The sequence below is a fragment of the Ixodes scapularis genome, unplaced genomic scaffold, assembly GCF_016920785.2.
Source record: "Ixodes scapularis isolate PalLabHiFi unplaced genomic scaffold, ASM1692078v2 PGA_scaffold13__105_contigs__length_92229423, whole genome shotgun sequence".
Classification (NCBI taxonomy): domain Eukaryota; kingdom Metazoa; phylum Arthropoda; class Arachnida; order Ixodida; family Ixodidae; genus Ixodes; species Ixodes scapularis.
In genome coordinates, this window is record NW_024609839.1 from 24,798,391 (window position 1) to 25,043,860 (window position 245,470).

The 245,470-nt window shown below is 45.4% G+C and overlaps 1 protein-coding gene across 1 annotated transcript; it reads left to right on the forward strand.

Annotated features, from left to right (window-relative positions):
* Nucleotides 1-110,988: 110,988 nt before the first annotated feature.
* LOC120844440 (neprilysin-1-like) lies at nucleotides 110,989-225,144 on the forward strand. The gene is made up of 20 exons (XM_040216230.1): nucleotides 110,989-111,094; nucleotides 113,164-113,205; nucleotides 120,772-120,933; nucleotides 121,665-121,748; nucleotides 123,287-123,480; nucleotides 137,925-138,101; nucleotides 163,689-163,760; nucleotides 166,291-166,430; nucleotides 171,352-171,589; nucleotides 178,867-178,962; nucleotides 179,037-179,114; nucleotides 196,518-196,633; nucleotides 198,787-198,845; nucleotides 200,927-200,978; nucleotides 208,763-208,830; nucleotides 209,294-209,424; nucleotides 210,959-211,024; nucleotides 213,350-213,451; nucleotides 219,454-219,530; nucleotides 225,045-225,144. Exons 1-20 carry the CDS (start codon nucleotides 110,989-110,991, stop codon nucleotides 225,142-225,144), a joined length of 2,160 nt encoding a protein of 719 aa, XP_040072164.1.
* The last annotated feature ends 20,326 nt before the right edge of the window (nucleotides 225,145-245,470 follow it).

Genomic DNA, 245,470 nt, shown 5'->3' on the forward strand with positions numbered 1-245,470 from the left:
GTCCGTGATGCAAGAGAAAGCTATCTTGCTTTCTGCTTTGAACACTTTCACGACAGCACCGCTATTGCTTCGTTAGAAGCGACGCCGCGAACAGCAGCCCCAAATCTCCATGCGTTGCGGCAAGAACAGAAAACCGCTGACAAAGTGCAATCGGTATACGGCGCCAGCACAAGGGACTATAGCACCATATTATGGAACCCGCTTTAAAACGCAAAATTATACGTTTGCTGTACAAGCTTTGTGATTTCTTAAGACTTTTAGTCCAATTCTTTATTTTTGCACCACGCAAACGTTAGAAGAACGGCTGGAAAACAAAAGGAAGTCAAACCGGTCGTCATTCCGGCTCAATTCGGGTTCAGTAGCTTTGCATGTTGTTCCGGTGCGGTTCTTGTTCAGTGATGTTTTTGAAATAACGGTTCGCTTGCCGGTTCTACCGTGCGCAGCCCCTTTGAAAACAGTTCTTAAAAAAGAAACTCCACAACTACCAGTAGTTAATAAGGATGGGTGAGTTCAACATAGCGTCGTCTGCATTAAAATATTACGTAACCCGACGCCGTGCTGCGAAACAAGGATAGCAAAACAAATATATGCTCAATTTTGTTTTCTGATCTTTATAAGCATTTAACGATACCCACGTTTTATAAATTTAACAAAACGGCTATGCAAGCGCTTGGAAAGAGTACGAAATTACAGCACTCATACGTGAGGTTAGTCAGCCAGCACGCAGTGACGGTAGAACGCACCGTAGTTTGAAACTAGCCAAAAAAAGCAAATTAGTCGTTAGTTGTTTAGACAGCAGGAGTTTAGTCTGCCAGAGTGTGGCTACATTGCTGCTAACTGTCGATGAGAAATTTATCCAGTGCGGTATTACTGCTGCTAGCCTGTGCTCTTTAACGGGCACCCTGCACAAGTGATACACGACAGCAAGGCGGCACGATGCTCATCCAAAGCGAAACGGCGGAACGAGTTGAAGAGAAAAAAGACAGCGAAACCCTCAGAAGGATTTTCGGAGGCGATTGAAACAAAAAGGACAGAACAAATTAAAGACGTTTAAAAATCTCTGTAACGCAAAATTAAAGCGAAGTTCTTGAGGTATTTCAAAGTTGCAATATACCGTGCTACACAATCTGAGAAAGGAATATATATGTATATATACAAGCGGTGAGCGAAAATGCCACAATATATATATATATATATAATGTATATATATTGTGGCATTTTCGCTCACCGCTTGTCCGGAGAAAGGAAATGCAGTTCTCACATCTGGAAGCTCCACTCTGTCTAAGCCCTGCCGATGCCAGGAAACAGGACAGCAGGAGCAAGGCGGGAAAACGGCACAGCATTAGAGTCAACACTTTGACGAAGTACGTGATTCTGTTGAATTGTGTGCCTTGTCGGCACAAAATTCATCAACTTCGTCTGACGTGCCACAGAGATCAATGGGTACAGCAGACGGACCCGTACGCATGTAGATGGACACTTCGCTTGCGAGTGCACCACGTTTTCATACGTGCGTCCCCGGCATTTATGAATGGTTATAGCACTTGCCTGCGCAAAGGGGAGCTGCCATCTCAGGGTTTCCAACTCCTCCTCTTCCTCTCCTTTCCTTCGTCCTCCTCCTTTTCCTCTCCCGTCTTCCTCCCCTCCCCTCTGCTCCTCCTCCCCTCATTTCCTTCTTCTCCTCCTCCTTCTATTCTCCTTCCCTCTTCCTCATTCCCTCATTCTCCTCCCTCTTCCGTTATCCTCATTTCATTCTCCTCCTTTCCTCCTCGCCTACGTTTCCTCCTCCTCTCCCCCACGCCTCCACCCATCCTCCTCATCACCTCCTCTTTATCCTTTCCTCCCCTCCTCCTCCCCCTCGTAAATTTTCTCCGCTATATTTAGCGGGACAATTTTCCCATAATGCGACGCACGGTTACGCCCGTTTGCATTATTGCCATAATACAACGCGCGCTGTTACGCCGACGCCAATTACGACGCCGACGACGACGCCGCTAACCCCGATAATGGGCGCCTAGGAGCTGCGGCCTAAAACAGAACGGACGACTATTGGCGACTCCAGCGAAATCGACGCCGCGTAGCGACAACGCCGAGAAGCTCAGGAGAGGAGGTCGTTTCTATCCTGTTGTCTGCTATCGCTGCTTGGTTCTCGTAGGCAGCATAGAAGCAAACGTCGTTTTCAGCAATTATTTGTGTGCTTCCGCCGTGTCATTCCTACGTATTGAGCAGAAGAAGATTTCCCATCGAAAAATCGCGCTGCTTTCATTCGTAACGCCAATCTTAAGCTGCAGTGCAAGAAATGTATGGTGGTCCGCATGCTGAACGACGGAAACGACCTTTTTTCGTCCGCCATTTTGCCTTACCAGGCCACTCCCTATAGCAATGTTTTTACACGAGGTTCAGATCCATTGGTTCAATAAAACACAAGAAAAACAGTGAAAAGCCACGGTGCCTTATTTTCTATTATTTAGCTCAACCAATCAAACGGTACGCGCGTCCTGATAGCTGTTTTGTACTTTGAGAGGTTTTCTGGTATTCCGCATAACTAAAATAGGTTATAAAAGCTACAGTAGAGTGAACCTAATTTGTTGACAGAAAATGTGTGTCCTAAAAACACGATCTACTGTCTGAGACTTAGTTTTGTGAACCTGGCTTGTGCACAATGATAGAATCCTATTCTTCAAGCGTAAGTACCTAGCGTGCCAGTCGTGCTACCGAATTTTCCAGCCGATGAAGCCAGGACAAGGCGACATTATCTGACTGGATTACATATATATATATATATATATATATATATATATATATTGAATTTCCGGAGTGCGAATGTTATGGCTGAGTACTGAAACTCCAAAACGCTATAATTCCGTTGAGCAGCTGCCAACGTATGTCTAGCAAATCCTGCGGGCCATTAGACACCATCAAAATCTTGCATCAGCACATCACATAAACAGTAGCCGCTTAGATTGGTTTGCAGTACAAACGGACGGCTGAGGTCTGGGATCTTCAAAGATGCTGTTTCGAAAATAGCTGTGGACAGTTGGAGGGAAGCATTTTGCTGTCACTCCGTCCAACGCCACTTGATGCCTTTGTGCTGCAATCTTTTACAGGCCGCATTATTTCTGCACAGTGTGGTGCGAATTGGCCGTAAAAATCCTCCAGCACATGATGCAAAGTTTTTTAATCATGTCGGAGAAAAAAATTCGGTTATTGCCTTCAGCTTCTCCTCGTTAGGGCGAGCTGCTCCATCGTCGATTACAAAGCCGATCGAGTTAACCTTAGACGTTGCAAATAGACCGATATCCATAACTTTAATTGACATGAGGCAGACGGCAATGCACGAGAGGTCTCGGGCCGTCTCGTGCTTTACATGCACAGAGCTCCAGCGAGATTGTCGCGCGTGCTGTAGGACTAAAGTTCCCTCCATGCATCGCGGCAGTGGTGGCGTAATCAAGCTGGCTGGTAAGATCGGTCTATTTCATTTTTCCTGGATCAACAGTCAAACCAGGGGGGCTATGGTCGACAAATGTTTCGTTTCGCCTAAAAAGAAACGGAAGAGACGGAAGTGACGATATCGCGTCTGACTGGTTACAGGCTCAAATCACAAAAGTTCCCTCTTTCGTTGAGCCTCTAGCCAATCTGACGCGATATCGCCACTTCCGTCTCTTTTTAGGAGAAACGAAACATTTGTCGAACATAGCCTTCCAGCATCCGGAATACGCTCTAGAATTGTCCGAAGGTACTCAAGACGCTCTCCAAACGAGCGCGAGTGGGCGGTACTAATGTAGCTAATTGGGCGAGTTAGTAAAAATTATACATAATAAAAACAGCTTTAACGACAAAGACGGAGTGAAGAAACATACAGGCCAGAGACATACATGACAGGACGAAGGTGTTGTGCATGTTTCTTCACTTCGTTGTCGTCGTTTGAGTTATTTTCATTAGGTATATGAGAGACTACTACGTCACCCGTAGAAGCCATGACGTATTTGTGCCGTGCGTCTCCAAGTACTACTTCCATAAGCCGCTGGAACGCGGCGGGAAAGTTACTTAAGCCAAAAGGCATATGCCTTTAATCTTGTAGAAGCCTTTCGTAGCATGTGAATGCTGTTTTCTGGATGTCAGCGGGTTCGACTTCTATCTGGAGGAAGCCGCGAATAAAGTCAAGAGTCATGAAAAAGCTCGCCTTTCCCAAATTGTACATTATCGAGTAATTTGAAGGGTACATGTACGTACATGTCACGAACTGTTACTGCATTCAGGCGGCGATAGCCAACGTAAAGTTGACCCGTTTCATCCTTTTCAGGAGCAACGATGATTAGGAAGGCCCAGGGGCTCTGCGACTCACGTACTGCCCGTGTCGGTCATCTCTTGGGGAGCATTGTCCAGCAGGGTTCTGTTGTGCACGCTGATCGGGTCGAGGGTTTCAGAGCATAGGCAGTGTATTCAAGGTTCCAATTGAAGTTTTAGCAAGACCTCCTTATCTAACGGGCTATAGTTCATATCTGCCGACGTTCGTCGTCTGGAGGCAAAAGCTATTCGCTTTTCTTCGCCACCTTCTAATCGGTGCGCCAGCACAGCCCCAACGTCATATTGGGACGCGTCGCAACACATGACCAATGACAGTTTCGGGTCATGCAGTTGATACTAGCATTTTTTACTCTTCGTAAAAGCTGTCTTTTTTCGCCCCCCCCCCCCCCCCCCCCCCATTTCATGGTTCGCTCTTCTTTTTTAACAACCTGCGCAGCTGTTGTAGCTCAGCGGACAATTTGGGCAAGAAACTTGATAACGATTTATCAATCCTAGATAACTTCAAAATTATCGCACGTTCGCAGGCTGTGGCGCGTCCAGAATATCTTCAACTTTCCTAGGTGCAGTCCACATGCTTTTCAATCAAAAATATGTCAAAATACAAAACTTGAAAGTATAAAACAGAGAGGACGAGGACGGGAACAGGACATCTTTCATTTAGCAACAACATAGAATGGCACAACGATAAAACCGATAAAACCGCCCCCCAAGGGTCTCAACGTTCTCAAAGAGGGAAAGGAGATACCAGTTATAAAGGAAAGGGAATACACTAAAAGAAAAGTTTGAAAAGCGCATCAGTAATCTAGTTATTTTTCGATTACTTAGAATTAACCTTGGTCATTGTCAGTGATAATGCGGAATTATTCTTGTTTGCAGTCCAAAAAGGGAATTGTACTATAAATATAAAAGTTTAAAAAGCTGTAGCGTCACGACGACGTGTCAATATTCTAGTCATCTTTGGTGTTGACTGCAAACAAGAATAATTCCGCATTATCACTGACAATGACCAAGGTTAATTCTAAGTAATCGAAAATAACTAGATTACTGATGCGCTTTTCAAACTTTTCTTTTAGTGTATTCCCTTTCCTTTATAACTGGTATCTGCTTTCCCTCTTTGAGAACGTTGAGACCCTTGGGGGGCGGTTTTATCGTTGTGCCATTCTATGTTGTTGCTAAATGAAAGATGTCTTGTTCCTGTCCTCGTCCTCTCTGTTTTATACTTTCAAGTTCTGTATCTAGTAACCAACACGCTCGTTTTCAACTGTAATATGTCAAAAGTTCTTGACTTTTGTTTTTAAAGGAGCATTTTGTCGGTCTGAGTTTTAACACAGCCTCTTATTTCCTTCTTTATTTTTGGCACAAGTTCGCCACATTAAACGTTCATTTATTTCTGCTTATTTCTTTTTTGTAACTTCTTCAACACAGCCGCCAGCTTGTGATAGTGCTCTTCTTTTGTTACTCCGGTGACTAGGATGCCAAAAAAGACCTCCACGCCTTTGCAACTTGGGGGGGGGGGGGGGGGGGGGGGGGGTTCCGTTTCACGTTGAAAAATGGCAAGTGTGAGAAACGCTCAAAATAGCAGCCTATTATATTGTAACAGGCCCCGTTGAGTACTGATGGTAACAAACTTCTTTGCCTCCGGTCCTAACTCCAATTGCTGGCATGCGTCACGGCGATCGAGCTTGGAGAATTTTTTGCCTCCAGCCAACTTCGCCTCCATCTCTTTCGGCATCGGCACCAAATACACTTATGTAGTGACAACCTTGTTCACTGCCAGTCTAAAGTTACCACAGATTCTTATCCTGCTATCTTTTTTTAACACTGGCAAGATAGGTGCCACCGACCCAGACTACGGTGCCTTCATGTGCGCTTTGCTTTGGGTGGAGACATCTGGCCATTTTGTTCCCACTTTTACATTTATTTTTTGTTCAGAAGCGCGTGAAAAGAGCGTGTTCCTGCACGCGTCTGTGGCGCTGACTGGGCTATGGCGACATTTTGTTTTCGTCGATTTCTTTGTATTTTTCCCGTGAGCGCGTGCTGTCGGCATCGGGTACTACAAAGGATGGTATCACTCTAAACAGAAGGTCATTGAGGCACCCTAACCCAGACGTTCCAACAGGACTCAGAACTCCGTCGCGCTGTAGACGTTGCAATTCCTGCGTGACCAAGTCCTGTAGAGCGAAGTACTTTAGGGAGTATTCACTGGCGGCCATATCCGTGTGCGCTGCTGTTGAGCGCGCGGTGACGGTGAGCTTCCGCAGTCGTTTTGGAGCGTGCACTTAGCACCATCAAGGTTGCCGGTCTTAGCAGCTATTAATGTGCGCTCGTTCTGAGCATGCGCTCTAAACATCGCCCTCACAGATTTTTATCCTGCTATCTTTTTTAACACTGGCACGATAGGGGCCGCTCACTAAGACATTCCAACCGAACTCAAAACTTCGTCGCGTTGTAAACGTTGCAATTCCTGCGTTACCAAGTTCTGCAGAGCGATGTATACTGTGCTTGGTCTACAAAACATTGGTGTAGCTCCCTCCGGTACGTTCTTGTTTGCTTTCATTCCTTGTAGCATTTGCAACCCTTCAAAAAAAGAGCCGCAGGAAGCGGCCGAACAAATCGTCAGCGCTGCTCACCTGGTGGACCTTGACAACCTGCTCCAACGGAATTTTGGATTCTTTTGCCCAGCTCCAGCCAAGAGGATCTCGAGTCCCGCCTTGCACCACGAGCAACAGTAACTCCGCAGTTTTCTTTGAAAACATCACTGTCACCATTGCATAGCCGACCACAGAAGACTGTTGTCCGAAATACCTTCGCAGCTTTGATGTCCGACGATTGTATTACGACGTAAAGGAGTCGCCTCTTGAGCTCGGCTTCGTTCATGACTTGAAAAACCGCCCCCGTGTCCAACTCTACCTTAATCGCCGCCCCCTGAACCGTTATTTTGGCAAAGATGGGTGGTTTCTTTGACCACTACGAGCATAAAACTTCTACATACTCTACAAAAAAAAAGCGGTTCGTATTATATGTAATACTGAGTATAATAGTCATACTAGTTCATTATTTATTAAATTGAATATTGTACAGATTCCTAATCAGTATTATTATAAACTTTTTATTGCATTGAAAAGATCTTTTTGCCAAAAATAAAATATATTCGTATCTATTTCCAACCTTAGGATGAGGGAGGTTACTTATGAAACTAGGTCTGCAGACGCATGGTTAGTGCCGCACTCCAGAACGAACTACGGAAAACAGACATTGAAATATATAGTACCTCGTTTTTTAAATCGCCTGAGTGAGTTGAATGTAAAAGTTTTGAATGAAACCATAAAAAAATGTACGTTCCATGTTTGTGAGAGAGTGCCCCTGGAATTTGTAAACTTGGCTAAATCGATTACTTTTCCCCCTTCCCCCTCCTCCATCTAATGTTGTTTATTTTTGTGCTATAAGTGTGATGGTGAAAAAAACATTTGTGTGTACATGCTGTCCTCTTTCCCTGCTGTGGGGAGGCAGAGGCTCGTCAAGCAACAACTGAGTTGCTTTTTTCTGTCTCCCCTCTCCAAACGGAGAGAAATAAAGAGTTTGAGTTTGAGTTTGAGAGTGTCTCGTGGTATATGGCGGTTCACCCCCGCCTCGTAGTCCTTCTTGTCTACTGGTCAAAGGTTGCCCACTGACTCGCCACTGTCCGTAGGGTCAATGACATGCAGAGGTTGGTAAGAGTTCTTGGCTGGTGCCGCCACTCGTTCTGCCGTTGCCATTAGCTTGGGCTGTTCTTTGGCACATTCGGGAAATGTGGCCCCGCTGTCGACATTTAAAACAGCGCATCATCATGAACTTTCATGCTGTATCCACCGCAGCGGAAATAGCTGAGTCGAGTTGGTCCTCACGTTGTCACCTGGTTTATGGTTGTCTCTCCCGCTCGACTTGTTATCTGCTCTGCGCCTCGGGCGGCTGCTTCCATTCAAGTAACACTTTTCCCGCCTTTTCAGGTGTCAGTTATGTTCTTTTCAGGGCGTCTGCGCATAGTGTCATGCCATGGTTCATGATGGCATGACACTGCTTCGAACCAAAATAGCACCGGTTTTCCAACTGACGCAGCCCGGCTTCAAATTCTTTCACAGTTTCGCCGCTCTTCTGTGTGCGAAATGTTAACGCTAAACGATGATCGATGGCCGTGGCGAATAGTGCTCTGTGAGCCGCTGAGGGCTGCTGCTGAGAAGTGTTTCCAACGGTCTCGTTCGCGTTCAAAGCCAACGAAAGGGAGAGTGTATTGGCTGTCCACAACCGCTCACGAACATAGCTATGCGTTTCCCACCTTCCACGCTGTTTCTGATGAAATATTTCTCCAAACTTTTGACGTACTCGTTCCACTCCTGTCCATCTCCGCCCGCGAAAAGCTCCAGCTTCGGCATGATGCGGCCGTATCATCATTCCCGCAGATTCGGGGAATTGCAGAAAACTATCACTCTCAGAAAAACAGGTGTTTTATTACACCCCTTGTCCCATATAATACACCCCGAAACTTTTCGTTTCGGATTTCGGAATATTCGCCCACCCCTATAGGGGTGGGCGAATATTCGAAATTTACTATTCATATTCGATTCGTAAACTAAGTCTTTGGTATTTTTCGAATATTCGTAGTAACACGAATATTCGAAATTAATCGGAAGCGAAAGTTTTGCTTGCGGCTTCGGTTTCGGCATGTAAGGTCCGTTGACAGCGATATAGCTGCATGGTGGCTTCAACCTAAACTGGTGGCGTCGGTGTCAGTAGCGGTAATCTGCGAATTTGTAACCCTTTTTGGACTCCTGACTTTTTAAACTGCTCACTTTCGCGTTCGCACACCCATGCTATGGCGGATGGAGGTGTTTGTGGGGAACCGTCTGCAAAGCGGAGAAACGAACAGGAAACGGCACCAAAAGGAAGAGAGAGGAGAGCTGTTTGGAAATATTTTGCGAGGGTGACGGCATCGATGGCGCAATCTACAGCATGCGAGTCAACGCTTAAAGGAATACTACAACGAAATTTCGGCGCTCATTTTTTGGTCTATAGGTGTTCAAATGAGCAGCATCACATCAAACATACCAATCCCTACTGAAAAAAAAAAAAAAAACATTTGAAATTCAAACTGGTCGACCCGTTTGAATCAAACCTGTCGATCCGCTTGAATCAAACGTGATTATGGGATACGGGTACCCGTTTGAAACGCTACCCGTTCGAAACGGTACCCATTTGATACGGATGCCCGTTCGACCTGGCACGTGACCACATGTTTGAACGTGCCATTCGAATTCGCTAGCCCTAAATGGGTATCGTCTGGGAGGATGGTTATTTTAAACTTATTTAAGACGTCCCGAAACTCATAAACGTATTTATAACATGGAGAAAATACGTAGAACAAATGCACTTGCTTAGGTGCTTGCAAATGGACAGGAAAACAGACACAAAAGATTGTTTTCAATTCTCCTCGAAGTTTATTACCTCTTCTGACGACAAGTACAAACGTGCAAGCGATCTGTGAAATGTGCGAGGCACTTTAAGCTTTTATACAACTGAGAAGATAGCAAACCAAAAAAAAACCGAAGTAATTCTAGACTATACAGCTAGATTTTCAGGGAAATGATTCTCCCGGCTGCCGCGTGAATAGGCGCTGCATAATTCTATGGATAACCTGGAAGAGTACGCGTAAAAGAGCGGTCAATCGTTGCCACCACGTGGGTTGCAGTGCACTTACCATAATAATAGCGGACTTGAAAGCTGTAATCCGTAATATTTGTCGACACGGTCAAAACAGGACAACCACACAAACACTAGAACGTGAAGGAAGGCTCCTTGAAGTTTCAACACGATGCCGCGCACAAGCTGTCATTTGCCGAACCCAGCCAAACCGCAAGAATTCCCGACTTCTTTGAAGAGTCGCTTGTGGCCGATATGCGCGTAGGACTTTTCGAACATTTGGTGCACATCCCATACGTTGTCGAGAAACATTGTTATAAGACCGCAGGGAAAGGCGGCCGTCTGGCGTACCCGAATTCGCCGACCAATGTTGCCCGCTGACCATAGTTGCCAGACTACCGCTACTGCGGCGGGTGTATGAGGGAAAGGGAGAAGATTTCAACGAAGAGAGGGGAAGGAGGCGGAGGAGGAAATGCGTGAACAGGGAGAGAGGATGTAAATAGAGGGGGGGGGGGACCTGCGGGAGAGCGTAGCGCGTTTTCTCCGCCGCCAGCGTCGGGTCGCTGGTGTCGTCGCGCTACCCTCGCCGTCAACGACGCTGGTTCGCGTTGCGCTCGCGCCATCCGTTTTGCCTCCTGCTTTGATGCGCTGGCGTCATTTGCGCGTTTGTTGACGTCGCCGTAGAAACGTGCTCGCGCCGCGCACGCGGGAATTCGTTTAGATGACCCGTAATAATTACTTCCTTGGTTGATCTGCAGCGATGCAGCGTTTCACCGCGTTGCGGATGCAAGAAACCAGGACATCCCTGCTGCTTATATCGCGTGCCAAGATTATTCCTTGAATTGGATTCCACGCTTCATATGAAGCACAGATGTGCCGGTAACTCGCTTTCGGTTTTCGACGCAACGCAGTCAAACGCACTCAAACGCAAGTTTCTGAACCGGCCTTTACACGATGTGCTCTCGACTAAAGTCCGATCTCTTTAATCTATTACAGGACCACTTCAGTACCGACTTATTCAAAACACTAATCATAAAAAACAAAGGAGTGCAAAGAATTGAGGAAAGATGCTCTCCCAAACATTTCTTTTTTCGTTACCTTCAACCATGAGGGTAAACCACCACTGCAAAGGAACTGGAAATGTAAATGGTATGTACAACATCTCACAAAATATTTGTATATTTTCCTTCAGTGAGACACGTTGCATTAGTTTTATGATACGAATTCGATGCAAAACTTTGGATTTTGGATGCCTTTTTTACAAAATGCAATTCCATTTGTTTGTTTGGGTTGCTTCCCTAAAGTCCCCGAGGCACCCCCAGCAAAATCTGAATAGTACATCACAAGGTAGTGCCCACAGTACTGAAACATCCCCAGGACAGACTGCTGCAGCAACCGCAGCTGTTCTTTAGTTTGGCTGTCCGATACTGTTTCGTAGTCGACCGAGGCCTATCTACCACTTGCGCCATCTCTGTCCATTCTAAGAGTGTGTGGCCTCCCAAGGGCCCCCAGAAAGGTCCAAGTGGAGCTTTTCCCTCGGGGCAATCTGCCGCAGTGACCACAGCTGTTGGTGAGTTTGGCAGTCCGATACTCTTTCAAGGTCAAGTGGGGCTCACCTACTACTAGTGCCGTCTTTGTTGATTCTTGGCGAGTGTGTCCTCCTGAGGCCCCCCAGCAGATTCCAAGCGGTGCTGTAGCGAACCTAACTTTCCCAGCTTCCCCAGAGCAGCCTGGTTCGGCAACCCCCCCCCCCCCCCCCCCCCCTAGCGGCTGGTGAGTTTAGCACAGTGATACTGTTTCCAGGAAGACCGAGGCACACCTACAATGACTGTTGTCTCTGATCATTCATTCATTCAAGAAGTGTGTGCCGTCCCATGGCTGTCCGAGCAAGGTCTGAGCAGCACCCTACAGGCCATTGCTTCTCCAGCTTGTCCTGGAAAAATTGATGCAGCAACAGCTGATGAGTTTTTTTTTCGACCATACCTCGGCAAACCTCACTCATGAGGGCCCTCACTCACCCTCATCTTCACAGGTGAGGTGAGGGTGAGTGAGTTTCTGAGTCAGGAAAACTCATGAGTGTGAGGGTGAGTGAGGGTCATGAGGGCTGTGAGGGCTGTGAGGACCGTGAGGGCGGTGAGGGTGTGAGGGATGTGAGGGCCATGAGTGCGTGAGGGCCGTGAAGGCGGTGAAAGGCGTGAGGGCGGTGAGTGGCGTGAGGGCCATGAGTGCGTGAGGGGTATGAGGGCCGTGAGGGCGGTGAGTGCGTGAGGGGTGTGAGGGTCATGAGTGCGTGAGGGGCGTACGTGAGGGGTGTGAGGGCCGTGAGGGCAGTGAGTGTGTGAGTGGCGTGAGGGCCATGAGTGCGTGAGGGCGGTGAGTGCGTGAGGCCCCCTTCAGACGAAGCAACTTTCGCAGCAATTTTGGTGCTGCTGGTGAGTTGTTCTCTGTTTTACCTAGATCACCGTGCACTAAATCGACACGAATTGCTGAGATCGGGTCGGGCTCAAAACAAGCGAGCAACTCGGAGCAATTTGAAGACGTTTGAAGTGACTGCATCCAATCAGGGACGCGATATTTTCAAGTGATACCTAGTGCCGGTGATGATGACAACAAAAAACTTTGTTCTGGTTTGAAATTTATCGTTTTTGGAAATAAACTGTTTCAGAATGATGCATTAGTATTCTCAACGAGATATAAATGCATAAAACACGTTTATAGCGCGTAATTGTGTCTCAATAGTGCATGAAAAATAAAGTTTCATGATGATGACGGCAAATTGCAACAATTGGTTGCTGCGTGTGAATGCGGGCGGCCCGTGTTGCTGGTGTTGCAACGTCAAGTTTCAGGGCGAAATCGCCCCATCTGAAGCGGGCATCTGTTACGTGAGGGCCATGAGTGCGCGTGGGGCGTGAGGGGTATGAGTGCGTGAGGGCCATGAATGCGGTGAGTGCGTGAGGACCATGAGGGCGGTGAGTGCGTGAGGGGCGTGAGGGCCATGAGTGAGTGAGGGGCGGTAGGGCGGTGAGTGGCGTGACGGCCATGAGTGCGTGAGGGGTGTGAGGGGTATTAGTGCGGGAGGGCCGTGAGGGTGGTGAGGGGCGTGAGGGTCATGAGTGCGAGAGGGCGGTGAGTGCGTGAGGGGCGTGAGGGCCACGAGTGAGTGAGGGGCGTGAGGGCCGTGAGGGTGAATGAAGGGCTGAAGGTGAGTGTGACTGTGAGGACGAGGGTGAGTGTGACTGTGAGCACGAGGGTGGGTGAGAGCTGAAGGTGAGTGTAGCGGTAAGGGTGAGGGTGAGTGAAGGGCTTAGGTGAGTGTGGCTGTGAGGGTGGGTGAGGGCGACCTACAATGCCGACCTATGTTTTCGACTGCTGTTTATTTCCTGGCAGAGTGCAGACAGTTACACACTGTTACTTACATCCGATTTTATTGTCTCACTGTTAGCCACTTAACAAGACTAAAGCGATATTTTTTTTCTTTTTCAGGCAGACTGTTTACACTTGGTATCAGGCAGTATCATCAGATTGCCAGTTTTTCTGGTGTACTGATGAATAACAAAGAGCTACAAATAACTATATTCAATGATGATGAAACTGATATTGGCACAATGACAGGAGTATCAGTTGCAACGAGAAGAGAACATTTCACAATTTGGACTTAAGCGCTTTCTCGTTGCAGATCAACTTAAGTGTCTCGAAAAGTCCACTATGAAGGGGACTGTATGGAGTAAAGGGATCCTCAAGAAAGTTTTTACGATTCATCTTTCTTGTGTTTCCCATGGTATGTGGTACTGGGGAATCGGGGTAGCTTTTGCCTGTAGAATGCACACTTCATTGGCATCAACAGGACTTCAAGTTTGTGTCATACATAACGCTCAAGCTGATTAATTCTTTAGCATACAAGGTGAGCCAAACTTGCAGCATATTGTCACGGGTGGTGACCAAAAAAAAACAATAAATAAACAGGAAGAAATAAACGTTTAATGTGGCGAACTTGTGCCAAAAATAAAAGAGTACAAAAGATAATAATAGAGCGTCGCGGGCGTCGAAGTCGGCGTGGCAGCAGAGTCGAACGCTGGGGCGAGACTGTCTGCGGCTCGCCACGCGGAGCCCCTTATGTACATGCGTGGTCTTCTGGAATAATCGGCGTAGAAACTTCGACGCGTAGAACATTCGGGCCTGGAACAAGCAACTTGATTCTCGAATTCTCCAGAACACTAAATTACAGGAATAAACAAAAGACACGTCGCTCCCAGGATTCGAACCCTAGCTTTTCGCGTGGGAGGCAGGCGCGATAACCATTAAGCCACGCGCACGCTGCCTACTTGGCCAGCGCGCGCGGCATTACTCCCCCCTTTAAAAGTGCATCGCCCCGATGCAGCACAAAACATAACGAAGCAAACAAAAAGAACGGTGAACTAAAGAGTCATTTGAAATACGTAAGGTCCACTGTCCTATCGAGCGTAGTACGGCTTCATGCGCACGACGTGGACGACTTCTGGTCGTGGAGTGCGGCGTGATGAAGTCCGTGTTCCATCGGGCATCATCTCGTAGTTCAGATCACCGAGTCGACGAAGCACTATGTAAGGTCCAAAGTAGCGCTTCAGGAGTTTCTCGCTGAGACCACGGCGGCGGATCGGTGTCCACACCCACACCCTCTCTCCGGGCTGGAAGTGGACGCCCGGCGACGAAGGTTGTAGCGGCCAGTGTCGATACGTTGTTGGGCTTAAATCCGGAGTCTGGCGAGCTGACGGACTTCTTCTGCCCGTTGGGCAACCACCTGGGCGTTGTCGCTTCCGTCGACAGCCGGTTCGTGGGGTAACATTGCGTCCAGCATTGTCGTCACTTTGCGACCATGAACCAGTTGAAAGGGTGTAACCCTGATGGTTTCTTGCACGGCCGTATTGTAGGCAAAGGTGACATACGGCAACACCTCGTCCCATGTCTTGTGCTCCACGTCGACGTACATAGAAATCATGTCGGCGATGGTCTTGTTGAGTCTTTCCGTCAGCCCGCTGGTCTGAGGGTGGTACGCCGTGGTGCGACGATGGCTGGTGTGGCTGAGACGAAGGGCTTCTTGTGTCAGCTGGGCCATGAACGAGGATCCACGATCTGACATCAGGACTTCGGGAGCGCCGTGCTGGAGGACGATGGATTCAATGAAAAACTTGGCAACTTCCACAGCGGTTCCGGAAGGAAGGGCTTTCGTTTCGGCGTACCGCGTGAGATAATCCGTGGCGACGATGATCCAGCGATTCCCCGACGTCGACGGCGGAAAAGGGCCAAGTAGATCCATTCCGATCTGCTGAAAGGGTGCCGTCGGCGGAGGAATTGACTGCAAGAGTCCGGCCGGCTTCGTTGGAGGTTTCTTTCGTCGCTGGCATTCATGTCATGATCGTGTGTATAAGTGGACGGTCTTGGGGAGCTTGGGCCAGTAATACTTTTCACGAATACGGGCCAGCGTCCGGCTGTAACCAAGGTGTCCGGACGTCGGGTCGTCGTGGCAGGCTTGGAAGACCTCCTCTCGAAGGTCAGTCGGGATTACCAGCAGCCACGTCGAGTTGTTGTTGCCGAAGTTCTCTTTGTAGAGAACTCCTTGTCTAATGGCGAAGGTCGGCAGGGCTCGTGAGAAAACACGTGGTATGGCACTCCCACGCCCTTCTAGGTGCTCTATTAGTGCGCGCAGCTCAGGATCGTCTCGTTGTCGTCGGGCCATGTTGTCGCTGTTCACTGCGCCTAGAAAACACTCGTCGTCATCGTCGTGGCTGCTGTCGGAATGTGTTTCGACGGGAGCTCTGGACAGGCAGTCGGCGTCGCTGTGCTTGAGGCCTGACTTGTAGACTACGGTCATGTTGAACTCTTGTAGTCGGAGACTCCATCGCGCAAGGCGTCCTGACGAGTCCTTGATGTTCGCAAGCCAGCAGAGCGAATGGTGGTCCGTGACTACGCGGAACGGGCTTCCGTATAAGTACGGACGAAACTTCGTGATCGCCCAGACGACCGCAAGGCAGGGCCGTAACCAGGGGGGGGGGGGGGGGGGGGGTTAGGGGGATCTGACCCCCCCCCCGAAATTTTTTTCTGGGTACGGCCCTGGTCGGTGCACTGGCAGCCAGCCGATTTTAATCTCCACTTCTGCGCACGCGCAGTGGCGCCGGTCGGCTACCGGGTACTAAACCGGGACCGGTTCTCCGGTTTGCTGTAACTCTCCATTATATGCCACCGATGCACATGATTCATAGGCAAAAATAAGACAATAGACAAAGACCTGTCTATTGTCTATTGTCAATAGCGGCAATATAACACACTCGTGCATCCTTATCTTAAGTATGCATCTGAAGTCGGATACCTGCAGACCTGTCTCCTCAAGCAGCTCGATGTTTAATTCCATGTGGTTTGTACAATTTATTGCCAACAGGCGTACGGTACCAGTAACAGCATTAGAAGGTGTAAGAGCTTTACAAATGTTTCATGATATGTAAAAGTGACTGCAACTCTCAGTACAGCTGCCCACACATTTGTGAAGTGTTAAGAAAGCATTTTGATTGTGTATGGTGTGTCTCCGTGTCATTTATATTTTTTTTTCATTCGGTTATCTATTTTCTTATGTACTCAGCTTGTGTTCTACTTGTAGTGAATGCTCCTGCCGTGGCCTTTTACTTTTCTGGCAGTTTTGTGAAATAAATAAAATTGTGTCTTTGGTTTTTTTCTTTATAACATCATCTCTGCTTGTGTATTTTCCCGGGGATTTTGATCTCGCATTCGCTTAATTTGCATTGTTCTCTGGGTGTGATTTTAATTATTTTTTTGCCTCATTCCCTTTTACTGAAATAACCAGCGATTGCTTGACTCGAGAACTAGGTGCTGAAACCGAACGCTAGTTTCCAAGTCTGCACCAGGTCGCTGGAGTCTAAAAGCAGCGTACACCGTAATTAAACCTGGATTTTTTTTTTTTTTTTTTTAGTTTGAACGAAGAACAGAAAAGATACAGACACTCTGATAAAATTATGGAGTAACAAAACAAAACGAAAACGGGGTTTTCATTCCTAAAAGCGGTTTCATCAAAGAAAATATCGAAATAGTATTTGTTATACGCTCGGAAAAGTAGCGGCACCGCGTAGCCCCGTAGCGAAAGGCCCGTCGTGTAGAAAATTTTTACAGCACGCACAGAAATACGTTGCGATTCTTATCCTTTCTTTGTATTGCAGACAGCTTAAAAGTGCTAGCATAGTGTCAACCACATCAACACTTCCCCGATTAGAAAGAAAATAGTATCTTGCTTTCTAGGCCGCCAAGCTGTTTTCAGCTCCGGTAGGGCAACCCTCCCGAAAGTTCGCCAAGGACATGTATTAAAAAGTACTCACTCATTTGAAATCGTGGAGAATAAAATTGTAATTTGGCGGTTTTATATGATGATTAAAAACGACTTGCAATTCCTGTGAAGCCGAGCACTCACGAGACACTGACCTAATGCAACTCGGTAGGGACGATTATCCAAAGTACTTTCGGGATGCACGGTTGTACGAACATATTTAGAGCGGCTTCAGGACGGTCGGATGCGAATGCGGGCTCTAAATGAGGTCATTGCCACACTTGTACGACAAGAAAAGTCCGCACGATCGGCAACTCGCCCGCTCCAACTGTGAAGCCGAACACTCACATGACACTGACCTAATGCAACTCGGTAGGGACGATTATCCAAAGTACTTTCGGGATGCACGGTTGTACGAACATATTTAGAGCGACTTCAGGACGGTCGGATGCGAATGCGGGCTCTAAATGAGGTCATTGCCACACTTGTATGACAAGAAAAGTCCGCACGATCGGCAACTCGCCCGCTCCAACTGTGAAGCCGAACACTCACATGACACTGACCTAATGCAAGTCGGTAGGTAAGTGTGGTGTGGGTTTGTTGTTGTGTATTTTTTATATGTGTTTTTTTAAACCCACTCCCCTCTGTAACGCCTTTGGCCCTGAGGGTAAAATAAATAAATAAATAAATAAATGACATCACATTTAGAGCCCGCATTCGTATCGGACCGACCTGAAGCCGTTCTAGATCTGTTCGTCCAACCGCGGATCCAAAGCGCTTTCGGAATCCACCGTTGGAAGAACAGATCTAGAGCGGCTCCTTGACCGTCGGATACGAGTGCAGGCTCTAAATGAGGTCACTGCTACACTTATATGACGAGAAAAGTCCACACGATCGGCAACTCGCCCGCTCCAGCTATGAAGCCGAATACTCACGAGTCATTGACGTAATGCAACTCGGTATTTATCCAAAGCACTTTTGGGATCCGCGGTTGGACGAACAGATCTAGAACGGCTTCAGGACGGTCCGATACGAATGCGGGCTCTAAATGTGATGTCATTTATTTATTTATTTATTTATTTTACCCTCAGGGCCAAAGGCGTTACAGAGGGGAGTGGGTTTAAAGAAACACATAAAAAATACACAACAACAAACCCACACCACACTTGCCACATGCCACACCACACTTGTCTGACGAGAAAAGTCCACACGATTGGCATCTCGACCGCTTCAGCTGACTGAGGCGTCGAGACGCTTGGGAAATTCCAGAGGGCGCCTCCGTCCCAAACCGGAAGTTAGAGGTGGGGTAAGGGGGGTTTTTAGAGGAGAAGGAAAGAGAATGCGCCACTCTTTCCCAAATACAGGGACTTTAGGAGGGGCCAGAGCCGTATATTGGGAGCGTTTGGCCAGTGGGTGTGGCGACGAAGGCGCCGAAGAGGAGAAAAGTAAATGAAAGGGAGGAGAGCGCCGAAGGAGCGAGAGAGAGAATGGAGCAGAGAGGAGACGACCGCCATTTTTTAGCAACGCTGTCGGAGACTGGTCGGAGAAGAGCACTGTTGAGACTACGCATCGTCCGCTACGGGCCGACTTCTTTTTCGCCTGAATAAAAGTTTGGGGCCATACGCCGAAAAATTTTCATCTATTAGCTTTTTAACCCACGGAGGAATAACAGATTGTCATTTTCTTGCCAGAGCCAGCGATATAAAACGCAATAATCGAGATTTAGATGCCGATCCCACGCATTCCGCCGGGGGAATGATTAAAGATGGCGGCCCTCCCCACTCAGGTGGGAGAAGCCGGGAGTTCACGCGCATGCGCTCATGCCTCTCGCTCTACGCCGCGTGCTGATTGGCTCACTCGGGGGGAGAGCGTTACGGCGGCGAGATCATAGACTGACCAAACTCTCCCCATATACGGCTCTGGGAGGGGCATGTAACGGGCGCCTCGCTGCGGCGAGACGCCGAAACACATTTCTCTCTTGCGATGGAGTGTTCCCTCGTGGTAGGAGGAGGAAAAAGAAGTGATCGGAACTGCTACGCGTAATTTTCGACCTCTGTACATTTTCTCTTTTATGCCATTTAATCGGTTCTTTGACTTCGTTGATCCTTAGAAGGCAAGCACTAAGGCAACTGGCACGCTGCCACCGGATAGAAGAGATCCTTGATGGCACATCGTTTTCAGAGAACGATGCTTCCATCACTGCTGTGCACTGTCATGAGCAAGGTAGCCACGATCCATCTCAAGACGGCAGGCACTCTAGCTGCTCAGTCCCCGTAAACATGGACAGCGAGACCTCTGACGATGGATTCCAAAGGGTCATCAGGAAACGCACTCGGCCAACGAGTGCCAACTCCTCTTCGAGTGTGGAAACCATCTGCACACCGAAAAAGCAAGTCAACTGCCTCACTGTCATTTTTGTGCCTGTGGCACAGGAAACCAGGTTAACAACACTCAACAGCTTGAAAGTGTCTAATACCCTTGAGCAGCTATGCCAGGAGTGCATCATTCAGGTACGGTACAATAGCCGACTAAATCTGATTGCCGTGGACGTTCGGAATGGGCAAGCGGCACAAACTCTATTGAACACAACCGAGCTCTGCACTGTCCCAGTTCGAGCGTATTCCCCACTCTCAAGACCCACGGCTTATGGCGTTATAAAAGGAGTAGCCGTCGAAGTCACAGAGGACGAAATCGCTCAACACCTTCGCACTGAAGACATATCCAGCAAGGTTGTTCATGTTCGCAGACTTGGAGGCTCCAGCACTGTAAAGATTGCATTCAGCAGCAGCAAGCTCCCCAGCTACGTGCTACTAGGTCACGTTCGCCATGTCGTGTCACCTTTCAAAGAAAGACCACTACAATGCCACAACTGCAACGGATTTGGCCACAAAAAAGTGGCTTGTCAACGTCCCAAGGCCTGCAGCCGCTGTGGAGAACACCATAACACACTGAACGACGAATGTCAATCAGCGACAGTGAAATGCATCAACTGCCAGGGAAATCACCAAGCAACATCGCATGACTGTCCAAAATGGATTAATGAACGGAATATTCTCACGTACTCGAGGGAAAATGCAGTGGCATTCCCCGTTGCAAAATCTGCCTTGAGCCTTCAAAGTAAACAACGGGTTGATAACATTCAGCCGTTATCAAAAGAGAACATAAAAACCAAATCTGAGTCCAAAACATACAAGGCAGGCGGCACAACATACGCTTCCGTTCTCATCGGAGATCGCCGAATAAAGCAGGCTATTAACACCTCACCGGAGAGCATTGGTCCAAGGGATCAACAAGAGACACTGCCAAGGACTCAAGCTCTCACAAAGACGCCTCCTGAATGTCCACCCGGTAGACCGGCCACTGAAAAAGGGAACGACGAGACCGCGGAATCCCCCATCGCCATATCACCCCCCTGGGTTTCTATTATTGGGACAGTTGTGAACATAACCCTTGCTATACTGTCCAAAATTGAAACATCATGGGCCCGCATAATTACTTCTGTCCTGCAGACAATGCTTCCCATTTTGGGGGCAAACTAAGGATGGCAAGAAACACTAATGTGCAATGTCATGGGCAAACAAGCTCCCCCGGACGAAACCCTTCATCACAAGTAAAGAAGAGTACCCCTCGACAAAGACAAAGTCCACCTTTCCCATCCATTCTTCAGTGGAATGTGAACGGCTTGCGAACGCGTTTATCTGAGCTACGCCAACATCTTACAACTGAACGCTTTGATATCATTGCTCTTCAAGAAACGAATGTCGTTCTCGGGGAGGTGCGGCTCTCGCCATATTGTGTTCTACCACAGTAACTCTGTAAACATTAGTGGCAGATCCCGAGTGGCTATACTTGTTCGTGCTAATATACATCATACCCTTCTCGACCTTTCGGACTTAAGTTCAGACATTGAGGAGTATGCCGGTGTGATCGTTAGAATTGGTAGGTACGACACAACGGTTGTTTCCGCTTATATCGCGCCACGTGCTGTCTGGAATTCGGAAGCACTAGAGAAAATTCAGAAGCGAAGCAAAGGTCAGCTCAATATTTGCGGCGACTTTAACGCACACAACGAGGCATGGGGTGGCAAACTAACAGACTCCAGGGGACGACAGCTAGAAGCCACAGTGACAGAGCTCCAACTCCGAGCCCTCAATGATGGGTCCTCCACGTTCCGCAGGCAAAAATGTAAACCCAGCACCATCGACTTGACATTGGTGTCACGAGGAATTTTCGCCTCGTGGACTGCGCGACCGGACACGGCAGGAAGCGATCACGTGCCAATAAGTGTAAAACACCCAACCGCGAGTCCCAAGAACCTTAAAATATGCAAAGTGACAAACTGGGACCTATTCCGTCAATATGTTGGGTCTTCCATGAATAGTGGCAGCACTGAAGATTTAACGACCTGCATTGTGGAGTGTTTACGACTTGCCACGCGCACCGTCACAGTTCCTGTTACGCGCCCATCCCCGGATCTGGAGTGGCTAAACCTCCGAGCGGCCCGACGACAGGCACAGCGAAGGGCGCTTAGTACAGACGCCCAATGGGACTGGTCACGCTACAATCGAATTGACGCCCGATTCAGGCGCCACACGAAGCAATTGCAGCGATGGCAGTGGAGACAAGATTGTACATCCCTCGGCAGCCCAGGTGGTTACAAGCGCGCTTGGAGACCTGCCCGAGCTCTCACCGGGGCTAAGGTCCCACGGCATCCCATTGCCAGTTGTGCAATTGATACCGGTAGACCCCTTAAAGAGATAGCAGAGGTCTTAGCAGACGAATTTTCTCGACAACAAGCAGCCCCACTACCACTCCCCGAACAACTCAGAGAAATTACAGATACACCAGTCAACCCTTCTCCAGACAGAGAGGTGATGCTGGCGAACTATTCCGACTTCACCCTGACAGAGCTCACGGAAGCGCTGGGCCGATGTAAAAAAAAAAGTGCTCCGGGACCAGATGGTATAACCTACCAAGCATTCAGAAATGTGGACCCTGTCTACCACGCAGACATTCTTGAAAAGTTTACCATCATCTGGAGAACCGGCATCCTTCCGAATGTGTGGAAGGAAGCCACTATAATTCCAATACTTAAACAAGGAAAGCCGGCTGCACAGCCTTCGTCTTACAGACCTGTTTCATTAACGAGCTGTGTGGGTAAAGTCCTCGAAAGAATGGTTCTTGGGCGCCTTACATGGCTGTTAAATCAAACAAACGCATTTCCTTCTGAAATGGCCGGTTTTAGAGCGAAAAGGTGCACCGCAGACGTCATCGGAGACCTCGCCTCAACCCTTGAGGAGGCCAAAGCTACAAAAAAATGGTACACTGTGTCTTCCTAGACATCAGTCGAGCTTTCGACAGCCTACCCCACCTGACTATCATTCAGCGGCTACAACAACTCGGGATAGGTGGCAGGATTCTTTCCTTCATTCGGGCATTCCTTGTTGGAAGATCAATCCGTGTCAAAGTGCCTGCTGCTGTCAGCACACGTCGCCTAGTGGACCGGGGGGTTCCACAGGGCAGCGTGTTAAGTCCGGTACTTTTTAACATTGCGATGGCTGCTCTCCCCGATTGCCTCCCGGCTGACCACTCCGCACTCCGAATCAGAATGGCGATATACGCAGATGATGTTGCCATCTGGTGTATCGGACCCTCAAAGAACGCAATCGGAATTCGCAATCGGCTTCAAGTGGCCCTAGACGCCACGGCATTAATGATAGCTAAATTGGGCCTCACATTGTCGGCGGAAAAGACCGCTTCACTCCTTTTCCGACTGACAGGCCGAGCACCCCAGAACGCCCTGCAGTTGAAGATTACTGGAATACCTGTGAAGAGAGTCAAAACTCACACTTATCTTGGAGTCATCGTCGACGACCGCGTGACTTGGCGGCCAGAAGTTAAAAAAACATTAAACCGTTGCCGTCGACTTCTTTCTGTCATACGGCAGCTAGGAGGATGCTCTTGGGGGGCATCGCAACATGCTCTCCTCCAGCTCTACAAGGGCCTTATAATGTCCCGGCTTATGTACGCGCTCCCTCTCCTGGCCATCGGAAGAGCCCAAGTTCGAGCCATAGAGGCATTTCATCGCATTGCCCTTCGTTGCTGTTTGGGACTCCCCCCTTCGACCGAAAACATCGCGACACTTGTGTCGGCAGAAGAATGGCCGCTTTCACTGAGACTGCAGGAAAAAGCAATGCGCAACATCGCTCGCATGAATAGCTTGGCCCCGGAAACCAGCATCTGGCGTCACCTCCGGAAGCGACAGCATTCTCATCTAGGGCACCTGATGTCAAGATTTGATCAAGAGATAGGAGGCCCTGGAGAGTTTCTTCCACCTGTGCCTCCGCATTCAACACGTCTGCCACTGCAAATATACGAGACAATGCCCATTCCCCAACGAAAGGCAAATGTTCCCACATTTGTTGCTCGTTCGGTTGCCCTAGAAAGCCTTAACGAGGACTACGAAGACTGGACCCATGTTTTTACGACGCCTCTGTTAACCGAACGAGGCAGACAGCCACAGCTGCAATCACCATTCCCGAAATGAACTATGATGTCGCAGGCAGGCTCAATTTCATGACGGCATCGACAACAGCGGAACTCGTAGCCATATGGGGAGCGCTAGAGTCAATTAAGAATATTGAGCCAACAGGAAAAGCGGTGATCCTAACTGATTCAAAATCTGCGTTGCAACAACTTCAACGTGTTCAAAAACGTACACCCCTCGTGGCTAGAGTGGCACTAGAGGCTGCAACGGTAGAGGACCTCGGATGGACCCTCGCCATGCAGTGGGTCCCATCTCATGTCGGGATTCGCGGTAATGAGAGAGCGGACACTCTGGCAGCCAAAGCCCATGACGACCAAGACCCAATCTTTCTGCTCGATCGTTTCAACGAGGCACATCGACTGATCCGTAGCTGCCTACAGAAGTCGCATCCTCATCCAGGAGTGGTGTCGAACAAGCCGCCTCCAAGCATTCCCCGCAACCTGCAGCGAGCCGACGCTTCACTCCTGCGCAGACTTCGAGCTGGATGTCCATATACGGCTAAGCGGCTTCACAGGATGGGCCGTAAGGAGGACCCCAGCTGCCCAGAGTGCGGTGACCCAGAAGATGCCGAACACGCCCTTCTGTGGTGCCCCGCCCATGCGGAGCCAAGAAGAGTTCTTTTTCAGTTTTATGCCTCTGAAGGACTCTCAAGAAACAGCATGGAGGAACTTTTGAACCCTGAAGGATTACGAGGGGTAACAGCAAGAGCCTTCCCAGCACTTCTTCGTTTTCTTCGGGAAAGCGGCCTTGCAGATAGACTTTGATTTCTGCTCGGAGGTGACCATTGTCGACACTCTTTGAGCACCTCACTGGCCAAACGAAAGAGGCCCCACAGAGCAAATTTGCGACAGGTTCGTGGCGCGCTTCGCCACGAACCTGTCGCATCGTTACGAAACTTTGGCATAGGTTTGAGGTTTCTAGACCGACATTTGGGTGGAAACTAAGCGTTCCGCCACGCTTACTTCATTTCCGCAGTAAAATAACACCATTATAACAGGTGTTAGCACGTATTGCCGTGGTGCATGCAGCTGGCTTTCGTTTGGACGGTCGTAGTATGGACTGGTTTAAATTAGACCGGACTGAACTCGTGCCACGAGGCCCACGCGCGGTTCCCGCCACCCTTTTTTCGCTCCGTTCATTCGCTCGCTACGTTCGCTTTCCCTCGTACAAGAGGGAAGGAGCCTTCTACTACGCTTCCAATGACGTGCCGTTGGAGTGGTAGGGGAGGGAATCGAGCGGCCCTGACGGTGGCACAACGTACGCGACAACTAAAATCCGAGGCGAAGCGACAAGGACGTTCGCGCGAAACTGCCGACATCCGAGAGGAAAGGCTGGCTCTGATAAGACAACGGTACGCGGACAGCAGGCGGCGATCGAGGAAAGCTGTGGTGGCTGCATATATGAAAGCGCCTACACCCGGGAGAACAGACTCGCTTTCCGAACACAACAGTATGCGGACCTTTGCGGTGTTGGAGCTCTTATTCTTCGCCAAGTCGGAAACCCTGCGCTAAATGCTAACACATTTCATCGAGAATCAGCGTACTGACAAAAGCGATTTCGATGTCCTATTTTTCCGTTTTTGTGGGTGAGAAAGGGGGGGGGGGGGGGCGGCTCAAGGTGTACTCATCAACGTTCTCAGATCTATCAGTTCAAAGCTCCACGGAAGAGACGCTTTGGAACACGGTTATCTGCTGCGGGCATGCGAGCACCTGCGGGTGGATGGCGTTCCTGGCGTCACCTGCGGCAACGCCTCAATGTGCGTCAAGCAGTAACTTAGACGATCCGTACTTAATAATAATAATAATAATAGTAATCTTTTTTGGACTCCTTGAGTCGCGGGTGGAGGAGCAAACGGAAAACCAATTTTACCTGACGAGGCCCCACCACCCTGTACATAGCTCAGCAGCATACAGCAGTAAACGCCAAGAAAACTATGGAGTAAATATCGTGTCCACAAAACGATATTCTTATACAAAAAAACAGTAATAATAAAATTACACACACATAAATAATAATACATGATAAAGCACTTCATAGAATTGACAGTAATAAATTGCTGGGAACTTGTCGCTTACAAAGCAAAGTATCGGTTAACAAGAATGAAAACAGAAAAAAAAACTGATAATCAGCCCCATAAATAGACAGAAAACGATTAAGGGGGGACACCACCCAGAAAAAACTATTTCTGCAAAAAATGTTGATTGTGAAAAATTATATATTTACATCAACCAACATCCAGGGAGTATTCCCAGAAATGTTCACTAGTTTACACTGCATAGTGATTTTTTTATAAATTATTTTCTGTCCACCGAAGCTAAAGAAGAGGCAGGGTTTGGAGCATTTTGAAGGCATTTTTCTCCGTTCCACTTTTTGGTATAAATTCCATTTTAGTCATTCTATCGTTTGATAATGACAATACAGGCGAGGCTCGTTCTTCACTTTTCCTGACTGAAATTTAATAGGAATGCGGCTATGGAATGTTTTTGTCACTTTACGGATGTATTTTATAAAAAATGTTGACATTTGTCGAAAACACAGAAGACCAAAAAGTTGTCTAATTTTTCAGAAGAGAAAATTGATAGAAACAGGTGACTTTCTACAAAAAAACTTTCCATAGCCGCACCTCCTAGGCATTCTGCTAGATATCTACTGAATAAAAATTTTGAATATTGTGATAGTTTTCGGACGATAGATTAGCTAAACAATGTAGGCGTGTTGCTGATAGAAGCCGCCCTAATTTCCTTTCCACTTAACCGACAGACCTGAAATTTTGTTATGCACCCTCTAGCATAACCACCAGCATACCCTGAAAAGTTAATTGATTTTAAACCAAGGCTTCAAAAGCTGACCCTCCCAGGGGGTGTGTCCCCTTAAATAAACAGTTTCACAACGCTATTCATAAAATGGCAGAAGATAACGTTTCATATTTTTCTATCATGACGTATATTTATTTATATTATATATTTATATATTTATATCCAAATATATTTATCATGACGTCATCCGTGATGATGACGATGACGATGCGGATGCTGGTGACGTCATCAGTGACGTCACTGATGGCGTCATCAGTGACAATGACGATGACGATGCGGACGCCGGTGAGGTGTCACTGATGACGTCATCAGTGATGATGACGATGCGGATGCCGGTGACGTCATCAGTGACGATGACGTCATCGGGGATGTCGTGTGACCTCGGCGGAGGGGTCACGTGATCCTGGTGGGTAGTCACGTGACCTCGGGGGTCTCGCGTGACTTGGGGGGTCACGTGACCCTGGGGGAGGGGTCACGTGACCTCTGGGGGTCATGTGACAATGGGGGTCACGTGACCTTGGGGGTCGCGTGACCTTGGTTTCGCCGACGCCGACGACGACGAATTAGAGCGCAGCTCTTGAGAAGGAGGAGCCAAGGCCACAAAGGGCACGTGACCCCCTTGAGGTGCCGTGACCTTGGTCGGGTCACGTTATCACCAAGGTCAGTGACCCCCTCCCCAGAATCACGTGGGGGTCATGTGACCTCGGGGGGCGGGGGTCACGTGACCTCGGGGGTCTTTTGACCCCCGAGAGCAATGTTTCCGCTAGATTTAGCGGGGGAAATTTTTCGCTAAATCTAGCGGGGAAATTTTCCGCTAGATGTAGCGGGGAAATTGTTTCGCTAAATTTAGCGGGGGAAATTATTCCGCTAGATTTAGCGGGGAAATTGTTTTGCTGGATTTAGTGGGGAAATGTTTCCACTAGATTTAGCGGGAAAATATTTTCGCTAGATTTAGCGGGGAAATTTTTTCGCCAGATTTAGCGGGATAATTTTTTCGCTTGATTTAGCGGGAAATTATTTCCGCTAGATTTAGCGGGAATTTTTTCCCGCTAGATTTACCGGGTAAATGTTTCCGCTAGATTTAGCGGGCAAATTTTTCCGCTAGATTTAGCGGGGAAATTTACCCATAACGCACCGCGCGGTTACGCCGACGGCGACGGCGACGCCGCTCAAACCGGAAACGGGCGCCTAAGAGCTGCGCTCTAAAACCGCACTATAATTACTTTCCATAGAAGGCAATGTGCATCCAACGTTCCACGGGTTACCTCGCTTCTGTCTACAAGGCGGGCTGATATAAAGCCCTTCGATTTATTTGCTTTTGTCTTGCATGTAGCGTCAAATGCGCCGGTGCACGAGGCCCATGTCTCCAGCAGCCCTTGGAAGCAAATGTGCGCCGCAGCACCGAAATGAGCGGCTCTTGGAAGCGAATGGCGGCGAAGCACCCGCTCGTGCCACGTGTCTTGCGCGTTCCCAAAACAATGGTTGGCGGTACTTGTAAGCCTGAATTTTATCAAGGAACTTTAGGCTGATACAAAGCCGTGTATTGGGAGACATCATTATGCCCGTGTCCCACTGGAGCGACAGACAGAGACAAAAGACAGCGACGAGCCTCAAACTACAGCGTTCTCAAACCCATGCAGCATGCTCGTGATGGTACCTTTGGCAGGCGTTTAGTCGTTCGGTGCTCGCGAAGTAAGCACGAGCGATTGCAAGCCTGCCAAGGATACCCTCGCGTGCATGATGCTCGTGCTTGAGCATAGCCTCCGTTACTCTACAAAGCGTCTAAAATCGCAAAAGACTTTGGTTTGAGGCTTGTCTTTGTCTTTTGTTGGTGTATGTCGCTCTAGTGGGACACGGGTATTACGAACCAGCGCACAGGTAGGCAGTGATTCAAAATCCAAACACACAGAAAAATACACTCACACAGCGCTGAACTACCAAAGTATTAACAGGCGTATTGGGAGAGTTTGGCCATACAATGGTTTAAATAGGCGAGCATCTCGGGGCCAACCACAGGCCTCGAAACAACCCCTAGCGGTGGTCGTGAGCTCTAAATATTGTATACGACTAATTTAAGTCGTTTTAGCGTCGCTCGGGTAAGAAGGTATAGCTCTTGCTGACTGAAAACTTTGCGCATGTTAGGGTTTCGTCACGTCCATATTCAACGGTAGAATAAACGAACGTGCGGCCCAAACCAGGGCCGACGTGCCAGAGACAGCGTCTCAGCAGAGACTGAGGGAAGGAAAGCACTGACAAAGGCCAGCGCACGAGTCGTGTGGAACCTCCTCAACCCGAGCCTAGCAAACCGCGTTTCAAGACGCTCGCGCGTCCCACCCTTTGCACTGTTTTAATACTAATAATATATTTATTTTGCTCTGGAGAGTGGCGGCATCGCGGATAGGCAACAGCCCGTACCATGGAGGCCCGCGGTGCCACGTCTAAGGAACGTGATAAAGCGATCAGTATATACATGCAAGACGACGAGATGGTTTGTTGCTATTGCGGAGGATGTCAGTCCAATTTGAAGATGTCCACATTTCGTTGAGGTGGGTCAACAGCAGGCCAAGAGGATCTGCAGCCTGCCGTTCGATCGGTGCCAGGCTGTACACAGGAGCCCCAGGAGCCTCACGGTGCTGTCGATCACTGGGGTCGAAGCATCAGGCTCCAAGGACGGCAGCTTTCTGCTTTGACTGGGTCAAAGCAGAAAGCTGCCGTCTCCGAGGTACCGAGACCCAGGGCTTAGAATAAGGCACCGCCGACGTCCGGTGTGGCATCCTCTAAACTGCGTCGTCGCCGTGCTTTTGCGAAAGTGAACGCTTGTATTTCACGCTTTAAATGTCGTTTCCAGTATTGTGACGTCGCGGTTTGCTGATTGGTCGACGCGTTTTCACATATTTAGTTTACGATCTAACCGCTGGGGAAATATTCGTCGCTGGCGGCGGCCTTTTCTCCACCTATTGGCCAAACTCTCCCAATATACGACTTTTGGCTGATATAAAGCCCCTTTATGTTTCAAAAGTACCGCATGGTGCGTCGATGCACGAGGCACGTGCAACGTGCAGCCCTTGGGAAGATCATGGCGGCACAGCGCAGCGCGCAGCCTTGAGCTAGATGTCAGACGCCATGAATTTCCCAGATTTGGCGCGCGGCACGTACCTCGAGCGTGTCTAGAACAATGAATGGCGCCACTTTCCCCAAGACAGAGGGGCTTTAGGCTGATATAGGGTGCCTACATGTCTGTCTGTCTCGGGGTGAAGACATCCATTGTTGCCCTGAATATGCCAGCGCGTGACGCTCCCGCGCACTCGGTGCGTGACTTGGGCGGTAAAATGGCGTCTATGCATTAGCCAAAGCTACGCGCTCGAGCTGAGTGACACCGGATTGCGCGCGCTTCAAAACGCATAAAGAAACGAGTGGGCGGAAAAATGGCTGAGATGGCACCACTCAAGCAAAAGCGCGCGTGTGTATGAAGGCACTCTAGGCTGATAGCGTAGCAAGCGCCACCAAGTGGACGCGTCACAAAAAGGCGCCAGGAGTTCTAAAATGCTTTACAATTGAAAACGAGCGTGTTGGTTAATAGATACAAAACTTGAAAGTATAAAACAGAGAGGACGAGGACGGGAACAGGACATCTTTCAAAGAAAGGTGTCCTGTTCCCGTCCTCGTCCTCTCTGTTTTCTGACTTTCCCCTATTAACGTTGGTACACGTGGCTTTGTCACGTCGGCTGTCATTGTGGTCGTCTTGCTGCAGAGCGCTTACCTTCTGGGTCATTTCCGAAAGTCTGATGCCACCATGATTTTAGTGGGCATAAGGCAGGCGGCAGTGCACGCTCGGCATGTGGCGTCTCGTGTTATGCACGCGCATGGCTCCAGCGAGGTTGTCGTACGTGCACAAAAACTAAAGTTCCCTCAATGTATTGCGGCATAGTGGTGTCATTGCCAATCTGGCTGGCGAGATTTGTTTATTGAGCATAAAAATAATGGGAAATTGTAAACAGAAAGCCACCGTGGGACTTACAAGTAGAACACCTTACAAATTGTGCTTCGTCGTCATCACATGCCGTTCTTGAAGTGCATCTTCCTCTGTGCACTGTTCAGAAGGTTCAAGCTTTCTGACATTCGCCACTTGGAATTTTGAACAGAATTTTACGTGTGTGCAGTTTTTCCCGCTTGTGCAGCTCATTGGTGTTATAGGGCGGTTTCACGTGACGTACTTCCGGCTCGAATTTCGCCTAACGTCATGGTGATGAACCTTCGCATTGCCTCTTTCCAAACATAAACTCGGAGACAGTGGTTCCGTGCTCGCTCGAGTTCGTTCGTGCCATCATCGATTGCGCCAGCCAAAGTAGTAGGACACATAAAATAGCTTCGGCTGCTAATCGAGGTTTAAACACGCTTAAGAGGCTGACCCATCGGTGGCCAGAATTGCTCCGCTATATCCTGCCGGGCCACTCAGAAAAGAAAAAAATGACTGCAAGTTTGGACATTCTGTTAAACGCCTTTAGATGCAGCAGCGTTATGTAGTTGGTGGTGCTCTTGATTCGGGTGTTGCCTACGACAGGATGACTCTTACTCTTTGAGAGCCTGGGGTGGTGTGGTGCTTTTAGATCAGGTGGTGTCTGGGAAAGTTTTTGGCCCGAAACCACTTACGTCACACCATTGTCTCTTTATGACACTGTGGGCTCCCTTCAGCACCGCCTGGATACAAAGCCTTTAAACTGCATTTTTTGGATCACCAGCAGAGCAGAACCGAGCTTTCCTCTTCTTTCCTCTTCTCCTAATTCCGCGGGCTAATTTGTACACTACCTGTATTTGTCCTCTCCTCGTTTTTCCCTTCCCTGCCCCTCCGCGCGTTTTTCACGTCACCTGCTTCTGCTCCTCCAGTTCCCGTGTGCGGGGCCTGCAGCTCAGTCAGCAGCGCACTCGCCTTCCGCGCCGGTGACAGGGAACGTTCAATCCCTGTTACCAGTTGCCGTTTCTGTCAAGGTCGTTTAGTGGTTACGGACTGACCGACCTACAGATTTTGGGGTTACGGCGCTCTTAAGGTTGGTTTGCCCGATAAAGCTACCCCTACAAATATCGATGTGGACGCTTGAAGACCTGAGGTTTCCGCTATACTACCTCTGTCGCATTCCTATGGCAGTAGGCGGATCACTTTGAACAGCGGATTGCTTCTGTAGTCACTCGTGATTCTGAACCAACTGCGACTGTATATAAGGGCACGCCTAGACATTCTATGGACCGCCTAACATCTCAAACTTTTCTCATTCCTCGGTATGGCACCTCCTATATATCTGTTACATACGGGCGACGCTAATGACGCCATATTATATGTATATTGTGCGAATCGCACAAATGAGTAGACTGAAGTGCTATTGCTGATTTTCTTTGTTTAATATATCGAGGTCGTTTGAGCGTCTTGAAAGCCACATAGTGGGGGGATTCTTTTTTATCAGATTTTTATGCTTTGATGATTTCCTGTGTTATCACGCTCGGGTCGCCACGAAACGAGACTTAAATGCCTATAACGACAAGCTTAGACATATTAGGGAGCTTTTAACCTCCTAAGAAAATTTCATCATTTAATATTTAGGTAAGCCCCAACCCTATGGAAGTATGTCCTATTACCTCTCTATCCTGCAAAATTCGCAGATCAGCAAATGCTGTAACTTTTTTAAATCTGTATATATTACAGTCTTTCGAACTTCGTCGAGCCCGCAGTTCCGACAAACTGTTGACGTTGTGGTGCGCAGAGATTGTTCATCAATGACAGTCATCTAAATGGACCTTGCACATTAAAAACAAATATTGCCCAAAAATAATAATAATGAGAATAATAATAATAATAATTATAATATTTTATTGACCACTCAAGGTACAGGGCTGGCCGGGTCCATCAAAGCCTACAATGGCTTGTGAAACGGGGACCACTTTGTCAATTAAAAAAAATCTGAAAGTACCCGGCTTTTTTATGCGCTACTTCTTATTGAAGCAGCGGTTCTTAGACGGCAGTGTCAAACTCGGAAAAATGACGTATGCCTTTACAGACTAGCTTTGTAGAATTCCATGCGTGTTTTATACTGTAATTTTTAATAAAAAAATTAAAGCCATTTACAACTCCCTGTAATGCCGAATTAGATCGCAGCTCTTGAGGAGGAAGAGGGAAGGGTACTGGGGGAGTGGGTCAAGTGACCTCGGGGGGCGGGGGGTCACGTGGCCTTGTGGAAGTCACGTGACGTGACCCCCCATCGACACGTGACCTGGGGGTCACGTGACGATGCCGATGACGTCATCAGTGACGATCACGATGCGGATGCCGGTGATGTCATCAGTAATGATGACGATGACGATGCGGATACCGGTGACGTCATCTGTGACGTCTGTGCTGACGTCATCAGTGATGATGCCGATGACGATCCGGATGCCGGTGACACCATCGGTGGCGTCACTGATGACGTAATCAGTGGCGATGACCTCAACGGGGGGTCACGTGACCTCGGGGGGGTATCCCCAGGTCAGGTGACCCCGGGGGGTCCCGTGACCTGGGTAACGATTGTGACTCTCGTGAGGGTAACCCTAGTAACCCTTGTGAGGGCAACTCTCGTGACCCTCGTGAGGGTAACTCTCGTGACCCTCGTGAGGGTAACTCTCATAACCCTTGTGACCCACGTGAAGGTAACCCTCGTGACCCTCGTGAAGTTAACCCTTTTGAGGGTAACTAACCCTCGTTACCCTGGTGAGGGTTACGAGGGTTAGTAACCCTCGTAGCTCTCGCGATCCTCGTGAGGGTCCTCACGATCCTCGTGATCCTCGTAACCCTCGTAACCCTCACGAGGGTTACGAGGGTTACTCGCGGTTACGCCAACGGCGACGGCGATGGCGACGCCGCTCAAGCCGGGAACGGGCGCCTAATAGCTGCACTCTAAAATGAAGTTCACATGAACTGCAGTGCACATGAATGTTGACATTGAGGGTCTCGGGGGTCACGTGACCCCCCAGAAAACTTTTCCGCTAGATTTCGCGGGGAAATATTTCCGCTAGATTTAGCGGAGAAATTTTTCCGCTAGATTTAGAGGGATTTTTTTCCGCTAGATTTAGCGGAGAAATTTTTCCGTTAAATTAAGTGGGGAAATTTTTCCGCTAGATTTAGCGGCGAACTTTTTCCACTAGATTTAGTGGGGTAATTTTTCCGCAAGATTTAACGGGGAAATTTTCCCCTAATTAATCGGGGAAATTTTCCGCTAGATTTGGCGGGTAAATTTTTCCGCTATATTTAGCGGGGACATTTTCCCGCTAGATTTAGCGGAGAAATTTTTACGCTAGATTTAGCGCGGAAATTTTTCCGCTAAATTTAGCGGAGAAATTTTTCAGCTAAATTTAGCGGGGAACCTTTTCCGCTAGATTTGGCGGGAAAATTTTCCGCTAGATTTGGCGGGGAAATTTTTCCGCTAGATTTAGCAGGGAACTTTACCCATAATGCGGCGCGCGGCTACGCCGACGACGACACAGCTCACGCCGGAAACGGGCGCCTAAGAGCTGTGCTCTAAAATGAAAGCCATTGAGAATAGACCTTATTCAGATTCGCGCGCCATCTATCGGACGTGGCGCCAACCTTCCTTCCGACGCCATCTTTGAGGCGACTGGCAAAGCGCTGTGGCCGTTTGCGGCGCGTGAAAGCGACGCTCAGCGACCGCACGACTGCTCTGTTCCGCTATCGTATTCAACGAGGAAATAAGATGAAAAACAACCAATGTAAAGATTCGAATCCTATTGTTTTCTTTTCAAGTTAAAGGTATTATAGCCAACGTTTTAATAGCCGTAGCGCTTTCCTGCACTATTCATGCTCCTAACAAGAGACACCCGCGCGTTAGTGTTGTGTGCTTTTAGAAGGCTTTTAAACCGCTTTTAATATATGACACTTTCCACAATGGCATGAAGGGCTCATGATATTTGCATGTAACAACAGCGAGCATCTATTATTGTATGTGATTTTTGGGGAGCTCGATGTTGGCTAGCATCGTAGCTTCGCTCGCGCAGAGGAACGGTGAGGTCCAGTCAACATCACTCAGATACAATGGTTCGTGATTGTTTTTTTTTTTTTCTTATTCTCGCTCAAATAAGTCTTTTACATCCGATTGAAGGCTGATGCAAAGTGGAGAAGAGCTTGGCAACGTCACAACTTCGTTTAACACATGAATGATAAAAACAACGATGCTAAAAAGCAAAGGTGAACGCCCGTTTACTTTACGCTGTATCATTATTATCACGCGACTCTTACATTTCGAGAAACATTTTCGAGATGTAGACGAAAGCATAGAAGCGGGCTCTTCTTGAGTGCTAACCTGGACCTGTTGGCGAGTTAAACAGTCGCGCTTGCTCGCTTCCCAACAAATCGGGCCCGCGCTGCGGGAGAAGCTTTTTCATTTGGAGCCAATACTGCAGTCAGCCACTTTTATGAGCACTGGTCATATTCTATTGCTAGTAAGCATGAATTTAACTCTATGTAACCGCGCTACCAGGAGGAGCACATTAAAATGTCGCTGACATTTATCAATGCACTTTCTCTCAAGCAGCCAAGGAGTATATATGCGCTACTACTGAATTTATTTGTTTGTATTATTATTATGATTATAAAAGAAAAATGTTCCAACTTTTCGTGAAATCGCTTCCTTTTTTTTTTTTTTTTTTTTTCATACGTTGTATTTGCATATTTGCATTGCCGCGACACGCCGGTCATTTCCTTTTACGCTTTTGTGCCTCGCATACGCTTTGGTGAGCATGCTAATGTAGATTTTCAGCGTTTTTTTTTTTTTTTTTTTTTTTATTTGCGATAAAAAAGACTACTATCGTAAATTCGTGATGTAACACACGCTTTCCTTATAATGATGTTTTGAGCTACCATTCAATGATCTCCCCAAGAAACTAAATAAAAATCGATGTAATATATTTGTTTTCATGCCTTTTTTTTGTGTGTGTGTGTAATCGTATCTTCAATATTCCTAAGGTTAAGACAACGGGAACCAATATTTAATGTTAAAGACCGCAATCATAGAATTCTGCAATTCGGGTCTGCACACGCTGGGCCAATGCGCACTGGGTGAACTCCTCGCATTATTTAGACCCACAGCCGCAAATGCCAAATAAAAACAAACTGTCACACAGTAGCTGGCTCTGCTAAATATATCATATAAATCGTCTTTGTGCGAACAGGCCTAATCGGCGGATCAGGCAACTTAACGCACGATCCTAAAACAAGTGCGTGAGTCGGCCTGCTCTGGTGCTGGAATGAAGCTCATTTTTATAAAAAGAGATTCTTAGTGAAACCGCTGAAAACAAACTTGAGCTTAGTATTCGCAAGTTATTCTCGAGCAACTAACACCATCAATATACAAAAAAAAAGAAAAAAGTGAAAGCCGCTTACAACTCCCTGTAACGCCGAATTAGAGCGCAGCTCTTGAGGAGGAGGAGGGAAGGGCACTGGGGGGGGGTTAAACTAACCAGGGGAAGTCACGTGACCCCCAATGCCGATGATGTCATCACTGACGTTACTGATGACGTCATCAGTGACGATGACGATGCGGGTACCGATGACGTCATTAGTGACGTCACTGATGACTTCACCAGTGATGATGACGATGACCATGCGAATGTCGGTGACGTCATCAGTGACGTCGCTGATGACGTCATCAGTGATGATGACGATGACGACGCGGATGCCGGTGACGACATCAGTGGCGTCACTGATGACGTCTCCAGTGATTATGACGATGACGATGGGGATGTTGGTAACGTCATCAGTGATGATGACGATGACGATGCGGATGCCGGTGACGTCATCAGTGATGATGACGATGACGATGTGGATGCCCGTGACGTCATCAGTGATGCTGACGATGACGATGTGGATGCCGGTGACGTCATCAGTGATGATGACGATGATGATGTGGATGCCGGTGACGTCATCAGTGATGATGACGATGACGATGCGGATGCCGGTGACGTCATCAAGGATGATGACGATGACGATGTGGATGCCGGTGATGTCATCAGTGATGCTGACGATGACGATGTGGATGCCGGTGACGTCATCCGTGATGATGACGATGTGGATGCCGGTGACGTCATCAGTGACGATGACGTCATCGGGGGGTCACGCGACATCGGCGGGGGTCACGTGACCTCGGGGGGGGTCACGTGACCTCGAGGAGGGAGTCACGTGATCTCAAGGGAGTCACGTGACTTCGGGGGGTCACGTGACCTCGGGGGGCTCACGTGCACCCCCACGAGGTCACGTGACCCCGGTGGGGAGCTCGCGCGGTGCATTATGGGACATTTTCCATGATGCACCGCGCGGTTACGCCGACGGCGACGGCGACGCCGCTCAAGCCAGAAACGGGCCCCAAAGAGCTGCGCTCTAAAACGCAGGAACATGCATGAACGCAACGCGGGGAGAGGGGTTCGTACTGCGGCGGGCGGCGGGGAGGCGAAGCCTCAACGATGGCACCGAACCTATGATAGCACCCGTGGCCGCCGAGAGGTGGCGCTAATAATGAATAAGGTCTATTCCCTGTAACGCCGGATTACAGCACAGCTCTTGAGGAGGAGGATGGAAATGTACTGAGGGATAGGTGACTCCTTGAGGTCACGTGACCTTGGGGGGAGTCGTCTGACGTCAGGCGGGGTCACGTGACCTGAGGGGGTCACGTGACCTCAGGGGGTCGTGTGACGTCAGGGGGTCACGCGACCTGAGGAGAGTAACGTGACCTGAAGAAGGGTCACGTGACCTCAGGGGGCACGTGACCTCGGGATGGGGTCACGTGAACTCAGGGGGGTCACGTGACCTCTGTGTGGGATCACGTGACCTCGGAAGGTCGTGTGACGTCAGGGAGGTTAAGTTACCCCAGGGGTTCACGTGACCTCAAAGGGTTACGTGACCGGGGGTCACTTGACCTCGGGTGGGGTCACGTGACCTGGGGGTCAAGTGCCCTCGGGAGGTCACGTGACCTCGGGGGGGTACGTGACCTTGGTGGGTCACGTGACTTTGCGGTTACGCCGACGTCGACCCGGATGGCGACGCCGCTGAAGCCGAGAACGGGCCCCTAAGAGCGGCGCTCTAAAATGAAGTTCACGTGAACTGCGGTGCACCTGAATGTTAACATTGAGCACACCTTAATCCATTATGATTTTGCTGTAAAGCGTTACGGAGGATTCTTAGTGGCCACAGGGAATGTCGAATTCGTAGCAACAAATACACTTTGACATTTTCTAGAAAAACGTACCCCGCTTTTTAAATACGCTACTTGTTATTGAAACAGCGGTTCTTAGAGGGCGGTATCAAACTCGGAAAAATGAAGCATGCCTTTACAGTCTTCCTTTGCACAATTCCATGCGCGTTTTATAGTGTAATTTGTATTAAAAAAATGAACCTCACGTGAACTGCGGTGCACAAGAGGGTTGACATTGAGCACACAATAATCCATTATGATTTTGCTGTAAAGTATTACGGGGATTCTTAGTGACCACCGGGAATTTCGAATTCGTAGCAACAATTACACTTTGACATTTTCTAAAAAAAGAACCCTCTTTTTTCTATACGCTACTTGTTATTGAAGCAGCGGTTCTTCGACGGCAGTATCAAACTCGGAAAAATAACATATGCCTTTTGCAGTCTTGCTTTGTAATATTCCATGAACGTTTTATACTGTAATTTTTATTAAAAAATAAAGTTCACGTGAACTTCGGTGCGTATGAATGTGGACATCAAGCACACAAATATCGACTGTTTTTCTTGTAAAGTTCTACGGGGGATTCTTAGCAACCACCGGGAATGTCGAATTCATACCAACAATCGCAATTTAACAATTTCTAAAAAAAAATGACTTTTTTTTTCATACGCTACTTGTTATATAAGCAGCGGTTTTTCGACGGCAGTATCAAACTCGAAAAAATAACATATGCCGTTTGCAGTCTTGCTTTGTAATATTCCATGAAAGTTTTAAACTGTAACTTTTATTAAAAAAAAATAAAGTTCACGTGAACTGCGGTGCGTATGGATGTAAACATCAAGCACACATAAATTAGCTGTTTTTTTTTCCTGGAGAGTTCTACGAGGCATTTTCAGCAACCACCGGGAATGTCGAATTCGTACCAACAATCGCAATTTAACATTTCCTAAAAAAAAGAACCCTGTTTTTTTTATACGCTACTTGTTATTGAAGCAGCGGTTCTTCGACGGCAGTATCGAACCCGGGAAAGTCACGTATACCTTCGCAGTATTGCTTTGTACAATTCCATGTGCTTTTTATACTGTAATTTGTATTTAAAAAAATGAAGTTCTCGTGAACTGCGGTGCAAATGAATGTTGACATTGAGCACACCTTAATTCATTATGATTTTGCTGTAAAGTATTACAGGGGATTCTTAGCAATCACCGGGAATGTCGAATTCTTATCAACAATTCAACTTTGACTTTTTTTAAAAAAGTGCACCCCTTTGTCCATACGCTACTAGCAATTGAAGCAGCTGTTCTTAGGCAGCAGTATCCGACTCGGAAAAATGACGTACGTATTTGCAGTCTTGCTTAGTCCAATTCCATGCGCGTTTTATACTGTAATTTTTATTAAAAAATAAAGTTCACGTGAACTGCTGTGCACATGAATGTTGACATCAAGCACACACAAATCCACTATGTTTTCAGTAAAGTTCTACGGGGGATTTTAGCAACCACCAGAAATGTTGTGTTCGTATCAACAATGGCAATTTAACATTTTCAAAAACAAAGTACCCCGCTTTGTCCATACCCTATTTGTTGATGAAGAAGCGGTTCGTAGATGGTAGTATAAAACTCGAAAAATGACGTATGCCTTTACAGTCTTGCTTTGTACAATTCCATGCACGTTTTTTATACTCTAATTTGTATTTAAAAAAGTTCGCGTGAACTGCGTTGCAAATTAATGGCGACATCCAGCACTCCTTAATCTATTATGATTTTGCTGTAAAGTATTACAGGGGATTCTTAGGACCACAAGGGGATGTCGAATTCGTACCAACAATTGCACTTTCACATTTTCTGAAAAAGTTCCCCGGTTTGTCTATGCGCTACTTGTTATTGAAGCAGCAGTTGTTGGACGGCAGTATCAAACTCACAAAAATTACGTACTTTTAGAGTCTTGCTTTCAGCAATTCGATGCACGTTTTATACTGTAATTTAATTACAAAAATGAAGTTCACGTGAGCTGCAGTGCACATGAATGTTCACATTGAGCATACCTTAATTCATTATAATTTTGCTGTAAAGTGTTTCGAGGGATTCTTAGTGACCACCCAGAATGTCGAATTCGTACAAACATTCGTACCAACAAACACACTCTGACATTTTTTTTTAAATAGTACCCCGCTTTGTCTATAAGCTACGTGTTATCGAAGCAGCGGTTCTTAGACGGCAGTATCGAACTCGCAAAATGAGGTATGCCTTTGCAGTCTTACTTTGAGCAATTCCACGCACTTTTTATGCTGTAATTTTTATTAAAAAAATAAAATTCACGTGAACTGCGGTGCACATGAATGTTGACATCGATCACACCTTAATCTATTATACTTTCGCTATAAAGTATTACGGGGGACTCTTAGTGACCACCGGGAATTTCGAATTGGTGCCAACAATTGCACTTTAACATTTTCAACAAAACAAAAGTACTCCGCTTTTATTATATTCTACTTGGTATTGATGCAGTGGTTCTTAGGATGCAGTATCAAACTCAGAAAAATGACATGCCTCTAAAGTCTCACTTTGTACAATTCCATGCACGGTTTATACTGCAATCGTTATTTAAAAAAAATAAAGTTCGCGTGAACTGCGGTGCACATTCCCGCAGGGCACAACTGTGAGAGCAAATGTTTGATGAGCGTCGTGAAAAAGAACACATTGAGGGACTTAAAAGCGCCGCCGTTGTAGCTGTAGAACGGGTTATGTTCCATAAAGATGGCAGGGAAATCTATCAAGGCACATCATCCTGACTTTCGAGAAACATGCCCTTCCCGAATTAGTAAAAGCAGGCTACCTGAACGGCCATGTTCGTCCCTACATCCCCAACCCGCAACGATGTTTCCGCTGCCAACGATTTGGCCACGGATCACGGAGTTACAGAGGAAGAGAGACCTGTGCTAAGTGCGGAGGTCAGGATCACGTCGCTGAGATCTGCGGCGCGCTGGCCCCCTGCAGTAACTGCAGTGGACTACACCCAGCCTACTCCAGCGCCTCTCCCCTGTGGCGACAAGAAAAAGAAATTCTTTTATTAAAAGCCAAGGAAAATATTTCGTACTTAGAGGCCAAGAAAGGGTTGTCTTTCCTGTCAAAGGGAGGCTATGCCAGGGTAGTGCACAGGGGCTCTGCACCACGCTCGGGGTCGAGGGCCACCTAGGCCTCCCAGGAGATGCTGGCGGTGGCCATCAAGGCCCCAAGCACAGAGCACAGGCAGCAGCCCCGTCAATCACTTCGAGGGAGCACGCAGGCTGCCCCCTCACAGAGTGGAAGGCAGCAGCCGTGCCTACTGTCTCTTCTGGGCCCTCCCCAAGGGTGAAGTTGCGAAGCTCTCGCTCCAACTCACTTGAGAAAGGTTCTTCTATAAAAAGGGGCGTGTCTCTCGAATCGTCCCTGGCTCTAAAGGAGCGGAATCGACGGAGCAGGACGATTTGCCCAACTCCTCCTCCACCCCTTCCTGTGGATCGGGCCGAGAACAGCAACTGCCCTCTCGAATATCCGATCAACCGAAGCCTGCTTGCGGTAAGATCGCAGAAGCAGAAGTTTTGCAAGCCTGCTTGCAAAACTCGTGAGATGGAAGTTGCAGCTGAGGCTGCTGATCCATCCAGAAACCTGTCCGACCTCGAAGACACGGATTGGCAGACCTCAAAACCCAAGCACAAAGCAAAAACACCTGCTAAGCTTCTTAAAGGAACTCGCTACCCATGGCGTTTCATTTTACCCCTTGCATTTTCCCTCATGTATATATTCCATATATTTCAATTTTCGAGCTCTCCAATTTCACATTGTCTGCTTTTTATGTGTGTTGCATTGTGATAAATATTTCGAGGCCAAAATTACTTGGCTTTTTTAATATTCATTCATTTAGTAATTTTTAGCAGCTGTTTAAAGTTTTGTCCACTTTTAACAGCGTTTCTGCTTCACGTATTTTTATTGCAGAAGGATTTTTACAGTGGAATTGCCGAGAATTTTTCCCCAGCCTGGATGATGGTCCCTCCTGATTCAGGAGTACACACCCTCTGCCGTTTGTATCCAGGAGACATCTTTGAGACCGTGAAATAGTAATTTCCTGCAATCATTTTAAATCTTTCGCAAAGATCGCGTAACAACGTCTCGCAGTTCCGAAGGAGTTTACATTAGGGAGTTTTGATAGCCCGTGTTTCTCCCTCCGCTAGCCCTCCGCTACGAAGAAACCGCCACTGCGCCTGCACGCCGATGGCCTTGGCTCTAGAGTTCCGGGTAGCGGAGAGGCCTAGTAGAGCGGGAAACACGGTGTAAACTAAAACTCGCTATTAGAGAGTCTTAGGGAACCGTTTTTGCACATCCGATACGGTACGATGTGTCCTCCGGTCCGAACTGCGCATGCGCTTGTCTTCTGCGATCTTACCGTAATGCGCTGGTCGAATCGTAAGGCACGACCGGCGCGACCAATGGCCGACATGGACAGTCTCGCTTGGTTAGCAAAACGGCTATTTCGCTGGCGGAGAGAGCGTGCCGTGGCTCCAAACATGAATAAAATAACTCGTGGTAGTGCCTGGCAGGAGCGCCATGTGAGACAGCAAGTGCATAAAGCTTGAGTCAGCAAATAAGAAAAACAATACAAAACAAAACGCAATAGGTCTTTCTCAATATAAATAAATTAATTTTTAGCAAAGCCAAGAATCGTCTGCTCTGTAGCTCAGTGGATTGGTGCGCCAATTTCATGAGTTCGTAGGGGAGCGGTAATCGAGAGTTGTAATCGCTTTCGCCCATACCACCTTTTGTTTTTCCATAATAATTTTTTTTTTATACGAACATTGGGATGTGCATTTCGAGCGCTTTTCACCCGTTTTTAACAGCTTCTGTTATGACTGAGGATTACCTGTAGTTGCAACAGAGTGAGCAACTTCCTTCTGCATCAAGGCTCTGAATACTTTATAGTTAAAAAATGTTGCACGAATTAAAAAAATATCTGTACAAATGCTAATCACATATATCTTATAAAACGAGCCCTTTGAATATTGGGTGATAGTTTTAATAAGTGCACAGCAGTAAAGTTACAGGTTTTCCTTTATATTTTCTTCGTGGTCGTACCTTACACGGCGCAACGATCGGTACGCGGGCGTACGACCGTGATCGTCTGCTATCTGTACCGTAAGAGAGCAACATGAGCGCCGCATCTAGCTCCGTCCCTCCGCCTCCTCCCCGCAAGCGGTTTACAGCAGAAGACGATATTTTTCTACTTCGGGAGGTGCTAGGCGCTACTCGCTTTTTTACCCCAGCCCTTTGGAATGGCGTCCTTAAAGGCTTAAACGCGGCGTCGAAAAATAACTTCTCGTTACGAGGAGCGAAGAAACGGATTGGCCTCCTCGTAACTTTGTACAAGAAAAATGACCACATCAACTTGAGAAATTGAGTATATTTTGGTTATTTTTTTATTTTTTTCGCGATTTTATATTTCTAGTTTTATTTGTCCATAGCTTTCTTAATACTCGACCCTGCAGTGGGCCTCGAGGGAAAGACATAGGATCGCTGGCAGACGACTTCGAATGTTGATGATAAGCGCGCGCGAGCGTGTTCTTTTGCCAAATCGAGTTTGCTGTCGTCAACTTTTCAGCATATCAGGACGTGGTTGGTGTAAACATAATATTTGGTTGATGTAAAACACCAAAGCCTGCTCGCTAAGAACGCATGACTTATTAGAAAACAAGTTACCATGTACGTTCGAGGCATTATTTTATTTCCCGAGTATATAAATCTCGTAAACTGAAAGAAAAAAACTCAAAATACGGTGGCACATCATTCGTGGTATCCGCAAGTCATTCGTGGTATCACAACTTTTTTGTTTACGTAAAAGCTACGCTAAGTTGAACGTCCCATGCCTTGCCGCCAACAAGCGCCTTCTCTTAGTGCGCAGAAAGTCGTACAAAATAACTTTTTCTAAATTGCTTTCGCCGAATAGAGCCAACTCCAAGTCATCGTCAAAACGATCGAGCGCCATTGTTGTCGGAAAGCTCGTCTGCTCCTTTAGCAGGTGAACATTTTAGAACTTTGGAGTGCCAGTGGCGACACGCCGTGGTGCGCCACGTTTTGTATTACGGAAGCGCATTCATTCCAGTAAAAAAAGTGAAAGCCGTTTACAACTCCCTGTAACGCCGAATTGGAGCGCAGCTCTTGAGGAGGAGCAGGGAAGGGTAGTGAGGGGAGGGTAGACCCCTCCTCCTCCTCCCCTCATTCTTTAATATTGCCGCGCCCAGGGCTGAGAAAGCAACGCTCGGTCATGGACCTCCAGAAAGTTCTCGTTTATTCATGTACCGCACGTAACTTCTATCATTTATTCCTGCTTTTGCTGCCTAGAAAGTGCGTGTTCAATCTCGCCCGATCACGCGACGCTCGAGCCGCTTTCGCCGAATCTTCGAGATTGCGACGTACTCTAGATAAGAGACCGCCCGCGACCTTGTCGAGTCAGTTTCGCCCCAGCGTTCGACTCTGCTGACACGCCGACTTCGACGCCCGCGACGCTCTGCTTTCTTCTGTTTCCTTCTTTATTTTTTGGCACAAGTTCGCCACATTAAACGTTTATTTATTTCTGTTTATTTCTTGTTCATTGGTCACCACCCGTGACAATATGCTCCGGGGGGGTCACCCGACCTCGGGGGAAGGGGTCACGTGACCTCGGGGGGGGGGGGGGGGGGTTTGCGTGACTTCGAGGGGGGAGGGGGGGGTCACGTGCCTCGGGGAGGGGGCCACGTGACCTAGGGGGTCACGTGGGGGTCACGTGACCTTGAGGTGACCTTGGAAGGGGTCACGTGACCTTGGGGTGACCCGGGGTCGCGTTACCTTGGGGTGACCTTGGGAGTGGTCACGTGACCTTGGGGTGACCTTGGAGGTCACGTGACCTTGAAGTGACCTTGGTTACGCCGACGGCGACGCCGCTCAAGCCGGAAACGGGCGCCTAAGAGCTGCGCTCTAAAACGAGACGAACTATAAGTAGGTATACATTGTCTTAGGTTCTCTATAAATTCTTTATTTACTTGAGTTTCTGCGATTTGTACAAACACACGAAAATTTGTCTTTTCTCGATGAGGCCGATACAGGTTTCCGTCCTGTACCGATCGTCGGCTATCGTCTGCAAATACGGTTCCCCCAAAGCTGTTTCAAGGCACACGATCGGTTCACACGCCCGATCCAAGGTATCGATCGTTTTTGTTTATCGATCATATTTTGTTCCGGTTCCCTAAAACTCCGTATTGTCGTGGATGGCATGGTGCCAGCTGTCGAAATCTTTTTGAACACTTCTCTGGAAGCTGTCGCAGTACGGTTGATGTTAGATCGCCTTATTAGAGTGAGCTATTTCTACGTGCCCCCTTCATCTTCCCTGATGCTGTGCGATCTTGATCACCTTGCACATTAGCTGTCCAGAACCCTTTGTTGTCCTAGGAGATCTTAATGCCCACAGTCCGCTCTGAAAGAGCCAACGGGTTGACAGCCAAGGATCTGTTGTAGAAAGGTTTATTTTCCCAAGAGCTGCCAGTCTCCTAAATACAAATGAGGCCACATATTTCAGCTCGACACACCACTCTCTTTCCTGCATTGACCTATGCATTGTTTCTTCATCATATTTACAAATTTTACCTGGACTGTCCTGATCAACCCACGTGGCAGTGACCACTTCCCTATCCTCATCCCCACAGTGCCTATTGTCCCCTGCTGTCCTCCTCGGTGAAAACATTTTTTAGCAAAGTGGGAACGTTTTCAGGAATGTGTAACATCCTTCGTCCTGCCCGTAGCACTTTCTACTGATGAAAAAAATGAAATCATTACAGCTGCCATTGTTGGCGCAGCTCCTGCTGCTATTACACAAACATTGCGTAAGCTACCCAAGCGTCCAACGCCTTGGTGGGATAGAGTGCTGAAAGTCCAGAAATCGCCAGAATTGCGCTTGGGAAAAGTTTCGGCGGCATCCCACCCTCAGCGAACGTCTAGCATTCAAGCACCTGCGAGCAGAAGCCCACCGTGCCAGGGGACAAGCGAAACGGCGTTCCTTTCACTCGTATGCTTCCTCCATCATTACGTTTGTTCCAGCCAAGATTGTGTGAACAGGGTAAGGCGAATGGATGGTGATTTCTCCCACTTTTCAATCCCCCTCCTCTCAGCCGACGATGGAGAGGCTTTTTTTTTACATTTTTTTTACAAAGTATTCCGCTTTGTCCATATGCTACTTCTTACTGAAGCAGCTGTCCTTAGACGGCAGTATCAAACTCGGAAAAATGACGTATCCCTTTACAGTCTTGTTTTGAGCAATTCCATGCGCGTTTTATACTGTATTTTGTATCACAAAAATAAAGTTCCCGTGGACTCAGGCGCACATAAATGTTGACATCGAGCACACCTTAATCAATTATGATTTTGCTGAAAAGTATTACGTGAAACTCTTTCTGACCACCGGGAATGTAGAATTTGTACCAACAATTACACTTTGACATCTTTTAAAAAAGTACACCGCTTTCTCCATTAGCTAATTTTATTGAAGCAGCTATTCTTAGACGGTAGCATCAAACTCGGAAAAATGACGTATGCCTTCACACACTGGCTTTGAACACATCCACACGCGTTTTATACTGTAATTTTTATTACAAAAATAGAGATCACGTGAATGGGGGCGCACAAGAATATTGACATTATTCGATTATGATTTTGCTGTAAAGTATTAAAGGGAATTCTTAGCGACACCCGGGAATGTCGCAATCGTACCAACAATTACACGTTGACATTTTCTACAAAAGTACCCCGCTTTGTCTATACGTTACTCGTTATTGAAGCAGCTGTCCTTAAGCGACAGTATCAAAAAAAAAACTACGTATGCCTTTACAGCATTGCTTTGAACAATTCCATGCGCGTTTTATACTGTAATATTTATTAAAAACATAATGTTCAAGTGAACTGCGGCGCACATGAATGTTGACATAAAGTACACCTTAATCAATTATAATTTTCATGTAAAGTATTACAGGGAATTCTTAGCAATCACCGGAAATGTCGAATTCTTATCAACAATTCAACTTTGACTTTTTAAAAAAAAAAAGTACACCAGTTTGTCCAAACGCTACTAGCAATTCAAGCAGCTGTTCTTGGACAGCAGTATCCAACTCGGAAAGATGACGCATGCATTTATAGCCTTGCTTTGAACAATGCCATGCGAGTTTTACCTGTAATTTGTATTAAAAAAATAACATTCTCGTGAACTGCGGCGCACATCACTGTTGACGTCGAGCACACCTTAATTAATTATGATGTTGCAGCAAAGCTTGACTGGGAATTCTTAGCAACCACCGGGAATGTCGAATTCTTACCAACAATTCAACTTTGACATTTTCTAAAGGAGTAAACCTCTTTATCACTATGCTACGTGTTATTGAAGCAGCTGTTCTTAGAGGGCAGCACCAAACTCGAAAAAATGACGTATACCTTTATAGTCTTGGCTTGAACAATTCCATACGCGTTTTATAATGTAATTTTCATTGCAGAATTAAAGTTCAAGGACACAGCGGTGCACGCAGATGTTGGCATTGAGCACATTTTAATCCCCAATGTTTTTTCTGAAAGCAAACACACTGTGGATTGATGTTCTCAGCAACAACGGGAGTGTAGATTTCTTATGGGAAATCACATTTTGACATTTTCTAAAAATAGGACCCGGCTGTGTCCTTGTGCTACTTGTTACTGAAGCGGCTGTTCTGATACAGTAATGTCAAACTCGGAAAGACGTACACGTTTAGTTTTGCTCGAGGCACATTCATACACGTTTAATATTGTAATTTTATTACAAAATAACGTTCATGGAAACAGCGGTGCACTCGGGTGATGGCACCGAGCATACCCTGATCCACTACGTCTTTGCTGGAAAGTTTTACGGGAGATGCTTAGCAACCACCGAGAATGACGTATTCGGATGGAAAATAACACTTTGACATTTTCTAAAAATAGGACCCGGCTGTGTCCTTGTGCTACTTGTTACGAAGCAGCTGTTCTTATAGAGCAATGTCAAACTCGGAAAGACGTACACGTTTAGTTTTGCTCGGGACACATTCATACACGTTTAATATTGTAATTTTATTACAAAATAACGTTCATGGAAACAGCGGTGCACTCGGGTGATGGCACCGAGCATACCCTGATCCACCACGTCTTTGCTGGAAAGTTTTACGGGAGATGCTTAGCAACCACCGAGAATGACGTATTCGGATGGAAAATAACACTTTGACATTTTCTAAAAATAGGACCCGGCTGTGTCCTTGTGCTACTTGTTACGAAGCAGCTGTTCTTATAGAGCAATGTCAAACTCGGAAAGACGTACACGTTTAGTTTTGCTCCGGACACGTTCATAGACGTTTAATATTATAATTTTTATTGCCAAAATAAAGTTTCCGGAAACAGCGGTGCACTCGGGTGTTGGCACAAAGTATACCTTGATCCACCATGTCTGTGCTGGAAAGTTTTACCGGAGATGCTTAGCAACCACCGAGAATGACGTATTCGGATGGAAAATCACACTTGGACATTTTCTAAAAATAGGACCCGGCTGTGGCCTTGTGCTACTTGTTATTGAAGCAGCTGTTCTTATACGGTAATGTCAAACTCGGAAAGACGTACACGTTTAGTTTTGCTCGGGACACATTCATACCTGTCTGATATTGTAATTATTATTGCAAAAATAAAGTTTGCAGAGACAGTGGTGCACTCGGCTGTTGGCATCGAGCATACCCTGATCCACGATGTCTTTGCTGTAAAGTATTACGGGAGATCTTTAGAAACTACCGAGAATGGTGAATTCGGATGGAAAATCACATTTTGACATTTTCTAAAGAATAGGACCCGGCTGTGTCCTTGTGCTACTTGTTATTGAAGCAGCTGTTCTTATAGAGCAATGTCAAACTCGGAAAGACGTACACGTTTAGTTTTGCTCGGGACACATTCGTACACGTTTGATATTGTAATTTTTATTGTAAAAATAAATTTTGCAGAAACAGTGGTGCACTCGGGCGTTGGCATCGAGCATACCCTAATCCACTATGTCTTTGCTGTAAAGTATTATGGGAGATCTTTAGAAACTACCGAGAATGATGAATTCAGATAGGAAATCACACTTTGCCATCTTCTAAAAATAGGACCCGGCTGTGTCCTTGTGCTACTTGTTATTAAAGCAGCTCTTCTTATAGACCAATGTCAAACTCGGAAAGACGCACACGTTTAGTTTTGCTCGGGACACATTCATACAGGTTTGATATTGTAGTTTTTATTGCAAAAATAAAATTTGGAGAAACAGTGGTGCACTAGGGTGTTGGCATCGAGCATACCCTGATCCGCTATGTCTTTGCTGTAAGGTATTACGGGAGATCTTTAGAAACTACCGAGAAATTGAACTCAGATAGAAAATCACACTTTGACATCTTCTAAAAATAGGACCCGGCTGTGTCCTTGTGCTACTTGTTATTAAAGCAGCTGTTCTTATAGACCAATGTCAAACTCGGAAAGACGCACACGAGTTTTTCTCGGGACACATTCATACACGGTTGATATTGTAATTTTTATTGCAAAAATTAAGCTTGCAGAAACAGTGGTGCACTTGGGTGTTGGCATCGAGCATACCCTGATCCACTATATTTTTGCTGTAAAGTATTACGGAGATCTTTAGAAACTACCGACAATGATGAATCCAGATGGGAAATCACACTTCGACATTTTCTAAAAATAGGACCCGGCTGTGTCCTTGTGCTACTTGTTATTGAAGCAGCTGTTCTTATACAGTAATGTCAAACTCGAAAAGACGTACACGTTTAGTTGTGCTCGGGACACATTCATACATGTTTGATATTGTAATTGTTATTGCAAAAATAAAGTTTGCAGAAACAGTGGTGCACTCCGGTGTTGGCATCGAGCATACCCTGATCCACTATATTTTTGCTGTAAAGTATTACGGAGATCTTTAGAAACTACCGAGAATGATGAATTCGGATGGGAAATCACACTTGGACATTTTCTAAAAATAGGACCCGGCTGTGTCCTTGTTCTACTTGTTATTGAAGCAGCTGTTCTTATACAGTAATGTCAAACTCGAAAAGACGTACACGTTTAGTTGTGCTCGGGACACATTCATACATGTTTGATATTGTAATTGTTATTGCGAAAATAAAGTTTGCAGAAACAGTGGTGCACTCAGGTGTTGGCATCGAGCATACCCTGATCCACTATATTTTTGCTGTAAAGTATTACGGAGATCTTTAGAAACTACCGAGAATGATGAATCCAGATGGAAAATCACACTTTGACATTTTCTAAAAATAGGACCCGGCTGTGTCCTTGTGCTACTTGTTATTGAAGCAGCTGTTCGTATACAGTAATGTCAAACTCGGAAAGACATACACGTTTAGTTTTGCTGGGGACACATTCATACACGTTTAAAATTGTAATTTTATAACAAAAATAGTGTTTGCGGAAACAGGGGTGCATTCGGGTGTTGGCACCGAGAATACCCTGATCCACCATGTCTTTGCTGGAAAGTTTTACAGGAGATCCTTAGCAACCCCGGAGAATGACGTATTCGGATGGAAAATCACACTTTGACATTTTCTAAAAATAGGACCCGACTGTGTCCTTGTGCTACTTGTTATTGATGCAGCTATCCTTATAGAGCAATGTCAAACATGGAAAGGCGTACACGTTTAGTTTTGCTCGGGACACATTCATACACATTTAATATTGTAATTTTTATTACAAAATAAAGTTCACGGAAACAGCGGTGCACTCGAGTGTTGGCGCCGAGCATACCCTGATCCACCATGTGTTTTGTTGTAACCTATTACGGGAGATCCTTAGCAACCACCGAAAATTACGAATTCGTATGGGAAATCACACTTTGACATTTTCTAAAAATAGGACCCGGCTGTGTCCTTGTGCTACTTGTTATTGAAGCAGCTGTTCTTATACAGTAATGTCAAACTCGGAAAGACGTACGCGTTTAGTTTTGCTTGGGATACATTCATACACGTTTAAGATTGTAATTTTTATTACAAAATAAAGTTCACGGAAACAGCGGTGCACTCGAGTGTTGGCGCCGAGCATACCCTGATCCACCATGTGTTTGTTGTAAACTATTACAGGAGATCCTTAGCAACCACCGAAAATGACGAATTCGTATGGGAAATCACACTTTTGACATTTTCTAAAAATAGGACCCGGCTGTGTCTTCGTGCTACTTGTTATTGAAGCAGCTGTTCTTATACAGTAATGTCAAACTCAGAAAGACGTACACGTTTAGTTTTGCTCGGGACACATTGATACACGTTTAATATTGTAAATTTGATTGCAAAAATAAAGTTTGCAGAAAAAGTGGTGCACTCGGGTGTTGGCATCGAGCACACAGTGATCCACCATGTCTTTGCTGTAAAGTATTACGGGAGATCTTTAGAAACTACCAAGAATGATGAATTCGGATGGGAAATCACACTTAGATATCTTCTAAAAATAGGACCCGGTTGTGTCCTTGTGCTGCTTGTTATTGAATCAGCTGTTCTTTTAGAGCAATGTCGAACTCGGAAAGACGTACAAGTTTAGTTTTGCTCGGGACACATTCATACACATTTAATATTGTAATTTTTATTACAAAATAAAGTTCACGGAAACAGCGGTGCACTCGATTGTTAGCACCGAGCATACCCTGATCCACCATGTGTTTGTTTTAAACTATTACGGGAGGTCCTTAGCAACCACCGAAAATGACGAATTCGTATGGGAAATCCCACTTTGACATTTTCTAAAAATAGGACCCGGCTGTGTCCTTGTGCTACTTGTTATTGAAGCAGCTGTTCTTATACAGCAATGTGAAACTCGGAAAGGCGTACACGGTTAGTCAAGCTCTGAACACATTAATACGCCTTTAATACTGCAATTTTTATTACCAAATAAAGTTCATGGAAAAAGCGGTGCACTCAGGTGATGGAATCGAGCATACCCTGATCTACCATGTCTTTTCTGTAAAGTATTAAGGGAGATCTTTAGAAACTTCCAAGACTGATGAATTGGGATGGGAAATCACATTTGACATTTTCTAAAAATAGGGCCTGGCTATGTCCTTGTGCTACTTCTCATTGAAGCAGCTGTTCTTATCTAATAATCTCGAGCTCGGGAAGACGTACACGTTTAGTCTTCCTCTGCACACATTCATACACTTTTAATATTGTAATTTTTATTACAAAAATAAAGCTATCTAAAGCAGCGGTGCACACGTCTGTTGGCATCAAGCACGCACTAATCCACAATGTTTTTGCTGTAAAATATTTTGAGGATTCTTTGTATGGAAATTCACAATTTGAAATTTTCTAAAAATAGTACCTTTCTGTGTCCTTGTCCTACTTCTTATTGAAGCAGCGGTTCTTATACAGTAATCTCAAGCTCGGGAAGACGTAGACGTTTAATCTTGCTCCCAGCACACATTCATACACTCTTAATATTGTAATTTTTATTAAACAAAATAAAGCTATCGGAAACAGCGGTGCACTCGTGTGTTGGCATCAAGCACACACTAATCCACAATGTTTTTGCTGTAAAATATTTTGGGGATTCTTAGCAACAACCCAGAATGACGAATTCGTGTAGGAAATGACACTTTGACATTTATTAAAAGTAGGACCTGGCTGCGTCCTTGTGCTACTTCTTATTGAAGCAGCTGTTCTTATATAGTAATCTCATGTTTAGTCTTGCTCTGCACACATTCATACACTTTTAATATTGTAATTTTCTTACAAAAATAAAGCAATCGGAAACAGCGGTGCACTCGTGTGTTAGCATCAAGAACACACTAATCCACAATGTTTTTGCTGTAAAATATTTTGGGGATTTTTAGCAACCACCGAGAATGACGAATTCGTATAGGAACTCACACTCTGACATTTTCTAAAAATAGGACTCGGCTGTGTCCTTGTGCTACTTTTTATTAAAGCAGCTGTTCTTATACAGTAATCTCAAGCTCAGGAACACGTACACGTTTAGTCTTGGTCTGAACACATTCATACACTTCTAATATTGTATTTTTTATTAAAATATAATGTTCCCGGAAACAGCGGTGCATTTGGGTGTTGGCATCAAGCATACACAAATCCACCATGTATTGCTGTAAACTAAAAATGGGATTCTTAGCAACCACCGAGAATGACAAAATCGTATAAGAAATCACACTTTGACATTTTTTTAAAAAGGGACCTGACTGTGTCCTTTTGGTACTTGTTACTGAATGAGCTCTTCTTATGCAGTAATATCAAACTCGGGAAGACGTACACGTTTAGTCTTGCTCTGAACACATTCGTACACTTTTAATATTGTAATTTTAATTACAAAAATAAATCTATCGGAAAAAGCGGTGCACTCGGGTGCTGGCATCAAGCACACCCTAATCCACAATGTTTTGCCGTAAAATATTACGGGGATTATTAGCAACCACCGAGAAGACGAATTCGTATGGGAAATCACACTTTGATATTTTCTAAAAATAGGACCGGGCTGTGTCTTTGTGCTGCTTCTTGTTAAAGTAGTGGTTCTTATACAGCAAAGTCAAACTCGGGAAGTCGTACAGCGTTTAGTCTCGCTCTGAACACATTCTAACACTTTTGATATTAGAATTTTTATTAAAATATAATGTTCCCGGAAACAGCGGTGCACTCTGGTGTTGGCATCAAGCATACACTAATCCACCATGTTTTGCTGTAAACTAAAGCGCGAGACACATGGACGGCAGAATCGTCCGATCCGACGTCCGATCCGACAGTCCGAACGCCGCTCCGAATCGCCGCACGCGACAGTTTGAGACACACGCTTCCGACCTTGCATGCGACACGACGATCCGTTCGGCTCCGCCCAGGAGATCCAAGCACTCCAGCGGAGGTCCGCGTTCACAGATCTCTTGTCCCAGATTGAGGGTTTAGCTCACACGAGCGAAGTTAGAAGCTCGTTCTCGCTAGGGCTTGCATTCTTTGCCGGGGCCATCTTCCTCGAATGAGTCAGCGGGATCCCCGCGTCCGGCTTCCCGTCGTCCGTCCCGTTTTCTTGTTCGTCCCGACAGACCAAGTACGTCATCATGACGTTCGGGCTAGCTGTGCTGTCATTGGCTGGACGCATCCGACAATCCGTCCGCCGTGCGAAACTATCTGGCGCGTTGGACGCATGTCGTATCGCCGATCCGACGTCTGAAGCGACCAAATTTTTCGGATCAGACAGTCGTACTGCCGGATCGCATGTGGGATCGGATGGATTTTGCGCGCATGTGTCTCTCGCTTAATACTGGGATTCCTATCAATCACCGAGAAGACAAATTCGTTTGGGAAAACACACTTGGGCATTTTCTAAAAATAGGACCTGGCTGTGTTCTTGTGCTCCTTCTTATTAGAGTAGCGGTTCTTATACAGCAAAGACAAACTCGTCAAGTCGTACGCGTTAGTCTTGCTCTAAACACATTCATACACGTTTAATATTGTAATTTTGATGACAAAAATAAAGCAATCGGAAACAGCTGTGCACTCGGATTTTCGCATCAAGAACACCCTAATCCGCAATGTTTTTGCTATAAAATATTATGGGTATTCTTAGCAACCACTAAGAATGACGAGTACGTACAGGAAATCACACTTTGACATTTTATAAAAATAGGACCTGGCTCTGTCCTTGTGCTCCTTCTTATTGAAGCAGCTGTTCTTATATAGCAAAGTCAAATTCAGGAAGTCGTACGCGTTTAGTCTTGCTCTGAACACATTCGTGCATGTTTAATATTGTAATCTTTATTCCAGATAAAATGTTCACAGAAACAACGGTGCACTCGGGTGTTGGCATCAAGCATGCCCTTATCCCCCCACCATGCATTGCTGTAAATACAACTCGGGATTCTTAGCAACTACCGAGAATCACAAATTCGTATGGGAAATCACACTTTGATATTTTCTAAGAATAGGACCTGGCTGTGTCCTTGTGCTACTTGTTACTAAATGACCTGTTCTTATGCAGTAATATCACACTCGGGAAGACGTAGACGTTTAGTCTTGCTCTGAACACATTCATACACGTTTAATATTGTAATCTTTTTAACAAAAATAAAGCTTTCGGAAACAGCGGTGCACTCGGGTGTTGGCATCAAGCATGCCCTAATCCACCATGTTTTTGCTCTAAAGTATTACGGTCGATTCTTAGCAACCGCCGAGAATGACGAATTCGTATAGGAGATCACACTTCAATATTTTCTAAAAATATGACCCGGCTCTGTCAATGTGCGACTAGTAATTGAAGCAGCTTTTCTTGTATGGTAATATTGAACTCGGTAAGACATATAAATTTACGGTCTTTTTCTGAACACATTCAATCACATTTTGTAATGTAATTTTATTACAAAAATAAAGTTCACGGAAACTGGAGAGCACTCGGGTATCGGCATCGAGCACACCTTAAACCTCCCGGTTTTGCTTTAATGTATTGTCGCGAATCACAAATGATGGGGCGACGAAAACTGACACGGACTAAACGGTTAATCGGGGAACTTCTGCCCAAAACAAAAATACGAAATGCTGGCGTCGCAGGCGTCGATAGCGGCATAACAGCGGCATCGAGCGCTGGGGCGAGACAGACTTCGGCTCGCCAAGTAAAGCCCTTATGTAGACGCGAGGGTTCCTGAAACTTTCGGCGTAGAAGTTTTGGCGCGCAGAACATTCTACCTCGAATAAGCAACAGGCTTCTCAAGTTTACCGCAACGCGACATTACAGAAAAAACGAAACCTGTATACGTTTCCATGTTCGAACACGAAACGTGTTCGATGGCTGGCCGTGTACGTGGCCAGCCATCGAACCTTGGCTTTTCGCCTGGGAAGCAAGCACGATAACCGGTAGGCCACGGGCGCGCTGCCTGCTTGGCGAGCTTCGAGCGCGGTATTACTCCCCCGTTATAAAGGGCATCCACCGATGCAAAACAAAACAAAAGAAATCAAATAAAAATGACGGTAAACTAAAAAGGCATTCTGAATACATAAGTTCCACAATCCCATTGAGCGTAGAATCGCATGAGTCGAACGACGTGAACCATTTCATCTCGCGGCCGGCGTCTCGATGACTCGTGAGTTCCGTAGGGCACCGCTTCGTAGTGGACATCTCTCAGGCGTCGAACGACTTTTATGGTCCAAAGTACAGCTTTAAAAACTTCTCGCTTATGCCACGACGTCGTATCGCTGTATAAACCCACACCCGGTCTCCGGGCTGGCTTGAACGTCCAGACCACGGTGGTTGTAGCGGCCAGCGTCGACACGTTGGTGGTCTTGGATCCGGACTCGGACGACGTGGCGGATTTCTGCTCGTTGCCCAACCACTTGCGCATCGACATTTCCGTCGGCAGCTGGCTCGTGAGGTAGCATGGCGTCAAGCATCGTGGTTACCTTGCGACCATGCAGCAGCTGGAAGGGTGTAGCACCAGTGGTCCTGGACCGTTGTGCTGTAGGCGAATGTGACATGCGCAGGACCTCGTCCCACGTCCTGTGTCCAACACCGACGTACATCGACATCATGTTGGCGATGGTCATGTTTAGCGGTTCTGTCAGCCCATTAGCCTGAGGATGGAACGCTGTGGTTGACCGGTGGTTGCCGTAGCTCAGACGGAGGATCTCATGCGTCAGCTTTGCCATGAACGATGACCCGCAATCCGTAATCAGAACTTCAGGAGCGTCGTAGCGCAAGACGATGGACTCGATGAATTAATTGTTAAGTTCCACAGCAGTTCTTGAAAAAAAGGTTTTCGTTTAAGGAAAGGCTTTCGTTTTGACCTACCGCCCGAGATAATTTGTTGCGACGATTATCCAGCGGTTTCCAGACGTTGATTGCAGAAAAGGGCGAAGTAATTCCAAACCGATCTGTTTGAACGGCGTGTCCGGGGGAGGAATCGGTTGAAGGCGACCTGCCGGCTTTGTCGGCGGTTTCTTGCGTCGCTGGCACTCCTGGCACGATCGTGTGTAGAGGTGGACGGACTTCTGGAGCTTGGGCCAGTAATGCCTATCACGAATTCGGGCCACCCGACTGAAATATCTAATTTGTATGAGAAATTGGTTGTGTTCATTAAGCACGTATAAATCATAGAAGATATAAAAGAACATAGAAGAATTATAAGAACTATGTGAGAACTTACAAAGTAAATAACATCTATATAAGAAGCTTATAAGAAACTTCTCGCAAGTTTCTTATATGATTGCTTTATATCTGATATATTTTATATAATTATATATAGTTCTTTTATGGTTCTTATATGTTCTGATATATCGTGTATAATTCATATGTGTGTATTAGAAACAAATACTTCTCATACAAATGAGAATTTCCAATGGGCAAGCGCCGATAGTACGGACATAGTTCAAGAAATCTTTGCACGGCCTTCTTGTCTGTTGGTGCTGGAAATGCTGCAACGGCGCGAGTCTTCTATGGGTCTGGGTGAACGCCTTCGTTACTAACCACGTGACCTAGGAACTTCAGTTAGTCATAGGCGAACCGAGATTTTGACGGCTTGAGGTTGAGTCCGGCGGTCCGTATGGCTTGGAGATCAGCTCGGAGTCGTCGCAAGTACTTGTCGAAGTCGGCGGAAAACACTGCGATGTCGTTGAGGCAGACGAGAAAACTCTACCCCTACAGCCCTGCCAGTACGGTGTCTATGACACGCTGGAAAGTTTTTGCCGCCATGCATAGTCCGAAGGGCATTCCCTGGGACTCGTACAGTCCATCCGACGTGGTGAAATTTGTCTTCTTTCGGTCCCGTTTGTCGACTTTAATCTGCTAGTAGCCACTTTTCAAGTCCACCGATGAAAAGTATTGAAAGTGGCGCAGCCGGCCTAACGTGTCGTCAATGCGGGGGAGTAGATAGACGTCTTTTTTCGACGAAAAGGCAAACAGCGCACAGTACACGGACCCTAGAGGAAGTGCAAACAGGACAAGCGCTGACTCTCAACTGATATTTAATCACATGAAAACAAAACATAGAAAACAGCAACTCCGCCCATGTCACATGGTACATTCACCACGTGTCCAAAAAAACCATCTCTTTACTACTCAAGCCCAGTGACGTTTGGCTTACGCAGTTCGCGCCTGCTTTTATAATTGCATGCGCCTCTAAAATTTCTCAATTCACTCTGTGCCTTCCATAGCCAATGATACCCGTCTTACTGAAGATAGGGTCACACCCACAACCATGACAATGCAGTGGCAGATGCCCCCCCCCCCCCCCTACAGCTCCTACCACTGAACGCAACGACAAGTCATGCTCCCGCAGCCTCTGATTAACACATCGGCCCGTCTGACCGACGTAGGCTTTCCCACACGTTAGGGTATTGGGTAAACAACTCCCACCTTGCACACAACATATTGATTCTCATGCTTCACCGAGCAAGCGGGGCCTTTGTCCTTCTTATCGGCAGCTGTCGCGCAAAGTTGCGCCAGCTTACACGGAGCGGAAAACACCAATGGCACATTGTACCTCAAGGCAACTACTTTCAAGTTGTGTGAAATTTAATGGAGATACGGTATTACGAGCGGTCTCTTATTTGGCTTTTCCCTCCGGGGACGGGGTTCCCCCTTGAGTTTCTTTTACAAACCGTCCGCAACGCTCAATAAAACCGAAGTTGGGAAACCTGCCACTGTCAGTCTCTCAACCTGCCGGGAAAGACTATCGTTAACCACATGATGACATGACTTCTCGAGTGCAGCTTGTAGGCAAGACGAGGCAATGCTTCTCTTGACCAGCTTAGAGTGCGATGAATCATACGGAAGAAGACCCTTCTTTGAGCGTGGGTGATAAGACCAACAAACGTGTTTAGCATTGAATTCTAATCTCAAATCCAAAAACTGTAGGTAAGCCCCATCCTGAAGTTCGTGAGTGAAAGTGATCTCGTTAGAATGAAATTTCACACAACTTGAAAGAAGTTGCCTTGAGGTACCATGTGCCATTGGTGTTTTCCGCGCGTGCAAGGTGGGAGTTGTTTACCCGATACCACTAACGTGTGGAAAAGCCTACGTCGGTCAGACGGGCCGATGTGTTAATCACGGGCTGCGGGAGCATGACTTGTCGTTGCGTTCAGTGGTAGGAGCTGTAGGGGGGCATCTGCCACTGCATTGTCATGGATGTGGGTGTGAACCTATCTTCAGTAAGACGGGTATCATTGGCTATGGAAGGGACAGGGTAAATCGAGAAATTTTAGAGGCGCATGCAATTATAAAAGCAGGCGCGAACTACGTAAACCAAACGTCACTGGGCTTGAGTAGTAAAGAGATGGTGTTTTTGGGCACGTGGTGAATGTACCATGTGACATGGGCGGAGTTGCTGTTTTCTTTGTTTTGTTTTCATGTGATTAAATTTCAGTTGAGAGTCAGCGCTTGTCCTGTTTGCACTTCCTCTAGTCCCCGTTTACTGTGCGCTGTTTGCCTTTTCGTCAGTATGAACCACCTAACCCACATCGCCACCCTCAGTCTTTCTTCGAATCCGCGTTCAGCTACCAGTAGTCCACGCAGAACCTAAGCGTCCGTCCATCTTTTAGGGGCGAAGCTCCTTAGGGTCTAGCCTTGTCCGTCGTCCGTCCGTCCGTCCCTCCGGCGTCCGTGCTCACATAAAAATAAAAAAAAAATGTTTGCGCCGTCGACAGGATTCTAACCTGTGCGGAGAGACCCAATGGATTTCTAGTCCATCGCCTTAACCACTCGGCCACGACTGCGGGACGAGTGGGCGGCTCTGAGATGTGGTAGTAACTCAAGAGATGGGGTTTCTGTGATGGATGAAACGTTGCATGTAGCCGCTCAACGTCTATGCAGGAGAGGGCGCTGCAGTCAAATGCGTATATAATCGCGTTAAACTTTGCATGCATTGGCTCAACGTTTATAGACGAGAGGGTGCTGCGGTCAAATGCTCAAATGCGTATATAACCATGTTCCATACCACACATTCTCTTTGTGACATTGACCGTTGACTTAAGAGGTGGAGCTGCGTTCCCACGGCTTCTAGCGGATCCAAGCTGATCCGCTAGAAGAACCACTGTCTCTGCATTTCACCGATCATAAAGCAGTATTAATGAAGTCGAAACGCAATCCGGAACTCAGCACTACCTATGAGCAATAAAAAAAATCAGCACCATCAGCACTACCTATCAACAATAAAATCAGTATCATCAGCACCACCAGAGCTTCGCCCCAATCTTCGAATCCGCGTTCAGCTACGAGTAGTCCTCGCAGAACCTAAGCGTCCGTCCATCTTTTAGGGGCGAAGCTCCTTAGGGTCTAGCCTTGTCCGTCGTCCGTACGTGGAGATGCGGTCGTTTTTAACCAGTACGACAGGAGAGGCCCACGGACTGCATGAAGGCTCGATTGTGTCGTTCAGCTTTTCTTACACGTGCTGTTGACTGACTTACCTTTCTTTTGCGGAGACTCTCTACGGCGATCGGTTCACAGGGAGCGCGTCGTCCTCAGTAACGATGCGATGCTTCGCAACGGCGGTTTGGCATATACCTTCGACGATGTCGCGAAGCAGTCGCTGTATTCGGCGAGGAGGTCACTCAGCTGCCGTCGTTTCGGGCCTGGGAGCTTGGCGCCAATATCGACCTGCGCTGGCGGCCTTAATGTCTTGCTGAGGTGGCGATGATTCTTTAGCAATCGCGGCGATCTCGGCGGAGTTCCACAGTTCCTCGATGTGGCCCACAGCGGCACCTTTAGTGAGATATTGTGTTTCTTGTTGAGAGTTTGTCGCAAGGACCACAGTGCGACCACAGCCATATCCTGAAGCTCCGTTACTCCTCTTGCGGCGCATATTCATCATCCCAGGAGCGACGGAATGTTGCCTTCAAGGACAACTTCGTCGCAGGTGGCCTAATACGTTACGACGGGTACAACACTTGATCGCGGCGGCCGGTTCACGTGCTCGGCAGCGACTCGGACGGCGCCTGACGTTGTTTGGGGTTCCTCGGGGGATGGAACAGGTTCCGAAGCGTCAATTTATTTTCTCCAAGGTCAATGACGCCGCCGTATTAACACAAGATGTCCATGCCGAGAATGACGCATCTGGCACAGTCTTGCAGAACAAGATAGTTCAGAGGACACGTCTCGCCGTGAATATCGACTGGGGCTGTGCACCTTCCGACGAGCGTTGTAAGGCGTCCTCCGGCGGTTCGGATTGGGGGACCACCTGAGGACGTCGTAACTTTTCGCAGGCGACGAGAGAGAATCCTACTCAAGACTGAGTCGTCTGTTCCGGCGTCCACGAGTATCGATGCGTTGAGGCCGTCGATAGCTATGTTTAAGTTGTTGGGCACCATTGCCGGAGCGTGCCGGAGCGTTGTTGCGATGCGTGGCGTCGGAAAAGTGAGGGCGTTCCGGCGTTCTTGGTGGCTCTTTACTTCGGTCGTCTTCGGCAACACCACCTCCAGGAGTTGCCGCACCTAGTTTTCCCGGCGGGACATGGGAGACAGGTTGTCACGGCGCGACCGACGGAAAGGCTATGCGAAATGTCGGGGGAATGGAGCACGGGAAGCTTGTGGTGCTGTAGGCGCTAGTGATGGAGGGCAACGGAGGTACTCCTCGTTGTCGCGAGGGCGTTTGCTGTACCTTTGGCGCGGGTCGTTCGTCGCAAACCCTCGTAGGCCCATTGGCGGTATAGGCACCTCCAGTGACGTGGTCAGCCTCACCTCAGTGGTAGCACAGCGGTCGCCTGTCGGCCATCCGCCACATGTGGGTCCCCTTTGCCGCAGCTTGTTGTGGGCGAATGTGCGCCCAATCATCCTTGCGTCGATGGTACTGCGGCGCTGGAGGTTCATGTAGGGTAGGCGCCATGTACGGGCGCGAAGCTGGTTCTGCTCGTCGGACCATTGCGGCGTAGCTTAGAGCGCACTCCTCCTGTGCTGCTACGGTGACTGGAGTCTCGGGATGGAAGGCTCGGTGAACCTCCACTCGGACGACCTCGGCGGATTGCTCTTGCGTTAGTGCGAGCTCGATGTTGTTGGCTTCGGTTGCAAACGAACCGACACTCGTCGAGGGATTGCGTACCATTCCTCCAAAAATTTCACTCTTCACGCCACGCATGAGAGCGCGAAGTTTCTTCTCCTCGGCGGCCACCGGATCGGCTAGGACACTTAGACGCAGGACATCTTCAACAGAGCTGGTAACGCTTTCGTTGGGGCCTTGCACCCTTGTTTGAAGAAGGTCCTCCGCTCGGCTGTCGGCGGTGGTAGTTGACGAACGTCCGCTTCAATTCAGCGGAGCATGGCACCCACGAAGTAAATGAGGCATCGTGGTTTTCAGACCAGTGCCTCGCGGTGTTTTCAAGTGAAAAGTAGAGGTTTTGGAGACGGTGCTCATCCGTCCATTCGTTGTGGCGGGCTGCAGGTTCATAATTATGCAGCCAGTCCTCTACACCTTCATGAGCTTTGCCATAAAAGGGTGTCAGAGTGCGGGGTAAGACGGGTAGTATGTCGACGAGCGGGTTCACACTAAACATAATTACACCCTTGAGGATGTAAATGGCTTGTCCTATAAATAACAAAACGCCATGAGAAATGGGCGTTACTCCTAACACCTCTAAAGGAAGGCGTTATTCAGAACACCCTTAAATTAAGGTGTAATTTTACAGTACGCCTTTTCATTAGGGTGTTATGACGGCTCAGTTGGCTCTCTCAATTGGGTGTACCGCCGCCAGGAAGGAAAGTAAAAAAAAGCGCGAAGAACAACACCCATAATATTGGATGAAATCATCCAAAAGGTGCACGAGGGAATGACTGCAAATTAGTCGAAACATGCCTGGTCCACTTTTTGATTTTCAATCAAGGTTCTACCAACTTTCTACTAAATTCTCTATAGACGATTGCAAGCAGGTCACCTGGCTGCAGCCATGTCTCTGCTTGTGCAGGCAAGTGCATGCAATTACAAGCTTGCCAAAGGGCAAAGCTAGTTCACGCGCGCGTCATCAAGCTTGGCGAAGGCAAGACTTAAATATATAGTTCCCTTTTATCCTCGCTATTTCACCACGACCAAGACGCTTTATAATCATTGACGGTCCGTGCGAGTATACTTGGGCAGACTAGGACCGGTACACCTCTGTAAGGTCATGAATATTCCATCCGGATACTGTTTCGTGACCCTTTTAAATTAAACAACCAAATGCCCCAGTTAAATCTCCAATTTCACTTTTCGTGCAGCCTTTATGCTTTTTAGCACTGATGACGTAAGCAAAACACGGCAGGCTTGCAAAAAAGGAACAACCGGGAGTTGTTTGGGACGAAAGAGGCAGTTCATGTTTGTAAACAGTAAAATGGTCTATTGAGACGGAAGCAGGACTACTATCACAAGCATGCGTGCAGGGTACTTACGAATAAAACTGCGATCTTATGTAATCCATGATAGATCCATAATCCGATAAAGCAACACAGAACAATTCGGAAACACAATGGCGAGGATGAAGGCGGTCGCTCATATTCAACGGAAGTCTCGCGGTCGCCGATAAGCAGCTCTCTGTCGTGATAGATACATAATGCGATTCAGGCAGCACAAAACAACGCAAACACAATGTCTGGGATGAACGCGGTCGATCACAATCAACGGAAGTCTCGCGGCCGCCATGAGCAGCTTCTTTTGAAACGCGTCCAAAAAACACAGCTCAATAATTTCATTTACTCCGAAGAAATAGACGGTCATAACCCAAAAGTTGGCATAGATGTATTCCGGCCGTTCACGGCGAAAACTCACGGACGCGACTGCAACGCACCAAAAGCAGGAGAACACTGATGCTTTTTGAAAACCGGTACTACGCGGCTCCAACAACTCACCATAACTTGACAAACGGCGAAGACAGCGAGCCCAGTGCGCCCATCAGCGCGTCAAAGCGAGTCACGTGACAAATTTTCGTCCAAGCGTTTTTGTCCTACGGACAGCGGTCACGTGTTTCACACCACCCCCCTGATTCGCTAGAAGAGGTGGTCAAGAAATAGAATACCTCGCTAGCAGGGTTGCGCAGTGTCGCGATACAAATGTATCCCGAAAGTATTTCAGAAATACATTTAGTATTTGTATTTTTGTACCGTGATATTTTTTTTTCACCAGAATTTCTATTCATGTATCAAAATACATTTGGAGTGTTTCTTTGTATCGTGATACAATCAAGATGAAATACATTTCGTTTCATTTCTTCAGAAGTTCGAACTCAGATTTTTTTTTTTTACTTCTGAGGGCACCAGGGTTAAGGAGACGCTGGGGCATTGTTACTGTGCTGACCAAGGTTCCCTTCGATTCTAGTCTTTAGTCTTTAGTCTTCATCTCTGGAGAATCGCGGCACCGCGGAAAGGTAGCGGCCCGTACCATGAAGGCCCGCGTGCCGCGTCGAGTAAACATGATTATGTGATGAGTATATACATGCAAGATGTAAAAACTCATAGTTTGGTGAAAAATAGTTTCCCCAAACTATTTTACTATGCGTCCTCTTCTCTCTTCTGAGAAGTGTTTCGTAGTCGGGAACTCAAACCAGGTGGCGTGCCAGGCATGGAGTCAGAGCATCTTCTGCCTCAGGTCCTTAGGTAGGGATCTCTTGGGTCATTATTTGCTGGCATTCAATGTCCGCTACTAACCGTCTCTCTTGCCTTAGCGTACACCGTACACCCAACCGGCAAAGCTGAGTCACGGTCCATTGCAGCACGAGCCTGGTGGTGGTTGGCTTGAAATAGTAGGATGCCTCACGCAGTGAAGTTCAACACATATTCGAATGCGTTGGCGGCTGCACCCGTGATATTGCACTGCCCAAATGTACGTCATCAACCGACGTGAACGTGACCCACTGCTCTGGTGATCCAAAACCAAACAAGGAGGCCAGACGTGGCCTCCTTGTGCCGACCCAGGCTTCGTACACCCGTGACTCGTCTCGAGCGCGCAGTTTCTCGGAGAGCTCGCACCTGTGCCGCCAATATCAGGTCGCGATCCACGAGGTCTCTGTTTGGATGATGCTAGGCGAAACTTGAGGACTAAAATTCCTGCGTCAGCAGCAGAGGATCGGCAGAAGGAACCTTCACAAAAGGGATGCAGCCGCATCGTTGTTTCAACCGTAACATAAGATAAGACATGTGCTCCAGGATGCTTCAGATGGTGCATTATTCTCGAAAATTACAACTGGCACTGTCTGTGCGATCTGCAACGAGGTAACCTACAACGAAAGTACGTATTGTCCATTCATGCAGCGTGGTAAAATTTCGTGTTCAAGGCCACACCTACAGATTAGGAATACCAGTTAATTCCATTGTGACGTCATGTGATTAATGTTGACAGGGGCGTCCTTATTGGACAGGAGCGTGGTGACGTTTTGACGGAATTTAGGGTAGCCTGCAATTTATTTAGAGGTCGAAGTCTTTTCGTATTCTTTGTCAGACAGGCAGGATGTCAGAGAAGGGACCGCGGTCAGTCCTTGATGTAACGTTTTTTTTAGCCTATTGAAGACTCCTTGTAGTCCGACACCACTACCTTCAAATCAAAGTGCCAAGCCTACGGGGAAAGTAATTTCGGGATCAAAAACTTCCATTTCAAACTTCACACTTCATCTCAGTTCGCGTTTTAAAGAAATTTCAAAAATGTATTGCAGTATCAGTATTCCTCTATTTGTATTTCTGCCCTCCCTAATACGTATTCCTGTATTTGTATTTCTGCACTCCCTAAAATGTATTCCAGTATTTGTGTTTCCAAAAACTTTTTGCCTCTATTTAAAATGTATTTCCGATACATATTGTGATACATTTCTACGGATATATTTTAGTATCAGTATTTTAGCTACTATCTGAATGTATCACACTATTTGTATTTTCAAATACATTTTTGAGTATTTCTGCCCAACCCTGCACGCCAGCATAGCCGATTCCGGCAGGATACTCTTGACACTCAACCGAAACCGGCGTCGCAAATGGTATGTCACGATAGCTTAGACGCGACCCATCCCATTTTTCACAGATATTGGCTGTGGCTGGACCAAAATGGTATCGGCACAATCTTCCCGATTTTATCCAAAATCGGCGTAATACTGTGCGCTGCCTGGGCTGTATATCTACACGTCTTCGTTCATTTTTTGCTAATTGAGGTGATTTTTTAAATCGAAGTTGAATTGATAAAACTGATGCACACGCGACACGTAATTTTCGGCTCGTGTCGGACGAACAGTTCGATCGCAGTTGCAAACGTTATTCTCTAGCACTTCCTACTCATACGCGACTTTGTGTGACGATTAATTATACTCGATGTTTATACCGCCTTACAACAGCAACAGTTTCACCAAAGCAATAAACATCAACGTTTATGAAGTCATGAGTGTATTGGACAGCATCTCCATTACGCCACTTTCACGCCATGTGAATGAAGGCCGTAAAATTCGCCCATACACCCTTTTTACGGAATTTCAGACACCATCGCTACAAGTGGGGCGTAAAAAGGGCGCGTAAGGAGTGTACAACGTAAGCACACCCTTTTAAAGCGCAGCTCTAGGCGCCCGTTTCCGGTCTTGAGCGGCGTCGGCGTCGGCGTAACCGCAAGGTCACGTGACCCCCCAAGGTCACGTGACCCTCCAGGGCCACGTGACCCCCTAGGCCACGTGACCCCCACCGAGGTCACGTGACACCCCAAGGTCACGTGACCCCCATGCCTTGTGACCTCCCTCTGAGGTCACCTGACCCCCCAGGTCACGTGGCCCCCAGCTACGTGACCCCCGAGATTACGTGACCCTCCAGGTCACATGGCCCCCAGATCACGTGGCCCCCAGGCCACGTGACCCCCTGGTCACGTGACCTCCCCTTCCCCGAGGTCACGTGACCCCCCCCCCCCTCCGCGCCTTCCCCCCTCATCAAGAGCTGCGCTCTAATTCGGCGTTACAGGGAGTTGTAAACGGCTTTCATTTTTTTTACACCAATTGATACTCAAAAATAGTGTAAAAAGGGTTTAAGAAGGGTCTTTATCCAAACCGACAACCTTCTAACACCCTTTTTACACGATTATGGGTGTTACAATGTTTAGTGTGTTGGCATCGTCGCGGTCTCTTTTGGCTTCTGCGGCAGGCGTCCGAATTTCGGGAGTTGGCCTTTGGTATGGCGGCTTGCTCGGGCGCTGGAGTCTTCTGCGAAGGGTGGCCTCCCAGGGCTCAGCACCTCACTTGGCCGGGGCATCTTCAGGGGGGTACGCTTTACGGGTATATAATGAGATACTCAGCACCTTCACCAGAATGTCCCGATTTACAAATGATGAGGCGACAAAAACTGAAACGAACTAAACGTTTAATGGGTTGAACTTGTGCACAAAATAAAAAAAAAGGAAGGAAAGGCTAGCGCCACAGGCGTCGATACCGGCGTGACAGCAGGATTGAGCGCTGGGGCGAGACTGACTTCGAGTCGCCACGCGGAGCCCCTTATGAAGACGAGTAGGTTTCTGGAAGAATCGGCGTAGAAGGTTCGGCGCGTAGAGCATTCTAACCTCGAATAAGCAACAGGGTTATCGAATTTACCAGAACGCGACATTACAGAAACAGCAAATAAGTGTATCCGTGGCCACGCTTTGAACATCGGCTTTTCGCGTGGGAGGCAAGCACGATAACCGTTAGGCCACGGGCGCGCTGCCTACTTTGCCAGCTGCGCGCGCGGCAACATTAGGGGGGATTCTCGGACACCACCGGGATTGACTAAATCGCTTATTTCTATTTACATTGATTAATGGTAAAGGTTAAGGAAAAAAGCTGTAAAATACAGCTTGGCAAGACCCTCGATCCCATACAGATGCAAAATAGCAGAGGTACAGGAAAAAATGCTACTTCAGGCAAAAGGTCCAAACGGGTGGATAATAGACGAGCACAACACACATATCAAAGAAGATGGAATAATCCTGGATATATTAAACCAACCGCCAGATCACTGCTATTTTACCTATCTAGGTTTACGAAATATTATCTAAGTTGCTCAAACGACATCCTAATCAGATCCCACTCACTAGCATCTAAATAGTTGAGCAATTTAGGCCGCGAATATCTAATCATCTCAGGGCCGTAATTTGTCCTCTGCGCTACCATCTCCAAATGTTCTGCGTGACGAGTGGGGTAAGCCGTTTGCTTCACAGATAGATGGGCCAAATTAATAAGAAAACCCGTGTTTCTATTGCTTTCCAATTGGAATGTCTTGCTAAGTCTATAGTTGTATAAATTGTATATATTAAAACGCAGAGAGCCGTCAACAGATATGCTGTATGAGGGTCACACGAGACGCCACCGATAGACCTCAACACCCTTTTTTCTAATAAAAGTATTTTCTCAAGATTGAATAATGTGACTGAGCCTTAGACGAGATGGCTGTAATATAAATGGGAATAAAACAGTGAATTATACATTAGTAACTCCATATTCTTTGGCAAAAATGAGTGATGCCCTACTGAAAAAAACCATTTGGCGCCTATATGAAAATAAACGGGTCCATACCGGTAACAGTTTAACCATACCGGTCACCAGTTTGTCAAAGGGGTCGCCCGTATGGCTCAAAGGGGTCTCCCGTATGAGCCATAACGGTCACCTATTTGGACAAACAGGTCACTCCTTTGTCAAACGGGTCGATAGTCTGGGCAAATGGGTCGCTCGTCTGGGCAAATGGGCGACTCGTTTGGGCAAAGTTGTCGCACGTTTGCTCAAACCGGTGACCATGTTGCAAACTGTAACGGTTTAATCAAACGGCTCTCCGGAGCCCGTTTGATACTGAACGTACAGATCGGCGGCGTGGGCACGCCTAGCGTTTCAGCCGTGGCAGCCAATGTTTCCGGAAGGCTGGGAGCGCCGGTTCATCGATTTCAGATCGTCCGCGTAATGCAAGTAATTTTATTTATATTTTAAGTGCACTGACGTGCGCTTATGCTGCAACTAAAACTAACACCTTTTCTGTTGTTGTTCTACGTAAACGCTAGACGTTGGTGAGCCGATATTTTTGACAGAACTTTAAAACTTTGTCCATCTTTGTTGCCTTAATTTACTTATTCAGCTCGAATCTCTCTCGCAGAAGACGCGACCGCGTGAAAGAATGTACGCCTAGACTCAGTTTAATTCAAGACGCAGCGAAGGTAGCACGCGTACACGCGGCTGCAAGAACATCGAGCATTGCGAGAGCACGCCCGCCGTTGCAGCAGTCAAACTAGGAGCTCGCGCTGAGTACTTTCTTCGCTCGGGCGCAAGCCGAGCTTCTGGCCGCCCCGCCGCCATTTAGAATGGTTCGAGCGTGCTAAAATGCGCGCGCGCGTGTTTTTTTTTTTTTTTTTTCGAGGTTACAAAAACACATCTCACTGGAATGCCTGGGGAGAGGGAGAGGGGCCGTCCCTGTGGTCATCGCCCCCTCCCTCCTCTCTTGTCACCCGTCACGTGACCCGCTGCCGCGCGCGAGCTACATGCTGATAAGCATCGAGATCCGGAAGGGTGCGCCTAGCAGCCGCTTTTTTCTTTGTCTGCTTGTTGTCAGTTCCAGCTCGAACTTCGCGCGTCCCTGCGGTCTTATTAGGATGTCTCTCGACAACGTATTGTATGTGTACCAAAGCTATCAGTGTTCGAAAAGTCCTACGTCTATATCGGCAACAAGCGAATCTTCAAAGAAGTCAGGAATTCTCGCGGTTTGGTTGGGTTCGGCAACTGACAGCTTGTGCGCCACATCGTGTTGAAACTTCCAAGAAGGCGTTTCCTCTCATTTGTGTTTGTGTGGTTGTCCTGCTTTGACCGTGTCGACAAATATCACAGATTACATCTTTCAAGTCCGCTATTTTTATGGTAAGTGCACTGCAACCTACTTCTTGGCAACGATTGACCGTTCTTCTACTCGTACTCTTCCAGATTATCTATATAATTATGCAGCCACTATTCTCGCGGCAGCCGGGCCAATAATTTACCGAAAGTCTACCTTCATAGTCTAGAATTACCTCGGTTCTTATTTGCTTTGCTATCTTCTCAGTTGTATTCGCGACTCCAGCAAAACGGACGCCGCCAAGCGGGAAAACCGGGAACCAGTCGGTCCAGGTCGCTCCGCGCCCCGCCGCGTCTCTGATGGCTTTCGCGGACACGTGCTGTCGGCGCGGGGGCGAGCAATGTAATTTGACGAAGGTCCGAAAATTTCTTAAGTTTGCCTGAGTGTTCATTAGTGTGGTGAAGCCTCAGTAGATTGTTTCTTTCCATCACGTGTTTGAGAACCCGTTTACTCCACAACACACGGTCGCGTGCTTTCAATTTTTTGGATGAGGAGGAATCACGGAAAAACGTTTTGATTTCTCGTCTGTCTCTAATCACATTCAAAGTGACGACTGCTTGGTAACTGATAAGTGGTTTCTTTATAAGGATGTAGACCAGTGGACTGAGGTCGACAGACGAAGTGTTTCACTGGAGGGAACACCAATGTTGCAGTCAAGTGAATGGGAAGGTTCGATAGCTGCTTTCCTTGAGTTTGGTTGCGCTCGATTAGCTTCAAGTTAATTTGAGCCACTAACGCCGGCCGGTGCGTCGGCTATTCATCTTGGCGGCTTTTCGCCGAAAAAGACCACATTGAAGGAGTTGGGCTAATTTCGCAATTACTTGATTCAGAAAACCTGCTCGCTGCATGTGATTAATGAGGGAAATGATCTGCTTTCAAAAGGTGGGGGACGCGTCTCGCAAAGTTAGAAGCTGTCACGTCATTAGGATCTATCGCGCCTCCAATATTTATATTATAACCCCTGTCGAAGCCAGCAGCAATATACGTCTACATTGCTCAGGTTGACCGGCCACAAAAAATACTCATTTTATCCGTTCAGGATTCGAAGTCAAGTTCAATGCCAGAAAGGTTCTGCGTGAATCTCCAATGAAGACTCTCTTCAGTTTGTCCGCACTCGTCTCCGTTCTACCGGCTAGAACCATTTGGCTAAGTTGAAGTAGTATCTCTCTGTCTGTCAAATATACTTTTATTCAGCAGTTCACCTAATAGTTAGTTAACTACGTTCATATTTCAACCCGAAGAATACACTAATATCGCTTTAGTGGGACATAGTACGTAATATAATACATAACCCGCACATACGTCAAAGTGACTTCTCGATTGCTACTAAAACCTAAATTGAAATACGAGTATCAGCTGCTTAGTGAAACGCCAGCGAGTTGACATGCTCCTTGGCTCAAGAAGCGCTTGCTTAATTTTTGTAATTTTCCTGCAGCCTGTGTTCTTGACCGAGCACACGACTGGAGCTGTTTCTTGAAACGCGGACAGGCACAAGAGCTCAATTTCGCGGACAGACAAGTCGCATGGTCGAGGCATGCGAGTTAGCTAAAAATTACTCTCAGTGAAACAATTTTGTAGCCCTCGCCGCTTTCCTTAGATGATCAAAACCAATTAGAGTCTATTACCGTTTCTCCGGAGCCCATAGTTTCGGTTTTGATCGAAGTCTCCGAAAGGAAAGTTTGACATGAAAAGAACAAAAAACACCGGCAAAACAAAACTATGCTCGGCAAACAAAAAACACCGGCTACACTTAACTGTCTCAGTTCAAATACCCATAAAATTGGGCATTCAACAAAAGAAAATTTGTTAAATTGAATGCGCCACCCATTCAGGCGGCGCGGCCGAGCCGACGCGACCTGGACTCAGCCGCCATGTTTGTTTGGTGGTGGCGCCCCCTATAGGTCGCTGGAGTCGCGAATAAAAGCTTGGAGTGCCTCTCACATTTCACAGATCGCTTGCACGTTTGTACTTGTCTACAGAAGACGTAATAAACTTTGAGGAGAATTGAAAACAATCTTTTCTGTCTGTTTTCCTGTCCATTTGCAAGCACCTACGTGAGCACATTTGTTCTACGTGTTTCCTTCAAGTTATAAATAGGTTTATGAGTTTCGGAGCGTCTTAAATAAGTTTAAGATAACCAACCTACCAGACGATATCGTTTAGTGCTAGTGCATAATTTCCCGATTCGAATGGCACGTTCAAACGTCTGGTCACGTGCAAGGTCGAACGGGCGCCCGTATCAAATGGGTACCGTTTCGAGCGGGTACCGTTTCAAACGGCTACCCGTATCCCATAATCACGTTTGATCGAAACGGGTCGACAAGTTTGCACCCGTTTGATTTACCAGTTTGCCACCCGTTTGAATTTCAAATGGTTTTTTTCAGTAGGGTGACGGTATATGAATCCAGCTCTTCGTGACAGTTTAGGGATTATAAAATTAATGCGATAGTCCCAGGACATATGTTCAAAAACAATTACTCCCAGTGCCCTGAACTGACTCAGAACCTTAATTGGAGTTGAATTTAAAGTGATATCTCGCGTTAGTCTGACCAATTTATTTTTAATGTAAAAAAGTGCAGCTTTTGTTTTGTTTATGTTTATTTGCAATGAGCTCTCCCAACTCCAAAATTCTAATTTGGACTACGTCAGATTTACCGTGTCGACTAGCACATCGCAGTCCTCTCCCGAAATAAGTATTGTTGTATTGTCGGCGTAGTTTACAAATTTGACATTTGGGTTAAAGTTTACAACGTCATTTGCATACAGTTTACAGAGGAGGGAACCTAATGTACTAGCCTGAGGAACACCACGAAGTATTGGTTTTACTGAGAAAGAATTCCCATTTAGATAAACATACTGGGCTCGATGCTCCAGGTAAGACTTAAAAACCGGTAACGAGTGTCCCCGAATGCCATAAATGTAAAGTTTCTTAAGTAAAATTTTGTGATCAAGGCTCTTAAACGCTTTCGTAAAATCCACAAAAACTACCAAAACCATTTTCTTCTTCGAAACTTTGCAAGATAAACTCTTCTGCGCAAGTAAAGCGGCCTCCGTTGAACGATGTTTCCTAAAACCAAATTGCGAATCTGTAATCAGTTTGTACTTATTTATAAAATTTGTCAAGCGGATAAAAATAACTTTTTCCAGCACTTTTGAAAAGACCGTTTGTATTGATACCGGGCTGTAGTTTCCCCATTTCATTCATGTCTCCTTTTCATAGAAAACTGAAACTTTAGCTATTTGCATGCGCTTTGGGGATGCTGAAGTTACTAACGCCAGGTTAAAAATATGACTTAGTATTGGAGCTATCAAATCAACAACATACTGCACTGGTCTTCACAGCTTCCGCTATTTTTTGATTGCAGGATAAGATAAATCGCCTCGGATTCACCAAGTGATTCAAGAAATATTGAGGCGTCGTTCCTCGCATCACAAAAACTAGAATTAAAGTTATTTTCTTTGTGCTCGTTATACTTACAAAATGGTCATTGAAAGCCTGATATAATAGACAACCTGTCAGTATCAAAGCATAACAATGTATTTGTTCGATATAGCTTGTTGGTCGATTGCGACCTAAAATTAATTTTTTCTGTTTCCGCATATATCCACACGTCCGTTTGTGGACTCCAAAACATCAGAATGATAGAGAGTTCTGGCGCGCCGACTCTCTTTTGTCAGAGCATTGCGACACGACTTAAATACCTTCAAATCATCTAGGTTTCTGGTCTTCACAAACTTAATACACAATGTATCTTTCGTGCGAAATTTCCACAGCAAATTCGGCGTAATCCATGCTTTTCGAATACGTCTGAATTTTCTAAGTGATTTGAACAGAAAATGGGTCTTGTACGGGGGTAGAAAAGTAATCCATAAAAGTGTGGTAGGCTCCATCGGCGTCGTTTTCGCCAAATATTTTGGTCCAATCGGTGTTGGTAATATTCTGGCGAAACGCACCCGACCGATCAAAAGTAATGCTTTGAAATAAGATGGGGTGTGTTTTGCTTCTGTTTTGAGATATATTCTTGATACTCAGAAATATTCGAAGATGATCGCTCAGATCACATACAATGACTCTACTTATTATGTCGCTAACTAAATGATTTACTGTAAATAGGTCTTTTGTAGTTCCTGCATGTAAAATTATCTTGGTCGGTCTACTAAAGGTATTTTTACAACCGTTCGTATATATAAGCGACATCATATCTCGTTTTACTTTCGCGTCTGCACTCATATCTATCTTAAAGTCACCACGACAGGTGATATAATATTTATTTTCATTGATCAATACAAAAAAGCATCAATAAACTTCAAAAAACAACTCAACATTACCATCAGGAGAGCGGTAAACTACAGCAAAAATAGTTTTGTTTGTTACGCATGCAAAATATGTCATGATCGTGAGTAATAAAACACTAGTTCTCCAGCATTTCACAGATTAAATCCTCTTTCACTGGAATGGTCACTCCTCCTCCGCGTTCGACAACGCGACTTAAGTAGTAAGAACGGTACAGGGGTAAACGAAATACGTCCGACTCATCTGTATACCAGGTTCCGGTAAGCATACTAGTTTTATCAATAACATATCAAACTGATCAAAAACATGTCTAGTTCGGTAGCTTTATTTTTGGCCGACTGAGCATTTAAGTGAAAACAGTTTGTAGGGCGTGTGTAATATGAACCGAGATGACTTTTTAAGTTTTGCGGAAGTACGAGGTAAGCCATAGGAAAGCAATGAAACTTTCAGTGTAAACTCAGCACATTCGCGAAAATTCTGCCACCTCTCTTCCGTTCATTGCACATTGTTATCTAAAAATTTCATCTGCAGCGTACTATCGTTTCCCCGACCCTCCCCGCCAAAATAAAATAATTAAGGGGGCAGTTTTGACGGATGAGACGGGCGGGCCCACCAGAATGAGGGAAATACAAATCCCCATTATAAGTGGGATTGTCCGGTTTCTCCGCCTTCTGTCGTAGACTTCGCCTGGTGACCTTGGGCTGTTCCACTGCACCTGGGCCGCTCGATTGGCGAGATTTGCACGGAGCGGTTGCCTCCGCTGAAGGGGCGGCCAACTTGGATGCCGGCCTCGAGCCGGTTGCTACAGCGGATGCCGCCGGCCGTCTGTCAACTGTACGACGTCGTCGACCTGTGACACCTCTTCGTTGTCTTCCTTGACCTCGAACTCTCCTGCCATCACTTCCGGATTATCGCCTGAATCCTGTGATGCATCCCCGGCGTCGAGAGGCGGCAGCGACTCCGTGGAGGCAGGCTGTATTGCCTCGCCACCGTCGACCAAAAGCACGTCGTCGGGGGCCGCGTTCACTTAGACCTTGGCGTTTGCCGCGTATGTCGGCACGCCCTCAATCTCGACGTGGCCGAATCCACGACACCCTGCGGCACCAAGGAGCCTGGCACTGCTTCCGCATGTGCCGTAGCTCATTGCAGCGGAGACACAGCGGCGATCGACCAGGCATCGAGATCAACACCGGGTAGCCAGCGATAGAGGCATGACGAGGAAGGTTCTCCTTCTTGACCCCCTCACTGGGAACCAATCATGGCGCTTCTTGTTGTGCTATGCACCTCGTATGCGCCGTTTGGTGCCCGCCATTTCTCCGGCGTAGATTGCTTCAAACTGCCGAGGGAGGCAAGGGCGCCTTCGACCTCGCTGTCCGTCACGAAGGTAGGCAGCCAGTGTACTCGCCGCGTCACCTCCGTCTGGCTAGGGTCAATTATAACTCAAATTCTTCCCTTCACGGTGAGGTCCTTGAATGCAGCTAGGCGCTCCTTCGCCTCGGCGCTGTCGAGTGTGCAAATCAGCACGTGTTTGTACTAGAAGGTCCCCAACCCCACCTCGTGCTTCATACTTATGGACTCCTTCAGCGTCTCGGCGAAGTCCTGGTCCGGTACGGCCTCCCGCGTAGGTCACCGTGCAGAAAAACCGTCGTCTCCAGCCGCCTTTCATCCGGGAGTTAGGACAGCTGCATCCTGTAGTCGCCGTCAAAGGGTTCCGCTGAATCCTGTCCGGTGGGCGCCGGCGACGCCGCCCTCCCTTCTACATTGCTCCTGGCGTGAGGGATCGGGAGCGTACTCCCGCTTTCCTCCCCCCCTCCCCCCGTAAAAAAGCAAATAAAAAAATTAAAGACGTTTAGAACCCCCGTAACGCCGAATTAGAGCGCAGCTGTTAAGGAGGAGGCGGGTAGGGTACTGAGGGGAGAAGGTGGAAAATCACCCACTACTAACATGGGTGTGGATCAGAGTCTGCTTAACGCAAGTCGCAGAAAAGATACATCTTAGGTGAGAGCATCGCGTGTAGATTTGGCGGGAATTCAGCGGGGCAATTTTTCCCCTAACTTTAACGGGGTATTTTTCCACTAGATTTAGATGGGAAATTTTTTCCGCTAAATTAAGCGCGGAAATGTTTTCGATAAATTTAACGGGGAATTTTTTTCGCCAGTCTTAGCGGGGAAATATGTTGCGCTAAATTTAAAGGGGAATTTTTTTCCGCTAAATTAAGCGGGGAAATTTTTTCTGCTAAATATAGCAGGTAATTTTTTTCCGCTAGACTTAGCGGGGAAATTTTTTCCGCTAAATTTAGCGGGGAATTTATTCGCTAGCTTTAGCGGGGAAAATTTTTCCGCTAGTGACGTCACATGTGGCGTCACAGGTGACGTCACTGAGGATGTCATCAGTGACGATGACGATGACGTCACCCGATGGCGTCACGTGACGTCACTGGTAGTCCTTGTGACGTCACGTAACGTCATCTTGATGACGTCATCGTCACTGTTGACATTATCAGTGACGTCATTGATGACGCGTTCCATTCTTTACCGCGCCGTTACAGCGACGGCGACGGCGCTCTAGCCGGAAACGGGTGCCTAAGAGCTGCGCTCTAAAAATTGAAAGGGAAGTCTCGACGGATGAGACGGGCGGGCTCATCAAAATGTGGGAAATGCTAATCCCCATTATAAATGGGGTGGTCAGGTTTCTTGGGCTTCTGTGGTAGACTTTGCCTGGTGACCTTGGGCTGCTACGCTGCGCCTGGGCCGCTCGGTTGGAGAAATTTGCACGGAGCGGCCGCCTCCGCTGAAGGTGCGGCCGCGTTCGATGCCGGTGTCGATGCCGGTTGCTTCAGCGGATGCCGCCGGCCCGTCTGTCAGCTGTAAAACATCGTCGACCTGTGCCACTTCTTCGCTGTCTTCCTTGACCTCGAACTCTCTTGCCGTCACTTCCGGATGCTCGCCTGAATCCTGCGATGCATCCCTAGCGTCGAGCGGGGCAGTGGCCCCGTGGAAGCAGGCTGCATTGAATCGTCACCGTCGTCCAAAAGCACGTCGTCGGTGGCCGCGTTCACTTGAACCCTGGCTTTGGCGGCGTATGTCGGCACGCACTCAATCTTGATGTGGCCAAACCGTACCACACCTACGGCACCAAGGAGCCTGGCACCGCCTCCGCATGTGCCCCAGCTCATTGCAGTGGAGACTCAGCAGCGGTCGGCCGGGCATCGAGAGCAACACCGGGTAGCAAGCGATAGAAGCCTGATGAGGAAGGTTCTCCTTGTATATCCCCTCACTGAGAACGAGAGTGATGCTTCTCGTAGTGCTCTGCAGCTTGTATGCGCCGTTTGGTGCCCGCCATTTATCCCCCCGTAGAATGCTTCAACCTGCAGACAAAGGCAAGAGCGCCGTCGACCTCGCTGTCCGTCACGAAAGTAGGCAGCCAGTGTAATCGCAGTGTCACCCCCGACTGGTTAGGGTAAATTATAACTCACCTTGCCTTCACTGTGAGGTACTTGAATGTAGCGAGGCGCTCCTTCGCCTCGACGCTGTCGAGTGTGCAAATCTGCACGGGATTGTACTGGAAGGTTCCCAGCCCCACCGCGTGCTTTATATCCACGGACTCCTCCAGCGCCTCTGCAAAGTTCTGGGTCCGGTACGGCCTCTCACACAGGTCACCGTGGAGAAACACCGTCATTTCCAGCCGCCGTCCATGCGGGAGTCGGGGCATCTGCATGCTGTAGCCGCCGTCAGAGGGTTCCGCTGAATCCTGTCCGTTGGGCGCCGCCGACGACGCCGCTCCGTTTGACATTGATCCTGGCGCGAGGGATCGGGAGCTCCAGAGAAACACGTCCACTCTCGACAAACGGCGGATGTCGTTTGTCAAACAAATGGGAAATCACACCTTGACACTTTCTAAAAATAGGAGCCGGCTGTGTTCCTGTTCTACTTTTTATTGAAGCAGCTGTTCTTATATGGCAATATCAAACTCGGAAAGAACGTGTACGTTTGCTGTTTGGTTCTGAACACATTCTTACAACTTTTATAATGTAATCTTTATTACAAAGATAAAGTTCACGGAAAAAGCGGTGCACTGCGGTGATGGCGTCGAGCACACCCTAATCCACCATGTTTTTGTTGTAAAGTATTACGTGAAATTCTTAGCAGCCACCAGGAATGACGCATTCGTATAAGAAATCACACTGACACTTTGTAAAATTAGGACCCGGCTGTGTTCATGTCCCAAGTAGCACACAACTTGATAAAATCATCGGCCTTGCCTCAGCCATTGCTATGCCAACGATCATTTTAGTGGGCCACCGGCAAATCTTTGGTGAACAACCAAAACCAATGATTGCATGGTAAAATCATGTCCAATGAAGTCTCGAAGTTATCTCGGCCATTGGCAAGGGGCAATGTTCGGCAAACCCGCGACTACCCTAGGTATTTTTATATGTTGGCCACCAAGGAAGGGCCTTTCCCGGCATCTGCCCAGTTGCCAAGGACTTGTTTCGACCTTGGTCATTGGGCGAAAAACGAGACCCGGCATTGGCCTGGCAACCGAGGCCTTGTTTTCACCTCGCCCATTGGGCAAAATAATGAGGGCCGGCATTTACCGGGCTAACGAGGCCTTGTTTTTCACCTCGGCCATTGGGCGAAAAACGAGGGCCGGCATTTGCTAGGCCACCGACGCCTTGTTTTCATCTCGGCCATTGAGCAAACAACGAGGATCGGCATTTGCTAGGCCACAAAGGTATATCCATGGGTTGTTTTCAGCCTGGCCATGAAGCAAATAATGACGCTGCATTTGCCTTGCCACAAAGGTATATCTGAAGGTCGTTCTCACCTCGGACATGGGACAAATGCTGCGGCATTTGCATAACCCCAAAGGTCTAGCCGAGGGTTGCTTTCACTTCGGCCATGGGGCAAATATCGCTGCTGCGTTTTCATGGCCACAAAGGTACAGCAGGCGACAGCTTTGTTCCTGATACAAAGGCGAAACAACATGCGAGTACAGATGCTTTAGTTTGTAGGTTCATCATGCTGCAGGGAGCAATAGTCAAGCTCTAAGCTTCATTGTAATGTACTCAAGGCACTGGGGTGGATCAGAGGCTATCCAGATTGAGGCATTTGTAATCTGAGCGACATATGACGTGGCCATTCGTATCGAACCTTCATATAAGAGCACCTGCAGCTTCGTATGGCAGGAGCAAAAATCTACGAAACTTACCTAAGTGCAATCGCTTATGATAATCAAACTGCAATTGCTTATGATAATCAAACTCTGGGTTAAAGTGCAGTTGCAAAAGGTTTCCAACAAGCTTCGCTGAGGTCTGGCAGGAATGATTGTGCAATGTTTCATGCCGCCCCGTACCAAAAAAATAGGTGTTATTTACAGTGCATGCTATCTACTAGGCAAACAAACACGAGACAAACAGTTTACCAATTTCATAATTATATAGTGTCTGAAGGAGAAATATTGCTTGGTCTAAAAGTTCAAAGATGTTGGTGGCCAGGCTGTCGGTTAACTGACCGTAAATTCAACGGACACTGTAAGAAAGGGTCGTCTGGTCGATTCACTGTCAGATTACAAGAAAGTGCATATTCTCACTTAGGCTAGTCAATTCATACCAGTACAAAAATAGTTTAGCATACGAGGGCTGTTCAAAAAGTATCCAACCTTTGGCAGGAAACAAATAATTTATTTGCTTTGAGGTCTGAAATCCTAACCCTCTTCAAACTTGGGAGAGCACGCACTTCAATGTCTGAAAGGCTTAGCTGTTTATTCAGCCAGTTGTCTCAGTGCGCTGGGCCTATTGCGCCGTAGTTCGCATGGCTCGTGAATCAGCCGAAATCCTATCTTCTTTAATGACTTGGCTACCTCCAGTTCCATATGACCCAAGCCTCAGCACAGTGCCTGCCCTATTGAAAATTTCATCAAGCTACGTAATTTGGGACACTGACTGCCAGTCAGCAGCGTTGGTGGAACGTGATGGACCATCACACCTCATGTGATGGTCCATCAGATGACGTCTGACTGCCACTGCCAAGGGAATTTCATCAACAAGGGCAGCATTTATATAAGAGTAAAGCTATACGCACTCATAAATATCGCCAAATGCCTCAATAAAACAAAATGTTCGAGAAAAAAAAAAGCAGCATTACCATGCATCGAACCCGCGACCACATGCGTACAAATCGGACACCTTAACCGCTATGCTACGCCACCGTTAGAGAAACCCGATTTGACTATTGGTTTTATACGAAATGCTTTGGCTGCAAATGCAGTTGAGCCGTCAGCATGTTATGCAAAGCACTCGTACATCACTCGCCGTACTTCAGTTCTACTCACCTGCCATGTAGAGTACTTTCGCGTCGTAGAACGATCCTTTTGCTCGCGCATCACCGGCCCAGTAGACCTGGTACACCCTGTCGTCTTCAACTACACCGCTAAAGTCCCTTACATCGTCGGAACTCACAACAGGCTGGGTCTTGTCGAGTAGAAATTCTACTAAAACATAAGACATTGTAGAGCCCGTGCAGGATCAACAGGGTGGAGCGAGCGGGCAAACAAAACGAGTCGAGAGCGATCGTTCATGAAAGCTCGGCGAAGCGTCTATGGGGGAAGCGAATTGCGAAGTGTCGTGTTCGGTGCTTCGGCGGGCTTCTGACCAAGGTTGTCGGTCGGTTGCGTGTCATATCTCTAACGTCAGCGGTTTTATGGGCTCACGTCCCAAAATCGTTTTCTCGTGCATAGATTACTTTTCGTATTCATAGATTTGACGAAATAGTGGTATCCGAACGAACTTTACGTCCTTTGACCATACGTCTGTCTGCACGTCAAAGCTTTCTGACGTACAGTCAGAGACAATCGATGTACAGTCAGAATCACCACCAAGACATCCTGATGGCATTTCGCGGCGGCCGACTGCCACCAGGAAACCATCAGAAAGCCGACAAGCGGGGTCTGACTGGAGTTTGACTGTCGGTCAAAGTAACTTGTTGGCCAATCAGACATGCTTGACGTACAGTCAGGCACAGTCAGCGGTCCACTAGAAAACATTGACTGCCAAACAGGGTTACATTGATGGATTTTTCCTTCGGGTGCCAAAGGTTATGAGAGCGATTAACTGGTAGGATCAAGACAAACACAATTTAATTACGATTAATAGCATGCTTTCATGTCACCTTTCGGAACAAATGTGTTTATCAAACTAGAAAAGCAGAAAACAAAAAAAGTGCCGCTTTTATAAATACTCTCATATTGCTGCATGAAAAAGTATAATCTGCTTGTAACACTGGACTGTGCTTGCCAGAGTCGAGTTACAGGAAAATGAAGTGATGTTTTACCAACCTCATGTGGTTGTTTAAAATCCTCTAAAATTGTAAAAGTACGGCACCTGAACAAACGCATTTGAAGTTTAGAACCACTAATATTTGCATTGACAGCCGCCATTAAATAATGTTTTCTCTGAATTAAAACAATGGACTCGCGGCAATTCAAACTCGGAGATTTCATAATGCCGGTTAATTGAAACAAATTGAAAATTGTGGTTGTTCCGCTATGTGTTTAATGCATGTATAATCTGTTTGATTCATGCAATGTTTTGCTTGATTCATGTTGTTTGTTCATCGCGGCGGGTTAACCCCGTTGAGTGCACTTCTCATCGAGACCTTTGTGATGCGGAAAAGCAATATTTGCGAAGCTCGCATGGTATTGCATCTTGGCAGTGCATAGATGATGATGATGATGATGATAATAATGATGATGATGATGGTGATGATGATGATACTGCGGCTGCTCCCTTTATAACGGGCGGCTCGATTAATCGTGCCCAAGCCTGGGGGTGCTCGGTAAATAGCACACTCAATATGGCTAGCCCACCATGATTATGCAAGCAGTACTGTCCTGACAATCTGCTATCATTATTCTTTCCTTTTTTTTCCTAAGGGGGTTAAATTCCAGTTGAAAGAAAGAATATTTGCATATAGCAAGCATATTTATAAATTCCCTTGATTAGGATAGCTTGACATCGCTTTAAGTTTAGTTTTATGTTAAATCTGTCATTTCCATGCCTACCCCAATGTAGGCGTTAGACTTCCTGAGGCCGCAGTTCGTAGATATAGTTATATTAAAGCTAACTGAGCTTTGAAGTGGGCAAGTGGAAGGTTGGGAACAACCTTCAGGAGTTCAGCTGATTTTTTGTTTTGTTTTGTTTTACGGTACAATGGTAGTAAAAAGCTATGAGAATCAATTCAGTATTCAATTACCGTAGTATCCCGAGGTGTCCACCCCCGAAAAAGAGCCCACCTCTCTTTTTGGCTTGATTTGCTATATTTTTTTAAGAATCGAAAAGTAGCCCTCACCTAGTATTAGTAGCGTTTGGATCAATGATGCCTTCGGCAAAACTGCGGCTAGTAATCCATGGTGGGATATAAGCGACCGTTGATGACTGATAGGTACAGTCACCTATGCTTCGGTGCCCCGCTCCACAATAACAAGCCTAAAAGTGACACCACCAAAAAATAGCAATTTTCAAAACTTCTCTTGATTGCGCACCGAAAGTTAGCCCACTCTTTATTTTCACCCGATTTGCTCTTGGTGTTAGGCGAGCTAGCTCTGGAGATTTTACGGTAGAAAATATTCACCCAAAATCACTATTCGCTTTGAACATCAACAATGTTTTATATGGGTTCCTACTTTTAAATAGTCCTGTGTAAAGGATAGTGTAAAAAATCTGCTTGGTATATGTGGCTATTCCAAGGGCGTTTCGCTACTCTGCCTTACAACGCATTTAGGTGAATTTCTTATAATTCAAACTTCTGATATTAAAAACTAGAGTCTGTGTATCTTCGGAGTTTGAATTAATGAGAGTCGACTGTATTAGGAAATGTTTCCGGTCCTTCTAAAACCAATAACCTAAACATTGACTTCAAGCAACAGCTTTTTTAGCTAGCAAATAAATGACACCCCACACACGGAGCGTAAAGCTTCGTTCAGCGACGGGAATCGCAACCTTACACAAAAGATGAGCATCAGCCCGCTTATGCACAAGAGGCTGCTCTCCCGTGTAGAAAAGTGACACAACTCACAAGCGACCATAACGCAGACAGTGTCTCAGGGTGGACTGAGGGACATGCTTGCTTCAATCTCCAGGATAGCCGAGGGCTGCTGAACAGCCACGTCCGTCTATCTCGGAGTCCCCGAGTAGCAGCAGTCAGAGCGGTCAGCCAGAAGCCAACAACAGTCATTAACTGCCCCGAAAGGCAGACTTTTCTCGAGCCCCTACCGGTGGCATTTTTTATACACGAGTTCCAAGATGGATTACGTTAGTGATGAGGCCATCTCACTTGTAGCGTATGAAAAGGCGCCCTGGGGATTATTTTCAAAATTTGACTTTTTACATTCTGACGAAATCTCCGGGCACAATACAGAAAACACTTTCAACGGTAGAATGCTAATTAATTTGCTGAAAAATCTCAAAACATTAAACACTTGACGCAAGAAGTTTGAGCTTTAGAATATAAATTTAAAGTGACTTCAAACTTCGCCGAAAAATGGCTCAAGATGCTAAGTTTGGCATTTTATTTCGCTTGAAATATATGGTGATATAAGTTAACTTTAACAAATTCTGGCAGTGAAGTATGCGCGCATTAAAGTAAAAACAATTACTGTGTAGAAAGCCGCACTTTTTATTCCTTTAGCCTTCAAAGTTGCGTCATCGCGCAGTTGGGAAAATCGTTGTTTTAACCTTTTCTCGAGTGCGATTTTTCTCACCAATGCAAGGAAGTATCTTGAAAAAGTAAGGGCTCTCCCGTGGTGTGGACAGGTTTCGCTATCTCATATAAAAATTTAATTGAAAGCGAAAAATAGGCATGACACCACCATCACCGTCCTTATCTGAACACACCCTGGAGTCAAATTTTAAGGTCGGTGGAGCCCACCAATATCTACAGCGTTTTTGTCAACGTCATTCAGTCTTTCAATCGTGACTCCTTGAAAAAAGTAAAATTTATGAAACGGTCAGATAAGCCCTGGTTAAAAACTGACGTTTTGGCAGCAATTAGGACTAAGGAAATATTGTGGTTGCGTTTCCGTGTGCTCCTAATAGCTTACAATTCAGCTCTGAATTTAGGTGTACAAGGAATGGTGCAAATGCGATTATTAGGTTCGCGAAACGCTGGTACTTTCACATAACGTTTTTTGAGACGAGGTCAAATCCACGAGAAGTATGGAAGCAGATAAACACATTAAGAGGACGCGCACCACGACAACCGATCAATACATTTCGGGAGAGGCACTTCGGGGTAAACCTACAATTCTCCATTAAAGACTTCAACAAGATATTTGCTTCGACATCAGGTATTGCCAGAGACCGCAAAGAAACGTCATCCAGTTTAGGACGTGATTTCAGAGTTCCTTGTTCGGCATTTTTACCACCTCTTGATCTAGGCACGTTGCTCTCCATTTTATTTGGTATGAAGAGGAATAAAGCACCTGGAATCGATGGCATCCGCGTTGATTACTCATGTCGAAACTTCGATGCCATGAAAGGGCCATCCTCATCTTCATCATTTATGGTTTTTTGTGTTCTGGTCATATTCTTGTTGACCTAAAACCTGCGCTTGTGAAACGACTTTTAAAGGGAGGTTTGCCGAAAAACATGAGAGCTGCCGTCTGATCTCAATATTGCCATGCATTGGGGAGATGTTGGAAAAGCATATATTCACTGTAATGTCAAGTTTTATTAAAAGCTCTGATACACTGTCAAGCAGTCTTGGGTAAGTTACTTTTAAAAAAGTAATTCGCTACAGTTACAGTTACTTTCAGAAAAAAGTAGTTAAGTTACCGTTACAGTTACTGTAACAAAAAAGTAACTCGTTACAGTTACAGTTACTTTTAAAAAGTAACGACGTTACTTTTCAGTTACTTTTCTATAACACAAAAAATTTAGGAAAAAGTTGAAAAAGGCCCTCACCAAATTTTATTGCATAAAATTAAAAAAGTACACTTTTTACTTTATATTATAACTTAGGAGCAGTTGCTTATCGAAATTTGAGTCAGAAAGTTTCCCTCGTTTGATGGCGAATACGTCCCTGCCCTCGCTGAACAGGCGTTCAACTGGCGCGCTGAATGGAATTGCTGTGTTGTGTCGCAGGAACAGGTTTTTGATTGCCGGGTAGGCGTTGCGGCAATAGAGTGTCGTTTCCTCCAAAGTTTCATTTCCCCACCGTTGCGCCTCACTGGTAGACACAACGTTGGGGCGTAGTTGGAAAAAAGAATCGTCGTCATCATCGTCAGTTCACGTTTTTTCAATGTTTCATCTGCGCTTACAGCAGCGCCTTCTCTTTTACATTCGTCACCTAACATTCTGAGTGCGAATTCACGTTGGTCGTTGTCATCTATCCATGACAACCTAAATTTGGGGTGTACTATGGCAGCCAGAAGAAGTTCGTCACAGTTGAGGTCTTCAGCGAACCTAAAAATAGAGAGGGTTACGAACGGTACGAAATACAAGAAGAACACGACGACTTGTTGGTAGAGTACACCTTCTTGCAAAGTTTGCATACTGCGGTCAAGTTGTTAGCGACCACAATCCCCACAGAAAAATATTCCCTGTACGCCGGCCATGGTAGTTCTTCTTTGTTCTCATCAACATCCCTATCCTTGGCAGCGCTAGCAGATTCCTGGCTCGTTGACGGTTGCGCTGGGTTTATGAAGTTCCTGGACATATTTCTGCTTGCACCCGGCAACTTAGAAATAAACCCCGCGCAAACAGCAGAAAATCTTGACTGTTGACCTTACGCCGGAGTAGTGGCGCAAATCAAGATACGAAACATGCGCAGTCGGAGTAATGGCGCTAATCAAAATACGAAACATGGGCGGCGCCCTCCGCGTGAATTGTTGTTTTACGGTTGATTCACTGGATTAAAAAGTATTTGCGCAGAAAAAAGAGAAACCGCAACATAGATAGTGCTTCAAGTTACTTAGAGTAAGTGTTCAGTCATAAAGTACAAGCGCGTGCGTAAGGATAATTATATTTTTTTCATCAAATCTACACGTTGCTATATTCGGGTCATGACTCGCGAGAAAGAACGTATGGATTAAAAATAAGTGGCGATAACACGGAACCCTGAAGGACATCATTAGCGCCACTACTCCGCACTGCGCATGTTTCGTATCTTGATTTGCGCCACTACTCCGGCGTAAGGTCAACAGTCAAGATTCTCTGCTGTTTGCGCGGGGTTTATTTCTAAGTTGCCGGGTGCAAGCAGAAATATGTGCAAGGCCAACATGACACTCGAAATGTCGGAACAGACAATATGGAAAGTGCAAGGAATAGCTTGATTGTACTCGTTCATTTTATATTATTCATAAAAAAAGCTGGAAAGTAACGACGAAAGTAACGCCGTTACTTTCATCGTTACCTCAAGAAACGTAATAGAACTACAGTTACAAGTTACATTTTTAAAAAGTAACTCGTTACAGTTAAAAGTTACCAAAAAAGTAACAAAGTTACAGTAACGCGTTACTACTTAAGACTGCTGTCAAGCAACTGGTATGGTTTTGTGACTGGAAAAGGCACCCCGTTACTCCTGAAAGACTTTGCGCATTTCATTGACTCTGCATTTGAAAACAACCCATTTGCGTGTGCCCTTTATGAGACATTTCGAAAGCATTCGACGCGGTTAGCCATGAAGTTTTTCTGAGCAAAGTATATAATTTCGGTTTCCGCGGTCCATTTCTTGTTTTCCTTCGAAACTTCGTTAACGAGCGCTCACAGTTCGTTTCTCTAGGAAAATTCAGGAGCATGCGCGTAATGATGTTCTTCAGGGTTCCGTGTTATCGCCACTTATTTTTAATCCATACGTAAACAATATTTCCACTAGAGTATCTATTTGCCGTATTTTCTAGTATGCAGACGACACCTTGCTTGTCTTACTATCACGCTGAATTACTATCATGCTATAAACCAATTGAACCAGAATGCAACGCCAGTAATAGACTGGTTTGAGGAGAACTTAATCGCAATTACTGCATCAAAGACGATACTTGTCTGCTTTAGAAACCCACTCAATAAAGTGAACCTTGATCACCAGTCAGTCTGCACAAACCAAACTGTCTTTACTGTCCGTGTATTCAGCTGGACTGTGTTGATCAAGTTAATTATTTGGGAACGCATTTCGACTCTGACATATGTCATTGAAGACACATTTGTCATTCGTTTGTAAGAGGATTCGGAGCGTAAGCTGTTTACCTTTAGAGCGCAGCTCTTAGGCGCCCGGTTCTGGGTTGAGTGGCGTCTACGTCGGCGTGACTGCGCCTTGCATGATGGGGCGTTTTTCATAATGACGTCACATGTGACGTCACGCGTGACGCCCCGAAGGTAAAAATTCCTCTCTTAATTTTGCGGGAACCTTTTTCGCTAAATTTGGCGGGACATTTTTCCGCTAAATTTGGAGAGATCTTTTTCCGCTAAAATTAGCGGGACGTTTCCCATAATGACGTCACACGTAAATTTTCGCGTCACGTGTCACGTGACATCACGCGTGAAATTGACGTGTGATATCATTTGGATGAAATTTTCAAATAACTGTGGCAGGAAAATGTTTCACTAAATTTGGCGAGAATTTTTTCCGCTATAATTATCGGAAGGTTACCCAAGATGACGTCGCACGTGACGTCACACGCGAATTTTCACGTCACGTGTCACGTGATGTCACTCGTCATGTCACACGTGAAATTGGCGTGTCACGTCGCACGTGTCCTCACACATCAATTTAACGGGAAATTTTTCCCGCTACATTTAGCGGGAAGTTTTTGCTGAATGGGAGGGGAGCAGGAGAGGAGGATGGGAGGTACTGAGTGGGAAAAGGGGCATGCCCTCCCCTCCATACCCTCTCCTCCTCAAGAGCTGCGCTCCAATTCGGAATTACAGAGGATTGTAAGCGTCTTTATTTTTTTTAACAACGAACTTTTTCTCTCGCCTCCTTTAAGAAATTCAATCTTGTATGCTTTTGGCTAAGATATAGTCAGGTACGGTATTACAATTTTTTGACAACTGTGCAGAGCTATGGAAAGTTAAAATCGATCGTATTTAAAAGTCCATGTTTAATAGCGTAGGGTATAACACTGATATTTCCTCTGAAATGAATGTTTTCGAGACACTAAAGATATCAAATTTCTCTGCTCTTTTTGTACAAAGTATAGCAGTTCGTCACTTCTGGAGCAATGATTTCAAGCGCCCCTTCGTCAGCCACAAAACTCACCGAGATGCGCCACGTTCCGTAACCCCTTGTTGTGTGACGCGCTACGGCAAGATAGTTCGCTCCTATTGTGTACCCTTCATCTTTAACAATCTTTCAGAGAGCGTCATTGGGGCCAGTACGGAAAAACAAGTGAAGAAATCGCTGACCAATTGATCTCTCTAGGATTACTGCAGCATTTCTGTCTCTTTCTGCTGTTATTCCTAATGTGTCATTCACCATAGCGGATTTTGGCATGTCGTACGTGGTCTTGTGCAGAAATTCTTCTATGACCTGGATAGAACCGTACTTTTATATTGTACGTCTCTTTCTTATCTGACAATGGAGTGCGTAGTGTGTTTGTGCTTCGTTATATTGTTAGGAAAATTAAGACGACGACGGGGAGTGGCGCGCACGACCATCTCGCGCCAGGCCCCACGGGCCGGCTCGGCGTCCATAAACTAGTGGCACGTTAGAGATGCTTCTTCTCTCTTTCTTTTTAACATAAATATTTTGTGTTGACTTGGATATTACTTGGTGCAATTTTAGTACCAGTATTTGAATAGTGATTTTGAAGGGCTGTTATTATTCTCTTTTCTCTAGCCTCATTCTTTCTCCTTCTTACCTTAGTATATACTGTAAGCGGCTTAATTTTTGCGAAGACCTAATTTATTTCGAATTTCGCGAATCGCCTACAATTGGCGCGAAATTGTCCCGCGAACAATTCCGGTAAAACGTAAACACATTGAAATCTATATTGAGATCCCACTGCGTCGCGCAAATTAAGACTCGCGAAGTATTCCAAGACTTCAGCTCTGACCTAAATCGCGAAATACGTAGCTTCCCTCCCTCCCCCCTCCCCCATGATTCTCATGACATTTGTTGGTTAGCACAAGGGAAAAAATAAACATTGACATTGACATTTCTATGGCTTCTGTGTTTTCTTTTGCAATTCTTTGCTTCTCTCATGCCATGTATTGAGGCTGTGTATTTCATTTTGATTTTTCTTCTTTTCTTTTCTGTTGACATGTGCAATATTCTCCTTATTCATTTCATTGTTGTTGTTTTTTTTTTCACTATTTGATGACATTTACGACTTTTCCTTCTGCATTTCTGCATTTCTTTTCGTTGATATGTTTTTCCAGCGTCGTGTTTTCATTTCAGTAGATATCTGCTGAAATTTTTTAATTTGTATCTACTTTTCTTTTATTTTTTGTATTTTTTACTATGATCAGTGACATTTCAGTGGTGATGTGCGGGCTGCGTGGAGGACGGATGCTTGGAGTGGAGAGGAGAAACCTCCTCGCTACTCCGGACTTTCGTTTGTTTCCTCCTCTCCAGATCGCGCTCCGCTCTTGGCTTGTCACTGATTTTACTTTCATTTCCATTGCTCTAATATTTCTGATGACATTTACGTATACCTTTCTGTCCTGATATTGTTTTCCTTTGCTTCGTCGCTTTTTCGACTTTGGCATCTCTGCCGATCTTTTTGTATTTTTTAGTGCTTCATCACACAAGCCTTTTGCTGGCTTTGATGCGCCCATACTTATAACATTTCATTCCGACGGGGAAATAAAAAATATTATTATTATGTGTTTAAACAAAAAGGCCTCTCGCTGTTCTTGAAAACACAATAAACATCATCATTATCATCCATAGTATTATTACTACTTATTATTTATTAGTATCTGCTAGCGTCACATACTGACGCGCCACGTGCCGTGCCGAGCTGCAAGTGTCCCCGTGGCTCCTTCAATCTAGAGCCAACCGCTGGAGGTCGCCACATCCGAAACCGCAGCTCCGCTGGCTGTAAAACCAGCTTTCCAAGTTGTACCTTCTGCAGTCGGCGGCAAATCCTTGCGGTGATCTGACCGATGAACTTTGTGCAGGTGAGGTAGAGACTCCCTTTGTTTTGCTTTTGGTACCTGTTCGACGCAGACTGCCCCTAAAGTTTTGCTGCTTTTGTGCCATAGACTGTGTCCCCCAGGGATCTGTTTTATCGCCTTTGTTATTTATTCTTCATATTAACGATATCGCTGCCAGGCTGTCCATTTGCAAAATGTTTCAATAGGCAGACGACACCCTAATAGTCTCCACTCATCTAGACATTTATCAACCCCTACAGTTTCTGCAACATGCCGTGAAGCAAGTGATGAACTGGTTTTTTGAGAACTTATTTAAAATTAACGCCTCCGAAACAAAACTAGTTTTCTTTAAGAAAACCGTTGAAGCGTGTGAATCTGAACACACCAGTTATGTTACACGGAACCAATTGCGTTAACTGCACGTGTCTTTCGTTAAATTGTGTTGACAGCGTCAAGTATTCGGGAGTACATTTTGATTCCAACCAGTCTTGGGCGACGCACTTCTCCTACATTTGTGGCTGACTCCGCAGCGTAAGTTGTTTGCTGTATAACAAAGTGTTCATGTCATTTGCAGTGAGTAAATTAAGTTCCTGCTCTTGCCGACAGCACTATTCGATATGGTATAGCAGTATTTGGTAATTTTGCGGAAGTGTGGCAACTAAAATTGACCGAGTTCTAAAAAACCTGTTAAGAAGTGTGGGTTACCACCTGGATGTCTCCGTAACCACAGACGTTTTTGAAGCCGTACAAATGCAAAGCTTCCGCACTTGTTTTCTGGAATGCGTCGTTCTACGACACTTCTGGAGTGATTTTAAACAACTCCATTTATCCCTAAGAAACTTGCAAGGATTGAATCGATTTGGGATCCCCCGGTGTTACACAAAATACGGTAAGCCTGAACGTTCCTACTATGTCCCTTTAAAATTTAATAAACGTCCCGAATGTTTCTTTGGGGAAGTTTCTACTAGGAGAAAGATTAAGCTATTGACCAATTTATCATTCGGGGTTTGCGTTAATACCATGGTTGTTTTTCTATTTTCTGTTCTGTTCTATATTTTTTTAAGTGTATCGGTTATCTGTGTTGATGCCATCTACAGTTACCTTGCCGCTCGACTGCCGGGTCCTGTCTGGCAAGCCTCCATTGGCTTGAACAGACCCGTCTCTGTATTGTGCAATTTTTTTTCTGTTGAATAAAATTATTATCATTATTATTATTAGCATATAAGCATTTTCAAAATAAGTTTTATAGATCAAGTTTTGATATTTATAGAACCTGGGCTTTGGTAAACGAAGTTAAGGGAGTTTCAAGCAAGTCTTCGATAGTTGACACAATTACCAAGCATTTCGGAACCGACTTACAATCGATTACTGACACTTTTAATTGCTTCTTTGCTTCCGTGTCGGGTGTATTAAACGACGAGAATATCACTCCTATTAACTTGAACCGCTCTTGCTCGGCCTGAGCATTTTTACCAAACATGACTTCGCAGGATTTGCGTAACCTTGTATATAGTTTCAAGCCCAACAAGGCTCCCGGATCTGATATTATTCGTATCAGCAACTTACGGGGAAATTTCCAAGTTTTGTCTGATATTCTGCTGTACGTACTAAATGGGACTATCAGCTCAGGGGACATTGCAGTTGGTCTAAAAAGTGCCATTGTCAGACCACTTTACAAAGGAGGAAAACATGAAAGAGTAGAAAGTTACAGACCAATATCTATCCCCCCCCCCCCCCTTTTCGTGTTTACCTTTAATACTTCAGAAACACTTTTTAAAAGCAATGACGGCGTTCCTTGAAAAGTTCGATCTTTTTTCGCCGTCCCAGCACGGTTTTATCCCGGGACGTTGTGCAGATTTACTTCTCGGAGATTTTGTGGATATGTTACGCGACACAAATATACCTGCGCTTTCTTTTTAGATGTGTCTAAAACGTTCGATTATATCAGCCACAAAATATTAATCAAAAACTTGTTTCACTACGCGTTTAGAGGTCCTTTCTTTAGTAAACAGTTCTAAGGCGTATATTCTCTTGTTTACGCGCGCGACAACAAAAGCTGTATATCTGGAGCTGTCGAGCAACCTCTCCACGGAAGCCTTTCTTCTCGCATTTCGAAGATTATTTTCTTGGAGAGGAATGCCAAGTACAATATATTCTGACAATGCTACTTCCTTCAAGATTGTGTCGGCTGACCTAAGGGTAATTTGAAATTCTCTGAGTCGTCCGGACTTTTTGTCATAAAGTGGAGATATGGGCCAGTTGGTTTATTGCAAGCAAAAAAGCGCCGAAAAATACAGGGACACAGATGAAGGGAAACAGGACAAGGCGCACTCTCAACTGAAGTTTATTGAAAATTCACACCTTATATAGCCACAAAAACCCTGTTTACCCTATCTACTCAGCCCGCGTTTCAAAAAATTCCAACTTATTTGTAGATAAGGATAGGGACGTGTCACTTATAAAATTCTTGTCCCTGGTCCTAATTTCAAACGCCTCGTGTGATTCCCGCGACACTTTATCTTTGTACCTAGCCCAAAATCTTAGTGTCATTGAAGGCTGGGGTGCACGAGCATCTATTGTAATGAATTGCAAGGTGCCCCGAAGGCGTCGTTCTCGTAGAGGCAGCGTGCTCTCGGGTGCGATCATTAACGCACCTGCCCGTCTGGCCCACGTGTCATCCCACAAGTCATGGGGATTTCATAGACGATGCGCCACAAACACCATGCAACTCAAAGAGTTGCAAGGTGTTTGACGAGACCTCTAATCCCATCACAGGAGTTCTTGCCATGCCCAGTGGCTGCAAATATTTATTTTACCAACAGGTGCTTGGGTTTTTGTGAGCTCATGGAGTTGATACCGTTTTTTTAAATGACTTGCCGCGCCGTCACTGACGTACGTCACATGCTCGTACAGTGGAGCAACGTCCTCAAGCCCCTCGTGAATTTTCGCAGCGGCGTAGCATCTTGGGAAGAACGTGTCATCACTGATGAGGGTCCAGCTACGCGTTCGTCTTCTAGAATTGTCACCACGCATGTGGAGATCGAAACCTGTTTTTTCCCAGTGATGTGACTGAACTTCTCGAGGCATAGAATTGTCCAGTTTTCTGCAAAATAAAAATAGAGCAGCCCATTACCTTTCTCTAGGAATTATTTTGCTTCACTTGGTGTTTTTTCCTGCTTGCGTCGAATATAGTCATGCTGCACCCATTTTCTCAAGAACTCTCGATGGTGTCCCACAAACGTAACAGGACTGACTTCTTTTCTTATCAGCTCTCTTTTCTTCCGTGCTTCGTACAACCCTTCATTCTCATCTGGGACTGCCGGACAGGCGCGGTAAGAGTTTTAGCTGTTGGGCGTGACTGCACTGGCCGAGGAAACACTTCTTGGAGGGAGGGTCGCATATAGTCAGTTTACGAAGGTCTTCAACACTTCTTATTTTTTCAGTAACGTTTTCTAAAGCGCAAACACTTAGCTTGATGTTAGCGCACTACGTGCACACGCAAACGTCGTGCCAAGAAGTGCACTCCATCCACTTCGGCCTTAATGAGTAGAACCTGGTAAGCCCAATGTCCGTGTAATCGGTGTCCACCGCCGGTCGACCGCTTCGAAGCAGGAATAATGGCGAAACATTCTCGTTCAGTGACACTGTAGTTGCGCTCGGCTGGAGTTAGCGTGGGGCTCGTGAAAGGAACTGGCCGAAGCACACCGTTATACTCCTGCAACAGGACAGCACACAAGCCACAGTCGCTTGCATCTGTCTGCAAAACGTACAGCTTGTTCAAGTCTGGTAGCTGTAAACAAGCGTTGTCAGACACGGCTTTTGAAAGGGCTGTGAATGCGCACTGTTTTTGTTCTGCCGAACACCACTTGATCTTTTTAGGAAGTGATTGAGCGGTTGAGATCTCTAGGACCAGTGTGGAATGAAATTCATGTAGAACGCAATTATTCCGAGGTATCTCAGTGGACCCTTTACGTCATGTGAGCTTGGGTATTCAGTTAGCGCACGCAACTGATCTTCGTTGGGGCTGAGCGTGCTTTTTCCCAAGGAAACCAAGAACTTCAATCTTGTGCGCGGCCAAATCGGTGAATCGTGAGGCCAGCATCACTCATTCGCTCAAATACAATGCGAAAGTGCTCGAGATGCTCCTCGTCCCCGAGTACAACACCCATCAAGTGCCGAAAACTTGCTGGCGAGTTAAAGAAACCAAACGGCAGTCGGGTGAACTTTAATGACCCTTTGCGACAGATGAAAGTCATTTTCTGAACATCTGATGGGTGAATCTCGATCTGAAGGAACCTGAGTATAGCAGTCGGAACAGTACAATCAGTGGTGACGAGACCTGCAGTTCGAAGTTGGAGATTTTGCGGTCCGGCGTACTCAACCCCTGAGTGACACCGCTCAAGGCTTTGCAGCCTCCCACAGAAACAAGTGGAAATGTCCGTTTCGCGTGCTTGAGAAGTGGTCACCACTCACCTACAAACTAGCTCACTGGGAGTCTAGTCAAGAAACCGGACCTGTTCATGTCACAGACCCTAAACAATGTTTTCAAGCTGGAGACGAAGATTTCTCGCAGGACAGGAACGACACTGATGGCAGTCCCGTTCCGAAAGCCCCCTCGTGTCCACCACGGTGACGGCACGTAATCTCGCTCGGCAGGAATGGTTTCCCCGACAACGCGGGCCCCCCGGGCTAGTTCTTCTCTGTTCTCAAACATGCGGCTAATGAAGTAGATGTGGTATCTTTGGTGGCACCGTCTTCTGACCCAAGGTACTCTGTCCCACTCCGGTGCATTCGGGTCTGCTCTCTTGAAGAGCTTTTTCAAGACCCGAATGTAAATGTACCAAAATCTTTCCGGGTGCTGCGTCATTGACTCGAGCTCTCAGAGGATCTGCGTCGCACAGCTGGCAGCCAGGAACTCTTCTTATAGCATTGCCTCGAAGTCCGCCAGGCTGGTGAAAAGGGCCTGCGACCCCAACCAGCACCTGGCACTCGCTTGAAAAGCAGGCGGCACGATGCCGTCCACGACGAAGGCTTCCGAGACATTAGAGACACAATGATACGTCTGCCAGTCACCGGTAAAAACTGCCACAGATTTTATGGCGTCATACTTTGTGTCGACTGGCACAGTCAAGTGTGGACGGGGCTCTCGTGATAGGGTCTCCTGCCGGCCAAGCGTAAGGGCCAAATGCTGCATCAGGCATACGCACATCTCCGTGACCTTCGCCAGGTGGTTCTTCGGTGCAGCTTCTGCCAGTTTTGATCCTCCTGCCGTGTCGGCATGGTTTCAAGTACATAAAAAACAACGCCCCCGAGACACCGGCACAAGCGAGTGGTGAGCAAACTCTTGCTGCGGTTACAAAAACATCAGACGAACGCCAGTACAACCAACGCAGATGTGACACGGAAGCACATAACAACGATAGAAAACAATAGGAGCGGCAAAAAAGCTTATCAACGCCTTTCGAATGCCATAGTTAATTCCCTTGACTTAACCGGCCGGATATTGACAGCACGCAGAAGCAGACAGCGTCCGAAATATACATTTTGCTAAATCTCCCAAGCACCAAGGTGCATGCTACGCGTGCAGTTCCACGCGCTCCACGTGCTGGCGACTGCAGTAGTAACTGTTCTAAAGAAAAGCCAAAAACAAATTTTGCCTTGCACGCGCGTTCGTGAAAACCTTTTGATGATTATTTACTTCAAATTTTTTATACGGGAAAAGCCAGCGCACTCACAGCAAAAAATTAGACTTTTAGCATTCTCCTCGATTCTTGGGTAATTTAGTAATAGGTCTATTCCTAATGGAGCCGAATTACAAGGTTTTCAGTTTATGATAGTGTTATATACAGTTATCACATCCTGGCCAACTATGCTGCAAGTATAACGCCCGCCTTTCACTGATCACTTCTTCTTCGTCATTTCTAGGACTGAACTTCGCCGTCCTCTTAAGGACTTGGAAGGAAATTTCAACGAGGCTTGTCTTCACTTCAGACAGCCAAACATTTAGACATTCTAGAGACCAGGGTTTATTCAGTTCTACCTTACCCAATATTTGTATCAAGAGCATCAAAACGTGTTTCTTAAGTTTAAATGTATGCCGCGCTGCGTCGCGAATACCCGGTAGTGCGTGCTCTTCTGTCCCCCCTTTTGGCGAACGTTTCCACAAAAGCCTCTTATATTCGCTACGACCAGTAGGTGACAGCAGTTACCACCCCATAATAAAACACGGAGCTATCGTTCATCCAGCCCTTGTCAAAATAAGCTAGGTACAGTCCTAATCAAAATAAGCTAGGTACAGTCCTAATCACACTTGTCTATAACGCGCGAGCGAGCGACTTTCTCCGGGGAGCGCTGGACTATTGGCATTCGCGGAAACTAAGCTAGTCACGTGGCGCAACATAGAACGGCCCGCTCGAGGGGTGTCCTGCCCACTCTATCAGCTTGATAAGCGATAAAAGTAAAGTGCTTTATGATATATTTTTGTTTTTTGATGACGACATCGTTGATACGCCTTCATGCTTTACTCTGTTCATTGTTCGAGCAATGATGTTTCTAAACAGCGTGCGAGCAGCCTTCCGCGTTCGCCGCCAGCTGATAGAGTGGGCAGGACGACACCCCTCGAGTGGGCCGTTCCATGTTGCGCCACGTGACTAGCTTAGTTTCCGCCAATGGCACCAGTCTAGCGCTCCCCGGAGAAAGCCGCACGCTCACGCGTTATAGACAAGTGTGACTAGCACTGTACTATTAGGCACATAGGAGGGAAGGGCGTTTAACTTTTTTTACCGTGGTTAAAGTTAACCGTCTTCGAGCAAACGGGCCCTGGGACTGGGAGGGTCAGGTCAATGTCAAGCTCCGAAAGCGGCGTCCTCTCAGTCAGCACTGGAGTGATGTTTCCTGAGATGGAGGCTATCACGGCTGAGTCTGAGAGCTTTTTGACATGGCCCGCTATTGTGCCCTTTGTCAAGTGCTGTGACTCTTTTCAGAAGTTTGTCACAAGAGCCATGGTGTCCCGTCCTTGACCACTGTTACGCCCCTGGCAATTCCAATTCTTCTTCCCGGAAGCAGCTGAACGTTTCCTTCAGTAGAGCTTTACCGCACATAACTGTTGCTATTTCGACCGGCACAAGGGCACTCGACAGCCCCAGCAGGTTCACGTGGTCGGCAAAGACTCGTACCGTGGCTCACGTCGCATCGAAATATTTTGACGTATGAATAGCTTTCAACAGCGTCAACCTGCTCGCTTCAAGGCCATTGGCGGCGCTGTGTTCACAGAAAAAAATCCATACCCAGTATGAGATCCTGCGAGCCGTCCTGAAACACGACGAAGTTCACGGGGCAGGTCCCACCCAGGATTACGACGCGAGCGGTGCACCTTCCGAATGGTGTGGTGAGATGACCGCCCGGCGGTTCATATCTGCGGGCCATCCCACGGAGTTATCACTTTCCGAAGTCGTCGAGAGAGCTTCCCACTCAAACCGAAATAGCGTGCTCCGGTGTCGATGAGTGCCGTCACCTCGTGGTCGTCGATGGTAATGTCCAGGTTATTTGACACCGTGACAGAAGCGTAGTTCCGATCCGTCTCGTCACTAGTGTGGGAGCCCTCCGACGTCCGTTGAGAATATTTGCGTCTTTCTTCCTCGGAAATACCATATCTCGGTACTGCAGTACTTAGTTTTTCCGGCGAAGCAGGAGACACAGGCCTTTTCGGCGGCACCTACGAAGGGGCGATGCAGGGCGTCGCGGTGAAGACGAACGAGCTCTTCGGGGCGAAGCAGCTGCAGGAGACGGTGCACGCCAAAGATACTCGTCGATGTCTTGTGGGCGCTCACCGTATCGTGGGCGCGGGTCGTTCGGGAGGAACCTGCGCAGTTTAAAGGGACCATGAAATGACCTTTTTACTTTTTCCAGATAACTTTTACATTAAACCGTCAATGTTCACTGAATGCCGAACAGGCATCCGTTTTCGTCACGGTTTATTAACTTCTACACAAAAAATTATTGAAATATCGACTTTTTCATTCTCTCCAACTGACCGCAAAACAAGCCGTGACGTAGGCCGTTTCCGGAACCGGAAGTTCTCTCGGCAGTAGGAGAATGGGAGTGTTAGCGGCAACGAGTTGGGGTGCGCCGGTAGGTTTTACTGCGCTGATGTCACCGACGTATTTCCTGAATCGGCGCCTCTCATCGCCGCATCGCAGCTGAGCGAAATTCAATGAGATATGTTGCGCTACAGCGACAGCATGGGACTAGTCCCATACGCCGGTATGCCTGTTGGGAAGCGCAGCGAGTCTTCCAGTGAAGACTCCAGAAGTCAACCACCCTGTCATTGTTGGCAGAAGGGCCGGCCCGTGTCAGTCGTTTGCAAAGCGACGTAGATGGCGTTTTTCGCGGCCTCAGAGATGCAGGAGCGAGCCGACGTTAAAAAAGATACGTTTGAACTACGAGTGTCAGCAAGAGCCACGTAAATACCTGTTTACACTCGGAGCGGACGCGCGCGCTTGATGGAAGTGCTGTATTTGCGCTGTTTGTAAGCGCTTCGGGACCGTTCTTTTACGATTGCAACTCGATACTGACGCGACACTCGGCAAAGAAAGGTTGGACCGGGGCTGTACGTATACCTCCCACGAACTGTTATAGCTCGACAGTGACGTGCAGTCTGTCAGAATAAAAATGGCATAATAATAACAAAGTGTACATACCGTGTTACGAAGGTAATCCATACGGCGTTTATTTCAGCTCTATATCACACAAAACAAGAAGATAGAATCGACGAGAGTCCTTTTTCGACGAGTGTTCGTCAACACTGCCTCGGAAAACAAGGGGAAGAGATTGACCTCACCTCTTAATCTAGAATTGAGGTCAGTGATCAAACTATAATACGGGAAGGGTCCACAGGGGTCGCGCGGGCATATTCCATTTAGCACGCCAGCCGGTCGTAGGCAGACGGTCTTGCGACGAAGCAACGCAGCGCCGAGTCGGAATGCCTGCTAGGCCCATATTCTGAGCAGCTCGCTTCGTCGGAGTCGGTGGATCCAGCGTTCTTGTTCGTCGTGGTCTGTTTTAAGTGCTGTTTTCTTGCTGCTTGAAGTCGGCATGCCCGGGAAGAACACGTAGAAAAATAAACGTTCAGTCAGTCAGAGTTTTGAGAGGAAGGAAAACAAAGAAAATAAATGTTCGTCGGTCGCCGTCACCCAAGTAACTGTCGGCCCTACCCTACTGCGCACGCGCAGTAGTTGCTTCGTTTACCACATGATAGATGGCGCTTGGCTCTCAGCATTATCAAACTTGGCAATTTTCGCCACACATCTCTAGTTATGCTACAAAATGTGGATCTGAATATTATTTAACAAAACTTTTAGGAAACATTCGCCGGCTATTTATTGTTTACGATCGCGGTGCTGGTGAGGTAGGCTCTTACCCAATAGGCGACGTGGATTCGGCTGACGTGCTCCATTTCCGCGGATGCATCGTAGTGAACAGGCGAAAAAGGAAGGCGCAAAAGAGTCCAGTTTTCTTTTAAAAGTTCTATAGCAAAGAATTTTTTTTGGCTCCCTATTTTTGTGTTTTTGTGTTTCTTTTCACACCTTTTACGACGTGCGGTGGATGAAACTCGATTTTAAAATCATTTCATGGTCCCTTTAAGCCGCCGGTAGGGGAATCGGGGATAAATGGGGCCGGTTTCCACGCAGTGGTAGCATAGAAGGCGTCGGCCAGCCGTTTTCCCGACGTCATTCTTCCTTGGCGCCGACTGCTCTTGGCAGACGTGCTGCGGTCGTTCCTCCTGGACTCGAGTTTACTGGCGTACAGACATGTCACGTCAATAAAACGTCGGTTACTGGCGGCCCACTGGTGGCAGTCGTTAGGTCATGGCAGCGTAGGTCATCGTCGGCTCCTCCAGGGCGGCCACGTTGGCAGGATCTTCCGGCCGCAAGGCCCGCTGGACCTGGTCGCGTACGATCTCGGCGATAGAAAGTGAGGCAGGGCGCTCAGCCGGGGAGAGCAGCTTTCGGAACTCCTCTCGAACGGCGTCTGGGATGATCTCGCGAATGTCCGATGTACTGGGGCCAAGAAAGCAGCTTGACGACGAGGATGCAGTGACGCCAGGTAGTCGCTGGTAGTGCGCGGCTCGTGCCTTGATGGCACAGTCGACGTTCGTGACCACCGTAATGAATGGTTCGACGGTCGCAGGCGGACTGCTTACAATATACACAGATACGTTTTCTTTGACACTCCGCATAAGGGTCATAAGCTTCTTCGCTTGATAAGCGTCGGGATCCGCTCGGTTGCCGAGTTGAAGCATGACCTTGACGGAGCTGACGATAATCTTGTCGGGTCTTGAATCTTTCCCTGAAGCAGCTCCTCGGCGCGTTCTTATCGTTGCTGGATCGCAAACGCTCGGCGGAGCTGATCTTTACATGCTTCCCAGGTGGGGATCGTCGTCTCGTGGTTTTCTTACCAGGTACACATCGCGACACTGCTGTTAACGCAAACACGACATCGGCGCATTTTCATATTTTACTTGTAAATAGTATTAGCGAGCACGAAATCTTATCGCATGCTTTATAGAAGTAAATGAACTTTTTCCGTAGAAATAATAACTTGGATGAGATCTTTTGGTTTGGAAGAGAAACATTGAAAGCACCGGCGATCGCTTGTTCGCGCTAACAGGGGTCGCGCTCTGTGCGTGCCATTTCCTCGAGGGAAAAATAGACGTTCTGCAGGCACTGCTCGGCGTTCATTAATAGGCCTCATTCAAATTCGCCCGCCATCTGTCGGACATGGCGCTACCCTTCCTTCCGACACCATATTTGAGGCGACTGGCAAAGCGCTGTGGCCGTTTGCGGCGTGTGAAAGCGACGCGCGCGCGTCCACACGATTGCTCTGTCATTCCGCTACGTATTAAAAAAGGAAATAAAATGAGAACCGATCTAAGCACTCGGATCGTATTGTTTTCTTTTCAAGTTAAAGGTATTATAGCCAACGTTTAAATAGCCGTAGCGCTTTCCTCTACTACTCATGCTCCTAAAGATAGCACTCGCGCGTTAGTGTTGTGTGCTTTTACCGGGCTCCTAAACCTTTTTTTTTTTTTATATAACACATTCCACAACGGCACAAATGGCTCAAGATAGTTGCATGTAACATCAGCGACCATCTATTATTTTATGTGATTTTTCGGGAGCTTGATGTTGGCTCGCGTCGTAGCTTCGCTCGCGCCGAGCAACGGCGAGGTCCAGTCACCATCACTCAGATAGTGAAGAAAAGTGAAAAACGCAGGCGAGCTGGGGAATGACATTCATAGTAACCCTGAGATGTAGGAATTATAAAAAAAAACTACGCTGAAGATTTGCACTCGCATATTCACACAAACGTATACGATTCACAAAAGCGTAAAAGGAAATGACCGGCGTGTCGCCGAGGCGCAAATACGCAAAATATAATGTAAAAAAACACTATTCTACAAAAAGCCGGAAAATTTTTCCTTTATAATCATAATAATGATACTAACAAATAAATGCAATACTTGCGCATATATGCTCTTCGGCCCTTTTAGAGAAAATGCATTAATAAATGTCCGCGACATTTCAATGTGCTCCTCCTGGTAGAGCGGTCACGTAAAGTTAAACTCCATGCTTACTCTCAATAGAATATGGCCAGTGCTCATAAATGTGATGGCTTGCAGTATTGGCTACGAATAAAACAGTTTATCTTGCAGCGCGAACCCGATAATTTGGGAAGCGAGCAAGCGCGACTGTTAAACTCGCCAACAGGTCCAGGTGGGCAGTCAAGAGCCGGTTTTTATGCTTTCGTCTATATCTCAAAAATGTTTCTCGAAATGTGAGAGTCGCGTGATAATAATGACACATCGTAAAGTAAGCAAGCATTCCCCTTTGATTTTAGCAGCGTGGTCTTTATTATTATCTGCGAAACGAAGTTTTTGGGTTGCCTAGCTCTTCTGTATTTTGCATCAACCTTCAATCGGGTGAAAACAACCTACTTGAGCGGAAAAAAGACAAGCATAAAACAGTGCATTTCAGTGATATCCACAGTAACCCTGAGACGTAGGAACAATAAGAAAAATGCACAGAACAACGAATTATATATGCGGAAGTGTTGAATTTATTTGTTAGTATTATGATTATGATTATAGAAGGAAACTGTTGCAGCTTTCCGTAGAATAGTGTGTTTGGTGTTTTAATACATTATATTTCGCGTACTTGCATCGCGGCGGCACGCCGGCCATTTCCTTTGCGCTTGTGTGCCTCACTTCTATTGCCTGTTAAACTAAAGCGATATGCAGGAACCAAAGACTCGACCACGATCTTACATTTAAATATACGCTCTTTGAAATGTAAAAGTGACAATTTTATTACTCTTTTAGATCAACTCTGTGTTTCGTTTGAAGCGGTGATGCTTTCCGAAACATGGTACGCAACAGATGACGATGTTTTTATCGTGCCGGGTTACAATCACTTCTTTTTGAATCGAAGCGGAAAACGAGGGGGAGGTGTTTGTATCTATGTTAGACAGGATATTAGATGCGAAATACTCGATGCCTTTACCGAAATTACAGACGACTATGAAATCGTAACTGTGAAGCACGGACGTCAGCTGCTTTCTGTTATGTATCGACCGCCAGCTGGTAGCTTTAATAACTTTTCGTCTTTTCTTGAGAGGTATCTTGATTTCATATCCTTGAATAACTACTCACTTGTTCTGGGCGGTGACTTAAATGTAAATAGTTCGGAAAACTCTTCTCTTTCTTCACGACTGAGTAGTACACTCAGTAGTAGTGGTTTTTGCAATGTGATTGTGTCCCCCACCAGAATTACTCATTCTACGGCAAGTTGTATCGACGTTTTTATTACCAATATAAATACTATAGTTCGCAGTGCAGGTACTATTAGTAGTGATATAAGCGATCATTTACCAATATTTTTTTGTTTTCAAACCCGTGATTTATCACGGAGCGTCGGTAGACTCGTAACTTTCCAAGCGATAACCGACTGCCAACTGCGGTCCTTTCGAAGCACAGTCATGCAAACAGACTGGACTTCTGTCTTTTCAAAGCAATGCGTGAACGAAGCATATGATGATTTCATAAATATTTTTAAGACGCTATACATCGCATCGTTTCCATATAAGACGGTTACTGCTAAAAAACGAATAAGAAAACCATGGGTCACGCCACCTATTCTAACAATGATAAGAAAAAAGAATCGCTTATATCAGGAGTACCTCTGTTCAAAGGATGACGGTGACCATGCAGTTTTTAAGAGGTATCGCAATCAACTGACATCTGCACTTAAAAAATCAAAAACAGAATATCACAAACGTCTTTTTCATGACGCCCACAAGAAGCGTCCTGCGATTGTTTGGCAGTCGATAAATGAAGTGCTTAAACGCAGCAAGCAGAAGAATTCAATAGATGAACTTTCACTTTCTGGTGAGAGCGTGTCAGGAGTACAACTATCTGAGCTCTTTAACAGACATTTTACTAACTTGCCTTCTAGCGCGCACAATGAGCATGCTTCCTCGTTTATCTCGCACCGTGTAACAGACACAATTTTCCTACAACCTACAGACGAATTGGAAGTGATCCGTGTATTTATGGGATTGAATAACAGTAAAAGCCATGACATAGACGATATACAAATAAAGCCCGTTAAATTCGTAATCGATGTGGTGGCCCCACTCTTGGTATATATATTTAACTTAGCATTGTCGAGTGGTCAATTTCCGAATAACATGAAACTCGCAAAAGTTTCAGTTTTGCATAAAGGTGGAGACAAAAATTTAGTTACAAATTATAGACCCATCTCTGTTCTTTCAATATTTTCTAAAGGGCTGGAAAAAATTATATTATATCGTTTAGACAATTTTTTTACGAAGACCTCAGTGCTAACTGACTCCCAGTTCGGATTTCGCAAGGGAAAATCCACGGAAAGCGCTCTGATATCACAGAAAGAAATAATATTACACAATATAGAATGCAAACTGCTGACACTGGGAATATTTATTGACCTTAGCAAAGCGTTTGACTGTCTTAACCATTCGACGCTCCTTGATAAACTTTCATGTTATGGCATACGTGGCACGCCTTTGATACTTATTCATTCATATTTAGAACACCGTAAGCAATGTGTCTCCGTGAGTGATCATGTTTCCTCTTTGCAAATCTTGAAGTTTGGTGTGCCCCAAGGCAGCATACTCGGCCCTCTGCTGTTCAATGTATATATAAATGATCTAGTCAATATTTGCCATCAAGCACGTTTTGTAATGTATGCAGACGACACGAGTATATTTCTGTCTGCATCGAATATGGACGAACTTATACCCATGGGAAACTTAGTTTTGGAAAAGTTTCTTTCGTGGTCAAAAATAAATGGTCTTAAAATAAACACTGTAAAGTCCAAAGCAATTTTGTTTAGACCTGTAAATAAGCACGTTATTAGTAATTATACTCTAGAGATTGGAACTGACCAGATTGAAATAGTTAAACAGCACAAAACGCTAGGTGTCATTTTTTCAGAACATATGCAATGGGATAATCACATCGAATACTTAGTTACGAAACTGTCAAAAGTTGTTGGAATAATATGCCACTGTCGCTCCTTGTTGCCTGTAAATATTAAAATGCAAATTTATCATGCTCTGTTTAGCTCACAAATTAACTATTGTCATTTGGTTTGGGGCACAACAACCAAATCTAATATTAACAAACTCACGATCCTACAAAAGAAAATGCTGCGTTTTATTGCAAACGTGCCTTACGACACTCATACTGAGCCATTATTTCTTAAATTCAACATCATGAGGATTGCCAGTGTATACGAGTACCGTTTGCTATGTTCTTATTTATTTTCGACCGCTGAGTTTGCTTCTTTTTTGTCTAATGTATCCCATCTGACAAAACGTGAATCCTTCATCCTTGTCAGACGCAGAGAGTTCTGGAACGTGCCTCATTTTCGTACAAATTATGCACTCCAATCTATTGCGCATAACCTGCCTTCATTACTTAACAAGTTCCTTATAGACCACAATGATATTCACTGTTTAACAAAAAAAGATGTACGTGTTTGTTTTGTTTAGTCAAAGTGTATTCTGTAGTACTTGTTTTTTTTATAATGCCCTGTAAGTGCAGGGGCACCAGGCCCAGTCAAGCTACCTCATGGAAGCTTTTTGTCTGGTGCCCTCAGCACAATATTGCTGAAAATAAATATTACTTACTTACTTACTTACTTACCTACACTTGTGTCAACGTTACTAAAACACTCAGTTGGGAAACTCGCCGTCGAAACCTGGGCCGCTGGCGTCCACCGAGACCGAGCTAAATACGACAACAGCGCCACTGTTTGTCATTTGTCTGTACTGTGGTCACCTTGAGCTTTTATAAAGCATGTTTTTGTGTAATAACAAACTGAAAAGACTCTTTCTGTATGCACTTTTTTGGGAGTATAGTAAAACATGAAGGGCCCGTGATGTTTTTATAATCTTTAGTTTGCAAGGTTTTGCGGAACAATTAATATTGTTTTCATACAACCATAACTCAGCGGTGCTTTCACGTAGCGTGTCCCGACCTAGGTGCATTTTAACTTCGGTAGTAATTCGCGGCGCGTCCGCTGGGGAGGCGGGGGTGGCACCCCTGTAACCTCTTCCGCTGTCTCTCTTTCGGCGCCAAAATGACCGATTAAAGCCAAAATAGAAGTAACGTGCAGTTCCTCGAGTGGCCGCTGCAGGAGAAATGGCGGCGTTGTGTTCTCCATTAGCTCATTTCTGGAGGACAGATCGGGGCCACTTTTTCAGAGCGGTCTCTATGGCAGTTTCCCAACTGAGTGGTTCTAGTAACGTTGGCTTGTGTGAATATGCTATTGTAGATATTCACGTATTTGTTTATTTTTTACCCGCAATACAGTATACTATCGTAAATTCGTGCTGCATCACATGCACTCCTTATAAACCGAATAAAAAATTATATAATAAATTTAATGCCATGTTTTGTGTGTGTGTCTGCGCGTGCAAGCATATCTCCAACAATCCTAAGGTTGGGACAACGGGGAACCAAGATGAAACGTTCAACACCCCCATCATAGAATTCTGCAATTCGGGTCTGCGCACGCTGGGTCGAGGCGCACTGGGCGAAGAACTGCTCGCATTCTTGAGACCCGCAGCCACGAATGCCAAATAAAAACAAACTGTCATACAGGAGCTGACGGCCTGCTAAATATATCAAACGAATCATCCGTGTGCGAACAGGTATAATCAGCTGGTCATGCAAGTTAACGCACGATTCTAAAATACGTGCGTAAATCGGCCTGCTCTGGTGCTGGAATGAAGCTCATGTTTTTATAAAGAGAGATTCTTAGTGAAACCAGTGAAAGCAAACTTGCGTTTAATATTTTTAACTTATTCCCGAGTGGCTAACCTTATCGATATGCAAAAAAAGAAAAAGAAAAAAAGGTATAAGAACATGCACGAACGCCACGCGGGGAAAGGGGTTCGTAGTGCGGCGGGCGACGGGGACGTTGGAGAAGCCTCAAAGATGGCGTCGAGCCTCTGACAGTACTTGTGCCCGCCGAGACATGGCGCTAATAATGAATAAGGTCTATTGTGACGAAAAATTCCCCCTTACTGCTGCGTTCAGTCGTTGAGATCCTCATAGACGTAACTAAGGAAAGGCGGGAGCGTACGACGTGCGACGGGCAGGTACATGAATTGGGGTGCAGCAGCAGGGCTCTCGGCCGGCTGGCCCTGGGGAAGCATCTCTAGGTTCAGCGACTTCTTCCTTGGTTGTTGCACCACAACCAAGAAAGCCAACATATCGACGGCTGGCCTTGAGTGTGGCGGCTTGCTCGGGATTTGCCTGACTCCGCTGAAGGAAGCTCTCCGGAGCCTTAAATCGATCTGGTCCGGCGGCTCCTCGGGGGCGTACGAGGGAAAGAATCAGAAGGTACCCTGCACCTCCACCATCAATGTTCCGGGTGGAAATAGATCGACAAGCGTAAAGAGAATATAAAGGTTTAATCAGCGAACTTGTGCCAGAAACCAAAAGAAAGAATGATACTACGCAATACTATCTCAGAGATACTTTTGAGTATCTGTATCTCTGTATCAAAATACATTCCAAAAATATATTTGCATCTCAGTAGTGTAATGCACTTGCTATGTATCGGTTGTAACGCGATACTCGGCCAGGCAAAGTTATCTCGTTGCATTCGGGGGGGAGGGGGGGGGGGGGGGGGGGGGGGGGGGTTAGCAGCGTTAGACGTTACCAAAAGATCGATGAGATATAAAAAGCCCTGAAAAAAACCCGATTTTTTTTTTTTTTTTTTTTAGAATGTCAATTTTGCTTTTGCTGCCCGCTTTATTTTACAGTGGACAGCGCTTTATTGTCCTGACGGCAATCGTCAGGTTTCCTTCATAGAGATGGTGCTGTGAGACGTCTAAGGTTCACTCCTTTTGTGAAACGATTGTCCTCTTTTGTCCTGTATGGGGTTCACTGCGGAGCATAATGGTTTCTCATCCGTATCAGGAAAAGCAATTATGAAGAAATAGGAGTTCGCGACGAAGAGAAAGAGGAGGTATCGCCTCATCATTTTCAAAATGGAAAATGATGAGGCGATACTCGCCATCTGTTCTTACCCCTCCTTCAAACTGCAATGGACATCCAGCGAAGTGGCAAACACTTTCGACTTTGAGAACTTGCTAGTACGCGCCGCCGAAAGTCACGGACCAGACCCAAAGGACCCAAGCGACGAGGCGGCTTCATCAACGATGAGTCACGGGTTCTACGACTTTGAAGATGGCAACTCTTAGGTTTCCGCACGGTCTGCACAGACTCGCGTGAAAGGCGAGGTCTTCCGCTATCTTACTGATTCAAGAAAAGATGTCTCCATGCTCCAAAAATTCCCAGCCACGAAGGCGGTATTTATTCATTTTCATACGAACTTGTGGTCCTCTGCAGTGGTGGAGAGACTTTTCTCGTTCGCGAGTCTTGTACTACAACCGAACCGTCGCTGTCTTGACGGCGAACTGCTTGAGAAGCTTCTCCTAGTCAAGCGCCATTATTTTAAGTCTTCCCAGTCGGCGAGAACCTTTCATGAATCAAGAAAGGTGTTTTTCTCGCTTGAAAATTCCGGTTTGTTTGTTTCTTGCGCCACATTTGGGACTCGCGTTTTATGGGTCATTGCGTCGCTTATAGTGCATTCTTAAATATTTTTACGGAACATGACGTCACTCGAGGAATAAAAGTATTTCAGTATCTGTATTTTATTATCTGTATTTTTGGATACATTTTTCCTTTTTTTGCAGATTATCTCCGAGATATCCCCGACCCCATAGAGCAAAAATAAATGTATCTCAGTATTTCTATTCCAGAACACTTTGTTAATATATCTCAGTATTTCTATCCCTGAATACTTTTTTGAGTATCTCTGCCCAGGCCTGGTTCGCAGCACTAAACACCTTTTCAGTCCACCTTTTTTCTAAATAGCTGTTGCCACCTGTACGCGCGACTGAGTGAATAGAAAACAAGGCGTTCGCAAGACTTCCCCAACCAGCTCGACACTCAAAGCATCAGCCAGATCCTCTAGCCCCCTTGAGACACTTTGACCTAACTACGGCTCCACCAAATTACGCTTTTCTCCCCAGTGTAGATTATATTGGTCCCTGAAGTTGATACAAAGAACTCATCTCTCTCTCTCTCCCTTTCTCTCGGCCAGAAGGAAACAAAAAAAAGAGTGTAGAGACAAAAAAAAAGAAAGACGCGCACATATCCTTTACACCAATCCGTGTGCACTTCGACGATTTTTTTGTTTTTTGCGGGGGGGGGGGGGGGGGGGGTGGGGGGGGGGGCGTTGCTTTTTGTTTGATGGAAACATTTTGAAATCGAGAGTTCCCTAATATTGCTTGCATGGAGAGTCCGGTTCTTTGTATCCGTTTGCTTCCCACTTCGTCGTGGGCGAGCAAGCTGACGTCTTACGATTGGCAAACAACCCAACCAATATATATATATATATATATATATATATATATATATATATATATATATATATATATATATATATATATATATATATATATATATATATATATTTGAGTCGAGGTTTTAGGTTACTTGAAGAAAGGCTTTGAGAATCTGAAGAATGGCAGACCTTATGTTTTGTAAATGCAGGCGACAGCGTGAATCCGGTCGTGCTTACCTTACAGGAAAAAAAAAATTTACGATCCTTCTTGTCAATATTTAAAGCTCTTTCATTTTTCCTCCGCGAATGAAAACAAAAATGAAACGGATTACAACCATTTCCTTACGTAGAGAAAGTAATAAATTTTCTTTAAAATTACTTTCTGGAATATGCAAGCAATTATTCCCTTACAAAATTACTGATAAATGTAAGGGATTACATGTAATTTCGTGACTTGGAACGGATTACGTACAAATCTGATTGAGCCCTTTGAATATCTAACACTTGCCTTCTCGCACATTCTTAAGGCTGTTTGATATACAAGGCAGAGTAAAAAAGGAACCGAATTGAAGTTATAAAATCGAAATCTTGCGATAGACTGCTGTGCTTCAAATGTTGTTTAGCCCTCCATTCAAGTTAGCTTGCACACCCTTCCAGCGGCCTGCTTAAACATTTAACATGACTACAGCACTCTAAAAATGTCCGCTCTCTTCAGAGCGTGCACCAGGGAGGGGCAGCGCTTATTAATTAGGATTTCGGTCCACAGAATTAAAAGTCCACGGACATTTATTGCAAGATGTTGAAGCAGTGTGGAGGCGCCCGTATGTGACTTCGACGGCTGTGCGTGTGGTACAAAATGTTTCAAAGCGTAGAGTCAATTCTGACTGATGCACCTCGCTCCGGCCGGGCTCACTCACACTTCGACGACGCTGTACTTAGTATGAGAAGTTAAACAGTTATGCAAGAAACGCGCCTTGTCCCTGTCAGTGAAATGGCTGAAGAATAAAATATGAGTTATGTCTAGTGACTCCACAAGATACATGTTATTTTGCAATGACATAAAATGTCCGCTCGCTGGGTACCCAGTCAACATAAGCTTCATATTAAGGAGCGCCATTTGGACGTGTGCGAGACGCTGCTCCAGCGCTATAAAGCTGAGAGAGAGGATTTTTGTAAAAGCATTGTTACCGGGGACGAACGTTGAATTCACTAAGCCCGGCCAAAGACCAAGCGGGCAAGCAAAGAGGGGAGGCGCACTTCGTTACCAAGATTAAGGAAGTTCCGGGCAGTTCGGGCACCGGACAAGGTTATGCTCACGGTTTTCCTGGAACATAGAGGAACAGTAATCGAACATTACATGCCCAGAAACTCAGTGTCAGCAACACGTCGTATGGTGGCCTGCTCGAGAACTACTTCAAGTCTGTGATCAGTTCAAAGCGCCGTGGCTTGCTGACTTTGGTGTGTTCCTGCATAATGGCAATGCCCGCCTCCACTCGGCACGTGCGACAGCGTAAATATATCTATTCCACGTTTTCAGTGCATTCAGCATCTGCAGTACTCAAGAGACTTACAGCGAGTAATTTGAATTTGTTAGAAACAAGCAAATCAGTTCTCGGCGGAATGAATATCCGTACAGGGGATAGGCTAAAACCGGAGGTGCATCCTTGTCCTCGAAGTCACCAGCAAGATGTTTTGTGTCATATCATCCACGCGTGGGTGATGCGTTGGTGCAAACCTGTTGATCGCTGGAGAGACTGTGATAAAAAGAACTGTAAATTGCTTTTAATTTTGTCTTTAATATTATGCGAATAAAAATATGTTCCGTTTACTCTTTTACTCTGCCTCCTGCAGATACATTATTTTGTGTATAAATATTTGCGTTTCAATAAGATGCATCCTTTTGTATCTCACAATGTACATTTCAGGGCGCACAATGATGAAAAGGGCGAATATGCATCTTCGAACACCGATGAGGCTGACTACGCTTGTTTGGATGCTTTCTGTACTGAATACAGGATGGAGCATTCTTACATCCACTTCAGGTAACAGCTTTACGAGTACCTTTTAATCATAAAATCGCAACTTAAAAATGTTTAAATGTTTAAATTTCAACTCAAGCATAGTATTTACGGCTAAGCCCCTAGTTTCATTGAAGGTTACAGGCTGTTCTGATTGTTTGTAATAATCAAAATACATACACGTTATTTAAAAATTCAGAATGACCCTCTGTTGTGATGACGCTTAGACAGGTATAGCAAATAAGAATTTGAGTTTTTTAAAATTAATTTAGTCGGTATTTATATAATTAAGTATGTGGCACTGCATAAAGTCGTAATAAAATGTTGGTACCTATAGAATTATTCACATTTATTTACAACCGGTGGATAGTACAAAAGATAAAGTTGGAAAATCGCTACAAAAACCACGTCCAAAGATGTTTTGTACGAAAATGCACGAACGGGAAACTAAATAGGCTCAACATTTGTTTTACACTGTATCAGATTTATTAGACAAGTGTGTTGCAACAGAGTTGATTTGATTAATTTACGGCTAAGCGAGCATAACATGTAGAGTCTTTTGTAATTCATGTAAAAAAGTACTTAGATTTCAGCACTAATTATTATAACATAATGTTCCTATACTTGCAAACAAAAAACATAATCAAGGTTTTTTACAAATTCCCTTGCGCTGAATCATGCCACAAATAAGCCGATGGGCTGAATACTGTTTGGTTTCAGTGCTTTAGTGATGATCGTTACCCTAAATATTAGTCAAAAAATAAAAAAGACAAGAGCTTTAAACCTTGCAGCTGAAAGTTGCTTGAAAATCACATTTCACATGACGTTTTAAACAAAAGCTCTTTGCTACGACTTTTTTTGTTCACGTGACAACATTTATTTTGGAACTACTCACGTTGGGGGGATACATCTGAAATCACGGAAGTAATCGCATCTTTGTTTGCAAACACACTTGTAAAAGTTTGACTAGCAGTAGAGATTTCGCTAAAGCACTTATCATATTCAAATCCTGGAAAAGTTAAGGCTCTTATCAGTTGGCTTTAATGCCGATGAACTCAACACGTTGCTTTCAGAAGTTTAACTCCAAGGGAGGACACTAATAAAAATTTGCACTATTTACGACATGTAATTTATTTAATCTGCAATGACAATCATTTTTTACAACTTCATATACTACTCAGTAAACATAAAGTCCCTCTGCTTTCAAAAATGTGCTCAGGAATTGTTAGCTCATTACATCTTTACGCCCTTTAAAGGCTGAAATGCGTGTATTGCATTCTTCAATTAAAATACTTTATACAGGTGCAAGTGCCGTCTTTGTATAAATATTTTAAAACGTCTGTATTCTATAATTTATAGTAGTTCAAATTATTTTCATAAAAAACATACATTGTACGCTGACTTTAATTATCTTCAGCTCAAGACACGGTTTTAAAGATACAGAACACTCAGAAACAAACTGATTGAAACACTGAATAATATTGTTAAAACGAATAAACCTACTAATTGGAAGGCAGCGAAAAGTCGAAGAAGAACATTGAGCGTGACCTCTAAACCTGTCTTATCAGTACAGATGGAAGAAGTTCACGTAGATTTCACGTAGATTAGTCAGCAGAGATGGCTGGCTTGCAGAGCAGTTAAGGCCGGAGAACGTCAGTTGCGCTTGCTTTACGCCAGAACCTTGATTGCCTTTGTGTACAGCTCGCGTATTGTACTGTAAAACCCTTAATGTTCGCGAGCCCTCAATTTTCGCGAATTTCACGAATTGAAGAATTCGCGAAATTTAAGGGCGCGCGAAAATTTCGGTCCTTAAGATTTTCAATGCAGGCGTCTGGAATTCGCGAAATTTAGTGGTCGCGATTATGTCATCTGTGACCGATTCGCGAAAAATAGGGGCCGCGAAAAGAAAGGGTTTTACAGTATATTGGGGGGATGAAATCTAGTTAAAACACGGCTCACAATTTGGAATACCTTGCACCAAAATTTGTATAATAAATATTAAGCAACAACTTCAACGGCATGCTGCACAGCGTTCAAAAAGCATATTCACTTCAATCGCCCTTTTAATTCACATAAAATTGGTTTCATTCTAGATAGTGACAAGGTTTGCAGGAGCCCGGAATGTACGAAAATGGGTAAGCGAAACAACACTTTAATTAGAAAATTTAAAGAAATTCAATTCGGTAAATTAACGTCTTACTGGAACTTGTCGCGGTTATTACAGATCTTGAAAAGAAAATTGTGGTAATACGTTTACTACTACCTACAGCGTGTCGGTGAAAAACTTGCGGGTATTTACGCATTCTTATGACCATATTTAAGACCTTACCACACAATTCTGAAGAAATACTAGCTTTCTGAATTTAACTATAAAAACTGAAATTGATGCCGTCTCTAAACAAGAAGCTTGAACCACGAGCATAATCTTTTCATTGCTGAAATCATGACACTTCAAAACTTATAAGAAAAATTAAGCAGGCACATTTTTATCATTCGAGCACCTGTTTTATGACAATGTGGTAATAGTTAAAGAAATAGTAATAACATTACTTTTCGTACAAGAGCTCCGGCGCCGCGGAAAGAAAAGTAGCTTATATCATGAAGGCCTGCGTTGCCGAATCTAATGATGAGGTTGTGATATAATGTACAAATGACACAGGAGGTGTTGACGGTGTTTAAATGCAGTTGAAGGGCAAGGGGTTTCGATATTTCATGTAGACTCCGAACTGCTCTCTTATTGTGTAAGTTATAAGTCCCATAACAGTCTTTTTTCTGCAATAAGAGTATTCAAATAATATCAAGAAATACTATCAAAGAAGTCACATAAAGGACCTAAATATTTTGTTGACTCATTTTTCGCTTGGTCATCAGTAGCGATGTTAAGGTCCCAATAAACACGCTAACAGAAAACACTCAATGGTTACGAAGTGCTACTATTTGGTGTTTTTTGTTCAATGGATATTTGCGAGAGCTTTAATTGGTAATCCCATCTCTATGTGTTTTATACATTGATAAGTAATATTGCTCCGCTTTTCTGGTAACGAAATTAACAAAAGTTTGTAACATCAAACTTCGTATCAAGATTTTATAATTTGATATCGCAAAGAAATATGTAGTAATTACAGGTAAATAAGCCTTAGCACATTGCACTGCTGAACTGCAGTCCATTGAGTGCAAACACTTTCTCAGTAACTTGAAGTTTCAAACCTTGCATGAAGTGTGTGATGTATAAAAATATATGTGTTGCCGTATTATATTCACATTCTACTGACAGCTATATATGAGTGCTGATTGTTTAATTGTACCTCTTCATTTGTCCAGCATTTCATGTGTAAGACGTTTTGTGTTGTTACGCATTGTATGACTCGGGGCACTATAGTAGCGAACCATCTCTTACAAGATATTATTTCTGTAATATTGTCACGAATGGCAAGTGACGAGGCAGCGAATAACTGAGTAAACTGAACGTTTAATTGAACGTTTAACTTGTGCCCATAAGAAAATAAAAAGGAGACAGAAGATAACAAGAGAGCTTCGCGAGCGTCAAAATCGGCGTAAGAAAAGAGTCGAACGCTGGAGCGAGACTGACTTCGCTCGCCTTGCGGAATCCTTTATGTACCCTCGTGGGTTTCTGGATCGTTCGGCGTAGAACTTTCGGTGCGTAGAACATTCGGAACTCGATCAGACGAGAATGTTCTCGAACTTACGAGAAGGCTAAGTTCAAAGAATAAATAAAAGGACAGACCGCTAACTGGAAGCGAACCTACATCTTCCGCGCGACAGTCAGGCGCGGTATCCACTAGGCATTTTTTTTCGTTTTTTTTTTTTGTATTTAGTTGGCCACGCACGCGCTTGCTCGCCAACGCGCGTGGCAGTATGTGTTATTAAATTTAAGGTAAGTAGTAATATTAGGTAAATATAGTCCTATATTCTCGCCACAATATTGGCAAGAATATCACCCATGCGAACACGCATCACAATACACGTATGATAAGATTGAAGATTTAATTACGAAGAAAATACTCTATCTGCTCCTTTATATTTTCTGATAAAGCACTATAATACCTTACTGCTCACGAGGAACGATAATAATAACATGGTCTTTTTTTACACAATCGATCTCGAATATACTGGGTTTCGAAAAATTATTTTGTTCAATCCTTTGTGACATATTTTATTTTGTACTTGTAATATTGTACATACTTCGGACATACGCTTATTATAAAATCTTTTTTGAAAGTGTCTCAGAGGAGCCGTAGTGCAGTATCGCGTGCCTCTGAATCGAGGAAAGCCTTTAAAGTGACAATCTAAATCGGTTTGGTAACGTATCGTGCTATGATTTACCACAGAGCTGCCTTAAAATGGTGGAAGCATAGCATCCAAATTTCAAAAAGTGAACTTACCGAAGTAAAAACTAAATAGAAATACAAAGTCTGATGTTGCTGCTTTTGCTACCTGCGGCGCCTGTTTGCTGATCGCGCACCCCCTGACTGGCGCAACAACCGGCAGATGGCGGCAGCGCGGTCCCTGCGGAAAAGAACAGCTCAGCAGCCGTGCGCTCGCGCCAAAAATAATCATACAATGACAATTAGAATATCAAAAAAGCGCGCGCCGTCTATGACCAGAGAAAGGTGTCTGCGTTTGGTACAAAAGCAGACAACATTTTCTCATTATGAACGGCTCGCGCTTTCTTAGTGCTCTAATAGTCAATGTATGATTTATTTTTTCTTCCCTATCAGACACAATAAATGGACACACGCAAAAAATCAAACAGATCATTTGTAGAGTAATTCCAGCTAAATGCCGTCTGAATTTGGCGCGACCGGGCAGCTGCTGAGCTACCCCGAGCCGCCGTAGGGGAAGCTCCCTAAGCAGTCGGTGGCGCCGCCAGCGTTTATCGGCTGTTGCGCCAGTCAGAGTGCGCGATTAGCAACGGGCGCACCGTAGGTTGTGTAAACAAGTTATTGTTTTTTACCCTTAGACACGTAAGTTCGTTCGTTAAAATTTTAAAGCGAAGCTCCGACCACCTTCGGGCACTTGCGTGGTGAATCGTAACGCGATACGCTATCAATACGAGTTTATAAGATACTGTAAATGTTTCCCCCGGTTAGGGGGCTTCCGGTCGTTTGAGAGGTAACGAAAAAGCGAGTGGTCAAACAAAAGATCCTCGACCGGGGAAAATTCAACCACAAATGCCGTTTCCGCTTTCCTTCATTTCAAGGATTCGCCCAGAACATATACATGTTATTCGTGAAACTTGAAAATTCGCAATAAAGTGGAGATTTGGGCCAGTAGATAAAATTTGGCCCAAAGCTTCCGCTTGGTTTGAGATTCAAAAACCCACGCCAAGATATGTCAATCATATAAATAGTGCCCTCTATTAACGACCTAAATAATATAGCACCACTGAAAAAAAAACTTTGCGCACCGTCCTTCGTTGATTGTGTCGTTTAGTAAAGTATACGACCGTAAGACTCTAGACACCTTTCGCGCATCAGTGACCCGAGTAGCCACCAGACGGCGTGCGCTTCGAGCCACCATTACTGGCCTCCAAATTTTATCGCACCTACTCTTCCAGGCCTACCGGAGATTTCATTTATGACCACTGGCGCGCAATGAATGAAAACTCAAGCGCGAGCTTGAATTGTAAGCGTCTGATATTTCACGAAGGGAGGAATCGACGACACGTGCTTTATTTGCAAAATTTGAGTCGCTCTGTTGTCGTAGAGACGCTGAAACCTACCAGTGTGTTATAAAAGGCTCAGGACAAACACAGAGGCCGCGAAATCTCACATCATCCGTGTGCGGGTGAAACGTGGAACATTCGTCGACAAAACTCCCACAGCAGAAACCTGTAACGCATTCACTCAGCGTCCAGGATAGCTAAACATGGAGACATTGCCCGAGGCTTGAGCAAAATCATATCTGAACATCAGCTATCTTGCCCCGTCATATTTTGTTTGAGAAAGTTCTCTTTCTCATTGCCCTCACCAGAGAAATAAAAAGTCGTACGAAACATATTACTATTTCAACGAACTAGATTTAAGCCGTATCCTTTCAGTGGTTCACTCATAATGCCATGCTTAAAGCGAAGCAAAGTCTTGCGCATACAGTGTATGGCACACCGTGAATTCACGAGGGCGCCCATCAAACCATTCGGCCAATCTTGGCCGCGACACGATCACATGGTCGTGTTGCCGCGGGGCCGATCGGGATCTCGAATTCGGCTCCCGACGCGCCGCTTTCTCTCCTAGCCACTGGAGGGCGCTGCAGGCGTCCCCGTGGCAGGCGAGGAGAAACCTCCTCGCCCATCGATAGATATACTCGGTGGGGCAGGGGGCGAGAGGCCTCTAAGAACTCCGGACGAGACCGAGACGCAGGCAGGCAAGTGGGTGGCGACCGGATCTAGGATATCGCGGGCCGCGAGGCCTAAGGGCCTTCTTTGTGTTTGGCGTTGGGCTTAACGTGCGGTTGTAAATATATGTGTAATGTAGCTTGTATTTGTATTTTAGATTGAGTGTTTTGTAGCGTTGTGTGTTATTGTACCAATAAACTGGGAGCGGAATCCCGCTCCCGTGAAAGAACCAGGCTGGACTCGGGTTGTTGACGGACCACGTGGGAAACGGGGAATCGGCGGCGGTACGCGATTTCCTACAAGTGCCATAAATTTTCTTTAGTGTATGCTGTTTTGTAGTCAGCTGGTTTCGGAAACTTACGCCGTCTGTAGATATGCCTGACAGCCAAGTTGCTGAATTGGAAGTCATCGGAAATATAAGTTACACGTTTCAGCAACCAAATTCCACGGATAAACGATGGCACCGACGGCACTCTCGCATTCCCACCCATCACGTCGAACAAAAAGGCGCTAGTTTCGGTTTGAGGTCGGTACTTTTCTACCACACCTATGGCGTCAGCATCAGTCTGCACTCGGTGTATTCGGCAAGTTCATCTGGGGCTGGTTCTCCGTGCAGCACTCCGCGGGGGCAATGCATTAGAACTGTCGCGGTGCAAGTCTAGATCGCGGATCGGGAGCCCGTCACTGGCATCACCGGCGGCCATGCTTGACAACAAGCAATACACGCAAGTCTAAGGGAGAAGAAACACGCAAAAGTAGGAAGCTTGTACGCAGTGTCTGAGGGCCAGTATCTTATGACGTGCTGCGATCATTATATCGGGTGCTTAGAGATCAAATAGACATTCGTCAAACGTTCAAACATCGATTAAAAAAAATAGGCCGGAGCACCGCCGACTTTACCGACGTCGCTTGCTTCAGTTGCTAAATGAATGACACATTCAGCAACTGAACGGCACACTCCGAGTTTCAATTTGTCACGGAAGCCCTCACAACAGTTAAAAAAAAAAAAAGCTTTCACCAGAAGCACTATGTACAAGTAGTTAAAGCGATCCGAATGTCCCCAGTAAAGGCCTTCTAACTTATCGTTTGCTGAAGTCTGATGACTCAGAGATCACGAATAACTCCACAATAACTTTCGGTAACCATTGTCTCAATAAAGACCCAACATAGTCGCCCTCGACCCTTAACCACAGAAGATTTACTTAAAAAAGGATCGGTATTCTAACACGTTTAATATTCTTGCCCACAATACTAACTGTTATCTCCGGAAAACACGATAGAAGTGTCATGGTCGAGAACAACCTACTAATGTAATAAAATTGAGTTTTCCCGTTTCTCCTATAGCAAGCAATAGCTCGTGTCAAGCGATGACTGTCGGTGGTGCCGCTCGACCCCAGCAAACAGGCCTACTAAGAGATCAGTGGCACCAACGCTATTAGACATAAATAATTTCTTTGCATTCAATTTTCGCGATGAGAACGTAAACAGCACCACACTGCCAAATCTCAAGCAAAGCTTGAGATTTCGCAGTGTCTGCAGCGTCTGCAGCTTCACTCGGAAATACCAAAGCGCCACGATGCGGGACAGGTTCGATGAGAGTTTCAGTGGTTTCAGTTTCGCTTCCGAGTTCGTCGCCTTGGTGGTGCAGGCGTATTAACCTTTTTCAGACAACATTTTCAGTGGAATTTGAGTGGAAAACGCGACATGAGTCCCGTCCTTGCACCCAACGACGCCGGTAAGCATGCCGTCGGCTCGGGCGAAGCCGTCCTTGGTGCGGCCTTGCTTTCCTCATGGAAGTTAATCCAACGGCTGCCGAGGCACTCGACGATGGCAGCCGCAACAACGCTGACAGCCCGGCTCGCAGTCATCTGGGAGACAGACAGGTGCTCGTCAGTCGCCTTGAAAGCTACGGTTTCCGAAAAATCGGAGCGCGCTGAAAACTTGCTGTTCCACGGTCGTGGCAGACGCGATCGTCAGCCGCCTCGGGACTCTGGGCGCCGAATGAAGCTTTTCGCACAGCCAACGCACAATGACCTTCGATAGCCGGTACTGTCACCAGAAGTCGTCGTCGCGGAGTTGAAAGGCGTCCCCGCGTCCCGGTTGTCTCGATAGCAACGCCGACGGTGGCGTAAGATAAGCTCAGCCGCAGCGTTCAGCACCACCATGTTGACGAAGTTTAATTTTGCCTCGATCCGAAGCGAAGATTTCGGGCTCAAACCACGACTCTCCCAAAGTTCTGAAACGTCACGTTGACGTCAGCGACAACTTCGAGAAACGAGGTTTCTAATCACTTTTTTTTTTTTTTTCACAAACTTTGGAGGGGTTTGGAGCGTGAACAGGTCGCCTAGGAACAACCTGCAAAGCATTAATTTTAGCTTGGCGTAGGGGTGTAGGGACAAACGGGCGCTACGTCATCAGCGAAGCCGTTCAATGAGCGGGCTCCTCGCGTACCTCTCGCGCTGCACGCGACCCTCGATGAACTTCGCTACATTCTGCCGCTCTCAAAGAAATGAGCGTTCTAATGATTGACACTCGCTCGGCGCGACATCAGCGTCGCGAGAGCCCAATTAGCGCGTTTTGCAAACTTCGGGCACACAGTTGTGCTCGACGAATTTAGCGACCTTGATAAATGTAGTTTTCATTGCGTTTTATTAAACAACGCTTCAAAGACTGAAGAAGAAGCCTCAATAGACATTACGCCTATTCTTGCTTTCTGTTCATGTGAAAGATCAATTTGAATTCAAAGAAATTTGTTCAACTCGGTTTCATCAAGGAAAACACTGAACCTAACTCATTTTATATAACGATCTAGTAAATAAGGCATCCATCTATACAAACATAGTTAGATATCATAAATTTCATTTTGATGTAATGTTAATGCAGACTATACGATTGTAAATGCTAGCGGGGAGCTTAGCATGATTCAGTTATATCTTAAGTGCTGGCGCATTATATTTGAAGAAATCAACGTCTTGACTTTTGTTATGTGGTTTTGAAACCCTTGCATTGCCATTCGGAACTTAACCTCTAACTAAAATTCAACAAAAACTATTAAACTAGAGTTTATGCGAAAGGAAGTTATTTGCAGATAAAGTAAGTATTTTGTACTGTGAAAAAGTTTTCTTCTATTTGGGTTCCAGGTATCTAATTATGTAGCTAGGATTAATTAATAACCAGCCTTGTTTAAAAATAGTGTGTTAGTTGGAAGAATAAACATGCTTTTTTCTGTCCAGATAAGAAATATTTGTTTCTAAATTGTAATCTCTCTTTTTATTGATCTCGATAAACGTGAAGTAATCGTCGAATAAAAATGTAAAATAATTATTTCTTTAAAAATTTCTTTCAGCGAAACAAATTACTGAAGCCATTGACAACCGCGCGGATCCTTGCGACGACTTCTTTGCATATGCATGCGGCAAATGGAAGAGAGACACACAAATTCCTACAGGCATTTCTGCTGTTAACCGATTCACAGAAGCAGCGAACAAAAGAGACCAGAATATGAAACGTACGTAACCGAGCATTCTTTTATGTTGATGTGATCAAAATTAGAGATATTGTAATTGCTGTGCTGAACTAATAACACGAAGTGTCGAAATTCGAGAAGTATAAAAGAATAGATAATAGAGAGTGGTTCGTCTTAATCGGGCATAGATATCTAGTGAATTTCTTTAACTAAAATTTGAGATAAAGGTCGACAGGAATAATTTTGGCCACGTTGGTGGATATCAGGGGCGTAGACAAGGAGAGAGCTTATGGGGCTTCTGCCCCCCCCCCCCCCCCCCGAAAACCAGCTGAACCTGCCCTGTATTATACGCACGCATTTTGACCCCCTTCTCCCTCTCTCCGCACCCGAGGTCATGGGCATCCCAGTCACCTCAGCCCCCCCCCCCCCCCCCCCCCCCCCCCCGGCCCGAAAAAAATTCCTGGTTACATCACTGCTCTAAGTGCTTGAATTCTGCTCGAAATGCGCAATTGCTTGCACAAATGAGTAGGTTGCTGAAGAGCCAAATTACAGTTAATTTTTAAAAGTTCTTTTTTTTTTTTCAATTCTGCAAAAATAAGATTTCGCCGAACTGAATACTCAATTGCCCATTCGTTTCCCTCTCAAGTTGAGAACATATAAAATGACACTGTACACATGCTCGTCTTCTGAAGTCGCTGTAAACTCGAATACGTCTGCTGTGCGGTAGTTTACTTACCTTTCAGCCTCTCCACTATATCATTTATATGTTTCAGAATTACTAAATCAACAGACTTCTCCAAGGGGAACACAGTCCATTGACCAAAAGCTGGGCATTTTATTCAGAAAGTGCACGGGGCGTAAGCATTACAATTTTGTCTTCTTTATATTGGCTAAAAGCATAACTTGCCACGGAATCACCACATTTCAAAAGTACAGTGGGCAGCACTAGTTTGCGGGGCACGATAGCGCCAGCCGAAAAAGACTTGCTGCGCCTTCTTGTGGCGGGTTGCAGCCCTCAAGACTCACGCTTTGTGCCTGCGCTTCCTTCCGTGTTCGCACTCATTATCTTTTTTTTTTTTTTTTTCGCTCGCATTTGTTTGATGTTTACTAGATAACACGGATTCAACAAGGTAGAGGGGCTTAGAGCGACAAACCGGGGTTCCCGTCTGCACTCGAAAGTGACCCCCCATAAGGCCGCTCCCATTGTACGCAAATTCGACCACTTGTCACGTGACCAAACCAAATACGTGACGTCACACACAAAAAAAGATGGCAGCGCCCAGGAAGCGGCTGGCCCCAGCTGGGCCAGAGCATTGGCCGGAGCTTGTCAGATGCTTTGTTCGTTGTCGTTTGTCTCCGCGAGTTGATTTCAGACGCGGAAGCCGTCATATGAGGCCGGTCGAAAGCGAGTTCAGAGTTCAGCGTGGTGTTTGACGTAGGTATAACGTGAAAATACGGAGGAACGGTGTGCATTTGGCTGGTGACCGACGGGGATATTGCCACGGAAGAGACAATCTGACCTACGTTGCTCGGACTTCGGATTGATTCGATCGGAAAAAATTTAAGGCGACGTTTCTGTGCTCTGGTTGACCATAGGAATGTTCGAGGTCTGCAGTGAAGCGTGTGCAATATATTTGGATACACAGTTTAGCGACGGAAATTGCATGAGTCGTGCTTGGCAGTGTGCAATCGTAGTGCCGCTTCGTTCAAATGACCGAAGGCTCACTGCGGTTGTGCGGCGCACCGGAGAGCTGCCTTCAAGCTGGTATATAGTTCCTGTGCCGGGCTTTAGGTGATGCTGTGCTGCTTCCTAAACTGTACTGGCGTAGACGTGCACTTTCACGGAACACAGGCGTTGCAGTTGGTTTTAATTCCGCTGGTCAATATAGAGTCGCACGTTTCGTCGACGCAAAATTTTCATCAACACTCGTTAGGCGAACTGCAAGCTGCATATTTCATGTCACGTGTTATCTACGCAGTCCATCCGCTCACGCCGCTTTGCGGCGGCAGTCTGCAGGGGCTTATTACCAGAAAAGTGGTCCCACATCCATTTCAGTTTAAACTATTAAAGCGGAAAAGACAAGACAAATCAGGACCTGTCTAGAAGGTGTAATCAGAGCGCATAAAATATTAAACAGAACGGACATCTATATCATTTGCATCATCCATCGTCACAAAAAGTCGTGTTTGTGGTCTTAATTTTTCAGCAATAATATTAATATAAGGTTTATGCAAAAAACAAAGTATACTTTTCTTCATGTTAACGCTCAAGGGATAAAATGCTGCGCGTAGCTCGCGTTTTTGGCATAGCACACATGTTTGTTTGTTTTCATTTGTATGTTCAGAAAAAGAGCACAAAACACAATTTTGCTCATGTCTTCAATAATTATTTTAGAGTACTCGAAAGAGAGTGAAAACAACGAAATAAAGAAGTTATTGAAGGAAAAGTTTGGTAGTTGGCCAAAGAAGGTTGACTCTAAATCCAAACCTGCTGAATCTACAAAACTTCTGAAGGACGTCGGTTTCCTTGGCCTTCTTGGAATAACTGTGGATATCAATGTGAATGATATTAGTAAATACGCTATAGTTGTAAGTATGTTTTTACTATAATATCGAGTATGTATGAGTTGATTAAAGGGATACTAAAATGAAAAAGAAAAGGTTTTTCGAAACGGCATGATAAGGCACGTTTTCTTCACGAAAAGAAAAGTTGGGCCATATTTACGCCTTTAGACGTAGTTTAGTTGGAGGTCGGGGTCCTCTCTAAGTCCCGCCGACAGATTAGTGGCCGCGCCATTACTACTGGAGCGGCTTGGTTTTTTGATCGAACATAATCGCAAGCCTAATGTATCACTGTCACGCCAACCGCTGCGTCTAATTTGCCGTCAGACACCGCCTGGTAGTCTGATAGTATGGAAGCTTGGGCGAGTTGGTGAACCATACTTGACGGTGACAGCGCAGGAAAAATCAATCTCACACCAGACACTCAGGAAGACAAGCACACGCGCTGAACTTACAACTCTTGTGTATTCGATTACTTCATTTTTCTCTTCAACGTCTGGGTTGACTTTTCAGAACGTGATAAGTAGTAGCACAAAATACAAAGGAAAATTCGAAAGAGAAGGCAAAAAAACAGTAAAAGAGAAAAAAATGAAGAAACGGAAAACATATATAAACGAAACAAAAACAAAAGAAGAAACCTCTTCTTAATTTTCAGTCAGCACACTCCAAGCTTGTTAAGCGAGGCATTGTTAAATTATGTCTCACCAATGCGCTTAATAAGTCTTGTATTCATTCACTTAAGGTTAGCTTTAATGCTCAAATTGCCAGGTTAAAGTCAACCGGATATTCTATAGTCAGTTACAGGTTAAGAAGGTAGCGGCAAATGCCCCTCAAAGGGAATCAGATATCCCTCCGCCACCTCCGCATCCGATAGCGTCCCACCGTTTCCGTGACGTCGCGGCCAACGCGCGAGGAGGGTCTTGCCTTTCTGTACATATTTGCTTTATCTTTCGACTTTGACTTAGCATTGTGGAAGCCACGAGAGGGAGATTAGAGTTCGCCCCCACCGACGGAAACAAATACGACCTTCGGGGATTAGCTTCCCCCCCGATGGATACAAAGGCTGCTTTCAGGGGCTCGGTTCCCTCTCCGATGAATACAAAGGTCGCTTTCTTAAAAAGTGGGATCGGAGACAAGTGGGAATCCATTGAAGCGGAACAAGGAGCGTTTCCAGTGAACTCTTCTTTCGACTGCGGAGAGATTTGAAACGGGCGCATCACACTTGTGGGAGGAGCTTCTCCTACCTTCTTGACTTGTAACCGACTATAGTGCATTACTTACAGCCGTGGCAGAGGATTTATTAAAGAGAATAAGATGGGGTGAACGACCTAAACGCAGTACAGAAAAGAAAAGGACGGCCGTTAAGCGCCGTTCACACTCTTGCGACCGAGTAAGACCGAGAGAGACCAGAACGGTTTTAAATCCTCTTGCGACTTCTTAAGACCAGCTCCGCTGCAGCGGAGCTGGTCCTAAGAGATCGCAAAAAGCTTAAAAACCGGTCTCGTCTCTCTCAGTCGTACTCGGTTGCAAGAGTGTGAACGGGCCTTTATTCCATATATACGTAAAGTTTCGAACGATCTAAAAAAGATAGGTAACCGCATTAACATTAATGTTGCTTTTTCAGCACCAAATAAGCTTCTAAGCCTGTGCAGGAAGGTAAACAGATCGGCACACCGGGAAGTTGGTTGTTCGAAAAAGCACCAAAAGAGCTTTGTAAATTGTACTGAAGGAGTCGTATATTCTGTCCCACTCTCATGTGGTAGAGAGTATATAGGCCAGACTGCAAGGTGTCTGAACGATCGTTTAAGAGAGCATTTTTATAACACCCATCGAGTCGTAGCTGGACACTTGGGAATTCATTGTCGCGATTGTGGCTGTGTAGCACATTTTGAAAATTGTTCTGTGATAGGTAGGAGTAGAAACGCATTGACTAGAGAAATAATAGAAGCGGAAAGAATAGCACAGCTGAACGACAAGTGTGTAAGTAGTCCTTTTATAGCGCTGTCGACCAAAGAGCTCCAATTTCTATCTAAATGATAGCGATGAGGGGGAAGGACGATTTGTAAAAGTGTTTCGTTTATATATGTTTTCAGTTTTTTTATTTTTTTCTCTTTTACTGTTCTTTTGCCTTCTCTTTAGAATTTTCCTTTGTATTTTGTGCTACTTCTTCTACTTATCACGTTCTGAAAAGTCAACCCAGACGTTGAAGAGAAAAATGAAGTAATCGAATACACAAGAGTTGTAAGTTCAGCGCGTGTGCTTGTCTTCCTGAGTGTCTGGTGTGAGATTGATTTTTCCTGCGCTGTCACCGTCAAGCCTGGTAGTCGTGCGAGCGGACGCGCGGCAGCCTGCTGCATCATCCGCCATTCTACTACCCTTTATCATTGTCTGGAACGCCCGTACAACACAGCCATCAAAGCGGCACGTCCGCGTCCGCCATTGCTTTCGTCCGTCTGCTACCCCGCCCCTGTCTAAAACTGTCTGCAACGCTTTGAAGAAACGACCCCGAAGCTGGTTTATAGCAGTCCATCATTTACAAGCCATGGTCCAATACAACCGTCTGCCAGCATCCGAGGATCTGCGATAAAAAACGACCTAAACAACTAAAACATTTTTCAGTTAAGTCTGCAATTCGTTCTGTTGTGTTGACCTTCCTTTTTCTTTTCTTTTTCATTGCTTCCACAAACAATTTGGATAGGCGTCAGGAGGCACAATAAAATTGTGACCTAAAGATATTCACTCTAGTAAGCCATATGACTGCACAAAACTTGAGAGCTACAGGCCTTCCGCAGCGAAATGTCGAAAACAGAACTAGACAAACCTGTCGCGAGACAAACATTCGACTGCTTTAAGAAGAAGGGCTCACAAATCCTTACCAGTGTAGGTTACCTCTCGGTACTTAAACCATGCTAGCAATCAAGACGGTTGCACGGTTCTCAGAGCAGGAGGGCCGCTTTTACGGGAACGGACGCGTTTAATCGGCATCAAGGTGCGCAAACGAACAAATCAAGTCAGATCGAGCAAAATAGTTGACGTGGGACGCAGGCTTAAAGGGGGGGGGAGGGGGGGGGGGGAGGGGGGGGGTGCAACGATTTACGGACTTCAATCAAAAACTTGTGGAAGTTGCCCTCTGACACTTCTGGTGCCCTAAACTCGTCAAACCCAAAGTTGGAGCCGAAAGTTCGTGGAGCGCGCCGATTGGACTCCGGCGAAAAAAAGCGCGAAGTCATCATCGCGATAGCCCAATCAGTGCGCTCCGCCAACTTCGGCCCCAGCTTTGTGTTTGACGAGTTTAGGGCCCCTGAAGTAAAGAACAGAACACCGAGTTCGCCTGCGTGTCCTAGTGTTTGTCTAAAAAAAGATAAATATTCGCATTTCTGGCACCCCTCAACTCTCTCGCAGACTTCAGGGTCCCACTTGGTCCCCCTCCTAGTGACGTAATTCGGGGTGCCGTGTAGCTTCCCGCGTGCTCTCTCGGAGGACGGTTCCTCTCTTTCTCACTGCTGGCATTAGCGGGTGTTATGCTGCAGCTTAGAGCCGACCGAGGTGACGGAAGCCTTTCGCCGTAGTTCCTTCGGCTGCCACTCGCGGCTGCAGGTAAAGGAAAAAGTTCGACTTCTGCTTTGCGATTATGCAGCTTAATCGCAGCAATTTTAATGAATGAAATGTTTTATCTGTCCTCCTGGACACGATCCACAACTTAAAAATAACGAGATGCAAATTCTTTTAGTTTTAAAATTGTGGCACCCCTCCCCCCCCCCCCCTTTCAGCCAGTTCGGCCATTAAACAAGCTCCAGCACAGGGTGTACTTGCGACAGTCGTTTACGGCAAACTACGTTGGTTGAGATCCTCCTTTGAATATCTCGGTGAATGCGAAGCGACTCGCTCTCATAAAAATAGACAGACTCATCAAGTCACGCGTTGTGAGAAACTTCTCGCAGCAGACGCCAGCAGCCATGTTTGTTCTTTGAACCAGAAGTAGAAAGGACGATCTAGTCATATTTTTGAAAAATATTACTCTGTCTATAGAGGGTGTTTCTCAAACACAAAAAAAAAAGCCAAATAAAACACTTCTGCGGAACGGCGAAACTATTTCTCAACAAACATTCCACACATCAATTATCCCTATATCCAATGAGAGCCAAGAAACGGAGCTCAGCTACCTAAGCACCTGCTGTCATGGGCTGGGAGTAGATAAGGGCTACCTCCACCTAATTTGTGTCTAAAAACCAAAATATTGAGGCAAACATTTTTTTTTTCGTTGAATAGCGTTATATAAAAATTTATTTTTTATTTCGAATTTTTTTATTTTACTGTTTCTTTAAGTTATGATAATACTTGTTTCTAATCAATAGCACAAATGCGCTTTTGTTTTGTCTGATTAACTTATATTCTTAATGATTTCACGCTTCCAGTTCTTGAGACATGTTTGCTCTAATTTACTGAAATCACTACAGGGTATGTTGCTCTAAAATGGTGTTTCCAAGATATTAAAAAATTTGTTTATGACAGTGATCATATTTCCAACAATGGCAAAAGGTAGACCAAAGTTAGCCTACAGATACGTTTATACTCAATCAGCCATATTCACCAGTCGTGACAAACTAGCGCTCTTTTAAACTTCGCAGCACATCTACGTAGTCACGAGCTAAGCGAAGAATCGGCGACTAAGGAGCGGCTGGCAGCGACTGGTAGACCCTGCGATATTCAAGAGCGCGAAGCAAGTGGGTTACCATCTATTCAGGATGAACAAGCCGAAGTGACAGAAAAAAAAAAGAGATTACCCATTTACGTATTTGGACGCCACTGCGTAAATGGGGAATCCATCAGTAAAAACTAATAGTTAAATATAGATTAGCAAAATAAATTGCTATAACGAGAGGTCTGTCCGGAATACAATTTTCTTAAAGTAAGAAAAAAAAACTGAAGAGAGAAAACACGGAAGCCGCATTACCAGCGACATACGTAAATATGGAAGCGCCGTTAATGCGGGCTCTCTTGACGTCCAGCGCCTCTCTGAGTTCGCGTTAACGCTATCTCTGCGCCTCCGATTCTTTCTGGATGTGTCGCGCAGGGTTTCAAGACAACAAGCTCCTCATTAGCGATGGCAGTCAGGGTTGATAGGCGTCGGCCATGGCGCCAAATCGTTAGTCACCCCCTAAACACCGGCTAAACTAGCCGTACCCATGATTAAGATGTTTCAGTTGCCTTCTAAGTCAATCTCAGCGACCAATCCCTAAACAAAGACGGTTAATATCAAGTGCTTACTTAGCTGTGATTTCCACCTGCCACGTCATCATTTTAATCGATGACGTTGCCATTCAGCAATTAAGCAGACGCGTCTGGTGAATACGGCTGACTGCCTTTAACATAAGTCTCATAAATTCTCTCCAAATAGAAGCTGTGGCGCGAATATAAAAATAACAATACTGATGATATTTCGTAAGCCCGAGTGATAAGAAATAAATTTCCTACGGACTGATTACATGAATTTCACTGAACTCCCAGTAAACGAACGGCTGTATCATGCGACCGAAAGTTTGACTCCTTTGTTTGTTTGTTTGTTTTTTTTGAAATTTTTACAGTAATTACACATGCCGTACTTTAAGCTGAACATGTATCTTGTCGACATAGAAAAGAATAAAAATCGTCCTCGGGCGCGCAGGGCTAGCCGGTGCTCGGAGATGAGCGCATGGGAAGAACAAGCTTTAAGGATCCTATTGCTTCATCTGCTGGTATTAAGACTTATGAATGAAACATTAATCTTTAGATGTATTGATTTTAGTAGATCCCGAAGAAAGATGGGTGTGTGTTGAGTAACTTAAACCCTCACTAATTCGATTCAATTTTAGTGTCTTACAATAGCACTTTTCTCCTGCAGTAATTTCAGAAACTATTGGGTGATTCAAGGAGAGGCCAGGCTCCTTAAATCGACCGCAAAATTCGGTTTCTTAAACTATCGCGCTACGACTTTGTGCAGCGTTGCCCACAGATGGTGCTTTTTTTTTTTTTTTTTGTAAAATTTGCAAAGAGCGAACTTAACTGAGGAAAAAGTAAAGAAAGAAAAAGGCTTAGCTCCTATGGAAACGCAGCGACGCAACCGGTCTTCAAACAACACGGCACCGTTTCGCACAGGAGACAGGAGATGGCGCAACGACCGCCGTTAACGAACGAGCATACGGCGCCGAGAGCCGGCGTCTTTAGCAGATCTTTTCGACTCAAAAGCGGCGCGCGTTCCGCAGGCGGCGACAGTCGCAGAAACAAAAAAAAGGCGCGGTAACAACAAGGAACTGCAGTTTCTTGTCTGCTAAAGACGCCGGCTCTCGGCGTCGATGCTCGTTCGTTGGCGGCAGTTGGCGTCGCGACCGCTTGCGCCATCTCTTGTCTGCCGTGCGAAACAGCGCCGTGTTGTTTGAAGACCGGTGACTTCGCTGCGTTTCCATAGGAGCTAAGCCTTTTTCTCTCTTTACTTTTTCCTCAGGTATGTTCGCTCTTTGCAAATTTTACACAAAAAAATGCACCATCTGTGGGCCACGCTGCACAAAGTCGTAGAGCGATAGGTTAAGAAACCGAATTTCGCGGTCGATTTAAAGAGCCTGGCTTCTCCTTGAATCACCCTGTAGTACCCGTTAAGTAAGGTGTCTGAACGTAATTTTAGCTTCAATTGTTCCTCTGTAATGCCACTTATGACCTCACATTATTTTTTTTTTGTTACCTCGAATCAAAAAAGAAGAATTATGGCAACCTTAAACCTACCAAAATTGTTTTATTGACCTTATAGAACTCGTGCAAAAAGCGCCAATCTAGCGTTAGAAAAATGCGGATGATAATCTAAGCATCCCCGTTTTTTTCTACTGCTAGCTTTGCGAGTAGCTTTATAGCACCACCGCGCTTGCCAAGTGCCTGAAATCTTTGTAAGTTTGACTGATTTAGTGGTTTTCGATGACGCTCAGAAAGTTTTTAATTGAAACCACATGTTTTTTTTTCAATAATGTAAAAATTAACTAGGAAATCTTAATTAGCTATCCGGCTTATTGGGAGAATTATTCCCTGTAGTATGCCCCCCTTGCCGTATAAGTCACCTGCAAAAAGACCATTATTGTACCTTTCACGAGTATTTTTTATTAAATATGCTCGAAATAAAATTAAACACCCTGCATATCAAAAACGTGAGGGAACACAGGGCAGGGCCTTGTGGTACAGCGGACGTAGGAGAGAAAGTTGAAGAGTGATTACATTTTGCGGTTCTGCATTGGAATAGGTTAGCTATTCACTTCTCTTTCCAAAATAAAATAGTAGGGTCAATATTAAGAGCGCCAAGCTTATATTTTAAAGTTCAAAAGATATTTTGGCGAACACCTTTGAGATGTTCAAAATGATGCAGTCAGTTTGATACCTCCCATCAAGGGCAGAATGAATGTTATTAGTAAAAACTAAGAGTTATTTATTGCACGACACTGATTTCCGGAATCTTCTGGTGAGAACTAAAAAAAAGCGGGGACTTTAAGGAGTGTGATACTTCTGGTGAAATGTTGTGCTCCGAGATTTCAAAGATTGACCTATTATTTGTGAGGAAAAGGGCCACCGGATTTGCAGATCAGGACTTCATCATTTTTAGTCATTTTGTATAGGACCATAATTGAGAAATTGTTGCAGTCGAGGCTACAATTTAAAAAACTAATAATTTGAGTGTTTAAAAAAAAATGCGTGTTTATATCGTCCCATCCCGAAGCCAAACATATAGTGATCTGTTATATTCGTAATACCGGCGGCATTGAAAACATAGTGAAGAAATTTGAGTGAATAAATACAAATGAACTGGTGTTTAGCAGATTACTTAAGGGGTTACGACTGCTTTCATTTAGCAAATTGTACAATCGTTGGAGAACGACGGTTTTCCTTCGGCATTTTTGTCATTGTATTTATGACTATCTTAATTAATATAATGCTGAAGAACTGCTTTGGGTTGGTCATAAGTATCGATGGTTCTTCTGAGTTAAAAAAAATTAGTTTCAGGAACATTGATAACCATTTTCCATTGATTAGCTACAAACGATTATGATGTCCAGCGTTTTGTAACATCAGAACCTCATAAAACATCATTATAATGTTCTATGATGATCGGAACCTAGAACATCATTATGATGTTCTAGGTTCTTCCAACAAGCGCTCTTTTAATAAACAACAGTTTCAGAGCAGTGTTAAAGCAATATGATTTTAAGCATTATTTTGCAACCCGACGTACAGCAATGTACTTCGTAGAGAAGTGTGTATCCCCTTTTTTTATCTGAAACCCGTTGGTTTCATCAATTCTCGCCAATAAATACTATAGGTACTAGTCCCTAATATTGCACATTTCACGGTTAAGACTATCGAAGTCGGCTCTGCCATATTCACTAATGCACTTGACAAACGTGACAAAAAGACTCCTTTCATCATTAAGAAAATATGAAGTATTGAATTAATACAAACATTTGGCAGGCTGGAAATTGCTTTCACGAGGTCGCAAAACTTTATTGCCATAAGATGAAGAACACTGGCAATCGAGGAGGTTATTCTCGTTTGCACAGTAACCAGTTGCGCGAAATTCAATTATTTCCAAAAGCATAAGAACTCGCTGCTTTCAAATGAATACGGAAGAAAGAGGAACATATTGAAACCACAAAATATTCGCGTAGCTATAATTTCAAGATCCAACTGGGAGTTTGGAAATCCTGGACACAAGACACCGATGCAACTTGATACAGTTCGATAAAAAGTTAGGAGGCCGATAAAAAGTGCAATAGATAATGTTTTAGTGACTTAGCGGTAAAAGCACACATACTAGTTCTAAGCTAAATACAATGTTAGCAAAAATGACTGAATCTAATCAGGAACCGAACCCACAACGTTCCCACATGTTTGCGGCTTTGCCATGCCGATATACTGTTTACTCCTAATCACAAATGCACATTTTATAAGCTCGCATTTTCTTGGAGAGCCCTGCCTCTGTCAGCACTACGATGACAGCTAAACATAAATCGGTAGCAGAGCAAAATTTGGCGCATTTTTTTATATCACTTTTAATAATTTTTAAGAAAACTGAGACGCATATTTGAATCGTGCTCCAAAAAAAATCAACATTGAATTAATATGACTTTGCAGACACTTGCTATTTTTGCTGCTGAACAAGTGTATTAGGTGAAAACCTTTCTTTAATACTAGTTAGCTCATACAGTTGGTCACGCGAGGCAGAGTAAGCAGAGCACTTCCTAATTAAATTAAATATATCTTACGTTACCCTAAAATGCAATAAAACGTTTTGTGATTCCGCGAGTTTAAAGTTCTCTTGCGGGTTTTGCATTGCGCCAGTGAAAATTTCTTGTCCACTAAAACGTTGCGTGGTTTAAATTAAGCCTTAATGAACCTTCACGAAGAAAACGCTTTTTTTTATTTTTGGGTTTTTGATGCAGCGAATTTCACTATAACCTATCGATACTTGTTTCGTAAACACGCGTCAAGTCGGTTTGCGCGAATATCTGTTTCTGAATGATTGAGCTTGAGAACTTGAGAAAGCAGAGAGCATACATTATCCTCGAATTTAGCTAATATACAGATGGCCAGTCATTTAATTTATAAAACAATAAATTGCGTCGCCGAGAAAGATCTTCCAGTCTGTGAGGAAGAGAAAGCAAAAAACCATTATCTTTCCGAAATTCTAAAGCCTGACGAAAAATTTGTAGTTGATATTCTAACCTTTAAAAAACCTTAACATTTGCTTGTGCAGATGCAGGATGGTTACTGACCTTACTAATTTTTACTAACGGCTGCCGTAGTTGCGTTTTTATTTGATTTCATTAATTCATTTATTATTCCTTGAGGGCCCGTTAGGGCATTATGCAAGGGGGTCAATAACACACTAATAATCATAGTTTAAAATAAATTAACACTCACAGAGAGGAAGTCAGCAATACAGATGAATCAAAGAACAAAAACATACAAGTAGTTGTCAACATTACACAATATTATTAATATTTTAACGGTATGCACTTAGAACAGTAAAAAGGAAGGGAAAAAAATTAGCAGACAGACATGTTTGTAAGTTCCGGGTAATTGATCAGTTCTTCGGGAAATCTATCAGAGTTAGTGTCGGTTAGAACGCTATCGGGTAATTAATTCCAGTCCTTGATTTTCATGGGCAGATAGGAATTATAATATACTACAATTGAACTAAAAATCGTGAGAACTTTGCGGGAGTTATCATGTCGGAGAGATATTCTGTGGGGTGGAAGGAAGAGGGATGCTCTAATAGAGGCATTGTTATAGTATAATTTATGAAACAGGGTTAGTCGAGAAAGAATGCACCTAAATGAGAGTGTGTGAAGGTTAGCTTTGCTCCTTAGGCCTGTTACGCTAGTGAAACGAGAGTAGTCTGAGAAAATGAACCTTAAAGCTCGGTTTTGAATTGCCTCTAATTTCATAACTAGGTAATGCTGCCATGGGGACAATACAGAAGGCGCATACTCTAGACGAGATCTAACAAATTCAATATATGAAAATTTTTTAATTTCAGGTGAGGCCAGTTTGAGGTTGCGCCGAAGATATCCTAATGATGAATTAGCCTTAAATAAAATAAAATTAATGTGAGTTGTCCAAGATAGATCACAGGTTAAATGAATGCCGATGTATTTATAAGATGTACAGGGGTAAATAATTGTGTCGTTGAGTTGATATGAAAAGAGTGATGGGGACTGTGATCTGGTGAGAGACAATAGTTTCGTTTTATTTACGTTAACTGTCATTTGCCATTTTTGACACCATTCATCTATTATTAGTAAGTCAGCCTGCAAGAGTAGGTGATCATTATTATTACTCATCGGTCTGTATAGAGCACAATCGTCAGCAAAGAGGCGAATTTCAGATGTTACGTTAGCAGGAAGGTCGTTAACGTATATTAAAAACAGCAAGGAGCCAAGAACACTACCTTGGGGTACACCGGACGTTACACGAGAAAGAGGTGAACTGGACTCGTTTACAACAGTATATTGTGTACGATCGGATAGGAATTTTTTTATCCAAGTGATTGCTGAATTATGAATACGCAGTTGGGTTAGTTTTTGTAGCAGACGTTGGTGGGGCACTTTATCGAATGCTTTAGAAAAGTCTATGAAAATGACATCGGTCTGTAATCTCTTGTCAAGGTTACTGTGAAGCTCATGAATGAAATGTATTAGCTGAGTATCACACGAATATGTCTTACGAAAAGCATGTTGATTTTCAAAAAGCAGATCGTAATTTTCCAGATATTTCATGATAGAAGAGAAAATGACGTGCTCTAGTAATTTATATGAGATGCTGGTGAGAGATATTGGGCGATAGTTCGATACAACATTACGATCTCTACTTTTAAAAATAGGGATGACTCTACCAATTTTCCAGTCAGACGGAAGCTTGCCGACATCAAGTGACTGTTGAAAAATAAAATTGGGATGAGATATGTTTTGTGTTTTTCTGCAATTTAGAATTTATTTGGTCATCGCCGGAGCTAGCAGAAGTTTTGAGATTTTCTATCGCTTTCACTATACCTAAATATGTTATTTCAATAGAATGCATAGCAGAATGAGAAAGTTGATTTAGGAGAGGAATACTGTCATTGTTTTCTAGTGTAAATACTGAGCTAAAGTAGGTATTTATTAGTGAGGCGCTTTCACTATCAGATGCGGGAGTTCCATTCATATTAGTCAGGTGGATGGAATTGTGCTCTTCAGGATTAATGTTCTCCCAGAACTTATTAGGCATATTCTTTAAAATGTTAAGAAGGTCGAAGTTAAAAAATGGTTTCTTTGCATTTTTCACTTCTCTTTTATATTCCTTAGCAGACGCGTTGTAATTATCCCATGCAATAGTATTGTCCTTCTCTTTAGCTTGCTTGAAATGTCGTTTCTGCCGAGCACTTAATTTGGAGATTTTCTTGTTTTACCAAGGCTTCGCATTGTTCGTTTTAATTCTGATGGTTGGAACGTACGTGTCAGTCAGAGGTCTTACCTTGTTTTTAAAGAGATTCCATTTTTTCTCAACTGTTCTTTGATGAAAGTTGATATGAAAAGTATCATAAAACTGTTGAAGATTTCTATTAATTGTATCATAGTCAGCTTTATTGTAGTCTTTAATAAATTTATAATGGCATGATTTGATGACGACGTCAAACTGCAGGTTTAAGTGTATAACATCGTGGTCACTAATAGCGGGAAGATGAGTGATGTTATTCACATGTGAGGGGTCAGTAGTAAGGCACAGGTCAAGAATGTTGCTAGAGTGATGGGTACTCTTGTTGGTTTAGTTATCATTTGGGAAAGGTTAAACGTGAGAGCTAGGTCGATGAACTCATTATCAAACTGATGACCTTTTGAAAGAGAGTTCCAATCAATATTCGGAAAGTTGAAGTCGCCAAATAGGATGACCAATGCAGTTGGTTTAAGGGTATTAAAGATCAACGAAAGGGAGTCATGAAGTTCGCTAATGAAACTAGCGTGATGATCGGATGCTCTGTAACACACACCAATCAAGATATCGGAACACTGAGAGTGAAGTTGAAGCCATACCATATCGAGGTTACCTGGAACATTAACTTGTGACGCACTAATATGATTGCGGATAGCGATTAGGACACCGCCACCCTTCTTTGTTAGTCTGTCGCATCTGTGTAAGGTACAATTCATATTGGGGGGAACACTTCTGAGTCAGCAATTTCGGGTTTCAGCCACGCTTTTGTCAGAATGACGAGGTCGGCAGTGCATGATTCAGTTAGTGATAATAGGTCGTCGCAATTCGTTAAAACACTTATATTTGTAAAAACGACCGAACATGACTGGGTGTTTCTGCGTACTTGAAAAGACTGGGGTGGGCGGCGGCGTGTACACATCTCCAATGGCTTTTTTTCTTCATGTATACTGTTTTTTGCAGAGTTGAAACAAAATGTTTTGTTATCAATGACTAATCTGTTCGAGCGCATCTTGTACTGCTTTCCTTGTTGTTTCGCAAACTCAATCAGTTTCCACCGTGCCTCGCGTACTGCTGGTGAAAAATCCTCGCTGGTGAAAAATTTCATAAATTTGCTTTTCTCGAGTAGCCAGGCCTTAATTTTTCTCGCTTTCGCTGCACAAACTAAGCCTTCCATTATGTGCATTAAAACACTAAAGGGTATTCATTGTTTGATTTTTAAACAAATGTTGAAAAGTAACATTGCTATCCTGCCCGCAGAAGCGAATTGCAAAGCGTTACTGATCTTAGTTAACGTGTGGCGCTACTGATGCCGTTGATAATATCGCAGCCCTATTATACAGTTGGGAAAGAATGAAGACCTTGGTCAGCGATAGATAAGGTTGCGATTAGTTCCAGTTGATGGCTGGTAGCTTATTTCCCACTGTGATTTCGTGAGCACGCAAGCTCGGAACGGCTGATTTTGTTGGCATGGTGAAGCACGTGCAAACCATCTGAACGCAAAAGAGGAAACGTGCATCAATCATCCACATTGTAGTGCATTTACCGTGACCCCTCTCTTTGGGGTGGTAACTTTCTGCTGGGCAATTTAATTTGAACTGTCTGCCACGGGGAAATGTACAAAAAATCAACACCCGTATTACACATAATTGGAAGCAGCAAATAGTGCGCATGAGCTCCATTCTGGAAAACGCTCCTCTGTAGAATAATCGAGCGTGAAGCCAAACGTATGTTCTTGTGTTGAGACAAAGTTCAGTTTGCTTCTAATTCTACGATTCAAACTAGAATATAATTATTAGATTCATTTGTTTATTTTTCGGTAGATACTACAGGATTTTTACATGACCCCTGCAGCGTGGGGTACAAGCAGCAGAACTAAAACTATAAGAAAAACATAAATGTACTCATTTTATCTACTGATTTACACATCTTGCATTTTAAACGATTTCTGCTAATTATTGTTAGAAAGAAAAACATTTATGTACCTCTTTTTATTTTAGTTCAACATGCCTGCAAAATTAAATGACAAATCACATTAATCATGTAATTTCGAGAAGAAACAAAACAAATGAATGGTAACATTTTAGCAATATCCAACTTTATGGCGCCTCGCAGATAGGCGCCAAAAGAGCACAAGGAAAAGAAGAGATGTAAACACTGGCGCTTGTCCTTCTCCTTCTTCGGCGCCAATCTACTCTCTTCTTATCCTTGTGCTTTTCCGGCGCCTATCTACGATCACAAATCAAATAAAATAAACTGGCCCAAATCGCCATACTAATGCCTAGAGTGCCTCTTTACAGGGGCACATTGGAAGTGCTAGAGGTGCGTGCCTTACTTAATGTTCGAGGGGTGCGTTGTTCCTAAACTCATGGATCTGATTAATTAAGCGTTCATCTTAATGAATCCCAAAACAGAACAAATAATCCACCTATACACATTATCAGAATAGTCATAAAGAGCAATTATAGTCAAAAATATGTATAATATTTCAGCTGAAAGAACCGTCGACCGATCCGCTTAGTGGGCAAGCTCTGCAGGCATTGACTGCAGCGCAAAAAACTGCTTACAAGGAGTACATTGCGCGAATGATAACTGCAATTGACCCGAAAGTCAGAGACGCACAAGGAGTCGCCAATTCTATATTCGACTTTGAGGAGGACCTTTCATTTGTAAGTATTGTATTTCCTTTTTTATGTTCAGCGCTTTTATAAAATCAACATGCTGGTGATAGCTCATTATATGGAGTTATCGCATGGGTGGTTTTATTTAAATTCGACCAAATTTGTCATGTTCGGTAACCAGACTTGGGGCCTGCTGAAATATGCAGCACGCCGCTAATTAATCTCTAGTAGATCCCTGGAAACAGCAAAAAATTTAGCATTCGTGCGTCACTTTATATAATAAAACTAATATAAAAAGGTTCGTGCCAAAAAAGCACAGCTCTTAGCACCAATATTTTTTCGTTTGGCAAATTATTTCCCTGGAAGCCCCAAAAATCTAAGTATATTCACACTTAATAATTTTGGCCCAGAGTTTTTATGGAATTTTTGACATATATTGCCAAACATCCGTCAGTGTTAGGCTGTACTGTCCTGTCTGGTCGTTTGGTTCCCATCTGGCTTCTTTGGATATTGTTTGGCACTTTGGTAATTAGGTGGCGAACAAAAAAAAACGCCGTAGAAACGGAAGAAAAATATTTTGGCAATAACTAACACTTTATGCAGAACCTTAATAGTCTAAGCTATTACCCTAGGATTGCTCTACTTGTTCCATATTTCGTGTTTCTCTGGCGCGCTGCTTTGTGGTTCCTACGGCACCGCTTAAAGTTTGATGTGAAGATGTTAGAAGGGTATCACAGGGCTTGTCATTGCAGTATTGTAAAATGGTTGAGAACAACTTGTACGATAGTTTAAGCAAATGAGCTCCGTCGAAGTACTGAGCTTGGCCCAATATCGTTAAAACTTACATTTCCTTGAACATGCTGTTACCTCACTGTGCCAGCAGACAAAATGAAACTCGACATCACGAGCGTTTCTATCGCCAGCATGGAATCTCATAAAATTGGCTTAAATTTGGCGAGCTCCTTCGCGGTACATCTGATTGCATGGAAAGAACCACAGCGGTTAAAAGGGGAAATGCAGCTTTCAATCCGTTCTAGATTCGGTGCTTAATTACAGCACTCATTCCGGGGTGCGGTCCATGTGTGAACTTAACTTAACTTAAAATAAAATTTATGGGATAGCCTTTTTCTATAATTAACTAAATTTATTTTGAAAACTACATGAAGACAATTTGAAAGAGAAAATTAGAATTTACTGGGTGAAGAAATGCAAAGGAAATCGATTGGATTCTTTTATGCTTAGCTGTTGTTTACAGACTTTTCTTTACGCAGCATTCTCTTTAGTTTTCCTGTAGTAGTGTCTGCGACCAACGATAGGTTTAGTTTAGGTTAATTATTTCAGCTTTTGTACAACACGAACTGGCAAACCTGCTCAATTTCTGCTCGAATTCAGAAAGCTGTAGAAAATGAACTGTTCAAAATAGGGACGTAAAACAACTATCATTGCGTAGCTTCGAACATAAACGTCATAGACGTATATCAATCAAGATAATAATAATTATTTTAAGAACTACATGAGGTATAAATGTAAACCACGCTTTAATTATAAAGGTAAGCTTGAAGAACTTTATTTATACTTTTCTTTCTTGCGTGTTATGTGGATGAAAATTAACGAAAGTGAATATTGGCTGATCTCTTTGTCATGTTTGTGGTATCCAGTTAAGTAGATCACGCTCATTAATTTATTTCTATCTCTGTCTCCGATATGCTGGCTTCTCCGCTACATTTTTGTAGAATCATGAAGAACATACTTTGAAAAACGATAGCATGTCAAGAGGCATATTTGTGAAGAGAATTTTCACAATTGCTTAGAGTATCCCCACCACATCTTGTACGAATAAAAAGAAGCTTTAGATGCTCTCAGAGTCATCTGTGCTCTGAGCGTGGCGATGTAAACATTTTACTCGTAGCTGGGGCATAAAATGCTTTTATTATTCGGAATAATATATCGGGTATCCTATGAATACAAACAGCATAGAAGTTTTATAACCGCCATTCCAAGAAATTAGCTTGCACCTCGGGCGGCATCTTCAGTTTACGTGCAGAAAAAATAACATAACTAAGGGCATCAAACTAGTGATTCACAAGAGCGTGATTCTTACTCTCTGGCTTGTTTGATTAAAAATAAAAAGGCAAGTGGATTTTAAACAAAAAATATATATTTATTTGGCCGCGGCGCCGCAGGAAGACAAGTCGCCCATACCGTGGCGGCCCACAGCGCGGCGTCTAACGATGATGAAATGGTTTTGTCCAGGGTAATGAAAAGAATGGTGGTCAAGGTTTAAATGAACCTTGTAGACGAGAGCGAGCGGTTGACGTTGCGGCTGAAGAGGGTGAAGAGCGTCAGGCCCAGCAGCGGTTTTCGCGACGGTGGTCTTTGCAGCCGCCATGGACTGCTGACTTCTATTCTGGCAGGCCAATCTCGAGCGCCTTGTGAGGAATCCCGGCGTGCCAGCCTTCCAGACAATCCGGTCGAATTTCCGGCGACGCAGGGAGTCTAGCACATCCGTGGTGCGGCTACAGGGGTCGACGCCAGTGTTGGCCGGGCGGCGGTTTTCCCGGAAGCGGGCCTTGAGGTCTCCAAGCTTGCGGCCTTGCTTGTAACCTAGTCTGAGCACCATGTCGATCGAAGATATGGTGTGTGCCACTGGTCCGGCTGGTTCTTTGACAATGGAGAAAAACAGGTCTTACGCCCAGCTGGCATCCTCTTTCTACAAGTAGACTAACGGCATATTACCGGAATGCTGAAAATGCATGTCATTTTTGCTCGCTTATAAATCTATATTAAAGATGTCTGAAGTTATATACGCATAATGTAGCCAGTCTCTAACTAGACTTTCAAATAGTGTTAACATAAACTTACTCGTCTTATACTCCGTAAGTTAATGACAAAAAATTAGGGTTCTTTACGAATTGGCTGGCAAGCAGATCCCAATGAAATTATCTGCTTTTTTAAAGTTTCATTCTGATTACGTATATTTGAAGTCACTGGTGTCTTTTGTAATAAATTAGCATTTTTGAAAATTTTGTCACAGTCTGTGCAGTGCCGGCTAGTCCATTGTCCTTATAGTCATTTTTTTTTTTTGGCTTACCATGACCTACTGGTGGAAAAAGGTGAGCATAGTCTGCTCCGCTTCCGCAGGCTACGGTTTTCGTAAGGAGCATCATTGTGTGTTCTACGCTCTAAACCCCGCCTGCATGTCTTGACATTCTCACAGTTCATCGTGGTTAATGTTTCGTCGGGTACTTCATTGGGGCTGCATTTGTCGTGAGAATGTTTACTTGTCGTTCGATATCAACATTGGTTGCCAGTGTTGCAGGCGTCGTAGTATGTCGTCGTTGAAGGTCGTCGTCCATGGTCGTCGTTCTAGGTCATCGGCCTAGGTCGTTATCGTGGGTCATCGTCTTAGATCGTCGTCGTAAACCGTCGTCGTGGTTTGTCTTCGTTCGTCACAGCTCGCCACCGTTTGACGTGGCTCTTCGTGGTCGGTGGTCATCGTTCGCAATTCTTCCCGTCTTAGTTCACTAGCCTTCGTAGCCCTCATTGGGAATCGTCGTTGTCGTCTTTATACGAGCGTTGAGTGTGGGTAAACGTTACCCTGCACCTGCTCCAGAAATGCCATGAATGACAAGCAAAGAAACATAATCATAACTGAGAAAACTAAAAATTTATTATTGCGAGCTTGTGCCAAAACAAAAGATTCAAGAAAGGGCGTCGCGGCGTCCATGTTGGCGTAGCAGCAGACTTGAGCTCTGGCGAAAGTCTGACCTTGTGCTGCATGCTAGGGCCATTTTTAAACAACAATGCAGCAGCGAAGTAGCAACAAAGTAGCAGGTGGTATAGTTGTTTTGTGACGTTTTGTTGAACCTAGTAGTTACAAAATGGTGAAGTCAGTATGCCGTAGACGAAAGTTCTGAGGACATATTAATAGTAGCCCATTACTACGCCATAATTTATGGAAAATTATAATAATAAATATTTTCCTTGGGGGTTCAGAAGTATACAGATTATCCTAACATGTTCTATGTGTTAGCGTCAGTATTAGTGTGATGGACCTCACCCCTTTTGAGTATCCGCCATATTGTACTAAGACCACCGAGGCCTTTGGACGGGTATCCTGCTCGCACCACAAGTCCGAGTTTGTATCAGTTTACTTCATTATGAGTTTCTAAATAAACCACCAGTTTTCCATAACAATCAGAATGTGGATACAACTACTGCTGACATGGATCGGCGACGAGTTGTGGTGGTACGTCAACGACGACAAGAATCCAACGCTGCGAAGCCTAACCAAAAACCATGTGTGACGCAGTGAGACCACGCTACGTCGGAACTTCAAACTCAAGTGACCTACAATCTGGAAGAAGGACTTTAAGCCCGCCTTGTCAGTTCATGACAATGCTCCGGTCGTGATGGAGATAATGGCTCAAATGTTGCGCCAGAATCAAGAACTCCTTGAACGCCTGACGCTGTCGCAGATGAGTCGACCAGCGCCTTTGGACATCGCCATGCAGGTGGCTCCAGACACGTTGGCAGCTGTTCCCAAGCTCACGGGCCTTGAGGGTGATATCGTGGCCAACGAGCGGATCACGGAATTCATCCAGGTCGCCGACTTGGCAAGATGGGACGACGACGAAAAAATCACTATGGCGAAGCTCAAGTTTTCGCGACCCGCGCACGATAGCCAGCAGTCAACTTGTATGGCATGCGAAACCTAGTCTGCCTGGGAAGCGCCGTTTCGGGACGCGTTTGTGTGCCCACCAACCAAAATTTAACAATGGCGAATCATAGAGCAACGAGTCCAGTGAAAAGGCGAGTGTCATGAAACATACGTTCGCGAAAAAGAAAAACTCTGCCTTCGTCTTGGAGTAAACGTAGAAGAAACGAACGAAGAGGTCATAACAGGACAGCTGTTGAGACGGCTGAGTTACGCTATCCGGAATCGAACACTCCACTTTGTGAACAACCTCCTGTGTGATATAAAAAGCTACGAGCACTTCGAGAAAAGCCGAGATGCGAAGTTCGCGTCAACTGGAACCTCTAGACCCAGGTCATCAACAGAGCTACCCTCCGTGCCGCAACAGAACAAAACGACAACACGCGGCTTCAAGTGCTACAATTGCCAAAAACTAGGACACTAGGTGAAGAATTGTGACAAAGCCCCCTCAACCACGAGCGTGCACGAGGTGTGGAGGAGAGGGCCATGGTACGAGAAACTGCCCTAAATGTAAGTCTGATGCACCACAAACGATTACAGTGCGTTGTGAAAACAAGACCTGTTCGTCGGAAAACGTCAAGCAGGTTGAAATCGAGGCAGAACCTTTGATTGCTCTTCTGGACACCGGGCCAAAGGTGAGCCTCATAAAGGCGCACTGTGCCAAGCGTCTCGGTAAAGAAATTCAAGGCAACAGAGAAGTACTAAGATAAGTTGGCGGAGAGGGCATGTCACTGGGCGAGGTGCGTATCAAGACTCCCTGCGATGAGCACGAGGTGGATGATACCACAATGCGCGTTGTCTGAGACAGTGTTTTCACCGGACCCGACGTGATTATAGGCACTGACATCATTGACCTCCCTCACATTGTACTGATGAGGACGCATAAACGACCTGCACTGGTGGATGAGCGTCGTTATCTATTTCTACAGGATTTCCATGTGGAGATGGACGACAACAGAGCAGTACTTCACGCATCGGGAAATCTGACAGTTCCGAAGAACTGCATCCAGTGGGTTATAGTTACGACTAGGAATGAGACAACGGAGGGACCCCGTGTCTTCTCAACGGGTGGAAAAATCGACATTTTTTGCCAAATGAGAGGAGGCAAGACAGACACCCCCGTCGTTGGTGCTGTGGACTGCGACATCACTCTGAAAAAGGACAAGTCGTGTCACGATGCCAGTCTTCACCGATAAATTTTCATGTACCTCATGTATACAGCGTGCTGCCGCAGGTCATTGAAAGCGAGCCTGTGAAACAGGAGAGGAGACTCGCACCGATAAGAGCAGAATAAGTCAACAATGGTCCCACCATAACCAAAGACGGGGGAAGGGGGACATGAGCTGTGCCAAATCCTCAACGAGCACCAAACATGTTTCGCGAAGAAAATGACTAAACTGGGACGTACAAATGTGTTTACGATGAAAATTTAAAAAAAAAAAAACAGTAAGTACGCCTGTGAAAAGGTCGCCATACCTTACACCCTGGAGTGAACGCGAGATTCTGAGCAATATTACAACCGACCTCAAGGCTGCTGGCCTCATATGCGACAGCAACTGGGAGTACAGAAGCCCTGCTCTCTTGGTGAAGAAAAATACTGGGGAATATCACATGGTAATCGACTACCGTCACCTGAGTGCCCCAACCGTTAAGGGCAGCTTTCCACTACCACGGGTTGATGAAGTATTGAACCGACTCGTTCGAAACTCTCTCTTTAGTGTTCTAGACGTGAACCATGGTTACTTCCGAATCGCCATGGATGAGTCGTCCATCTAGAAGGCTGCCCTCACAACTCCACATGGACATTTTAAGTCCCTGCGTCTATTCTTTGGGCTAGCTAAAGGACCTCCTGTTTATCAGCGAATAATCTCAAGGGTGCTAGACCCACTACTAGATGACATCCTGGTACCCGCCAAGGACTGGCCAGAGATGCTCATAAAGCTACAGCAGGTGTTGTACACAATTTTCAAGGCCTGTCTAATTCGGAGACTGTCGAAGTGTGAGTTTTGGAGGACAGAAGTTGAGTACTTGGGAATGGTGTTGATACCTCAGGGGATCCGACCAGGAAACAGAAAACTCTCGGCGATCTGCGACATGGCCAGGCCGACCAGTGCGACCGAACCTCGACGTTTCTTTCAGCTCGTGAGCTCCTTTCGAAAGTTTGTACCGCAACACTCAAGCATCGCTCCACCTCTGCATAGGCTGTTAAAAGCCGAAGCAATTTTCGAGTGGTGCATAGAGGCAGATTAAGCCTTCACCAACTCAACGAGAAGCTGGTGTCAGCTCCCGTACTCGCACTATTCAACCATCGTAAAGAGACCGAGTTTCACACTGATGCGAGCAGAACAGTTTTTTCAGGCGTGCTCCTGAAAAGGCGGATGCAGGTTTTTGAAACATGGTGTACTGCGATAGCCACCGTACAAGTGAGACGAATCAGAAGTATCACTCCAGCAGACTATAAATTGTGGAAATCGTGTGGTCAGTGGAACGACTGCGTCTGCGCGGTCTGTGCCGTCTGTTCCTGCTCTGTGCCGTATGACATTGTCATAGTCACACAGTTCTTCAAACCAGCGGGAAAACTGAGGTTTCACGGATTCCCATGTGTTTAGGAACACTGCAGTCTGCGACAATGGTTAACTTCACTCAAGCACCCAGCAGAGCAAGCTAAACCCTATCGGACCAGGTCTGCGACCGTTTAAAAATGTCCACGTGGATCACTTGGGTCCTTTCGTGAAAAGTACACAGCGCAACAATGTCCTGTTGGTGCTAGTCGACAACCTTACCGAGTTTGTTTGGCTACTTGCGTAGCCAAACAAACTTGGTACAAACGAGCACAGAAACGAAGTATGTGCTCAGGCTCCTGGACGATTTCATCTCCGACTACGGTTTCCCTCGCTGGATCATAACGAACCGAGGAAGTTGCTTTACCTCAAGGGACTTTGAAAACTACTGCCTAACAAGGGGGATCAAGCACACATTGATTTTGACACAGCTACCTAAGGCAAACGGCCAAGTCGAACGGATCAACCAAATACAGATCCCAGCAGTTGCAGCATCAACACAGTATCAAACCCATCATGACTGGGACCATCATCTGCAAAAGGGTACAAGCAGACATCAACAACACTGTCAGCAAAACAACAGGCCGTTCACCACTTTAACTTTTTTATGGATTGTGCCAGCGTTAGGAAGCAACCTCCTAGAACTGGTCCCACCTGACACAGAAATCCAACGGAGCGTCCACGAACTCTGGAAGAGAGCCAGGCAGGCAGTTCTAGATTGTCAAACTAGCGCTAAACGACGGTATGACCAGAGACACTGTGACGCGCTCCACTGTGCAGTAGGTGACGTGGTAGTGATGAAACGAGCACCTGTTTCTACTGGAGAGTCCACCAAGCTGCAGCCTAAGTACCGAGGACCCTACACGGTTTTAGAGGTACTTCCATCGGATACCTACCGCGTAAACAACGGCCAGTACACGGCAACAACCCACGCGAGTGAACTGAAGCTCTTTAAACTGGCCTCAAAAGAGAAAGCTTCAATTGAGTGTCCAGATGGCCACAACAGCATGGACAGTGATGGAGAAATGGTTAACCGTTCATGCTCCAGCTGTGAAGAAGCACGTGACATGGATCAACCAAGTAGTCCTCGGTGTGCCTTGCGTCAGTCTGGACGGTACGGAACAAGGTGCTTGCGGTTCCGCTGCAGAAACCTTTGTGGCGTCTCCACTATGTATAACCGTGGGCGCTGTGCTCGACTCAGCACCGTCACACTACACCGAGCGTCTTTTACCCACATCTTGTCGCCCCCCACGAGCCCACGCAGTTCTTTCGCTGTATGTCGACGATTGTCCTGCCTGTCCCTCTCGAGGAACACCAACGTCGACGGCCACTCGTGTTTCAAGTTCTCTGGTGGTTTGAGCACCCTGGTCCGCAGTCGCCGTCCCATCAGAAGTTGCCCCGGGCTGAATCCGGATCGCCCCTGTGTATCCCTGAAGACTAGGAGTGCCAGGAACGGATCGTCGCCCTTTCGCAGTAGGTCCTTGACGGTCCGGATCGCGCGTTCGACTGGACTGCGGGCAGCGCGGGCTGCTTGTTGTGTGTACGAAACCATAGTCCCGCGCGAAGTTGGCAAACTCAACAGCTGCAAACTGCGGGCTGCTTTCGCTGCGAACGACCTCTGGAATGCCAAAACGCGCAAGCACGCTCTTCACAGCAGTGATCACCGAGTAACATGTAGTGCTCTTGAGTGTGATAACTTCAGGATACCGCGAAAAGTAGTCAACAATCAATTAAAAGTCTTGACCGATGAAATGAAACAAACCTATTCCCAGCTGCTGCCAGGGGAGTTCAGGGGAAGGTGATGAGATGAGAAGTTCAGCACGCTGAATCCCTGTAGTAGCGCACCGTTCGCAGTTCACTACCATGGACTTGATCTGCTTACTCACACCAGGCCACCACACCGAGTCACGTGCTCGAGCACGACAATTCACGCCTTGGTGACTCTCGTGGATGAACCCAAGAACCTCACCCTGAAGTGATGCTGAGACGACTAAACGACTCCCCTTGAGGAGCAACCCGTCGCACATCGTGAACTCGCCCCTATGTTTCCAGTACTTGAGGATATTCAGCGCCACCTTGGTTTTCAAGGGCCAGCCTTGCACGCAGTACTTCAAGAGTATGACGCACTCGCCGTCTGAAGCTTGCTCTTAACGCAACCTGCCGAGTCTCACTGGTGACTTGTCCTGTATGCCCTGGACCACGCTCTCGACGAACAGCTCCACGGCACCGACCGCTGGTGATGCCTGCTCCAACGGCTTCCTGGACAAAGTGTCAGCCGTTGCCAACAACTTGCCGGGAACGTGAAGAACCTTGAAATTGTACCTCATCAATCTGAGGCGGAGGCGTTGAACCCTTGGTGGGAGCATATCTACGTCTATGCTGCAGAATAAAGACGTCAAGGGCAGGTGGTCGGTCTCCACCATGAACTGTAGACCTCGGACGTATTTATCAAATCTCTGAACGGCCCAGGTGATCGCTAAAGCCTCATTCTCCGTCTTGCAGTACCTTCGTTCGGTGGGTGTTAAGGGGCGGGAAGCAAAAGCCACCGCCCGACGCTCTCCTGAAGACTGGTCTTGTAGAACACCGCACCGAGTTTGAACGAGCTGGCGTCCCCCGATGCGATAGTAGGTAGCGCTGGGTGGTACCTGGCCATGCAGACCTCCGAAGACAGCATCCTTTTCAGGTTCAGGAAGTCAGCCTGTTGATCCGGGTCCCAGGTCCAGGCACCGTTCTTGCTCAGCAAGGCTCGAAGGGGAGCAGTCGTGTCCGGCAGGTGTGGTAGAACCTGCCCACGTGGTTCACCATCCCGAGAAGCCTCCATATCCCCCCACCAACGTCCAACAGTGGTTCTATTCCTTGAACCGCTTCACACTTCTTAGGGTCTTGCTAGATGCCGTGCTCGTTGACGACAACCCCCAGGAAGTCACCAGTTGTCACGCCGAACTTGCACTTTTCCCTGTTGAGTGTCAGGCCCGCCTTGATCAAGCGCTGCAACACCTCTGTCAGGCGCTGCTTATGCTCCGCACGATATTGACCGAACACAAGGATATCGTCAATCATGTTGATGGTGCACGTCTGCCCTTCTAAAATGTTAGCCATCACAGGCTGGAAATACTGATGCGCTGTGGTGATGCCAAACGGCTGACGGCGAAAGCAGTAACGCCCGAAAGGAGTTATGAAGGTCGTCATCTCTTGACAACCCTCCGTTAACTTGACTTGGTGAAAGCTTGGCGTGGCGTCGAGCTTCGAGAAAACCCGTGCGTTCCCGAGACAACCCGAAACTTGGACAACCATGGGCAGGATGTGGCGTTCCCGGAGGATGACCTTGTTCAACTTTGTAAGGTGAACACGCAGTCGATACCCTCCAGCTGATTTCCGCGTTACAAGTCCTGCACCCCATGGCGTCGGGTTGACAACTTGACGAATGACGCCCTTGCTTTCCATCTTGTCAAACTCAGACTTGACCATGTCTCGCAGTGGAATCGGGATCCGCCTTGCAACAGGCAACGAAACTGGAACAACCTCTCGTTGCAGACGAATTGTGTATTCGCCACGAGGCTCACCATTCCTTGAAACAGCTCAGACGGAACGACCACCCCGGCTTGTTGCAGAGGAACTTCTGGGATGTGGTCCACGAACTTCACGACTCCCAGGGCTTGAATTGCAGGGAAACCCAAAAGAGGCACAGTCTGGGAACGGACGACGTACAACTCCTGCGTCACACTCACTTGTCCTTCTACGACAAACTGGCCGTGAAGTTCCCCAAAACCTCCAGTGGATGCCCACCCGGTTCAGACAGCTGTCCGCCCGGTCGCTGAAGATGCGCTGGGATTCCCGAGAACGTGCTTTGGTACGACGGATACCTCCGCACCGCTGTCCACTTTAAAGTTCAGGGCCAGTGCGTTCACCGTGACAACAGCGAACTTGCTTCTGGTACCGTCTCTTGCGCTGACAGCCGCGAGTTCTGCCGACGACAATTTCCCTTTTCTTTCCCGGCAGACTGCAGCAAAGTGCCCTTTCTTGTGACACAGATTGCAAGCCGCTCTGTTGGCGGGACACTCCGAACGCGAATGGGAAGACCGTCCATAGTAGATGCATAAGGAGGTCACTGACCCGCCCGTCGCTTGTGCTTGCGCTTGTCTCGGTGGGCGGTGCTGTTTCACCTTGGCCGCATCCATGTTTAAAACACAGTGGTCATAATGCCACTGAGTCACGAAGTTTTTGTTCCGCTTCGGAATCTCCGTGCTGACGCACCTGAACGAAAGCTTCTTCGAGCGTCAATTTTGAGTTTCGTCAGAGTCGGTCTGATAGCTTATTATCAAGCAAACCGACGACGAAGCGATCTCTTATCAGACGGTCCTCAACTTCGGGTGGCCGGTGGTTGCACCGCTTCCCTATGTTACAAAGAGCCGTGTAAAATGCGTCCGCTGACTCACCAGGCTGCTGAGCGTGTCTGAGGAACCGTGCACTTTCGTACAGCTCATTTACGGGATGCACGAAGTAGCCGTAAAACTTTTCCTTGACCTTGGCGTAGTCGCCGAGCTCGTTCTCCCCGAGTGCGAGTGAAGTCAAGATGGTTCGTGCTTGAGGTCCCATGCAGTAGAGCGAAGTTCGTGTGCGCACTTCGTCTTTTGCCGCGTAGAGACCCGATGCGAACGAATAGTCCTAGAAGCGTTCTACCCATTGCGGCCACTGACCCGCATTCTTGAAGTCGAACTGCTGCGGTGGCTGCATGACGAAGCTAGGGGGTGCGGCCGCCATCGGTTTCCCCGACTCGCTGCTGCCGGTGATTGCGTATCGCAAACTCACGAGCTGCCGCTGTCGAGACCGCCTCGGCGAATCGGCGTAGACGAGTGGCTCTGCGGGCTGCCGCCATTTCGGAAATTGGAAACAGCGCGCAAAAAGATGAAGACGACGAGAGAAGAGCACAGGACAAGCGCTGACTATCAACTGAAGTTTTATTAAAAACGGCTCAAACAAGAAAACACCACACAGCCAACCAACACCGAAACAAGCAATGGCGTGCCGCTTACCATGCATCTATAAATTCGATCTTTTTTTTGTGCAGATAAACCGAAGGCTGGCCGACACAGTGCCCCGCGCCAGATTTTTCGATAGCATGCGCCTCCAGCACCTCTCTTTCCACTTTTCTGCGCCCCCTGCCAATGATTAAGGTATTTTGGAAGACGGGGTGACACTGGCAGTCTCTGCAATGTACGTACAAGTGACCTCCTGTCATTGACCGCAGGGAATTCGCATGCTCACAAATTCTCTCGTTGACGCAGCGTCCCGATTGTCCTATATAAACCCGTCCGCATGACAATGGAATTTTGGAAATGACACCCACAACGCAATCCACGAACTGTTGATATGCTTAACCGTACATGACATCTTGTTACTGCTTGCTTGGTTTACGCGCGGGCAAAGTTGTGCTAATTTTTGAGGCGCTGAAAAAACCATTGGCACATTGAACCGGTTAGCCACTTTTTTTTTTTAAATTATGTAAACCTTATGTAAATATGGGACAACCTGAGGCCTTTGTTTAGGCTTTACTTTTGGTTCCTGAGAACCGCTCTTGACGTTTTTCAAGAGTGTCAGGGAGACACCAAGCAAAACGGAAAGAGGAAATCCTGCTCCTAAACGTCACTTGACCTGAGCTTCATAGCTGTCAAGCATGGCAGCATGGTGACAGGACCTGTACAGTGAAGCTTGGAGGCATGACGTGGCAATATTTCGTTTCACAAGTTTAGAGTGGGAAGGATTTCCTTCTTGGTTCGCCGGTTATAGCGCCAACAAACATGTTGCCCAGTGAATTGCAGCCGTAAATCCAAAAACTGCAAGTACTGACCGTCTTGCAGTTCGTAAGTGAACTTTAGGCCTGAAGAGCAGCGCTTGAAAACGTGCATTACATCATGCACACCCTTCTGCAAAGACATTCTGCCGACACTCCTTAAGAACACCAGATAATCGTCAACATATCTGTATATCTTGCACACCTATTGACACAATGCCATTTCCAAAGACCTATCGAACTTCGCTAGGTAAATGTCGCATAGCACCGGAGCAACGCTTGAGCTGATGATGCAAATGCCCTCTCTCTGTACATAGTAGCTTCCGTCAAAAAGGACGAAGGTGGACTGCAAGTATAACATTATGAGTTCCAAAAAACCGTCAATCCCCACTCCACTGGCATTCTGGAAGGTAACAACACTATTTTCTTCAATGCACTCACGCACCGCCAGGAACAAGTCTTTGTGGGGCACAGAGTAAAAGAGTTCTTCCTCATCGACTGAAAACGCCATTGAGTTGTCGGGAACGTCCTTACTAAAGGACTCAATAAGGGACTGCGAGTTTTTGACAAGGAAGGGATCATGAAGCTCCAGAGCACTCAAATGCCTTTGCAGGTAATAGCTGACCATTCTTTGCCAAGATCCTCTCTCCTTGACAATGGCCCGAAGCGGCGTGTCAGGCTGATGGGTCCTTGCCGAAAAGAACACCTCCAAGTTACCTGTCTTACACTTTCTTATGCTGTTTTCCAACTGTGAAAGCTCAAGGCTATAGCACAGTTTTAGGGCGGCACTCTTGACCTTTTTTGGTTCGAATGGAGTTGGTCTAAAATTTTTGCAAATGGCATCACATGCTTTTAGGTCCAGTGTGTCCCTTGCCAGCACCACAAAACCTCCCTCCTTGTCTGCCTGCAGCAACCCAAGGTCGTTACACTGGAAAAGGGAGACTATTTGTGCTAACATGTTCCCCGTGGGGTTAGAAGACCTTTTGTTAGCGCACCGCGCCAGACAATCCACCCCTTCTACCGTGCACCTGTCCCCCTCCTCAGCAGGGGCTTTTGCAGACACTTCTCGCACTAAGGCTATAAGTTCATGTGGTTGCATGCGCGGTTCTACACAGTATTTTGGGCCTTTTGCAAGAGTCCTCGCAACATCTTCAGGTACATCGACGTCACCCAAGATAGTCAACCCACCCTGGGTAGGTGTGGCTGGTCGCATCTTTTTGGGAAACCCCAGTCTGACACGCTGCCACAGAAATTCTGTCACCTGTGCCACTCGCTGCAGATGCTCTCGATGCTTGCGAAGTCCTGTCGTTGCTGGATTTCCGCACAGGCACAGCACCCAGAGGTAGTCATAAAGAAACCTCACTTGTCTCCAGCATTCAGAGCGTAGTATCCGGCAGACTCTCCTGGAATGGCCGCTGGATGGTTGCAGGCAACCGAACATTCCTTGAACTTCCAGTGGTGCTTAGCCATTGTTGATGCAAAATGTGAGGTAGCGGGCACGCCGCGTCGTGGGTGGGTGGGTTGGTTGCCGTAGCCGTTAAAACAATTAAAAGAGCCTACCGTAGAAGATATGAACTGTATTAAGGTGGCGATGCAAGCGAGTTGGTTCATGACTTCGGAAATTGGAAACAGCGCGCAAAAAGACGAAGACGACGAGAGAAGAGCACAGTACAAGCGCTGATTATGAACTGAAGTTTTGTTAAAAACGGCTCAAACAAGAAAACACCACACAGCCAACCAACGCCGAAACAACCAATGGCGTGCCGCTTACCATGCATCTATAAATTCGATCTCTTTTTTGTGCAGATAAATCGAACGTTTCCTCTGCATGGTCTCAGAAGTGGCTGCCGCCACTTCTGACACCATGCAGAGGAAACGTACTCCAAAGTAAGGTAGCCGGTAGAGAACTGAAGTGACTTGCTTTATTCCTTTATTTACTCATCAAACTTAACAACACGTGGCGCCATCTAGTACAGGTTACTAGCGCCACACCACAGATGCCAAGCTGAGTAGCGTTTATTCCCTTATGGGTGTGTGATCCGTTGCGAACTGACTGCCATACGCCCTCGAAAATGTTATGTCTCGGTGATAAATGATATTGCGGCTTCCCCTCTCTATTTCTTGTGAATTAAAAAAAAAGTATTTAGGCGGCATAAATGTTTAGCAGGCCACTTTTTTTCAAGATACGGAGTGACAAGGACGTCTGCTACGAAGATAGCGACGCTAAGCGATCAATTTTTGCGATCAATGTGATAACAATTTGTAAGCTACTGGATGTTACGAAATGTCTTTCGCAGGAGGGCGCTGAACATCGGACGTATTCAGTGTTGTAGCCATCATCGAAAAAAGTAGCGAAATAACGCCACTCGTTACTTGCACATAAAAGGAACATGTTACTCTCCAACGTTACCTCAAAATAAAACGAACGCGTTACCGTTAACGTTACCGAGAAAACGTAACGCACGTTACTTTTGCGTTGGTTCTTTAAGTATGAATAAACACGTTTTACTGTTCTATTGTATACAGGTATGTATGAGCGCCATATTTCAAGAAACATTATGTCTATGCAGAAACTGAATATCTTTTTTACGCTTTCACCTAAATACTCACAAAAACCACCGAAAAAAAACGCAAAATACTAAAATATTCACATGACTTGTCACCTAAAACTAGAAACAATTTTAAGTCAATATGTATTTAAGTTTTAGGAAGAATATGTAACAAGTAACGTAACTACGTTACTCGTTATTCGAAATAAGTAGCCTACCCAAGCAGCACGGATTTTGGCCAAGCAATGGCTAATGTCTGGCGATGGTCTTTTGGCCAGTGGCCAGAGAGTGGCCATTCATTGGCCAATGCATGGCCGAAGGCTGATGGCCAGTGGCCATTGGCCAGTGGTCAAATAAAGGCCAGTCACCGGCCATTCTCTGGCCACTGTCTGGCCACTTGGACAAGGACCATTGCCAGCCATTGGACGATGACTGGCCAACTCTGTGCTGCTTGGGTAAGTACTTCACTTGTTACAATTTTGGAAATGTAGCGTGTACGTTATGAGTTACAGAAAAAAGTAACGCGTGACCAGTGACGCCGTTACTTGTAACTCGTTACCGCCAACATTGCTTAATTTAAAGCACACATAAAATGTACGCTCACAGAGAACGGTATTTATTGAGGTGCGAACGGTCATAACCTGAAAGTTCGGGTCATGGTGTAGAAAAAAATCAAGATGCTTTAAATCATAACTTAATTGGGCCGATTTTACCATAATAATTTTAATCGAGCCTTTCCTTCAAAAGTATTACAATTATTCGTATTGACCATTCGTCTATTATTTGATGCTTTTCATGTGCATTTGTTTTGTATTTAAACTAAGGAATCATCCAGAAATAAATATTTCTATTAGGTTGAGCACGAGAACGAAGAGGGCTGGTGAGCGAGTCAAAACTTAGAGCTTTCTTCCTGCCATTCGCGTCGTTACCCAGTTATGTACCATCCTGTTTCAAGAAAAAAAAAGACGCGATGAAAACATACTAGACAAGCAATGGTGTATTGAAAGAAAATCAGACCGAAAAAGATTGAAGCTTTTAAATCTAAAAAAATCAAGTTGTTATTTTTTTTCCTTGCGGAATTGACTCAATAAAAAGTCATAATATTGACTGAGGCAAGGTTCACGAAACGATCTTAAGCCAGGAATGTGCCTACGACAAAACGTTAAAAAAAAAATCGTAGTAACGAAACAAAATTATCGGAAGTTTTGGACATGTTACGATTGAATCCTACCACAGCTCCGGAGGTCTCTTACCCACTTTTTACGATCAAATCAGCAGGGCCGACAGCGTTGCTCCGTAACTTCGTCGCGACCATCATTGTACAGTTAAGTATAAACCTCATGTAAACGATTGGCGAGCGACTAGACGAGCGACGGCGACGAGGACCCCGTTGTTCGGTCAGTCGCACGACGAGGCAAACCGTATGAAAGCGACGGGAGCAAGCGAAGGAGGCGATTAACAACATTTTCTTGCAATAAAAAAAAAACGAGTGACGAGACGAGTGACAGTGAGAAATCTACGTCGCTCGTCGCTGACTCTCGTCGCTTGTCGCCTTCGCTCGTCCCGTCTTTCGCTAAATCGCTTACATGCGGTTCAGCCTTTATTTTGCTTTGTGCTCTTCTCGCGCGTCCCGACTTCAAACAGCGATGTAAAAGAAATGAAAGACGTTTACAATTTTCTGTGATGATGAATTAGAGCACAGCTTTTGAGGAAAAGGAGGGGAAGGTAAGGAGGGGGGGTCACGTGGCGTGTGACGTCGCGTGTGACGTCACAAGGGTTGAAATGTTTCCGCTAAATATGGCGGTAATAATTTCTGCTAAATTTAGTGGAAACCTTTCCCCGCTGAATTTAGCCGGAAAATGGTACCTTCGTGACGTCACGGGGGTAAAATTTTCCCGCTAAATTCGACGGGAAAGATGTTCGCTAAATTTGGTAGAAAGATTTTCGCTAAATTTGGTAGAAACATTTTCCCCTAAATTTAGCGGGAAAATTTTACCCTCGTGACGTCACACAAAACGTTACACACCACGTGACCGTCATGACGTCGCGTGTGCCGTCATCATGGTAAACGTCCCATAATGCAATTCGCGGTTAGGCCGACGCCGACTCCGACTCCGACGCCGACGCCGACGGCGACGGGGATGCCGCTCAACCCGGAAACGGGCGCCTAAGAGCTGCGCTCTAAAAGAAAGAAGTACTTGAAACCGACCACAACGGATGTGAACGCTGGAGCCACATACATTCAGAAAAACCTACGACGGCAACAATACCTCCGACCAAGTTTAGGTAGATTGGAGTTCCTATACGCTCCGTGCGGGAACTATAGTGGGCGCTATGAAAAACGCGCGCAGCGCCGCTAGCGGAGTAGCTGGCGTTCGACAGTGAGGCGCGTTCAGCAGCCTGCGGCGCCTTTTCGCATGCCAAGCTGTTGCGACGGAAGCGCGCACGGACGAAACTTTTGCTTTTTGAGCCGCTACGTTGAGGGTGACGTTGCATGGGTGCTGGGGCAGAAGGGCATTTAGCTGTTCTCCACTTATATATTGAGTTTCAGTCGTTATTAGGGGTAATTTCTCTAGTTGCGGCCGAAAAAGGAGTTGGAGCAATTTCTCGAAAAGCAAGACCGTCGCCACCATAATTGTTCTGAGTGGGAAATTTATTTTGCTAGTCGCTGCAAACGTAGGACTGCTGGAACAATGATATTTGGAGGCGAGTGAGATGTTAACTAAGTTTGTGCACGAAGTGTGCCAAGTTTCATTAAGACAGCAGGTGTGAGAATTATGTTTCTAACGAATAAAGAAATAAAGTTATATGGAATATCCAATATTGGACCCAAAATGTTGTGTTACAGCGGGCTGTGCAAAGTGCAGATTTGGGCACACAGGCGCTTGGACTTGACAGTAACATGACACAGCACTTATTATACCAAAAAGAGGTGGCATAGGGAAACCAGGTAGAAATTTGGTTTCGGCGGCGTAACTCAATGGGAACCGGTTTTGACCATGAAAGGGTTGTCAAGAGAATGACACTGGTCGTGGGAGGTGGAGACTTTACAGGTAGGAAGGGACTAGTGGACTGTACTTCCAATTGAAATAACTTTCTGAAAGGTGGTCTCAAAGCCGAGAAAACAAAGTTGTCGGCCAACATACGGTTTGGCCGTCAAGGGCTTTTGCAGTCAGCTGTTGTGTAATAGCCTGTTGTGCGAGGTACTGATTTTCGGCGCACAGGTACTTTGACACGACCGTAACTTGACACAACACTTATTATACCAAAACGAGTTGGCATAGCGAAATCAGATGGAAATTTAGCTTGGGCGGCGTAACTAAATGAGAACTGGTTTTGACCGTCAAAGGCTGTCAAGATAAAACCACTTATTGTGGGAGGTGCACACTTTACAGGTTGGAAGGGACCAGTGGACTGTACTTCCAGTTCGAACCACTTTGCGATAGGTGGCTCTAAAGCCGAGAAGAAAAAAAAATGTTGTCTACAGAACTCGGGGTGTCAGCGTTTCCACATCCAAAAGGAGGCTGATCGAGAAAGAAAGCACCACATAAACTTCCATACTCAACCTTCGATTCTCCAGTGATTCCGAGATTATTGTTGTTTTCTTTAGATTCATATTTGTCGCTTTTTTTACCGTTCGAATCTTTCTTCATGAAGTACAGATTGCGTGCCATACTTGTTCGGAAATATCATCGACACGTACGAAGGGAACGAAACTTTTTTGAGGGGCATTCCTCCAACGAAATTGGCACTGCCTACCCTCAAGTGTGGGATGGAATTTCAGTTCGTGCCATCCGCGCTAACACATGTAGGCGTTACTGGTACGAGAACAAACGCAGAGCGCAAAGCGGCAGTGTAGAATATGTCAGCCGAGCCGACACAGTGGCAGACATGATCGGGAGACCAAATTTCTCGCGTCGTACGGCACGGGTCCATCGTTGTCGCTGTCCCACGAAACATCGGCGATGTGAAAAACTGTGAAACTTTGTCCCCACGAGATACGACGCATAACTATTGAAGCACTTAATGACGCAGCCCAGGCAGCACTGCATGCTGTGAACCCAGCGGAACCTCACCGCTCCGACTTGAATGCGTACCAACGCACGCGGCGTGGTTTCGGTTTCGTTTTCTCTGGGGTTCTCACTGCCTACATTTGGTACCGGCCGCGCGGCGGCGCGCCAGTCGCGTCGCACGGAGTGTATAGATAAACAATCCGGTTATAAAATATTAAAACTTTTCACGGGATGACTATATTTACGTAACAACGTCTTCTAAAATGATAATAATCCAGAAGATGCTATTTGCTTTAGTGCCCCCAGTGAGCATTTTTCAACCAACTATTGATGTAGATGACATAATAAGAACTGAGTACCTGCTTGAGTTCTGACAAAGGAATGAAAGCGAGCGTGCGAGGGCTAGCAACCTAAGGGGGTTACGCAATAACTTAGAACGCTCGCGAACACCCTAAATATAGGGTGCCGACGATCTTACCATTATCGTAAGGATGTTGGAAGCAAGTTTGTAAGCCTCAAGCACGACATGCAGTTCTTACATGTACAAAAAGAGCAAATTAGTCGCACTGAGTCGCGCACAAGTGAGTAATTATGACACTGGTGACTGAAATACCGCCTATTATACTCGAGAACTCAAGAGCACTCATTCACTGATGAATTCCTCCACGATTACGAAGGTTACATGTAGGTTTCTATGTTCTGGTCAATAGTTCACGTAACCCATTATATAAATACAAAAGCTTTCTTCATTTTTTAAAGTTTCACAAATGTTCTTAAAAAAAGCCGTGTAAGCTACACTTATCAGGTTTGTGCAGGTGAGTTATACGACCAGGGGAACATAGTAAAGGTTGCTAATTGCAACAATCACTTGACTAATTGAGTAAATACGTTTAATTACCTTTCCAATTAGTAAAAATATACATATTTTTCCAATTAAAAACTTGCTGTGGCACATCGAAAACTACTAAATCAATAACTTTTAGAAAAACTTTAACCGCGTGGGAAGCGTAGTGGTGCACTATGGGTACCACTCGTGCAGCAGGTACGAGGTCACGGGGTTGTAATAAGAGACGGAAAAATCGCGAGGGCGCGTTATCACAGCGGTAGCCTTGCTCCTGCTGCATAATTGGTAACTTTAGGGCACTACTGCACTTCTCACGCGCTCAAAGTCTTTCTAAAAATAACTGACTTAGTGATTCTGGGTGACGCTCAGCATGTTTCTAATTGGAGCCATAGATCTATTTTCACTAGTTGAGAAGTGAAGTAAAAACTTTCACTTAATTATCGGTCTGATCGCTATGATTGGCCTCCAATAATGTGTCCCCCTAGTTGTGTAATTTACCTACGAAAACCGCATAAGTGTAGCTTCCACAACTTTTTAAAACAAATTTGTTAAGCTTATAAAACACCCTGTATATCTTACGTCAAGGAATGTCTCTCCAAAAAGCATTGGTACAAGCAATATTTATTCGAGGTCGTCGCTAAAACAGCATCGGCTAAGGTGGGTATCAGCGTGGCGAACATTCTTCATAAGAGGTTCGCCTGACTTCACCCCTGTACCCTGTTGCACATTCTTATTAAAACCTTTATGAATGACAGCACCCTATTTTACGATTGAAATGGTTATTATTGCTAAATAAGGGTGATGAAAGAGTGCAACAGGGTTTTTACAACCTTAAGCCTGTAAAATTTCCTAGCGTTTTCCTCTTCAAAGTGCCCTAAATACTCGAGTTCCCGCACAGAAAAGTCCTTTGCTGAGCTAAACTCACGCGCCCTTATCTTTCCTACACCATAGACATTTGTGAAATGGGTATCTTTAGTATTGCCAGGTGGAGAAGATGACAACGGCAGGAAGGTCTTTCAGTTGCCCATGAAGTGTAGCTTAATTGGTATGTTGGAAGCAACATCGCCTTGCAATCCAGGGCTAGAAAAGATAAACATGCTAACAAAAATCGGAGATTGAGCATTTTATCCCATTCTGCAGAGGTAATGTTCAGCTGTCAATAGGACCACCATGCCTTATACTTTGCAGGGTTGGGCAGTATCGCGATACAAATGTTTCGCATCAGTATTTCAGAAATACATTTCCTATCTATATTTCTGTAACGCGATACATTTTTTCGCCAGTATCTATATTCCTGTATCGAAATACATTTGGAATGTTTGTTTGTATCGCGATACAATCAGGATGAAATGTATTTCGTTACATTTCTTAAGAAATACTCCCCCCTCCCCCCCCCCCCCCCCCCAAAAAAAAAGAACCCCTCCCCCCGAAAAAAAAAAAGAAACAAGTTCGAACGCATTTTTTTTTTTTTTACTTCTGAGGGCACCAGGGTCAAGGGGATGCTGGGGCATTGTTACTGTGCTGACCAAGGTTCCTTTCGATTTTCCAAACTATTTTTTATGCGTCCTCTTCTCTTTCCTGAGAAGTGTTGCGTAGTCGGGTACTCGAACCAGGTGGCGTGCCAGAAGTGGAGTCAGAGCATCTTCTGCCGCCGGTCCTTGGGTAGGGATTTCTTGAGTCATTGTTGGCTGGCATCCAATGCCCGCTGCTAACAGTCTTTCTTGCCTTAGCGTTCACAGTACACCCAGCCGGCAAAGCTGAGTAACATTCCGTTGCAGCACAAGGCTGGTGGCGGTTGACTAGAAATAGTAGGAAGACTCACGCAGTGAAGTTCGACGCATATTCGAATGCATCTGCGGCTGCGCCCGTAATATTGCACGGCTCAAGCCTTCGTGAACGTGACCCGCTGGTCTGGTGATCTGAGACCCAGGAAGGAGGCCAGACGTGGCCTCGATGTGCCCACCCAGACTTCATACTCCTGCGACTCGTCTCGAGCGCGCTGTTTCTCGGACAGTTCGCACCTGTGCCGGCAATATCAGCTCGCAATCCACGAGGTCTCTGTTTGGATAATGCTAGGCAAAACTTGAGGACTGTAATCCGTGCGTCGGTGGCGGAGATTCGGCAGTAGGGACCTTCAGAACAGGGATGCCATCGTATTGCTTTTTTTCAACCGTAACATAAGATAAGACACATCTTCCAGGATGCTTCAGCTGGTCCACTATTCTCAAAAATTCCGAATAACACTACATTCTTCAACTAGGTAACCTACAACGAAAGTACGTCTTGTCCTTTCATACAGCAGCGTGGTGAAGTTTCATGTTCAAGGCCACACCTACAGAAAAAGAATACAAGTTCATTCCACCGTGGCATCAAGTGATCAATGTTGACAGGATTCCCTCGTCAGACAGACAGGATCTCATGGAAGGGACCGCAGTCAGCCCTTGATGGAACGTTTTTTTGATCCCATTGAAGACTCCTTGTCATCCTAAACCACTACCTTCAAGGCAAAGTGCCAAGCCTACGGGAAAGTAATTCCGAGATCGAAAACTTCCACTTCAAACTTCAAGGTTCATCTCAGTTGGCGTTTCAAACTAATTTGAAAAATGTATTTCTCTATCAGCATTTCGGTATTTGTATTTGTGCCCTCCCTATAATGTATTCCTGTATATGTATTTTCAAATACTTTTTCCTCTTTTTAAAATATATTTATGATACGTACCGCAATACATTTTTACAGATATATCTTAGTATCAGTATTTTAGCTACTATTTTTATGCATCCAAGTATTTGTATTTCAAAATACATTTTTGAGTATTTCTGCCCAATCCTGATAATGTGTTTATATGTTTGCCTTCTGCGTCTTCTTGAGATCCAAATTTTGAACAAAGTAACTGGCCTTTGAGTTGCGGCACTCCTGACAGCTTACAGTTGGTACCAAGTTGCTGGTGACCCATGAGGCATAAAGCGTGAGACCGCTCTCAGCCATCGGGAGAAGCAAACGGTCGCCACACCTCTCCGTCTGGCCCGTTAGACTAAAGCTAAAATGCGCAAGCGCATTTTCTAAGTTGGTTGAGTTGGTGTTTAGGCAAAGTGGAGATACGCTGCTAATCACGGGAAATAGAGCCGACAAAGCAACGAGGTTGTGATTGCGCCTGGCACAATCTGCTTGTACACCCCGCTACCGTGATCTCGTCTTGATCCTGATCGTGATTAAAACAGGTTGATACCCTTGATTTTTTTAATAAACTCAAACATAATCTCCTCTGTCCCTTATTTAGGGAATCTGATTACTACACCAATAAATACTAACACTAATTCATTTATTTATTATTCAGACCCGCAACCTGAGGCCTACATTTTTCAGCAAGCCATGCGAGCATTTTTGGCTTGCCGAGTTAAAATAACGTTAGCTATGATCAAGATAGAGGCGTCAGCGCCGCCATCGATGATTTTATGAACACTAAAAATCGGTGGCTCTTCGGCCTCCCTCCAGGTGATATTACAAAAAAGACTCTAAACAGTATTCTTTTTTTAAGTACCTCTATCTAAATGAAGAAACTGCGTGGCAATAAGGAAGTAAGTCGGATATGGAATAATATGACTATTTAAAACAGTCCGTTTCATTAGATGTCATTAGTCTTATATGACCATAAAGCAGATGCGTCGAAAGAGATGTTTCGGAGGCTACTACAGCATTAACAGTTTAATGTTCAACAAAACCTCTCGTAAACTTCTTCGCATATCTCAAGGGTTTCACGCCCTATCAGATATATAGTCAAACCCGTTTATACCGAACAGCAAGAAACGCTACGATCAGTTCGATATAGGAAGTATAGCAAATATAGCAAAAAACATTTACAATGAATATCCACAATGCGTTCGCTGTAAGGCGAGAGCTTCTTTTTTTTATCATCTCTTCACTTCCGCCTTGTTACAACGTGCTGAAAAGTTGTTTTTTTTTTTTTTGTTCTGTTTCGTTTTTGCATGCGTGCAGAGTTTTTTTTTTTTTTTTAGCGTATCTTGCCTTCTGAATCGCTTTTCTTCGAGGGCAAACGCTTTGGGATGAAAAGTTCTTTTTGTGTGTGTGTGTGCGTGCAAGCACAGTGCTTTTTTTAGCTTTCTCGCCTTTTGAATCGCTTCTCTTCGCTAAAATTTGTTCACAACTTGAGCTTTTGGGATTTTCTTTCTTTCCTACTTGTGTTTTGGGGGAAGGGACAGGCTAGAAGACGATTGTTCGCATTTTCGAAAGCTTTTCCGGGGGGGGGGGGGGGGGGAGTTTAATATATTTAATATATTGTTCGCTAAAAAAACTATATTTTAAATGTACTTTTTTAAACTTTCCATGAGTTCGATATTCACAATAATTCGATGTATGTGGGTTCGTTCTAAATGGGTTTCGCTGTACTACTGTAGTTCAATTATCCGTTAAGTAAAATGAGAACTCCCATCATCTGAAACATAAAATATTGCTAGGTTTGTAATACTTATTTCACTAACACCTTTACAGATGCGTTTGAAACTTTTTTATGGATATAACTATTGCCAGGAACAAAGTCTGTTGCAGATTTTAAAGTTCTATAGTTTATACAATCAAAAAGGTCGCCGTGCTGACATTTTGCGACTTTACGGCTATATTTGGAGACCTGTACAAAACGAAGTAATTAAAAATTAATTTAAAACCTCGTCCACCTCTGCTTCAGTATACTCATGACAAAAATAAGTATGAACATTGTTATCGTTGATGGTCCCTTTACTAAACGATAGCTAGCGGAGGAAGAAACGAGTTCGAGCCTTCCTATAAGCGACACTATAAATATGCGCAAGAGGAAATTATAATATGAGCTATTTAAGAGAAAATAGTATCATACTGCCGTTTAAATAAAAGTACAACTTAAAAAAAATATTCAGAGTGATACGAGTAACGATCGGCCAATAACAACATAAATTGAAAAAATCGGTGGGACCGTGACCTTAAGGGGACGGTTTGCGAGCATTCTTGATGTTTATCAACGGGGTTAGTGTATTATCCTTCTATATTTGAAAGTTGTTTCTCGTAGATTTCTCAAATGTTACGTTCGACACCTTCATGAGTCAGATCAAATCTGTGCTTCAAAGGCCATTAAACCTAATAATCTCGAACGCGATTCTTCTTTATTAAAGAGAACCGGTGCACCGCAGGACTCAATGAAAATGACTACACTTGGTAACATTGATAACGAATTGAAGTCGACGGTGAGAATTTTTTTGTATTTCCGTACTTAGAGTTGGATAGTCATTACACAATCTCTAAGAACACTAGTTCTTTTGCCATTTTCTGTTCATCTGCATACTCAAATACTTAAATACTTTACAAAAAGTATTTAACTATAGCAGTACCCCATATTATAATTAAAACTCTCATGTTCTACACTTTATTTATTTGCACGATGACTAAAAAGTTTTCTTTCATTTGGTCGTACAAGAGCAAGCGAACCTTTGCACAAGTTAAACATTAAGGTCATTGTACTGAAAAGCATAAAGCTGCATTATCACTGCAAGCGCAGGAAAAGTACAAACTTGGAATAAAATATTTAAAAAAAATGTTCTACTCTTGGTATGGGGACGATGCAACAAGTACACTTCGTGAAAAGGAGGTATGCAGAAAGCATCTTCGATTTCACCACCACCGCAATTTACTGTTGCCAGGACGAGCAGGTTCACATAAAAGGCACAAATATTAAAATATTTTATTCGTATACCATGCACACTTCATAGCATTTAAAAGTTGTATTTTTTATGAAAATGATCGCAGTATTCTCAAGGTAGGGCGAAATATTTTTTATGAGAGCAAGACAAAAATAAAACGCAGACGTACAAAAAACACTCCGAGCATTTTATTGATAAGGGATGATAAAAAATCGTATGAAGAGTTTTGTATCGAAACCTCGCACAATCAGACTGAGTAATTTGTATTAGATAAAAACAATAACGTTTTGTCACATAAAAAGCTCTTTCTCAATGGAGCCATCAAATTTCATGTTCGTTTTGGAGCTATGAATTATAGTTATCAAATTGTGGTTATCAAATTGTCAAATTATAGTAATAATTAAACCAACAATAAATTAATCCTGTGAATTAATATAAAACTATCAACCCTGACGCTGCCGACACTGTTCTGGCATAAATATGACGTGCTACCTCATATACTTTCAGAGCTCTTTTGTTCTTAACGCGGTTCATTTGAGAAACTTTGTTTAGAGAAGTACTTCATGTGTTTTTCTGTCTTCACTTCTAAATAGTCATCGAAGAACCAGCGACATCATTCCAGAACTGTTATACTCCGAAGTTGTTCATGAAAAACACAGTTAGGTCAGACAAACACAAAACTTTTAATGGCTGGTTTTTGTTTGGAGAATCCTGTATCTTGGAAAGCAGCATGTGAGCCTAGGAAGACTCGAGTTCGTATGAAAATATCAACCCTGTTGATGCCGACACAATTCAGGCATAATTATGACGTGCTACCTCATCTACTTTCAGAGCCCTTTTGTTCTTTCCGTGATTCACTTGAGAAACAATGTTTACAGAAGTAATTCGTGTTTTTAGAGCGCAGCTCTTAGGCGCCCGTTTCCGGCCTGAGCGGCGTCGCCGTCGCCGTCGGCGTAACCAAGGTCACCCCAAGGTCACATGACCCCTCCCAAGGTCATCCCAAGGTCACGTGGCCCCCAAGGACACATGACCCCTCTTAAGGACACATGACCTCCCGAGGTCACGTGACCCCTTCCAAGGTCACCTCAAGGTCACGTGACCCCCAAGATGACCCCCACGTGACCCCCCGAGGTCACGTGGCCCCCTCCCCGAAGTCACGTGACCCCCCTCCCCCCCGAAGTCACGCGACACCCCCCACCCCGCCGAGGTCAGGTGACCCCCCCCCCCCGAAGCATCTTAAAGAATGAGGTGAGGATGAGGAGAAGGAGGAGGAGGAGGAGGGGTGTACCCTCCCCTTAGTACCCTTCCCCCGTCCTCCTCAAGAGCTGCGCTCCAATTCGGCGTTACACGGAGTTGTAAACGACTTTCACTTTTTTAAAGCGCAGCTCTTAGGCTCCCGTTTCCGCCTTGAGCGGCGTCGCTCTCGCCGTCGGCGTAGCCATGAGGTCACGCGACTCCCATGAGGTCACGTGACCCCGGTTACGTCACGTGACCCCGTGAGGTCACGTGACCCCGATGACGTCAAGCGACTCCCGTGAGGCCACGTGACCCCAGTGACGTCACGTGACCTCCGTGAGGTTACGGGACCCAGGTGTGGTCACGTGACCCGGTGACCTTGCGTGACCCCGGTGATATCACGTGAACCCCTTGAGGTCACGAGGGTCACGTGACTTCACGATGGTCATGTGACATCCCGGTTACGCCAACGGCGACAGCGTCGCCGACGCAGCTCAGAGGGTAGAGCAGCAGGCAGGATGAGAAGGTGAGGAGGAGGGAGGAGGGGTATACGCTCCCCCTCAGTACCCTTCCCTCCTCCTCCTCAAGAGGTGCGCTCTAATACGGTGTTACAGGGGGTTGTAAGCGGCTTTCATTTTTTCTATTTAAAGCACCACTTTTATCAACTATACATGGTTTCCACGGCTTTGCATAAAACTCGAACAAACAATGCAAATGTTTGAGTCGATTTCAATCGCCAGGTCAACAGGTTTCTTAATCTTTTGCTAAAAAAAAGATTTTTTTTACAAACTCAAATATACTTGGGTGATTTATATTATGTGTTCGTTTGCTTCCATTGCAGATGATAAACTATAAAGATTTGATTAAAAAGGAATTTTCTACATCGAAGAAAAAAGTTTCCTTACAAGATACCCAAATTATTGTTGTAGAGAGCACTGCGTACTACGCCAAGGTCGAAAGCGCTCTTAAAGACAATGAACAGTAAGCAATTGATAATCTATATTTTCTCTAACTTTACACCACAGGTTATAGAATAACTCCCCCCAAATTTTACGGTGCTAAGCAATGCAGTTCTTAAAAATGATGTGCATACAAACACACAAAATAATATTTATTATCATATGGCCTATTCGTCATTAACAAAATCCTTGTGATGTTTGCATAAAACACATGCATAGTTTAGAATTTAAAAAAATAAAATATGCTTGACAAGCGACTTTAAAATACAATGTTGATGATTTTACATATTTTCAATAAATAGGGTGTCTCAGACATAATTCGAACATAATTATTTATTTTTTAATCCGTGAAAGGTACACTAATGATGTTTGTGAAGATGAGTTATACGCCCAGGGGGATAATCCTCAACATAGGTGGGATAATTATCTAAAATTTAATTATGAAATTTTAAATGAGCAAAAATAAACATGTGGTTCCGATTATAAACTTGCAGAGCGCCTCCGCTAAAAGATTTGAGAAAAAGGAGTGCATGGTTGATGCTATCCTATGCTTCAAGTGAACGTAAAAACAAATTTGTTATGCGAACGCGAAAGGAGGCAAGGGAAACAGAAAAACCAATCAGACACCAAGAGCACGACTGTCTTACGTGTTTTTGTGTCCCTTCTTTCATTTTCCGTTCGCGTACCAAGATGTTTAACCAACACGCTCTACTAATTTTATCTAAGCAAATCGTCGCCACCAGGATTTCACCTTAGTTTCCCCGAGTCCGAAGCGGACGCAGTACCACAAACCATGGCCGCTTCCCCTTTTCGTTATCGCTAGTTATACAAGACACGCATAGAGCTACGCTCGCTTTAGCAATGCGCCGCCTAATAATGCTATTTGTTGAGGAGACGTCCGCGCATCAGTCTCGCTCAGCGCTTTCACGATGGCAGCAGCTGCCGTGACGTCGAACCAGTCTCACGACGCGTCCTGGTATATGCGCGTGTACCTACGCGCGAGTACAACCATCCGGCGCAATCTGCGTTTGCGGAATCACCGTTACCTGATCCAGCTACGGCAAAAAAATTCAGTTTAACTGGAGAAATCAAGAGACACCAAATACAATAAAATGTGCCGAGTAAAATTGAACTTGATATCTATTTAATTGCTATTTATTTCTGTTTACAAAATCTAAACTTGAAATTTATAAGTTGCAGACCACCCGTGTACAACCAATACATCATCAGCCGAACTCCTAGGCACTAAGGCTACCTCTGACACTTGTTTTGCGACTTTGACTCATAGTTGCCAGATGACAGCTGAGCTATGAGGGAGCGAAGCCTAACTTTGGCACTTCTTTGGCATTTTGGGTTCAAAAATGCGAGATAACAGCCTAACTACCTGTCTTTAAGCCTGACTTTTGCACTCGTTTTGCGATTTGGGCCCAGAGCGAACAAATAACAGCCGAAATACTCGGAAGTGAAGCCTAATTCTGGAACTTCTCTGGCGAATTAGGGCCAAGATACCCCTACGTATACTCTTGACAAAGTGGCTCAGATTTGACTTTACTTAGGTTTCTTCGGGCGTCTGAAGGCCCAAAACTCCCAAACATTTGCCAAATTTTGGCCAAGAGCTCTGTGTTACCTGGGATGTTAAATTTACTATAACGAGAACTTGGGATGAGTCCCCAATGCCGATAACTTTGCTTAGTTTCTTACCCGTACGTACAATGGCTGCTCCAATATGTATTGAAAACATCTGTAAAATATAAATCATTTACTTGGAAAGAATAGTGACCCAAAAATAGTGTGCAACTAAAAGACGATAAAACTAAGCGCTGACACACAAGATCAAAAGTAATAAATTTTACAATAAATTAGCAGTCACAAGAAAAACAAGAACAAATCATGCACTGCCATAGAAACATTTAAAAATGCAACAAAAATGCCAAATCAGTCTCACATAAAGCAATCCAGAAAGGGTTCCTTGACATCTAAAACGCGTCTATAATTTATGTTATCATCTTATTCAGATGTCACGTCAAGCTTATGTTTTTCTTGATCTTCAGCATGCATTCTCAATTAAAACAACCATGCACAGCCAAATTTGACGGTAGTAGGGTTTCATTGCTACCGGGAAATATTTTATTTTATGCATTTTTCTGCAACTCCGGGAATCACAGGACAAGACATACTTTATAAGCAATTTAGATATCACTTTCTAAGAAAGTTCTGACTACATACAAAGCTTGTCAAAAATATAACGAGCAAGCGAACTTTAGACGTCACGCTAGTTCTATAAATGTACCTCCTAAATCGCTATTTTTAGACTGGTCCGTCTTATGGTCTGGGCCCAATACCACATAGTCAACCCACCGCATTTCAGACACGGTTCATAAAGATGGGTCAAAACGCAGCCGCACCCGAATGGCATCACTATAAAATGGTCCACACCCTACCAACGCTTGGGTGAAGTTCGAGATATTGGGAATATTTGAGGCCGGCGCAGACTAGTAATTACTACCAGAAAATGTAGAAACACAAAATTCATTATTTTCTTTTTGTGGTTTTTCTCTTTATTCGTATATTTTTAATTTAAAACATATTTTCACACTTATGTCTTGTATACATTTAGTAATGCGTGAGCGTTTTATAAAAAATAACCTGTAGAACAATCGTCCCGTACTATGTTTGAGAACTATAAGTTTAAGATACCGGATAGACCTATGACCTTAATATAATGTCCGTGCATAAAGCCCATTCTTCATAAAGCGTCCGGTACTTATCCTGGAGCAACTGGTAGTATTTATTCATTCATTCTATAATTAGCATAAAAGAAATCATAAAGTTCATAGAAAAGTCCTGCGAGGAAAATTACTTTAGTCCCAGTAAAGTTGACATTTTGGCTAGTTGGTAGTCTAACATATTGAGGTATTTAGCGCACAAGGTAGATAGAAAAACAGGACAGAAAAGAGCGCTACTCACAACTACGTTTAGTGACAAGAAAATAAAGAAAAAGAAAAACCCAAATAATCCGCCGCGGACTCGTGCATGCATCTACCACCAACCCCGCGAATGATAGTGGCTCGTTCATCCAGGCTCGTGTGGGCCCTTCATTGTTTGCTGAAGGAATTCCTTTTCCTTGTTTGACAGCATTACGGATTCTACACTAACACAATTCCTGTCCTCACGGAGGATGTAGAAGGCCTCCAGTACCTCGCGGGTCAATTTGTCTTTGTTCTTCCTCATGATGTTGGTCTCGCCGAACAATTATCTTCTGCACGTGCACTCGCTGCAATGGATTGGAAGATTTCCGCCTACTGTAGGCCTTCAAGGAGTAATCATGCTCCCGGAGTCGGTCATAAGGGCATCTGCCTGTTTGACCTACGTAGCTCTTGCCACATGAAATAGGCATCTCATATACGACGCCTGAAGCGCATGGAAGAAATTTGTTTTCATGCTTCTTGGTGCTCTTGTGTTTTGTGGTACCCTCAGCATGCGCATTGACTCTATGGCAAATTTGAGTCATTCTTAGTGGTGCTGAAAAAACTAGCGCCCCATAGACCCCATAGACCCCATAGCGTCGCAAGCCGCTATAGGGTAAGAGCAGTTTTTTCTGCAGCACAAAAAAAAATATGTCAAATTGTCCCTAGAGTCAATGCGCATGCTGAGGGTACCACAAAACACAAATGCACCAAGAAGCATGCAAACAAATTTCTTCCATGCGCTCCAGGCGTCGTATATAAGATGCCTCTTTCGTGTGGGAAGAGATACATAGGTCAAACAGGCAGATGCCCTAATGACCGACTCTGGGAGCATGGTTACTCCTTGAAGGCCTACAGTAGGCGGAAATCTTCCAGTCTATTGCAGCGAGTGCACGTGCAGATTATTGTTCGGCGAGACCAAGATCATGGTGAAGAACAAAGACGAATTGACTCGCGAGGTACTGGAGGCCTTCTACATCCTCCGTAAGGACAGGAATTGTGTTAGTGTAGAATCCGTAATGCTGTCAAACAAGGAAAAGAAATTCTTTCAACAAACTATGAAGGGCCCACACGAGCCTGGGTGAACGAGCCACTATCATTCGCGGGGTTGGTGGTAGATGCACGAGTCCGCGGCGGATTATTTGGGTTTTTCTTTCTCTTTATTTTCTTGTCTCTAAACGTAGTTGTGGGTAGCGCTCTTTTCTCACCTGTTCTTCTTCCCTTTACCTTGTGCGCTAAATACCTTATATATACTTTAGTCTTGAAGGCTGACACAAAATATATATATATATATATATATATATATATATATATATATATATATTTAATGCATATATGTGCAATATTTTCGTTACCTTGCAAATACCCCACCTGACTCTTGTGCAAACTTAATTATTTAATATGCCTTGCACAAGCTACTAATTGAAACATTTTGGCATTTTCAAGTTTGATTGTTAGGAAACGTTTACGTGCACATGGTAAATATACAAGCTACAAACGCGATCCTTATATCTGAAAGCAACATTGAAAAATGTTGTCTAGATTTTACGAATATTAAATATGCATTGTCTTTATATAAGTGATATGACAGCTTACTAACAATTTTTTGGTTTTTGAGAAATAGAACGTTTGTTAGCCATCTGCCCGAGCACATAAAGTTTATAGGCCAGCGCTACCCATAATATAGCCATTGGTGCGGACCTGCCTTCAGCACTGGGCATGACCAGTTACCTGACCACGCGCGGATGTAGTTTCCACGTACGCGCAGTGCAGACGCCTTGGCCCCTTGGGGGTGGGGAGAGGGGGGGGGTGACAAGTGCGGGTTGGTTTGTAAACAGCGCGTGGCATATGTACATTCAATATAGTACTTGCGCTTTAAAAGCATGACGCAATGACTGTAGGTTTAAAAATGAGCTTACTAAGTTCCACGTTTTACTCATGATGTTTTCTACTCTTCTTTTTTTTTTGCAATACCAGGGAGGTGCTCTATAACTACCTTGGGTATAAATACCTATCTCAACTCGTTAAGTTCTCAAGATCAGATTTGTTTTCCTACTACACAAGTTTCTTGAAAACTGTCGATCCTACTTACAATCAACCACCACAGACGGATTTTACGAGCCTTTGCATAAGGGACCTGATGGTTACTATGAAGCACGCTTTCGGTCAACTTTATGTTAAGAACTTTTTTAAGGACCAACAAATTCGGGACGAGGTGAGCATGTATACTGTTTTGTAATTCTTACCTTTTTAAAATATTTTGAAATGTACACAAGACGTTAGTTCGTGTTAGGGAATATAGGCCAGTGACCTGCTTTCAAAAATTGAGCACCATTTTCGGTAGGTCAATACCAATGTAAATCCAGCTAAAAAATGACAGACGTTTACAATCCCCTGTAACGCCGAATTAGAGCGCAGCTCTTTAGGAGGAGGAGGAGAGGGAACGGAGAAGAGAATATGCCCGTGCTCCTCATCCATACACTCTCCCCCTACCCTCCTCCTTCTCTCCTCCTCCCATGCTCCTCCCCTCCCCTTTGCACCTCCTCCTCCACACCTCCTTCCTCCTCCTCCTCTCTTGAGGTATTTCGATTTGGCGATATACCATGCTAAACAATATATATATATATAGACAGAGAGAAAACGTAGCGCAGGATGGCGAAAAGTATATACGGAAGAAAACGCACTTAAGACGGTTGTTGGAGTTTTCAAAACATATTGTTCGTAAAGTTCGTCGACGTTTCGGCCTGAGACAGACCTTTTTCGAGACTGTCTCAGGCCGAAACGTCTCGAAAAAGGTTTGTCTCAGGCCGAAACATCGACGAACTTTGCGAGGAATATGTTTTAAAAACTCCAACAACCGCCTGAAGTGCGTTTTCTAGCGCGCATATATATATATATATATATATATATATATATATATATATATAAACGAATATGTGCAGATGAATGAACCGTACTTAATCCAATGAATTAAAGAATCCAAGTTTTTCAGGAACCCGCCGAAAGCCAAAAAATGACGGAGCCAGGATTTGAACTCTGGGCCTCCCAATGTCCGGTCGGGTGTGCTAACCACTACACCACTCCACCACTTGGTGGAGTGGTGTAGTGGTTAGCACACCCGACCGGACATTGGGAGGCCCAGAGTTCAAATCCTGGCTCCGTCATTTTTTGGCTTTCGGCGGGTTCCTGAAAAACTTGGATTCTTTAATTCATTGGATTAAGTACGGTTCATTCATCTGCACATATTCGTTTATATCCCCCTCGGAGACCACGTACGATGACGTGAAGTGCCCGTGTTGTATATATATATATATATATATATATATATATATATATATATATATATACACGGTGAAGAGGTTCAACGGGCCGGTTGGACGTAAAACGAAAGTGGAGGAGCTCCAGGAAAGGCCTTTCTTTACTGCACCAATGTTTCAAGCGGGGACCGCTTTTCTTCAGGGTGGGATGGTTGTGAAATGTCCTCTTCTTCTGGTTGATGTCCCAAACGCCCTAAGGTTTAGGATATTTTAAAGTCTTCGCAAAAACACCCGGTATATATATATACCGGGTGTTTTTGCGAAGACTTTAAACAATCCTAAACATTAGGGCGTTTGGGAACAAACTATACCAGCCACGGTGGACGTCACGAACTGCGAAAAACATACTAATTAGCCAGCTAATTAATTAAAATTTGTTAATTAGCTTTTAATTAGTGGAACTCGACATATAGTTCCTATCAGAAAGTTGCTGAGCGTTATCGAAAACCACTAAATCAGTCATTTTCAGAAAGATTTTGAACGCGTAAGAAGAGTAGTAGCGCACTAAAGTTACCACTCGTGGAGCAGGTACAAGGTTAGCGGCTGCGGTAAGGCGTAGGGTGCTTTCATGTGCGCTTCGCATAGAGTGATGGCAACTGCCTGTTTCCCTTTCTCCCACCGCCATCTTGTTCCTCATTGTTTCCCCGTGCGTTTCCCGTGCGCCGGAAAGTGGCCTTTGTGTACATCAGTCCCCCCATCCGAGGGGGGAAATGCTAATCCTCCTTCCGTGGGTTCCACAACGCTGCTCCGAACATGTGAGATAAGGTGCTTGTTTCCGGGAGGGTTATAAGCCCCACGGATTACCGCCGAGACCAAAATGTCTGCTGGTTTGTCGGCGAGTGGTATTACAAAGGGTGGCACCACCTAGCAAAGCGCACATGAAGGCTCCCTAGTAAGGCGCCTGCGCGATTTTTCCGCCTCTTATCTAGCCCCAGCCTCGTACCTGCTCCACTAGTGGTAACTTTAGTACGCTACTGCTCTTCTCACGCGCGCGAAGTCTTTCTGAAAATAATTTATATAGTGGTTTTCGATAGCGCTCGGCAACTTTCTTATTGAAATCATAGGTCTATTTCCACTAATTAAAAAGTTAATTAACAAATTTTAATTATTTAGCAGGCTAATTACTGTGTTTTTGGCTATTCGTGACGTCTTCCGTGGCCAGTAGTTTGTTCCCAATGACAGTTTTTTTTTTTTTTTCAAGCGCCCTAATGTTTAGGATTTTTGGAAGTCTTCGCAAAAACACGCGGCAGTAACTCCGACAGTACGCATCTTTGACTTATTAACTTTTCCCGGTTCATTGCTTTTATATTTACCCTACTTCACCTATATACATATATAAATATATATATATAAAAGAGGAAAAGAACCCTTAGTGAAAACAGCAACAACGGACGATTTAATCTTCGACGTTTCGGCCGGAGTCTGGCCTCCGAAAACGTCGAAGATTAAATCGTCCGTTGCTGTTTTCACTAAGGGTTCTTTTCTTCTTCTGAGCAATTCTCTAATTTAGACCATGCCCTTAAAGAAAACATTAAGTTAATTCCGCAAAACTAATTAACAACTTAATTATCGCGGACTTTAATAATTTTCCTAAATGGGCCCATGGCCCAGGACCAAAGCGCCACAAGCCTTTTTTCGTTGCGATGAGTAGTTTTTGCAGGAGCGATTTGGCCTGTGTTCTCTGAAACACCCTGCATCCGTAGAGTTCACGTTTTGCCCGAATTGTTCGTGGGACGCATTTCTCGCGAATCGTAGGCGACTCGCGAAATTCACGAAAATTAGGTCTTCGCGAAAATTTTGTCGTTTACAGTATATAGATGCATACAGGGTGTCTTTTTTATTTATTATTGACGGTTTTTAAAAAGAAGCCATGAAAGCTACACTTATGTGGTTTGTGCGAGTGAGTTATACGCCCAGGGGGGGGGGGGGGGGGGGGGGGGGCATTATATGGGTGGCTAATCTTTGCGATACGTCGGCTAACTAGTTACAATTCTTTCGGTAAGGCGCCCGCACAGTTTTTCCGTCTTTTATTTAGGCCCAGCCTTGTACCTGCTCCACGAGTGGTAATTTCAGCGCACTGTTGCGCTCTACACGCGCTCAAAGTATTTCTAAAAATTACTGACTTAGGGATTTTGGACGGCGCTCAGCAGGTTTCTGATTGGAACCATATGTCTATTTTCTTTCAATAAAAAGTTAATTAGTGAATTTTAATTTTTTTAGCCGCCTTATCGCAACCATTAGCCATCCACATGATGTTCCCCTGGGCGTATAGCTCACTCGCACAAACCGCTTAAAGGGGCCCTGCAATCATATTTAAGCGTCTACCTTTTTTACGGTTTCCACGTCTCTTGAAGTTCGGGCAAGCCAGCGGGCACGGAGAGAGTAACTAAATATCAGTGCGTCATATTTTAACCGGACGACGCGGAAACCTCCTCCATTGACGAGGGCGACCCGCGGTACCGAAAGCGCGCAAGATGTGACGTCTTTGGTCCTGGGCTTACTACTGGTCAGAGCCGCTAAAAGCTTCTTTTTAGTCGAAATACAAAATACAAGTGTCGCGAACCGTTTCAATTACTTATAAAAGTAGTTTTTGTTCACTATTTTAGATGAGAAAAGAAACAAATGCAGTTTATAAAGTACGGAAACAAGAAATGACCCGTCGACATACCCGCCACCAAGCGGTGGAAAAGGTGGCGCATACTAGAAAGAAGTAGTGGGATCAGGCGCCGACACGGAAAGGTCCCGGATGTACGCGGCAGCGCTGCGGTCGTATGGGCAGGAGGATCCAACCGGCTCCGGGCCTTCCGAAGGCCGTCGGCGAGATGCTTTGTCTTGCGGTTTGGCCGTTTCGCGGTATGGCAGCGCGAAGTGGCTCCCATTCTGAACTGATCTTTACCCCGTGTTTGCTGTCGTTTGTGGCCAATGAAGTGTCATGCCGAATTAGTGTTTAACCACGCAGCAAAGGCAATGAGAGCTTCTCTGGCTGCCCACTGCATACAGCCTGTCCAGAACATGCTTTAGTGGCGCCCTCTCGCGCCGTCGACACGGAATGCGGCAGCTGTGAGCGCTCGCGATGAGCTCACTACCCCTCCTCTAGTTCACGGCCGCTCAAGCAACCAAGGACGTCATGTGGGAGGTTATTTTTTGCTGGCTTTTGTAATTTTGATTTGCCTATAACCTTTAAAATAAAGCGAATTTCAAGAAAATAAAAGTTACCCTAAGTTACTACGTTCAGTGCGCTCAGGTTTGGTGCAAATTAAAAATTAGTAAAAAAGTGCTTGCAGGGCCCCTTTAAGTGTAGCTTTCATGACTATTTTTAAAACAAATCCACCGCTTTTCCGGAGACAGAAAATATAGTTCTCACATCTGGAAGCTCCACTCTATCAATGTTCTGCCGGTGCCAGGAAACAGGACAGCAGGAGTAAGGCGGGAAAACAAGACAGCGTTAGAGTCAACACTCTGACGAAGCGCGTGCTACTCTCGATGTCATCCTACTTGCTTTTGGCTCTTTCGAAGATTGCCGGGCGTTTTTGATTTCCTCAGCATTAATTAGTCTTGAGCGTGCTCCCCCGAGATGTCACAGCAGAACAGCGAGTGCTAGTATCTCGGGGCCAATGGGATTTTTTCCTGCTTGAGTGGTATGAAGTTCTTCTACGTCTTCCACGAAATATTTGGTAAGCGCTGTAGGCGAGAGATACAGAGCCACCAGGAGCGAGTCGTTGTCGACCCTGGCGGCACACAATTTACCAACTTCGTCTAACATGTCACAGAGATTGACGGGTAAAGCACAGACCCGCAACCATTTAGATGGCCAATTGATAACGAGTGCACCACGTTTTCATACGTGCCTCTCTCTGATTTATGAATGGTGATATCATTTGCCTGCACAACGGATAGCTGGCATCTCTCCTTCTCCTTCTCCTTCATCCTCCTCCACTCCTCCTCCCCATTCTCCCCCTCCTCCCTCCTCCCTTCCTCTTCTCCTCTCCCACCCTCCCCTTCTCCTCCTCCTCCATCATATCCTCCTCCCTCCTCCTCCTCTCCACTCCTCCATCATCCCCTCCTTTTCTCCTCCTCCATATTCCGCCCCTTCCCCCTCACTTCTCTCCTCCTCATCCCCTCCTTCTTCTCCCCCTCCTCATCCTCTCCTCCTCCCATCCTCCTCCTTTTCCTCCCTCCTCCTCCTCCTTCCTCCTCCTCGTGACGCTCATGACGCCACTCGTGACGTCATAATGGGAAACGTCCTATAATGCAATGCATGGGTCACGAGAGACCTTCGTGACGCCACATCTGACGTCATTATGAGAAACGTCCCACAATGCAACGTGCGGTTACGTTTTAGAATGGCAATCTGCGCTAGTTGGTTCATGATAACTTTCAGGGCGCCGAAAATACACAAGGACAAGATACAAGAAAGCCTTGTTCACGTCTCCTTTCTTGTATCTTGTCCTTGTGTATTTTCGGCGCCCTGAAAAGTGCGGTTACGCCGACGGCGACGGCGACGGTGGCGCCGCTCAAGCCAGAAATGGGAGCCTAAGAGCTGCGCTCTAAATATAGTCAGTCATTAGTAAGTCGTTAGACAATTTATAAGGTCCTTGTGTTGTTACCCGTTCTTCTAATGAGAATGTGCATTAGATAAGAATAATATACTCATTTAACTCGTCATATTGAATAGTAATTTAGTGCGGGTGAAGCTCTAAATTAAATACATCATGTTATGCCAAAGGAATTAGGACAGTTGAAAAAACTTACTCTTGGGAGTTCAAGCCCCGCTAATAATAAGGTGACTCGTTAAAAAGACATCAAGATTAGTTTGCAATATTTATTGTGACTATAACTGACAATGCTTGTCACGAAATTTTGAAGTCTGTTTTATGCCATTTGTTTAATACTCCACCTTCGGGGGAAGGGATTTTCCAAATATGCTGTAGCTAACCATGACTTAAAAAGTAATATGCCTACAAATCAGATTTTTAAGGGCTAACATGGAAAGAGCGAACAGTTGTATTATATAGGGCGTCTCACGTAAGATAGAAAAAATTCCTGCAATTAGTGTATTGCAAATAAAAACATATTTTTCTCGGGACCGTATTACTCGAGGAGGCGGAAGTCAGAAAATGCGCGGTACTTACTCATTAGTTGAATAATTCATTGGAAATTACTAATTACCCTCTTAGATAGTGAAAATAGACATATGATTCCGATTATAAACTTGCTGAGCGCTATCGAAAACCACTAAATGAGCAATTTCAGGAAGACTTAGAGCGCGTGAGAACCGTGGCAGTGCACTAAAGTTCAAAACTTCGTTAAACAAATATGTTAAGCTTAAAAACAAATACCCTGTATGTAAGTGTCACTGCAAAAACAAATCGAAATACATTTGTAATGTTTACATACTCCCTAGAGTAACATAATTCTTACAGTAGGCAGGAACGTCCAATATATGCTTCAGAACCACATAGCAGTACTGCAATCGAAAACTTTGAATTGGAGGTGCCGCGAAATCAAAAGGAAATTATGCGTTCTGCTTCATGATGCATCGGTGGCTCGCCAGCTGCCTAGGATACCGCTTCATGATACTTCGGGTGCTTGAGCAATAACCTTTACACCTGTCAACACATGATCAGTAGTGTCATACTACCTGCAAAGAACTGCTGCATAAACAATTTAAGTGTTTTTTTTTTAATTTATTCACAACGTCAAGATCAGCGACGCGATCAGCTAAAACAGTCAATTCTACAAAATCCTCAATTGCTACAGATTAAATGTGATGAATCTGATGCAACGCTGAAAAAAAAAATATTCATCACTCTAGTAGGACATAACGACACGTGCGCTGTCTGGTATTATACAGCGATGTATTTATGTAAGTATAGGGTTTCAAAATGCGTTTCCTTCACCGAAGTCAACACCTTCCTTAATAAAATGTGCCACATGATATTAAGTAGGAATACTTCAGCTTTAAGACTGGCCTAATACTTACGGTCAGCTTATCCGTGCGTATTGTTAGAATCAAAAAATTATAGTTGGGAGCTGCCGAGCGGCAAGCTCAGAATATGAAGCAATAAAGGAACATGACCACTCCTTTTTATGCCACTTACGACAGCTTGAATCTTTACTAAACTGAAGGCGGTAGATGTATAAGCTTGTTTGTTTTTTACGTGCCACTTAACAGGTAAAAGAAATTACCAACAAAGTGAAAGAAGCAGTGAAGACATTGGTTCAAAAGCCTTGGCTACAAGCTAAAACAAAAACGGATGCACAGAAGAAGGTACGCGCTATTACCTTACGCTAGTCTTGCGACTGCGGGGCAAATGTAGTTCTCATCTCTCGGTTTATTTGCAGGTTGACCAAATGGCAATTTCCGTAGGATATCCCGATTGGCTTTTGCAGACTTCCGAGATTACTGAATTGTTTAAATATGTGAGTTGTCTTGATTCTATTTCGTCATCGTGAATAGGTTTACCTTGTGCGTTGAACGCCTTTCTACGTACACTGCGCGACTCTATTAAAGAGAACAAATGATCGTTTTTGTTTGTTTTCTTATCGAAGCGCTTTCATTAAAACTTTGGGAAGTGCTTATTTGATGCAATAACCTAAGCAGTAAGATATGAAGCTCAATGTAATAAACCCTTTCAAAGGTCATTCCAGCCAGTGCTGATCACAATCATCATTTTAGAGGGTGGCATCTGTGCCAAGTTAATTGTGGCCATTTTGAGGCTGTTGAAGAAAGAAGATGAAGATACTACCATGAGGATTATATATGAGGTCTGAACGTTCGAGACGTCAATCCAACACGACGAACAACAGCGTAGATACAACTGCTGTGTAAGCCTTTATTTTGGAATATGCTCAAAGAAATTTCTTAGCCCAAGTTTGGATTTAAAATCATTTTGAAGGCTAAAATTTATTCAAGGCACTTATGGGTCACTGCTTTTATTTGTCACTTGTTATCTTCATTGGTTGGATTGGGGTTTTATGACGCAAGGGCTGCTAAGGCGAAAGAGCACCTAAGAAGAAAACTATGGCATTGAGGGTAAGCGAGAAGAAAGGACTCTTGTGGTCAGGGTTAAAAATAAGGGAATGAGACATGAGCCGGAGAATGTCACAAACAAAAATGGGCATGAGTGAAAATCTTTAAAGTTCACAGTCGATGTAGACGACCAATAGCATCTAAAAACTTAAAATCCTGCCTGTAAGTCATGGATGGTTCATCACCCAATAACAACATTGCGTGTAAGGGAATGTGATTTCTGTATAATTGTGCGAAGTGAGATTGGCGTTCCCGTTCATAGAAAGGGCACTTAATTAGAAAATGGAGAACACTTAAAGTTTTGCCACACTCTTCACACAAAGGTGCATCCTCCCCACGGAGCAGGTAGCCATGGGTCAGATGCGTGTGGCCAATGCGCAACCGACACAGTATTACTTCATAAAATCGTTCCTGGTGCCGGGCGCTCACCCATTCACCCAGGTTTGGCTTAATGAGACGCAGCTTGTTGTAGATCTCTTCATTCCACTCGGCTTTCCATTGTGCTCGTATGCGAGACCTTACAGAAGGGCGATAGTCCATGTAAGGGACCCTTTTAATATCTACCTCTCTGCTGACGCACGTGCGGGCAGCACGGTCGGCCGCCTCATTGCCTGGGATACCAACATGGCTACGAATCCAGCAAAAGACAATGGTGCCATACTTTCTGGCTGCCACAATAATTTTCTTCTGAACTTCAACAACAAGGAGTTCCTTGTAGGCAGCAGTGAAGAGATGACTCGCAAGGCACTAAGAGAGTCAGTGAAAACCACTGCCAAGGGTATCCTGTGGCGGGCTATGTGTTCCGTAGCCAACAGGAGGCCATACAGCTCCGCTGTGAGAATGGTAGCAGCAGTATTTATCCGCCTTACAACTTCCACTGAAGGGCCAATGACAGAGCAACCAACAAAGATCTCAGATTTTGTTCCATCTGTATATAACTTTGTAAAATCGTCATACAATTGAGCAAGTTCATGAAATTCTTGCAGAAGCACAGAACTTGGAGTGCTTTTCATGTTATACTCTACAAGAGACAGGTTGCCGTGTTTGTCAGGGTGCTCCCAAGGTGCTACGATGCCAGGGAATTGGACTATCTGGGATGCCACATCTAATCTGACAGACTCGGCCAAGGTCTTCAATCGCATACTGAATGGAGGGATCACGCTAGGTTTTTAGAGAAAGAGTCGTTCCGAGCGTGTTTTTTTAACAACTTCTCGAGTGGGGTGCTGGAGGACAGATCGAATGCGGAAAAAGTACATCATGCTCAATGCGAATCTACGTCTTTCGAGGCAACACTCATTAGCCTCTGCATATAAACTGGGCACAGGAGATGTACGAAAGGAACCTGTAGCCAAACGAACCTCAAGATGATGAATGGGACCAACATCTTCAGCACAGGTTGTCTGGCAGGCCCATGAACAAATATGGCGATGCAGGCGAGTAGGTTATGCATGTTGAAAGTAGTGAAAGCGCACAATTTTTCGAATAAAAAATTCAGTTGATAGTCAGCGCTCGTCCTGTTTGCCTCTCCGTCTTCGTATTCGTCTTTATTGTGCGCTTTCACTACTTTCAACCATAAACAAAGCAGCCATAGTCTAGTCGGGAGCGTACCAAAGAGCGATAGATCCGCTGGAGACACAATCGATCCGAGCACCAACACCTGTGCGAGATAATTTTAAGGATATTGAGAAACTTGTGAGCTATCAATTTCAGGCTTTCTACATGAGCATTAAATTTCAGTTTACTATCAAACGTAAGACCCAAAAATTTGTGCTGAAGTTGGACACTAACATTGTTATTGTAGATTGTTAGGGGTGGCTCAAGAAGGATGCCACGTTTGCGGGTGAAGCAAACTCATGCAGTCTTTTCAGGAGAAAACTTAAATCCATTACTGTCAGCCCAATCAGTAAGCTTGTTGATGCCTAGCTGAACCCTGCGTTCACAGACTGAGAGGTTACAGGAGGAAACTGAAATTTGTAAATCATCGACGTAAAGTGAATACTGAACCGACGGAGGGATTACAGAAGCAATGAAGTTCATTTTAACTATAAACAAGGTGACACTTAGTACTCTCCAGTGCGGCACTCTATTGTCCTGCAGAAGTTCGCGGGAAAGTGTGTTTCCTAGCTCGACTCGAAAGGTGCGCCTGTCTAAATAGCTCTGAATTGTACGAAGCATGCGACCCCGTAGTCCGAGGTCTAATGGGTCCCCCAAAATGCCAAAGTGCCAATCCGTGTCATAAGCTTTCTCGAGATCGAAGAACACTGAGAAACAGTGCTGCCTGTTTGCAAAGGCCTCACGCACAACAGTTTCGAGACGGACCAAGTGCTCGACTGTCGACCTTGATGAACGATTAGCCGCACTGAAATGTGTCGAGCACCTTACCATGATCCAGGTAGTACGTTAGTCTACGATTAATCATTCGCTCCAGTGTCTTACAGAGACAGCTGGTAAGAGCAATGGGCCTATAACTGGAAACACAAGAAGCATCCTTACCAGCCTTCAAAAGTGGAAGGGCATGTGCTACCTTCCAAGATGAAGGAAAATATCCCTCCTGCCATACGCGGTCATAAAGATATAAAATGACGTCGAGTGTAGAAGGATGAAGATGCTGTAGCATTGAATAATGGAAACCATTTCATCCCGGAGCTGAGGGCTTTGTGCTATGAAGAACTGTGAGGAGCTCGTGCAAGCTGACTGTAGCATTATATCCCTTCTGTTCACCTCCTGAGGTTTTCAAGGGATTGCTCTCAGCCTTTAGTTTGTGTTTGAAGGAAATTAGATGAATAATGATATGAACTGGATATATATTCAAAATGTTCTCCAAAAACATCAGCTTGTTCCTCAAGTGTGTCTGGGAATGTTCCATTACTAAAACGCAGGGGGATGTTAAATGCATGATAGGAACCATTGATCTTGTGTATTCGATCCCAGACCTCCTTAGGTGAGGTACTTCTATTTATACTAGAAGAATAGCCTTGCCAACTTTGCCATTTGGCTTTTCCTTGGACGTAGCGTGCACAGGCCTTCATTTTCCGAAAGGATATGAGGTTATCTCTAGCGGGGTATCGTCTCAGAATACCCCAAGCCCGATTTTGTTCCTTGTGCGTCTCTTCACATTCCAAATTCCACCCGGGCTTTGGCCTCCTAGGAAGAAATTGAGATGTCTGCGGGACAGACAACTTGGCTGCTGTGATGATGCGCTCGGTTAAAAGATAATTAAGTTCGTCAATTGTGAAACTATCGAGACAAGAATTTGCTAAAAGCGATGCCGGTTTGAAAAAGCCCCAATCAGCCTTGTCAAGCTTCCAACGAGGCGGGCGTGTATGAACTAAAAGAGGGGAGGGGCTACGCTACAGCTTAAAAGAGTAGAAAATGACCGCTTCCACGTGGATTGGAATCTACTTTCCAGGAAAAATCTGGAAAGCAAGTAGCAGAACCAATTGAAAAGGTCGATGGAAGTTGATGACAAAAATGATGGACTAAAATAGGTTGGCTGGCCGGTATTAAAAAGACAAAGACTTCGTGTGGTTAAAACTGAGTCAACAATTTTTCCTCTGACATCCAAACGTGTGCTCCCCCATAAAGGGTTGTCATAGTCAAAATCGCCCATCAAAAAGAAAGGTTCAGGGAGCTGGTGGAACAACGAATCAAAATCTGAACATTTCCAAGTAAAAGAAGGTGGAAGATATGTAGAGCATACTTTAAGAGCCTTATGGTGCATGAACCGAACAGCCACTGCCTCAAGTGGTGTGGATAGTGGAACCTCTGTGCAGATAACTTCTCTCGGGAGAACCACCGCAACTCCCCCAGAGGAACTGACAGAGCTCGGACGATCCTTTCGGAAAACCTGGTAACGTCTGAGGAAATTGGTACGGCTGGGACTCAAATGAATCTCTTGCAAACACAGCGCTCGTGGCTTGTACTCCTCCAAAAGATGCTCTACATCGTCCAGGTTTCTTAGAAGGCTACGACACTTCCATTGTATGAGTACTGAAGCCATTTTAGGGACAACAACCGGAGCACATGGGAAAGTGAGTCAGTTGCCTCACTTCGAAAAAGTTACGAGTTTTTTTTTTGTCGTTTTTTTTTTTTTTTTTTTCTTTGTAGTTTGCCACTTTATCTCGTCCTGGTCGGAACCCGGAGTCGATGAGGGGGCAGACAAGGCAGCGCCAGTGCTCTCCTGAGCCCCGCAGGCAGACTTGCCTGCTAGCCCGGTAGGGTCTGTGCCGCGGGGCCCCAATCCGCGGCCACGACCAGAACTAGGTGGAAAGGTGGTTGATGTACTGGGGAGCGGTTCTACCCCGTCCATCTGTTCCACCTCTTTTCCCGACAGGGAGGCTCCGTGCGAGCCACGCAGCTCGTTTGTTGCTAGCTGCCTCTCCAGGGACTGAGGCCGAGGGCCTCGCTTCTTCTCCTCCTTAGGAGAGCGGCCAGTGTTGACAGGTGCAGCCGGTGCTGGCCTGTCCTGAGCAGAGGAAGCAGCTAAAGCGCCCCCTCCGCAAGAAGAGGAAGCCTGCTGACAATGCGCCACAGTCTTGAAGGGTAGGGCAGGCACGGCTGTAGCCGGCCCACCCTTGACCAGGGGAGCAGAATGCTGCTCCTGTTGAGGAGATGGGGCCCTTAGGTCAGCCGCCAAGATCTCAGGAGAGACCTGGGTGGCCCTAGTCTCCAAGCGTGGTGCAGGGCTCCTGCGCACCACATCGGTGTAACCTCCCTTTGAGAGGAAGGACAGCTTCTTCTTAGCCTTCAAGTAGGTGATATTCTCCTTTGCCTTTAGGGAAAGAATTTCTTTTTCTTGACGCTAAAGGGGAAAGGTGCGAAAGTAAGCTGGGTGCGGCCCACTGCAGTTACTACAGCGGGCCGCTGCCTCGCAGATGTCAGCAACATGTTCCTGGCTTCCACATTTCGCACAAGTTTCTTTCCCTCGGCAAGTGCGTGACCCATGCCCAAAGCGTTGGCAGCGGAAGCACCTTCGCTAGTTGGGGACATAGGGACAGATGCGACACTGGGGATAGCCTGCCTTCAAAGTTTCAGGGAGGGTGTGTCTCTCAAAAGTCAAGATCACGTGCTTTGATGGGGTTTCCTTACCATCCTTCCGGAACATAATACGTTTAACGGCGACAACACCGGCATCTTTCAGTCCTTCCAGGATTTTTTTCTCGCTAGCGTCGAGGAAGTCGTCTTCAGAAAGGACTCTACGGATCGTGTTGAGCATCCGGTGAGGACTCGCGGACACTTCAACGTCGACTATGCTGGTCATCTTGGAGAGTGCCTCACTTTGAACTTTCGTGTTTACGTCAACGAGAAGGTCGCCGGAGTAGAGTTTTTTTGCTTTCTATGAGAACCCGATGAGGTTTTCAAGAACCTTGGCTACCCCAAAGGGGGCACTTTGGAGACTGGTTTCTCTTCAAGGTTCGGGTAGATCACAAAAACTTTGTAAATGTTCCCATTTCAGGGGTTTTTCCAGTGACTTGGGGCTCAGGGCGAGGCCTCTTGGAAGCCTGCTTTGAACCGGGTTTAGAAAGGAGGGGCGCCATATTAAAGGCAGGAACTTCGGGATCTAGCACACCACGGAGTCCAACGAGGGGATAGGTAACACATCATAACAGGTCTGGCTTGTCTGAGTATGTTACTCTACCAGTGCTACTAGGATGCTATAACCGTGTCTGGGTCAAGAGAGAGTTCTGTCGCCACCCAAGGTTAGCCCTTGCCGCTAAAGAAAGTGAAATAAGAAGGAAGAGGAGAAGGAGAAGAAAGGTATAGAAAAAAGAGGTGGAGAAAGGCGACTGGACTGAATCATTCTAGTCGGGTCAAGCCAGGACACCCGTCTATGAGAAGCAGGGGCCGAAGCGGTGTATTGCCTCGCCCGGGGGGCCCCGAAGGGTCCAAACGTACCCCGGGTTCAGCTCGACCGCAAGAATGTCCTTTTCCCCGGACACGGGTACGCCACGCACAGCCAGACGTGGGTGGGCGAACCCAGATGGCTCGGGGTTCATAGTGACACCACTTACCAAGCACCTACTAAAGTGGGTGCCCCCTGCGTGTGGGTATGGTGGCCCATGTGGCTGGGGTCCGTGGTGACACTACTCACCAAGCACCTAGCACCTAAGGTGCAGGCGTCTCCTGCGGGGTCCGGGTACGTGGAGGCGCCACTCTCCAAACACCTGCTTTCACAGGTGCCCCCTGCGAGGTATTATCTTCATGCTATCGCAAATGACATAAATCAAGAAGGAATTATGAGCCTGAAAAAAGAAACCTCAAACACTAAAAGCACAGAAACAAACAGTTCCCAACGTTTCGGGGTCGACTTGACTCCTTCTTCAGGGGGCGACCAAAAATAGAACGGGACAGCAAGAGCTTCGACCTCTTCTTCCTCTTCTACCGAGTTGATGGTTTGTTAAATGGGTCATGAAACGATTTTCCTACTTCTTCCTCCTTAGCTTTAATCCTCAACTCAAATGCGAATTGTGAAATCACGTGGTCGTGACATTCCTTCGGCACCAGTGCGATGACTCCTAGCTTCCACCGTGCTTTTTATGCACACCATAAAACTTTTCATTCACCAGTGACAATAAGTTCCGTCAGGGCACTCATTGGCCACGAACGCGAATCCAAATATTCGTCGACGGATTGATTGTGGACGAGCGCAAACGTCTGAGTGACGCAGTTCTCGTGTCCAATGCGTGAGCTGGGCTCTGCTGACGTCAGTTTCGCGCCGGTGACGCGCTTTTGGAAGAGCGGATGTATCGTAGTGAAAAGGCGGAGAGCTTTCGAAGGCAAGAATTAAGGTACAAAATAGTCCGCTATATTTTCGAATGTTCGTACCGAAAAGCTGGCTTTTGACTTTCTAGCCTCTTTCTTTTGGCCAACTAAACGATATGTGATTAGAAAAGTCCCAATTTAAAATCATTCATCCCAACCCAAAACTTGTTTCATGGCCCCTTTAACGTGACGCAGGCCATGAACGTAAATAGATGGTAAGGACCCGAGGGACCTGTTAAAGTTCCCCCGTGTGCTTTGATATGCCACGACTGCAAGAACAGACATTTTCGGATATGTGGCTCCATGTCTATCACGTGCGCGTTGCCGAAGTCGATCCGATGATCAATTACCTCACAATGTACCTCACAATGCAACGGAAATACGCTCGCGATCGAAATTGCGCACATCGTTCTGTTGCTGGCGCATGCGTTCGGGAAAACATTTAGTTTCACCGTTGTAGGCGTAGAGCACGCCTTGTGCTTTTTCTTTTGGGAGGTGATCCTTCGGCCTTGGCATGAGCCGTCCTAATGCTGACACTGGCTTGTGCGCCGCTTGGATGCCTTATTTTCAAAGCACACGCCCCAGTGTCTCGCTCGTCCCTTTAACATAGGGGACGCTGATGCGCGCGATGGGGCGGGGCTGTGTGTCACCTGGCGATCCATGGTTATTGTGCGTGCAACAGAGTCGAAGGGCGACGTGTTAAACATAACTACATGTGTAGCCGTTTCTTTGGACGTCAGCAAGGATGGTCTGTTTCTCCTTTCTTCGATCCTTTTCCGCCGAACAAATGGTCATTGCTCTAGACAAGAGAGTGGAGACCACTGACGCCTCGTGATTCACTGGGTGGTTCGAGTCAAAATCAAGGTAGCGTCCGGTGTCTGTTGGCTTCCTGTAGACAAACGCCTGACAGCGTGAGGAGCTGCGCCTTATGTTTTCGGATCATTATACCTCGCTCAACGATCCCATCGACAAGGCCATCGTATTCGCGCGATGTTATACGGGAGGAGCTTTCATCAGCCGCGTTACAGAACTCTTCTAATGCTCTTATCTCTTGTTCGAGAGAGAATCCGATCTTCCAACTACCATCACCACCCCACAGTGTGTCTCTTATCAGTCGTCTTTTTCCAGCCCATATTACTAAAGACTACCAAGACCAAATCTCTTTGCCGATCAGTGGTCTCCAGTCATTCGACGACGACGCACTTCCTTTCACTGTAGTATTCACGGCCGTATAGCTCGAGTACATCTACGGACCTCGCTCCGACTACAAACCCCGGCCAGCACGCACTCCACGACCCTATGAAAATGAGTGCGCCAACCAGACTTCCCACGCTCCTCCTCACTCGCCTTCTCCCATACCGTCCCTGAGCAAGCAAAACCCGTTGCCCTACCGCTCGTTTACGTCATTCAGGCCTGTTGGAGGCGGGGTTCGAGCCGCACGTCCTGGCGATTCCGTGCCCTCGACGACATCCCTTCCCCAATGCAAAACACCCAAGGATTCATTGGAGGTGGGAGAGTTGGTAACGTAACGAAAGGTTTAGTTACATATTCGCAAGACGGTCGTCAATATCAGTTTTTCCCTTACTCCCCAGACAGAGGACCAGGGTAGCAAAGGGGTCAGTTGTTCCCTTACTCCCCAGGCAGAGTACCAGGGTAGCAAACCTGCCGCCAAAGAAGACGCAGTAAAAGATCGCGCGCAGTTAGGCCACGCCTCTCTGCCTTTCCTGGGCGCACCAGAACCCACACACACACGTCCCGTTGACACCACGGACGCGTCGACACTTGTTTCCGCACACGACGGCCCCTTTTGTTTGGGGGAAGTCCTCTTATTTTCCCACCGGGGAGAAGCATTGAGCTGTCCTCATTTTCGCTGCGTCGAAGCTGATCAGCTTCGATGAGGTCGTCCCTTTCAGCGAGGACGACCTCGGAGCCGGACAACAAAGGAGCTCGTCCAAGGACTCTTCGCCCACGCCCAAGGGTGTCGCTGGAGGTGAAGATGCTTTTTCCACTCCTCTGGATGACCGGACGGGTCGTTTCCGCTCACAATACGCAGATTGGAAAGCTGTCCTTGAAATCGCTAAGGCTGGGCAAAGCTCTCAGAAGTTTCATTCGTAACAAGCCTTTGTATCAACCTTTCAAGTCCTACTCTGGCGTCGGAAACTAGACGCCGTGGCTTTAGTGGGTCATGCCGTTTCGTCATAATTCTCTAACCCTCCGTCACCTCCACGAACCCTCGTTTTAATCACAGCATGTACAAAGCCTTTCTCGGCCTTTATTTACATATGTGCCGTAGTATAAAAAATGAAGGAGTCCGTTAGAACCGAGCTTCATCTTGTTGGCACCCGTCCTGACGGAAGACAATTGCGAGGTGCAAATCGCACTTTTTCTCACGGTGCTGCTCGTGCACAACTCGTACACCGTGAAACAAATTTCACACCATCTGTTTTATTTTTGTCCAAAAATTCAGTAGCTTTTTCTATTAGGTTCGGACGTCTCATCGCAATGCAAACCCCCATAAGTTCACGCAGGCACAAAATCTTACTGTGATCCGGAGACCTTGCCAGCTGTAGAGAAATTATGCGCGACTTACGGCTGTGTGATCCCACCACTGACGTCTGGCTTTGCAACATTAGAAAGTGAGTCTTGTTCTGCCCATGAGCCAGCAGATGTTTATATCAAACCGAGTTGTGATTTGTTTCTCCAGAAAGGACTAGCCCTGCCTTTTTCAATACTCACATTCAACAATAGTCTTACCGAACCCCCAATCACAAATATTTCATGCGAAACAGCATTCGCGACCTGAAATATGTATCGCCTTTGTTTACATGCTGTTTAACACTCTTATTGCTACCTTCGATACATTCACACAAAACTTACCCAGCCAGGTTTTTCAACGGAGGGAGGAGTCTCCGGTTTATTACCCATGCTTGATTCGAATTTGTAAAAGGAGTAACAGCATCATTCATTAATTGTAAAGAACGTCTACACTTTATGATTTGATCGTAAAGATACGCCCTTACCACCTGCCACTTATGTAAAACATCGCATTAACACCGGAGATGTTTCGCCAGTTTACGACAGTCCCTACCCTGTCTCTCCATCCGAGCATAAGTTGACTGATAAGCGCGTTCAAGACATGCTGTAGAAATATGTCATGAAACCTTCCTCTAATCCTTGGTCCTTGCATGTTGTTTTAATTATGAATAAAGATGGATCCTGGAGATTTTTTACAGACTATGGGCGATTAAATAAAGTCAAAATAAAGGGTGTTTGTCAGCTACCGCGGATAGACGCTGCACTGGGGTGCCTGCAAGGTTACAACTATCTTTATTCTTCAGATTTACGGTCGGGATACTGGCAAATAAGGGTAGATGAACGCGATTGCAAAAAAACCGCTTTTATTACTCCCGACGGAGTGAAAGGAATGCCCTCGGGGAGCTATATGGTAAAGCGGTATGTCGATGCAATTGTAGTGTGTTCGTTTCGGAACGGAGTAGCGGAAATGGTGGAAGGTTTAATATGAAAGTCGGCTCCCGAATTGCGTTTCACTGCAAAGAAACCGGAGAAATATTTATTGCAGTTTTCGGACTTAAAGATTCATGTAGGGGAAGGTTTCTGTTGGGAATATGGGAGAAACAATCTGAAACCTGTTTTTCGAAGAAAAAGTTGCCATTCGAAAACTGTGACAGCGGGAGTAGTAAGGTCACTGATCAACAACGCATTGAGCATGCCTTGCATCGATTATCTAGAAAATTCAGTGAAAGGGCAGTTTGAAAGACTATTTAGAGCGGGGTACAAGGAAGCCTACATCAACGGGCAAGTGGCTCCTATGTCAAGAGAAAGAGTAGGAGGGGATGAAAGACCTAAGAAAAGGTACGCAGTTTTGCCTTATTTTCATGAAATATCGCATAAGGTAAAGGCATGTGCGAAGACGTTTGGAGTCGATGTTGTGTTTGGCACGAATATCAAGTTAGGCAACCTCACCACCTTTCTTACAGAGAAGAAAGGGTGCCAAAAAGCACATAGAGAAACGTCTGTTCAATGTGGAAGTGGAGTGGTGTATGAAATCCCTCTGGAGTGTGGTTTTAAATACGTGGGTCCAACTTCCAGATGTCTAAACGACAGATTAACAGAGCACGAGCGGAATGTTAAAATCACAGCTCCGAACTCAGAAATAGCGAGACGTGCTCAGGAGTGCAATAATTGTACGATTCACTGGTCAGAAACGGAAGTCGTACACAAGGAATTCAATAGCATGAAAAGAGTATAGTAAGGGGGACAGTCCGAATTGAAACTGTGGCTAATTGTATAAGCAAGGCGTCACTGCAGCTTAGTGACACATCCAGGGCCTTCCTGCGACTTTATGTGTTGGTTGTTGTTTGTTTCAAAGAGGTAGGCGAGGTCAAGAGAAAGTGGGTACTGTAGAGTGCCTTCATGTGCGCTTCGCATAGAGTGATGCCAACTGCCTGTTTCCCTTTCCCACACCCTCGTCCACCGCCATTTTGTTCCCCTCATTGTTTCCCCGTGCGCCGGAAAGTGGCCTTTGTGTCCATCGGTAATCCCATCCGAGGGGGAAAATGCTAATCCTCCCTCCGTGGGTTCCACAACGCTGCTCCGAACTTCTGAGATGAGGTGCTTGTTTCCGGGAGGGCTATAAGCCCCCCGGATTATCGCCGAGGAACAAAATGGCTGCTGGTTTGTCGGCGAGTGGTATTACAAAGGGTGGCATCACCCTAGCAAAGCGCACATGAAGGCTCCCTAGGGTACTGTGTTTGTCAGTCAGAATCCGGTTTAGGCAGCAGCAGGTTGATCTGGTGTGTGTCCCTTTGTTCAAGTCCCCCTTTTCCTCGACCCTTTGGGAGATAGGTGTGTCGCCTAGAAGAAGGTTTTTTTGGTTTGTTGATGTTGTTGTTTTGTGTTTTTTTTTGGTTTTGTGGAAGATAGGTGTGTCGCCAATATTATTATTACTTTTTTTGTGAGTGTTCACGGTGTCTATGGGAAGCGGAGGCTGTGTGTGCGGGGGCTGGCGAACTTGGGATTGGAGGTATATAGGAGAGTGAACTAAATAAACCTTATAGCTGTGTTAGACACGTTGTCATCCTATCATTTTGCCTTTCTCTTCCACGTTTTGATGCTTCGTAGTTTTCTCGCCCCAGACTCGAGTACTTTATAGAAATGGTAATGTTACACCAGCTCGCCTGCGCTCTCACTGTTATTTCTCTGATCATACCCGAAGCAGGCTTAGTTCGTTTCCTTATACATCTTCGTTCTCATCGTTGTCAACCACTCTGCTGTTTCAAGCTTTCGCTGTCCTCGACAAGCTAGGACACCGGCTAACGGAACTCGAAGCCGAAGTAGCGTTTTTTGGCATTTGGTTACGGAAGAAATTCGTCGACCCGAAGCTCTTCAGGCATCTATCGTCACCGACAATTCCCTGTATCACCGAAAAGAAGATATATAGAACGTACGGGGACAGTACGTCTCAAAGGATTCTGGAGATCCGCAACGCAAGTGGCAGACTGTGGACTCTGCTCCTCGGGACGGATCTTCGAAGCCACAAGGACTTTCAGCACTGAAGCAACTTTAGGAGGGCCCACTCCAAACCGATTTGGGGTGCAAGGCGGAGACACGTTTTGGACAGCATCAAGAGGCAGAGCACCCACGGCATCGGACTTGGTAATGTGTTGCATGAAACTCACAATCGGCAGGACAGTCGATGACTCATTGATAGAACGCATGTAAATGATTGTCGGAACGTATCGTTTGGTAATCTGCTCAATCCTCATGAAGCATCAGTGTCCCGGAAAATGGAAACAATGTTGGGGAGGGGCCTAAGTTATGTGTAAATGTGAAGCCATCTAGGCTTGATGTTTTTTCGTCAATTCAGTCGGTAGCGAGAATGGTCGGTCATGAAGAAAAAGCAGCCTAAATGGATCAGGTGGTTGAACGATTGGAACGATTTATGGGCATTGATTACCCGAGAGAAAAAAGGAACTTCGGGCAGATAAAAGTGGTTAAAAAAGAATTGAAAAGTAAGTCGTCGGAGTTAGTGCAGACGGACAAGAGTGGGAAGTTTGCTGTATTTCCCCGGGCAGTTTTTGAGAACAAGGCAAAAGAAGCGTTGGGTTCCCTCTTCTGTGAATTGAGAGGAGACGTTGGGAAGTTAAGGAAAATTAGTTGTGGGGTCCTGAAGAAGGAGGATTTCGAGGGTATGGCGATAGCTCGGGTTCAGGGTGCTCAACATTAAGCTTAAAGTTCTCCCTTAAGGAGCACAAGCCGGAGCTTCCGTTTTGAACGGTCGTTAATGAGAATGGAACGTGGCAAAAAGTGGTGTCCAAGTTCTGTCAACAGGAGTTAAAGTACGTTCCCCTCAAAAATGCACTATCACTGAAAAAAACAAACGAATTGATTGGCATCTTGGACGTTCACCATGGCAAGTAGTGCTCGGCTTTATATTATTCGTTGGAGAGTAATAGACTAGTGAAGGAGGCACTGGGAGTTCAACTTAGTGAAGTTTCAATCAGGATCGGGCATCTCTGTAGACCGTTTCTTGACAATTTTGGATTTTTATCTGCGGTCTACGATTGTGTGATATGGGGACAAAATGTATGTTCAAAAAAGTGACAGCCCTTTACAACTCACTGTAACGTCGAATTAGAGCGCAGCTCTTGAGGAGGAGGATGGAAGAGTACCGAGGGGAGGGTATACCCCTTCTCCCTCCTCCTCACCTCCTCATCCTCCTCCTCCTCCCCTCATTCTTCAATCTCCTTCGGAGGGGGGGGGGGGCCACGTGACCGCTCACGTGCCCTTGGAGGGGAGTGGCTCGCGCGGTGCATTATGGGACATTTCCTATAATGCACCGCGTGGTTACGCTGACGCCGCTCAAGCCGGAAACGGGCATCTAAGAGCTGCGCTCTAAAAGAAGGGGTGAGTATAGGCTCGTTTGTAGCACCGATACTGGCAGATATCTATTTAAATTCATTGGACTGCGCAGTGGTTAATGGTCTGAAAGGAATGCCGTCGGGGAGCTATGCGGTAAAGCGGTATGTCGATGACATTGTAGTGTGTTCGTTTCGGAACGGAGTAGCGGAAATGGTGGAAGTTTGATAAGAAAGTCGGCTCCTAAATGGCGTTTCGGTGTAGAACAACCGGAGGTAGATGTATTGCAGCTTTTGACCACATAACTAGTCTTCCTCGCCCAGCTGAAAAATGTCGCATCTTCGCGCAACACCGTACACGGACATCTCAGCAGCTACAGATGAGTCGGTACAACGACACACATCGCCATGTGAAGTACCGAATGGGGACCTCGTCTCGATCCGGTTCACCTTTCCTTGTGTTGGCCGCTCTGCCAAAATGTTATCGCACTATACCGGGCCAAATCGAGTCGCTCGAAAAACGACTGACGTAAACAACAAAGTGTAACTGCACACCCCTTCCCGTTGGCTACTCCCAAAACACTGACATTGTCCATGTGTCTAGGATGACATTGTGTGTACATACCTAGATCTTACCTTAGTTCGGGAATCACGTAACTCACCTATCGTAAAGGTTATGTTAAATTTGTTGGACAGTGAACGATTGTAGATAGAGGAGGATAAGGAGGAACCAGTGACGACAATACAGCACATCGTAATAGACGTATTGGTCGAGTCTCAATATCGCTTATTTTTACAGTCACAATGATAACAGTGGAATCAGCTCGGCAATTGCACGTTTTCCGAAAATCCCACTATTGACGATTTTAATTATTTGATCATAGTTTGGCCACACAACGATGCCATCAATCAAATTTATTTTGAGAGGGTTGTAAAAGGATTAATTTGTGTACGGCAGTTAGCTTTCCATGAATTCTTATGCAACCGCCGTATTAGTGCTTAGGCGTCATACTGATGACACCATTCGAGGCTGTCTCTTGATTGACTTTGATGACTAGTCTAAGCGATAGCTTTTTACTGTTTTGTTAAATACTTCTGGATGCCGTTGTGCGATTAGCTATACTTCATTATGTCTCAGCACGTATTCTATATTCTGTACACTTATACTTTGATTGCTATGAGCTGTGTGTGCTTTATGTTGCTTTGGCATGAAAGATAATGTTTTTGTCACGCTATAGCATCATACTTTTCGCTTGAGATCCTCAGTTTAGTCTAATTTTGCCTTAACACATAGACCAGGAAGAATATCATGTGAGTTCAATATCAATTACAAAAAATACGTGACAGCTACACTCTGAGTCGCAAAAAGAACATAATGTTGAGATATTGCCGACTGAGTAAGCCATGAAACTTGAGTGCACTACAAGACATCCTGCAAGGTTCCCAGCACTAGTATTTGGTTTGGCAATTTCAACGCTAAATTCCAAGCCTGAAAAATTGGTGAAATTACAGACGACCAACACCGTTTATGGGTGTCACTGCTCACCTTGGATTCCGCTGCTTTGGCACTGGTGACCCCGCGTACGTCCACGCACACCTTAAAAAAAGAGCGAGCGTGTTCAATCGATCTATCAGTCACGTGTGTTTTTTATATGTGTTTTGGTTTTTGCCCCAAACAGCAGGTAGGCCTTATGAATAGTGCACAAAAACTTGGCACATGACAAAAAATATATATATATCACTATCGACGAAACCTGAGCAGAAATATTTCCGGGAGCATTTCAAAATCGGTGAAGAAGTGCACGTCAGGCTTATTAAGCGCGTCGTGCATAACCTGCATGCGTGTCAATGAAGGGGCAAATTTTAAGCCAAAAGGCTGAACAAAGACGTAGATCTATTTGGTAGTCATAGAACAGGAAATGAGATTCTAATAAGTAGAAAAAGAGAGTCAATAACTCTGTTAAGCATCTTATATCGAAATACCATATTGTGAATCTTGCACTCGCGTCAACCTAACAGTGCGTGCTAAGAGCCCCTGTATCGACTCGACCGCATAAAAAAGTGGCGCCTTGATACGGGCAATTCATGTTCCTTATTATTAGTGTTCAGCTTTTATAAGTAAGGTGGAGTTTAATTTGATTCTAAACTTTTGTTTGGCAATATCCTCTTTCACTGTTTGGTAGATATTTGTTTTATCTCAAACTTCCCTCAAAGCAATTACCGGGAGACATGTCGAGCAGCAATACCATTCATGAAATTGCGAAAGTAAAATTATAATTAAGTATAAAGTGTTTTTTTATCGGAGTCCTTCAATCCAAAAATTTATCTGTTCGTACGCCTGTCTGTGCATTTCCCACTAAATTTATCAGAAAAATTGACGTAACGCGAACTGACATCACGTTACCTAAACATTAACTCCATCTCCGCTGACCTATTCTCGGTCAGCCTGTCTTCTAAATCTGGCGGAGAAATCCACATGACGTGAATAAAATGCCTTGAAGTTTTCGGTTAAATTTAGCAGACAAATTGCAGTTAAGCAACTTGACGTCCCGTAACCTATGCAGAAATTAAAGTTTCCCGTTAACTTCATTGTACAAATTGACGACACGCCGCCGGCGTGACGTCAATTCACCAATTTTCTTTTACCGCTTGATTTAGCAGGGATATTGACGCCGCGTGACTTCATACCCCGAAATGACTGTTTAACATCTTCTAAACAAAGTGAAACCAACGCTCCCTAAATACGGCATTTTATTCGTTTAGAGTTTTGAGATAAAGGTCCCTTCCACTTTTTTTTTTCACATAGTGCTTTTACGATAAGAAACTATCTAGGGTATCGAGATTCTTAAACAAAGAAATAAAACTTTAAAAGTAAAAACAGCAAGAGACTGTGCATATAGCATTGATCGATATCTGGTATATTTAAGAAAAAAAAGCGGCGAGACAAAAAAATTACTTTTTTTTAGAGCTGTTACGTTCCGACGTTCGGTATGAAACATGGTAGGGGTCTGACCTGCTAATTTTCTATAAGAGGGAAGCCTAGATGCCGAATAGCTTGAATCAATATTATCCTGTCGGTACGTCACGGAACTACTTGGGCTGATTGGTAAACAGTTCATAAATCAATACGAATTTGTTTCATTGACATAATAGGTTCCTCAGTTGGATGACAAGAAATCGCTTTATGTTACAATGGTGAAGTCTGTACTGGAGAATAATGTGCAGGTTAATCTGGAAAAACTAACTAAATCAGTAGACAAGAATAAAGAGTAAGTATCTATCTCTTTTTTTATCCGTGATTGCTCCACTATTTTTCCTTTGATATATTGTCGTTTCGAAAAAACGTTTACCCTATATATGTTACCGAATCTAACAAAACAGAATGAGGGGTGAACACAATGCTTACGAAAACGCAAGAAGCTGTCCTTTTTTGTACCTAACAACACAGCAAAAACAACAAAGCACTAGAGGACAAAGAGCAAAAGCAGTTTTTATTTGGAACTGTGTTGTGTTTGTCCACTCCTTTGTGTTCCCTTCTCTTTATTTTATATGTATATATATATAATCGCTTGCCAGCTCGTTTGTGCAATCACGCTTATTCCAATACAAAGCGTGTGCTTTTTTTTTTGCTTTTTTTGCAGACATTTATGTATTTAGAGCAAGCAGAAAATAAGAATAAAAGACTACAAACAGATTATCAAAGATGCGTCCCCCCCTTCCCCCCCCCCCCCCGGCCCCTACACTTCTTTGTTTTATTTTTCAAAAAAAACGTTGGTTTTTATACATAATTTTTTTTCAGACCCATCAAATGTTTTCCTAACAATATCAGCACTTGTAAGTTACCACACTACAAGTACAATACGCAAAAAGCACTGTATTCATTGAGCTTTACTGGGCACTTGTATTACGTGCATCTTCTTAATGGAAACTTCTCTGTGTGGCACAAGGATACCCACCCAGTGCCCTTGAGTTATTTATACAAAAACCAAGAAATACTTTTTAGATCCAGCCGCCATACTTTCAGGGGGTTTCAACTAACTTCTCCCAAGACTTAAAGAGGCTGGAACACGCTCCATATATCGAACCAAAGCAGTATTGTCCTCAATCATTTTGAGCAAGTAATTTTTGCGATGTGCCAAATTGTCTAATTCACGCAGATTAATTGGCCGATATTTAATATTTTTGTATGCGCAAACCGTCCAATAAAAAAGTCGCAGAGCGCGTTCATATTGTTGTTCTCAACAGGGTAGCTTTTTTGTGTAAAATTATTTTGAGGTTTAAAGAAATCACACGGGAATAAACAAAACTTCCATATGCGTACCCGCTAGCTAACTGTGATGCGGTTGCCCTATATCAAATAAGTTTTTTTTTTAATAAACGTTGTGTCCAACACGGTCTTAACGTTAAGCTTAATGCTAAATATTTATCGTTCCTCAAATTATTCTCAATGTGTGCGTTTATCATAGGACTTGCTGCTTTCCGTTAAATGAGATTTTAAATTAAACAAACTTCAGCTTCTTTATTTTAACATTATTCTCTATCAACAGGATAAAGAATAATGTTGAATTTCTTCAAAAAATATAAACGGGATGCAATATTTTCAGGTTTCATTTTAGACGAAAATATTAATATACTTTAATTTTTTGGGTTAGTAGCTTCGGAAGGTATGGCTGTGGCAGAGCTGGTGGTGATGTACCGTACCCTGCAATAAAAAGTGGTCCCGATTGTATTTGGCTCTTTAAAGGAACCGGGTAATCGCTGTTTTAACAAGTTACGGTGTCATTTTGTATTGAGGTGTTTACGTAGAAACCTAGCTCGTATTCTTTCAGTAGGTTAAAACTGGTTCTTAATTATGGCTAAGCACAGTCATTGCTTTTTATTTGAAATGCTTGTTAATATAGGTTCCTATTACATATTAATTATAAAAATAAGTTATATTTTCAGCATAGTTTGGTCGAATGATGATATCCCTCATAAAAGAGGAGGCCTATAGTATAAATTAATGATTTGGATATGCCATTTGAGGTTCGTTTTGGTAAAATGTAATGGAATAAATTTAATTAATTCAATCTTGTTTTACCTGTCTTTCGATCACTAAAATGCCGCATCGACCCGCGTTTTTTTTTTTTTTTTTTTCAGCTGAACGCTCGTTTTTAGGGAGAGCATTTTTTTTTAATTTGGCTCAAGCGAGTTAATATATTCAAAATTCAAAATATTGAATGAGCCGTCCTATGACACCTCTGTAGTATATCGTGAGGCAACATGTTAAGAAACCAATTTGTGTGCTCTCCTCGAAAGACACCCATACCATTCCGATCATCTGTAGAATACTTCTGGGTTTAAAGCCACACGTAATGGTGCGGATACCCACATTTATTATCAGAGTGGAAAGTGTACTGTAACATTTTAAATTACATTTCAGATGGTCAAGAGATTCAGCTGATGTGAATGGAGAGTACAAGCCCTCAACAAATTCTTTCAGTAAGTGAAAACTGATTGTGAATTATGGCTAAGTACAGTAATTTTAGATTTTTTTTTAAATGCTTGCTACTATAGGTTCTTATTACATAATTATTATAAAAATAGGATATATTTTAAGCATATTTTTTTCGAATGATCATATCCCTCATAAAGTATAGGCTTTTAGTAGAAATAAACAATCACAAACATGTTTATCCAATATTAACAATAACTAGTTGACGTTATCAAGTCTACTTTTCTAAATCACACCAAATAGGTATTCGTTCGTAGTTTGTACTAGAATCTGGCACTATATTATCAACTGAAACATCGGTAAGGTTGTTGCGTTGCCTAAATCAGGAAGCTACTAAGAAGCATTCAATTACCGTCCCATTTATGAAACTATCATTATACTTGCATGTAAAGCCCTTAAAGGTATCTTCTACACTGTTTTAATAAGCTTCTTAGATCCCAGTCAATTCTACATCGCCTCAACATAGGCTCCGAAAGGCAATATCATGTGTGACTCGACTTCTCTCTTTCGCTCGAAAACTTCATTGTTTCCTCGATTTTGGTTTCCATACTAACTGCCTGACAGACACAATTGAAAACCTCAAGGTATCCGATAAAATATCACACATTCTACTAAATTATACTGTTTGTCCCTTAAACGTTGACACTCCTGAACTCACTCGAATGTCTGCCTTTTTCTGATTGTATACACTTTGTCAATGCTAATATTATTTTTTTTTTGTCTTTCTGGACTCCGGTGTACCGTAAGGCTCAATAATTGTTTTAGTGTTTCGAATCGATGTGAACAATCTAGTACCTAATACCTCCTTTTCATTTCGTTTCTTTGCTGATTACAGCGTTATGTATCGGAATCTAACTAGACCGTTTGGTACTTACCAACTTCAAACATACCTTTATTGCGTTGCCCAGTGCTGAGATTCTCGGCTGATATAATGAAATACTGCTAAATATAAGCTTATGAGAGTGCTCCATTTTTACACTGCACGTGCTATACATTACATGTACAAAAATTTTAGCGTTTGTTTTAGCTTAAAAGTACCTTGCCATCTGTAAGGCCTCTAATATCTCCTGAAACTCTCATGTTGAATATGTTAATGGCAATGCAAACCGCGAGCTTGGTTACCTAAAACTAGAGTAGCTTGAGATGCTTGCAATGCTGATGCAGAGCGACTCTACAATTGCAATGTAGAGTGTTGCAATGCCCCATATTTTGGTTCTCCAAGCACAGGGAAAAGCGACCGTCGCTCTTGCAGCACACGCGACGGGCGCGATGACATGAGCCGTCGTGCGCATTCTTGCTCGGCCTCGACAGCTCGAAAGGTGTTGTCTACTCAAGTCGTCTGTTATATCACAGTTCTTGAACATGGCTAGAATTATAAAACAAGAATATTGCACACTATTTTGTTGATCACTTCAATGTTCAAAGATTCATAAAGCGTCCAGCTTCTTAGACTTCAGTGTAAGATCTACTTTTCGCAAACACAAAGCGGAAAACATGTTACGACCCAAATTAACTTTGGTGCGGTACGTACGCCAGCGGTGGCCTCGTCTCCCGGAAGCGCCCTCACAATACACGTTATGCTCCTACGGTCACTGTAACTAACATGAAAAAAGCTTAGCTACGTGTACTACTTTCCCGCTTGCTCGTTGTCCCTGCTTCTATCACAAGCTTTACCGGCGTCACCAATCCGACTTATCGTAACTAATGCTTGCACCAACTTATCACTCAGCCCGTCACAACCACACTTATATACTTCACAACAAAATGTTAGGAGTTATTCATTTTATATCGAGGTTATACCTCGACAGTCAATTAATTATACCATATTCCCGCCTCCTTTTTGCAATTACGGATGTATTTTCAGACATACCTACGAACAGTTGATTTAATGGCTGTTTTCTGTCTTGACTCCTCATTTCACTGTAGCTGTGTTCGTTAAATTAAAATATCTAAATAAATTGACTAAATTATCAGTGCTGTTTCTAATAATACTAGCCGCGATTTGTTACCGCTACAAAAATTAGATATAATTTTTTAGGTTTCATTTGCCTCTCTCTTTTACTTCAAGTACTGCATGCTGGACTGCTACAGGAGCCCCTCTACGCATACAAAATCCCAGTGTAAGTATACCGAGAATGCTCTGCCTTCAAATCGTCCTGTATCAGCTAAAAGATATTTGCAAGTGTGAAGACAACTTTGAACTGTAGGGTTATTTGTTGTTGTGATTAAAACGCGCTGAAGCAGACATCTCTTTAGTTCATCCGTTCGTTTTATGCAGGGCATGATTTGAAAGCTTGATCTCGTAATTATTTTCGCTCTCTGGACGTTTTTTTAGATTCTTCTGATTTGAGTTCGACTATTCTGTCGGAAAACATAATCTTACATCAAACACTTCTCGTGTTACGGTATGGTGACAGTAAGAACCAACCTGCACTCGAACACGGGCGCAAGCAGCTCTGGAAAGAGGCGATCAGGACAAATTGCGGCAAGCGAGATCTTTTTCGCCAAAAATATCTTTCGAGGTACTCACAATTCCGCTGAGTAAATTCCTGAGATGTAAGGTAGTTAAACTCTTACACTTGAGAGGGTGCAACAGACACACACACTTTCGGTAACATGTGTAACAAAAACCACGAACGTGAAGCCAACTTCCGCTGCCGTTGAAAGAATCCTGAGCACGGTCATCGTCCTGTGCCTGGTGCCGTCGCAACGGCGTCCCCGGCGTTTCTTTTTGCCCGTTGGACGAGCTTTCGAAGCCGTACGGCTCAATCGACACAAGAAACAGGGCACTGAGGAACCTCCTCCCTTATCCGCGCACTGAGCTGCTCTAAGAGATAGATCCCACACGTGGGGCCGCAAGCCGACTCTGAGCGACCTTTTCTTACGGCCGCCCAATACAAAATGGCCAAACGGCTTCTCCAACCGATGTACTCTGATGGGCCCGAGACGCGTTAAAAATATTTGAATGGTTCACGTTGCTTTCCACTGAAAGATTCTGACAGACCACACAGGCCTCTCGGAAAAAGTAGACTTACCTCTGTCTCTTTTAAATATTCTTATAATACATTTTCTTAGAACTATGACGTACCACTCATAACTCTCAGGAATTTTCGGAAGGTATACCAGGAATTTTCACGAATCCTGGTTAGCACCATGGACCTTCCTCGGTGTCAACTTTCGTATTTTTAGTCTCTTATTTCTTCGAAATGTTAGGTACCTTGTACGGGTAATGCCCAGAAAGTAATGCCTTTCTTTTTTTGGAAGGGAGAAGGGGGGGGGGGGTGTTGAAGGGAGGGGGGGGGGGGCGAGAACGTTTTACAGAAATTGTTAAGAAATACACGAAATATTTCTTCACATTTCCGCTATATATTTTATCTTTACAGAACCTCCGCCCAGCTTCACGGTTTTGCGCTGGCACAAACTAAGGGCATGGGTGCCTTCCCTGTACCAACTTATTTTATTTTTACATAGTCATGTCCGAGCCCCACGAATCACATTCTCGTCATTTTGAAACCTTCTTCCACAAAGTTAATTATTTAGAGGGACAAAAAGATGCAAATCTGAGAGGTGAAATCAGAACTACAGAGAGATGGGACAGTGCAGTTCAAGTGTTTGTCTCCTGGGTTTTGAGACTGGTGTTAGGGCGGGCATTGTCGTGCTGATTCCAAATGTCCCCTTGCTTTGTGTAAAGCCGCATACGTCAGTAACTGCGCGGGATTGTGCCTTCTTTGCTGCCTGAATGTTTTAGGATTATATTAAAGCTTTGATGTGCTGATCAAGACAAATATCAACGGCACGCAGCAGCGTGTCTAAGTATGTGCCGGTGCCAGGACTCCTGACTGCGGCCAATATGCTGTTTCGTTTCCTCAATCTCTAATAACTTAAGGAACACTGAAATAATATATATATATATATATATATATAGATATATGACTGGGAAGAAAAAAACCTTGGTGAAAACAGCAACGACGGACGATTTATTCTTTTGAGACCTGTCTGTTTTTTCTGCTACTTCTTCTCTTCGAAAAAAACCCCCAGTCTCAGGGTAAACGACGAAATGATTTATTCTTCGACGTTTCGGCTGGAGTCCGGCCTTCGTCAGGGAGAACGTTTACAGATGAACGCGGGTGGTATTTAACAATGCTACGGTCAAGTCTAAGTTTCAAAAAAGGCGGGATGACGGTTGAGTTTCCAAAAAAGCGTAGGAAGAGTTCCATATGGGCAAACGTTTATACAATGCTACAGTCGGGTCCAAATTTCGGCAAGGTGACGGTTAGAGCTTTCGTGAGAGAGAAGCGTAGAGCAGTTCATATCCGGGTGAAGAAGCTTGACGGTCGGGCCCAAGTTTCAAGGACGGTGGAATGACGGTTGTAGCTTCTTGAGAGTGAGCGCATTCCCTATAGCCAAGCTCATCGTTTCAAACGAATTTGTTCCAAAGAGACAGATTTTGATGCGAGCAGCCAAAATGTAACACATACGACAAAATGGCGTATGTGTTACATGTTTTAAATTATAAACGGCTTGTATTTATATTAATTTGGATGGAAGCAGTGCGACTACATGACTAGACTAGCAAATATTTTAGTAGCGTAAGCATGTTTTCTTGGAACATGCACGTTATTAAATATGACGTTTACTATTTGCTTTGTGGTGTTTTTTTTTTATTAGTTTAAGCTCTAATACCTAACTCGACAAAATTAGCTGGAGTTCATTGTAAATTTGATGTTACCGAAAAAGTGATGAACAATGATTGAGAAAAGAAACACGCCAAATCAAATAGAGTGATGTCAGCTGTCTTGAGATTTTATAATAATCACTTTATTCTTTTAGACAAAAGAAGCTGCTTAAGCCCCTCTTATTTTTGTTGTCCAAAAAGAAATATATAACCTAAACGTTTCCAGGTCGCATATTGATTCTTTTGTAAAGAAGATTGCCATTCAACGGTCGTTGCGTTAAGGATGTGTTACAAAAAACGAGTTGTAAAAAACATCTCAGTGGTAAAAAAAAAGGAAAATAACTACTGTTTGCATGCTACGTTTGGAAGTTCTTTAATCTATGATATAAACATGGTTAGATGCCGGGTTCAGAAATTTAAGGGATACTGAAATGCAAAAAGAAATTTCTAATGGGCGATGTGAATCAGGGATGTAATTCGTTTAAATTTTTCACGAAACAAAAACTATCTTGCTAAATATCTACGAAAAATGGTCAACGTATAGCCAAGCTGGTGCGTTTGAGTCATGATGTTTAAACCCTGAGACTGAGACTGGAACTTGAAGATGAATTAGAAGGGACAGAAGAAAGGTGACCAACAAACGTCTCAACTTTATATTTTCGACGCTAGGCGCAATTTAGGCGGACTTCACCACCCGCTCTAGGTTCCGACCCAAGGAGGTTATACTGGGTAGCACTCGGTGCCCGTACTCTCCATATATAGAGCGAAGTGAAACGGAAGTAGGCCACGAAATGTTACCTCAGTCTCTCGGCCAATGAGACAATCCTTTTTCGATGTCTTTTAAACCCTCATCTTTTACTGCAGTCTCGAGTAGTTTATATTTTGATTACGAAAGTAATTCAACGTACATCGCCATGTAAGTCGGAGGAAAACCGCCGCGTTGCCATCGTATTTCTGCTTCATCGTGGTTGCTTGCCTCATATTTACATGGCGGCGTCCATTGAGGTGTGAAGTTTAACACTTGCCCGTCCAGTAGGAAGTCGCCGTGTAGTAGAGTTGTCATAGCTCGCGCGGCTTCGGAAAACGAGCGTTATCAGACGTCGAGCGCAGGAACCCTGAGAATGGCACCAAGTTGAGAAAGATCGTGCAAGCCCTGCTTCCAACAGGTGTTTTTTTTTTCCCTCCGTCATGATGAGAATGCGCGTGCTCGTCGAAACTTCTTTTGGGGCGCCGATCGTATCGAAAGCTAGCCGAGAATGCGGGTAGATGAAGCAGGCCGGAGGCGCGGAGCAGACGTAGCCTAAAGGCTGGTTCACACATTTGCGTGAGTCCGACCGTGTGCGACTTGCGACGTTAATCCTTTTACGGATTATCCATCCAACCCGTAAAGGGATTAACGTCTTGCGACGCTAATCCTTTTACGGGTTGCTATGGCAACGGGGCGATTCTAAGCGGCCTAAAATCCCGCTGTCATATCAACCCGTAAAAAGTCTAACGTCGCAATTATCCCCTTGTTCAAGTCAGGCAACAAACAGGTGGTCACAAACTACAGACCCATTTCGCTCACATCGTCTTCATGCAAACTTTTGGAACATATTGTCTATAAACAGATATCTGAGTACCTCGAGACTAATTTTATTCTTTGCACTCAACAGCATGGTTTTCGTCATGGTTACTCCACCTCAACCCAACTTCTTGAATTCACTCACGACATAGCTTTAGCTTTAGATAAAAGAGTACAACTTGATGCCATCTTTGTAGATTATTCTAAGGCTTTTGATAAGGTACCACATCATAAGCTTCTTCAGAAATTACAAGCGATATTAAATAATACGTCATTAGTTAATTGGATCGAAGATTACCTAAAAAATAGATCACAGTTTGTTTCATACAGGGATGTTCATTCTAGTAATGTCTCAGTTAGTTCCGGTGTCCCACAGGGATCAGTTTTAGGTCCTCTTTTGTTTTTACTTTATATTAATGACGTTGCAAATGGTCTTCAAGTTAAAATTCGCCTCTATGCAGATGATTGCGTTTTGTACAACGAAATCAACTCGGTAGATGACCATGCCTTACTAAATGACTCTCTTGAACAGTTTTTGAATTGGAGTAAAAAGTGGCAGATGGAAATTAATTTTGAGAAATCTGTAGTTATGTCATTTACTAATAAGAAGGAACCGTCTGTTTTTAGCTATGGTACTCGTAATATAATTCTGCGTCAAGTTCACGAATACAAGTATTTGGGTATTTTTTTCACGCCTAGTCTCAAATGGGATAAGCACATCAGTTCTATTTGTTCCCGTGCTCTGCAAAGGCTAGGATACGTCAAGAGAACTTTAAAATCTTCAACTAGGGAAGTTAAAATAACGGCGTACAAGACCTTGATTAGACCTATCTTAGAGTACGGTTGTGTGGTGTGGGATCCCTATCTAAAAGGTGATATAAAGCAGATTGACGCAATACAATCAAAGGCAGCTAGATTTATTTGTAATAGATATGACCGCAATTTTTCTCCTACATCTGCCATGACTGACATAGGACTTACGCCTCTGGATTCTAGACGCGCTGTAGAACGGCTCAAGCTCCTGCATAAAATAGTGAATAATAACTGTACACTTAATCGAGAAAAATATGTTAGTTTTGTTACTGAATCACGCACTAGAAGCTTCCATCCATTAAATCTTGTACCATACAGAACCCACCTTAACTGTTTTAAATATTCTTTTTTTCCTAGAACGATAGAAAACTGGAATAACATAAATGGATCCATTCGTTGTCTCGATTTTGATAAGTTTGTGTTAGAAATACAGTAGGTGTTCTGGTATGGTGCCTGGAATCTGTACTTGAAGTGTATGTGATTGTTTTTGTAATCTTTTGATATTGCATTTTTCAAGGTTTTCTAAGTTTTGTTTGTAGGGTGTGTACATCTTTAATCGATTGTCTTTTTGAATGTATATGTATGTTTTCTCTCCACTCCTGCGATGACCTCATCGAGGTCGCAGTATTTTGAAATAAATAAATAAATAAATAAATAAGTCGCTGCTGTCGCACACGGTAGGACTCAACGCAAGTGTTTGAATCGCCCCTAAGCCTAAAGTAGCCGACCGAATGGCTAGCAGACTATGGTAGCTTCGAGGGGAGCTGGTCGGTGCGCAAGATACTCTTATATTGAGTTCTTTTTCCGGCGTCACTAGGCACGACGTCCATGTCGGGTCCTCAGATATTTAAATGTCCTTGCCCCGCCCACAGAACGGTGGCCTCGCCCATTACTACTGGATTGGCTTGGCTGCTAGGCTAGACACGTTCGCAAGACTAATGTCTCCCTGTCGCAACATCTGGTGCGTCTCATCTACCGTCTGACACCGGCTGCTAGTCGTGCGGGGAGACGCGCGGCAAAATGTAGCTAGGAAGCTTCTGTAAGCGACATGGTGCCCAAAAGGGGTGAGGCCGGGGGAGTCTTCCGGCTCGGGGGAACCCGCCTTTAACGATGACGAAAACCAAACGACGCTATTGGACTGACTTGGGCACCCTTGGACTTGTGGATGGACTTGGGCACCATTGAGGGCGCTCCCATCGGCCGCGACCTTTACTTCCCGCTTCGCTTCGGATTTTCTAGTCTGGCGGGCTTGAGCCGGTGTGTCACCCCCTCTTTCTCCTACCTTCATGCGCGGCAGTGTACGGCGTCGTCTGCTATCAGAACACACCTTACTACCACCACTGGAACGCCCTAACATGCGGCCATGAAAGCGGCGCTTCCACTCTCGCCATTGATTGCGTCCGTCCGCTATTACATACCCTTCTAACATTGCCTGCGACGCTCGTAACAGGTGATTATGAAACAGCGTTCTAACCTTTCATCACGCAAGATCCGCAGTCTGATACACGTGTCTGTCAGCATCTGTCGATGTGTGGCAACAAGCGACCGAAATAAGTCAAAAACAAAACGAAAATAAGTATGCAGTCCTCTCAGCTTTTTGGTTATTGATGTTTTCTTGCAGAGCGCAGTGATGTTTAGAAAGGGAGAGGGGTGAAAAAGGCTGTCGCCACCCCCAAAACCTCTTCGCTCGTGTTTTCTTCTTTTGCATTTGTCTGAAGAATGCGGGAGCACCTTTGTTCGCTGGAAATCGCTAGTTGACTTCGACGATGGACATCGGGCACACCTCACGCATTATTTAAATAGCCTGTGATCTCCCTTTAAAGAAAAATATTAGCCGCCGCTTTGAGGTTCTTTTAAATTAGGCGGCAGCATGTGACACGGCGGCGACATCCGGCATGATCTCCTGGGCACCGTCCGCCGCGACTTTCTCTTATGGTCGCTCCCGTCACCTAATTTATTACCCCAACCCCCACCCTGAACCAATATCAGGAATTCACCCCACCCTTGTTGTACCAATGTCTGCGACTGCTCCTGGCATAGCGTTGGCGAGCAAGGGGGGGGAGCGTCATGACGAACAACTAAACGCGATCTAAAAATACTCGCTCTAGCAAGCGAGATGGACTGCCCAAAACTTGAGTGCAACGGGCCTTCCGTCGTGTCAGGTCGTTTATTTGTGTATTTAATGTGGCACACGTGCACTTAATATCTGAGGTTGTAGCAATAATTGTTCAGACGCAATACGCACAACTTTCGATAAGTTTGTATGCATTCGTATCAGGTTTTTAAGCCAAAATGGAAGCCGTCTTGAAGATTGTAGTTTCCATGTTCAAGTTTTTTATGCATTGCGGCAGCTAAAGACCCATGATGACAGCATGGGTCTTGAAGTGCGCGATTACTATAAAAAAAATCGCTTGAAGGGAGGTCAAAAAAAAAAGAAGAAAGAACGAAAACCCTGAGCCACGCCAGTTGCTTCTCGCACACTATGCACCTAAACCGTAAAACTATTATTTTCCTATAACCAGCACTTGATGTTCATTAGGCAACAAGCCCTAGTGCAGCAATATACAAACTTTGTATTTTGTATTCTCTGTCTTTGCTGTCACTGAAGAAGAATTACGTTTTAAATGAATTCGAATAATACATCTATTGAAAAAGCATTTCAGAAGACACTTTCTACCAGCTCGATAAAAATATTGCTTGTTTCTAGAAAGTGTCGATTTCACGCTTAACTAATCAGTTCCAATAAGTTAGTCGTTTAGTATTGTTTTTTTTTTTTAATCTTGTTAGACTAGGCTGCCTATTTCTCTTTTTTTTTTAAATTGCTAGACGAATTGAAACTTTACTTTCTGCAGTGCTGCCAGCCTGGGAAGTTCTGGCTTTTTCGGTGGCCACGAGCTCACACATGGGTTTGACAGTCAAGGTAATGTGAGGTTTTTGTATTTTGCATAAAGGGAAAAAGTTTATCTCTTGTACCTGTGTCAAGCAAAAATATATTCGTGTTAAGAGTGATAGGAGCCGCGTACCATAAAATAAAAAATATGATTAAACCCTACACATTTTTACTAGAAGACTAGATAAAGTATCAGGTCTCGACAAGGGGGTTACTCGCAATAGCGCAAGGCGAGCCGCGAGAAAATTGCATTTATTTATTTTTGTATCTACTCATTGTCAGTAATCCGCTTAGAATTGGCAGGGAAACGAGACTTCAATATTCAAAATTCAGTTATGGTCAGTTCTATATAAGGCTGAATTATCGTAGATATTTTATCTTAACTAATATTTTACAAACACAGTACAGTTTGACAATTTAATTTGAATTGCCGCCTATAAATATGAGTGTAAAAAATGTGACGATAACTATTTAAGGTTTTGCTCTGTCGCAGGCAGGGAGTATGATGCCACTGGAAAAAGGTCAAAATGGTGGACTACAACTGATATAGCTGCATTTACAAAGGAAGCCCAGTGTTTTGTGACCCAATATTCAGCTATACATGATCAAGAAGCCGGAGTACAAGTACGTGACTTTTGTTTATGTTTTATAGCCTCCTAGCAGAAAATCTTCGTGTTGTTTATTACGTTTAATCCATTGCAAGAAAACCTAATACACTCCGTGGCGTCATCTACCACAGCCAGATGTATAGCCTGCCGTTTCATGACATTATCTCCCTTTGAGAAGGCTTCATTTCCCTTAGCATCCCTTTTCGCGGTTTGTTGAGGAAAATACTGGGAAAAAAAAAGGCATTGAAAAAATTCACTTGCGCATTTACAAATTGCCGGAAAATATTCAAATAAATAAATAAGATGAGAGTAAGACCATTGTTTCAATGCTGTTTAAATAAAATATTTTGAACCGAGAAAATTAAATTTAGGCATTTTACGCCTGATACTTAGTGGGCACGAAAGGAATTATCATACACGGCACGCCTTAGAAAATGCCAACTTTATTAGCGCGCAAAAAGTCTGCAATGCAAAAAAGGAAAATTAACGCAATATGTCATCCGCAATATACGCCAAGTCTTTTCAAAATGAACGATCTGGAGAAGAACAAATCATTGTAGAAGCCGCACTTATATAGTTTAGACCCAAGCCGTGTATAGAGAGAGTTCGGTCAATGGCATAAGCGCGCCGGAGCCAGGGCGTGCACCAGACGCAGAAAGAGGGCTTGACATGCTCTCTTTGCCAACGAGAAGCCGAAAAGAATCCCCTAGTGGTGTTAGCGAGAAACAGTTTTAATCATAGATATGTGGTTTAAATTAGCGCGTATGAGCTAAATATAGTAACCCTTAATGGTTGAAACTAGGGTGCACGGTATGTTTCGATTATAATCATGCAGAAAGATGTAAGAAACCAATGTGCAGCTCGAACTCTGTTTTGCTCGAACACACTGGGACCGCTTGGATGGCTGATTCCCGGCCCTCGGCGCCTGACGTACGGACTATGTCGATCCTTCCGCTAGTCGCGCTCTTCCACCATGATTTTCGATGACCTTGATTGAAACATCCCCTGCATCATAGAGTTCCTCCGACGCACTTATTAATTTCGTTTCTCGCGACCACCACCAGGGAATTACTTTCGCCTTCTGACCGGCCACATTCGAATTTGTAAAAAGTCCCTGGAACGGCCAGTAGCGTCTCCTCATTTTACTGCTATATTTCCCAATGTATGGCCAAAGTTTCTCTATGCACGGCTCTGGTTCAGACCGCGTAAGACTACGACTTTTTAAACATGTACAGTTTGCGAGCTATACCGTAATGTATTTTGACAGCAGCTTCTTCCTTTGAGTGAATAGAGTCCGTTCCGAGGGGCCTTTACAGTAGGGCCCGAGCAAATTAACAGTCTTGTACGTGCATGTTGTGCAGTTGCAAACTTAAATTTAGACGTAAGATTTTTTTTTAATGTTTTTATGAGTCCATTTTTACCAAAAATATTTCTTGTACTTTAATAGCTTATCACTTTCACGTAGGTATTTTATGTACCTACATTTGACATATGTACAAATTATGTTGATACATGGTCAAAGTAAGTTTATTTGTTATTTGCTTGTGCAGCTCAGTGGAACAAGAAATGAGGTGGAGAATATTGCTGACAACGGCGGAATGAGTGCTATTTTATTGGTATTTATATCACTTCATTTCTGTATTGCGCCTGCACTGCTGTAGTGTGTTAGGGTCAAGTTTAATACAAACTATTTTCTGCGCAGCAGATTTTGATATCAAGCACTGAGCTAGATGATTCTCAGTGACAAAACTGTGTTGCGTCATAAAAAAATATAAAACATTTTACTTCCTTTGGACTACACGACAAATCCCAATGTTTTAGGCATAATCGTGTATGAAGTGGAGTGTTCTTGTTAAGATTAATATGACACGACGCTTACACATTTCGAGAAGCTATTATGAATTTCTATATTGTTACTAAACAACCTGTGCTCTAATTAGTAATTTATTTAATAGTGATGCATTCTGAATATAAAGGGTGCTACGCCGTGTTTAGTTTATTGTGTAATTTTCTACTTTTATCTGTGTTAGGACGCAGGGGAAGTGCCGGGCCTTGTTGCACGGTTCAATAACTTGAAGTTCATCCAGATTGTGTGCAAAGCTGAAAGCTTGAGCATTGGAATATTGTTGCCATGTGCTGGGCAAGGAAAGTAACAACTGATCGTTGGTTAGGGTAGTGAAATGTTAACATATAAAAATCAAACCATTCAGTATATCACTCTAATTGGAAAGACTGGCTTCAAACAGCAGCAGAAAGTACTGAGATATTTTACGATACAGAAACAAAAGTAAGGCAATCCATTTGATCAGCACCTCTAAGCACTGAATTGATGTGCGACCATTTGTATCGTAGCTAGGGATAAGTGCTTTCGGTGTTGACTTTTTTCAACAAATTCGGTTATTTTCAGTGTCAATTTTTGGTGTCGAACAGGAAATCGATGTTTATCGATCCTTCCGTTGAAGAAGCTGGACACGGGCGCCAAATTCCCTAACCTCTAGAGTTCGGAATGCTTAAAAAAACGTCCCGTTACAAGTTTAAACAAAAACTAGATAGGAGTACTGGTTTCCGAAGAAAGAATGAGCCTCGCGGACAGTTGAGTGTGGCTGTGGGAAAGGTAACCACAAAGAAAATTATAGTTAAAGGTTTTTTCCCCCGAAGCTAACGTTTTTCTCAGTGACGAAAGGCGGTAGTCCAGGATTTTTTGGTTTTCACCAATTTTGATCAAAACCGGCTTGAGAGTTAGTTTTTGGGGCTTGTTGGCGATTACCGAAAACACGGCACTCTAATCATAACCAAAAAGAATACTAGATAACGTAAGTGGTCCGCCATGTTAAGTACTGTTGAACAATGATTTTTTTTTCTTTTAAGAGGTACTAAATATAAAGCCTTCTAGGACTATGCTACAAAACAGTTGATTGATTTCTGTACATCCATGCGTTCTAATACCCTGCCTGTCATGAGAATAATTATACTGCAATTCAAGATCGACACGTAAAAAGCGCATTAATTTAATTTATTACCACAGACCGCAAGCACTCTGCATTGATGCATCTTGAGCTTATATCACCCTCAAGAAAGTCAGTATTGGTGTGGTACAAATAGTACAGTCATATAATTTTAGGGATTAATGTGGCTAGTCTAAATTTCGGATTTTGTATACTGCCATTAACCATAAAATGTGAAATCATTCTTCTCAAAATTAAACTTCTGTATCGCTAAAACAATTAAAGCCACCCTTTCTGCAGTTTTATAAAACGATATATTCACTAGAAGCTGCAGCCGCATGTGGACAATTTTACCCTTTTCTATGCCGGTTGCACGTGACGGCATTCAGAGGTCACTACGATGAGCACGAGAGAAGAGGGGAAGGAGGAGCTTCCCTCTTATCAGGATCCTCTTTTGTGCCTCCCGAATTTGCACAAACGTCGTTGTTCTCCTCCCCGAGGATTATAGAAGATTAACCTGTCGCTCAAAATTCGTAAGAAAAGCAGCTTTCCTCTCCTCCTTTTACATGGTGGTCAAAAGTATGCGATGTGGCGTCAGTGCAACCCATGTATACAGCCCGGCAAAGCCCACGGCACACGCATTTCAAGAATGTGGTACCTCGCCCAGTTTTTCGAGAAACACTATGAATAGCCTGCTCAACCAAACATTAAATACAGTTTTAAGGAACTAGTAATATATTCATCGCAAAAGTGGATACCAAAGCAACATGACAGACCTCTCTTGTTAATATTGTAAAGTAAATTATAGCCTCATACACCTAAACGGTATTTTACCCATTTTGCGCGAGGTCTGTGCTTGCTCTGCATGCCCCATTTGTGTTTTTACGTCTCTGATTGAGATGTTCCGGCTTTATAAACTTGCAACTGAAGGGCTTGCTTTTATCACAAATAAATGACTCAGACTGAAGCTTACGTGAATTCCCTACTGATTATTAGGCTCTCACGAATATATTAAGAACAACACCCAATGCGGACGTGAAACTCCCAGGACTTGAGACTCGTTCTCCACAGGAGCTGTTATTTCTCGCATATGCAAATGTGAGTAAGACGCTGGATCACTAAATTTATTGAACTCAATCTATTTTTTTTAAAAATGCGTTGGTCAACAACACTGAATATTAATAGTCTTTATTGTTAGTCAAACGTCTTTTTATTTATTTGTGTAAGTCAAACATTTATCTGTTTTATTCATTGTAGCTTTAGCTCATTTATTTTGTCTTGAAAGTGTATTTTTAACAAAACAAAAGAACGAAAAAAACGGCAACCATACTGGAACCAACAACAACAAATACAATCATCGTCCGGTCGAGCTCCCGGTTAAAAATAAGCGAACACAGAATCAGCCCTCAAACATCGTTTTAAAAAGCTAACGTGTCTTTGAAAACAAATCCCGTAACAATTGCAAGCAGTGTTGCCAATTTAGCGGTTTTCCCGCTAAAGTTAGCGGTTTTTGGTTCTGTTTAGCGGGATAAATTACTGTTTCGCGGGCGGCGGGATTTTTGGCCGGTTTTATGTAATCTTGGCGGTTTTTTAGAGGTATAGAAATTTTATATCGATTTACTGTCAATTATGCACCTGCCATATCCCTAATCAGCCACAATCGTCTTTCCCTACTCTCAGTAATTTTCTGGTTTGTGAGAGTTACCCCTTTGACGTCATCAAAACATTAAGGCGTCGAATATCGGAACACGCTTCCCTGTTTTGTGCGCGCACGTTTGAACAGCATGAATGCTCCCATGTTCCTTTGACATTTTTGTAACTGCTTCGTGAAATGGGCCCGGTGAAGTACGCTCAAAAATTTAGAAAAGACTGGCTACAAGACCCCAAACTTAAAGACTGGCTACTGGAGGTTCCCGGTGATAGTAGACGAGCCAGGTGCCGCTATTGCAAAACGGAACTATCTGCGAAGCACGTGGATTTGGTGGTGCACGCTGCAACGAAGAAGCATGTTTCGGCCGCTGCACCTTTCTCCTCTGGCAGGCAGACGACTCTACGAGTTGAACGGAAGTCTGACCGGTCACGCACTGCTGAAGGGTCCCTTGCCATGCTCATATGCGCTCACTACACGATGTTGGCTTCGGATCACCTGGGTGGACTGTGCCGTAATCAGTTTCGGGACAGCGAAGGGGCTAAGCACCTCCAGCTTCATCGGTCGAAGTGCAATGCATTGATAAAGAACGTCCTCTCTCCTCACTTTGTTGACAAGTTGCTTTCCGACCTAGGATCTGGAAGCTACAGCCTGATCCTAGACGAATCAACGGACATATCGGTGACCAAGCTGTTGGGCGTCGTTATCGTCTACTACAGCGAGAAGGCTGCCAATGTGGTCTCTACCTTTTTGAGCTTAGTGGAACTCACTGACTCAAAAGCTCAGTCCATTGTAGACGCAGTGAAAATGTGCTTAGCCCAGTTTCGCATCGATCTGCAGAAAATGCTGGGAATAGGAACGGACAATGCAAGTGTGATGGTCGGAGTCAACAACGGCGTGTATCAGAAGCTTAAGGCGGATGTTCCCCACCTCCTTTTGGTGAGGTGCGTCTGTCATTCGCCGCATTTGGTCGTTTCAAATGCCGTCGCCGAAGCTCTTCCGAGAAATCTCGAATTTTTTGTGAGTGAGATCTACAACTGGTTCAGCCGGTCACCATCAAGGCAACAGTCCTACCGCGATCTCTACCGAACCCTGTACGATGGACATGATCCGCTCAAGATAGTACAGTCCTGCTCAACAGGTGGCTGTCCATCGAAACAGCAGTCCGAAGAGTCCTCGACCAGTGGGAGGCGCTGAAATCACATTTCGGTGAAGCAAGAATGTCTGAAAAATGCTACACTGCAAAACTCCTGCATTCCATGATGCGCGACCCGATAAACTTGGCCTACCTCGTTTTTATAAAACCTAATCTTTCGGAAGTGCAAAGGGTTAACAAGGCGTTTGAGTCTAACTCGGCTGATTGCCTGGAGCTGCTAAGCGATCTAACACTGCTAACTGAAGGCCTGACGAAGAAGCTTGTTCTGCCCACGTGTCGAGCAGACCTACTGAGTGCAAGCGTCGACGCCTACGTTGATCCGAGAGCCAACCTCGGCTATGAAGCTAAAAGGACGCTCCAAGACCTGAGAAAAACGGGCTTCCCTGAAGAGTCGGAACGAGTATTCAGAGAACGGTGCATCGCTTTCCTGTGCCACCTCGTGAGGCAGCTCCAGCAGAGGCTACCACACAACGTTCGGACACTGAGGCAGGTTTCCCTGCTGTCAGTTGGGAACGCCCTGCGCGCTGTGAAGGAGTCGCTGGTGCCCCTCATGGAATTCATGAAGTTGCCACAAGAAAAAATTGCAGCGATCGAGCTTCAGTGGAACAAACTCACTCTTGTTCCCTGGAACAAACTTGACACAACTGTCGCCTTCTGGGACGAGGTCGAAAAGTACAGGGATGCCTCCAACACAAACCCTTTTTTTGACCTTGCTGATTTTGCTTTGGCGACACTTGTACTGCCTTGGTCAAACGCGGAGGTTGCGCGGGTGTTCAGCCAGATGAACATCGTCAAATCTAAGCTGAGAAACAGGATGTCTAGGGAGATGACCACTGCCATTTTGACGGTGAGGGCTGGCCTCCGAAGAGAGAACAAATGTTGTTCTAATTATGAACTCCTATCTGATGTAAAAAAAATCGGCATAATGGAGGCTTATTTTGTTAAAGACGGAGGTGACACACCAGGAACCAGTGGCACTTGCGATCAACAATACCAAGATGACGATGAAGCAGACGACATCTTTTTGATAACAAAGGGACGTGGCGTGACAGATATCTAGTCAAAACAAAAGGAAAGCTTTCTTTCAGGTAACATTGATATTATCTATACTGTTATTACACCGTTGGGCAAGAATTAGAGCAAAAAAAAAGTGAAAACGTCAGTTTTGTGTTGTGTACTGGATTTAGCGGTTTTTAGCGGTTTTCGGGATTCCGACTGCGGGTTTTAAATTTTTGATTTCGCAACACTGATTGCAAGCTTCTCTAAACTATCGATCCCAGCAAACAGTACCGGTTTCAGTTTGGGCTAGTTGGTGCATGGTCACTGATGGTGGGAAAGCAGCTTGAACAGTAGATGATTACCTAGCAGAAAGGTCGCCGTCCAAATTGTTCCACTTTTCAATAGACCCTATGCTAAATTGTTTGGACGTCTGGTAACACTCTGTGCGCTGCCATCTTTGTTACTTTCCGATTCCTCTGCTGTTTGTCGATTTCGTAGCGTTGTTGATAACTATCGAGGCCTACCCCTTACCGTCATCGATTTTCACCCTCATCTGCGAGCTGACGGTTCGTATTGTTTTACGCCCTCCTTGCACATGTACATGCTCGTCACCCCGCCGATCGCTAGTTTCTCCCCGCAACCAACATGGAAGAGGTACAGTCGTGCGTGATATGAAGGTGAACGCCGGGCCGTCGACCGCTCCGTACTATCAGCGCCATGACGCGGCTGCCGTGGCAGCCACATCATGGCGCTAATAGCACGAAGCGGTGGGCGGTCGCTCACCTTCATATCGCGATAAGAAAGCGTGGCGTCACGGCAGCCACGTCATCGCGCTGATAGCATGGAGCGGTCGACGGCCCGGCGTTCACCTTCATGTTGCCGGCGGGCATATATTTCAGCTGCCAATTTGGCTTTGAGCGCCGGCAGAAGCACGGGCGCGGGTGCCTGGTTTTCGAAATTTTTTTTCTCTGCGCGAGTGCTTGTGCGAGCGAAAGATTCTCCAGAACTACGCCTTCTCTCCCTAACCTTTGCCAGCGCCGAAGCCAACTGTTGAGACGGAGCATGTTCTTCGGCACCCCACTAGATGGCGTTGTGCACTTTGCATATTGTGTATTGTTTATATCCGAAATCAGTACTTAAAATAATTAAGGAGTACTTACAATAATTAAGGTTTAGACAGTACTACTTGACTCATATCGTAGCATTACAAACTTCCCTGTAGCATGAGTAGCGGTAAGCGGCATTATAGTGATACATTTTAATGCCCGCCAGTACACTTTTAAAATGAAATGCGAAAAAGCGCCGAAGTCGTGTTAGTGCTAATAATTTCGCGCATTGTACACACGTCAGTAGGCTTCAGTCACTTGGAGCGAGATACTTTCCTTGACTAGAAGGTGTTGTATGAACGCGAATCAAAATGCCTTGACGGTGTCGATCTGTTTAGAAGCTCCAACTAACGCACAGCCCTTGCTGAAATATTGCACCAATACATTCCAAATCGTTCCGATCCCATTACATTTTGAACTCATGTATATATCAGCATTAAAAGTGTTACCTTGTAACGTCCTTCATAATGCCGCGGGAACTTGTTTCTGACGTAAATCGTTGAGTGTGTTGGTAGCTAATTTCCGATAACGAAAGAGGGACATAAAAAACAAACACTTTCATGTCGCTATACATTTTTCGGTACCTTTCTTATTACTTTTTTTCCCTTCGTTTTGTTATGTGAACAAAAAAAAACTTTTAACCCTGTCGTCATTGGTAACCCCGTTTAAATCGATACGGCAAGGTTTTCATTACCGCCTTAAAATGTATGTTCCTTTTTTTCTGAAACGTAATAGATTGAGAGAATGACCGGATCAACCGTATCGCCATGAAACTAAGCAAAACTTCTATTCGCGAAATTGTACCTTGACGCGATTGATTCGTATTTATTTATTTATTAACTTATTTTAAATTACTGCGACCTTGCATAAGGTAATTGCAGCAGGGGAAAGAATAAATACGTACATGCATTCTATACAAACAAATGAAGCATTAAGAACACACTCTATGGTAGAACGCCATCAATAATTTAACAGTCTGTACAAGAAAGGCGAAACTTCTAAATTTGCAGCGTACACTGCATGCACTTCTTTGCATTATAGCAAACAATAACATACAAAAACAAGCTATCAAACTTCCAATGTAAATATCTCGAATTCAGGTGAACGAATTGCTCCATCAATGGTTCAATTTTCGATATTATAGGAAATAGCGAATATTCGAAACAAGGTGACAATTATACAGTACAGTATTTAAACGGTGAAAGCTTCGCGTACTCCATTTTGTAATACATGTTGCGTTAAATCTCCTAGTGTTGTGCTTATACACTTCCTATGGAATGGCTTTCACGCGCCTTAAAGACTTTTGAAGACCTTCATAAATTCACACCAAACGTAAATGACTGAATTATGTTAATCTTTTATGGTTGTATGATTTTCCATAAACTATAAAAAAAAGTTTTGCATAATTCCAATTCAAGTGAAATTGCTGGGAAAGCAGCACGCAATCAAAATCGCTGCATAGTCTATATGTTTCGTGACACCAGTTTTTGCTGAATTTTTGTAGTTAGAGAAAACCACTCAATTTGCTAAAAACACAAGTTTCGTGTTCGTGACAGTTGATAAAATTCAAAACTCGATTAAAAATATACAACATATACGTGGAAGAGGACGAAAAGCTCTTTCGTCTTATTTGTTTAACCCGATGGCGTTAAGGCGCTAGCGTCGCAGAAAAGCCGACGTCGGTGCCGTGACACAAAAATCCTGATTTGTCGATAGAATCATGACGTCACACCCGCACTACCTCGCGTGCTAATTCCGAAGAACCCACAACGCTCACGTGAAACGTGATGTTACGCGTGAAAGGAAAGGAATTAAAACGTGACGTGTAATGCGAATTAAACGTCACAGCATGTCTGAAGTGATTCCTCTTTAAAAAGCAATTAATTTGACTTTAAAAAAATCGAAGAATTTAGGCAGAATTAGAACCCACTACCCATCGTTTGCGAGCCAGACACGCTACTGACTAAGCCACGCATAGCACGCTTGCACGGCGAATGAGATGGCAATACGAACCTTGCCCGATAAAACTATGGCATTCCACTTTTAAAGACGAAGCTTAAGCTTCCTCTATTTATTACGTTGCAGTGAATTTGTATGTTCGTATAACAAATATTGTCGTAAAACAAATCTATTTGTGTCTTTGTGAAATTGCATTGGCACATGTTAATACACATTATTCGGTAATTTCCAGACATTGTGCAACAAAATGACAAAGGAAGCACGAATCTATTTTGCTCAACAAAATCCGCACAGCCTACCAATGCACAGGTAAATATTGTATTTTTAATTTCTATTGAAACTACATAAGAAAGCGAATTTCAATGAAATTGGAAAGCATTTTGAAGCAATTGTATCAAAATGGTAACCTTTCGACCAAAGTAAATCACTAATTTAAACATTTTAAATACTAAGCGATAATAAATAAACGATATAGTTACAAATTGACTGGTACTGAGAAACAGCCTATAAGGGTACTCTAAAAATAAAGAAAAGAAACGTTGTTTAGCCCACGAGGATAGACTCGTATCGCATTCCGCGCGGTGGACTGGGCTCGCAGAACACCTCTGACTGAATACATTTCATTTAAGTGCATTTATCAGACATGGAAACCAGTGAAAGACAAGACGGCGTAGAGGAGAAATTTCTTTTTTACCTTAAAGGTAAGAAAGAAACCCGGAGGTCCCTTCCCGGCTCCTCCAAAAGTTTGCCTTTCGCCGCTTTTGTAAGACGTACTCTTTTCTAGCAGTATGGTTTATTTATCTGCGTATTTCATATGTTCTAAGGAATAAATAATGGCCGAAAAACTAATGAGCATAAATAAAAGGCCGCTTAAAAAACAATAAGAGAATATTTCATCCGACAGTTTAGCCGATAGCCTCGACTTGTTTAAGGAATGGCACAAAGTAAGGGACTGAAGATAGATAAAGATCTCTGGTGGGCGAGAAAAACGTAACACCACCATTAAAACAAATCAGAAAAAAAAACATGGCGTGCATCCAATCATACTTATATCCAAATACCTTTGAGACTAATACAGGAAACGCCGGGGTGAAATGGGAGACGCAGTAGAAAGCGATCGTGGCGGTAAGGAGTGAACAACTCGCCATTTTCCCCGGAAATGAATCAAGTCAGTCTGAATCAATAAAGATTTTGATAGTCCATGAAATATTTCATTTTTTTTATGGAGCATAGGGAGCATGAGCTCGTGATATTGGACCTCTTGGTATTTTGATGTCAAAATGCAGTGTGTTGTATAGACCAGTCAGGATTTTTATAGAGACTTTGTACAATCTAAATAATATTAATCTTCAACAAGGCGTGAAGTTGGGCTAGTTGGTTCATAATGCAAACTTGGAAACAGCACAAAAAAGACAAGGGACAAGAACGAGAGGTGAACGAACAGAACTCTGACTGGCAGCTGAAGTTTATTCCTGCGAGGAACGGAAAGGAAAACATAAAAGATGCAAGATAGATCAAACATAATCCACCCCCTTGAGGCACACCCGAGCACTTAAACAAATCTACCGAATTTCTTAATGAAAGTCACTTCGTCATCCGTCAAAGCCACGGACGGGGTACTAACACACGTGTCCGCTTCGTAGGTAGAAATAAAAAACGCCTCATCAATTTCTCTAGTCACTTTGTTGCGGTGACAAGCCAGAATCTTAATCTCCGTGAAAACCGGAGAAGACGAACACTTATCGCAGTGAACTGCAAGGTGTCCCGACGGTGAAGACCGAAGGGAAAGGGAATCCTCCCTGCCCTAACATTGACACACCTCCCCGTCTGACCTATGTACACCCTGCCACACGACAAAGGGATCAGATACACGACACCCGTCGCGCACGTAACATACCAGTATGTTACGTGCCGTCGCGTAACATACACGTAAATTGCATATTTATTTATTTATTTATTTATTTATTTAAATACCTTAAGAACCCTGGAGTTAGGGTATTACATAAGGGAGTGGGGTTATAGGAGATGTGATGATAACAATTCGCGGAATGAGCCGATGTCTTGGGTGGAGACGACGATTTCAGGCAGGCCGTTCCAGTCCACAGATGTCGCCGGGAAAAAAGATTTAAAGAATGCTGTGTTTCGGGTAAAGAGAAGGCCAACTTTTGCAGGGTGATCAACACGAGGAGATATGCGATGAGGTGGCAAGATGAATGAGCTATGTAGCTGGTCATCGTAGTAAAACCTGTGAAAAAGACATAGTTTAGCAATACGCCTGCGTGAACATAAAGGAGTCAAAGATAAGTTTTGTTTAAGTTCAGTTACGCTGACAAACCTGGAGTACTGAGACGTTATAAAGCGAGCTGCACGGTTCTGAAGTGATTCTATGTCCGATGTAAGGAATTTAAGATGAGGGTCCCAGACTGATGATGCATATTCTAACTTTGGGCGTACTAATGTGACGTATGCGAGGCGTTTGACAGATGAGGACGCGAGACGAAGATTGCGGCGTAAAAAACCAAGAGTGCGGTTTGAATCGGAAATGATGTTGTTAATATGAGTCTTCCAGGAGAGGTCGTGAGTGAAGTGAACGCCAAGATATTTGTAAGTTGAGACGGCATCAACATTGAGGTTACCAATAGAGTAAAAAGCTTGAAGGTGTTGACGGGTTCGAAAAAAAGAGAGGGATTTAGATTTGGAAGCATTTAAGAGCATTTGCCACTTTGAACACCATTCATTAATTCGGTCAAGATCAGTCTGCAGATTAAGTGAATCATTTGTGTTAGCTATGGGCCTGTAGATTACGCAGTCATCGGCAAACAGGCGGACCGTAGAGGACAGCGAAAGGGGGAGATCATTAATATATACAAGAAAAAGCAGGGGTCCAAGAACAGATCCTTGCGGTATGCCAGAGGTTACAGGAGCGCTTCGGGAACGGCAGTTGTTGATGTGCACATGCTGGGTTCGGTAAGAGAGAAAATTTTCAATCCATGCTAGAACGGAAGAATCAAGGGAAAGTGCGGACAGTTTTGTTAGTAGGAGTTTATGGGAAACACGATCAAAAGCTTTGGAAAAATCGAGAAAGATAGCATCAACCTGAGGAGAGGTTTCTAGGGAAATATGAATGTCATGGCTGAAAGCGGCAAGCTGTGTTTCACAAGAACGATGTTTTCTAAAGCCATGTTGATTAGGAAAAAAGAAATTGTTTTGTTCTAGAAAATGTATAACTTGGGAATGAATGACATGTTCCATGAGTTTACAACAAACAGAAGTTAATGATATGGGTCGATAATTTAGAGGGGAGTGCGCATCGCCGCCTTTGTGGACCGGAACGACCTTACCTTCCCTCCAGTCGTCAGGAATAGCACCAGTATCCATGGACTGTTGATAAATTTTAAAATAAATTTTAAATAATAGTTACTGATATCCATGTATAGCCATTTCAGGCTAATCTAATAAAAAGAGGTGCTTATATCCAGTATTAGCCATTTGAAGTCATTTTCATTCATAAACACCGAAATTGCACAGAACTGTCAACTATATTCACGAATAGCCATTCATAGGCATTTAAAGCCAATCTGGTGAAAAATAGATGCCAATAGCCTAAAAAAGCCACATGAAGCCATGCACTATTGTGACACCAAAATAGCTGATAATTACCAATACTAGTCACTTATCGCTATTTGTAGCCATTTTAAGCCAACCAGGTAAAGAATACATGATTATGGTCTATAATAGCCAATTAAAGCCAGCCAAGTCAAGAATAAATGTTTATAGCCAAAAGTATCCATTTGAAGTCATTCAAATCTATACACGCTCTAATTGCAAAAATGTTATATAATAATTGCTGATAGCCATGTATAGCTATTTCAAGCCAATCTAATAAGAAGATATGCTTATAGACAATAATAGCCATTTCTGTGTCATTTTCATCCATAAACTCCGAAACAGCATAGAATTGTCATCTATATTCACGAATAGCCATTCATAGCCATTTGAAGTCTGGCCAAAAATAGATGCCAATCACCAAAAAGAGCAGCATAAGCCATTCATTTTTGTAGACACAGAAATAACTAATAATTATCAATGCTAATCACTTATAGCCATTTGTAGCCTAATAAAGCCAACCAGGTCAGTAATAGATGCCTATAGTCAATATTAAAAAATCAATCCAACCAAGTCAAGAAAAGATGCCTATAGCCTGTAATAGTCAGTTGAAGTCAATCAGATCCACACCCTCCGACTGCATAAATTGCCAATAATAGTCACTGATAGACAGGTATAGCCATTTCAAGCCGATTTGGCCAAGAACTGTTCATAGCCAGTTATAGCCACTTGAATTCCTTTATATTCAAAACGTTATAAATACCATGTCACTAATTGTCACTAATCTTCAATCTTAAGCGATTTAAGGGGATGTTGTTAAGACGAGATGCTATTCTCAACAATAGCCACTTTAAGCCATTTTCATTCATAAGTATAAAAACCGCAGAATATTGCAACCAATAAGCACTAATAGTAATTTTTTGGCAATTCAAGCCAACCAGGTCAATAGCAGATGCCTATAGCCAATAATAGCCAAATTAAGTCAATCAAATCTATGAACAAGCCAACTGCATAAAATGTCAATAATAGTGACTAAGATTCATGTATAGCCATTTCAAACCAATCTGACCAAGAACATAGTCCAATAGCCAGTACTATCCACTTGAAGTTAATCCCACCCCTGAAACCCCAATGCCTCAGAAGCGAGAATAATAGTCGCTAAGAGTTATTCATAACCAAATGAAACTGATCTGGTCAAGAATAGTTCCCAAAAACCAATATAAGCCACTTGTAGCAAATCTTCTGTTTAAGAACATGAATATCCCTACACAGTTCAGTTTTCGCTAATAATAACGACCTGAAGTTGCCCTAACATATAAATAGTCGAATAACTCGAAATAAGGACTAATAGCCTGCAATAGGCATTTAGCTACACAGGGTCAATATAAAAACAAAGTTTACTGACTTGCATATGAACTTTCTGGAACACATCGATTAATCAAAAAGTGCCATAACCCAGTGTTTCTCAATTTTAATCGGTAGCTATTTTTTTTTAAATAGTGTAAAGGGGACAAACAGTGGAGCACACGACTGATATTGATTTAATTTTCGGCACCGAGTCGACCACTCCCACCAAGAGATGGTATCACTTCTGCGTCTCCCGCAAATCCTATGCATTTTTGGTTTAGTTTCCTGTATAGGTCTCAACGGAATTTGCTTATATTATCCGTAGCACAAGAGAAAACGTTACACCGCATAATTATTTTTAAGCCAGAAAGATACTGCATACGTAAAGATAAACAGCACTAACGGTTCATTAATGCGGGCTACGCAGACAAGTTATACAGCCAGAAGGAAACAATATAGGGACTAATTGTCATGATAAGTTGAATAATGAACTAAAAATTAATTTATTAACTTTCTAATGAGAGAAATTTAACAGATGGTTTCACTTGAAAGCCTGTTGGACATCGTCTATAACTTCTAGATCAGTCACTTTTAGGGGGACTTGAAGCACGAGTGAAGCGCGGGTGTGCGCTAAACTTACCAGTCGTGAGACAGGCTGAAGGTTGGCTGTGCGAAACTGCGGAGGATAGGATCCTCATCTACGTTTTTGCACCAGTAGTCTCGCGTATTGCCTCTTCAATAGCAGAAAACGGCTTAAAGTGTTTGCAGCTGATTTTGTTTCGGGACAAAATTTCAGCCCAACAAAACGCGAGAAAACGCGAACGACTTCAAAAATATCATTTGATATTTTAAAACCTATTCTAATTTCAGGGTGAACGTCCCACTGCAAAATCACCAAGAGTTCGCGGCAGCATTCAAATGTAAGGCGTCGACGAAGATGAACCCAACTAAGAGATGCACGCTATGGTAACATAATTTTGTCGCCGTCATGATATTTGGAAGAAGATTAAAGTAATATGTTATCTGGTTATTTGGAAGAAGATTGAAGTAATATGTTGTCTGGTTATTTGGAAGAAGATTAAAGTAATATCCTATCTGATTCTCAAGAATGTCCCCAATAAAGGCTCGTTGTTAAATGATTATCTGCCAAAATAATTATATTCGTAGCGTTGGTGCGCACGCATGGCGTTTCTGAAAAAGAGGGATTTAGTAGATCGGTCCTATACCTCCGATAACAATATTCGGTACTCCACCTGTAGTATTTGCCGGTGCAGGGAACGGCATTTACCACAGCAGTCGGTGAAGTGCGGTGGAATGTCTTTAATGTCTTCACTCCATGACTGAAACCAAACGAAGAGCTGCCGCACTCCCGTAGCACGTTACTTTATAGCGTCTTATCACGAGAGGGAGGTGGCACAGAATGGAAGAGGAAGCAAGAAGGATGGGGAAAAGGGGTCGCATCAGATGGGCTTTGACGCGATATACAGCATTCCCAAGTAGCACAAAGTGGCCTCCAAAAGGGGGCCGATGGGAGTCCCACGTGGGCAGCCCACATGGGTGCGAGGTCGGTTTGGGAACTCGGGCCCAAGTAAGGCCCACTTGGGTGGCCCACCTAAGCTGCTTCGAAGGACCAACAGGGGGTCTAGTTGGGCAGCAGTCCGCATGGGGTCCCCTGGTTGGACCCTCAGTGGTTCTACTTGGGCAGCCCTACTTGGGTAGGTGGGCAGCTTACATAGGCCCCCCTTTTGGGACTCACCGTGGCCCTACGGGGGCAACACACATGTGTTCCCCCCGAAAACCTAATTTTAATCGAGGTAATCTTTTTCATTCAACATGCTTTACTTTTTCATGTGAATGCTGAAAATATTATTACCATTTTGATAGATCAATAAAACGCCTTCAGCAAGACCATAGAAAATTTAGCATTTTAAGAGTACAGAGCAGAACAAAAATTAAAGGAATTAAAGGAAAAATTAAAGGAATCTTAGGGAATACGTTAGCATAGCACTTGGGAAATGCAACATACGTCCCCCTTTGGGAAACGCAAAAACTGACCACTTCACGTTCTGGCCTGGTTTTCCCTTTTGCTTCCTATATTTTTGCTATTTTTTTTTGGCTTCGCTAAGGCGTCCGCGTTAGCGTTTCCCAAAGGAAGACGTGTGTGGCGTTTCCCAAGGTCATGCTGACGCATTCCCCCAGAATGCACTAATGTATCATTTTTTTGTGATCTAACTGCCAAAGTAAGTCGACGCCCTTGGATACGGTCATCCATGTCACCCATGGAGAGAACCACATTCATACCACTCGTGGAAGTTACCATATCCATATCAGTCATGGAGAGTACCGCATTAATCGTTTTAACTACACACAAACCACACAGCCCACACCCTGCTACTACGGAAACATAGAGCGAAGAACATTCGGCGACGGTAGAGCGGCAACTGAGCACGCCCGCATTCCGCAGTGCCGCGGCGCCTCCTCCTCTCTGGCTCTGCTCTGTGCGACGCTCCTTTGACGAAAATGAAAACGCTCGTTTTGACAAAAACCCGGCGGTGTCTGTGAGTCTGTCAGCGCCTGGAAGGCACGGAGAGGGTGACGCGTGCTGTTGTCAGCACTTCGCACCAATAGAAGCGTCGCACACGTGACCCTCTCCCTCTCCTCCCTCCTCTCTTTCCGGCGTTGGCCAACTGGCAGAGACCGCCGGGTTTTTCGTCAATCGAGCGTTTTAAAGCTAACGGATTAACATTAAAACTGTTGGTGTTTCCATATCAAATCCTTTTGGAAAGGTAATAGGGATACATAGCTAGCATGAACCAGCCACGACACTACGATTAAAAGGCTTCGTGTAAAAATTTCCTTCACCATGTAAAACGCTCTTCACAACCTACATGCTGAGTAGTAATTTAGTATTAAAATTTTCCAAGCCGAAACATTTTTGTCTGATGCTTAGCTACAGTCCTCGGTGATTTAATATCAAATTAAACCGATCTTCTACATTCAATGTGCAGAACGAGCAGTAAATGTTTTCAATACCAGCGAAAAGTTCATTTTGAAGTTACACAGGTAATCCAAGTTGGGGCGTGACCACCCTTTGCCCCTTTTGAAGCCTCCATCCTTGTAAAAGCCCTTGCAAAACCTAGGTGAAATCCACGGGGGTTTTAGATAGGCAGCCCAGCTCAGGCACGCCCACGCTTAGTCGCTGTGGAGCCAACATCATTGCATTTGGCCCCCGCAGAATCGAGTGGAGACCCACGGGGGTTTTACATAGGCAGCCAAGTTCGGGCGCGCCCACGCTTAGCCGCTGTGGAACTCACATCATTGCATTTGGCCCCCGCAGAACCGAGGAAGGACCCACGGTGGTTTTACATAGGCAGCTAGCTCGGCACGCCCACGCTTAGCCGCTGTGGAGCCCACATCATTGCATTTGGCCCCCGCAGAACCAAGGGGGGACCCACAGGGGTTTTACGCAGGCAGCCCAGCTAGGGCACGACCACGCTTAGCCGCTGTGGAGCCGACATCATTGCATTTGGCCCCCGCAGAACTGAGGGGTGACCCACGGGGTTTTACATTCGCAGCCCAAATCGGGCATGACCACGCTTAGCCCCTGTGGAGCCCACATCATTGCATTTTGCCCCCGCAGAACCAAGGAGTGACCCACAGGGTTTTACATAGGCAGCCCAACTCGGGCACGCCCACGTTTAGCCCCTGTGGAGCCCAGATCCTTGCATTTGGTCCCCGCAGAACCGAGGGGGACCCACGGGGTTCTGAAATAGGCAGTCCAGTTCGGGTACGCCCACGCTTAGCCGCTGTGGAGTCCACATCATTGCATCTGGCAACCGCAGAACCGAGGAGTGACCCACGGGAGTTTACATAGGAAGCCCTGCTTGAGCACGCCCACGCTTAGCCGCTGTGGAGCCCGCATCATAACATTTGGCCCCCGCAGAACCGAGGGGGACCCACGGGTTTTTTTTAAAGACAGCCCCCGCAGAACCCAGGGGGGACCCACGGGAGTTTTACATAGGCAGCCCAGCTCGGGCACGCCCAAGCACGCTTTGCCCCTGTGGAGCCCACATCATTGCATTTGGCCCCCGCAGAACCGAGGAGTGACCCACGGGAGTTTACATAGAAAGCCCAGCTCGGGCACACCCACGCTTAGCCGCTGTGGAGCCGACATCATTGCATTTGGCCCCCGCAGAACCGAGGGGTGACCCACGGGGTTTTACATAGGCAGAGCAACTCGGGCATGCCCACGCTTAGCCCCTGTGGAGCCCACATCATTACATTTGGCCCCTGCAGAACAGAGTGACCCACAGGGTTTTACATAGGCAGCCCAACTCGGGCACGCCCACGCTTAGCCACTGTGGAGCCCACATCATTGCATCTGGCAACCGCAGAACCGAGGGGTGACCCACGGGAGTTTACATAGGAAGCCCTGCTCGGGCACGCCCACGCTTAGCCGCTGTGGAGCCCGCATCATTACATTTGGCCCCTGCAGAACCGAGGGGGGACCCACGGGGGTTTTAAAAAGACAGCCCCCGCAGAACCCAGAAGGGACCCACGGGAGTTTTACATAGGCAGCCCAGCTCGGGCATGCCCACGCTTAGCCCCTATGGAGCCCACATCATTGCATTTGGCCCCCGCAGAACAGAGGAGTGACCCACAGGGTTTTACATAGGCAGCCCAACTCGGGCACTCCCACGCTTAGCCCCTGTGGAGCCCAGATCATTGCATTTGGCCCCTGCAGAACCGAGGGGGACCCACGGGGTTTTTAAAAAGGCAGTCCAGTTCGGGCACGCCCACGCTTAGCCGCTGTGGAGCCCACATCATTGCATCTGGCAACCGCAGAACCGAGGAGTGACCCACGGGAGTTTACATAGGAAGGCCTGGTTGGGCACGCCCACGCTTAGCCGCTGTGGAGCCCGCATCATTACATTTGGCCCCCGCAGAACCGAGGGGGGACCCACAGGGGCTTTACAAAGACAGCCCCCGCAGAACCCAGGGGGGACCCACGGGAGTTTTACATAGGCAGCCCAGCTCGGTCATGCCCACGCTTAGCCCCTACCCTACTGAAAAAAACCATTTGAAATTCAAACAGGTGGCAAACTGGTCGCCCGTTTGAATCAAACCTGTCGATCCGTTTGGATCAAACGTGATTATGGGATACGGGTACCCGTTTGGAAACGGTACCCGTTCGAAACGGTACCCGTTTGATACAGGTGCCCGTTTGATACGGGTGCCGTATGGTACGAGTACCCGTTCGACATGGCACGTGACCACACGTTTGAACGTGCCCTTCGAAATGGCAAATTATGCGCCAGCCCTAAATGGGTATCGTCTGGGAGGTTGGTTATCTTAAACATATTTAAGACGTCCCGAAACTCATAAACGTATTTATAACATGGAGAAAACACGTAGAACAAATGCACTCGCGTAGGTGCTTGTAAGTGGACAGGAAAACCGACACAAAAGATTGTTTTCAATTCTCCTCGAAGTTTATTACCTCTTCTGTAGACAAGTACAAACGTGCAAGCGATCTGTGAACACTATACAGGTAGACTTTCGGGGAAATTATTCTCCTGGCTGCCGCGCGAATAGGCGCTGCATAATTCTTTAGATAATTTAGAAGAGTACGCGTAGAAGAACGGTCAATCGTTGCCAACACGTAGGTTGCAGTGCACTTACCATAACAATAGCGGACTTGAAAGAGGTAATCCGTGATATTTGTCGACACGGTCAAAGCAGGACAACCACACAAACACAAACGAGAGGGAACGGCTCCTTGGAAGTTTCAACACGATGCGGCGCACAAGCTGTCATTTGCCGAACCCAACCAAACCGCGAGAATTTGCGACTTCTTTGAAGAATCGCTCGTTGCCGACATACACGTGGGTCTTTTCGAACACTGATAGCTATGGTGCACATCCAATACGTTGTCGAGAGGCGTCCCAATAAGACCGCAGGGTTAGGCGACAGATTGAAGCAGGTAGGACGAGCGAACTTCGAGCAGCAACTGACAACAAGCAGACAAAGAAAAAAGCGGCTGCAAGGCGCGCCCTTCCGGATCTCGATGCTTATCAGCGTGTAGCTCGCGCGCTGCTGTGGGTCACGTGACAGGGCTGACAAGAGAGGAGGGAGGGGGCGAGGTCAAGGCGCTGGGACCACCGGGACAGCCCCTCTCCCTCTCCCCAGGCATTCCAGGGAGATGCGTTTTTGTAGTCCCGAAGAACAAACGCGCGCGCGCGCGCGCGCTCGAACTTTGGAAATGGCGGCGGGGCTGCCAGAAGCTCGGCTTGCGCCCTAGCGAAGAAAGAACTCAGCGCAAGCTCGTAGTTTGAGTGCTGCAACGGCGGGCGTGCTCTCGCAATGCTCGACATTCTTTCACGCGGTCGCGTCTTCTGCGAGAGAGATTCGAGCTGAATAAGTAAATTGAGGCAACAAAGATGGACAAAGTATTAAAGGTCTGTCAAAAATATCGGCTCACCAACGTCGCGCGTTTACGTAAAACAAAAAAAAAAGGTGTTAGTTTTAGTTGCAGTATAATCGAAAATCAGCGCAATTGAAATATAAATATAATTACTTGCATTACGCGGACGATCTGAAATCGATGAACCGGCGCTCCCAGCCTTCCGGAAAACATTGGCTGCCACGGCTGAAACGCTAGGCGTGCCCACGCCGCCGATCTGTACGTTCAATATCAAACGGGCTCCGGAGAGCCGTTTGATTAAACCGGTGCAGTTTGCAACATGGTCACCGGTTTGAGCAAACGTGCGACAACTTTGCCCAAACGAGTCGCCCATTTGCCCAGACGAGCGACCCGTTTGCCAAATAGGTGACCGTTATGACTCATACGGGGGACCCCTTTGAGCCATACGGGCGACCCCTTTGACAAACTGGTGACCAGTATGGTTAAACGGTTATTGGTATGGACCCGTTTATTTTCATATGGGCGCCAAATGGTTTTTTTTCAGCAGGGTATGGAGCCCACATCATTGCATTTGGCCCCCGCAGAACCGAGGAATGACCCACGGGGTTTTACATAGGCAGCCCAACTCGGGCACGCCCACGCTTAGCCCCTGTGGAGCCCAGATCATTGCATTTGGCCCCCGCAGAACCGAGGGGGACCCACGGGGTTTTTAAAAAAGCAGTCCAGTTCGAGCACACCCACGCTTAGCCGCTGTGGAGCCCACATCATTGCATCTGGCAACCGCAGAACCAAGGAGTGACCCACGGGAGTTTACATAGGCAGCCCAGCTCGGGCATGCCCACGCTTAGCCCCTATGGAGCCCACATCATTGCATTTGGCCCCCGCAGAACCGAGGAATGACCCACGGGGTTTTACATAGGCAGCCCAACTCGGGCACGCCCACGCTTAGCCCCTGTGGAGCCCAGATCATTGCATTTGGCCCCCGCAGAACCGAGGGGGACCCACGGGGTTTTTAAAAAAGCAGTCCAGTTCGAGCACGCCCACGCTTAGCCGCTGTGGAGCCCACATCATTGCATCTGGCAACCGCAGAACCAAGGAGTGACCCACGGGAGTTTACATAGGCAGCCCAGCTCGGGCATGCCCACGCTTAGCCCCTATGGAGCCCACATCATTGCATTTGGCCCCCGCAGAACCGAGGAATGACCCACGGGGTTTTACATAGGCAGCCCAACTCGGGCACGCCCACGCTTAGCCCCTGTGGAGCCCAGATCATTGCATTTGGCCCCCGCAGAACCGAGGGGGACCCACGGGGTTTTTAAAAAAGCAGTCCAGTTCGAGCACGCCCACGCTTAGCCGCTGTGGAGCCCACATCATTGCATCTGGCAACCGCAGAACCAAGGAGTGACCCACGGGAGTTTACATAGGCAGCCCAGCTCGGGCATGCCCACGCTTAGCCCCTATGGAGCCCACATCATTGCATTTGGCCCCCGCAGAACCGAGGAATGACCCACGGGGTTTTACATAGGCAGCCCAACTCGAGCACGCCCACGCTTAGCCCCTGTGGAGCCCAGATCATTGCATTTGGCCCCCGCAGAACCGAGGGGGACCCACGGGGTTTTTAAAAAGGCAGTCCAGTTCGAGCACGCCCACGCTTAGCCGCTGTGGAGCCCACATCATTGCATCTCGCAACCGCAGAACCGAGGAATGACCCACGGGGTTTTACATAGGCAGCCCAACTCGGGCACGCCCACGCTTAGCCCCTGTGGAGCCCAGATCATTGCATTTGGCCCCCGCAGAACCGAGGGGGACCCACGGGGTTTTTAAAAAAGCAGTCCAGTTCGAGCACACCCACGCTTAGCCGCTGTGGAGCCCACATCATTGCATCTGGCAACCGCAGAACCAAGGAGTGACCGACGGGAGTTTACATAGGCAGCCCAGCTCGGGCATGCCCACGCTTAGCCCCTATGGAGCCCACATCATTGCATTTGGCCCCCGCAGAACCGAGGAATGACCCACGGGGTTTTACATAGGCAGCCCAACTCGGGCACGCCCACGCTTAGCCCCTGTGGAGCCCAGATCATTGCATTTGGCCCCCGCAGAACCGAGGAATGACCCACGGGGTTTTACATAGGCAGCCCAACTCGGGCACGCCCACGCTTAGCCCCTGTGGAGCCCAGATCATTGCATTTGGCCCCCGCAGAACCGAGGAATGACCCACGGGGTTTTACATAGGCAGCCCAACTCGGGCACGCCCACGCTTAGCCCCTGTGGAGCCCAGATCATTGCATTTGGCCCCCGCAGAACCGAGGGGGACCCACGGGGTTTTTAAAAAAGCAGTCCAGTTCGAGCACGCCCACGCTTAGCCGCTGTGGAGCCCACATCATTGCATCTGGCAACCGCAGAACCAAGGAGTGACCCACGGGAGTTTACATAGGCAGCCCAGCTCGGGCATGCCCACGCTTAGCCCCTATGGAGCCCACATCATTGCATTTGGCCCCCGCAGAACCGAGGAATGACCCACGGGGTTTTACATAGGCAGCCCAACTCGGGCACGCCCACGCTTAGCCCCTGTGGAGCCCAGATCATTGCATTTGGCCCCCGCAGAACCGAGGGGGACCCACGGGGTTTTTAAAAAAGCAGTCCAGTTCGAGCACGCCCACGCTTAGCCGCTGTGGAGCCCACATCATTGCATCTGGCAACCGCAGAACCAAGGAGTGACCCACGGGAGTTTACATAGGCAGCCCAGCTCGGGCATGCCCACGCTTAGCCCCTATGGAGCCCACATCATTGCATTTGGCCCCCGCAGAACCGAGGAATGACCCACGGGGTTTTACATAGGCAGCCCAACTCGAGCACGCCCACGCTTAGCCCCTGTGGAGCCCAGATCATTGCATTTGGCCCCCGCAGAACCGAGGGGGACCCACGGGGTTTTTAAAAAAGCAGTCCAGTTCGAGCACGCCCACGCTTAGCCGCTGTGGAGCCCACATCATTGCATCTGGCAACCGCAGAACCAAGGAGTGACCCACGGGAGTTTACATAGGCAGCCCAGCTCGGGCATGCCCACGCTTAGCCCCTATGGAGCCCACATCATTGCATTTGGCCCCCGCAGAACCGAGGAATGACCCACGGGGTTTTACATAGGCAGCCCAACTCGAGCACGCCCACGCTTAGCCCCTGTGGAGCCCAGATCATTGCATTTGGCCCCCGCAGAACCGAGGGGGACCCACGGGGTTTTTAAAAAGGCAGTCCAGTTCGAGCACGCCCACGCTTAGCCGCTGTGGAGCCCACATCATTGCATCTCGCAACCGCAGAACCGAGGGGGGACCCACGGGGGTTTTACGTAGGCAGCCCAGCTCGGGCACGCCCACGCTTAGCCGCTGTGGAGCCGATATCATTGCATTTGGCCCCCGCAAAATCGAGGGGTGACCCACGGGGTTTTACATAGGCAGCCGTGGGGTTTTACATAGGCAGCCCAACTCGGGCACGTTCACGCTTAGCCCCTGTGGAGCCCAGATCATTGCATCTGGCCCCCGCAGAACCGAGGGGGACCCACGGGGTTTTTAAATAATCAGTCCAATCCGGGCACGCCCACGCTTAGCCGGTGTGGAGGCCACATCATTGCATCTGGCAACCGCAGAACCGAGGAGTGACCCACGGGAGTTTACATAGGCAGCCCAGCTCGGGCACGCCCACGCTTAGCCCCTGTGGAGCCCACACCATTGCTTTTGGCCCACGCAGAACCGAAGGGGGACCCACGGGGGTTTTACATAGGTAGCCCAGTTCAGACTGCCTATGTAAAAGAGATTACGGAACCGTAATCTCATGGTGCGGAACCGCACCATAAGATTACGGTTCCGTTCCGGTTCATATTCAATATAAAATGTTTGATTTGGCTTACAGTTTTCTTCCCGTTCAGTTAAAAATCACAATTTTGCTTCGCTTTTTTGTTTGGGCTCTGTTCGACAGTATGGTTAAATGGCACCTGTTAATCACGTTATGATTTTGACAGCCAGTTTGTCGCGTCCGCGGTGCCAGGAAAGACACCTTGTCTTTCTACAACCATTCAGTTTTGGTTGCTTCACTGAGGACGCGCCATCTTAATCCTCGAAGGAGCATACGCCACTGAGACAATCAAGCCGGCAGTCACCTCCAGTGCAATGCTGCTGCTTCAAGAGTCACTTACAATGCGCTAACGAATTGCGCCATCGGCCCGTAAGCCCTAGATTAAAATCAACACAACTCACATAAGAACCCAGATCATTCCATTCCCGCTCCCCCCATTTCGGGCAAAAGGTATCCAATTCAATTCCCATTCCATTCCTCCCAGCGCTGCCGGCATTCTATTCCCATTCCATTTCGAAGTTTGCGAAAGTGCGCGGAACGCTTCCGGAATCATTCCAACTCCGGAGTGGCAACTACACAACCCATTCCACGTGAGAGCATCCCAGAAGACCTAAACGCCCATGCGGCGAGACAGAAGATGATAACGAGTTCTTCGTCACGACGTCGCGGCAAGCTGGAGCAGCATGACAGTTCGTTTTGCGAATGTCACGTCCGGAACAACAGCAGCGCCAGTTTGTGGCGCTGCTGTTGTTCCTAGTCGTAGTAGAGCACCAGGTTTCTCGTGCTCTACTACGACCTCTGAAAGAAACGAAAACGCGCAAGGTAGAAGTTTACACTTAATCATCGTTGGTAGACAGCTCTTTCTTCTCTCCTGTCCTTTCTTTCTTCGTGTTCAAGTGTAGTTCTAAAGTTAGAGCTGACCTATTAACAAGTATGTAACAACAAGCTCAACTCCTAACATTTGCTGGTTGATTACGCGTCAAACATTAACTCAGAACGGCTCCAAATAATTTGTGTCTGGAAAAGTGAAATATTTATCACGCAATCTTTGAACTTTACCTTAAAACGAAACTAAAACTTCGCCTGAGGCGGGCATTCTTGCTTCCGCGTCGTTGCAGGCATTGTGTTCCACCTTTAAACTGCAACATCATGCGGGTGACAGGCCGCTGTGCAAGGACGAGCTAGTTGTCTGCTCTCGTCTGCAGTCTGTTACATCCAACAATGTCTGCTGAAAAAGCTTTTGAGATGAGGAGGCTTGATCAGAAGGATGATATTTTTCATCGTGGATTTGGTCCTACTTTTCTCAGCGTATGCCAATTAATATGTTGGAAGAAACCTGGAATAACGGGGTGTTCAAACTGCTTTCATCTGATGAAAGCAGACGAAAGCAGTTCCATCATTGCTTTCCCAATTAGCAATGTACATATCATGTCTGGTTAATACGGAGCTCTTTGCTATGAATGCCCCGCTAGATAGTCAACATTTCCAGAGACGAACTGGGTAAATGCTTGCATTTTTCTCTCGATATTACAAATAACTCTAATTCCGGAAACCTAAAAAAAAAAAAGGTGTCTATATTAACGAGACATCCCTGTATCTAACTCCGACTTGGCGCAAATAAACATCACAACTCATAGCACTATTTCATCATTTTGACGCCTCAAACTTTGGACTTCAGAGCTGGATGCAAACATCACCTCCTTGATGATGACCGGTGCAAACAAGCAACAAAATGTTCCGACACACCGAGCAACAAATTATCAAATAGGTGTCCGCTTCGTGGTTGCATGAGCTACACGCATTTTTTGACAACAAATGTCATCCAATCGACTGAAATTTTTCCCACGCGAGATTCAGATTATTTAATTCTATAAAACACCACAAAATAAAAAAAGAAACAGTGACATGCCACGGTGCCTTATTTTCTATTATTTAGCTCAACCCTTCAAGCGGTACGCGCGCCCTGATAGCCGATTTGTACTTTGAGAGGTTTTCTGGTGTTCCGCATAACTAAAAAGGTTATAGAAGCTGCAGTAGAGTGCACCCAGTTTGTTGACGGAAAATGTGTGTCCTAAAACACGATCTACTGTCTGCGACTTAGTTTTGTGAGCCTGGCTTGTGCACAATGGTGAAATCCTATTCTTCAAGCGGAAGTGCTCGGCGTGCCAGTCGTTTTACCGTATTCTCCAGACGATGAAGTCAGGACAAGGCGGCATTATCAGACGGGATCACAAAGGGCGCGCCATTAAGATACATATTAAATTTCCGCAGTGCGAATATTATGCCTAAACACTCAAGCTCGCAAACGCTGTAATTCTGTTGAACAGCTGTCAACGTATGACTAGCAAATCCTACGGACCGTAGGACACCATCAAAATATTGCATCAGAACACACCTAAACCGTAGCCGCTTGAATCGGTTTGCAGCACAAACGGACGGTTGAGGTGTGGGATCTTCAAGGATGCTGTTTTGAAAATAGCTCTGGACAGTTGGAGGGAAGCATTTTGCTGTCACTTTGTCCAACGCTACTTGACGCCTTTGTGCAGCAATATTTTACAGGCCGCATTACTTCTACACAGTGTGGTGCGAATTGGCCGTAAATGTCCTCCACCACATGATGCGAAGTTTTTGCATCAAGTGGGAGAGAAAATTCGGTTATTGCCTTCTGTTCGTCCTCGTTAGGGAGAGCTGCCCCATCGTTGATTACAAAGCCAAGCGAGTTAACCTTACACGTCAATAGACCGGTCTCGCTAAACGTTGCGCGCATGCGTAACGTCGCCATAACTTTAGTTCACATGAGGCAGACGGCAATGCACGAGAGGTCTTGGGCCGTCTCGTGCTTTACATGCGCATAGCTCCAGCGAGGTTCTCGCACGTTTTGAAAGACTAAAGTTCCCTTTATGCATCGCGGCAGCGGTGGCGTAATCAAACTGGCTGGTGAGATCGGTCTATTTCATTTTGCCTGGATCAACAGTCAAACCAGGGGGGCTATGTTAGACAAATGTTTCATTTCTTCTATAAATAAACGGAAGAGATGGAAGTGACGATATCGCGTCTGATTGGTTAGAAGCTCAAATTACGAAAGTTTTCTTTTTTGTCATTTGAGCCTCTAGCCAATCAGACGCGATATCGTCAATTTCGTCTATTTTTAAAAGAAACGAAACATTTGTCGAACATAGCCCTCCAGCATTCCGAATGCGCCCTAGAACCATCCGAAGGTACTCAAGACGCTCTCCAAACGAGCGTGCGAGGACGGTACTAACGTAGTTAATATGAGGAGTTGATAAAAGTTGTCCATGAAAAAAAAAAAAAAGCTCAATCGACAAAGGCGAAGTGGAGCAACTTACACAACAGATACTTACATGACAGGACGAAGGTGACATGCATGTTTCTTCACTTCGTTTTCGTCGTTTGAGCTATTTTCATTACGTGTATGAGAGACCACTACGTCACTCGTTTAAGCCATGGCGTATTTGTGCCGCGCGTCTCCAAGTATGATTTCCTTAAGTCGCTGGAACGCGGCAGGAAAATTACTCAAGCCAAAAGGCATATCGAAGAAGCCTTTGTAGCATGTGAATGCTGTTTTCTGTGTGTCAGCGGGTTCGACTTCTATCTGGAGGAACAGGGCCAACTCTAGGGGTGGGCGACCTGTGCGGTCGCCCAGGGCACCAGCAATAGGGGGGCGCCACCGCGTTCCCCTATTGAAATTGTTTTAGCTTTATTTATTTGAACACAGTGCCTGACTAAACGTTCATGTTGGGCCACTGCTAACATGTTTACTAACAACATGATGTCGTACCTAGTAGATAGGAACATATAAAAAAGGAAGGGGGGGGGGGGGGAGGGTGGCGCCACGGTCGGAGTTCACCCAGGGCGCTTGATGGCGCAAGGCTGGCACTGTGGAGGAAACCACGAATGCAGCAAAGAGTAATAAAAAAGCTCGCCTTCCCAAAATTGTACATTATCGACTAATTCGAAGGGTACGGGTTCGTGTCACGAACAGTTACCGCATTCAGGCGGCGATAGTCAACGCAAAGCCGAACCGTTTCATTTTTTTTAAGAGCAAGGACGATTGGGAAGGATTGGGGTTCTGCGACTCACGTACTGCACTCGTGTCGATCACATCTTGGGGGAGCCTTGTCCAGCGGGGCTCTCTTGTGCACGCTGATCGGTCGATGGTTTCAGAGCATAGTCCGTGTATTCAAAGGTGTCAATTGAATGTTATAGGAAGGCCTCCATATCTAACTGGCTATAGTTATCAGCCGGCGTTCGTCTTCTGGAGGCAAAAGCTATCGGGCCCTTCCTCGCCCTTTTCTTATCGGTGTGCCAGCACCGCCCCAACGCCGTAGTGGGAAGCGTCATAACACATGGTCAATGACAGTTTCGGGTCGTAGTATACCAGTAATGTAGTTGATGCTAGCACTGTTTTACTCTTCCTGAAGGCAGTTTTTTTGTTCGGCTCCCCAATTTTATAATTCGCCCCTTTTTAACAACCTGCGCAGCGGTTGTAGCTCAGCCGACAATGTGGGAGAGAAACTTAGGTAACGATTTATAAATCCTAGATAACTTCGAAATTATCGCACGATCGCAGGCTGTGGCGTGTCCAGATATCTTACCCTTTCTTAGATGCAGTCCACATGCCTTTCAATTCAAAATACTTGTATGTCACAAGTTCTTGACTTTTGTTTTTAAACAAGCATTTTGTCAGTCTGAGTTTTAACCCCGCCTCTTGTAACTTCTGCCCTCCAGGTTGTGACAGTGCTCTTCTTTTGTTTCTCCGGAGATTAGGACGCCAAAAGAGACCTCGATTCCTTTGCAACTATGGAGGAAATTCTCCATTTTACGTTGAAAAATGGCAGGTGCGGAGGCCACTTCAAATGGCAGCCTATTACATTGTAACAAGCCCCGTTGGGTATTTATTGATTTAACAAACTTCTTTGCCTCCGGTCCTGACTCCAATTGTTGATGCGTCACGGCGATCGAGCTTGGAGAATTTTCTGACTCCAGCCAGCTTCGCCCACATCTCTTGCGGCCTCGGCACCGGATACACTTACGTAGTGACAACCTTGTTCACTGCCAGTCTTAAGTTACCACAGATTCTTATCCTGCTATCTTTTTTAACACTGGCACGATAGCCCTAGTGAAAAAATTCATTTGTATGAGAAATTTCTTGTGTCCAATAAACACATATGAATCATTAAAGATGTATAAGAACATATAAGAATCATATCAGAACTGTATGAGAACTATATAAGAACTATATAATATATAAGAACCATATAGGAGACGTATAAGAAACTTCTCACAAGTTTCTTATATGGTGCTTGTATGTTCTTATATATCTTGTACAGTTCTTATATGGTTCTTATATAGTTCTCAAATGGTTCTTATATGTTCTTATATATCTTGTATGATTCATATGTGTTTATTTGACACAAACATTTCTCATACAAATGAGAATTTTCAATGGGGAGGTGCCGCCGACCCAGACGTTCCAACAGGACTCAGAACTCCGTCGCGCTGTAAACGTTGCAATTCCTGCGTGACCAAGTCCTGCAGAGCGAAGTACTATAGGGAGTATTCACTGGCGGCCATATCCGTGTGCGCTGCTGCTGAGCGCGTGCTGCAGTCCTTTTGGAGCGCGCACTTAGCACCATCAAGGTTGCCGGTCTCAGCAGCTATTATTGCGCGCTCGTTCTGAGCATGCGCTCTAAACATCGCCTTCAAATATGGCGTCCAGTGAATACCTCCTATACTGTGCTTGATCTACAAAACATTGGTGTAGCCCCCTCTGGCACGTGATTGCTTGCTTTCGTTCTTTGTATAATTTCCAACCTTTCAAGAAAGAGCGACTGGAAACGGCCGAACGAATCGTCAACGCTGCTCACTTGGTGGACCTTAACAACCTGCTCCAACGGCATTGTGAATGCCTTTTCGCAGTTCCGGCCAAGAGGAGCTCGTGCCCCGCCTTGCACCACGAGCAACGGCAACTTCGCTGTTTTCTTTCCAAACTTCAATGTCACCATCGCATCGCTGACCACAGGGGACAGCTGTCCGAAATGCCCTCACAGCTTGATGTCCGACGGTTGTATGACGACGACAAGGAGTCGCCTCTTGAGCTCGGCTTCGTCCATGACTTAAAAAACCGCCCCCATGTCCAGCTTGATCTTTATCGCCGCCCCCTGCACCACTACTTCGGCAAAGATGGGTGGTTCCTTTGACTAGGGTGTCTCTCGTGGTAATGGGCGAACAACCCCCGACTCGTAGTCCTTCTGGTCTAGTGGCTAAAGGTTACCCACTGACTCGTCACTGTCCGTAGGGTCAATGGCATGCAGATGTTGGTAAGAGCTCTCGGCTGTGCCGCCACTCGTCCTGCCGTTGCCATTAGCTTGGGCTGTTTCCTGGAACATTCGGGAAATGTAGCCCCGCTGTTGACATTTAATATAACGCATCATCATGAAATTCTATGCTGTATCATGGTGTGATCCACCGCAGCGGAAATAACTAAGTCGAGTTGGTCCTAACGTTGTCGCCTGGTTTACGGTTGTCTCTTCCACTCGGCTTGTTATCTGCTCTGCGCCTCGGGCGGCTGCCTCCGTTCAAATGACAATTCTACCGCCTTTTCCAGTGCCAGTTTTGTTCCTTTCAAGGAGCCTCCGCATGGTGTCATGCCATCATTCATGGCATTGTTTATGCCATGAGCGAGAGGGTATCGCAGGTTTTTCTTTGCTCCAAACCAAAATCGCACCGGTCTGCCAACTGACGCAGCCCGACTACAAATTTAGTCACAGGTTCGCCGCTCTTCTGTGTGCAAAATGTTAACGCTGCACAATGATCGACGGCCGCGGCGACTAGTGCTCGTGAGATACTGAAGACTGCTGCTGAGAAGTGTCTCCAACGGTCTCGTTGGCGCCAAGAGCCAGCGAAAGGGAGAATACATTGGCTGTCCACTACCGCACAAAAACACAGCTTTGCGTTTCCCACTTTCCACGCTGTTTCCGATTAAATATTTTCATTTAATTTTATACTTTATTATTTTATTTTTTTATTTTATTTTAATATCTTATTTTGACGTACTCGTTCCACTCCTGGCCATCTTCGCCTGCGAAAAGCTCCAGCTTCGGCAGGATGCGGCCGAACCACCATTCCCACAGATTCAGGAACTCGCAGATAACATCTCTTTTTTTCTCGTCGCCAATTTTTAAGATGCAAGGCTGAATAGAACAGAAAATTGATTTACTCAATTAGGAACACCACCTTAGCTCCGTCTAGCACGCGACCCCATGGCGACCCGTCTCGGCAGCTCGCCGGCATATGATATAAACTCCTTTCGAAAGTGCGCCTTCTGTTCGAAGCTAGGGAATCTCTGCACAATGGTGGACACAAAAAACCCCGCCAATGTTGGAACCTTACAAACTATACTAATGACACAGTTTTAGAATCTCGCAATCTCTGGCGTCGCTCGCTATGCCATTGTGCAGCGTTTCGAACCTTTTAACAATGAACACGTGACTTTCAGAAGGGGTCTATTCTGCCGCTGTACGTCACCACCGTGTTTCCCCCGCAGCGATTCGCGCGCCCCTGTAGCATCGGCCACGGACTTCCTGTCGTAGTAGTCCGTCTACGATGGGACCAGCACCTGAGGCCCTGGCCCTTGCACTTCAGATCCGTGGTCGGCCAGGACCAGGCGTTGCATGACCGTGCCGCAGAGGTTGGCGATCCGAGCCGTCGCGTCCGCCGGCATCAGGTCGGGCCCCTCTCCGGTTTTGCTATCGTTTGCGGGCGCTCTGTGACGCATGTTGAAAGCGAGTGCAGAAGAAGAAAATAAAACAAATAATTAAAAAAAGTGAAAGCCGTTTACAACTTCCTGTAACGCCGAATTGGAGCGCAGCTCTTGAGGAGGAGGAGTGGAGGGTATATTCCTCCTCCTCCCTCGTGATCATGCCTGCTAGTCCTCCTCCCACCTGCTCCCCCTCCCTCTCCTTTACCACCTCCTCGTCCTTCAAGCTCCTCCCCTCCCCTCGCCTCCGCCTCCTCGTCTCTCCTCCCCCCCTCCTCCACCTTCGTACTGCTTTCCTCCTCGCCGCTGAAGTCATGTGACCCCCTCCCCCGAGGTCACGTGACCCCCCGAACCAGACAATGAGGGGAGGAGGAGGAGGGGGAGGAGGAGGAGGGCAGAGGTCCGGGGGGTCACGTGACCTCGAGGGGACGGGATCACATGACCTTGGGCGGGCCGTCACGTGACCGACGGGGGGAGGGGAGTCACCCCCCGGGGTCACGTGACCTGGGCGGGGGAGGAGGGGGAGGAGAAGGAACGGAGGGGGAGGAGGAGGAGGGGGAGGGGCGACGCCGAGGCCAACGCCGACGCCGCACAGGCTGGAAACGGGTCATGTGACCCCCTCCCCCCGAGGTCACGTGACCCGCCCGGACCATACTACACAATGAGGGGAGGAGGAGAAGGAGGGGGAGGAAGAGGAGGAGGAGGGGAGGAGGAGGGGGGAGGAGGAGGAAAGGGGCGCGGTTACGCCGACGCCGACGCCGACGGCGACGCCAACGGCGACGCCGCTCAGGCTGGAAATGGGCCCCTAAGAGCTGCGCTCTAAAAATAACACAAAGGACACAAGGGTACACACAGGTACACAAGAGCCAAGCCGCGATGGAAGAATGTAAAGATGGAGTCCGGCAGTTGAAACGTACTCGAACGACCACGTATACGCCTAACAGGCATGGCGAAGGCGAAACAAACAAAATCCTGGCTGAACGCCGAAAACGGGCGAAGAGCCTGCGGACCGACGCGCGGGAGGAGAGTAGGCCTCGCGATGAGCGCCAAATCATGTAGAGTTTGATGCATACTGCTCACCCGCAAGAAGCAGATACGAAAACACTTTCAGCCTTTCCACTCTGGTGAAGAAGGAAGATTAGCGGAGCTCAACGTTTCTAAACCACTTAGTTAGGATACTGCCATAGAGACTGCTCTGAAAAAGTGTCCCCGATCTGTCCTCGAGCACCGAGCTAATAGAGAGTTTTAGTAGATCGTTCCGATACCTCCGATAGCCCCGATAACGATACTATGAATGCACAGGGGAGGCGTGGCGGAGTATCGGGTATCGTTATCGGAGTCATGGGAACGATCTACTAAAACTCTCTAATGACGAACACAACGACGCCATTTCTCCCGCAGCGGACACTCGAGGAACTGCACGTGACGTCTATTTGGGCTTTCATCGGCCATCTTGGCGCCGAAACAGATACAGGGCAGGAGGTTACAGGGGTGCCACCCCGTCTCCCCAGCGGACGCACCGCGTCTTACTGGCGAAGTTAAAATGCACCTAGGTCGGGACGCGCTACCTGAAAGCACCGCTCAGGCATGGTTGTATAAAAACAATATTAATTGTGCCGCAAAGCCGTGCGAACTAAAGATTTTAAAAACATCACGCGCCCTTCATTTTGTATTAAACACCAATTAATTTCATACAAAAAGAGTCTTTTCCGCTTGTTTTTACGCAAAAACATGCTTTCTAAAATCTCAAGGTGACCACAGTACAGACAAATGATAAAGAGTGGCGCTGTTGTATTTAGCTTGGTCTCGGTGGTCGCCAGTGGCCCAGGTTTCGACGGCGAGTTTCCCAACTGAGTGTTCTAGTAACGTTGGCGGAACTGTACAATGTAAAGTAATGGCCGGCCGCAAGTCGGCAAGCCAGAGTGGAAAGGCTGCCGCCATCTATGAGTGACGGTGGCAACCAGATATGTGGCTTGCCGCCGTCGCTCATAAATGGCGGTAGGTGTCCAGAGTTCGGTGTCTTCATTTCTTTGCGGGGGACACGATCCTGGGGAAATGAGCCCTTAACAGCTCCGCTGTAAAAAAAGCCAACCTTTTCTGAACTAAAGTGGCAAAGCGGGCGAGTTGGTTCATGACCTATAAAATTTGAAAGCGCTAACAAAGACGAGAACAAAAAAAGGAAAGCGAACAGAGCGAGCGCTTAGAGCGCTCGTCCTGTTCACCTCCTTTGTTTGTCCTTTTTTTTGTTAGCGCTTTCAAATTTTATAAGCCAACCTTTACTTTTGGGAGCCGGCCACCAAATCAAGGCCTCACGAGCCTGGCTCGCGCGCAGTCCTTGCGCGCCGGCCGCAGAGCGCGTGTGTGTTCCCGCCGCATGGACCAGTGTTCCCGCCGCAGGTAGAGAGCTTTCACGCGCACACGCGCTTTTGCTTGAGGGGGTGACATCACTGATCTCTATTGTAGTAGGCTGGATCGCGGACCGCGGCCTCAGCAGCTGGGGCCCAGTGTCGCTACCGGCGGCCATTGATTGACACCACCAAATGCATGGGACTCCATAGGGAAAATCAGAAAAAGTGCCGTTTCTCCCGTTTCTAAGGTGTTGTCGGACCTGAAACTTATTGGCTGCTTTTCAATAAGCCAGTCCAATAGCTAGCGTACAAACATTAAAACTGACAGCCCTCGCAGTTCTTCTGAATGAACATTTTCTGGTCGAGTGTGACTCTGCTGGGCGAACAATGCTGTGCAGCTCAATGAGGCGAGAGTTACCTAGGAAGCCTTCATGTGCGATGTGCGCTTGGCTAGGGTAATGCCACCCTTTGTAATACCACTCGCCGACAAACCAGCAGCCATTTTGGTTCTCGGCGATAATCCGTGGGGCTTATAACCGTCCCGGAAACAAGCACCTTATCTCACAAGTTCGGAGCAGCGTTGTGGAACCCACAGAGGGAGGATTAGCATTTTCCCTCTCGGATGGGAGGACCGATGGACACAAAGGCCACTTTCCGGCGCACGGGGAAACATTGAGAGGAATAAAAATCGCGGTGGAAGAGGGTGAGGGAAAGGGAAACAGGCAGTTGGCATCACTCTATGCGAAGCGCACATGAAGGCACCCTGGAGTTACCTAGAGTTACCTCGGAGTCGGTGGCGGTTTCGTTGAGTTGGGTTTAGCAGACGACAAGCTCGAAGGCTTTGCTACGCGGAATTCGCTCACTTCCGGAAAGCCGCTGTCGAAGGTTTCTCAAATACCGA

Bases quoted from the DNA above. Each gene is read 5' to 3' on its own strand.
- LOC120844440 (XM_040216230.1), top strand. From the start codon at position 110,989: ATGAAAAGGGCGAATATGCATCTTCGAACACCGATGAGGCTGACTACG. The intron at 123,481-137,924 runs GTAAGTATGTTT...ATAATATTTCAG, and splicing joins TTAGTAAATACGCTATAGTT to CTGAAAGAACCGTCGACCGA. The intron at 138,102-163,688 runs GTAAGTATTGTA...TCTTTATTAAAG, and splicing joins TTGAGGAGGACCTTTCATTT to AGAACCGGTGCACCGCAGGA.